The following is a 236,948-nucleotide window of genomic DNA, read 5'->3' as shown; positions in this document are numbered from 1 at the left end:
GGTCTAACTTAGACCCAAACAGCCTGGAGCCCTGAAACGGGAGATTTGTTAGTGATTTTTTGGAGGCCGGGTCGGCGTTCCAAGCGTTCAGCCAAAGAATTCTACGTATAGCGATGATATTGCTAGAGACGCGGGCTGAACAAGTAGCGGTGTCAAGGGACGCCGTCAGCAGATATTTCCCAGCGTGGGCGATCTGATCCACTAGGTCAGCCAGATCGTCTGGGGAATCCCCATTAGGATGCCCTGCCTAAGCTGTTTGGCCCATGCGGAGACTCCTTTTGATACCCAAGTTGAGGCGAAGGAAGGACACAGGGAGGTGCCAGCAGCCTCGAAGGCTGACTTAGCCAAGGCCTCAACCTGTCTATCCGTAGTGTCCTTGAGGGAGGAACCGTCTGGAAGAGACAGCACCGTCTTAGCCGAGAGACGAGAGACAGGAGGATCCACAGAAGGGGACTCCGTCCATTTGCTGACAAGGTCGTGGTTAAAGGGGTATAGCATGTCTAACTGTTTCTTTCCAGTGAAGCGCTTTTCTGGATGCTCCCACTGTTTCTGAAAGACACCATCAAATTCTGAATGGTTAGAAAAGGTGCGTGCCGGGCGCTTGATTCTCTTGAAGGAAACTGAGTAGTCATGAGAAGGGCTCTTGTCCTCTTTAACATGCAGAGTTTGATTGACGGCCGATATAAGGCTGTCAACCATGTCCTGGATTCTAGAATATTGGTCCGCGTTGGATGCAGAGTCAGAATCTGATGCCGTGTCTGATCCCGGGGCGACCTCTGGGGAAGATGTGTGAGATGCAGGGAGCAATTTGGAGTCTGGAGAGCTGGAAGATGAACTTGTGTGAGTCCGTTTCTGAGAACGTGCCCTCGGTCTGCCCTTAGGAGGAGGGGGCAGGGGTGCCTGCGAATCGTCCGTGGGAACATTCGGAGCACTGGTGGCTGTGGATAGCATAGGCAAGCGTTCTAGGACCTGCACCAGAGATTGAGATACCTTGGTGAGGTTAGAAACAGACTGGGACATAGCAACAGCCCACTCCGGAGGAGGGAGAGTTACTTCGTCCTGGGCGGCAGGGGGATCTTGGGGTGCCAGCATGGTGGGAGGCTTGCAGGTCGAGCAGAAAGCCGTTGTCAGACCCGCGAGCCACTTAGTACTGCAAAGAGCACAGGCGTAGTATGTGACTGTGTGAGCGGGACGGACAGAAAGCTCCCTGGGTTTGGGCATATGTGCCTAACCAGGAATACTGCAGAAGAGGGAGCCTGTGGACAGGAAAGGGTGTGTGTAGGTGCCAGGGCAGGACCTACCCGGTCTGGAATGTCCACGGTCACGTATCCCCCGTCGGAAACTCCGGAGCTGCGGAGACAGGAGCAGGGCTGCGGTGATGAGGCAGTCAGGCAGAGTGATGCTGCTGGAGCCAGAACAGAGAGCAGCGTATAGGGTGGGGCAGGAGCAGAGCGTGCTGCCCTGAGTAACCTAGGGGAGCCGAGGCTCTGATAGGCGGAAGGAATGGGGGCGGCTTAAGAACCCAGCCGCTGATAGGTCCCTGGGAGAACTGTGGGCGTGGTGGAAGCGTCACATTGCTCCTCGGAAAGGATTGGCCGATTGCCGGAGGGGGCGTATACCCACCGGTAAGAGGAACGCCCCACCCAAGACGCCCCCCGACGGAGAAAGTGCGGGCAGATTTGCCGCGCAAAAAGGAAAAAGAAGGGGGAGGGGGGGTTGTGGGGGACGCCATGCTGCGGGAGATGCCATGAAGATGCGAGGAGAGGGGGCGTGGCCAGGGAAGCGCTACTGTAAGTGAGCGTAGGTGGAGATGTGATGCCCCCATTAATAATCCACGGGATTTACAGGACCCGCTGGCAGGCAGCTCTGTGCCATATCCAGTGTTCTGAGGGACCTGGGGGGCTGCGGTTGTAAAGCAGCAGGAGTGGGAGGGATTACCTTTGTTAGAGGTCCCGATACCTCTTCTTCCTCTCTCCTTCTGAGGATGGTCACAGGAGGTCCTCTGTGGATAGGGAGGATCCTGGCTCTTCCTCCTTCCCGCACTGACCGGTACTGGACAGTGCAGGAGATGGTGTCGACCCCAGAATCTAGGGGGAAGGTCACCCATAGGGACCACCATCTCCCTCCCAAGCCGCTCCGAGGAGGGGGCTGGGGTTGAGAATAGGCAAGGACTGGCCACCGGAATCACCCTGAGACACCGTGAGGTGACAGGGGATAGATCCTGCCCAGCGGGTCCGAGAGTGGGCGATGTGGGAAATGCCACACTGCTCTCTCGGTCACTTGAGAATGGGGATAACAGGGGACGCAGTGTTCCCTGTTAACCCTGAAGAGCTGTATCTGAAAAATAAAGAACAAGGATTAATAAAACACATCAGGGTTGGATCAGTTAGGATCCAGGTCTACCTCCTACAGACACTAAGCTTAAACTGGTGAGCTTGGTGCCTGTAGGCGGGTGTACACTGCGGAGGAGGAGCTATTTCTTTTTTTGCCTAGTGTCAACCTCCTAGCGACAACAGCATACACCCATGGTCCTGTGTCCCCCAATAAAGCGATAAAGAAAGGTCTTTAACTCCTGGACCAGCGACGCTACTTTAGTGTCTTAACTGTGTCACTGAGTGGTCATGTGACACCTTGAGCTAGTAAGTGGCTACTGATCGGCTGCAGCATTCTCTATTTCATCAGTCGGAAGTTTTCTCCAACGGAGGGAAGGCTGCAGCCACAAACTGGATGCAGTATATTATGTATTGGGACTGCACAACCGGGAGATCAGAAGAGAAGGTGCTGGTCCGGGAGATCAGAGGAGAAGGTGCTGGTCCGGGAGATCAGAGGAGAAGGTGCTGGTCCGGGAGATCAGAAGAGCAGGCACTGGTCCGGGAGATCAGAGGACCAGGCTCTGGTCCAGGAGATCAGAGGAGCAGGCGCTGGTCCGGGAGATCAGAGGAGCAGGCGCTGGTCTGGGAGATCAGAGGAGCAGGCGCTGGACCGGGAGATCAGAGGAGCAAGGCGCTGGACCGGGAGATCAGAGGAGCAAGGCGCTGGACCGGGAGATCAGAGGAGCAAGGCGCTGGACCGGGAGATCAGAGGAGCAAGGCGCTGGACCGGGAGATCAGAGGAGCAAGGCGCTGGACCGGGAGATCAGAGGAGCAAGGCGCTGGACTGGGAGATCAGAGGAGCAAGGCGCTGGACCGGGAGATCAGAGGAGCAAGGCGCTGGTCTGGGAAATCAGAGGAGAGGGCGCTGGTCCAGGAGATCAGAAGACCAGGCACTGGTCCGGGAGATCAGAGGACCAGGCGCTGGTCCAGGAGATCAGAGGAGCAGGCACTGGTCCGGGAGATCAGAGGAGCTTGCGCTGGTCCGGGAGATCAGAGGAGCAGGCGCTGGACCGGGAGATCAGAGGAGCAAGGCGCTGGTCCAGGAGATCAGAGGAGCAAGGCGCTGGTCCGGCAGATCAGAAGAGCAGGCGCTGGTCCGGGCGATCAGAAGAGCAGACGCTGGTCCGGGAAATCAGAGGTGCAGGGGCTGGTCTGGGAGATCAGAGGAGCAGGCGGTGGTCCGGGAGGTAAAAATGCACTTTTTTCATCTTGTGCAGCAGCCTGGAGCAATAGCCTGATCTCCCAGTTGTGCAGTCACAAAACATAATGCACTGCAGAAGTTGTCAAGAAGGGATTGTCCAGTAGAGGAGAACCCCTTTAACACCTTTACTCCCGAAGGTGGTTTGCACGTTAATAACCAGGTCAATTTTTACAATTCTGACCACTGTATGAGGTAATAACTCTGGAACACTTCAACGGATCCCACTGATTCTGAAACAGTTTTTTCGTGACATATTGTACTTCATGATAGTGGTAAAATTTCTTCAATATGACTTGCATTTATTTGTGAAAAAAACTGAAATTTGGCGAAAAATTTGAAAATTTTGCAATTTTCAAAATTTGAATTTTTATGCCCTTAAATCAGAGAGATTTGTCACACAAAATAGTTAATAAATAACATTTCCCACATGTCTACTTTACATCAGCACAATTTTGGAACCAAAATTTTTTTTTGTTAGGAAGTTCTAAGGGTTAAACGTTGATCAGCGATTTCTAATTTTTCCAACAAAAAATTACAAAACCATTTTTTAGGGACCACATCACATTTGAAGTGACTTTGAGGGGCCTTTATGACAGAAAATACCCAAAAGTGACACCATTCTAAAAACTGCTCCCCTCAGTGTGCTCAAAAACACATTCAAGAAGTTTATTAACCCTTCAGGTGCTTCACAGGAATTTTTGGAATGTGGAAGAAAAAAATGAACATTTAACTTTTTTCATAAAAATGTTACTTTAGACTCAAATTTTCTTATTTTCAGAAGGGTTAAGCTGAGTGCACACAATGTGGTTTTAATGCGTTTAAACGCATTAAAACCACTTGGTAAAAGGTCTGCCATGTATAGCAATGATAATCTGCATGTGCTGTGCATATGATGCAGAAATTTCCGCACCGGATTATCATTGCGGCACAAACCGCAGCATAACCAATTCTTGCACGATTCCGCTGCAAATTTGCACCCATTGATTTGCATTGAATCGCAGCAAACCCGCATGTATAATATCTATACATGCGGATTTGCTGCGTTTCAATGAAAATCTATAGGCGCAAAATTGCGCCGGAATTGCGCTGCGGGTGGTACCCGGGTCGGAAGAGGAGGCTGCTACTCCTCTCATCCGACCGTTGCTCTGGCTGATAACAGCGAGAGCAGTGTGGATGGGAGAAGCAGCAGTGTGCTCTTCCCAGCCCGCGTGCCCATGCTAGTAAAAAAAAGAATAAAAAAATAAAAAGAAAAAACCTCATACTCACCTGTCCGGCGGCCCCCGGTGTCCTCTTGGTCCCCGGCGGCGATCCGCTCTCATCGGCGGCCAGCGGTACACTGCAGGGCGCGGGCTCGCTCCCCACAGTGTACTGGCAGGACCTGCGGTGACGTCACTAATCACCTGACCATCAGCTGATCAGTGCCGGCAGCAATCAGCTGATGGTCACGTGCCGGCAGCAATCAGTTGATGGTCACGTGACCATCAGCTGATTGCTGATAGAATTCACAGCTGTCACAGCTGTAGGTCCTAAAAGACGCGCCGCATGTCAGTGTCCACGGGTGATTCCCAGCCTCTGATGCACGCATAGCAGACATGGGATTTCTAGAGATCCTATAATCCTATGCTATAACATCTGGACGCTGCGGGTTTGACGCTGTATATACAATCAAACTCACCCGCAGCATGTCAATTTCTGTAGCAGACACGCTAGTCTCCTCTACAGATTTTGACTGATTGACGTGTCATTATATGCGGTGGATTCACATGTACCAACAACAAGAATGCGGCATTAGAACACCGCGTTTTGGACGCAACATAAATACGTTGTTTCCAAAGCGCTGCTGAGTGCTGATCGGGGGACATGTGGGGCTAACGAACCAGCTGTGAGATGTTATTTAATGGCCAGGGAAATGTTTGCCTAATGGCACCTTCCCAGGCTAAAAAAAAAAAAACAGCTCACAGCCCTCGCATAAATTACATGAATAGAAATGATAATGAAGATTGGGTGAATGGGACTAGCTGACACCCAGCTCTTTTGTTTGGTGATGTCAAGGTGTCAATCAGACCTTTTCATGACCAAAGTAAAGAAACACACAGACACAGTGTAAACACTTTAATACAACAGACCCATTCTTTAATCATTTAAATGAACCAATATACTCACCTCAGTTCTTATGGTAATCCAAGGGCTTAAGCAATGTTCCACCAAATAACTTTATTTAGCTCCAAAAATCATTCATTGATGCTCAAAAACACTTCAAAAACCATTTAAAAAAACGCATGTAAAAACGGGTCAAAAATGCATGCAAATCCGCATGCGTTTTTTTTCTGCCAAGGAGAGGCAAAAACGTTCAGGAAATTTCTGCTTCAATTCCTGAACGTGTGCACATACCCTCACAGGAAAAAATGGACTCCAAAATTTGTTGTGGAATTTCTCCTGAGCACACCAATACCCCATATGTAGGGGAAAACCACTGTTTGGGCACACGGCAGGATTCAGAAGGGAAGAAGCGCCATTTGACTTTTTGAATGTAAAATTTGCTTGAATAATTAGCGGACGCCATGTTTGGAGAGCCCCTGATGTGCCCAAACAGTGGAAACCCACCAAAAGTGACACCATTTTGGAAACTATACCCCTCAGGGAACTTATCTAGATGTGTGGTGAGCACCTTAAACCCCCGGGTGCGTCACAGAAGTTTATAACATTGAGCCGTAAAAATAAAATTTTCACATTTTTCCCACAAAAATGTTTTTAGCCCCTAATTTTGCATTTTCATAAGGGTAACAGGAGAAATTGCACCATACTATTTATGTGCAATTTCTCCTGAGTAAGTCTATACCCCATATGTGGGGGAAAACCACTGTTTGGGTGCACGGCAGGGTTCGGAAGGGAAGGAGTACCGTTTGACTTTTTCAATCCAAAATTTACTTGAATAATTAGCGGACGCCATGTCGCGTTTGGAGAGGCCCTGATTTGCCAAACAGTGGAAACCCCTCACAAGTGAAACCAGTTTGGAAACTATGACCCTCGGGGAACTTATCTAGATGTTTGGTGAGCACCCAGAACCCCCAGGTGCTTTAAGTTTATAATGTAGAGCCGTGAAAATAAAAAAATCTAATTTTTTCCACAAAAATGATCTTTTAGCCCCAATTTTTTTATTTCCACAATTTCTCCTGAGTACGCCGATACCCCATATGTGGAGAAAATACACTGTTTGGGCTCATGGCAGGGTTCAGAAGGGAAGGAGTACTGTGTGACTTTTTGAACGCAAAATTGGCTGGAATTGAGAGCGGACGCCATGTCGCGTTTGGAGAGACCCTGATGCGCCTAAACAGTGGAAACCCCCCACAAGTGACCCCATTTTGGAATCTAGACCCCTCAAGGATTTTATCAAGGGGTATAGTGAACATTTTGAACTCAGAGGTACGACACAGAATTTGATAACATTAGGTCATCATATTGAATAAGTTGTCATTAGTCTTGAGCGCAAGTGTTCGCTACTTGAGTTTGCATCGGGTGCTCAGATATGCACCATGTATTGTGGGAGCCCGAGTGACATGCTCGAGTCCCCGCCCCGCATGTTTCACTTTTGTTAGACAACCAAAAAAAAACATGCGGGGATCGCTCGTGCATGGCAGGCAATCCGCGTGAGGTTTTTTGGCAGTAAAACAGCTGTGAAACATATGGGGCTGAGACTTGAGCATGTCAATCGAGCACCCGCGATACTCGGTGCATATCCGAGCACCTGATGCAAACTCAAGTAGCTAGCACTTGCGCTCAACACTAGTGGCCATATCGTCATAATTTTTTTTTCTTTACTTTTGAAAAAATCCCAACCCCAACACAACCCCAATCCTAACCCTATCACTACCCTAACCCTAGCACAATCCTAACCCTATGTCACGCAAGGTGTAGGAAAGACTAAGTGCAGCATGAGGGTAAGGGGGCCCAGACACTAGGAAAAGGGGGAGTGGAGACCTCCTAGGCTGATCTGATATCACCCTGCCTCCCCTAATGTCCCTATATTGGTTCCTCACCAATTGCCTCACAGGAACCTAAACCCTGTATTTCCCTAGAGCTTGGCCCTGGATAGGGAAGGGGGGATTAGCACTAGTCAGTCTCCACTAACAACTAAAGGCAACAAGGGAGACAACCACGGGGGAAAGTAACTTATCTTGAGCCGACTTCAGAGAGATTACACTAAACGTACTCCTAGACACCAGAGAGGAACTAAGCAGACTGCAACAGCTCCAAGCCTTCACAAGGGAACATGTGAATATCGCCAGCACCTCCCTGTAGCAAACAGAAAGTATTTAAACACCCAGGCCTGGGTGTCAATTAGCAGGAGGGGGTAACAGCTGGGTCCTAGAGTGAGACAGATCTAAGACGGTGTCTGTAATGACAAAAAGAGATCTTCTTCAACCAACTGCAGGGCAACTGTCACATCTTACACACCCGCGACACCCTAGCACAACCCTAACCCTAGCACAACCCTATTACAACCCTAACCTTAGCACATCCCTAACCCTAGCACAGCCCTAACCCTAGCACAACGCTAAGCCTAGCACAACCCGAACCCTAACACACCCTAATCCTAGCACAACCCTAACCTTAGCCCTAACACAACCCTAACCCTAGCACAACCCTAACTCTAGCACAACCCTAACCCTAACACAACCCTAACCCTAACACAACCCTAACCCTAGAGTTTATTTTTTACGCCGTTCCTTGTGCATTATAAGTGATTAGACTACTTTATTCTTCGGGTCGATGCGATTACAGCGATACCAGATTCATATTGGGTTTTTGTGTTTGGCAGCTGTCACACACTAAAAGACGCTTTTTTTTTTTGCAAAGACTAGTTTTTGCAATCATTTTTCCATATTTTGGACGACAGAGTTATGTAAGGGCTTGTTTTTTGCTGGACAATTTGAGGTTTTTATTGGTAACATCTTCGGGCAAATTACATTTTTTGATCGCTTTCTATCCCGATTTCTGGGAGGCAGTATAAACAAAAACCAACAATTCAGGAATTGTTTTTTTGTTTTTTTTTTATTCTGTTCCGCATGTGCTAAAATTGATAAGGCAGCTTTATTCTTCATTTACAGCGATACTACATTTATATATTTTTTTTATGTTTTGCCGCTTTTACACAATAAAAACTATTGTATAGAAAAAATATTTTTTTTGTATCGCTTTATTCTGAGAGCTATAACTTTTTTATTTTTCGGCTGATGGAGCTGTATGGTGGCTTGTTTTTTGCGGCAAGATGACGTTTTCGGCGGTACCATTTTTATTTACATTCGTCTTTTTGATCGCGTTTTATTTCATTTTTTATTTAGCGGTATGATGATATAGCATAGTTTTTTGCTTCGTTTTTTATTTTTATCGTGTACACTAAAGGAGTTAACTAGTGGGACAGATTTACAGGTCAGCTCGTTCTGGACGCGCCGATACCAAATATGTGTATTTTTATTGTTTTGGTTTTTTTTTCAGAATAATATTTATTTATGGGAACAGTATATATATATATATTTTTGGATTATTTTTTCATTTTTTTGATATTTTTACAATTTATTGTTTTCACTTTCTGACACTTTCTTTTACTTTTACACTTTGTCCCACTATGGGATTTCACTTTTTGCAGGCTGATCGCTTGTATAGCATAGAGATGCAGCAGCAGCACCCCTATGCTATCAGCCCCTGCAGACACAAGTTAGATAGATCGTGCACTGAGCGGTCTATCTAACTTGCTGATGCCTGGTGACCTGGATGTCATCATGATGACATTGGGTTACTATGGCAATGACCGGGACAGCGCGGGGTCCCGATCCAAGGTAAGAGGGTCGCTCTTACCGCTGCCTGCCCCGGAAATGCTGTGATCGACTTTGATCGCAGCATTTCGGGGGTTGATGTGCCGGGAGCGGTGCGGGACCGCTCCTGGCACATAGTACCAGGTGTTAACTGTGAGAATCAGCTGACACCCGGCAGCGATCGCCCAGCACAGCTTCTGTGCGAGCGCGATCACATTGTGCGTAATAGTATGTATCTGGTCCAATAGGCCCAGGGCACAGGGACATATTATTACTGACAATGTCAGTAAGGGGTTAAACTGTTGTCTGAGTAATGACCTGTTATCAAGTGAGAGAGACTGACAGACTGCAAGTGGACAAACATCTTCCACATTGCAAGTCAAAACCACTAGAAGGTATCATAATATTCCATACTAATTGAAGATTTAAAGGGGTTATCCAGGACTTTTAACATTTTTGTGCATGGGGCTAAGAACTATCCATGCCATCTCAGCTGGTGATTTCCCTGCTTCACTTCACCTCTAGTCGACAGAGCAGCTCTTCCACTCTGCTCTTTAGATGGGGCGTCACAGCAGATGTCATGCTGACTGACAGCCATCTCCCTGCAGTTAGGCAGCCATGAGTGAGCTGTCAATCAGCATGACATCAGCAGAGACGACAGAGCAGAGTGAAAAAAAAAACGCTGTCCTGTTGATGTGACGACAGAGTCACTAGCAGGAGAGGTCCATGAAGGCTCTGAGGAGAGAGATCGGCACTGGGCAGAATAGCAACTACCTGCCTGTTAGTTCTTAGCCCCATGTGCAAAGATAACAGAAGTCCCGGGTAACTCCTTTAAATTTGTGTGCACATAAAGTAACCCCATTGTGCCCATACTGATCAGCAGTACACTAAATTCTGTACATATGAGCACTGCCTCAGAGAACTGGGCAAAAAGCGTTGTCGTCAGTCCCTGGCGCCTGTGAATAGCAGGAACTTTACTGCTATTCACAGTTGCCGGATTCGGGGAACATGGACTATGGCGGAGCTTTGTGGACTACATCAGATTCCCTGAACTACGGAGGACCTGAGTGGGATTTTTTTTTCAAGAAATTGATAAACCAGGGACAGTGGGGGAGGGGGGGGGGGGGCTTTATTCAAATAAAAGTTTTGTGTGTGTGTTTTTTTTATTACTGAGTTAGTAATTGGGTGTCTGTTAGACACCTCTCCATTACCAACACCAGGGATTGATGGCAGCTGTGATTTTTGACAATTCACAGCTCTCATCAACCCCAACTACCATTACCCCAACTGCCACTGCACCAAGGCATCAGGAAGAGCCGGGCAAAGTGCCAGAATTGACACATCTAATGGATGCGCCAATTCTAGGGCCGCTGCGGGCTGGTATTTTTAGGCTGGGAAAGGCCCAATAACCAGGGATCTTCCCAGCCTGAGAATATAAGCCCGCAGCTGTCTGCTTTACCTTGTCTGGTTATCAAAAATAGGGGAGACCCCCCACAACTTTTTTTTCCATTTATTTATTTGCTTAATATTACAGTAAACTACAAACATAAAGCACTGCTTATATATCTCACGGATCTATCTACCTCTTATCTTTGTACATCTAACACCTAAACATGTCATTTCTATTCCAGTACCTGTCGCACGAATGATACACATGTACATGGACAGCACCGGTCCTGGTTTTTCCACTAGGAAATATCAGGACATGTGAAGGCGGCCTTAGACGTATTTCCTCAGAGAGGAGCTCCATCATAGTATAGTTCTTGTCGTGTGACCTGGCTGCGTGTCTGCCAGTACATTGCTGCCATAGTCCGACTACACCCTGGCTTACACCCTCACTGGGGTCTCACATACACAGCTGCCAATATTTTTGCTGACCTATAAATGGTTATTCAACCAAAAAAGGCACATGTTGTCCCCTAGGTGATATTCTGCTGATGGACCCCGCCGGTCCTCCAGCAGCGATTTTGGGCTATCCGGCCTTCAGCCATCACCTCGGCCGGGCAGCCCAAACTGTGCCGCCTGACTGCAATACTGCCGCAGCCACTCTCCTCTGCACGCGCCCTCCCATCAGGGCGCGCGGCCTGCTGGAAGGGCACGCAGCCTGCTTGGAGAGTGCGCGCAGAGGAGGGTGGCCGGCGGCCGCGGCGCAAGTAAAAGAGGGATGGCTGGTAGGCCCACAGGTAAGTAGGGATCAGCATTGGAATGGCAGAGGTGAGTATTTATACATTTTTTTAATATGGGGCCATTATACTGTGAGGAGCACTATGCGGGGCCATATATATAGTACTGAACACAATGGGGGACCATATATACAGTACAGAGCACCATGCGGGGCCATGTATACAGTATGGAGCACTATGCGGGGCTATATGTACAGCATGGAGCACTATGCGGGGCCATGTATACAGTATGGAGCACTATGAGGGGCCATGTATACAGTATGGAGCACTATGTGAGGCCATGTATACAGTATGGAGCACCATGTGGGGCCATATATACAGTACGGAGCACTATGCGGGGCCCTGTATACAGTACGGAGCACTATGCGGGACCATATATACAGTACAGAGCACCATGCTGGGCCATGTATACAGTATGGAGCACTATGCGGGGCCATATATACAGCACGGAGCACTATGCGGGGCCATGTATACAGTATGGAGCACTATGTGGGGCCATGTATACAGTATGGAGCACCATGTGCGGCCATATATACAGTACGGAGCACTATGAGGTGCCCTGTATACAGTACGGAGCACTATGCGGGGCCCATTATTCTGTATGGAGGACTATGCGGGCCATTATTCTATATGAAGGACTATGTGGGGCCCTGTATACTGTATGGAGGACTATGTGGAGCCCATTATACTGTATGGAGGACTATGTGGGCCCATTATACTGTATGGAGGACTATGTGGAGCCCATTACTCTGTATGGAGGACTATGTGGGGCCCATTATACTGTATGGAGGACTATGTGGGGCCATTATACTGTATGGAGGACTATGTGGGGCCCATTATTCTGTATGGAGGACTATGTGGGGCCCATTATACTGTATGGAGGACTATGTGGGGCCATTATACTGTATGGAGGGCTATGTGGGGCCATTATACTGTATGGAGGACTATGATAGGCCCATTATTCTGTATGGAGGACTATGTGGGACCCATTATACTGTATGGAGGACTATGTGGGCCCATTAAATTGTATGGAGGACTATGTGGGCCCATTATACTGTATGGAGGACTCTGTGGGGCCCATTATTCTGTATGGAGGACTATGTGGGGGCCATTATTCTGTATGGAGGACTATGTGGGGCCCATTATACTGTATGGAGGACTATGTGTGGCCATTATTCTGTATGGAGGACTATGTGGGCCCATTATTCTATATGGAGGGCTATGTGGGGCCATTATTCTGTATGAAGGACTATGTGGGAGCCATTATACTGTATGGAGGACTATGTGGGGCCATTATTCTGTATGGAGGACTATGTGGGACCCATTATACTGTATGGAGGACTATGTGGGCCCATTATACTGTATGGAGGACTATGTGGGCGCATTATACTGTATGGAGGACTATGTGGGCCCATTATACTGTATGGAGGACTATGTGGGGCCCATTGTTCTGTATGGAGGACTATGTGAGGGCCATTATTTTGTATGGAGGACTATGTGGGGCCCATTATACTGTATGGAGGACTATGTGGGGCCATTATTCTGTATGGAAGACTATGTGGGGCCCATTATTCTGTATGGAGGACTATGTGGGACCCATTATACTGTATGGAGGGCTATGTGGGGCCATTATACTGTATGGAGGACTATGTGAGGCCATTATTCTGTATGGAGCATTATGTGGGCCCATTATACTGTATGGAGGACTATGTGGGGTCCATTATACTGTATGGAGGACTATGTGGGGCCATTATACTGTATGGAGGACTATGTGGGCCCATTATTCTGTATGGAGGACTATGTGGGACCCATTATACTGTATGGAGGGCTATGTGGGGCCATTATACTGTATGGAGGACTATGTGAGGCCATTATTCTGTATGGAGGATTATGTGGACCCATTATACTGTATGGAGGACTATGTGGGGTCCATTAAACTGTATGGAGGACTATGTGGGGCCCATCATTCTGTATGGAGGACTATGTGGGGCCATTGTACTGTATGGAGGACTATGTGGGCCCATTATACTGTATGGAGGACTATGTGGGCCCATTATACTGTATGGAGGACTATGTGGGCCCATTATTCTGTATGGAGGACTATGTGGGGTTCATTATATTGTATGGAGGACTATGTGGGGCCCATTATTCTGTAAGGAGGACTATGTGGGACCCATTATACTGTGGAGGGCTATGTGGGGCCATTATACTGTATGGAGGACTATGTGAGGCCATTATTCTGTATGGAGGACTATGAGGGCCCATTATTCTGTATGGAGGACTATGTGGGGACATTATACTGTATGGAGGACTATGTGGGCCCATTATACTGTATGGAGGACTATGTGGGCCCATTATACTGTATGGAGGACTATGTGGGCCCATTATACTGTATGGAGGACTATGTGGGACCATTATTCTGTATGGAGGACTATGAGGGCCCATTATTCTGTATGGAGGACTATGTGGGGCCCATTATACTGTATGGAGGACTATGTGGGCCCATTATACTGTAAGGAGGACTATGTGGGGCCCATTGTTCTGTATGGAGGACTATGTGGGGGCCATTATTTTGTATGGAGGACAATGTGGGGCCATTATTTTGTATGGAGGACTATGTGGGGCCCATTATACTGTATGGAGGACTATGTGGGGCCATTATTCTGTATGGAAGACTATGTGGGGCCCATTATTCTGTATGGAGGACTATGTGGGACCCATTATACTGTATGAAGGGCTATGTGGGGCCATTATACTGTATGGAGGACTATGTGAGGCCATTATTCTGTATGGAGGACTATGTGGGACCAATTATACTGTATGGAGGGCTATGTGGGGCCATTATACTGTATGGAGGACTATGTGAGGCCATTATTCTGTATGGAGGATTATGTGGGCCCATTATACTGTATGGAGGACTATGTGGGGTCCATTAAACTGTATGGAGGACTATGTGGGGCCCATCATTCTGTATGGAGGACTATGTGGGCCCATTATACTGTATGGAGGACTATGTGGGGCCATTATTCTGTATGGAAGACTATGTGGGGCCCATTATTCTGTATGGAGGACTATGTGGGACCCATTATACTGTATGAAGGGCTATGTGGGGCCATTATACTGTATGGAGGACTATGTGAGGCCATTATTCTGTATGGAGGACTATGTGGGACCAATTATACTGTATGGAGGGCTATGTGGGGCCATTATACTGTATGGAGGACTATGTGAGGCCATTATTCTGTATGGAGGATTATGTGGGCCCATTATACTGTATGGAGGACTATGTGGGGTCCATTAAACTGTATGGAGGACTATGTGGGGCCCATCATTCTGTATGGAGGACTATGTGGGGCCATTATACTGTATGGAGGACTATGTGGGCCCATTATACTGTATAGAGGACTATGTGGGCCCATTATACTGTATGGAGGACTATGTGGGGTTCATTATACTGTATGGAGGACTATGTGGGGCCCATTATTCTGTAAGGAGGACTATGTGGGGCCCATTATTCTGTAAGGAGGACTATGTGGGACCCATTATACTGTGGAGGGCTATGTGGGGCCATTATACTGTATGGAGGACTATGTGAGGCCATTATTCTGTATGGAGGACTATGAGGGCCCATTATTCTGTATGGAGGACTATGTGGGGACATTATACTGTATGGAGGACTATGTGGGCCCATTATACTGTATGGAGGACTATGTGGGCCCATTATACTGTATGGAGGACTATGTGGGGCCATTATTCTGTATGGAGGACTATGAGGGCCCATTATTCTGTATGGAGGACTATGTGGGGGCCATTATTTTGTATGGAGGACAATGTGGGGCCATTATTCTGTATGGAAGACTATGTGGGGCCCATTATTCTGTATGGAGGACTATGTGGGACCCGTTATACTGTATGGAGGGCTATGTGGGGCCATTATACTGTATGGAGGATTATGTGAGGCCATTATTCTGTATGGAGGATTATGTGAGGCCATTATACTGTATGGCGGACTATGTGGGGTTCATTATACTGTATGGAGGACTATGTGGGGCCATTATACTGTATGGAGGACTATGTGGGCCCTTTATACTGTATGGAGAACTATGTGGGCCCATTATACTATATGGAGGACTATGTGGGCCCATTATTCTGTATGGAGGACTATGTGGGGTTCATTATACTGTGTGGAGGACTATGTGGGGCCATTATACTGTATGGAGGGCTATATGGGGCCCATTATACTGTATGGAGGACTATGTGGGGCCATTATACTGTATGGAGGACTATGTGCGGCTCATTATACTGTATGGAGGACTATGTGGGGCCATTATACTGTATGAAGGACTATGTGCGGCTCATTATACTGTATGGAGGACTACGTGCGGCTCATTATACTGTGTGGAGGACTATGTGGGGCCATTATACTGTATGGAGGGCTATATGTGGCCCATTATACTGTATGGAGGACTATGTGGGGCCATTATACTGTATGGAGGACTATGTGCGGCTCATTATACTGTATGGAGGACTATGTGGGGCCATTATACTGTATGGAGGACTATGTGCGGCTCATTATACTGTATGGAGGACTACGTGCGGCTCATTATACTGTGTGGAGGACTATGTGGGGCCATTATACTGTATGGAGGGCTGTGTGGGGATTACAGTTGGAGAATCATACTGTGATGGGGTCACCATTCTTTGTTGGGAGGATTGAGGGAGAGGGGTACAGTATGGTCATCATACTGTTGAGTGTGGAGGAATTCACTATGGGGGTATCATATTGGGTTTGGGGGTACTTTTGTTTTCATCATACATGATTATCTGTTTCATTCAAGGATTTTTATCCTGTGATAAATTACATATTTAAGTTAGGTCATTGGGGCATGTGCTTTTTACTGCTTTTACATAACATATCATATTCCACTATCATTTTTAAATGAATCATTATATATCATAAAGAAAACCGTCCTCAATTGTAGACACTGCTGGTGCTGCCCATGTATTTGACTAGTGCTCCCGGCGAGCGCTGATACTGTGGGGCGCATGCGCATTTCTACATGTGGGGTCTGGCCCCTGCGCAGTGAGGCTGTGCCGCTGCTCATGGGCCACTGCTGTATGCTTGCCCCCTAGACCAAAATTTGCCAGCCAATCCCTGGAGCCCCATTCGGCAGCTCCGTCCTGCATGGAGGGAAGGCGCGCATGCGCTTGTCTCCGCTCCAGTGTCTGCCGCATTGCTGGCAGTAGCCGGCTCTGTACTCTGCAGTCCTATAGGCATGTATGGATCACAGGTCGCACATGCGCACATTGCCTCCATCCAGCACTGGGCGCACATCCATTCTTGTAGTTCTATGGCAGCCGGAGGTCCCAGACTTCAGACCCCCAAAGGATAGGGGATAACTTATTTTTTGGACCAACCCTTTATGCCCCGCCCTTCCCGAGAACGCCACTGGTGCTGTTAACACGCCCCACCCCTTTTTAAGAAAGTAAGGGATGCTCGGTAACGATGCACGTGATACAAACAGCCTCGCTGTGAGCCCCGCTATCATAAGGCTCCTCCTCCTACAATTAGCTGCACTGTGACCGACGACACGTGACCGATCACATGATCGTGACATCATGAAAGGTCCTTTACCTCCCGGATGTAGTCGGCTCCAGCATGGTATGTATGTGCTCCGTCCTCTGCTGCTCTGTGCCGCTCCGCTGGTGATACGGCGCTTTATCATCAGTGGTCAGTGGCTGCATTGTGCTGTGTTCCTCCGCGCACTCTATAGCGCGGCTGTAGTGACTGCGGCGGTATAAGAGAGCAGTGTGCGATGCCTCTTGTGTCAGTCACCGCATCCAGTCTATGTGCCTGTGCACAACTCTGTGCTGCAGATTTCACACGTCTGGGATTTGCTGTGGTTTCCGCACCAATTCACTGTACTATACAGGTAAGGCCACGGCCTCACTATCAGTATTTGGTCAGTATTTTTTCTCAGGAGTGGGAGCCAAAACCAGGAGTGGGTGATAAATGCAGAATTGGTGACTTGTTTCTATTATACCTTTTCTCTGATTGTTCCTCACCTGGTTTTGGCTCCCACTGCTGAGAAAAAATACTGACCGAATACTGATAGTGGGGCCGTGGCCTTAGGGGGAGGCTCAGCTTTCTTGTGCGGGGTGGGGGGGCATCACTGAGCATGTTAGCACAGGGCTGGGAGGTGAATAGTGACAGTGTCTCTTCTCATGGACAGCCCTTCTAAAAGGATTCTCCCATCAAACACAGCACCGTCACATTGCTCATCTGCTGTTTTCGTTTCGTTATTCCTCCCTAATATGGAATGAAAAGTAAGTAAAAGTCCCATATATCCTGATATTGTGCCAACATCAGCTCTTCTTCAAAAGAACAAGGTCTTCTACGTTACAATCTACTAAAAAGTAATAGTTCTAGGTCTAGAAGGTTCCGTCTCAGAATCTGGCGACCCAGACACCCAGTACTTCAGTGACTCTGCTGGATCCTGTGCATGGATGGCAGTGATACCGGCTAGTAAGAGTCAGCGCACTAGAAACGTCTCCTTGCTGGCATTCTGAGAACATAAGAGGCGTTATAACTAGTGATGAGTGAGCATGCTCGTTACTTGAGATTTATGAGCATGCTCGGGTGTTTTCCGAGTATCTTCACAGTGCTCAGCCATTATGTTTTAGTCACTTTGTGTGCATGATTTGCGACTGACAGCTTTAATACATGTGAGGAATGCCTGTTTCTCAGGCATTCCTCACATGTATTAAAGCTGTCAAACAGTCCCAAAGCATGGACACGGAGTGACTAAAGCATAACGGCCGAGCACTGTGAAGATACTCGGAAAACACTACTACTTCCAACATTGTCCCTTGCTCGTGCTGATCACAGCGCCAGCTGGGTGAGGGAGGCGTTCAGCACCCAGCGCTTGGGAACAGCACTAACTGTACACAGATTCCCAGGCGCCGGTATGTGTGCTCCTGATGCAGCATGCGGTTTCCACACATGGACGCGAGTATCTCTGGTACCGGAAAAATCAGGACGTGTGAAATCGGCCTTACTAAGGAAAAATCTAATATATCTTTGTACCGTGTCATCCAGTATATAAAAACATATTTAGATTTGAGAGTCCCCAGTGGTTGATACCTTTTAATGGATAACTGATAAGGTGGTAACTAGTGTTCAGCGAGTATGTTCGGTTAACCCTTTTGCCGAGTATACTCGGTCGAGCACCGAGTATTTATAGAATGCTCGGGCTTTAAGTTTTCGTCGCTCCATCAACATGATTTGCGACTGTTTGACAGATTTAATACATGTGAGGAATGCTTGTTTTTACTCGGCGAAAGGGTTAACCGAACATACTCGCTCAACACTAGTGGTAACAAATTGCAAGCTTTCCAGACTACTCAGGTCTCTTCATCAGGCATAGACTCTAGGGGTCGGAGAACTTCATAGATCAGGGGAGGCAGCTCACTGAAACGACTTACTGGTCAGTTTGGAATAGGGAGGGATTTAGAGAGCTGAAATGTTCCACCCCCAGCACTTCTGCTTATTTGCCCGAGTTTCCAACTCATTTTTACAATTAAAGGGGTTGTCTACTAGGACAACCCTTTCCCAATCTGAATGTTTGTCCCTGTTTAAAATAAATACTTACACTCCCCTCCGGTGCCGGCGCCGTTCCAGTAGTGTCAGCACTCACTCTCCTGGGGCTCACGTGGGCCCTGCACCCAATCAGCGCTATCGTCACTGTCCCCGCTTTCAGACGAATAAGTAATCATGAGGAAGTCAGGACTGCGGCTGCTCTCTAGTTTTGAATGACTCCATCATTTTACCATACATTGTACAGGAAAAAAAATCCTGGTGTACTTAAATTGCAGGGGGAAAAGTTGCAATGCAGATATTTTTTTCTTTGAGGTGGGGGTTGTTTTATGGTGTTCATTGTGTATTAAATATGGATTGGCAGCATGATTATATAGGTCAGTACAATTTATAATTCTTTTTTTTACAACTTATTTCAGTTGTGGAAAAAAATTTTTGAAATTTTAGTAAAAAAAAAAAAAAGTTTTTGTTGCCATTTTCTAAGACACACACAATTGACCTGTGTGAAGATTTTTTTTTTTGCGGGGCAAGGTCGTGATTTTATTGATACCTTTTGAGACACCAAATGTTTTAATCACGTTTTATTGTATTTTCTGCAGAGATGCAGTGACTGAAAAACAGCAAATCTTGTGTTTTAACTTTTTTTTTTATTGCATTATACCATTTACCGTACCGGTTAAATAATTTAACATTTTGATTGGACTTTTACAGCTGCGGTGATACTATTTATTTTTAGATTTTTTATTTTTTTTTTTACATAACCACTTTTTCCCTATTAAAAAGATAATTGTTCTCTGCAGCACATTTTGTTAATGCAGAATAATGCGCTGCCGAGAGCGATAATTTTTAAGCAAGCTAATTTCACCGGACAAACGTGCCCGTTCAGTAGGTGATGGCGGCCTCTTTAGTCAGACCGATTTTTGGGAAACGAGCGTTATGAGGCCAGTGGATGCATCCTAAGTCCCAGGTGGCTATGCACGTATGTGTGAATCAGAAGTGAGTGAATATACTTGTTCTATCACCTACATTTTCAGTATTAAAACAAATTGAAGTGTGAGAGAAAGCTTCTAAATCCCAGCTCCTATATTTGGCAGATTTGTGCCTTTGTAGGGGGATTACGTGCTTTGTTTGAGCCGAGCCACATGATGTCCCCAGCGCAATACTACAAGCCATTTGGTAATGCTTCCTTACTCCAGCAGATGGTGCTAGAGAACAAGTGACATGGAGCTGAATGGCCCACACCCAGCATAAAGCATCCTCCATAGATCTGTGAGTCCAGTGTACGCCCCCAGCAGTTATACGTTTGTTAGGACCCCGCTCATGGGCACTATAATAAGTTATTGTATTCACCAGAATTATAGCTTGGATTCTCCTTTTTAATGAGGCTTTTGTATGGACAGTTTTGTAGCTAAAACCAGATCTGCGCTGACCTTGTACAAAAATGTCTCAGCCAAGATTTTGTTAGCGGAAATTTGGAGCATTTGGTGCTACGTTTGCTAATCATTTTGTCTTAGATAACTCTGAGGCCCACATTAGGGGACCCCACTGTAGCTGGACGGGTGGGAAGTGTTCTAGCTAAATCTATTGAAACTGCAATGAAATGTTGATGGAAATGTGTGATCACTGCTGCACTGGTTTCTTTTTCCACCATCAATGATATTCCACACATATCTATAGCTATATTTCTGCTCTCCTCTCCGGTAGGCTGGTAGGGGTACACTTAATTCAGTTGTACCTCTGTGTGATACTTACCGTAACTCAATCTGTCAATTTCATTATATTAACGGGTAACCTGTCAGTGAGCTAGTTTTGATAGCGAGTTAGTAACTCTCTTATCTGTTTTATTTTAACTCCTCTCTGTGCTGATTTATGACCACATCACATTTGATCTGAATGGAAATCTGCAGATCCTTACTGAATCGTGCAGATTTACCAGGTAATCATTTAACCCTTTCACCCTGAAGCCTGTTTTTGCCTTCGTGACCAGGCCAATTTTTTTTAATTCTGACCACTGTCTCTTTATGGGGTAATAACTCTGGAACGCTTCAACAGATCCCACTGATTCTGAGACTGTTTTTTCGTGAAATATTGTACTTCATGATAGTGGTAACATTTTTTATATCACTTGCGTTTATTTGTGAAAAGATCAGAAATTTTTGTGAAAATTGTGAAAAAATTTCACTTTTCAAACTTTTAATTTTTATGCCCTTAAATCAGAGTAATGTCACACAAAATAATTAATAAATAACATTTCCCACATGTCAACTTTACATCAGCACAATTTTGGAAACATAATTTTTTTTTTTTTGTTAGGAAGTTATAAGGGTTAAAAGTTGATTTCTAATTTTTACAACAAAATCAGTTTTTTAGGGACCACATCACATTTGAAGTGACTTTGAGGGGTCTATATGACAGAAAATACCCAAAAGTGACACCATACTAAAAACTGCACCCCTCAAGGTGCTCAAAACCACATTTAAGAAGTTTATTAACCCTTCAGGTGCTACACACGAATTAATGGAATGTGGAAGGAAAAAAGAAACATTTCATTTTTTTTTCACAAAAAGTTTTACTTTAGACTCTTTTTTTTTTTTTTTTTTTTTTTTTTTACTTTCCCAAAGGTAAAAGGAGAAAATGGACCCCAAAATTTGTTGTGCAATTTCTCCTGAGCACGCCAATATCCAGTATGTGGGGGAAATCCACTGTTTGGGCGCACGGCAGGGTTCGGAAGGGAAGGAGCGCCATTTGACTTTTTAAATATAAATTTTGCTGGCATAATTAGCGGACGCCAATTATGCCAGCAAAATTGCTCGTTTGGAGAGCCCCTGATGTGCCTAAACAGTGGAAACCCCCCACAGGTGACACCATTTTGGAAACTAAACCCCTCAAGGAACTTATCTAGAAGTGTCGTGAGCACCTTGAATCCACAGGTGCTTCACAGAAGTTTATAATGTTGAGACATGAAAATAAAGAAATCACATTTTTGCTCAAAAAAATGTTTTTTTAGCCCCATATTTTTCATTTTCACTAGACAGAAAAAAATCGCAATAAAATTTGTTGTGCAATTTCTCCTGAGCACGCAGATACTCAATATGTGGAGGAAAACTACTATTTAGGCTCACGGCAGAGCTCGGAAGGGAAGCAGTGCCATTTGACTATTTGAATGTAAAATTTGCTGGCATAATTAGCGGACGCCATGCCACGTTCGGAGAGCCGCTGATGTGCCTAAACAGTGTAAACACACACACACACACACACACACACACACACACACACACACACACACACACACACACACACACACACACACACACACACACACGTGATACCATTTTGGAAACTAGATCCCCCCCCAAGGGAACTTACCCAGGAAACCGCAGGTTCCTCAGAGAAGATTATAACGTTGAGCCGTGAAAATAAAAAAATCACATTTTTCCTGCAAGGATATATTTTAGCCCCAAAATTTGCATTTTCACAAGGATAACAGGAGAAAATGGAACCCAAAATTTGTTGTGCAATTTCTCCTAAGTATGCAGACACCCCATATGTGGTCGAAAGCAACTTATGAGGCATAGTGCGAAGGGAAGAAGCGCCATATTGGAGTTCATATTTTGCTGGACTGGTTTGAGGGTGGGATGTCACATTGGTAGAGCCCCTGAGGTGCCTGATGAGCCAAACCCCCAATAAGTGACCCCACGTTACAAACTACACCTCTCAATGAATTAATCTAGGGGATAATATTGACACGACAGGTGTGTCACAGCATTTTATTCCATTGTGCAGTGAAGAAAAAAATTACATTTTTACCACCAAAATTTGGTTTTAGCCCCAGATTTAACATTTTCACACTGGGAAATGAGTAAAAATGGCTGAATTTAGAAATACCCTTTATGTGGCTGTACAGTACTGCTTAGCCACACAGCGAGACTCTGGAGGGACGCAGCGCTTTTTGCCTTCTGGAGCACATGTTTTCCTAGAATAGTTTGCGGACTCCATATACAGAGCCTCTATGTGCTAGAAGAGCAGAATCCCCCCTCAAATGACCCCATTTTGGAAATGATACCCCTTTGTGAATTTGACTCCATAGGTGTTTTCCAGAAACAAGCAGCAGTGGATGTTGCTAAATGAAGATTGTTTTCTGCTGTTGTAGTGACCAAAACGTTGTAGTGACCAGTACATTGTAGTGACCAGTATGTTATGCCTAGCTCCTGCTTCTGCAGACATACACCCATAAATTAGGCAGGCTCTCATCGCCACCGGATTGCCAAACATGTGAATGCTAACTGCGGTTTAGGCACACTGTGGAGCTCAAAAAGGAGGGGGGGATTTGGATTTGGGAGCGTAGAATTGGCTGGATTTCTTCTGGAGGGCGAGGAGCCATTTAGTTTTTCCAGAGCCTTTGTGCTACCAGTAACGTGTAAGCCCCCTATATTTCCTTTAACAGATGACGGACCTGAATGTGGACTTTCATTTTTTTGTCAGTGGGATCACATTTATCCAGCAATCTACACTGAGCACTTATCGGGGTTTTCATCTAAATCTCTGAGTGACGTGAGTCAGATAAAACCCCCTCATTCACTATAATGAGGCAGCAGAGTTACTCTGAACTCCATCTTGCCTCTGTTCAGTGTCATCCTTCTTTTCAGAAGTGCACAAAACTGTGGCTGACGGCACTTTCATGCACGCCTAATAAAAAGATGGTCACCGCCGGATCATAGGCCAGACAGCGTCCACAGTGCCTCCATCTGCCTCATTATAGGGTTTCCGTCTGAATGTCGTATTTCAGAGATTTACACGGAAACCCCGGTATAAGCGCTTAGCATAGAGCGCAGGATAAATGTGACCCGAGCCTTACTGCGATCTTTGGGAGGCAGAATGAATAAATCAACAGCAGGTGAAGAATTAGTTTTATTTATTTCTTACGCCGTTCCTCTTGCGGTATAAGTGATTAGGCGACTTTATTCTTCGGGTCGGTGCGATTACAGCGATACTAGATTTATAGCAGGTTTTTATGAATGACAGCTGTCAAACACTAAAAGATGCTTTTTATTGTAAAAACAAGTTTTTGCATCGCCATATTTTGATAGCTATAATTTTTCCATATTTCGTCCGACAGAGGACTTGTTTTTTTTGCGGGCCGAGTTGATGTTTTTATTGGTACCATTGTTGGGCAAACTACATTTCTTGATAGTTTTCTATTCCGATTTTTGGGAGGCAGAATGAACAAAAAACAGCAATTCCGGAATTTTTTATTTATTTTTTTTATGCCGTTCCACATGTGGTAAAATTGATAAGGCAGTTTTATTCTTCGGGTCAGTACGATTACAGCGATATTACATTTATATAGTTTCTTTTTATGTTTTGGCGCTTTTACACAATAAAAACTATTTTATAGAAAAAATAATTATTTTTGCATTGCTTTATTCTGAGAGCTGTAACTTTTTTATTTTTCGGCTGATAGAGCTGTATGGCGGCTTGTTTTTTGCGGGACAAGATGATATTTTTAGCGGTACCATTTTTATTTACATTCGTCATTTTGATCTCGTTTTATTCCACTTTTTGTTCGGTGGTATGATGATAAAGCATAGTTTCTTGCCTTGTGTTTTTTTTTGTTTTTTTTTTTATGGTGTTCACTGAAGGGTTAACTCCGTTTTATAGGTTGGGTCGTTGCAGATGTGTACTATTTATTTATTTCTTTTTTACACAGATAAATGTATTTATTGGATTAATATATTCTTTTTCTTTATTTTTTTTTATATTTTTTATAATTTCTATTACTTTATTACACTGTCCCACTATGACATCAACTTTTCCTGCCCTGATCACTGATCTAATATGTCTGCGTTGCGTTTTCCAGAGCTTGATGTGATGTGTCAAATGCAGGCTGCAACCAATGAGCGGACTTCACTATTTCTTCAGAGCGGACGTAAATCTACTGCATTCCCCCCAATCTCCTCCCCCACAACCCCCCTTGGCAATGGATCAGAGGTTGCTTGGTCTTGCATTCTCTTCTCATGATTCTTATAAGCCTGATCTCCCTCGTTTCACCAACATTTTTACATCTCCTGTTTTTTTCTAATCTGTTTTTTAATGTTCTGCTTGTAGACTTTTTGATTATTCTATTTTCTATACATGATTATGGAGATGGCAGCATCGTACCAGGGCTGTTAATCGTATCGATAGACTTTTCATCAATCGCATGTGCCATAAAAATCTGTAGACTTAAGATTTTCTTTGGAAGTCAATAGAACGTTTCCATCTACTGTGAATGATAGTGTAACTAGTTATGTCTTGTTCAAAAGGAAAAGGCAGCCCTCCGCAGACAGCTGTATAGAGGTTCTGGCCTCTCATCAGTGCAGAGTAGGGTACTGATTGCCTGGAGTAGAAGCCTATGATGGAAATATAGGCAGTGAACCCAAAACAGCTGTCTGCAGATGGGTGTCTTTTCCTTTTAGAGAAGACTGATTCTGCTAAATATCCTAAAGCCCCCTCTCCACCTCCCCCACCACCACCACCGCCATACATAATAGATAGCAGTTTGGTGAACGATCCATAAAATGGATTGCTCAGCTCTGCCTAACTCCTCTGGCGGCAGCTTATCTCACCAAGAAAAAAAGAAAAAGGATCAGCAGTCCATAATTGGTCACACCACAACCTTATCTTCCCCAACATCATCTGTCAGGAGAGAATCGGGAGATTCCCATATACAGTAGACTGACGGTCAAACACACAGATATCGGTAGGTTCTACCTACTTTAGACTAATCTATTTGGGAGGCCTTAAAGCGAACCTTTCACCAAATTTTCCATGGACACACAATGGAATAGTGGCTGCAGAGTGGATAAAAAATGTTTTTATTTTGTCTCTTCATTGCAGAGATTAATATTTGGTACCTAATAAGTCCAAGTGGGGTTATGGGTCATTTTTCACAGGGAGCATGTACTTCTACCTGTAGTAATTGCTCAGTCATAAGCAGGCAGCAACACAGAAAAAGACTATGCCCTACCACAACTTAGGTTTCTCAATGTGTGAGATGTAATAATACAGCCTGATCTCCTGGTCCAATCTCCTACATGATTAGAAAGTGCTGGGACGAGATCAGAGATGACTAACGCCTTTCAGATAAGGTTCCTATGGGGGAAGGGCAGCACAGCTTAGTTTAGCTGTGTCACATTACAAACTTTCTACCATCTCTCCTCTACTTATAGCACTGTCAGCTCTACTGTACTACACCTTTCCCCACAATGGAGGTGGCTGCTCTTAGCTCGCACCTGTTCACACCCGTTTTCTGTTTGGAAATGACAGTGAGTCTTTGATATTCCTTCCCCCGCAATGTCTGTCTGGAGATGAGTCACACTCAGGTCATTTGTGCTAAAGGCAACTTGTAGATCAGAGAGTGCAAACACAAGCTGCTCCTGTGTGATCTGTAATGACATTCTGCTCTGATCTCACTGCAGAGCAATTACACTATGCTGTGAGCACAATAGATTCATTTCTGCACAGACACTGTGGGGGAAGATGCAGTATAACAGATCTGCCATGCTATGAGAGGAGGAGAGCAGATAGAAGGGTTTGTAATGTGACACAACTAAACTCAGCTGCACTTTCTAATCGTGCAGAAAATCTGAGATGTATCCATACATCTCACAAACCCAAGCTATGGTGGGGCATGTTCTTCTACATGCCCCCAGTGAAAGCTATTTGATAACACTGACTTGGACTTAACTTTTGTTAACTCATTAGGTCCCAAATACTTTGATTACTAATATCTCCGCAACAGCAAGGTGAAATAAAAAAAATAAATTTATTCAGCTCTGCGTCCACTATTACATTGTGTGTCCAGTTCAACGTGAAAGATCCTTTTTAAGGCCTATTCCACAGCTTGTTATTGGGTTGAAGCCTTTGACACTCTTCATAGATACTGGTCAGTATTTGTTATTATCGGTGAGAAAATGAAGAATTCTAAAAATTGACCAGTCTGTTACGTGAATATGTGCATTCATCCTGAAGTGGTAACGGGAAGTCCATTGTGTTTAAATACATAACTAAGATACTGAAGCAAGTTACAAGATCCAGTGGTTAAACTTAAGGCAGACAGCCAAAGGAACCATGCCAAGAAATAGATCTAGAGAAGGACTTGGGAAAGAAGCCAAGACCTGTGAGAGTGTAGTCGGAAGTATAACGCCAGGAGCCCTGAGTATATTCATCTTCATATTGTAAAGCATGGGTCGTTGTGCATTTTGCACCATGATATGTCATTGCTGCTACAGTGAATTACAGAATCAGTGTTTTATTCCTTTTTCTAGAGAAGCCAGTTGTTGGTAGTAGGCTGTGGCCATTTCTTATCTGAGATTTGCCTCTTTTGTGCGGTAATGTTTCTGGACACACATGATAAAGCGTACCCTGTGCTACACAAGACCTTGATCTTAATGCACAAAAGCCGTCATCTCTTCTGGGATGAGTTAAAATGTATAATGAATTCAGTGTCTGTGCTATTCAGAGCCGGACACAATTGCAGCATTGAGTTGTATTGTACTCGGGACAAGTTGTTTTGCATTTGCTCGTCAGCCCACTTTACATCACTGCAGGATTTTCACTATCAAACTTGGCTTAGCTTCATGTCCCTTTTCCTGATTATTCTAAATATTTAAAGGGCTCATTTGATATGGGGGAAAAAATGAATGCGTAAAAATCTGGGGCATACTTACCACCTCCCTGACCCCCTACATATCCAGCGCAGGCCACTCTGGAGGCTTTGAAAGCCATCTTCACTTTGCAAGTCGGAGGACTGCTGCAGCCTGTTATTGATTGTAGCGGTCGGGTGACGAGAAGACCACGTCATTGGAGAAACATCCTGTGATGCACTTTTTTTAATCATCTGACCGCTGCAGCCAAGCACAGGTTACAGCGGTACTGTGACTTCTCTGCTGAATTTGAGGGGATGCTAGATAATGAAAATGCCATCAGTTTTTAAGCACATCCATGGCGTTAAGTTTTTTTGTTTAGTTTTTCCTATATTGGGCCATCCCTTTAAGGCTAAGAATGCAATATGTTTATCTGACAAAGGATATTTAATATTTACCAGCTCCGATAAATATGTCCGCAATCGCTACAGGAGTTACACACTGTACTGAACCTTGGGTTCCTCCTGTATCAGTCATGATTAGATTGTAATCTGTACTTTATGTTTATGTGGAAAAGAAGGAAAATATGTGAAAACCATAAAAGAAAAAAAAATGGAGGTGCTAACTATTGTAATATATTTAGAGCTTTACAAGTTTTTTTTTCTGTTCCTAGGTACTTGACAACTGATTAAAGAATTCATCAAAAATGGTGAGTAGTTAATTTTAAGGGATAGTTCCATCATAAGGTATTCCATTATTAGAAGCAGAACAGTAAAACTAATGGCACATGGATGACTTCTGTATGAAGTGTGACTGGTATCAGAGAATTGTGGACCAGACTCAGACGTGTCTCCGTATATTTTTTGTGAACAATCGGCCAGCGAAAAAAACAAACTTAAAAAGGCCCAAAGCACTCGAATGGGAAATGTTCTATCAGCATAATAAATTGCTAGAACATATGCATGAAAATCGTACACGTGAGTTCTGTCTAAAAAGGTTTTCCAGGTTCCAGAATATTGATGACCCATTCAGTGTTATATTGGTGGAGGTCAGCCCACCACCTCTGCTGTGGTTTTCAGATATCGGTCCATTCATCCTTATACTAAGGGCTCGTGCACACGACCGTATTTTCGGTCCGAGTGCTATCTGTTAAAAAAAAAAAAAAAACGCACTAGAAGCAATGTTACTCAATGGGACAGTGAAGATGAATGATTTTTTGTTGACTGGCTGAATCTACATGCGAAAAAAAAATGGCAGCATGCACGATTTTCCTACGTAAACCAGATGAGACTCGCCCATTCAAGTCTATGGGTGCGTGGAAAAAAATCGGATGCCATGCAGAGCCAAAGTATAACATCCAATTTTTATGGATACATTGCAATTCTGTAATATCGGAAATTGTAAATGATTGATATCTGCCACTGTAAAACAATGGATTGCATATGGACTGTACATGGACGAAAGGTGAGAAAAAAAATCATCCTACTTTTCTAGATGCAACTCCAAACGATTTTATTATATGCTCCTGTGACCCGACCCTAATAGTTTAGCACGATTTGGCTACAGAGTGCCCCTGTACTATAAGAGATGTGGTTCCCAGGGAAAATGCTGTCTACTGTGAAGCCTCTTTCCGATAACCAACTAAAATTGTATTAAAAAGTGGTCTTCTACTAGAGGGGTCCTCGTTATCAGGATGTCCTGTATACGTAATATGTGATGAAACTGAATATCCGTCACAAGAACTCTGGTATGGTGGTCTTCTCCAAGGGAAGGTGGCCTTCTCCAAGAGAAGGTGGAACTTCTCAAATACCCTATTTCCCAAAGCCCTTATTTATAGCAATCACCGTATAGATTTTATTGTTGTTTCCATCACATATAATATTCTAGCTTCCTATAAGGCCCATGAGAGGGTCCTGAAAAACATGATGCTCTGTCTAGAGCTGCCAGTATTAAACACTGGGGGTGGAAGCTTCATAGTCCGGATCCATGTACAGCGGATGTGGAGTTTTCTCACAGTGTCCACGTCTCCTCCCGTGTGAACAGCAGCTACATCTGTAATCTTTATATCTTCCTGCCGTCGATATATTACTCAGTATTGGGAAGCGTTCTGCAGGGCTTCCCCTGAATGCACAGTTTGTGAACTCGTAGAAATGCTTTAATAATGCTCATTTTCTTCTCCTATGTGAGACTGGGCAGGACAGCTGCTGAGGCAGATGTGTTCTGGGCTGACAGAGCAGTCCCAAGTGTTATGTAGGATGTTTGCTTTGGCTTGTGGGTTCACATGGATGTATGGGAAGTTAATTATACTTTTCTGCTCGCAAAAATTGCTAATTTTGACAATACTGACACGTGATACAGATTATAGTGTTTGGCTTTTCTGTCTGAGTTAAAAGTAGTTCAGCTGTAGAGAATTTATGTGCTTGTGGTGTGTGTGTGTATACAGTACAGACCAAAAGTTTGGACACACCTTCTCATTTAAAGATTATTCTGTATTTTCATGACTATAAAAATTGTACATTCACACTGAAGGCATCAAAACTATGAATTAACACATGTGGAATTATATACTTAATTATATACTTAACAAAAAAGTGTGAAACAACTGAAAATATGTCTTATATTCTAGGTTCTTCAAAGTAGCCACCTTTTGCTTTGATGACTGCTTTGCACACTCTTGGCATTCTCTTGATGAGCTTCAAGAGGTAGTCACCGGAAATGGTTTTCACTTCACAGGTGTGCCCTGTCAGGTTTAATAAGTGGGATTTCTTGCCTTATAAATGGGGTTGGGACCATCAGTTGTGTTGTGCAGAAGTCAGGTGGATACACAGCTGATAGTCCTACTGAATAGACTGTTAGAATTTGTATTATGGCAAGAAAAAAGCAGCTAAGTAAAGAAAAACGAGTGGCCATCATTACTTTAAGAAATGAAGGTTAGTCAGTGCGAAAACTTTGAAAGTGTCCCCAAGTGCAGCTGCAAAAACCATCAAGCGCTTTTTTGTTAAGTATATAATACCACATGTGTTAATTCATAGTTTTGATGCCTTCAGTGTGAATGTAGAATTTTCATAGTCATGAAAATACAGAACAATCTTTAAATGAGAAGGTGTGTCCAAACTTTTGGTCTGTACTGTGTGTGTGTGTGTGGGATATATATATATATATATATATATATATATATATATATATATATATATATATATATATATATATATATATATATATATATATATATATATATATATATATATATATTATAGTTAAAAAAAAAAAGGGTGGGGAACCCTCATCTACCTGACCCAACCGTTCCTCTTTGCCCCATGCTGGTCTGCTTGCTGCTATTTTTCTTCCAGTGAGGGACGCTGCAGCCCAGATAGAACTTCACCGCTGCAGCCAGTCGGAGACCATGGCGAGTGTCCTTTTTTTGGCACCTACATAAATCCATTTGTTTAAGAGAGTTAAACTATAATCTTTGTGGAGTGTTTTCCACACGTTGCAGACTTTTTTTTTTTTTTACCTAAATTTTTGCGACTGCGTCAGACACACACCTCCCCATATATGTTCATGACTCCGATTTTGGATTGTAGACATATCTGCCACAAATCTGCCCCATTAAGCTTGTGGGTACACACAGATGTTTTTACATATCATTCTATATAATTTATTTTTTTTTCCTTTTTTTCAGTTGCATGAAATCTATACGTACATGTATATTTCAGGAAGCACTGCAGCGTTTTTCAAAAAAAAGCTAAATTAAAAAGCAGCCAGGAATTAGAAGAACAGTCAGTCGTTTCCTCCCCCGCTTGACCTGCGCTAGATTGAAACGTCGCTCCCTAAACTTCAAATTGGATATATGAATGTTCTCTCTGTTCTTGGCTTCTTTTTAAACTATTTCTTCTCTCCCAGAGTTTTAGAGAAAGTCATAGGTATCTGCCTGTCACTGATCCATGCTGTCCGTGGTTCAAGCAACATAATCACCTGACAGGCTCCCGTTAAACTCCTTTGGGGAAAGAATGCTACAACCCTGATGGATGGTTGCCAGTACCAATGTTTTTACTCCAAGACTATGGTACACTTTGTCATCTATGAAAATAAGTGATTACAGTTGGGGTGCATTTAGGCTGACCGACCCGCGGCACTAAACATCCATGGATTAGCTAGGTGTGAGTCGATTGGCGGTCTTTTAATGACCTGTTTAGACAGGTTGACCGCACTTCCTATGCATAAACTGTCATTATTCTCGGCAGCAGATGTGCTGTTTACACAGGACCATGTGCTGCAATTAGCAATGATTTGTAAGCAAGTTTAAAAATTATGTTACCCAATGAATGAGCATTTTGTTTTTTCGTTGGGTGATTGACAGTCTGCCTAGACAGGCCGATTATTGGGCAATGAGTGTTCCTAGGTCAAGATTTCCAGAGGTTGCTATGAATGGGTGACCCTGTAGGGATGCACTGTCAGTATGTATTCATCTAATTACACTCCCTTTATCTCTAGGCCAGCATACGCCTTCAGGAATCTGAGCCTTGGTACACTGGCCGGGTGTATTCCAGGTACTGGAAGCATTACAGTCAAGCAATGCAGTGGCTGTACAGGCATAAGAGGGCATACAGAGTGGCAGTGGCGTCTATATGTTATCCCCCCTGGTACCTCACTGAAACTTTTCATAATACTCGTTATACTGATTGGAAAGGAGGGGAGTCCTCTTACCAGCCCTTCTACGCCAGGCCACAGAAACCAGCTGTGCAGCCACGCCGTGATCGGCCCTGTCTGAAGGTATCTTGTTCTAAGGAAGAGGAGTCTGAAATGGAACAAGAAGAGGTCGTGTCCACAGATTCAGACGAGGAAGGAATAGAATGTGACATGAGCAACATGGAGATTACAGAGGAGCTGCGCCAATACTTTGCAGAGACTGAGAGGCATCGAGAAGAGCTAAGTAAGTATCTGTCATCTGTCCGTAGGTTGTTATTACTTCCCATAGATGTTGGTTCACTGCACACTATTACTGATCACATTATAGCGGTATAACAGTAGTGGTGTGCATACGTGCTGAAGTGTGGAGAGTAAAAAAATCACTGTATTTAGTTAAAATGAACATTCGTTAAAAAAAATCTGCAATCCAGTAAGTTTATAATCCAACACTTGCTGCCAGCAAAGACCTGCAATAATACATGGAATGTCTGAAGACTGGAACTTTTAGAAATTCATTTGGAAATTCACCCAGTTTATGGCAGAATATTTTGCCCACCTGAAAATTAGTTTTGTGACACTTTTTTTTATGTTCCTCCCTATCCGTAGAGGATAATGTATGATTTGCTGAATGTCCCACCACTGGAACCACAACTAATGCAGAGAATTGGGCTCTGTAGATCTGCAAATGAATGGAGCAGAGGTCATGTATGTCCGCCTCTGTTCTGTTCATTCTCTATTGGCCTGCCTGAGACAGACGAGGACCACGCTGGGGATATCCGGCAGCGCACATACATGACCTTCTCTCTATTCAGGATGGGCTGTATAGAACTCCATTCTCGGGATCAAAACAGGTTGGACCCCTTGTGACTAGAAAGGTATACCCTAGCCAACGGATGAGGGATAACTTACAATCTTAGTACAAACCCTTCAGCTACCCTCTGTAATATCCAGATCTTTCTTATTAAAGATAAGTCTCATCATAGACAACACCTTTCATATTTCGGCCAAATGTTGCCGGCGACTACTGGCACCCATCGAACAGCTAGTGCCCTGGCGATCCAGACATTTCACCTGTAGTTCTTGTTATAGGGCAGTGGCTATAGAAAAAAGTGAAGTGAATGACCCCTCATTGTGCAGCAGTTTCCCCAGTAAAGCAAATTGAAGGGTCTGGGGCCGATGGAATAAGGTTTTGCTAATGAGGCACATCCCTAGTTAGTTCGTTGTAGGTTTACCCATGTGGTGGGGTCATGTCCACAGCTGCTGATCCTTCATTGTGCCAGCTTGAGCTCAGACCACTACTGGATCAGGGTGCAAGTGAGAAAGACAGAAAATACCAGGGACTGTCAGCTGCTGCTGCCACAGACCACGAAGAAACATCTAATTGATGGATTTCATTAAAGTGATTTATTTGTATTAGACTAGGCAACTGACATCTAAATGATGTGTTCTTCAGGCTGTATGCCAGGGAGTGAAGAAGTATAAATATGGGAAAAAAAGATTAATTATATATGACCTTCTGAAGTCTGCCAGAGTGAGTCCTCATATGTAGAGATGTGTGCTTTTGTAAAAAGGACTTCAGCACTCCATTCTTTCTGTTAGCCATGTGCTTTAATGGGCCATTATGGGCAAGTCTTTCTGAAAAAAAAAAAAACCTTAACGTGAATTTGTGATTTAGATTTTGAAATTCACACTATATACATTAAATAGATCTTGTAGATTTCTTATACGTGAGAAAGATGGTGTATTTACTTAGTTTCCCTATTGAATATTAAAATGAGCATTGTATTATAAAATGCTCTTCTTAATCTCCAGATTATACAGAGATTCTGACATTGATTTTCATAGTAGCTACACCAGCCTCGTCAGGTCGAAGATATCTAATTAATGGTTAATGCAGTTTGTATTGTGACATCTGGTTCCCGTTTAAAGTGAATCCATCATGTAAACTGGTAACTGGTTTGCAGGCAGGATGTATAGAGCAGGAGGAGCTGATCAGATTCATACACATTTTTTTGTGGAAACAGTATCAATAAACCTTGCATTTTATTCATTGAAATCTCTGGTGTTTGCAAACATAAGCCTAGTGGACAGCTGTCATGATGGTGTTGGGACTATGGGTGCTAACCAGGTCCTTAGAACTAGGGGAGCCCTAGTCTATTCCTGCCCGACGGATTACTCCTGAAGGGGAGGCGCCGGGTTCACGTGCCTTGCTATGCTCCTATATTAACCCTTATCTGTCCCCTCCCACGCCCAGGATAATAGGAAGCTGAAGTGTATAGGAACACACTAACCAGACAAACAAGGAAAGATGGACAGGGATAAATGAAAATACCAACCATACAAAATTCAAATAGAAACCAAATAGAGGATGAGGATGTATACACAGACAAAACTCCAAGCATCAATCTCCTCGTAAATCTCCAAAACACCAACTCCAACCACGAACTACACATCCAACTCCAGAACCAGGTGATAACTAACTAACGCTAGCAATCCCTAAGTGCCAGTTTATATATAGCAGAGGGGAGAGGCCAACACTGAACAGCTGAGTTAATCCAGTTAGGAAAACTCCAAGAGCTTCAACTGAACAGATTAACCCTTGCACTGCTAGCAAGGAAAAAAACTGCACTGTTTAATTAGATGGTGAACTACTTCTAACCAGTGAAGGAGTTCATGAAACCAGACATCACAGTCTTCTGGCCCCTCTCTGTCATGGTATCCCTGTGACAGCAGCTCCTGAATCACTGCATGCAGAGACAGCTGGCAATCACTAGTAGGATTGCCCACTGGACTCGTATGTATACGAATACCTGGGATTTCATAGAATAAAATACAAGTTATTCTGAATCTTTTTTCACAAACCTATATATCATTCTGCTCAACTTCTTCTCTATACCATGCTGTCCATATATCGGGCTGCATGTACAACATGACATTTTGCCTTTTAAAGTCAAATACATCTGCTTTAGAGGTTTCACAGTTGAAAAACTGAAAGTCTGTGGTTCCTGCAAAACTCAAGTACTCGCTCCTCTGGTTAGTGATTGTGCGTTGTGACTTTTGAATCTCTTGACCATGAAGAACCTACTGTACATATAGGGGTTCCCATTCCTGTGCTTTTGTGTCCCTCATACAGTCTACATTAATGGTCACCTCCTAGACCTTCTGTATAGTGTTGGTGGTGTTTTCGTCCAATCTCATTTCTTACTTCATGTGCTTTCCTCCATAAGGATCTTCCTACTCTGTTTATTGTAATCTGACAGACATTGTATTTTTTTCCCGTTTCTTGCTCATTTTCTATTTTCATGTTATATGCCTTGCAGCAGCCACATATTGTCTGTGATGCCACGTTTTTATAAGCCTAAAGCACATTGCTCTAAGGGGGGGAAAGTCTTAAGCTTCTTCCAAGACATCATCATGTTCAGCTTCCTTTAATACATTGCTATCCCACTCTGTAAAGTTTCCATAACAACAGTACTGAACGCTGAGAAAGGCTCCATTCACAGGACTCAATAGGGCCTCTCCAAGTAGGAGAGAACTGGAAGCTCCGAAGAAACAAAAGGGGGACAAACACAGCAACATGGAGTCCTGGCTCCCAAAATAATGTGTGTATACTATTATATACAGTGAGTACAGAAAGTATTCAGACCCCTTTAAATTTTTCACTCTTTGTTTCATTGCAGCCATTTGGTAAATTCTAAAAAGTTCATTTTCTTTTTCTCATTAAAGTACACCCTGCACCCCATCTTGACTGAAAAAAAAAACAAATGTAGAAATTTTTGCAAGTTTATTAAAACAGAAAAACTGAAATATCACATGGTCATAAGTATTCAGACCCTTTGCTCAGTATTGAGTAGAAGCATCCTTTTGAGCTAGTACAGCCATGAGTCTTCTTGGGAATGATGCAACAAGTTTTTCACACCTGGATTTGGGAATCCTCTACCATTCTTCCTTGCAGATCCTCTCCAGTTCCGTCAGGTTGGATGGTGAACGTTGGCGGACAGCCATTTTCAGGTCTCTCCAGAGATGCTCAATTGGGTTTAGGTCAGGGCTCTGGCTGGGCCAGTCAAGAATGGTCACAGAGTTGTTCTGAAGCCACTCCTTTGTTATTTTAGCTGTGTGCTTAGGGTCATTGTCTTGTTGGAAGGTGAACCTGTGGCCAAGTCTGAGGTCCAGAGCACTCTGGAAGAAGTTTTCATCCAGGATATCTCTGTACTTGGCCGCATTCATGTTTCCTTCAATTGCAACCAGTTGTCCTGTCCCTGCAGCTGAAAAACACCCTCATAGCATGCTGCTGCCACCACCATGTTTCACTGTTGGGATTGTATTGGGCAGGTGATGAGCAGTGCCTGGTTTTCTCCACACATACAGCTTAGAATTATCACCAAAAAGTCCTATCTTTGTCTCATCAGACCAGATAATCTTATTTCTCATAGTCTGGGAGTCCTTCGTGTGTTTTTGAGCAAACTCTATACGGGCTTTCATATGTCTTGCACTGAGGAGAGGCTTCCGTCAGGCCACTCTGCCATAAAGGCTCGACTGGTGGAGGGCTACAGTGATGGTTGACTTTGTGGAACTTTCTCTCATCTCCCTACTGCATCTCTGGAGCTCAGTCACAGTGATCTTGCGGTTCTTCTTTACTTCTCTCACCAAGGCTCTTCTCCCACAATTGCTCAGTTTGGCTGGACGGCCAGGTCTAGGAAGACTTCTGGTGGTCCCAAACTTCTTCCATTTAAGGATTATGGAGACCACTGTGCTCTTAGGAACCTTGAGTACTGCAGACATTCTTCTGTAAGCTTGGTCAGATCTGTGCCTTGCCACAATTCTGTCTCTGAGCTCCTTGGGCAGTTCCTTTGAGCTCATGATTCTCATTTGGTCTGACATGCACTGTGAGCTGTGAGGTCTTATATAGACAGGTGTGTGTCTTTCCAAATAAAGTCCTATCAGTTTAATTAAACACAGCTGGACTCCAATGAAGGAGTAGAACCATCTCAAGGAGGATCACAAGGAAATGGACAGCATGTGACTTAAATATGAGTGTCTGAGCAAAGGGTCTGAATACTTATGATCATGTGATATTTCAGTTTTTCTTTTTTAATAAATTTGCAAAAATTTCTACTTTCTGTTTTTTTTTCAGTCAAGATGGGGTGCAGAGTGTACTTTAATGAGAAAAAAATGAACTTTTTAGAATTTACCAAATGGCAGCAATGAAACAGAGTGAAAAATTTAAAGGGGTCTGAATACTTTCCATACCCACTGTATGGTTATCTATAGATGTGTATTTTCCTTAGTGCTTTAGTTTAACTTCCATTTCAAAGCTGAACTAAACATTAAATACACCATTTGCTTCTTATGAATACATTGGTTCATACTTATCAATGAAATTTCAGTGAAAAGAAGAGTTTTCAAGCTGTCCACATCCACTCATTCTAAATGCTAATATAGTGTGATATGGTGCAGAGAATAAAGACTGGTACACTGAGGATGGTGCAGCGGTATCCGGAAAGGTGCCCCAGTGATTTTTTTTTTTTTTTTTTTTCAGCTAATCCTCCGAACCTAATGTCTTTTAGGCCACGTTCACACATTGAGTATTTGAGTTTTTTACATCCGTATTTATAAGCCAAAACCAAGAGTGAGACAATCAGGAAAAGTATAATAGAGACACGTCACCACTTCTGTATTTATCACCCACTTCTTCTGGTTTTGGCTTCCAAATACTGAGGTAAAATACTGGTCAAATACTAACGTGTGAACGTGGCCTTAGTGGTCATATGCATATTTGCCATGATTAAGTTACTCAGTTAATTTTGTCACACTCCTAAAGGAATGAGTTGTACCTATTCTAGTATCCACTATATCCACCATCCTTCTGATGCCATTTACATTTGCACCAAAACGGACTTCATATGCTCCCCAAACAATACAAATGATATTCTGTTGTTTTTACATGCTATGTATAATCATGTGACTTCCTTACAATTCCAGACCTATCAAATGTAGAGGGTATTTCAGTAACAGACTTGCCCACAGTGTACTATGACTAACTGTATGAAACATCTTGGGGAAATTGTGGAGGTAGACCTGCTCAAGGTGGTCATTTAGAAATGTTTAGATCCCATACAGCCAAATGCCCAAGGATCCCTTTGATCCCTCCACCGACTTTTGGAACCTAAATGACTCCATACTCCGTACCTTCAGACCAAGTGTATGGGGCCCCTGTAATTAGGAACAGCCAATCAGATATGTGATCCTTTTGTTCTCCCTGTAGATAAGTCTGACACTTTACATTCCCCTGAGGCATATCTGGTAGGGGCTTCCACCCCTCTCCTTGATTGGGCAAACATTCATATGTATGGAGGAGTCAGGAATAGACTTGGTGTCCTTGGTCCATCAGCCATATCAGTGGAGCCTTAAAAGCCATAAGAACCACCTCTTATCTGACGGCATCCGTGGCTCTTCTTTTGATTAACCGGCTTGGCGCAACGTCACATGTGCATCACGCCGAAATGGTGACGTTGCACCAGGCCGCAGATGCCATCAGGTAACAAGCGTCTCTTTGGGCTTCTGCCCAGCATTCACAGATTACTGTTCTGGCTGCTGGACCAGATTCTGCAAATCAATTTGCACCATCCCAGGTCAGGAGGGAAAGCCACCAGCTACACAAGGTGTGGACAGGTGCAAGGGGCTGTCATAATACCAATATTCCATGCCCACATAATACTAGACATTTTTTTTGGACCAGTTGTTTTGTTTTTAAATATCCATAATGGTTTAGGAAGTTTTAGAATGATTTCTCAAATGAAGAATTAAGGGTGTGCTATTATTTCCAAAACAAGAGGCCACAAGAGGTTCACAAGATATGGGAAGGTTGAATATGAAGCATTCTTAAAAGATTAATATAATCTATTGAAATATCTGGGATATATCTTGGCTTACTTTTCACAGACTGAAACATGTTTTTCTCTTAGCTGGTTGCATCAGTTACAGTTGCTATTTTTCTGCAGGGGTCTATAAGTTTCTCTTAACAATAATACTTGTGGTTGTGTCCGCATGATATTTTCATGTTTCTTTAGGCCCATGTATAAGACAAAGCTGTTCCCATGAACCCCTGCTGGAGTTATGTATACTTCTAATATTGACCAAGCTGTAGTACAATTTTCTCAGCTCCCTCTCTTCCCAAGAGGAAATGTGTTGTAAAATGTAATTTACACTAATCTTCCATTCTCTTTTAGGAAGTAATGTGCTGCAGAATTTATTATACACAAGTTTTACTTTAAATGTTTCATATGTCAGATCCTCTGTTATATGGACTCTTTTGCTGTGGCATCCCAATATGAATTGGATTGTGTGGAGACACAGTACTTTTTTTTTTTCCAATATGATACTGCGATGTACAGTGGGTATGGAAAGTATTCAGACCCCTTTAATTTTTTCACTCTTTGTTTCATTGCATCCATTTGGTAAATTCTAAAAAGTTCATTTTTTTCTCATTAAAGTACTCTGCACCCCATCTTGACTGAAAAAAAACAGAAATGTAGACATTTTTGAAAATTTATTAAAAAAGAAAAACTGAGATATCACATGGCATAAGTATTCAGACCCTTTGCTCAGACACTCATATTTAAGTTTAATTTCCATGTGATCCTCCTTGACATGGTTCTACTCCTTTATTGGAGTCCAGCTGTGTTTAATTAAAGTGATAGGACTTGATTTGGAAAGGCACACACCTGTCTATATAAGACCTCACAGCTCACAGTGCATGTCAGACAAAATGAGAATCATGAGCTCAAAGGAACTGCCCAAGGAGCTCAGAGACCCAATTGTGGCAAGGCACATATCTGGCCAAGCTTACAGAAGAATTTCTGCATTAGTCAAGGTTCCTAAGAGCACAGTGGCCTCCATAATCCTTAAATGGAAGAAGTTTGGACCACCAGAAGTTTTCCTAGACCTGGCCGTCCAGCCAAACTGAGCAATAGTGAGAGAAGAGCCTTTGTGAGAGAGGTAAAGAAGAACCCCAAGATCACTGTGGCAGAGCTCCAGAGATGCAGTAGGGAGATGGGAGAAAGTTCCACAAAGTCAACTATCACTGCAGCTCTCCACCAGTCGGGCTTTATGGCAGAGTGGCTCGATGGAAGCCTCTCCTCAGTGCAAGACATATGAAAGCCCAGATAGAGTTTGCTCAAAAACACATTAAGGACTCCCAGACTATGAGAAATGAGATTCTCTGGTCTGATGAGACGAAGATAAAATTATCACCAAAAAGTTCTAAGCAGTATGTGTGGAGAAAACCAGGCACTGCTCATCACCTGCCCAATACAATCCCAACAGTGAAACATGGTGGTGGCAGCAGCATGCTATGGGGGTGTTTTACAGCTGCAGGGACAGGATGACTGGTTGCAATTGAAGGAAACATGAATGCGGCCAAGTACAGAGATATCCTGAATGAAAACCTCTTCCAGAGTGCTCTGGACCTCAGACTTGGCCAAAGGTTCACTTTCCATCAAGACAATGACCCTAAGCACACAGCTAAAATAACAAAGGAGTGGCTTCAGAACAACTCTGTGACCATTCTTGACTGGCCCAGCCAGAGCCCTGACCTAAACCCAATTGAGCATCTCTGGAGACACCTGAAAATGGTTGTCCACCAACGTTCACCATCCAACCTGACGGAACTGGAGAGGATCTGCAAGGAAGAATGGTAGAGGATCCCCAAATCCAGATGTGAAAAGCTTGTTGCATCATTCCCAAGAAGACTCATAGCTCTACTAACTCAAAAGGATGCTTATACTCAATACTGAGCAAAGGGTCTGAATACTTATGACCATGTGATATTTCAGTTTTTCTTTTTTAATAAATTTGCAAAAATATCTACATTTCTGGGGGGGGAGTTTCAGTCAAGATGGGGTGCAGAGTGTACTTTAATGAGAAAAAAAAGTGAACCTTTTAGAATTTACCAAATGGCTGCAATGAAACAGAGTGAAAAATTTAAAGGGGTCTGAATACTTTCTGTACCCACTGTATGTAGGGAAATAGAAATTCTCAGTCCTTGTCACATTGGTAGATGGACCATATGGACCAAAGAATTGTGGCACCTCTTAAAGAGGTTCTCCCTTACTGTCACAGCAGTGGGGGACAACACCCAGCTCCCCCACAATCGGCTGTTAAGTGATCGGATGTAACCCATCTAGGGAGTGGAACACCACTGCTCCTGATAAGTGATCAGATGTAACCCATATAGGGATAAACTTTAGCAGCCAAAATACTTAAATAAGTCCTACTGCCCAGAAATCCATCCACAAGTATCGGAGAACTCTGGATGTGTCAAGAACATAATCCATTACTTCACTTCCATCAGCCTGAACTATTGCCACCTGACAGAATGTATTGATTCATACTGCTTATGCCAATTCGAACCCTCTTGTATGGTGCAACAGAAATCTAAATTCGTCTGACCAGACAGTTTTTCCATTGTTTACTGAACCAATTTTTGTGCTGTTTTGCCCTCTGTTTCCAGTTCTCTTAGACAGCAATGGCACTTAAACTGGTCATCTCCTGTTATAGCTCTTCCATGTTAATGAATTACGAGTAGTCTGGACATGCTAGTTAAGAACCCCATTGTTGTATTCAGCTCTAATTTGCTGACTCTTGAGATCCTCCTTTGACCAGTTTCCCCTTTTGCTTGATGCTTTTCTTGATTACACTATTCTCAGTATACTCTTGGCTCTGTTGCACGAGAAAACCCTTACAAGGTGGTCAGCTTTTTTAAATACCGGTTCCTGTTCTTATAGCACCGATGAGCTAGCCTCATTTGAAATTGCTCATAGCAATCGATATTCCTATGCTACTATGGAATAATCTGATCCACAGAATATTTGCTCACTTGATTTTATGCTAAATTCCGGGATTGTGCATCTAAATATATATTGGAAAGTCTGTGTATTGGGGTCTCCTGATGCTCCCAGGATATCCTCTGGGGTCAGGCATGTTATTGGGTCAGCAGTTTGTATTTAAACGCCCGACCCGTTTGTTCTCTCGGAGATGAGGACAGTCTAGCAGTGTCTTTCTCCACTCTCCTCCTCGTTCATGTGCATTGGGGAGAATCTGGACAGACAGCTGTTGGCTTATTAGGCCAACCTCTATTTCATGTACATTTCCAGCTTTAGAGCTGCAAGACTATCTTGTGGCGTTAAAGGGGTGTTCTGGTTTACATAAATGATCATGTACCCACTGTAAAAGGGATAATTTATATAGACCAGTATTCCCCTTTTAATGTGTTGGGTAGATTAGCACATTTTAGGTGCGGGTCACATCTGCATTAGATATGTCTTTTTGTACAGGAAAACATAATTTGTTGAAGAAATGAATGTCACGTGGCAAGTCCAATAGATCCCATGGACTATAATGGGGTCCTTTGGGTTTCTGTCTTAGTGTCCATCATTTTAATGTAAACCTAAAGCTCCGTTGCAGATGTGAACTGAGCCTTAGCATTGTATTCAGGGGTTTCTGTGGCTAGTTCTACACAGGGGATTTGTTGGTGATTTTTTTTCTCACCAGTTCCCTTAACATTCTGCATTAGTGACAGACACACACTTCCTTGATAATGAACAGTTTATGAAATAATGAAAACACAGACCTTGTGATAAAAACATGTTTAAAAAATGAGAACCAAATAATCCTTAGTGCAAGAAATTGGGTTGTCAGGACTTGGCTCACGGCTTGGCAGAGCCACTTCATTTTTTCCACTTGATGCTTTCCTTTTTCCAACCTGGCACTTGCGCTGCAAGAGATTTTGTACATTCCCACATCCCACCTCCCACTTCCCCCTCGTCACCCTTTTGTATGCTTTAACTGTGCATCTGCTGCCATTTACCAGGGAAATTCTGACTCATGCCAGGATTTGCTGCGTGCTACGGTTACGTGCAGGTCGTCTGAATTCACCTCTTATGCAGAGGAACACTTAGGACCAAACCGATGCTGACTTCTGTCCTCTCACAAGTGTTATTTGTACCAACACATTATACATCCCATTATATACTGGGCCACCTCTATGGCAACTACTGCCAGCAATGGAGCACTTCATAGCAGTCAATCAGATTTCAGTCTTTGTTTTTATGGACAAGTGAGATGTAAGAAATGCAAGTGATCTGATTGATTTTTGTTAGGCTCTTCACCATTTGTGATTAGAAAAGTCCTGCGTTTGCAGTGTGCTTCTACCACTTTGTCAGGAGGACTTTCCAACATAAATGTTAATTGGAAACATGATCTGTCGCAAACAGAATGCTATCGTAAAAAAGGAAAGCAAAAAGTATAACACTGAATATAACGTACATATTTTTTTTGTTCTGGACACTGCTGAATTTAACAACCTTTGTTTACTGATAAACATTCATAGTGATTATAAAGCACATAAAACACCTTATCAAAATGAAGAAGTCTGCACCCCTATCAGTCTGGTATCGGCTGGGGACAGTGAGGGGCCCTGCTAAGTTCCCTTTAAACCGTGCTTCTCAATCTTTGACCTGAGCCTCACTGATGAGGCATTAACAAGTTCTTGGCTAGTTCTTCGTGAGGCACAGCTGGGGTAAACGTATAGGCACATCTACTGATCATGGCCACACATGCCCTTCTCTGGTGCAGCAATATAATTGACATCATATGAGCATATTACAATGATGTTTAGATTTAGAGGAGAAATGAAAGATACATTTGTAATTCATACACGGACTATGGCAGAAGGAGAGACTCTGACATCTGTAGTCACCCCATGTTACTGGTAAGGTGACATGGGGTGACTCTTGTATGAGAAATACGCTTCAGCCCTTCAGGCTAGGTTCTCAGATCACGTATCTGTTGCCGATGTGCTAAGTACTAGACAATATAAAGAGCGTTTGACCGCATGTTGTGTGTTCACAGCAACCGCTTCTAAATGCAAATGTCACACCTGGAATCAGCTCCAGCCCTGCTTCATTGATAATGGATTAACGAGCCCATCAAAGAGCTTTTGAGATAATTGTGCAATTACTTTTGGTCCCTTTTAAAAGAGGCAGCTACATATTGAAGAGCTGGAATTCCTAAACCCTTACTCAAATTAGGATGTAAATACACCCAAATTAAAGCTGAGAGTCTGCACTTTAAGCCCATATTGATTATATAACTGTATCTTGAATATGTTTTGGTAAACAGCTAAAATGACAATTTGTGTCATTGTACAAATATTTCTGGACCTAACTGTAAATGGCTGCAGTCGTGCAGCTAGATGATGCTACCTGTGCTTCAGGGAGCATGAATCTAGTGCAGGTCCCATTTAACTTACTTGTGAGTTGTCAGTCTATTTAGAGCGTGGACCTAAGCTTTATTACCATCGTGTGTCTTCTCATTTCACTATCTGGGATCTGTAGGGTCCATTAAAATGTACTTTGAGCTAACAGGATTAATCCGTGTTGTAGACTACTGCCAAACTACAAGGTGCAATGAATAATACGGCTGGTAGCATCAAAGAAAATGAAGGCAATTTATCGAAATGGGTAATGCATTACAAAGAGAACTTGTTAGAAAATCCTCCATTGTACCCATGATGCATCTCTAGGACCATGGAAATATAATATTTTCATATCTAATAACCAGATAACCTTTTGTGGCGATAGGATATACAACATTTTTCCATGACCGTCTTGTACACTTATGCTTTTTTTTTTTTTTTCTTTTTTTTTGTAATAAAGTATAACTTTTACTATTTCAGAGCGACAGCAGCTACTTGAGGAGGAAATGCATGAGCAATATGTAGATGCCGGTCATGACCTGCACATCCCCACCAAAAGATCGTCTCATCCTCCGTCAGAAAGACCTGGAGAAAGACGTAGAATAGAGATGAAGAAACTTTATGGAGAAGATGCAGCACAAATCCAAGGAATGGAAACTGCAATGCAACTCAACTTTGATCGACATTGTGATAAAAAACAGCCCAAGTACTGGCCGATTATCCCACTAAAGCTATAAGTCTCTGGGCAGAGACCAGCAGTTTACATTACTGTATGTAGGAGTAATAATAGTAACCACAGCTGTATCAACTTGTAAAAGGAGCCGTACAGTTGGGTGTTCATCTACTTGAGCAATAGATTCCTACCCTGCATCCAAACTCACAGGATATGTTCACAACACAGTTTTTCAAGTGGATTTTAACACTTACTCAGAGCTGAAATCCATGTGAAAACCAATCACAAACCTCGTTACATTGTGTTTGATGGAAAATCTGGGATGGTGATCAAATCGAAACACCATTTTTTGCTCTGAATTTTTAGAATTCTTTCGACAAGTGATGTGTCGCCCATAGTGGATCACGTTAGGGTTCCTTTACTCCAGCCAATGTGTGGCACTAAACAACAGTAGATGAGCAATTTGTGCGCTGATCAGTGGTCGTTTTATTTGCCTGTTTACACAGGCTGCCGTACTTCCGGCGTGCACACTGAACGATCTGTAATCGATCGGTAAGTGCACATAGGCTGTAGTTGTTCGCGGCAGCTCGGATCCTCTTTACACATGCCCCTGTTTACACAGGGAACTCAGAGAACTGGTAGATCTGCAGCAGAAAAACCTGATTTTATTAAAATGACAGCAAGCAGCCCAGTAAGTGACACTTTAATCAGGATCTCTGCCCCTACATCATGCTGCTAAGAGACCACATAACAAAAACCTGCTGACAGATTCCCTTTAAAAATACAATCCCATTTTTCCGCAGATCTATCGGTTTACATATAAGCCATCTTTATGTATGTTGTTTTTGATTTTTTTTTTTTACTGTAATGGTTGCAGTAATGCAATTCATATCCGTTTTAGTTCTACTGTTTCCTGCTTGAAAATTATTAAAATGTTGTTGAATATCTTAGGCCTCATTCAGATATGTCAATTTGATCCATATTTTCGATGTTGATTATGGATCGAGAATCTTCAATAAATCACAGTATGCTGCATGAATCCCATTCACATATAGCAAGAAAAATGTATATGATTTTCTGTGTTCCCTGAAATCTCACCCATTGTGTTGTGGTGAAATTTGCATGTCATACACCAGGCTATTCATGGCCTCCATATAATCCTGATCTTTGTTACCTGCTGCTATTAGAGGCAGATGATGGCTGTGTAGCACAGCCATTATCTGCTGGGAAAAATGCAACATATGATGTAACAGGGGTTATATGCTTCAGATCAAAAACCAATCACCCCCAATAATCCATTTAAGTCCAGTTCATCAACACACTGGAAATGCTCGGTCAATCACAGGCTGAGGTTGTTAACTACTACAGCTAGTTATAGGCAGAGCAAGCATTTCCAGATGGTCATCCCCTTTATAGTATGCACCGTGCACACACAACATCTTTTCCAAGCGGATTCCGTTCTACTAAAAAAGTTTAGAAAAGCAGTGACTAAACACTGAAAAGGATGAACATGTGCATTTCAATGTAAATACGACTTGCTGTTCATATATTCAGGCTTTTGAGCATGTTTTTACTGCTTCAGGTCTCCAAAGATACCAACCTGTTAAATTAAGTGAGCTGATTATTCTTCAGGTGTCTTCTGCTCTGAAGAAGTCTTGTAATTTATAATAGAAGTTAGGGGGAAGGCTCACAAAGACGGCTGGGCATCTTTTCGAGAGTTTTGTCAAAGTTTTTGCTTAAAAACTTCCAGCTGTTTTTCATTGTTAAGTGGCATTAAAAAATAAATAAATAAAGATCAGAAAATGGCAGTAAAAAAGAGACCTCAAGAAACTGCTGGCAGTCAAAAATGTCAGAGGCACTCCGGAAAAGACACAAAAAACACAGGTGTTTTCTGAAGCCTGTTCTTGAAAAACGTGGCGAGTACGCCCACCCGAAAAAACTGTCGTGCACATACGCTTACAGTAAATGGAGCTGTGCTACAGTTGTCTGCTCAGCTATTGGCCGGGGTTGCTGATGTGCATGAAGAAAGATTAAAGGAGCTGCAGCGGTAAAGCTAGGTCACACTCCGTCTGGGCCCAACTGTGGCAGCAGTCAAAATTGCATCTGTACACCATAGGGACTTTTTTTTGTTTTTAAGAGAAAAAAAAATACCGCCTGAAATCGGTTACCTTGTAGCTGCCATCTGTTTATGGAAGTGCTTCCTGCTGTGCTTTCCTGTAAAGCAAAACTCCTATATTTATATGCATACCTGCTAAACACACTTTGGTCTCTGGTGAATAGTGGCCTATGGGAATGTTACAGTGTACGTTGGGAACAGCTCCAATAGTAGGTTAGTTGCACAGACACAGGGTGCACTTGGCCTACATCAGCTTCACTAAACTAAAGCCCCCCATACACGTTAGATAGTTATCGGCCAAATGATCATTCAGCTGCCCGCTCTTTCCTGAGTCCCCTAAATGGGAACACTTGGCTCACCCGAGTATTCCTGTGGACTTTTAGAGCTGCTGGTGAACCTTTCTCTTCCCTGAGAGCATCTGTCAAGAGGGCCAAATAGGCTGTCAAACGATCTCCCCATATCAGTGGGTTTAGTGATTTTAGTAGCTGAAAAGACTATTTATTTAATATGTAAAGGAGAGAATTTGGATGGACCCCTGATGTGGCCAATAACTCGATGCACCCTTAACCCCCCCCCCTCCCCCAATTTGCATTATGAGCACTCTCCCTGATCCTGATTGACAACCCTCGCTGTAGAGTAGAACTGACGACTCGCTCTCCTCCCTGACTCCTGTCTGCGGCAGCTCACTATACCTCCAGTAACGGTGTGGTGATCAGCAGCCACAGGCTGGAGCCAGGGATGAGCGTGGCCGGCATTGACACTGGACTCTGCTGCACTCTGAGTGTCAGTGTACCGCAGATTTGGGCTCCGGCAGCGCTTGCTGTGGGAAAGGGAGCACTGTAAATTGGGATCAGGGCAAGCGCACTATAAAATGTATGCTGCTGGCATGATATTTTTAGAGGGGCCAAGTCCCCTATATAACTGGTTAAGTATTTTAATATACGATTTGAGGATGACAGACTTGCTCTAACATCTGTGTTCTGTTTGCTTTTACCGCTCTGTGGCAGGATATACCCAAAGCGAACAGACAATCTTTGAGTCAAGTCTCTTTGGCAGCCAAAAAAAGAAGCAAAAAAAAATCCATTGCCAGAGATCCTATAAAGTAATTCAGTTTTATGCAAGAAAAGTCCATGCGTAGAGTATATAGCCTCGGCAGCTATGGAACAAGTATACTTCATTTTCTTTTTCTTTTCCTATATTTTAGCTAAAAGCAGAAATAGATCCTTTAGAAAGAAAAAATGTGAAGGAATGCATCGCCAATGTACTGTGTGAATATGGCCAAAGGAATAAGAAGCTGCAGTTCTTGTAAGAAAAGGGGGTTCAACCATTTCTTACCTTCATGATATAGTTACTGCTGTTTTGGATGGTTCATTTTGGAGTTAGCACAAAGATATCAAGTACAACTATGGCCCTTTGTGTACTGTCGTTTATCACTGGTAGGATTACTTTTATGGTGGTGTCATTGTTTTTTTTAGCAATATATGACTGACTGTAAGAGCTTTCATATTGGGAGGTAATGTACAATCTAATATATATAATCGTCTTATCCCGTCTGTCTGTCCTTCTGTCCAGGAAATCCCGCATCGCTGATTGGCCCGGCCGCGGCCAATCAGCGACGCGGGATTTCAGAAAAAGATGGCGGCCGTTAGCGGCTTATCTGCCGCACGGAGGTCAGTGGCGATGCAGACGGGAGATGACCGGCCATCTCCTGGCTGCTAGCAGCAGAAGTACCCCGACTGGCGGCGCCGCTGTCCTCCATGCGGCTACTGTCGGGAGATCAGCAGCTAGGGCCTCTGATCTCCCGACGGCAAGTGTGAAGGGAGGACCGGGGAGCGGCGCCGCCGGTCGGGATACTTCTGCTGAGAGCAGCCGCTCATCTCCCGGCTGCTCGCAGCTGGAGTACCCGCACAGGCAGCGCCTCTCCCCGGTCCTCACTAATACGATTCGCTGATTGTTCGCGGCCGGCGGCCACGACCAATCAGCGATATTGGCACCAAATTTAAACACCGCTCTGCTGATTGCGCCCGGTCGGCCGCATACATATTCTAGAATACCTGATGCGTTAGAATCGGGCCACCATCTAGTAGAACGTATAAGCATGTTCAGCAAACCTAACATAGCAGGTAGTCTGACTAATACTTACGCGGCTCCATTCCTCCCTTATGAAGTGTCACACAACCTTACTTTTAATGGGACACTAAGGCTGCGTTTACACTGCGTGACTTGTGGACATTGTATCTCCTACCAATCTTCTACATGTTTGCCAATCGCCAGTCATTTAGGCAGGACGACTGCACTTCCCGCATGCACACATGCACATCTACACACCTATTACCATCTCAATTGGTAATAGATGGTTCTGTGTGCTTAAGCTGCCATTGCTCTCAGGAGCGCATGTCCTTTTTACAAAGGATGATGTGCCACCCAGAACAATGATTTTAAAGGGAAACTGTCAGATAAAAAAAGAACACAATTAACCTGCAGATATGGGGTTAAACTGCAGGTTAGTAGCATTCTGACAATGTGTGTCTCCCACACTTAAGCCCCCGTCTCACATAGCGAGATCGCTAGCGAGATCGCTGCTGTGTCACGGTTTTGGTGACGCAACAGCGACCTCACCAGCGATGTCGCTATGTGTGACAATTTGCAGCGATCAGGCCCCTGCTGTGAGGTCGCTGATCGCTGCAAAGTGTCCTGGACCATTTTTTGGTCGTTGCCCCCCCGCTGGTCAGCACACATCGCTGTGTGTGACCAGAGGGAGCAGCGATCAGGCTGGTAACCATGATAAACATCGGGTTACTAGGGGCACACACGCACCTAGTAACCCGTTGTTTATCATGGTTACAAGCCTGCTAAAGTGAGCGGTAACCTCCCGCTCACCGTAGCAGAGTGGTAACCATGATAAACAACGGGTTACTAGGTGCGCGTGTGCCCCTAGTAACCCGATGTTTATCATGGTTACGAGCCTGCTAAAGTGAGTGGTAACCTCCCGCTCACCGTAGCAGAGTGGTAACCATGATAAACAACGGGTTACTAGGTGCGCGTGTGCCCCTAGTAACCCGATGTTTATCATGGTTACGAGCCTGCTCCTGCTTCAGCAGCAGGCTGGTAACCAGGAGCAGGACATCGTGGAAAGATTCTTTCCACGATGTCGCTGCTCCCCTGATCTTTGGTGAGCCTGCCTGTTTGACAGCTCACCAGTGACCACATAGCGACGCAGCAATGATCCCTGACAGGTCGTATGGCTGTCGGGATCGTTGCAGAGTCGCTAAGTGTGACGGGGCCTTTAGACCCCCACTGCAGGGAGGAAATTACTTTTATTCCTCCCAGCATCGTTCGGCGTTCAGTCATAGAGGTGTCGCCAGCACGGCTTGAGTCACCACTCTGTATAGAGAGCGGCGGCAGTAATCGCACCCCCAGCACTGACTGACAGTCGGCCTTAATTTCGAGCTGGTGTCAGTTTGTGCCGGGGCGGGCGTGGTTACGGCCACCACTCTCTATACACAAAGCGGTGACTCACGCCGTGCCAGCGCCGCCCCTATAATAGACACCCAAACACTGCCGGGAGGAGTAAAGTTAATTTTCTCCCGGCAGCGGGGCTCTAAGTACAGGCATCGGGCTGGTTCAAAACGCTATTAACCTGCAGATTAACCCCATACAGTATATGCAGGTTAATAGCGTATTTTCATATGACAGGTTCCCTTTAAGCAAGCAAGCAAGCTTAAAGATAATTTCACCTGACAAACAAGTGTTTTCCTTGTTTGTTGGGTGATTGGCAGCCTCTTTACACTGGTTGATTATCGGGAAACAATATTTTGACAGTGTAAATGAATCCTAAGCCTGGAAAAGAGTGGTGAAGATACAAGGATGATCTTGCCTCCATTTGTTCACACTGCATGGTTTTCCGAATGTAGAAACCATACAGAGAACACTAATCTTAGGCTGATCTGTTCCATTTTCATCTAGAAATTGTATACTGGGTGGAGAATATTTGAAGAGGTGTAGCTTCACAATCTTCTTAAAGGGATTGTCTGCTACTCAGACAACCACTATGTTTCCCCCTTATAAAATAATAACAGGCCACGGCCCCACTATCAGTATTTGGTTAGTATTTTTTTTTTATCAGGAGTGGGAGCCAAAACCAAAGGTTGTTGATAAATGCAGAATTGGTGATTTGTTTCTATTATACCCTTTCTCTGATTGTTCCTCATCTGGTTTTGGCTCCCACTCCTGGGAAAAAATACTGACCAAATACTGATAGTGGGGCCGTGGCCTTATACTCACCTCCAGTGCCGGTGCCGTTCCAGCTGCAGCTTTCACTGGCTCCGGATGTATGTTATTTGTCTGAAGGTGGAGAGAGTGAAGCCAGTGCTGATTGGCCTCAGGGATTGCGTGACATAACAATGTTACACTATCACTAGGAGAGCCACTGCCGCCATCACTGGCATGGCACCAGAAGTGAGTTTAAGTTATTATTTTATAAGAGGAAATCATATGGATTGAGAAGGGATTGTCCGAGTAGTGGAGAACCCCTTTAAAGGCGGCTCTTGTTGTAGGTCAGTTGTTGTACAACCAAGCAAAATACAAAACAAAATAGAAATAATGAGGGAGATAAAGGAAAGAATTACTGGATTTTTGTTTATTTTCTTTATCGTCAATAATTACCTTTGAACAATTCTTACCATCAATAAACTGCATTTTAAGATGTGGAATTCTGATTACTCCTAATTTGTATTGTGACGATTGTTCTATGTAGTTGGGTTTTAGCCTCTGCCTTGATCTATAAATGGATGGATTATTGTCAGGGACAAAAGCTCCACAGACTATAGATCGTACATCAGTGATTCACACCTGTTGCAATCAAGTACAAAAATAAAGCACCCATCTAATATCGATAGACAAACAAATATCTTGTACTGAAGAATAAAGTGGCTATAAGGCTCGACTCACACAACTGCAATGCATGGACGGTCCTTGGAGATCTAGACCCAAACTAGGAACCTTTGGAGTTGGAGTCAAGAGACCCGCAGCCAGTCCGTGGAGTGAGGTCTGTACTTGGATCGCAGAACACAGATGAGTGAATCCGGTCTCAGACTGGGGCTGCACCTAGACTTTTTTTTGTAGTTAGACCTTATTCTAGAGAATAAGTCAAACTTTAATAAGTAATTTGTAAGAGAATTTCAAGCTAATCTAATTTAACTCCATAGAAGAATAAACTAGCTTCTGCTCTTTAAAATTGCTCAGAAATCCCAGCATGTAGTGATAGAAGGGGTTGACCATTGTTGGGCCACCCCCTTCTGAGTGTCCCCAGTGTGCTGAATAAAATAAGAAAAAAAGCATACTCATCTCCCCGACCAGTGCTGTATCTTCCCGTGATCTCGTGACATAAGCTGCAGTACTCACGTGACATCAACAGCTTCTGATGGGCTGCAGCCGCCACAGTTCTGTCACGCCGAACAGTTCTGCTTTGTGCGCAGTGTCCATCAAAAATCTTGTGACATTATAGGCTGCAGCACACCCGTAACATAAGCAGTGTTCCAAAGATCTCCAGGGCACACAGTGCTGGAGGCGGGAGAGTAATGCCGGTGCCGTAGGTAACTACGCTTTACTTTTTCTTATTTTATTCGGCACACTAGGGGCATTCAACAGGAGTAGTGGACAACCACCTTTTAAAAAAATTGCTAGCTACTCTCGTGACTTTTGCAATTTTGAACAGATTTCCAAACTTCTTAATGTACTTCTATGGACACAGCTTTCTTTGTAGTTATTACAAAGTGTAAGGTGGGGGCTACATCAATACTCTTTATTGCACATGGCAAACAAACTGCTGCCATATCACTGTCCATTCATTTGCAGAGTAGCATAAAAATCTCTTCAAAATCGCTGGTTAAGATTTGGATTACTCTATTATAAGAAAGTCTAGGAGTAGCTTAAAATGTGTTATTACGATGTCTAATTCTACCCCCCATCAACTGTAAGAACTATTGTAGAGAAGTGTCAAAAAAGTAGCAATAGAGCAGGCACCACCTGTATATTGATGGAGTGCTAACCAAAGTACGTTTAAGACAAATGTAACTCAAAAAAGAGGAAAGACACGTACAAAAGAATGGCTGCACTGCCAAAATGTAAACAATGTAAATATTTATTATGTAGCAAACACAAAAACCTAGACAAGACAAATGAAAACATTAAAAATTGTGCATATTGAGCCACACCCTGAAACACTGTGTCTGCACACTGAGATTCTGGTTTGGCTTCCATTGTAAGTCATATGGCAACGTCCATTAAAGTGTCAATATTGACTTTTAGAATTGCTACTTCTATTAGGTGGTACTAGAGTTCAAGTCCTCCTCCTCTCTGAAGAGGCAATTTGCATATTAAATTTCTCAGAGAAGCATGCATGGTTTATAAGCCTCCTTATACTGGCATGCCAAGCATGTCACTCTCTACATCAAAGAAATGCACAGTGCTACTGTAAATCTGGTGGATGAGACACTATGGTCTAGGTCAATCATTCCCAAACTCCAGGCCTCACGGCCCCCAACAGATCCTGTTTTCAGGATTTCCTTAGTATTGCACAGGTGAGAGAGCCTGGGGCAATTTTTAATGCCTTGATAATATCCTGAAAACATGATCTGTTTGGGGCCTGTGAGGACTGGAGTTTGGGAAACACTGGTCTAGGGCAAGGGTGCACAATCCTTTTGGGTCTGAGGGTCAAATTGTAAGATCTGACCAACCCCATGGGTCGTAAGAATAGCAAACCATTACATTGTAAGACATTTACTGCATATTGAAAGTGTATGCCATAAACTTCTAATAGGTGCTAGTTCCATTCATAGGGATTTCATCTATCAGGAAGATAGGGGTACCCTTCTCATGGGTTCGCAATCCAGAAAGGAAGAGAACATGCATTCAGCTCTCCACATTTTAGTGTATGACAGATGATGAAACTACAATGTAGCACTCCTGCTTGGCCACTCCTTCACCTTATCTACTCCTTGCTGTGCTATATGAGACCACACAGCACACCATTCATAATTACCCATCTTTACAGTGCTATGCACCACGGGTCATCTCTGTGACATGGAAAATACATGTGACCAGACACTATGCAGATAACTGAAGGTCATACACAAGTGTAATGTGGCCCACATCTGGCCCCCTGGCTGCTGGTTAGCTACCCCTAGTGTAGGGATATCTTTCAGGGTGTGTGCTAGTCCCCTTATTTACAGAGAAGCTACATATACTTTTTAGACTATTATATTTGTGGCACCCCAGGGTTCTGGTTACCACAGTAATAGCAATATTACGTCTGTGAGCAGGTGGGAGGTCTCCTGGTCAGGAACCCTAAGCATGCCACACCTCCTGCCCAGTCCTGGGAGGGGAAGAACTTCCCCTATATAAACTGGGGCTGAGGTGGGGTTAGAGAGGAAGAGAAGAAGAGGAGTCCCAGACATTTGCCACCAGTAAAGACCCTGAACTACACCGCACCGTCTCTGAGTGGTTCCTGGTGCCTGCGTGCAATTCTGCTATCCCCATCATCCACGTCTGCTGCCCTGAGGCCATACCCCTCCCGTTGGGGGTTATACTACCCACGCTGCACAACTGTACCACCGGCCTCAGCGGTCTGCCCTGCATCGGCGGCTTCATAACCGCATTCAACGAACACTATAACATCTTCTGCTAAATCCCGCCACTTAGTTTGACACCCTGGGCACGGACCGGGTTACCGCCACGAGGACTACTAACCCCGACAGATCCGGCTCCGGGTATTCCCCACAACACAGGCCCAGGGGGCGCGTCAACTTTGGCGTAGTCGGCAGGATCTCGTGCCCGCGACCACCGGGTACTGCGTGCCTGAAAAAGACTGTTAAACTTACCTGTGGTGAAGATTCCCGCCATCCGACGCCATCTTTTGCCTTCTTCCCGCCATCCGTGGAGTTTTCCCGCCATCTGACGCCATCTTTTGCCTTCTTCCCGCCATCCGTGGAGTTTTCCCGCCATTGGACGCCATCTCGGGGACGCCGCGTGGGAAGAAGAGGGGCGTGGACTCCGAAAGCGCGCGAGAACTGAAGCCCCGCCTCACGTCCGGACGTTGCGTAAGGTCCTGGAAGGAGCCCAGCAGACGCCGACGTCACAGGAGCGCGACGGAAGGTCCTCAACCCTGACGATCCACTGCGGAGCCGCGGCCTACGGAAGAGGATCATCGCAAGGTAGGCCACGGTCCACTAGGGGGGGAGGAGGATGTCGGATACGGAGGAGAGCTTCACTGCCACAGCCACCGCCAGCACCACCGCTGCTGCGGTCATGCCTTTCACCATGCCCTACATCCCGGGGGCAGCCTGGCTACCCCAGTACTCAGGGGAGTCACATACCCTAAATGACTTCAGAGAAAGGCTGGATAGCCTCTTCCAGGTGTACCCCCTCACAGAAGAGCAAAAAGTGAGCATCCTGGTGGCTCAATTAACAGGGGCAGCCCAAAGGGAGGTAAAGTCCTGGCCACTTGGGAGGAGGAGGACTGTCGCAGAGATACTAGCCCAGGCTGAAGGACACCTTTGATACCCGTACCTCAGCCGAGATCAAGCTTAGATTCTACGGGTGCAAGCAGCGAGCACATGAGAATATAAGGGACTATGCACTAAACCTACAAGAGGCCCTGAGAGCCATTAAGCAGGCCGACCCTGACGGCGTGGGAAACGAAGACAAGCTGTTGACTGAACAATTTATAGAGGGTCTACATTGCAATGCCCACCGAACCCAGTTGCGAGCAATGGCCTTACAGGACCCTCATCTGGACTTTGCACAGTTCAAGGACAGAGCCATCTGGGTGCTCCGAGAACCGGCACCAGGTGGCGCTGTGACCCACAAACGCCCTGCTACCATTTACCACCAGGAGACGGCGCCCTTGTCGGCAGGGCCTGTGGGAGCTGATGCGCAGGCTTTAAACAATGACCCGGCTACAGACCTGCACCGTCAGGTCCAAGAGCTAACTAAAAGCGTTGCCGCGCTAACCCGAACTGTGCAGTCTTTACAGGTTTCTACTCCAGGGAAGATCCAGCTGGCATCCGGACCGGAGGATATCCCGTGGCGCCGACCAAGGAGGACCCCACCGGCCAGAGGAAGACCCAGCGACCGATACAACGAGGACGGACAACCCATCTGCCGCCGCTGCAATCAACCCGGACATATGGCAAGGTACTGTCCTTTAAACTGGCACAACCTGGGGTAGAGGGCCAACCCCTAGGAATAAGATCACCAGGCCCATCGAACTGGCGTGACAAATACGTGGGAGGACGTCCAGTCTTGCCTGTAGTACTGGATGGCATTCCTATGAGTGCCCTACTTGACACCGGGTCACAGGTCACCACCATCCCGTACGTGCTCTTCAAGCAGTACTGGAATGACTCGGATATAACCCGCTACCCAGACGACGACTTGAGTATCATCGCCAGCAATGGTCAGCCCGTGCCACAGATCGGATTTAAAGAGATGACCATTAAAATCGGTAAAGTCGAACTGGCAGCACAGGGACTGATCATTGTAGACATTGACAAGCGCGAGAGTCACCCAAAGATAACTCTAGGAACTAATGTGATTGAAAATTGTCTTGCAGAGGTGATTCTCATTTTACAGCAGGTTGCCAAGAACGCCAGCTCCGGCCAGCAGCGAGTGCTCCAAAAAGAGATCCGGGCACTGATGTGACGGCAACAGGTGGAACTCTCCGGTGGTGAGATTGGTAGCGTGAGAATGTGTGACCCTTTCCCTATTGCCATGTCCCCGAAAAGTGAAATGATGATTTGGTGCCGGGCAGCTATTGGTCTGAGAGGTAGAGATTACCAGGCAATGGTAGAACCAGTCTACTCAGATAGTAGGCCCACCATTTTGATGGCACGGGGGGTGGTTGATGTACGCCATGGGAGGGTGCCCGTTCGCATAATAAATATCGGGAAGAGGGAAGTGTACCTGCCCCGGTATGCTACGCTAGCCAAATTGTATACCATCAACCAAAATTCTGTACAGTCCGTGGAACCCTTGCCTCCATCTCATCCAGAGGAAGGTAACGGCTCTAAGCAACAAATGGAGGACTGGTGTCAGCAACTGCATTTGGGTACTGACTCCACACCTGCTCACCAAAAGCAGGGAGTCTACCGGGTGATCCAGGAATACGAGAGAGTGTTCAGTAAACACCCGCTGGACTTCGGGCGAGTAAAGGGAGTGGAACATCACATCCCCACGGGAGATCATCCTCCCATAAAGGAAAGGTATCGTCCCGTACCCCCTGCACACTACCAACACGCCAAGGGGATGCTTAGAGACATGAAGGAGGCTGGGGTAATCAGGGATAGCTGTAGCCCCTGGGCAGCTCCACTAGTCTTGGTTAAAAAAAAAGACAACACCATGAGAATGTGTGTAGATTACCGGAAAATCAACCGTATCACACACAAAGATGCGTACCCCTTACCAAGGATAGAGGAGTCTTTGGCTGCTTTAAAATCTGCTAACTTCTTCTCCACTTTGGATCTCACTAGCGGGTACTGGCAGGTTCCTGTCGCAGAGGCGGACCGGGAGAAGACCGCATTCACTACCCCGATGGGACTTAGCGAGTTTACCTGCATGCCGTTCGGACTCTGCAACGCACCAGGAACCTTCCAACGATTGATGGAATGCTGTCTGGGACACCGGAACTTTGAGACGGTCCTGCTGTACCTGGACGATGTTATAGTTTATTCCAAAACCTACGAGGACCACCTGAAACACCTGGCGGAAGTGTTCGAAGCCCTGGCAAACTACGGTCTGAAGGTGAAACCGTCGAAGTGTCACCTGCTAAAACCAAAAGTGCAGTACCTGGGACACGTGGTGAGTGCTGACGGAGTGGCTCCCGACCCTGATAAGATCACCGCGATTAAGGAATGGCCAAGACCCTCCAGCGTAAAGGAAGTGCGGCAGTTCCTCGGGTTGGTAGGCTACTACCGAAGATTCATTCCCGGTTTCACCAAAAAGGCAGCTCCTATGCAGGACCTCCTGATAGGCCAGTCCAGGAAGGCCAAGAACCAGAAGCCGCCCTTCAGATGGGAGAAGCTGGAAGAAGAGTCCTTCCGCCAGCTGAAGATGGCCCTCACGGGGGATGAAATCCTGACGTACCCTGATTACAGCCAGCCCTTTATCCTCTACACCGACGCAAGTAACATCGGGCTAGGAGCCGTACTGTCCCAGATCCAGCAGGGGAGAGAACGGGTAATTGCTTACGCCAGCCGAAAACTGCGACCCACCGAAAGAAACCCTGAGAATTACAGCTCATTTAAGCTAGAGTTCCTGGCAGTGGTGTGGGCAGTCACCGAACGCTTTAAGCACTACCTCGCCTCTTCGCGGTTCACCGTGTACACGGATAACAACCCGTTGACACACCTGGACACTGCAAGACTCGGTGCCCTGGAGCAGAGATGGATGGCCCGCCTGTCCAACTATGAGTTCACGATCAAATACCGGGCAGGACGCTCCAATACCAACGCGGATGCCTTGTCCAGAATGCCAAACCTACCGGACGTAGGGGAAGATCCAGAGGAACTGGAAGAAGTTGAACTCCCCGCGTTTCACCGTCATGGGACTACCCAGTATTCCCACCGTGTAAGGGGTAAGTAATCCGCTACGTTCAACCCCTTACCTCATTACAACTGGGCGTAAACACAAGACAGTGACCCCGCCGTCCGACTACTGAAGGAGATGCTGACTCGGCCAGATGCCCGCCTTGACCCAGACGCTCCGGAGGAGACCAAGCAACTGTGGGCTGAGAAGAGTCGACTGTTTCTTTACAAGGGGAAGTTGTGCCGCAGAATGGTTAACTCCCGGACGCATGAACTGATCTGGCAAGTAGTGGTGGCAAGAAGAGACGCGGCTATGGTACTGGAGGCATACCACGATGGAGCTGGGCACTTCGGATGGAAGAAGCTGGAGTTCCTGCTGCGCGGGCGGTTCCACTGGGTAGGCATGAGAGGGACCATCGAGAGGTGGTGCAGAGACTGTGGCCCATGCAACCTAAGAAGGAAGGACCCTGCCAGCCAGAAGACTCCCCTGCAGTCCATCGTCACCAGGCAGCCGTTGGAACTGGTAGCCTTGGACCATGTAAAACTGACCCCCAGCAGAAGTGGCTACGTCTAAGCGTTAACCATCGTGGATCACTACTCCCGGTTCTTGGTTGTAGTCCCCGTCAAGGACTTAACGGCTCAAACAGCAGCTAGAGCCTTCCAGCAGCACTTCTGTCGTCCACACGGATACCCAGAGCAGGTGCTGACGGACCAAGGACCTGCCTTTGAAGCGGAAGTCTTCCAGGAGTTCTGCACTCTGTATGGCTGCCGGAAGATAAGAACAACACCCTATCATCCGCAAACCAATGGACTTTGCGAGAAGATGAACCAGGTGGTGATAGACCTTCTGAAAACATTGCCCCTGGAAGAACGCAGTCTGTGGCCTGAGAAACTGCCTGATCTGGTGGACCTATACAACCACATCCCTGTAGGTTCTACCAACTGTACCCCGGCTTACCTAATGAGAGCAAGACCTGGTAAGCTGCCTGTTGATCTGGATATGGGAGTCCTGACACCCGAGGACACTTCACCAGAAGCAGACTGGGACACAGAGAGGCAGCAGCAGTACCGGAAAGTACAGGAGAGCGTTGAGCGAAGTCTCCGTCAAGCAAGAGAAAGACAGGAGAAGACTTACAACCAGTGTGCTCCCGCTGTTCCCCTGGTACCTGGAGAGCAGGTCTTGAAGAGGAAAAGACGGCTCCACAAGTTGGACGACCAGTGGGAGAAGGACCCGTACACCGTACTGCCATCAAGCCATGAAAACCCAAAAATCTGCACAATCAGTAAGGATGGAGGAGAAACCACAGCCATTGTCTCCCGAGATCACCTGAAGAAGTGTCCCGAGCAGCTACGAAACCCTGAAGAAGATCAAGAAAACCCTCGACCCGCAGAGGAAAGGGAAGAGATGGTCAGTACTGTACTCGGAGACTTCCCTCGGTCTTGGACACAGGTAAATGGCGCTGTTGTGGTACCCGTCCTCACCTTCCTCCAGCCAGCATCCCAAGTGCCTACGGAAAAACAGGTAGAGCTGGAAGAGCAGCCGGTCCAGGAGGCAGAAGATCCCACACAAGCAGACCAGGAGAATCGACCCTCTGCTTATAGTGAGCCTGCCGTGCCCCTAGTGAGCCAAAGAGTCCGTAGACAGCTGCCCAGCTTACCTTTGACAGCTCCTACACCCTGTAGCGCAGGACCGGTCAGTAAGCTCCGTAGGTCTACTAGGGCCCATAGAGGCCAGTTGCCCGTACGTTGGAGGATCTAAAGTGTTCAGACTGTCTTATTGGTATTTACCTGTTTACTGTTGCTTGTAAATAATTATGTTTTTCCAGTTATTTTATAGGTGTCTTTTGTGGATTAACCGGAACTCTGTTGTATATATGTTTGGAGCGTAACCCAGGAACGGACTATAGACTGTTAAAGACTCGGGGCAGGACAGACCCCTACCTGGTTACGGCTCCCCGTTCTTTGGTGAAATGGACACCCTTTTTGCTTCAAAAATTGCACCCGGTTGCGGACACTCCGTGACCACCCTAACGTGTTTTTCCTTATTGTATTGTTCCTGTTTATACCCTGTTATGTTTTCAAAAATATGTTTAGTCCCGGAGTACTAAATTTTACTAGGGGGGAATGTGGCACCCCAGGGTTCTGGTTACCACAGTAATAGCAATATTACGTCTGTGAGCAGGTGGGAGGTCTCCTGGTCAGGAACCCTAAGCATGCCACACCTCCTGCCCAGTCCTGGGAGGGGAAGAACTTCCCCTATATAAACTGGGGCTGAGGTGGGGTTAGAGAGGAAGAGAAGAAGAGGAGTCCCAGACAGAGACACAGTCTGGTCTGGAGTGGAGCAGATGCAGGGAGAGCAAGATCAGGAGCTCTGTGGGAGCAGTGATAAAAGGGGTCCAGGACTGGAAGCTGTAGAGCTCGTCCTGACTGAAGAGATCTCACCGGACACGGAGTCCGAGGCTGTGGGGACTGTTCCATACCCAGCAGCAGAAACCGTCCGGCAGGGGATTTCAGGTCCTCTGGCCAAGAAACCCGAAGGCACGGTCACACGCAAGGGACCAGCACCGCCGTCGTGGAGCGGAGGCTACCAGAAGGCCCCGAGTCACCGGCCATACGGGTGAGCACCACACGGTACACTCAGGGACGTGGGCTACTTTTACCCGCTTATAGCAAGGTAGCCAGGAAGAGTACAATTAGTTGGGGAGGCCTACAACTCCGCCTGGCCGGGGGAGATCCTATCTGCTCACGGACTGACCAGGCCCCGATCGCTAGCCAGTACTCCCGGGAGGGTCTACCTTTGCCACCAGTAAAGACCCTGAACTACACCGCACCGTCTCTGAGTGGTTCCTGGTGCCTGCGTGCAATTCTGCTATCCCCATCATCCACGTCTGCTGCCCTGAGGCCATACCCCTCCCGTTGGGGGTTATACTACCCACGCTGCACAACTGTACCACCGGCCTCAGCGGTCTGCCCTGCAGCAGCGGCTTCATAACCGCATTCAACGGGTGGCGTAGTCGAACACTATAACATCTTCTGCTAAATCCCGCCACTTAGTTTGACACCCTGGGCACGGACCGGGTCACCGCCACGAGGACTACTAACCCCGACAGATCCGGCTCCGGGTATTCCCCGCGTGCGCAACGCTACACAACACAGGCCCAGGGGGCGCGTCATATTTATTAAAATTATTTCCGCCATGATTGTGTCCCTGTTCACAACATGAGCACCATAAGAATATGGTCACCTCACCCGAATCAAACACATTCACATTTGCCAAACAGATATTCTTGTCCCACATAACTTAAGTTTGCTCTTTTAGCAGATTGAGCATAAATTTCAACTGACCCAGCGGATAAGAAAAAACTGATGAAATCCTAAAATGCGAATGAGCCCTAAGAGCGAACGCAGAAAGGATAAAGCCCTCACAGTGTGCAACCATTGAAGCGGGGTCTCACAAATATGTGGTGCAACCTGGATCAATACAACAGATGAATGTATATCTGAAGGCAATCATTTCCTTAATGCTACCCATCTGACACATAGATCACTCATGTATCCTCCAATTCTGTTCTTCTGTACAATTTATTGTCTACAGTTCAATAACCAGAAAGAATGTTGTTGTCAGATTTTCGTTTGACTGTCCCGGCATAAGCCAATATTTTTCTTTTTATTACACGGAAACCAAATGCTTGGATCCCTCAGGGAATGTGTTTTTTGTGGTAATTCTAAGATAGAATTAGAGGGAGGAAATATATGGTGGTAATTCTGAGTGTATTTGTTTTCAGTAGGTTTTATTATATTTATAGACCATTTATTTTTTTACATTTTTTTCTCGACCTTGTATAGATTCCGTTAGCACAATTACAAAAAATACCCACCATATAACCTATAAGGGATTTTACCCTGAACACATCTGCATTAATAATAAGCTTATATACAGAAATCTTAGGATCCTTCTATTTTAATGAGGCTACTGTGGTTTGCACAATCCCTTATCTGATATTGGTCTTCTTTGAGAAACGGAGGATTTTCTAGGAATACCACATTCAAAATCACTGTTTAATTTGCTTATACGAGTGTATGCCACAACTCATAAAGAAAAAAAATGTCTATGTTTTTCATATATACTAATGGACACTTTTAAAGGGAGACACATTTGTAATTTCCCTGAACAAGCACTGTCTGTTGTCTAAACTCCGTTTCCTGACATTGCTTGCTATACCCAGAAAAGTATCAGAGTGCATCAGTGACAGAATATATATATACATACAGTATATGTATGTATATATACACGCACCATATATACATACTATTTATACATACGGAACATAATGGAGAGGTCCACATGTTGTTACACTATGGAGATTGGGCTGCTTGTGGGGAACAGTATGGAAAGGGGGCAGTGTGTGAGGGTCAATATGGAGAGGGGACAGCATGTGGGAGGCAGTGTGTGGGGCACAGTGTGGAGAGGGGCACTGTGTGGGGTACAGTACAGAGAGTGGACAGCTTGTGTGGGACAGTATTGAGAGGGAGCAGCATGCGGGGGACAGTATGGAGAGGAGGTAGTGCTTGGGGGACAGTATGGAGAGGCGTCAGCATGTGGGGGACCTTATGGAGAGGGCCTGCGTGTGGTGGACAGTATGGAGAAGTGTCACTATGTGGTGAATCATTGTGCGGAGAATTATACAGAGAGGGAGCAGCATGTGGGGGTCAGTATGGAGAAAGGCAGCATCAGATGATACTGAAGATGGAGGTAGCGTGGAATTAATTACAGAGTGAGGGTAAACAGTGGAGAGGTCACGGCTTGAAGTGGGGACAGTGTGGCAGTTATAGTTCTTAAGGGCAGACAGTGTGGAGGCAATATTTTATAGGAGAGGACAGTGCGGGGGTCATATTTTGGTCAGGGAGCACAGTGAGAGGCAATTATTTATTCAGAGGCACAACGCATGGCAGATATTTTTATTCAGGGACATTATAATGACACTGTTATATTTTTAAGAGCACCGAGTCGGGTGTGCTGCTAAAGACCGAAGAAGATGGAAGTTTGAAGAGACAAGCTGTGGATGTGAAAAGTCACCATGGCATCTGGACTAGATGGAGACGGAAGGGATCAGGACTCTAATCAGAGAAGTTGTCACCCATAAGGTACCTGAATGTAAATGTTTATTTGTGATACTGCCTACATCTAATCAGTTCTGTGGTTCCTGTATGGTCAACAGTCTGATGATGGCTGGTAAAAATAACTCCCAGCAGCTCTTTACCATTTGTTAAGAGATACTGGGAGTTGTAGATTTATGCAATATAAATGAATATGGCAGGGTCTGACCTGACATTGCAATTGTTTGGTGTATTAAAAAGGTTTGTCGCCTTTCAGAAAATTCCCCAACTGCAGTTTGTTATAAAAACACAATCCGGTTTTATTCACCATCCCCGGGTCCAGGGCTGAGTCTCCAGTGCTGGTGTCTGGAATTGGCTGCAACGTTGATATCATGTTGGCAGTATGGTAGCCAATCAGTGAGCTTAGCGGCGATGATCGAGGCATTCTGTCTATATTGGCGGAGCCACTAAGCCACTAAGCTCATGATGTATTCATGTAATGATGGTGGTTCCTGTGCTGTATTTGTGTACGCATGTTGGTTCTGGTGATGTATTCCCTCGTTAAAAACAGAAATTTTTAATATTTTCTATGACCATATTCATAAACATTCGGTCAATCAAAATTATCAATATATAAAATTAATTAAATCAGTCAAGAGAAAAAAAATCAAAACACCAAAACTGCTTTTTTTCTCACCTCACCTCCCTAAAAAAATGCATTAAAAAGCGATCAAAACATTGTATGTACCTCAAATTGGTATGAATAAAAATGGCACATCTTAATGCAAAATATAAGCTCTTTCACAGCTCCATGGATGGAAGAATAAAAATGGTAAACCTTTCCTGTTTTAGGTCAATTAGGATTACCATAATTTTTAATATTTGCCAAATGCCAGAATAATGAAAGAGAGAGAATATTTTAAGGCATTTTTATTGCTTACTGCAAAGTCAAAAGTTTACATACATTTCATTAGTATTTGGTAGCATTGCCCTTAAACTGAATGACTTGGATCAAACGTTTGGGATATCCTTCCACAAGCTTCTGACAATAGTTGGTTGGAATTTGGGCCCATTCCTCCTGACAAAACTAGTGTAACTGATCCAGGTCTGTAGGTTGCCTTGCTCGCACCTGCCTTTTCAGCTTTGCCCATAAATTTTCAATAGGATTGAGATCAGCACTTTGTGATGGCCACTCCAAAACATTGACTTTGTTATCCTTAAGCCACTTTGTTACTATTTCGGCAGTGTGCTTCGGGTCATTGTCCATTTGGAAGACCCATTTCCGCCCAAACTTTAACTTCCTGGCTGATGTCTTGAGATGTTGCTTCAGTATTGCCACATAATCTTCTTTTCTCATGATTCCATCAATTTTGTGAACTGCACCAGTCCCTCTTGCAGCAAAACAACCCCACAACATGATGCTGCCACTCCCGTGTATCACAGTTGGGATGGTGTTTTTAGGCTTCTAATCTTCTCCCTTTTTCCTCCAAGCGTAACGATGGTCATTATGCCCAAAAAGTTACATTTTAGTTTCATCAGAGCACAGGACATGTTCTCAAAAAATTAAGGTATTTGTTCCTGTGTGCATTTGCAAACATTAATCTGGCTTTTTTATGTTTCTTTTCGGGTAATGGCCTCTTCCTGGCAGAGTTGCTTTTTAGCCCATGTTGATACAATACTTGTTTCACTGTGGATATTGACATAATCTTACCAGCTTCCGCCATCATCTTCACAAGGTATTTTGCTTTTGTCCTTGGGTTGATATTCACATTTCAGACCAAAGTATGTTCATTTTTGGGACACAGAACCCGTCTCCTTCGTGAGCGGTATGATGGCTGGACTTTCCCATCTTGTTTGTACTTGCGCATAATTGTTTGTACAGATGAACGAGGCACCTTCAGGTATCTTGAAATTGTACACAAGGATGAGCCAGACTTGTACAAGTCCACAATTCTCTTCCTGATATCTTGGCTGATTTCTTTAGACTTTCCCATGATGCTGCACAAAGATGCAGTGTGTTTCAGGTGTGCATTAAAATACATCCACATGTGTGTCTCTAATTAACTCAGATGTTGCCAAAAAAACTATCAGAAGCTTCCAAACACATGACATCATCATATGGGCAGTCCATAATTGTATAAAGGCATAGTAACCTTAGTGTATGTAAACTTTTGACTTTGCAGTAAGTAATAAACATTCCTTAAAACATTCTCTCTCTCATTATTCTGGCATTTGGCAAATATTAAAAATTATGGTAATCCTAATTGACCTAAAACGGGAAAGGTTTATTTTGATTTCATGTCAGAGATTGAGAAAAACATGCATATGTGTATTTTTATATAGTGTATGTAAACTTCTGGTTTCAACTGTATATGTAACACCTGACTATAATCCTAGAAAATCCCTGATTTTGTGCAAGTGTGCCTAGAAGAACTGATGCTGTTTTAAAGGCAAAGGGTCTTCACACAAAATACTGATTTTAGATTTCGATTTTGTTCATTCATGTTGCATTTTATTAATAAAACTACTAAAACTTCTATTTTTTAAACCATTCTTAATTTACAGCATTTCTTCCATACCTGCCTAAAACATTTGCACCGTATAGTACATACACATACAAAATAACCACAATATACAATACAGACCAAAAGTTTGTACACACCTTCTCATTTAAAGATTTTTCTGTATTTTTATGACTATGAAAATTGTACATTCACACTGAAGGCATCAAAACTATGAATTAACACAAGTGGAATTATATACTTAACAAAAAAGTGTGAAACAACTGAAAATATGTCTTATATTCTAGGTTCTTCAAAGTAGCCACCTCTTGCTTTGATGACTGCTTTGCACACTCTTGGCATTCTCTTGATGAGCTTCAAGAGGTAGTCATCGGAAATGCTTTTCACTTCACAGGTGTGCCCTGTAAGATTTAATAAGTGGGATTTCTTGCCTTATAAATGGGGTTGGGACCATCAGTTGTGTTGTGCAGAAGTCTGGTGGATACACAGCTGATAGTCCTACTGAATAGACTGTTAGAATTTGTATTATAGCAAGAAAAAAGCAGCTAAGTAAAGAAAAACAAGTGGCCATCATTACTTTAAGAAATGAAGGTCAGTCAGTCCGAAAAATTGGGAAAACTTTGAAAGTGTCCCCAAGTGCAGTTGCAAAAACCATTCAGCGCTACAAAGAAACTGGCTCACATGAGGACCGCCCCAGGAAAGGAAGACCAAGAGTCACCTCTGCTTCTGAGGATAAGTTTATCCGAGTCACCAGCCTCAGAAATCGCTGGTCAACAGCAGCTCAGATTAGAGACCAGGTTAATGCCACACAGAGTTCTAGCAGCAGACACATCTCTACAACAACTGTTAAGAGGAGACTTTGTGCAGCAGGCCTTCATGGTAAAATAGCTGCTAGGAAACCACTGCTAAGGACAGGCAACAAGCAGAAGAGACTTGTTTGGGCTAAAGAACACAAGGAATGGACATTGGACCAGTGGAAATCTGTGCTTTGGTCTGATGAGTCCAAATTTGAGATCTTTGGTTCCAACCACCGTATCTTTGTGCGACGCAGAAAAGGTGAACGGATGGACTCTACATGCCTGGTTTCCACCGTGAAGCATGGAGGAGGAGGTGTGATGGTGTGGGGGTGCTTTGCTGGTGACACTGTTGGGGATTTATTCAAAATGTAAGGCATACTGAACCAGCATGGCTACCACAGCATCTTGCAGCGGCATGCTATTCCATCCGGTTTGCGTTTAGTTGGACCATCATTTATTTTTCAACAGGACAATGACCCCAAACACACCTCCAGGCTGTCTAAGGGCTATTTGACCTAGAGGGGGAGTGGTGGGGTGCTACGCCAGATGACCTGGCCTCCACAGTCAACAGACCTGAACCCATCAAGAGAATGCCAAGAGTGTGCAAAGCAGTCATCAAAGCAAAAGGTGGCTACTTTGAAGAACCTAGAATATAAGACATATTTTCAGTTGTTTCACACTTTTTTGTTAAGTATATAATTCCACATGTGTTAATTCATAGTTTTGATGCCTTCAGTGTTAATGTACAATTTTCATAGTCAAGAAAATACAGAAAAATCTTTAAATGAGAAGGTGTGTCCAAACTTTTGGTCTGTACTGTATATACCATACCTTATGGTTGTGGTATTACTGGATAATGCCATATGCCCTTCTGTAATGAAATGGTAACATTGCTAACCATGACAGTACTATACAGACTTTTCTGGAATACTACATTCTTATCACTTTACTTAGCAGTTAATCCGAGATTATCACATCTAGGGTTCTGTAGTTCACCCTGAGGAGCCTAATGAGATTCAAGCTGTGGATGACAGGATTGACCCTTGCGTGACAGGAAAACACATAAGGACATTCAAGGCTATGGCAATATGTCATATTGCCTTATATTGGAAGGACATTAGCCTTATCACATTGTAATAGTAATCAAAGTCATCACATACTGATTTGCTTGTGAACATGTTACGTGATAAGGTAATAGGTTTTCCCCAATCTACTGATGGTTATATGTCACGGCAGGTGACATCATATTGTTACCTAATACAGTCTAAGGCCCCTCTCACAGGTCAGTGTTTCCAGTACGTGTGGGGACAGTTTTTACATGTACTGGAGACACTTACCCACGTACACCCGTTATAATCTAATGACTGTGTGTTAACACATGTGGACATGTCCATTTTTTTCCGGCAGCATGGATGTCAATACATCCTGCACACGTGCACACTTATGACATACAATGTGACATCTCTGTGACACTTACCGGAATAGAATGCAGAGCAGAAATGACAGATGTTTAGGTATTAGACGTGCAAAGATAGAGATAGATATATATTGTGTAGATAGATAGATAGATAGATAGATAGATACAGTTAGGTCCATATATATTTGGACAGAGACAACATTTTTCTAATTTTGGTTCTAGACAATACCACAATGAATTTTAAACAAAACAATTCAGATGCAGTTGAAGCTCAGACTTTCAGCTTTCATTTGAGGTATCCACATTAAAATTGGATGAAGGGTTTAGGAGTTTCAGCTCCTTAACATGTGCCACCCTGTTTTTAAAGGGACCAAAAGTAATTAGAAAGATTAAATAATTGTAAATGAAATGTTCATTTCTAGTACTTGGTTGAAAACCCTTTGTTGGTAATGACTGCCTGAAGTCTTGAACTCATGGACATCACCAGACGCTGTGTTTCCTCCTTTTTGATGCTCTGCCAGGCCTTCACTGCGGTGGTTTTCAGTTGCTGTTTGTTTGTGGGCCTTTCTGTCTGAAGTTTAGTCTTTAACAAGTGAAATGCATGCTCAATTGGGTTGAGATCAGGTGACTGACTTGGCCATTCAACTGTGTTATTACTCAATGAACTTTACTTACTAAAAACGGAGGTTCTTAGCGCATAAATTGGCCAATTCATGTGTGCCCATCAACCGTTGCAAGGTGACCTCCCATCTGATGGGTACTACTCTACCTACATGCTTCTCTTGGGCTACAAGCCTATACTCTGAACAAGACATGTCACTTCTGGGCTGAAACACCTACAATTTAAATGGGCTAGTAGAGTAGAATATACATCACCTGCTGGTTAAATGGGGGGAGTGCAAGGTCAAACAGGAGGCAGTTACCACCTCCTATAGTAATATATCTTTTTGCCAATTGCTGATGCTGCACCTTTATTTTGCTAGATAGATAGATAGATAGATAGATAGATAGATAGATAGATATGAGATATATAATTAGTGTCGTACATGTGTAGTTTACTGTGCTTATATTTAGCTAATAAATAAATAGATAAAAACGACGTTGGGCCCCCCCTATGTTTCATATCCAGCAAAGGTAAAGCGGACAGCTGGGGGCTACTATTATCAGGCTGGAAAGGTCTATGGATATTTGGCCCTTCCCAGCCTAAAAATACAAGCCCACAGTCGCCCCAGAATTGGCACATCCATTAGATTCGCCAATTCAGGCACTTTTCCCGTCTCTTCCTGATTGCCCTGGTGCGGTGGTAATTGGAGTAATGGTAGTTGTGGTTGATGTCAGCTGTGGTTTGTCAAAAATCACAGCTGCCATCAAGCCCTGGGGTTAGTAATGGAGAGGTGTTTTTCAGCTATTCATTTCTGGACTACATTGGATTTCCTGAACTACGGCGGACCTGTATGGGATTTTTTTTCCCAATAAAGTGGTGGGAGAGTCTTTATTCAAATAAAGTATTTGTGTGTATGTTATTTATTTGGATTACTGGGTTAGTAATGGGGGTGGCAGCTGTTATTTTTGACAAATCCCAGCTGACATCAACCCCAGCAACCATTACCACAATTGCCACCGCACCAGGGCACTTGGGAAGAGCGAGGCAAAGCGCCAGGTTTGGCACATCTAATGTGATGCGGCAATTCTGAGGTGGCTGCGGGCTTGTATTTTTAGGCTGGTAAGGGCCAAATATCCATAGACCTTTCCAGCCTGAGAATAGAAGCCCGCAGCTGTCTGCTTTACCTTTGCTGGTTATCAAAAATAGGGGGGGCCCTACGTCGTTTTTATTTATTTAGGCTGATAAGGGCCCAATATCCATGGACCTTCACAGTCTTATAATATCAACCCTCAGGGACCCCCTCATTTTTTTCATTCATTCATTTATTTATTTATTATCTAAATACAAGTACAATAAACTACACAAGCACTGATTATATATGTCACGGATATCTATCTATCTTTCTATCTATCTCTAGCTTTGCACATCTTTAACACCTAATCATCTGTCATTTCTATTCTGCATTCTATTCCAGTACGTGTCATACGGATGGTGCACATGGACGTGTCATACGGATGGTGCACATGCCACGCAGATGACACACACGGACAGACGAACATGGATAGCACCGGTACTGGTTTTTGCAGTACAGGAAATATCAGGACGTGTGAAGGGGGCTTTAGGATATACTTACACGTCTTTCGGCACACTCATTAATAATAATAATCTTTATTTCTGTAGTGCCAACATATTCCACAGCACTTTACATTTCAGAGGGGACTTGTACAGACAATAAAGGCATTACAGTTCAACACATAACTCAGCAGATACACGCCTACCATCTATGAATACTCATTTCCCTAGAATGGTACTGTCTGTGTAAACAGGCTACCGATAACCCGATGAAAGAACAAAATGTCAGGTGAATTGATCTTTAAACTTGCATAACAAATATTCTAAAAAAATTTGCGTTCTTGGCAGCACGTCTTCTGTTTTAACAGGAGATGTGCTGCCGAGAGCAATGACAGCATATGAGCACACAACGATCTGTTACCGATCATTCTGTGTGCATCAGATGCGCGATCGGCCTATTTAAGCAAGCTATTAAACAATCACAGATCAGCAAATATGTAGCAGATCAGTGGTCATTTTCAAGAGCAAATCTTGTAGTGTACCAATGATGGTACATTTTAAGGTCCATGGTATGTTCACAGCAGCAGAACTGTGCTTAGATCTCCTAGATCCCTATGATCAGGAAACCTAATGATCAAGCTGGCCTTATTAGTTAAGTAAACACATGAGATTTTTACAGAATATCCCAGTGTAAATTGAGCAGTTCTGCAGATTTCAAATTCACAATATGTTGATTTATGCAATCCAAAAAGTAAAATGCTTGGCTTTCCACATGATTTTGACAAAAGTATGGTCAGCGATATATAGATGAAGAATTTCTGCGGTGGCCACTCGGAATCAGATGAGCCCCATGGGAATGTACCCATGGACTTTACACATGCAGCATCCCTAATCAGCCAGTCTCATGGCTGAGAGGTTCAGCCCAAAGTTGGATTGGCAATCTGCTGACAATAGAAGGTGGAAAAGCAGCTAGCCATTTCTCAATCCATGCTATTATTAATAAACTTTCACAACACATTTTCAATATGCGTCACTGTGAAAATGATTGACAATCGTGTTATTTCCAGAACTTTTTCTTTTTAGCTGTGAGATTGCCCTAATAACTCACTGCAATGCTATACGGAGTATTATTTTTCACAGTTTTTTTCTTGGATCCATCAGTTTGCAATCTGTTTGGGAATCTTCAGGGCAACCATGAGGAAGCGGACATTTTCCACAGCTCCGGCGGCAGTATAATGAGCTGTAAATCTCTGTTCTCCTCCTAACCCAAGGGACACAAACCATATTGCGCTGTTTGGCTAATAGTGGCTCTCAAAGACTACAGCATTCAAGAATCCACTTTATTCTTTGTTAGCTCCTATTAGCCAAACGGCACAATTGTTTTATACTGTTTGGGCTAACAGTACAGTAAACCTGTTGTCAAACAGCTCCGCTCTATTGATAGCATGCAATATATTTTCTTTATGTTGATTGCTTTTTACAGGTACATTTATGATATAAAATTCACCTCCTGTCTCATCACAGGCTCCATCTGCTTATCTATTCTCCCTCCATACTTTACACTGCAGCATAGCTTATTTAGTTTGACTGCTTATGCATCAACACAAGCCATTCACAAGCTTTGAAAAAAATTATTGCAACTAAGATATGATAATATTACTAGGTAACTCCCATAAAATGTACTGATGCCCTGACTAAAATGTCTAAGTATCGCACTTTTCTCTGCATATTAGACCCTGTGAAAACTTTAGAAGAGCATGTGACAATTTTATTCTCTATTCAATTCATGTATATTTCACCAGATGCATTGACAATTAGTTCTGTAAAACCGCCACATAATTGCCAAAAAGAGTGCCCATACATATAGGAGAAAGGAGGTCAGCCATACCCACCAAACCTGGAGGGACCAGGCCCCTAACTTATATGTATGAATGTGCGCCATTTCTCCCCAACAGATGATTTTGAGTGAAGACCTCCGATCATGCGCAGTGTGCCTCTCTGAAGCCAGCACCCATACACCCGGCTTCAGAGGATCAATGATGCGAGGGGAAGAAGCCGCGCACCAGGTATGTATAGCGCTAGCGATTACACCGGCGCTTGTTAGTCATGTTATCACACTCACAGGGGTCTGATAATATGCTAAGTGGGCTGACTAGTCTGAGGACACTAACGCCCCCTCGACTAGTCAAAGCCCTCATTTACATATCATAAACGGACTTTAGAAAACTTTTTCTAAAGTTCTGTTTATGTGTGTAATGTAACACAGGGACTGTTAGGCAGGGCGTTTATATGTATATGCACACGCAACTGCAGGTGGTTCTGGGGGCATGGAGGTCCAGACAGGTTCCCTTTAAAAAAAAGTACAGTGGGCATGAGATTTTTATAAATCCCATACACTTTGCTGGAACTGTAATATGAAGCGGAAAAACAAACCAAATACTCATTATGGGAATGTAGCCTTAGGGTGTTTTCATATTGCGCTCTGTGTCCCCATCGGGGCATATGTCCGAAATCCCCCGCATAACGGGGTTCGGACTTATGCGCTGATGGGGGCCATAGACTGCAGTGGTGGGAGTTGTACGCCTACAGAAGGCAGACACTCAGATGTAGGCTGCTGCGTCTGAGTGTCCGCCTCCTGTGGGTGTACACTCCCGAAAAAAGTGCATGACAGAGCGAACGTTCACTCTGGAGTTACCATTGCAGTCTATGGCCCCCGTCAGTGCATATGTCCGGACCCTGTTATGTGGGGGATTTCGGACGAATACCCCAACGGGGGCACAGAACGCAATGTGAAAGCACCCTTAGGCTACATTCCCACGATGTGCTTTTGGTGCGTTTTTGATGTTGCAGAATGTCTGCACCTATTAATTAAATTAGTTTAATTGCATTTTTTCATTGCTTTTTTGTATGCGGTATTTCAACGTGCATTTTTATCTCGTTTTCTCGATGCGGTTTTTGACTCTGCTTGGTGTGGCATTCTTTAAAGGGAATTTGTCAGCAAGTTTTTCCTACCTCATCTGAGAGCAGCCTGATGTAGGCAAAGAGAAGCTGAATCCAATGATGTATCACTTACATTACTGGGTATAGACGTTCTCACACAATCAGAGCTTTTAGATTCAGAATGAAGCAGAGCTGAGAAAGCTAATTCCGCCCATACCAGGTTCTGTTTATACAGTGTCTATAGACAGTGAGCTGCCTATCACAGGAGGGGGCGTTGCTGGACTAGCCTGGAAATATTAATCTCTTAGTGATAAATCCTTCACAATTAGCAAACAACAGCACACACGTTAATAAGTGACACTTCCCTGAATTCTGTGATTCAGCCTCTATCTCCTGCTGTCTTCGGTTTATATTGCAAACACCTGCTGACAGATTCCCTTTAAATAAAGCTGGAATGTTTTTGAAACTTTCTAGTATTTTGATTTCACTGAACTTTATTGACATACGTAGGTGCGGATCACATGCGTTTTTGATGCTTTTTTTGCTGCAGATTTTCCGTATCTAATGTAAGTCTATGGGGAAAATCTGCACAGAAAACTTATCGTACTGCAAGAGTAATTGACATGTTCAGTACTTGGTTAGTATTTTACCTCAGTATTCATAAGCCAAAACCAGGAGAGGAACAATCAGAAACAAGGTATAATAGAAACACGTCACCACTTCTGTATTTATCACCCACTCCTGGAAATACTGATGTAAAATACTGAGGTGTGAACGTGGCCTTAGTCCGCCCTTCTGTTGCTGGAGGTGGCAGTGGCCACATTTCTCCTGCAGGCCTCATGTAATACAGTAGACAGCGCCCATTGCTCTATAAGGCAGCCATGTCACAGGTCGTCACAGCCCCCCGGGCACTCACTGTGGGGGAGATCACACAGGGATCAGGATAAAGTCTTCTGCATTTGTTTTTTCACTCTGGATGCAAATATTAGAAATTCATTTATGCTATATGTGTAGATGCCCAGAGCAAAACAAAATAATATATAGAAAACATTTCCTGGCATTGGAGGAGCCCAAACAAGTGAAAGAGGGAAATGTCTGCAGTATGCTGCCCATCTCCTCTATTGCAGCTGCTCTTCATGTGCACATGTCAAAACAAGCAAGCCCCTAACATGTGTCTTAGAAGCCGTGTGTGAATGCAGCCCAATTAAAAAAAAAAAAAACTGGGTCCACGGTGACGTCATAAAATCTCGCTGCAGCAGAGCCCGCCCCTCAGCACGGCTGCATGACGTCACTGGCCCGCCCCCTCCTGCGCTGCAGAGCTCGTCAGGCTGCACAGGCTACTACATCGCCAATGAACTAGGAGCCAGCTGCAACATCTCAGCACCATCCCGAGCGGGCACACAGGGCACAGAGCAGGCGCCGCACCGAGCACATCATGGGTGAGTGGTCCCCGCGCTTGTCAGTGAGATCTGCCCCCTGTGCCGGAAACCGCTATCTGCTCCGTTACTGAGGCTGAACCGAACTTTGCAAAGTTTCACTCCAGTGCAGCCTGTATGGGAATGTACCAGGTGTGAGGGCACCGGCGGTCCTGTATGGGAATGTATCAGGTGTGAGGGCACCGGCGGTCCTGTATGGGAATGTACCAGGTGTGAGGGCACCGGCGGTCCTGTATGGGAATGTACCAGGTGTGAGGGCACCGGCGGTCCTGTATGGGAATGTACCAGGTGTGAGGGCACCGGCGGTCCCGTATGGGAATGTATCAGGTGTGAGGGCACCGGCGGTCCCGTATGGGAATGTATCAGGTGTGAGGGCACCGGCGGTCCCGTATGGGAATGTATCAGGTGTGAGGGCACCGGCGGTCCCGTATGGGAATGTATCAGGTGTGAGGGCACCGGGGGTCCCGTATGGGAATATATCAGGTGTGAGGGCACCGGCGGTCCCGTATGGGAATGTATCAGGTGTGAGGGCACCGGCGGTCCCGTATGGGAATGTACCAGGTGTGAGGGCACCGGCGGTCCCGTATGGGAATGTATCAGGTGTGAGGGCACCGGCAGTCCCGTATGGGAATGTATCAGGTGTGAGGGCACCGGCAGTCCCGTATGGGAATGTATCAGGTGTGAGGGCACCGGCAGTCCCGTATGGGAATGTACCAGGTGTGAGGGCACCGGCGGTCCCGTATGGTAATGTGCCAGGTGAGGGGACAGAAACTTTATGAATAAGAGCAATGTGTGACCATTTCATCACCCTTCACGATTTCTGTGCTCATCCCCACAAGGGAGTGTTATGTGCTAATTTCCTATTAAGCATTGATTTAATATTGCTGGAATGAATGGGGATGACACAGCCGAGCTTATACTAGAGGAAGAGCGGGCGAACCATCCTGATCTTCTCATTAACTGAAGAACTCTCTGAGATTTAGGAATATGGCGCGGTTTATGTTATAGTGACTGTTCTAATCACTTATATCTTTGTTGTGCTTGTGGGGCTATGGCTGGTTTACATCAGGGGCATTTAATGCAGGCGCACATAATGTCTGGGTATATCTATAAAGTGGCATAAATATCCCACCATATGGGGGGCGAGGAGAGGGCCATATCCCATCCACAGGGGTGGTGTGGGGGCTGTGACCTGTCTATGGGGGGGGAGGATGTGGCTGTATCCCATCCACATGGGGGATGTTACCCGTCCACTGAGGATCCTGTATGACCGCTTGCATGTATACATACTGTGTTGCCCCATAACAGTGGTGTTATATTTTAACACTAAGCCCCTTGTGATAAAAGCGAGTAAGATGGGATGAGACAAACTTTAATGATGTTGCGCCAACATGGCTAGCTAATGCATGAAACCTATTTCTCATATTCCGTGAGATACATTTACTCCATGATATTTAGAAATGTAATTACCCAGTTTTATATCTGAGGAATCTAAAGGGCGAGATCAATTCTTTTTATTTTCTTCATTTCTATTAATCCTATTGACAAAGTCCTCAATAATCTCACCCAGGAATCGTCTCATACTATTGAGTGTGTGACAATATCCTATTCTTCTCCTTCTACGAAGACGTTTCTGTGATTCTGGGGGTTTCTGGATGCCCCCTGTACGTGCTCTCTGTGCAGTTAGCTGCTATATGGAATTGTTGTGCACAGCAGGTTTCTGACCGGTTCCTAATGCACTTATCGGGGCCTGGCATGTATGAACAGTGCCCTACCTATTTTGGGGGTTCGTAGATTACAGTCTCCTTGAAGTAAGGATGGTCATCCACGTTTTGGTTAGCATTGTCGCTTCCCTAGTCTCGTGATTTTATGGCAGGGAATAAACCATGTTGTGCTCTCCTTAGGGCTGGTAATCTGCTGTCTCGTTCTCTACTTAAAGTAGGCTTACTGTGAGGACACGGGATATTAGGAGTGGAATTATGCAGTGTGGCAGTAAGGGTTACTTACATGTGAATTGATATCCTACATGTCTGATGGAACATTTAATCACCGGTGAAAATGTAAAAAACAAATCCGCTTTTTCCGTAGAGTATTATTTTGGAGCCACAATATGTCACAGGGAGGTGAAGGGATCTGATGTGTTGAGTAAAAGCACTGAGTGCTTCTCCATCTGCTTAGCCGTCCTTAACAGTTTGGTTTTGTCATCTTAAAAAAACAGCTGGATTTTAAAGCTGGAATGGAAATAGACCAAGGATCTCAGATGGCTTTTTGATCAGGAGCCAACACCTCTTTTATAAATGCTAAATTCTGCTTGATAAAGCTACCTTATTCTTTCATATGCACCTAGGTGGGAGAGATCGTTGCGTTTGAGACTTTTATCTGTGGGTTTTCTATACAGCTACAGGAAATCTAACTGCACCATATTGGCTCAGAGATCTGATGCTCAAAGATTTTTCTCTGACCATTAATTCAGTTCTAGAAATGTGGGATCAGTCTTATTTTTGAGACCACATCTGCACTGAAAATGGGGAACCGAACCTACCTGCTCGTCTAAGCGTCCATCATAGCATCTGATTGTATTCAGGCATCCATACATGGCTACATCTTATCCATTAAGCATGTTTTGTCTGGACACTTTGTATAATGCCACATATTGTCTGTAATGTGTTAAACATTTCTTAAAGAGGACCTGTCACTGGGTCATAAGTGTCCACTTTCTGCTCATATTTTATTCCCTTGCTCCCTGGATGATTTTTTTTTATTAATATATAGTCCTTTTGATTTAATTTGCCCGATTTTCTAGTTTATATATGGTTGTCACCAAGCAGGCATTGCTCACAGCATTCTCTGGGGATGTGTCTTTAGGCTGCTCTGCATTATTAGGCCACGTTCACACTGTCAGTATTTTGGTCAGTAATTTACGTCAGTATTTCTAAGACAAAATCAGGAGTGGAACAATCAGAGGAAAAGTAGTACTGGGTAACCGTGTAGGGAAGTAGGAGGGGACACCATTTTTGTCACACTTTGGCCAATCAGAAAGTTTCCTCAATGTCCAGATGTGCTGTTGTAGGGAATAGATTTGTTCCTGTAATTCTAGTGCACACAAAGGGGTCCAAAAACTAAATTCTTGAAAAGTATTTCAGGGGTCAATATACTTTTGACGTTGAAAACCTTGACAATACAAGTTCTGCCATGTGAATAGATACACTAAAGCCAAGTTAACACATTGCATTTTTTTTTTTACAATTTCAATTGTGGAATACACGCTGAAATTTCACAACTAAGTAAGAGAATAAAGTTTCTACAGATCCCCATTCACACTCTGCAGAGGGATGGGCACATTCATCACATGCCCTCCATGATTTTCTATCACAAAGTTCACTCATTGCAATGCAGTGGAGGCTAAATCTGCATTTTTGCATTTCTACTTGGCCTCTCTTTTCTGTTAATACCTTACCTTATACGTCCAACATTTTCATGTCTGTATATAAAATAGTCTTCCTTGTTTAATTATGAATTAAAAAAGCTAAGCCCCAAAGTTTAATGTTAGGTGTCAAAAATAGGAGCAGCAAAGCTTAAAAATTGATGTTCTTATTATAACTTTGTGTAGGAGGGTATGCTGATCTAAGTGATAGATGATTGCTTCATCCTAAATGCCATTCGCTCTACCAGCTCATTGGCAGCGCATGGCGGGTAGATGTGCTCAGTGTATTGAGGTGGGTGCTTCCTTCATGCTAGATACAACTACTGTAGGGTTTACAGTCTATCTCTACACAGAGAGAACTGATTTAATGTATTGGATGATTTAAAGGAAATTACCAACATTTTTTCATAACTAATAAAACCTGTTAATTAATCAGATCTGTTAATTCTTTCACTTCAGTCCGACATTTTCATGGATCTCCGTACACTATAGGCCCTTACCACTATGAAAGGTTAAAGAAAAGGTTTGTATTTTAGTGGGCTCTTACCACTGCCAAATTTATGCCCCCTCCTATGATGTCATTTCCTGCTCTGCAGCTATTGGCTGAAGCTTCACTTCTCTGACTTCCTGCTTTGCCCGACCTTGTATGAACAATATTACCGGTAATACTGAAATATTGGTGCCGACATTTGTAAAAAATCTTGTGTCCTTTATTTGTTTGATTTTGTAACCACTTGTGCGGAGTATTGTGATTATCATTTTATAGTTCATGGTTACTGATAAAATATTTGCAGCAATATTATAATCATCAGACATGCATCACTTTTAATATTTATGGATTGTTTTTTTTTTTTCTGTAATAAGTAATGAACACATCTGTATCCAGTTGTAACCATATCATGTGAACAGGCCCTGACACCCCCGGCCAGCTGCTTCACCAGCCCCCTGTTATAGGAATGAATGAACTAGTATGTATTGGTGACTGCGTGATACAGCTGGGGTGGGCAAATCAATTAATGTTTCCTCATAGTGACAGCTAAGGGGGTGTTTTTCTCAATGTTCACATATTTTAACTCTTCCTACACTATTTTTATTGCCAGGGAGCCCCTTTAAGGCATCACTTTTCACTGGTTTATTGAAGCATTTGAGGTTTTCCTTTATCAACCATCAAGTGTATGTTGCAGATGAAGCAGATTTTTTTTGCACCAATATTTTTTAGCAATTGCACGTCTGTCTTGCGGAGAAAATCTGCAGCAGAGATGCAGATTTGATAACCGGCAGCATAAAGTGACGTTCTGAGGACATCACCCACTTCCCCCAGGTCAGTGCTGGCTGTGAACCCATGGCTTAATCAAACCAGTTTCACAATGACCGTATTTACGCTCTGATGGGTCAACAGTGGAAATAGCCAATGGGAATATAACCTATGGTTTGGTTCGGTGGTAGGTGAGTTTTTTGACTCTGAATATTTTCACTGAACAAAAACGCAGGATCTTACAGTTCCGGCAAAGTGAATGGGATTTATAGAAATCTCACGTCCACTGTGCTTTTTTTTTTTTTTTGTGTGCTTTTTTTGCAGCTCAAACTGACCTGTGGTGCGTCTTTGAAATCTGCAGCATATCCATTTCTCTTGCAGATTCTCCCCATGGAAAGACCAGCAGGTAAAAAATAAACTATGCATTTTTAGTGAGGAAATAGATTAAAAACACTTGGAATTCACTCATGACTGTATTAATATATTTTTGTCAAAGCCAAATACCAGGGCTTATCAAAACCAAAGCAGCTTTTTTAAATTGAAAACTTGACATAACAACAAAGGAGACAGAAAACGCAATAAATACGCATGTAGAAAACACACTAAAAATGTAATGAAAAAAACAAACAAAACAAAACCACAAAATAGGTGCAGAAATGCTGAAGAAAATCTGCAACATCAAAAACTCACCAAATGCTCATTGTCAGAACATAGCCTCAAATGTCTGCATAGACTGCCTCCAAGCTTATTGGCCATCAAGTTAAAGAGGCAGAGCTGCAATACCACATACAGCCCATAGACAAAGTGGCACTGTTTCTAGCAAAGTGGCAGGCATTTTTGGCCCAATTTATCAAAGCTTTAACGCCAGAATTGTGGTGTTAAAAGCTTTGAAAAGTGACAGCCGTTTGGCGCAACTCAGAATTCTGCAAAAACTTAGTGGCAGTTTGCGTGGTTAAGCCGGCTTCTCTAGATGGGGGTGCGGTGGGGTCGTTGCACCACAGCTCATCTAATTTATGACAAGTTGTGGGGTTCCCTACTCCAGAAATCTTACTCAAGTGTAGGATTTGTGTAGGGCCAGCGCAGTAAGACGCACGCCACTTATCAGACACTCCTGATTCATTAAGAGAGCGTCTGACTCCTACATGCTGGTCTTGATTAATCGGGACCTATGTCTAAGGCCGGGGTCCCACTAGTGTATGGCATCCGATGCGAGATGCTAATGACATTCGGATCCTGCTCTGCTGCGGGCGGGAGCTGAATGTCAGTGCTCTGTGCTCGCACAGAGAGGATCGCAGCACAGCTGCTGAGGGGATAGAGAAATCAATTTTTCCTTCTCCTCTGTTGCTGGCATCGGCGGGAATCGCACTGCACTCTGGTGTTACCCATAGGCTTATATGGGTGCGTGCGATCTGAATCCATCATGCTGCGATTTTTTTTTTCCAGCCCAATTGCAGTCCGATTGTAGCTGGAAAAAAAAAACACCACTGAGCACACCATCATAGGATTAAATTGGTCTGAATGTAATCCGATTATTATTTTTTATTTTTTTTTTATCGGATTGCATTCGGCCGATGTAATCGCAAGTGAAAGCGAGTCCTATTCCTGACATATTTAGAATAGGAAAATAACTTCCCCCAGTTCAGTCTGAAATTCCTGGTTGCATACACCTAATAATTTTGTGGTTCATTACTTGATCGCTCAAAATGAAAATGATGGATGCCTAGAAAGTAAACCAGTTGCTCTTCAATTATTCTCCATTTAATGCCTTTCTTGGCTTATTTCCATTGTTTCCAAACCTAACAGCTGTCTTTTATAGCCGCATATTAACATTAGATAAGAGTTAAGGTTTCAGGGCAAGGACTGCAGATTCTGATGTGAAGGCTGGAATAACAATCTTGACATCCACATCACAGGTCGAAGTCATTTTGAAAATCTGATATAGAGAAATGTAACCAGTGGAAACCCTGTATGCTGATATGTGGGTACATAAATGGTAAGGCTGACCTGCTCAGAATGTAATTTACCCACTCTTTCCATGGCACCACTTACAAAGTAACCGCATCACACACTTACAAATTCCAGTATAGTTGACTTATTTATTTTAAGGGTGTGTTAGCCTAAACGGCAGTCTTCTGTATATTTCGTGTTTTGAGGTTTCCAAGGAATTTTGTCCAAATTTGGCCACACTTAAGCAGCTTCTTTTTTGTAATGTTAGTAGTAAAAAGTATTACTTTTTGCTGAACGCCAGAAAAAAACCCCTCAAGTATCATCCAATAAATGCAACCGCAACCTGATGCTATGCTATTACATAACCACCTGAATATTTTCCTTGCTAGCTGGTGTTTGTCAGATAGAAGTGTTTCTGGTCTATGGTTTTACACGTCTACAGTCTCTAATACATTTATCTATGTGTCTGATAGAAATATATGGGTACGATTGCTTCACTGTCATTTCTTTTCTGGTAGAATAAATGGAGCACATAGTGTATGAGAAGTGATCTGCTCTACACATTGTGGCATTGTAGCCCGGCTAATGTGGCTGCGGCTGTTTAATCTGATTGTCTGGCTGAATCGTTTGTTTGAATGGCATCTTGGCTTTTGTTCACAACATGGTGTAATTCTCTCACAGTCGCCAATCATGTGATGCTATTGTCCGGGATGAAATGGTTCACATGGGAAACTGTCAGTTTGACAGGCTTTTTAACACTTCCACAACATAGCAGAATACACATTAGCTAAAGGTGCTGAATGGGGACCTTTCACCAGTTTGAGCATGTTAAACCAGCCACATCATGGAATAGTGGCTGCAGAGCCGAGTAAAACCTAGTTTTTAGTTTTAAATTTCTCATCTCATTTGAGGACATATTAACTTGTAATGTTTAGATTCTAATTTATGTTAAGCCCGAGGAGGCGATTCTTCTCCAGGGGCGTTTACTTTTACCACTGTATGATGTTGACCAATCATTAGATTAGGTGATCAGGCAAATTTTGGAGTATTTGCGCAGATCTTCCCAGGAAACTTGATTTGCAGAGTAGTTTAATGCCCCTTATTATGCTCTGGAGTCTCTCTAGACCGGGGGTCCCCAACCTGTAGCTCAGGAATCCCCACGTGGCTCGCAGATGTCTGCTAGCTTGTGCATTAGCTCCAGGTCTAGCAAACAGGTATGAAGAGCACATCTCAAAATGGTGAATTTTGTGAGCAGCCCTGCACAGAAGAGCAGATTTGGATGCGCATATACTGGTCTTAGGGGTTTAGAGATACATTAAGTATGGTACACTGGAGACGGGTTGACACTATATGTCAGAGGAGGTGCTTGAAGCTGGATGCGACCGTGTGTTGGAAGTGCTTGATGGGAGAATACTAAATGGGGATATTGTGGAAACCCCTGGATTTTGGTATTGTTTCAGAGTCATTTCTGTGGAAAAGCTTTGGTTATCATTATACCCGTAATGGGGGCTTTTGTTTTCACTACTGTGAGAAGGGTGGGAGCTGGATGTGGCTCTCAAGGTCAGAAAGGTTGGGGACCACTGCTCTAGACCCTAGAGCAAAATAAATATACCTTATTTTTCGGACCATAAGACGCACCGGACCATAAGACGCACCTAGGTTTTAGAGGAGGAAAATAAAAATAAAAAAATGTAAGCAAAAAATGTGGTCATGATGCACTTTTAAGGGGGAGGGGGTCTTCTGACACTGGTATAGGGGTAATGTCCCCCAATTCTGACAATATCCCCCATCCTGGTATATATGCCCCCCCCTTCCTTTTATACGTGGTCCCCATCCCCATCCTGGTATGCCTGGCATCCCTCCATCCTGGTATGCCTGGCACCCCTCATCCATATCCTGGTATGCCTGGCACCCCTCATCCATATCCTGGTATGCCTGGCACCCCTCATCCTTATCCTGGTATGCCTGGCACCCCTCATCCTTATCCTGGTAGGCATGGCACCCCTCATCCTTATCCTGGTAGGCATGGCACCCCTCATCCTTATCCTGGTAGGCATGGCACCCCTCATCCTTATCCTGGTAGGCATGGCACCCCTCATCCTTATCCTGGTAGGCATGGCACCCTTCATCCTTATCCTGGTAGGCATGGCACCCCTCATCCTTATCCTGGTAGGCATGGCACCCCTCACCCTCAATCCTGGTAGGCATGGCACCCCTCACCCTCAATCCTGGTAGGCATGGCACCCCTCACCCTCAATCCTGGTAGGCATGGCACCCCTCACCCTCAATCCTGGTAGGCATGGCACCCCTCACCCTCAATCCTGGTAGGCATGGCACCCCTCACCCTCAATCCTGGTAGGCATGGCACCCCTCACCCTCAATCCTGGTAGGCATGGCACCCCTTATCCCCATCATGCTGCACATAAAAAAAAAAAATAAATAAACACTCCTACTCACCTTTCTTCTCTCCTCCAGCGCTGCGTCCTGTCTGCCTGCACTGATCTCTCCATGTGAGCCGCGCATGTCGTCACTACCATGCGCGGCTCACAAGGAGAGATCAGCTGCCGGAAGTCACTGGTCCCTATGCCGGGACTGTGTGCACGGGGAGCAGTGACTTCACTCTCCTTCATAGCCGGCACACAGCGTAGCCGCGCCGCGGCTCCTGCTGCAGCCGGCTATCTCGTGTGCCCGCTTATTAAAGGGCATAAATATTCACCCCCTCCCCACACCCATGGGCGTGGAGAGAGGTTGAATATTCATGCCCTTTAACAGCGGGCACAGGCGATTCCGGCAGCAGCAGGAGCCGCAGCGCGACTACACTGTATACCACTATTAAGGAGCATGAATATTCAGTGCTCCCCACGCCTATGGGCGTGGGGAGCAGTGAATATTCATTTTCTTTAGCAGCGGGGACAGTGTAGGCTGCAGCGGGCGTCTGCTGCCTCCTGTGCCCCGCTCCTCCACCGCTACCGCCCCCCCCCACATATATATACACCCCCCCCCCCCAACATTCAGACTATAAGACACCCCCCCCCCCCTCATTTTCCTCCAAAATTTTGGAGGAAAAAAGTGCGCTTTATAGTCCGAAAAATATGGTAATATAGAAAAAAAATATTATACTCACCTTTCTGGCCTCACATTCGCCTGTCCAGTCCTCAGGTGAGTTCTGCACGAGTGCTCAAAAAGTCATGAGGTCACGACTTGCGCAGAACCATTCCAGGCGCATTAGTGCCGGTCTAGCGAGAAAGAGATTTCAGCGCTCGCAGTGGCGAACAAAAGATGCAACGAGGACTTGACAGAGGAGTATAAGAAGCCGAGGTGCCGGAGAGCTAAGTGGTAAGTTGAGTATGCTTGTGGGTTTTTTTTTAACCTCTTCATGGCCATTACCAGTTGAGAAAAATGGCGACCACTCAAATATATTTGTAAGTCTCTACCAATCATAAGCAGGAGGCACCATGCAGGGGAATAAATGAGATGTGATTAACACCTAGCCTTTCTCTCCTCACTGTTCTTTGCACCACCTATGTTGAGCATAGCTGAGCTATGTGTCATTACTATCACCTCTTGCAGATTTCATCTCTGGGCACTGTCAGCTCTGTTGTACTCCCCCATCCCCTACACTGACAGCCCTCTACTGACAGTAGATGAAAGCTACTATTAGGCTATGTGCCCATGATGCAGAAATGCTCCGGATTTTTTCCTGAGCGTTTCTGCATCTCCCTGGCGGAAAAAACGCATGCGGATTGTACATGCGTTTTTCCTGCCAGGGACATGCGGATGTGAAGCGTTCTTCACTTGCATTTCCGCATGCGGGTTGACAAGCGCTTTCCAAGTGATTTTAGCATCACTTGGAAAGTGCTTGACATCTTGGTCACACTATATAAATCCATGCAAACGGCATGGATTTATATAGTGTGACCTTAAAGAATGGTAAAAAATAAAAAAAAAATCTATACACCTTCTGATGGCCCCTGGAGTCTTTATTCGATGTGTCTTGGCTTGCCGGAAGATCGCGGCGGTACACTGAAGGATCTGCCGTCACATGACTAAATGACATCAGCGCAAGTCCTTCAGTCCACCGCAATCTGCCGGCAAGCGAAGACAAGCGCACCGCAGGCCATCAGAAGGTAAATATAATATATATTTTTTTATTTTATTCTTTTTTTTTTTTACAGGTTCTATGGTACCCGGGTCCGGAGGAGAGTCTCCTCTCCTCCAGACCCGGGTACCATCCGCACATTGAAACGCATGGATTCCACATGTACAGATGCAGTGATGCGTAATCTATGCTTTCCAATGCAAGTCAATGGCGGCGAAAACGCAGCACTTCCGCAAAATAATTGGTAGTGCTGCTTTTTTTTCCGCAATGATAATCCGCAGCAGAAATTACCGCAGCATATGCACAGCACATGCGGATTATCATTGGGGAGCATGGCAGGCCTTCTACCAAGCGTTTTTTTAAGCGTTTCTGCAGCGGAATTGCCGCTGCAAAAACGCTTAAAAAAAGCATCGTGGGCACACAGCCTTAGGGTTTGTAATGACACATAGCTCTGCTGTACTTTACACGGGTGGAGCAGAGATCTTATTGGAGAGCAGGACTGTGTGTCATCACATATCTCACACAGAAAAAGCCTATTCTATGGTTTTCTGGAAGCTTGTTTCTTTTTTCCCCTGCAAGACCCCTTCTGCTAATGGTTGCTCAGGGGAAAAAAGTATAGGCCTTCAGAGCAGAACGTCTGCTAATGCCCCCTTGGGCTTACCATAATTTAGAATTTAATCTTTACAAGAGAAATTCAAAAATAAAAATAGTTTTATTCGGCTTTGCAGCCACAATTTTTCATGATACAGCCACCATAAGACTTGTGAAAGGTCCTCTTTAAGCATCATGTGACATTTGGTTTATTTTCTTGGTCAGTCAATTGGTTGTCAAAGAAATATTATTCCCTCCTTTTAACTTATAGTTGAGAATCTCTTTTGGTAAAATCATGTTGTCTGATGACCCCCTTTAGTGTATTATTGCTGACTTACCTTTTTTAATTTTTTTTTTTTTTCGACAAGCATCACAATGGACATTTATAAGTTGTCTGGATTTCTCCATAGTTGGGTAGTTAAATTGGATCCTATTTTGCCATTATTAGATAAGGATTATCCGTAGTCATGTAGCTGGAATAAAATTCTGTATAATCATTAGCTCCTTTTACTATTTTCTCATTATGAAGGGCGCCCGATCCAACTCTGTTTAACTGTACTCAATGTTTGATCTGCTTGAGCAATGGCGACTTGGTGGATGAATGATCTATAGGAAGATTGATCTTGTGCAAGCCTTGATAAGTCCGCCAGGGTGTCCTCTGCTATTATCTTGAGAGTATCAAGACATTGGGTTGCTGGTCTTCCTCTTCACCTTGTTTCTTCTAGTTGTCTGTCCATGATGCCCTTCTCCAGTGATTACTCTCTTCGTAGGATGTGTCCAAAGTAGACAAGTCATAGCTTGGTGATCCTTCAAGTGACATGTCTGGCTTGATTTGTTCCAAAATAAATTTGTTTGATCTTCTTGTTATCCTTGGTATTGATAAGAACCTTCACCACATTTCAAAGACGTCCATTCTTCTTCTGTCTTATTTCTTTTTCGTCTGACTTTTGCATCCATATGTTACCACAGAAAAGACCAAACTGTACGAGCCGTGTCTTCATCGCCAGTGAAATGTTCCTTGATATGAAGACCTTGTCCAGTGACTTCACTGTTGATTTCCCCATAGCTATTCTGCTGTTGACTTCTGGTGTCATTGCTGCATCTCGAGTGAGTATTGATCCGAGTAGGTTGAAGTCCTTTACAACTTCAGTTCAACTCCGTCCCAGTCGTACCTGGCAGTAGTCAATATCTTTGTCTTCTTTGTGCTGAGTAGCCGTCCCATGTCCGAGCTTTCTGCATAAGGTAGCTTGTAAAAGAGAAATATCAGGATTGGAGTAGGAGAATCTTAGATACATCGTTATGCAGTTACTCACATGAAATAGTTTTTTTTTTTGTAAATTAACTTTCTAGGGCACCAAATAAATGCACATGTCAGACAGCAAAAATCCCTGCACAAGCCTATCACATGAGAAAGGTTACAGCCACATTATTGTTAATAGAATGCTCCAGACAAAAACTGATGAAAACTGTAATATATTTATTGTGGTGCCTAAGGTGTGTAATTTTTATATTTTTTCATTAGTTGTTTGATTCTCAACCTTCAAAGGCCAGCTCTAGGCCTAAACTCCGAATACACGCACATGAAATAGAGGATGGCTGACTGCTGCTTTACTGGACTCCAACTTAAGTAAACATGCCCAGCATAATGAATACTCATTTACTGTACATCAATGGGTAAAGGGGGAATATCCTACTAGTAGCATATTACAGCATTATAACTTTTATGGGATCACATTATCCGGCATGATTCTTAACACCGAACATTTGCCCTTGAGGAATGATATGCATGCCCCCATGCTCTTTGGATGAGCCGAGAATGCCCACTACTTGGTCAAGTTTTACATACTTTGTATGGTTCTCTTAACGTGGTCTATCAGTTCTATGTGACGTGTTTCGTTAATAATATTGAAGTGGCATCCTCCTGGTAAAAAAAAAAAAAAAAAAAAGCATGAACCTTTGCAAATATCTATTGTTCTTGGAGTATGGCATCTATCAGTCTACTATTGTCGCTACAGATTTGCAATTTCTATAAATTGACGATAACATTGCAATATATTGAAAATTCTGCTGCTCTTGAGCCAGTTTCAAACATCAGACATTCATGATCTTGTTATACAGTGGGTACAGAAAGTATTCAGACCCCTTTAAATTTTTCACTCTTTGTTTGTAAAGTAGTTAATACAGATGAGGATAGGGCACAGCTACAGGAGGATTTAGATAAATTGGGGAGTTGGACCAAAAAATGGCAAATGGGGTTCAATGCCGATAAATGTAAGGTCATGCACATGGGAAAGAAAAACAGCAGTCACCCATACATATTAAATGGGAAACCGTTGGGGAAATCTGACATGGAGAAGGACCTGGGCGTCTTGGTTAATAGCAAATTAAATTGGAGTGCCCAGTGTCAGGCAGCAGCTGCGAAGGCAAATAAAGTCATGGCATGCATCAGAAGAGGAATAGGGGCATATGATGAGAACATTGTTCTTCCTCTGTATAAAGCGCTGGTAAGGCCGCACTTAGAATATTGTGCACAGTTCTGGGCTCCGGTGCTCAGGAAAGACATACTGGAGCTAGAGAGGGTACAAAGGAGGGCGACTAAGGTAATAAAGGGAATGGAGGGACTAGAATACCCAGAGAGGTTGTCAAAATTAGGCCTATTTACGTTGGAAAAGAGAAGGCTTAGGGGAGACCTCATAAACATGTATAAATACATCAGGGGGCAGTACAGAGATCTCTCCCATGACCTGTTTATACCAAGGATGGTGACAAAGACAAGGGGGCACTCTATGCGTCTGAAGGAAAGGAGGTTCCTGCACCACCATAGAAGGGGATTCTTTACGGTCAGAGCCGTGAGACTCTGGAACTCTCTGGGAGAGGAAGTGGTGATGTCCAACTCACTTAACGCTGCGGAATAGCTGCAGTGCACAAGACTGAACTGGATGGACGCTTGTCTTTTTTCGGCCTTATAAACTATGTAACTATGTTTCATTGCAGCCATTTGGTAAATTCTAAAAAGTTAATTTTTTCTGTCACCCATGACGGCACAGCGAGAGAGGGAATCCGCCCTTCAAGGACAGGGAACCTGCAAGATAAGCCTGTGGTTTCCGGTCCTTGATGGGGGACCTTCTGACTCGCCGGCGGCAACAGCAGGAAGATTTCGTCTTACCCAGACCGGGGCCGGTCAGTTGTGGCAGGGCACAGTCTCTGCTGTGGCCAGTCCTGTGTGTCCTGGAAGCGCCGCGGAGGGCGCCAACATTGGTCTCCTCGCGTGCGGGCGGGGGTTTGCGGCACCTACACAGCATGGAGGCCGGCAACCCCACATCCCAGATGTGACGTCACGGTGCGCGACCGGAGGTGACGAAACCGGAAGTCGCGCACCGGGACCTCTGACCCCCGGATGTAATTTTCGGGGGAGGTACCGGAAGCTGCGGGGATGCTGACCGGTGATCTCCCTGGCACAAATGAGAGTGCTTAAGGGTAGATCACCGGCTAGGCAGGGGCGCAGTGCACCATAATGGCCTTACAGCAGCCCTCCCCACCGCATCAGCAGCAAGAGCAGCAGCACAAGGAGACGGAGCCGCTGCAGCGTGTACAGCCTCGGCACTAGAAGCCCACCTAGGAGCAGCGTCCACTGCAGAGCGGGAGCAGTGGGCGTTCTGGGACATGAAGCACCAAACATTCAAGATCCAGCTGGCATAGCTCAAGCAGGATTGATGATTCCACGGTTTGCAGAGGAGAAATGTCGGATACCGTCCTGCCTCCCGTTCTGGTACCCTGTTTTTATCTACTGGGTGGTGAGTGAGCTACGTGAAAGTCGATGTATTAATGTACACTTTTTTTCTGTTTTGTCTCTCCCTCTCCTTCCACCTTTCCTTTGGTCAGGATGTCCCTAAAAAATGTACGGGGAAATCCAAATACAGGATGTGTGCCCTGTGTGAACGGGGTCCGACTAAGGACTGGCCTAAAAAGTTATGCCAGCCATGTATTGAAGAAACAGTTTCGGAGGAAACTCCGGACTTTGCTTCAAATTTAAAAACCCTTATTAGGTCTGAGGTGGAAAGATCGCTAAAATCATTTTCTCAGTCAAAAGAAGCATCCCAGACCCATAGAGCAAAAACCTCACCCACCCTTTCAGACTCAGAATCCGATGAGGGAATGCTGGATGACTCTACTGACTCTTCCTCTTCGGATAGCGAGAAAGGCACAGGTCATTGTTTTCCCCTAGAGAGTGTTGATAGCTTAGTTAAAGCCGTCAGGTCCACAATGGGGTTAGTTGACCAGAAGGCAAAAAAATCGGTCCAAGATATTATGTTCGGTACCCTGGATCGGAAAAAACATAGTTTTTCCGATTAACGATAAAGTGCAGGGGCTTATCAAGAAGGAGTGGGATAGGCCGGAGAAAAAGGGTCCCCTTCCATCCTCCTTCAAAAGAAAATATCCCTTTGATGAGGAAGATACCGCATCCTGGAATAAACCCCCGAAGCTGGATGTTGCGGTGTCCAAGGCTTCTAAAAAATCTTCTCTCCCTTTTGAAGATACAGGGATGCTGTAGGACTCACTGGACTGGAATGTAGATACCTTCCTTAATGGTACCTGGGAATAATCAGCAGGGGCATTGAAACCAGCCATAGCTGCAACCTGAACTGCAAGATCCCTCATGGTTTGGTTAGACAGGTTAGAAGACCAGGTTAAAAACAACAAGTCACAGGGCTCCATTCTGGCCTCTCTACCAGTATTGAAAGGAGCTGCGGCCTTCTTATCTGACTCCTCTTCAGATTCCGCCAGATTAGCGGTTAGATCTGCAGCCCTGTCTAATGCCGGCCGTAGAGCAGTCTGGCTGAAATGTTGCCCAGGGGATATACAGAGAAAAGTGAAATTATGTTCTCTTGTGAAGGAAATTTTCTTTTCGGTACCTCTCTTGACACAATTCTTGAAAAAGCAGGGGACAACAAGAAGGGATTTCCTAAATCTTCCTTCTCGGCTTTCAAACAGTCCTTTCGGAGGAAGAAACTTAACCGCAGAAGAACATCCACCGAACAACCTAGATGGGAGGATCGTTCCAGAAGAGGAAAAGGGTTTTTATTCGGCTGGTGCTCCCAAGATAGTCATAAACCCCCAAAATTACTCTTCATCCCAGGTGGAAGGGAGGCTCTCTCTCTTCCTTCCAGCCTGGGAAAGGATCTCTTCCAACAGGTGGATCCTCAGATTGATAAAATCAGGATTAAAGCTGGAATTTATGAGTAACCCGCCAGAGAGACTTATCCTGACTGCTTTAAGATCCTCTCTACCGGAACAGCGGGCACTGGAGGAAGAGATTTCAGGCCTCCTTCAAAAGAATGTCTTACGGGAGGTATCACCACAAGAGGAAAGAAGAGGGTTCTATTCCCCCTTATTTCTTGTAAAGAAACTGGACAACTCATACAGAGTGATTATCAACTTGAAAGGCCTGAACAAATTCCTGAACATTCCATCATTCAAGTTGGAAACAATAAGATCACCGATAAGCCTTCTATTTCCCGGTTGCTACATGGCAGTGTTGGACCTAAGAGATGCGTATTATCATGTGCCAATCCATCACGACTTTCAGAGATACCTCAGAGTGGCCGTAACTGTACAGGGAGTCGTCAGGCACTTTCAGTACAGAGCTCTTCCCTTCGGCCTAGCAGTGGCTCATATTCACAAAACTAATAGCGGAGGTTACTGCTCATCTCAGGGAGGAAGACAGATTGATCATCCCGTACTTGGACGACTTCCTAATAGTGGGAAAAACTCACGATCATTGCCTAGCCCAAGTGGATCAGGTGTGCACCATCTTAAAAAACTTAGGATGGTGTTTAAACCTGGAAAAATCAAAACTGATCCCGCAAACAACTCAGATCTTTTTAGGCCTTTCTCTGGATTCAGTTGGACAGGAATGCCGCCTGCCCGAACAGTAAAAATAAAAAAATAAAAAACTTGGTTTCGGCGGCCATAGCAAACCCAGTAATGACTCTCAGGGGGGCTATGTCTCTGCTGGGGTCCCTCACCTCCTGCATTCCAGCAGTATGCTGGGCCCAATTTCACTCAAGAGAATTACATTGGGACGTCCTAAAGAACGAGGTCCTCCTCAGGATGCATCTGGAGGGCTGATTAACACTCCCTCACAATGTAATTCAGTCACTGCACTGGTGGTTAAGGACGAACACGTTCCGGACAGGCGTCCCCTGGGTTCCCCTTATTACCAGAGTAATTACCACAGACGCCAGCCCCAGGGGGTGGGAGGCGCACCTAGACAACCACCCAATACAGGGGACTTGGTCAGAGGAGGAGAGTCTGGAGTCTTCAAACATGTGGGAACTACGAGCAGTAGAGAATGCACTAATCCGCTTCTTACCCCTTCTACAAGGACATCACGTAAAAATTCTGTCCAACAACCAGGCCAATGTAGCATATGTGAATCACCAGTGGGGAACTCGCTCAAAATCTCTTATGTGGGTAGCGGGGAGGATATTTTATCTAGTGGAAGGGAAAATTCTCTCGTTAAATGCCCTTCATATCAGAGGAGAGGACAACACGAAGGCAGACTTTCTAAGTCGCAGGCCACTATTGCAGGGAGAATGGACCCTAAATCATTCAGTGTTCCATCAGCTAGTGGCCATGTGGGGGTCTCCAGAGGTCGACCTATTTGCGACCTGTCAGAACAGCAAATCTAAAAAAGTTCTGTTCACTAGATCCCACAGAAAATCCTCTAGTAGTAGACACCTTCCAGTGCAGATGGGATTTCAGTCTAGCCTATGCCTTTCCCCCAACGTGCCTAATTCCAGCAGTGTTGAGGAAGATCCGAGAGGATCAGGCACGAGTGGTCCTCATAGCTCCCTTCTGGCCCCTAGAGACCATGGTTCTTTTGGCTGAGAAGCATATCAATCATGAACCCCTGGATTCTTCCAGAGATTCCCGACCTTCTTGCTCAAGGTCCTATATTCCATCCTTAGGTGAAAGGATTGCACTTAGCGGCCTGGAACTTGAGAGGTCATTGCTAGAAGGTCGGGGATTCTCATCAAATCTAGTTACTACTCCTCTAGGTAGTAGGAAACCGATCACTACTAAGATTTACGGTAGAACCTGGAAGAAATTCTTGTCATCTGAGGGATTCTCCCTGGGGAGGGGGTTCTCGTAAAGTCCATTATGGAATTTCTTCAAAAAGGGCTGGAAAAAGGCCTAGCGGTTAGCACCCTAAAGGTCCAAATCTCTGCCTTAGGGACCTTGTATAATTATAATCTGGCCGGTAACAAATGGATTTCCAGGTTCGTGAGGGCATGCAGTAGAACCAAACCAGCCCCTATAATAAGGGTCCCTTCTTGGGATTTGAACTTAATGCGTTTAGCACTAACAAATTCTCCCTTTGAGCCCCTTAGCTCAGGATCCATAAAGTTACTTACCCTAAAAACAATGCTTCTTGTGGCCTTAACATCAGCACGGAGGGTTAGTGAGTTACAGGCTCTATCTGCAGATCCACCTTTTGTTAATTCTAGACGATAGGGTAGTTTTGAGACCAGACCCTGCTTTCCTACCTAAAATTGTATCCAAGTTTCACATTTGTCAGGAGATGATAACCCTACCATCCTTCTGTCCTGAACCAAGAAATAGCAAGGAGGAAAAATTTCATACCTGGATGTCAGGAGTTACCTTATACATTATTTAGCATCCACAAGATCATGGAGAAAGGATAGGGCTCTATTTGTCTCCTTTCAGGGCTCCCGGAAAGGGGCGAAGGTCTCAAAAGGCACTCTATCAAGGTGGATCACGGTGGCCTATATAGGGTCAGGCAGAGATCCTCCTAACAATCTGAAGGCCCACTCTACAAGGGCCATGGCAGCTTCCTGGGCAGAAAGAGCGGACGTGCCCATTGAGCAAATATGTAAGGCGGCCACATGGTCATCTCCGTCCACTTTCTATAATCACTATAAGCTTGACCTTTCTGCCTCCTCTGATCTCACATTTGGGAGAAGGGTTCTGCAGGCTGTGGTCCCTCCCTTGCATACCTAGTTCTCTGTAATTCTCTTTGTGCCATCATGGGTGACAGAAAAACACGTATATTACTTACCGGTACCTTTACATGCCCTCCCTATCACTATGGTAATCACCTTCCGGTTGGTGGGTATTGAAGTATTCACATGGGTGAAATTTGTATATAGTTAATAACATTATGTACTCCAACCGGAGTGTCCTCTCATACTCTGTAATCCACTGAGGCGGAGAGCGGTGCGGCCCTTTTTATCTTGAAGGTTTCCTGTCCTTGAAGGGCGGATCCCCTCTCTCGTTGTGCCGTCATGGGTTCCGAAAAAACACATTACCGGTAAGTAATATATGTGTTTTTCTCTCATTAAAGTATACTTTGCACCCCATCTTGACTGAATAAACCCCAGAAATGTAGACATTTTTTGCATATTTATTAAAAAAGAAAAACTGAAATATCACATTGTCATAAGTATTCTGACCCTTTGCTCAGTATTGAGTAGAAGCATCCTTTTGAGCTAGTACAGCCATGAGTCTTCTTGGGAATGATGCAACAAGTTTTTCACACCTGTATTTGGGGATCCTCTGCCATTCTTTCTTGCAGATTCTCTCCAGTTCCGTCAGGTTGGTTGGTGAACGTTGGTGGATTGCCATTTTCAGATCTCTCCAGAGATGCTCAATTAGGATTAGGTCAGGGCTCTGGCATGGCCAGTCAAGAATGGTCACAGATTTGTTCTGAAGCCACTCCTTTGTTATTTTAGCTGTGTGCTTAGGGTCATTGTCTTGATGGAAAGTGAACATTTGGCCAAGTCTGAGGTCCAGAGCACTCTGGAAGAGGTTTTCATCCAGGATATCTCTGTACTTGGCCGCATTCATGTTTCCTTCAATTGCAACCAGTTGTCCTGTGCCTGCAGCTGAAAAATACCCACATAGCATGATGCTGCCACCACCATGCTTCACTGTTGGGATTGTATTGGGCAGGTGATGAGCAGTGCCTGGTTTTCTCCACACATACCACTTAGAATTATCACCAACAAGTTCTGTCTTCTTCTCATCAGACCAGAGAATCTTATTTCTCATAGTCTGGGAGTCCTTCGTGTGTTTTTGAGCAAACTCTATGTGGACTTTCATATGTCTTGCACTGAGGAGAGGCTTCCGTCGGGCCACTCTGCCATAAAGGCCCGACTGGTGGAGGGGGCTGCAGTGATAGTTGACTTTGTGGAACTTTCTCTCATCTCCCTACTGCATCTCTGGAGCTCTGCCACAGTGATCTTGGGGTTCTTCTTTACCTCTCTCACCTAGGCTCTTCTCCCACAATTGCTCAGTTTGGCTGGACGGCCAGGTCTAGGAAGACTTCTGGTGGTCCCAAACTTCTTCCATTTAAGGATTATGGAGGCCACTGTGCTCTTAGGAACCTTGAGTAATGCAGAAATTCTTTTGTAACCTTGGCCAGATCTGTGCCTTGCCACAATTGGGTCTCTGAGCTCCTTGGGCAGTTCCTTTGCGCTCATGATTCTCATTTAGTCTGACATGCACTGTGAGCTGTGAGGTCTTCTATAGACAGGTGTGTGCCTTTCCAAATCAAGTCGTATCAGTTTAATTAAACACAGCTGAACTCCAATGTAGAACCATCTCAAGGAGGATCACAAGGAAATGGATAGCATGTGACTTAAATATTTGAGCAAAAGGTCTGAATACTTATGACCATGTGATATTTCAGTTTTTCATTTTTAATAAATTTGCAAAAAGTTTAATGTCAAGATGGGGTGCAGAGTGTACTTTAATGAGAAAAAAAATGAACTTTTTAGAATTTACCAAATGGCTGCAATGAAACAAAAAGTGAAAAATTTTAAAGGGGTCTGAATACTTTCCGTACCCACTGTATATGAGGCTATTGAGTTTAAGTCAGGAGGTGAGCATCTAGTCCGAACACTGAGGTCCAAACTCGTACTATGAAAGTCGAAATGTGTGAAACCAGCCTTATACCGATATGTTAGTTTCACAAAGCTTCCTTCTGTATAGGCAAAATAACATTTATCTGTGAGTTCAGACTAAAGTCCTTCAGGATATACTATATACTTGCACACATCCTACTACTTAATGTTTCTTTTATTTATTTCTCATTGTTTATATAGTGCCAAGATATTCTGCAGCTCTGTTCACAGATTAGAATCATATCCGTGCATGTCTCCTATGGGACTCTCAATCTAATCATGTTTTTGGACTGTGGGAATCCCTCACAGGTCCAGATGTTGCTTTTGGACAAATTCACATCTACAAGCCAAGGGCTGCAAGATGTCATTGTTAACCAGTGAGCCATCACGTTCATTTCTTATGTGTATGCAGTTGATTGTGTTGTTTATGTAAAGGAGTTGTCCAGTGAAAATAAAGTTACTGATCAGTTTGGGTATAACCAGAGGTGTATCTGGGTTTTCCTTCACCCGAGCAAGAAGTCAGTTTGGTGCCCCCATCCTATACGGAGCTTAAGAGGTTTGAGAGGTGTGGACAAGCTGCCCTTTTTAATTCTCTCCATGTTCAGTGAAATAGTACAGTCCGTGCTTCCTTGAGAGAAGCAGGAGGAGAAGTTAGGCAGCACGTGACAGTAAGAGCTTGCTCGCACAACCGTATAAATAAAAAAAAAAAAAAAAAAAAAAAAATCAGATTGCACTCCTACCCATGTTATACAATGAGGCCGTGCAGATCTGCGTTGTTTTTTTTCTCAGCTGTATTCTGCTTGAGGAAAAACGCAGCATGGTTTTTCCTCAAGCATGGTGCGAGTTCACTCCGAAATCAAATGGGTGCGAGAAAAAAAATTCTGTAATATAGGAAACTGTAAACACTCCAGTAAAAGATTAATAACTGGTCAGTAAAAAAAAAAAAGGATTGTATATGGATGACAAGTGAGAAAAATCATCCCACTCAGCAATTTGCTTTAATAAAACTCATACATTTTTTTTTTTTTTTTGTGTTATTTTTTTTTTATGCTTTAAAGGGTTTTTCAGAAAAAAAAAAAGTTAACCCATATATACTGAGCAGAGGAGCGCATGATCGATCTCTATTGCATTCGTTATGGAAATAACCACAAACAGCGCTCGGATTTTTTTGACAGTCCCATAGACAATGAATGGAGCGGAGGCCGAGCGTGCGCACACCCTCTGCTCCATTCACGATAGGGTTGCTGAGCATCAATCTTGGGAACGCTGGGGATCTCCGCAATTGAACCCTCTGAGATCATAAAGTTATTCTATATCCTGCTTTTGTTTTCTTTCGGTGGGGGAGGGATAACCCTTTAATGTATTTATTGTGAACTTATTAAAAAAATGGTACTGCAAAAACGTCGTTTTATGCAGGGAGTGAAGGAAGATCACACATCACTGATTTTCCTCTTTTTCGTGCAACCAGACAGCTCCCCCACTGCCCCAGGGGGATCCATAGTATAGGCCACTCTGGAAAGACGAGTTGTCTCATGTAAACAATAAATATTTATGCCTTTTATATAATGCCCCAGCCACACAACTGCACTAAACCGTGGGGTCCAGTAAAGCCACGCCCCCTTACAGCAAGCCCCGCCCATCACATGATTTTTTTTACATATTGGTTACTGGGCTTTATTTGACCCCTGTGCAGCTGAAAGCAGCCTGGTTCCCTGAGCCGACCCTCTCCTTGCAGCATTTTCAGGGTTGACGCAAAAAGAAAGTCAATGAATAGCCCAAAACAAAAAAATGACTTAAAAACAAAAAAACTGCAAATAATGAATCAAGTTTGTTACATAGATTGTCCGGATGACCTATCCTGAAAATAGGTCATAAGTGTTCCCGGTGTTGGGGGTGATGACCGGAACGGCTCAGTTGCTTAGCTGCAAATACTCATTCGACTGTATAGTATCCACGATCGATACTGCACATCTGCCACCTATTCAAATTAATGAAGGGGGTGGATGTGCAGTACCCGGCCACTGCCACTATTCTGTCGATGGAGCTGTGCAACTGAGTAGTTATGCGACTGAACCGCCGCAGACACCAGAAGCAACTGATCAGCAGGGGTGCCGAGTTTCGCGCTCCTAGCGATCACATTGATGACCTATCCTAAGGGTTTTAAAGTCCCAGACAACCCCTTTAATTAATGAAGACATTCCTTGTCCATATGTCCTACTAAGGCAAATTGCATCCCCCATTGGGGTTCCTTGCATGACATCATCAGTAAACTTAATGAACAGTTCCAGAAATTTCTTAATTTTGATCACCAGGACAGATCACTCTACATTAATTACAGTGTACTGCTTAAGGCCCCGCATATACATTAAATAAATGTTGTCCAAATTTGCTAATTTTAGTGGAGCCGGCCAGCCAGGTATCTGCTGTTTAACTTGTCCTCCCGACCTTCAGATGATGTCATGGGGTGAGAAGGATCGGGCTGTTGGAATTTCCATGCAAGATTTCTCCCATCTCGCATCACGATTCGGGAGAGACATCTGTCAGTCAAAAGATCGTTCACTCGACAGCTGTCTCATGTTTATGGCCAGCGTTACTCATGATCTCATCAGCCTCACATATTCTATATGGCGTGTGTGAGACATCAGATTGGGTGCAGCTAAGACTTTATACCTACAAGTGCTTCTCACAAAATTTGAATATCAAAAAGTTAATTTATTTCAGTTCAAAATGTACTTCAATTCAAAAAGTGAAACTCCTATATTATATAGAGTCGTTACAAACAGAGTGATCTATTTCAAGTGTGTATTTCTGTTAATGTTGATGATTATGGCTTACAGCCAATGACAAAAGTCATTATCTCAGTAAATTAGAATAATTAACAAAAAACACCTGCAAAGGCTTCTGAGGCATTTAAAAAGGTCCCTTAGTCTGTTTCAGTAAGCTTCCAAATTTTAGAGCACTTCATGCTTCCCTCTGCCGACAAGCTTTTTGGAAATTTCATTCTCCAGCAGGACTTGGCACCTATCCACACTGCCAAAAGTACCAATACCTGGTTTAAAAACAACAGTATCACTGTGCTTGATTGGCCAGCAAACTCGCCTGACCTTAACCCCATAGAGAATCTATGGGGTATTATCAAGAGGAAGATGAGAGACACCAAACCCAACAATGCAGACGAGCTGAAGGCTGCTATCAAAGCAACCTGGGCTTCTATAACACCTCAGCAGTGCCACAGGCTGATCGCCTCCATGCCACGCCACATTGATGCAGTAACTGATACAAAAGGAGCCCCGACCAAGTATTGAGTGCATTTACTGAACATACAATCCAGTAGGCCGACATTTCGGACTTTATAACACCAGCTTGAAAAATGTTATTAAAGTATTCTAATTTACTGAGATAATGACTTTTGTGTTTTCATTGGATGTAAGCCATAATCATCAACATTAACAGAAATAAACACTTGACATAGATCACTCTGTTTGTAATGACTCTATATAATGAGTTTCACTTTTTGTATTGAAGAACTGAAATAAATGAACTTTTTGATGATATTCTAATCTTGTGAGAAGCAACCTGTATTTGCGTTGGTAAAATAAATCCTTCTAGAGTATGTCTTCATATTTTAGACATTTATCTGGACCATATTGAGTTTGGAATTTTCTTTTGTCATATGTACATATTTTTAATGAGTGATAATCATTATGTAAGGCTACATTTCTTTAAAAGCCAATGTATTAGAAAGCATTTGTAAAATGTCTTCATGATTTCTGTGACATGAACTGCGTTGGTTTTCTGCTGATACTTTTGACAATGTGGCAGTTTTTGTACATAGACCTCTTTGTGCTCATTGTTTATAATGTTCTATCAAAGTCTTGCAATCACTTCTGTTCTGAACAAGTATCTTTTTCTGTAAGAGAATAATAGCGACATTGAATGCAAATAACTAGTGAGGCTGTCCATCATTATCCTTGATTCTCTGGAGCTGTTGTGAACAACAGGACTGGTGCTAAACGAAAATATACCATAATTATATTTTACTTTAAAAACATCAACCTAATTAATAGAATACTTGCCAACCCTACTAGAAAAAGGGGAGACCTCCTGGAAAACTTGGCTGATCTCCCAGACCCCTTTTCTGGAAATCAACGATTCCGAAAAGTTTCTTGTGTCCTATCATCTTGGGATGCAAAGGTCAAGGAGGTGGAAAATATTCATGGAGTTGGAGGACACCGATGTGGAGGGGTGTGACTTCAAAAAGGGACGTTTGCTAGGGTTGAAAATTTCCAGCAGCATTTTGCAAAACTCTTTCCCTCCCAAATGCCATTTTTTAAAAGTTGTCAAAAATGATTAAATGCCATACATAATTTGTATTATTGAGTTACTATGCTACGCGCAATAGGTTAGCTCAAAAGTGTCACAGAAACTAAGTTATGTCTGACCTGACAATATATTGCATCACTTTGACTTTTCAGGTGTGAAAGAAAGTTTATTGAACTGATGACGTTTACAAAATGTATATATTATTCGGAATCTTAAATTTTTTATTTCACCCAGGAGAAAACTTCTGGAAATCATTGCAACATTCCATATTGAACATTCTGGAAGCTAATTAGCACGTGACTGCTGTTATGCAATTTGTGGTCACACGATCTGACTGGCGGAGCTGAATCCAAGGCCACGGCCCCACTATCAGTATTTGGTCAGTATTCGTTCAGTATTTTTCTCAGGAGTGGGAGCCAAAACCAGGTGAGGAACAATCAGAGAAAAGGTATGATAGAAACAAGGGCACCAATTCTGCATTTATCACCCACTCCTGGTTTTGCCTCCCACTCCTAAGAAAAAATACTGATCGAATACTGACCAAATACCGATAGTGGGGTCGTGGCCTAACCTTGTGTTTATTACACACCATAAATTTTGGACAAGCTGCTCTGCTTGCTGAAAGTTTGCCCCGTGGTGGACTATCTCTTAAACAGCATAAAGCAAATCTTTGAGACTGTGGCTTCAAGTGCTGTTGTATTTTTTAAGATTCAAGCAATGTTCCCACAGAATCCTAAATATGCAGTATCCATAAAATTATGTGGGACGTGATATAAACTCTTTTCAGCTTAGGTCCCTGATATCCGGCGTTTGAGTAGTGTTTTTTTTGGAAAAGACGTATATAGATTCTGTCACCAGAATTATGCTGCCCTAAGGAGAAGTATAAAGTAGTGACAGAGACCCTAATGCCAGTGGTGTGTTGATTACAATATTCATTGCCTCTTTTTATAAAAGCACTTTTTATCTTCTGCCACTTTAACTTGGCACAGAGTCCTGGTATTAATGAGCATCTGATTCCTACCACTGACAATTTTGTTCTCATACTTTGCATCTGGATGACACCCTTGTAAGTGGGAAGGCGCCCACAACTTATGAATTTTGAGGATCAATGAGTGTAGACAAATCATTGAGCGAACTACAGCACTGCAGTACTTTTAAAGGAGTTGTCCGATCTTAATCTACAAGTCTGGTGTCACTGTATGTGACTGCAGACTTTTGCATCCTCACTTCTCATGCACTGTGAGGATTCACCGGCGGCGGGAGCTGTTGGCGCGTGACCTCATGTCTGCGATTTGCACACCTGCGGTCACGTGCCGATTAGATGGGTGCTGCTTCGCTCAATACAAATGTGTTGAGCAGGGCCAGAAACAGTCGGAATGTGGCCAGAAGTATCCAAATAGCATATTTGCGGTCACGAGACCGCCCTCTCCCTGCGCTGGCACAAAAGAATCCTGGATACCAGAGAATGGAGGTCTGCAGCCCGTCATGAATGAAAAGAAGATGCGCTTCTTCATTCAATAAGGGCTCCACGGTCCCAGAATCATTGGTATTAGACATTTGGTGCATTCTTTTAATAAATTACTGTACACAAATCAGTAGAAAACCCCACAATTGATACCTTTTGATCATACATATATATGTATATATACTTGGCAACCTTTGATTACCCCCAACCAAAGAATTCAGGCTTCTGTTTACAGCAGCTCAGATTTTGTCTATTGAGGTAGGTGGTCTACCTTAAGACCGTGTCTCTGCACTGTACAACATGTAACCTGGAATAGGAGTATTTCAGATCACAAGTCATACTTGATTCCAGATATTAACAAAGATGGTTACATTTCATATGAACTTGCCTGAAGTGGCCAATATTCGGCTTTTATTTAATATCAGACTAGCATTTCTTTAGAGATGGTGGGAGGATGTTGTTCCTTTTTTTTCTTCATCCTAAGGAATGGTTATAGATTTGCTCACAGTTGTCAGTCTGAGTGTGTGGGTGTCAGCCATCAGCTGCTGGTAACTAGCAGAAAAATGTTCTTGTTTCTATGACAAATTAGGAAATGAGGCTCTAGAAATGAAATGCAGGGTAATTTTATTTGTTCTGGAGGTAGATGTTAGTTTGGATCGTAAACAGGGGGAGGCTAATTCTTAATCTTGCTGTTAACTCTTCCGCTTCATGGAATGCCTTGAAAAATGTAAATTCAGAGCTTGTACTAAATGAAAGCATGGTTAATATTTGGTTTCAGATGCTTCAGCAAAGCTGTTATTCTGAGGAAATCCTCATGGAGGAAAAAGGAAATTAGAATCAAATTTAGATCAATTAAATCCAGCTCTGTAATCACGCAAGGATATATTGTCATTTTCCCATCACACAGTTATAGCATGCTAACATTGGTTATACTGTGAGTGTTTGACCCCTGTTCTTGGAAGAGAGATGTATAGGTATATCTCTAATGTAATTGGGATGACGCCCCATTTTTGCAATCGTACCTATACATTGATATGGTTCTCTATTAATATCATTCCCAAATCATGGGGAAGATGTATTAATATTATCTGTAATTTAGACCGTATAAAATGAGACCAGACAGGTAAAAACTGCACACCTTTCTCTTTTGTCATTTCTTGTTGTCTAGTATGTTTAGTGAGGTGTTTGGAGCATGGCAGCTAATTTGGTGCATTTTTACATAGTAAAATGTTACCATTATCTCTATAAAAGCTACAACCAATATCACAGCGAAACGCATACAGTATATTTAAATGTATCTTTACTGGATTTTTCCCATCTCATTTAGGTAGCTTTAATAGTCGGGGTTTCTTTTTAAATGTGCAACATTATGATCACCACCTTTCTCCTGAAAATCATTTTTGTAAAGGAATATTTTTTTACAGAAGAGCAACACCTTCTGAATTCCTATGTTTTCTCTTTGTAAAATAATAACACGTCTACTGAACTCTGATGCTTGCTCTTTTCCCCACAGTGTCAGCGCTGGCTCTCCCGGGGATCGCTTGACATTATTATGTCATGCAATCTCTGTGGCCAATCAACACTGGCTTCACTCTCCCCTACTTAATTTATAGCTGGAGGAAGTGAGAGCTGCAACTACTTACTTCCTCCGGATGTCTTGATTCATCCAAGAGCTAGTGCCGACACTGCTGAAACTGCGCCATCACCGGAGTGGAGTGTGTTATTATTTTACTGGGAAGAACCATAGGGTTTCAGAAGGGGTTGTCCGAGTAGACAGACCACACTTCAGATGCGCATAGAACTATCAGTAGATCATTCAGTGCGCATAGATTTCCTTTGTTCTCGGCAGCACAGATTCTGTTTAAAATGTGCTGCAAAGAATGATGATTTAAACAAATCAGAAGATCATAATTTATCTGCTTTGCCAGGTATTCAGCAACCGGTTTACGTGGCCTGATTATCGGGAATGTGTTCCCACTGTGCATTGTAGTTGCACCTTTAGTCTCTCCGCAGCCTGAAATGGCTGCTACAGATGATGGGTATTGTTTAGCTCAGTGGTACTCCAACTGACCGGCTGGCCTCACTAGCTGAGATGCAGCAAAGGAGGATTTTTCACAGCCGTGATCATATACTGAGTAGTCCTTTCGATCATTTCTGCAATCTCTGTTTTATTAACATCATTGACTAATTCTGTACTTTTTTTAATATTCTAGTGTGTTTCGGAGGCTAAGAAAAGGAAAATGTTGAGATCTATTTCATTTGAGGATAGACTTTAACTACAGATGATGAAGCCCAGACATAATCTTGGTTTCAGGCATTATATTAAGCTGGAAAACACATTAGATTGTTGTCGGACAAAGTATTGTTCAGGTGTCTGTTAAGTCTTCCAACTCCCCACAGGAACACTTGGCTGAATGGTCCTGTGTTCTCTGAGAGAGGCTCTGCCATAACTGGTGAACACCAGATTGGGTGATTGCACTCCAACTACTCGATTGTTATGTCCTCAAACAGAATCAGCCAATGACAGTTGGATGCCCCTCATGAACATTAGATGGTCATCCCATCCCACTAAAAATCAGTGGGTTCTGACGTGTTTTATCTAATGTGTGTTACGCTCGCGCCTGGACTGACTGGTGTGAGCGTGATTAGTGATCCCACTGTACCATGAACCGAGGAGTGCCTAGAGGGGCGTAACTAAGTATCAACCCGATCCGACCAAGGTCACACGGCGGCTTGGTCGACTCCGTGGACCAAGGAGGAACCGAGCAGAGGAACCAGGTGCGACTCCAGGTCAGACCCCGGTCACAGTTGTTGACCCCCACCGGGGAATGCAGGAACAGGCAGGTTAGACTGGCATACAGGCAGGTGGGTATTGGCAAGTACGGCTGGTATGCAGACAGGTGGGCACTCGCAGGCACGGCTGGTATGCAGACAGGTGGGCACTGGCAAGCACGGCTGGTATGCAGACAGGGAGATACTGGCAAGCACGGCTGGAGTGCAGACAGGGAGTTACTAGCAGGTTGGAGCACAGGCTGGATAGGGTCCAGTACAGACTGGGAGACAGGTACAGAGCCGCAGATGCGGTAGACAAGCAGACTAAAGCGAAACCGCCGGAGCGGAGGACAAGGCAGAGCAGAGAGGAGCTGCTGGTGCGGTGAGCAAGCATAGCGGAGCGAAAACCGCAGGCGCGGTGGGCAAGGCAGAGCAGAGCGAAACCGCCGGAGCGGTGGACAAGGCAGAGCAGAGAGAAACCGCAGGTGCGGTGGACAAGGCAGAGCAGAGCGGAATCGCCAGAGCGGTGGGCAAGGCAGAGCAGAGGGAAGCCGCCGGAGCGGTGGGTAAGGCAGAGCAGAGGGAAGCCGCCGGAGCAGTGGGCAAGTCAGAGCGGAGAGAAACCCCCGGAGCGGTGGGCAAGACAGAGCGGAGCGAAACCGCAGGTGCGGTGGACAAGGCAGAGAGGACAGGGCTCTGTTCACATGGAACAGACAGGAAAATGCAGGAAGATGGCTAGAACACAGGAGGAAGATACGGAGGAAGGGAAAAGGGACAAGCAGAACCAGATACACACAAGGTACTTCACATGAAGTAGCGAGTGGACACAAAACTCACAAACAGAAGTACAGAGACAACGAGTTGGAGTTAGGTGCAGGTTCAGATACTGCAGGAAAAGGGAAGGTACGGACATAGAGACAAATAGGTAACAGGCTAGGACACAGTTCAGACAGGAACTGCTACTGCAATGAGATACAAGAACGAGCCTGGGTATGCAGCCCCCAGAGTGGTGGGAACAGACTAGAAGTCAGAGATAACAGGTCTAGGAATGCAGCCCCCTCAATGGCAGAGACAGACTAGAAACAGGACAGGACCTGGCAATACAGTAGCAAAGACTAACTGAGTGAAGGTGTTGCTCAGGCACCTCCTACTGGGTGGAGGGGGTTTAAATATCCAGTGACTCACAGCAATAGGCTGGAGACGCATTAGGGGTATGCCCACAGCAGCTATAAGAATCAGGAAGTAACTGGGCCGCCGCCCTAAGCAGTCAGTCAAGAGACATGCACACAGCATGAACTGGAGCACGGTTTACAGGCTGGACTGACAGGTAAGATTGCGGTCTTGCATAGTGGGAAGTAGTGCACTATGCAAGCACGCCGCCAGGGATGTTAGTGTGCATGGGGGACTCCAGTCAGTTTGGTGAGACCTCAGTAGAAAACTTTTGAGAATCCCTGATTTAGCTGCTGTAGGGATTCCCTCGCTCTGGTTGGCATTAGCGCTTAGGTAGAGTTCACATAGGCAATGCGGTTTTGGTCCAAACACGTGCAGTTTTTATTGCCTTCCACAGGTTACACAGCAAAAAAACAACAAAATCATAAACCTAAATCCCTAGCCTTGTCCAGGGGCTAAACCGTGTTAGACCCGGACTACTTAAGCCACTGCTGAGCTAGCCCCAGTTTGGGCAAACAAAACTGCTATCATCCATAGCAACCACTCTGGCTTGTTTCTCTCCTCAACTTCAGGACACATCCAGTCTGCTCAGTCTTCCCAACAGACTGACTTAGATGAACACCTAGCCTGTTTATATGCAGAACCAGCGAGGTGCGCTAATCAAAGCCTGCAGAGCTAGGATTTAACCCTAGCATACCTGGCATTGCTACATTGCACTAAGTTAACTTTTCCTACTAAGACCCAACCAGACAAACAAATGTAATGCCATCTGTGCCCAAAGACAATGACCTAAAGAAATAATAATAATTTTTATTTCTATAGCTCCAACATATTCTGCAGCACTTTACATTTTAGAGGGGACTTGTACAGACATAAAAGACCTTACAGAATAACAATAATCACATAAATCAACAGATACCAGGAGGAGAGAGGGCCCTGTTCCCAAGCTTACAATCTATGAGGAAATAGGGGAGACACGAAAGGTGGATGGTAACAATTGCTTCTATTGTACAGTCAATCAACAATGTAATAAATAGGGTAATCATCTAATGCTAAATGAACCAGTCACCAAACAGTATGTGAACAAGTACAGATGCAGTAGTCTAAGTGATGGGGTGTGTGAACAGAAGATATGAGTGGCCTGATTTGGAAGGAAGTTTTGTATGTGGGGGGGTGGGAGGGGGGGTTAGATAGGTGAAGTGATAGGCCAGTCTAAAGAAATGTGTTTTTAGGGCACGCTTAAAACTGTGGGTATTGGGGATTAATCGAAGAGTCCTGGGTAGTGCATCCCAAAGAATTGGCGCAGCACGTGAGAAGCTTTCGAGACTGGAGTGGGAGGTCTGGATTATTGAGGATGTTTATCTTAGGTCATTAGCAGAATGGAGAGCACGGGTAGGGTGGTAGATTGAGACGAGAGAGGAGATGTAGGGCGGTGCTGAAGCATGGAGCCCTTTGTGGGTGAGGGTGATGAGTTTATATTGAACTCTGTAGCGGATGGGTAACCAGTGCAATGACTGGCACAGGGAAGAGGCATCGGTGTATCGGTTGGTGAGGAATATGGTCCTAGCTGCTGCATTTAGGACAGATTAGAGAGGGGAAAGTTTAGTAAGAGGAAGACCGATTAGTATAGAGTTGCAGTAGTCCAGGCGAGAATGAATCAGAGCAACAGTAAGTTTTTGCAGCGTCAAAGGTAAGAAAAGGTCGAATTCTAGAAGTGTTTTTGAGGTGTAGATGACTTGAGCGGGCAAATAAAAATGTTAAATATATTTTTTTTTTATCTCCTCAGCATTATAGAACATATAAAAAGTAGAAAATGATGTCAGGTAAACTATAGTATAGGTATGTTAAAATGTCAGTTGATAAGAAATGAAGTTACTGGAATTTTACTTCATTTAATACCTATCAAAATATTAGAATTTCCTTTTTATGTTTTAAAGGGGCTGTCCACTGTTAAGACAACCCCTTCTCAATAACCATGTTCTCCCTTACAAAATATTTACAGCTCTTCTAATCTCCGGTGCGGGCGTCGTTCCAGTGATGTCGACACTAGCTCTCCCAGGGCCCGCGTGATATTTGTCATTCGTGCCCTGCAACCAATGAACGCTGACTTCACTCTCCCCTTATTCAGACAAATCGGATATCTGGAGGAAATGAGAGCTACAAGTCTCGCCTCCTCCAAACGTCCATTACATCAGAAGGAGGGGATTGTGAAGCGACCGCTGATTGGCTGCAGGGCTCGTATGACGTAATTCTGTCACATGAGCCCTGGGAGAGCCAGTGCCTACACCGCTAGAACGATATCCGCAGCGGAGATGAGTTTAAGTGTTGTTATTTTACTAGGGGGAAACCTAAGGATTCAGAAGTGGTTGTTTGAATAGTGGACAACTTCTTATAGGCCATTTCTATTAAAATATTATAAGAATTGATACTTATACACTGGTAGTAACAGAAAAACTACCTGCAAAAGTTTGATTCTTTCAATTAGGTAATCATTTTAACAGATAGCACCACTTATGAACAGCCGTAATTACATGCAGAGATTAGTTTATAAAACTACAGAATTGCTGCTATAGAATTTCCCATACAGATAACATCGACTTTGGTTATGTTGTGCATTCTAAAGCATTCACAGATGTGGAGTGACTCAACTGGTAAATGTATGCTTTTTCCTAATTTTCCTAACTGGAGAGGAAGTTTGGAGTAAATAGAAAAATAACATTTGTCATCTGACATTTATTTATTGTGACTATTGCCTGTAATATGGTTTCAGAAACACTGTCATGACATTCCTAATCTAATTTTAAAGGTTCTCCCCTTCCTTGTAGCTTGTAAGCCCTCGTGGGCAGGGTCCTCTTTCCCATTGTCAGTTAGCCATGTGTAGTTTTGCTTTATGTACCTTGGTATGTATTGTATTGTAAGCCTTTTTTGCATGTACAGTGCCATGTATTCACACGAGTTATAAAAGAATATATTGAAACTCTGTTCTAAAAGAAGACCGAGCCCACTTACCATACATTAGGTTCATCCAGTGAAGAATCTGAGGCTATTTTCGTGAATTTTTGTTTCAAATGTTTCACTGAAAATACACGCATGAAATGCTCTTCCTGATTTCTTCTTTCCTTTTTGTTAGTGTATTATATTTAACCCCTTTACGACCTTATTCAAACGACAGGGTTGGCTGGTACTTAACGACCTTGGACGTATGGATACGTCATGAGATCGCCCACGCTTCTGTGTGCGCGCGATCGCCACCGGGTATCAGCTTATTCTGTCAGCCTTAGTTTTGTGCACTTCTGGAAAAAAAAAGGACACAGTTGAACAGCGGCCAGATGGATTCCAGAGTAAGGCTAGTTTCACACGTCCGGATATTTCTGGTACCGGAGATATCCTTGTCCCGTGTGTGGCAACCGTGTGCCGCCCATGTGCCACATCAGGCTCACACGGACGGCGCCTGGGAATCGGCGCTACAGTTAGCGCTGTTCCCAAGCGCCGGGTGCTGAACGCTGCCTTCATCATGGTTCCCTGCCGGTGCTGTGAGCTGTAGTAGTGTCTGCTCCCGCAGTGTCCACCTGTGTAAAAATAAGTATAAAATAATAAAGTCCATATACTCGCCTCTCCTAGGTGTCCCCTGCTGTAATCCTCTGAATGGATCTGTCAGGGTTTCATCTGACTCGCGTCGCTCTGAGATTTAGATGGAAACCCTGATGTACGTGCTCAGCGTAGAGCGCCGGATAAATGTGATCCAAAATGTTATGTAAAATGTTCCCAATAAAAGCTACAGCTCAATCCACAATAAAAGCCTCCACTCAGGTCCGTCATCTGTTATCGGAAATATAAGGGGCTTCCACGTTATTTGTGACGCGCCCCCTGGGCCAGTGCTGTTAGGGATACCCGGAGCCGGATCAGATGGGGGTTGTAGTCTCCGAGTGGCTGTGACCCGGTCCGTGCCCAGGGTGTCAAGCTCAGTGTGTGGCAGTCCTTATGATGTTACTGGATGTTCTTTATGTCGACTACGCCACCCGTTGAATTGCGGTCGCTACGGCCGCCGCTGCAGCAGGGTCCGCTGAGGCTGATGGTGTTTGTGCAGCTTCGGTAGTATAACCCCCAACGGGAGGGGTATAGCCTCAGGGGGTCAGTTGCAGAGGATGGGGGTTGTGGTGGTGCAGCGGGGATGGAAATGAGACTCAGAGTCGGGCTGTGCAGTTCAGGGTTTGTTTACTTACTGCAGTTGTTCTGGTCACTCCGGCCTTGAGTGACCACCCGAGCCGTGCTGCGTCCACCAGGTCCTGGACTCGGCCAACCCCCAGGTGATTCTGGAGCGTGGTCCTGAGCTCCCTTTCTGTCCTGTCCTCTTCTCTGGCCTTCCCCACCAGGGATCCACCTATGTCCGGCTCCCTCGGGCCTCTTAGTGGTAAACCCTTGTCTCTGGGTTCCCTGACCCTATTCCTGGTCTGCCTTCCGGGTGGATTTGGTGGGTGATCGTGGCAGATCGATCCTGCCCACGACCTCCGGTTCCTGGCTAAGGTGTGCTGTAGCCTCTGCCAGCTTGGGATCCGGTACCCTGTTGCCAACTCTTCACCCTCTGGTCTAATTTGGGCTCTTGGAGTTCCTTCTTTCTCCCCCTCTGGGTCTTTCTTTCTCCTCTCTCTCTCTCTTGGCCTTAGAGCTGCTCTTCTCCTCTGCTCTCTTCCTCTGACTCTGCAAAAGACTGACTGACCCTGATCTAAGATGGTTCCCACCTTATATACTCCCTCTATGTGTGAGCTCAGGTGACCAGCACCCAATGAGCTCCTAGCACTACCCAGACTGCTCCCCCTATCTGCCCCTACACTACTGGGATGTTCCACCCCCCTCCCACTCCAGCCAGGAACAGACACTGTCGTACCTGCACATTTCTCTAGTGGGAGTACCATCGGTCTGTTCCCCGGAAATGGGATGTGTGTAGTGCATGCAGCTAACTGAGCTCAGTTCCACACTCCATCCTTACCCGGGAGTGGAATATCACACCTCTGGGTTGAGGTGCAATACCCCTGTAGCAGCCGAATCCTCAGGGTGCTACATTTGTAACACAAAGGCTCTGGAAAAGCTAAATGGCTCCTCGCCCTCCAAGAGAAATTCAGCAAATTCTGCATTCCCAAATCCAAACACGCCCCTCCCTTCTGAGCCCCACAGTGTGCTTAAACCACATTTAGCGTCCACATGTTTGGCATTTCTGTAGGGATGAGAGCCCATCTAATTTACAGGGGTGCATGTCTCCAGAAGCACGAGCTGGGCATAACGTACTGGTCACTACAACGTACTGATCACTACAATGGCAGTTTGCAATTCTCACTTAGCAACATCCACTGCTGCTTTTTTCTGGAAAACACCCATGGAGTCAAAATTGTCACTACATCTGTAGATAAATTCCCGAAGGGGTGTAATTTCCTAAATGGGGTCACTAGAGGGGGGATTCTGCTATTCTAGCACTTGGGGGCTCTGTATGTGGAGTCTGCATACTATTCTAGGAAAATCTGTATTGCAGTAGGCAAATAGCGCTTCGTTCCACCAGAGTCTCGCCTTATGGCTTAGCAGTACTGTACCACCACATATGGGGTATTTCTACATTCAGCAGAAATTGTGGGACAAAGTTTGGGTTCCATTTTTACTCATTTCCCAGTGTGAAAATGTAAAATCTGAGGCTAAAACTAAATTTTGGTGGTAAAAATGTAATTGTTTTTTCGTCACTGCCCAATGGTATGAAATTCTGTGACCCACCTGTTGTGTCAATATTATCACTGCACCCCTAGATGAATTCATTGAGAGGTATAGTTTATAAAATAGGGTCTCTTATGGGGGGGGTGGGGGGGGAGTTCTGCTGATCAGGCATCTCCGGGGCTCTGCCAATGTGACATGGCACCCTCAAATCAGTCCAGTCTGAACTCCAATATTGCGCTTCTTCCCTTCTGAGCTTTGCACTGTGCTTCAAAAGTAGTTTTCGACCACATATGGGGGATCTGCATACTCAGGGGAAATTTCACAACAAATTGTGGGGTCTATTTTCTCCTCTTACCCTTGTGAAAAAAAAAATTGGGGCTAAAAGAGCATTTTTACGGGAAAAAATGTTTTGTTTTTTTTTCCTCACGGCTCTACATTATCAACTTCTGTGAAGCACCTGGGGATTCAAGGTGCTCACCACACATCTATGCAAGTTCCCTGAGGGGTCTAGTTTCCAGAATGGTGTCACTTGTGGGGGGTTTCCACTGTTTAGGCACATCAAACGCGACATGGCGTCCGCTAATTATTTCAGCAAATTTTACATTCAAAAAGTCAAATGGCGCTCCTTCCCTTCCGAACCCTGTCTTGCGCCCAAACAGTGGTTTGCCTTCACATATGGGGTTATCTGCTTTCTCAGGAGAAATTGCACAACAAATTTTGTTACCCTAGTGAAAGTAAAACAAATTTGGTCTAAAGTAACATTTTTGTGAAAAAAGTAAATGTTTATTTTTTCATTCCACATTTAATTCCTGTGAAGCACCTGAAGGGTTAATAAACTTCTTGAATGTAGTTTTGAGCAGTTTTTAGAATGGTGCCACTTTTGGGTATCTGTCATATAGGCCCCCTAAAGTCACTTCAAAAGTAATGTGGTCCCTTTTAAAAAAAAAAAAAAAAAAAAAAAAAAAAAAAAATTTTTTTAGGAAAAATGAGAAATCGATGGTAAACTTTTAATTTCCTAACAAAAAAGATTATTTTTCAAAAATTATTTTGATGTAAAGTAGACATGTAGGAAATATTATTTATTACCGATTTTATTTTGTGTCACGTACCTCTCCTGATTTAAGGGAATGAAAATTAAAAGTTTGAAAATTTCAAAATTGCTAAATTTTCCAAACTTTTGCCAAATTACCATTTTTTTTCACAAATAAACGCAAGTCATATCGAACAAATTTTACCACTGTCATGAATTACAATGTCACGAAAAAACAATCTCCGAATCAGTGCAATTCTTTGAAGCGTTCCAGAGTTATTACCTCATAAAGCGACAGTGGTCAGAATAGTAAAAATTTGGCCTGGTCATTAAGGTGAAAACCACCCTCGAGGGTAAAGGGGTTAATATTATGTGAAAGATAGGCGAGTTATCACTCTTAATTGAAGTCAGGTTGCTGTTGAGCTGTTTTTCTACAGGGAAAGCTGTAGTTGAGTTGATCATACATTTTCCCAGGAGTGAAAGTAGTATAATGTATCTGTTCACATATGATTTTTACCTTCCGTTGGTGGCATAATTTTCTATGTATTCCTCCAACCAAGAATTCCAATTTTATGATGCTGTGTCTTACATGCCCCATTATAAATAAACTAGCTATTGAACCCGTTCTACGCCCGGGTGGCAAGCATTTTTATTGGTATATGGTCTCCCATACTGGCGTGTACTGCCCCCCTCCTGGTATTTGTGCTGCCCCCATCCTGTCCCCACCATTCTATCCTGGTATGCATGGCACCCCTCATTCCTATCCTGGTATGCATGGCACCCCTCATTCCTATCCTGGTATGCATGGCACCCCTCATTCCTATCCTGGTATGCATGGCACCCCTCATTCCTATCCTAGTATGCATGGCACCCTTCACCCCCAATCCTGGTATGCATGGCACCCCTCATCCCCCAATCCTGGTATGCATGGCACTCCTCATCCCCCAATCCTGGTATGCATGGCACCCCTCATCCCCCAATCCTGGTATGCATGGCACCCCTCATCCCCCAATCCTGGTATGCATGGCACCCCTCATCCCCCAATCCTGGTATGCATGGCACCCCTCATCCCCCAATCCTGGTATGCATGGCACCCCTCATCCCCCAATCCTGGTATGCATGGCACCCCTCATCCCCCAATCCTGGTATGCATGGCACCCCTCATCCCCCAATCCTGGTATGCATGGCACCCCTCATCCCCCAATCCTGGTATGCATGGCACCCCTCATCCCCCAATCCTGGTATGCATGGCACCCCTCATCCCCCAATCTTGGTATGCATGGCACCCCTCATTCCTATCCTAGTATGCATGGCACCCCTCACCCCCCAATCCTGGTATGTGGTGGCACCCCTCACCCCCCAATCCTGGTATGTGTGGGTACCCCCCAATCCGGGTATGTGTGGGTACCCCTCATCCCTTTCACGCTGCACACACATACAAAAAAAATAAACACTTATACTCGCCTTTCTTTCCAGTGCTCCAGCGCTGCTGCGTCCTGTTCTGCCGGAGGCCGGGGGAGGAGTGCGGCGCCGGAGAACGCGCGTGCCCATACCACGCTGTCTGGCGCCATTTTGCTGAAGACACACTGCAAATGTGTCTTCAGTAAAATGGCGCCGGATAGCGCTATGCGCATGAGCCGATTCCGACGCCTCACTCGCGGTATGCGTTCAGTGTCTACGCATACCGCGATCTCCGGCTCCATACCTGCTTCTGTCTGGAGCCAGACTTCGCAGGCGTATCGCGCTTGCGCAGTCTATAAAGGCTTCAGACAGAGACACGCATCTCACGTCATATTATAGATGCATGCTACATGTTTTATTTTTTCATTATATGCCTCTGTAAAGACAAGTCAGTTTTGGCACTTGGGTCAGTGGGATGATTTTCTAGTACAGAGTTGCTCTTTCATATCAAATCTCTAATTTGGCTAATCGGAGATATGAAAGGGTCCTGGTGAGGCAATACCTATTTTTATAGTTTCAAAACTTTTTAAAATATCTGTTACTTAATTACAGCAGTGAAATATCTCAGAATGATTTTCAGAATTGTACATAGGCTCTCAACGGTTACTTGTGACATGCGTTCTGCAAGTGGAAAGCATATTCTGATTGAATGAACAGGATTCCGCAGAATGGTCTAAGGATAACTAACTATTGCAATGGTGTGGTTGTAGAATATGTATAAATAAAAATGGCTTTCCCTTAGTCTTTTATATAATTGTCGACACTTCATGTATAAGATCTAAATTTACTAGCACAGAAAGTGTCCTCAAATTCCAGTCTATGGAGTTGCACAATGAGTGCACTAGTTAGGACAAGTATAGTGTTATGAGGGGAATATTTGTGCTGAATAGCCAGCTCCCTATTGAACAGTGGATAAAACACTATTTACTAATGGAGCTCTAATTGCTACCTAAGACCTAATACATACTCACGGTTGTGGTGTCACAATCTGGTGGCTGCTATAGGAAGCGTTTTACTTTAATACTTAAAAAGGCTGTCCGCAACATTTTCATTCATGACCAATCCTTAGGATAAGTCATCGGTATCTGATCGGCAGGGGTCTCGTGTGTCGGACCAAGGCCAATCAGCTGTTACCGGTGTCGGTGGCAACTGCTGGCTGGAAGTACTCATTTGCGGAGCTGGCCGCCTCCTGGTAGTGACCGAGGCTTGATACTAGTGTTGAGTGAATTTGTTCGGCATTTCAAATTCTTGTTCGGGGTTCCGACTTGTTCTCGCCAAAAAATCGGCTCCGCCCATGAACATCCCTGATTTGCCACGCTGATGTCATCTGCGTGACAGCATGGCAAATCAGGGATGTTCATGGGTGGAGGCGATTTTTTTTTTTTGCTGCAAATAAGTCGGACACCCGAACACGAATTTGAAATGCCGAACAAATTCTCTCAACACTACTTGGTACTGCACATCCGCCTCCTATTCCACAACTGAACAGCTGATCAACGGGGGTGCCGGGTGTTGGACCCCGGCCAATCAGACATTAATGACCTATCCTATGGATAGGTCATCAATGAAAAAGTAGTGGACAACCTCTTTTAAAATGTCTGTGATTTGGTTTTCTGCATTAAAAAACCCCTTTAAAGTAACTGTGAGTAAGTAACCTATAATACTGAGAAAAGGAAAAATTATTGTTCACCGTTCATAGAAAGTGAAACTTGTCTTTATCTTGATGGGTGCCATTCCAATACTGCTGACCAACAGAAAATGCATATAGTGAAAAAAAGAGGGGGGATGACTGGCACATCAACGTTGAGTAAAATATCTTCAAACTTTATTACCTGTTCATCAGAGCTATCCCCTGCCCATCTGCTTATTATTCCACCAAATTCCCGCCTATGTACACTCTTACCATATTTCCCCCCTCCCCGCACGTCACAGGGCCCTCTGACATGTGCTTTTTCTCCCCTCCCGGCGCATGCGCAAAGCGCGGCTAACAGGGAGCTTACTTTGTTTGTTGTTCCTGGACCCATTTGGCTGAGCACAGTGCAGCAGTGCTCTATTGCGCAGGCGCCGGGGAGTCACTGTGACTCACTAACGCCTGCTTAAAAGCGCACTGTGCTCAGGGCCCTGTGACGTGCGGGGAGGGGGGGAAATATGGTAAACGTGGACATAGGCTGGGATTTGGTGGAATAATAAGCAGATGGGTGGGAATATCTTGGCTCTCGAGGACGCCAAGCCTGTGAAAAACCAAGAAGATAACACTACATTTCTCTGCATTCAGACCTCTGCTATGAGCCGTACAGGTATGTATAGATTTACTTTTCTATACCCTGTATGCCCATAGTAGAGGTCTGATATCTCCAAAGTGGTGTCAGATTCCCTTTAATAGCAATCTAGTAGCTAAATATCAAGGCAGTAACCCATATTTCATACCTTTCATGGATATCCATTTTAACATTTTTATCTGACCTGCAGATATGAGCACATTATACACAGAAATGCATGCAAGAGGTGAGCATGGTCTCTTATGAGGGAATCTGTGTAAAGTTGGGTTTTGTGTGCTGCTTCGTATCTCTAGACATTGCAGGCTGCACTTTTAATTTTACTCAAATATTTGTCAGAGTAGGTAGAGATTACTATAGCCATTTTCTCCCTGCTGGTATTAACTGCAGGAGCAGATTGAGAGAGATGATTTAGTTAATATTTTACCATACATTAAATGTTACATTTTTCCCTGTAGAAGGAATTTGCTATGTAACATATCCCATTATTACTGTAGCATCAGCACTTATTCATGCAGGCTGCCTATATTTGGGTGTGAGAGCAGTGTGATCACCGCAGTGTTCTACTGGGAAGAGTGAACAAGTATATCAGCTAGTAGATCTGTAAAAAATGGTGACTGTGACCGGGCTGCAGCTCTACTTTACCTGTAACATTACGTGCAATAATACCAACTTCCTATTGGTGAACCAGGAAGAAGGATGGGTCTGTAGCACAAATGCTGGCAGGTACATAAGAAGAGATATAAAAAGGTTTGTATTTAGGATTTTTTTTAAACATCTTGATTAAAACTCTGGATGCAAATAACACAGGATCACATCATTGACAAGTGGAAGAGACTGTCCACTTCTCCTCCTTTTTCCCTCCTCTAGTGAGTACTACATAGGATGCTGAGCATGCTCAAAGCACTGCCATATGTCAATACTCAGCCTCTCTTCATCCTTTTACATAAAACATCTGCAGTGATGTAGCTGCTGAGGTTGTAATTGCACCCAGACCCTGATGCCTGAGGGGGTCCAAAAGCCTTTCTACCACACAACAGGCGATCAGCACAATAAAAGGCAAGTGATAGTGTCGTGGCCTGGTAAAGATTTGCATCAGAGCTCAGGAACTTATTTCTCTGAATAACAGACTACATTCAACGCCGCTGTTCCTGTGACTGTAGGAATTCATAGTAGAGTCTGGTTAATATCAAGTTTCTTTCTGCAATACGTAACAGTGTTCATATGAGGGTAAACATCTTACAGTAATACAATGCTTTTTTGTCATAATAGTTCACCAATTTGATGCTTAGCAGAAAGTGTAGAAGTCAATTAGTCTTTTTATTGTATTGTCTTATCAATCCTATTGAAATAATTGTAGAGGTTTAACAATGTCATTACTTGAAGGGGTTATCTGGGACTATATATTTATTTTTTACAATGTGCCCAAGAACTAACAGGCAGGTAGTTTCTAAATACCTGCCTCTTGTGCCCGAGTCCGATCAGACTCCTCCTGTCTGATTCAGCAGCTTCCATTGACGTCCCATCAACAGAGCAGCGGCTTCTCTTCCTATGGGCCTAAAAATTAGCTGCCTTTTGTACCTGGCGCCGGCTCAGAGCGTTCACTGACCGCTCCTGTCGCCAATTCAGCTGTCCCACTCAACAGAGCTGCTCTTCTTCCAGTCTGCTTAGTCTACAGGGCATGACTTCCGACATCATGCTGATTGACAGCTGGCTTCCCGCAGTTAGGCAGCGGAGAGCCGGCTGTCAAGTCAGCATGATGTCGGATGTCACACCATGTTGATGGGGCAGCTGAATCGCCAGCAGGAGCTGTCAGTGAACGCTCTGAGCCGGTGCTGGGTACAAAAGGCTGCTAATTTTTAGGCCCATAGGAAGAGAAGCCGCTGCTGGCGATTCAGCTGCTCCATGTCAGTCTGCTCTGTCGACAGGGTGTGACATCCGACATCATGCTGATTGACAGCCGGCTCTCCGCTGCCTAACTGCGGGAAGCCAGCTGTCAATCAGCATGATGTCGGAAGTCATGCCCTGTAGACTAAGCATACTGGAAGAAGAGCTGCTCTGCTGACGTGGAACAGCTGAATCGCTGGCAGGAGCGGCCACTGAACGCTCTGAGCCGGCGCTGAGTACAAAAGGCAGCAAATGTTTAGGCCCATAGGAAAAAAAAACACCTCCCGGACAACCTGTTTAACTATAGACTTCTGCGCTTCATTTTGTTGTTTGCTACTATTCATGTTCAGTGTTTTTGTGATTGTTTCTTATGACACCTTGTATATTCAAATGATATCTATAAGGGAACTTAAATGTCCGTTATTACTGTTAATGAACATATCCCCTAGCTAAGAGACAATAACTGTTCTCAGAATCTCTAATCCTTTTTTTTCTAGTGATTTATTTTTATTTTTCTGAGTAACTATCAAGAGTATCTTCCAAGCCAAATGGCAATTGTAAGTTTGTAATGAAAATCTCATGTCTATTTTGGCATATTAGCTTTGTAAAACCCCAATAACAGAATAACTTATTTCTGACTAGGTAGGATTAGTCAGTAATTTTCTTGAATCCATTAACTTTTTTTTTTGTTACGCATACTCTTATGCTTTTGGATGGTATCCCAGGACTTCCTAATTCTATACTTTTTTTTTTCAACTGAACATTAGTGAAGACTTTAGGACGCTTTCTCGTCTATTCTTATACCTCAAAATAAATGTGTTAAGGGGATATGTTGTTCTTTTTAGAAAGCTAAATGATTTGTGCATTTATTAAAGTATTAGGAATAATGGCATTATTACTCTGTTCACATCTGTGCAGTGGCTTCCATTTTTATCAGAAGCCACGTGCTGTTGCAAATCCGTCAAATAATACACAGACATCCATTCTTTCGACAGGCAAAATAACGCTACTTGCCTCCAACTGGACTTGGATGTAGATGTAAACAGAGCCTAATAAAACCTTATCTATCCAATGTTCCATTCTTATCTGATATGATCCACCAGTATTGTAGATATATGCATTTGATTTTGATTGAGTGCTTAAAAACCTTAGAAGTTATTTTAGTATTTTTCTATACGGTCATAGACTCCTCATAATATGCGGTATGAATGGTAGAACGATATAAGTGTGTTTTTTAATGTCACTGTCATGAGTGCACTGTTGTATGAACTGAGCCACAATGTAACATCCAGCAGCAGACCTTTTTCAGCATTATATAGATGTATGTGAAGGTTCTTTGTAATGTGTCCAATTCTGTTGCCAGAACCCTCTTCCTGTGTCATTGATATGAGCACATCTGTCTGCACTGAAAGTCACCAGAAAATTCCTATTGAAGCTGCAGCAAACACAGCAGCTGGAGAGCAGAGCGGCCTGGCTTGTAAGTGTCCTCTGTAATCTGATGGAATGTGGACTGTTCTTTCCACTCTTGCAATGAACTTCACTTGAGTAAAACAAATCCACTAACAGCATAAGTGATTGGCTCTGTGGGGAATATTTGTATTCTGTACATCCAACAAATTACAATGATTAAGGAGGTTGACTGACGAAAATGTTATCCTGTTCAGTAAGATAGGTGATAACTTTTTGATCTGTGGGGGTCCAACCTCTCTGACCCGCATCGGTCGGCAGAAGTTATTATCCCCAATAGAATAGAGCAGCATTGCACCTGCTCGATAGCTGCTGCTCCATTCATTCCCCGTGGCACTGCCATGTGCTCGACTTTTTTTGGCAGCCCCATAGAAAATGAATGTAACAGGAAAAAAGTGCCCATCTGGCAAAAAGAAATCTTCGTTCTAACAAGGGTTAGAACTTGTTTTAACCAAACCCTTGAAATATTGCCCTTTTTGTGACTTTTTCCTCTTCATGCATCTTCTTTATCAGAATTTTGTAGTAAAAATTATTAACCAATAATGGTTTTGAAATTTGCGGTCTAATGCTCTTTTCTGTTCAGGCTAACTGTCTTTTTGCCCTAAAACTTCTGGAGTAGCATTCTAGACCCTGAGAATTTCTAAACTACTGGTTGATAAACTGGAGGGATTTCATTTTTTAAATATTTGCTTTCTAATATTTCTAACACCCTACAACAACTTTGTAATATATCTTATCAGAGGAATCTGCTTCTTTCTCTGCCAGAATTGATCAGTCATTATCAAAATCCTCAATTCTTAGGTAAAATCTGTATTCAGTGAAGGCAGACTTTCCCATTACTGAGATAGGAGATGGCAGCTGTTACTGATACAATTTTATGTAGATAGAAGGGAGCGGAGCTCTGTCTCTAGCTCCTCCCTCCTCCCGTCTACATATAATTGTATCAGTAACAGCTGCCTTCTCCTATCTCCGTAATGGGAAAGTCTGCCTTCACTGAATACAGATTTTACCTCAGAACTGAGAATTTTGATAATGATTGATCAATTCTGGCAGAGGAAGAAGCAGATTTCTCTGATCAGATACATTACAAAGTTGCTTATTTTCATGTAATGATCATTGTCACTGTGCAGGAGAGGACACACACATCGCTCTCTCCTCTCTTCTGACACTGCTCTCTCCTCGCTGATGACCTCACTTGGATATAGCTTAATCTGTTCTGTGCATATAGGACACTTGTATATTTGGTTGTTTTTTTTTTGTTTGTTTTAGTGCAGTCTTTTAGAATAAGCATCACTTCTGTCCCTTTCATAAGCATAACCAAATTTTTTGTTGCTGTCTCCTCATGTCAAAGGCAAGTAAAAAAAAAAACAACCCACAATAATTTATAATTGAATGCCATGGAGCATGTAGTGTATTTCCCATGTGACCCATACTTTTTGTATAATGAAATTGCATTTCAGTGAAGATTCATTATTAATGTCCAGTCAGCTCCATAAATGCTCTGTGTGCTGTAGTTGTGCATAGGAAGTTTTTACCTTGCCAAGCCTCTTCTGAGGTCATACAGAAAAAACTTTGGTCATCTAGCCTTTTGTATGCATACTAGTATACATAGTCTTTTCATGCTCTTAGATCCGTGCTTCCACTCTTCTTTTCTTCTGGATGCTAGTGTATATGTAATTTTTTCTTCTAATGATGCCAAAGCACCCTCCTCCATACAAGAAGATGCAAAAATGTAAATGGCATGTAACATTGTAGGTAGGGACCATATTACAGATTTGCGTTGGGGCTTAGGAGCTTCATCATCTCTGCCTTTTGATTATAAGAAAATGTCTAATATATATGCAGGACTTTTTTTAAAACAAAAATTATAGAAGTTTTAAGAAATTTTTAACAAATAAATAGAAATGTACTTTAATTTATAGCACCTTTTTGTTTTGAAAAGAAGTCTGCTCTGTCAAGGTTTTTGTTCAGGGCTCGAAGCTGTAGCAGTATATGTATTATTGCAGAATAAAATGCACCACAAACATTAAATGTTATTCAGTTTTCAAGGTTTTTGGATAACCTCGGAATCGAGGATTAGGGAAGCAAAAGTGAATCATATGGTGCTGAGTAGCACATTATTGAAGGGAATTCTGTGGTGTACATGTATACAATAAGATATTATTGTATATGCTTGCACAAAAGGAAAGTGCTGGATGATCACATTTTCAAATCTAATGAGTCTATAAAGACGTTTTCCACCTTGATAAATTTGACCAGAAGACTGTGCGAACCCTGTGAGGTAAAGAACTATAACATTATATGGGGTAGCAGAAATTAAAACCCCTCTAATGGGGCTGCTACCTAAAAATAAAAACTACTCTTGGAGTGTTGCCAAACTCCTTTGTTCAAGCTCATAATATAATGTTAAGTCAAAAACTTGTAGTTGGCCTGGTTATGTTCATGTCGATATCATTTTTTAAAATAAAATTGTGTTGTCTAAAAATTATTGAGCAGATAATCTACTGCTCTTTGTTAACATTCCAAGTTTTGATTTTGACAAAAAGACTCATATAGTAGTTCCTCCTTGTACCCTGATAATAAAGTTTGTCATTAGTCAAGTTCTGAATTACCCTGGTGGTGGCTGGGCCCTCGAGTCTCCTAATCTGTTGTCCATTTTGTGGCCGATGTTTGAAATGTATATGGTAGAATGATGTTAACTAAAGGTTGCATGCACATATTTGAATCACATTTTGTAAGGAACTACATGTCTTGATTTTTGTAAAGACATTATGACGTGTTTTCTGTGCTCTTCTACAGCACTCTGGAGTCTGTTATATTTACAAATGGGGCTCATCTATACATATGGAGCAAGTTTCTGAGTGCAGAATATTACATTATATTGCACTGGATATTGGGACCCTACTCATGTACTAGGCATCAAACGTATGCCACTGATATACAGACTGAACATGGAAACTGACAAAAAATGCTAATTTTTAATTCATACGGTTTTCTTAGATGCTTAAAGGGAATCTAAGAGTAGTATCAATCCTTCTAAGCTATCTATATCAGCAATTAGATCACACAAAGTGGAATAAAATGATACCTGCACTCCAGTGTTTTATTCCAGAGTAAGCCACATTTTGATTATATGTAAATGAGCTGTTAAGATCGATGGGCTGGACACATGGCTCCCCGAGAAGCTGCGCCCAGAGCTTATTTTAAATGAGAAGCCATTACCAGTGTAAACCAAGTAATGACTGACACTTTGCTCTCATAATCCCACACAGCTCTGCAGTGAGATCAGAACTAACACAGTACGGCAGAATTGAAATTTGTTTCATTACAAACATTTGCAGCAGCACTTCGTGCTGTCAGCTCTGCTGCAGAGTTGTACATGATTTTACCTGACACAGTACAGCAGAGTTGAACCTTGTCTCAATACAAACACATTTTCTGTTGTCTTCTCATAGTGTTGTCAGCTCTGCTGTACTGCTTTTCCCTTACACTGGCTGCCTGTGAGATGTAGGCTGAAGCACTCTAAGAAGATTGGAGCTGCAAATGTGTTTGTAGTGAGACAAACTTTACTTCTGCTGTGCTGTGTTGGCTCTGGTCTACTGTGTTTGTTCTGATCTCACTGCAGACCTGCGTATTATTATGAAAGGAAAGTGTCAGTCATTAAACATCACACTGGTAATGCTTCTTTTAGAAAAAAATAAGCTCTAGAGGCAGATTCTCATGCAAATCCATGTCCGGTCCATAGATTTTAATAGCATATTTGCATATAAGAAAAACATGGATTTCTCTAGAATAACTATCATTTTGTTCAACTTTCTATGCCCTGCATGCCTATATAGACCGCTTAGGAGGGTTGATCCTACAGATCCAGATTTCCTTTAATTTTTCATTTTGACTGCCTTCAATGAATAAAAATAAATTGTTAAAGTAACTGTACCTAAAGGCCACCATACACCAAGCTGACAGCGGTTTACTTATTTCGCAAACATGCATGCTTGTATCAGTTGAGCAATCATGTTTATTTCAGTAGGATGCAGAGAATAATTACTCAAGCTTATCTCCTGGGGGAATAAGCGGTCTCAACTTGCCCCATACTTTTTATCCACTAACAGATATTGTGGGACACACTGCCCCCATATACGTTAGATCATATTCTGATCCCACCAACAACAGAAGGTTTAGCTGGGATTATGCTAATGTGTATGGACAGCTTTATGAAATATGCATCAGGCACAAGAGTTTAGCTAAGTGATGACCTTTCTCTAGTGTTGGCAATGTTTTTTCACTATTTCTCGAAGTTTAAAGGGGTCCCGAAGTTTAAAGGGGTACTCCAATCTCCAAGATCCTATCTCAATATGTAGTAGGTGTAGTAATAATAATATTAGCAAATACCTCCAGTTACAAATGTAGTATCGTTTTTCTGATTTGCTATGTCTCTTTCCTCATGCGCAGGCATTTCAGGATCTTAGGTATGCATGGTTACATCAACTAATAAAGTGACAGCTAGTTGCTAGTGGTCGTAACCATGGATACCTAAGGTCCTGCAATGCCTGCACATGAGGTAAGTGGCATAGCGAATCAAAAATACTATATTATATTTCTAATTGGAGCTATTTGACAATATTTTTATTATTATACCTACTACATATTAGGATAGAATCTTGGAGATGGGAATACCCCTTTAAATCTGTATATCTTGATCTTTGAAAAACTTGAATTAGGTCTCTAAAGTGAAAGAACTCAAATTTGTCATTATTAAATTTACTTTCCTATGTTTATAAAATGCAAAGTAAATTGCACATAGGTGCAGCTGTTAATTTTGCGCCAAAATCCACATGTATTCTACTTTCTATTGATTTTAATTCCGCCTCTCATCTCTTATTAATGCAGAATCTGCATTGGATAGTCAACTGTGGATTAACCCTACTGACTCAGTCTAATCCTCCTGTGCATTCATGGCACATCAAACTACAAATCCAGGGCAGAAATCCTTGGGCCAGCATCAGATTTCTGCCACAGATTCTCTTACAGATCCTTGGCGGATTTTTCAGTGTGAGAAATCTGCTGTGTAAATATTGCTTTAAACATCACAGTATTCTTATTTGAAGATCTCTTTTGGAAGGAGCACGTTTTATGATTTATTCTCTTTTTTTTATGGCTAAACATTGAGTACCATATTAAACACACCAATCCATATGACAATAAGGCAGTTGTTATGAATCAATAATGGTGTCATAATATAAGCATATAGTTTATTTAAATTGTGATTACATATTTTATACAGCTTTAATATTTACCACCAATTTAACTGTATGCCACAAGCAATTGAATAATGCAAGAATACATAACTTGAAATTACCATAGAATCTTTTGAAATAATAAGATCTGTACTTCTCTACAGTTCTCATTCCACTTATGTGCCTGCTGGTGGCACTATTGCAGTTTTTAGTTTTTTTTTTTTTTTTTTTTGTCTTGTCACATCTGCCAACAGTATTATCACTCCAGAGACTACAAAGTCCTCCTACGTATAGACAAGCCTTATGGGGCTGAAAACATTAATGGACTGTGCACTGCTACTTTGCTGTAATCATAGGACAGAATTTAGTTTCGGCAAATGTTCTTTTCTAAAATATTTGTGCCTGTATAATGCACTAATAATGTACTAAGTAAGGGGTTCATAGCTTTTAATTGTGTAGAGTCCATCAAGCTTTTGCATGAAACTGTTTTTTTGGGGTTTTTTTTATTCTGTGGTAGGATTTGTTCTATTTTTGGCCAAAAAATATTTGCGAAAAACATGGCCTCAAAATGTGACAGTCTTTATAATATACCCTTAATGATACTACTTTTTTTTTAGCAGTTAACCCCTCTAATAAGTTTGGAGCATAAAGCCGGTCATAAACATTAGGTGGCTGTTGGCCAGATGCCATCTCAGCCGGCCCACCCATACACACGAGCGCTGGTTTGGCCTATTGCTCCTGTGTTCTCTATGAGAAAGCCATTACCAGACATGTCTAGTGACTGCTTATCTCCGGAAGAACAAAGCAATCAGCAGTTCAGAATTGGACAAGCCCGATCAACATCTCCCTGAACGATCAGTTCACCCTCATAAACATTAGTGTCGGCCAAACCCATCAATATAGTTGAGTTTGACAAACATTGGTCTAATTTGTTTGGGAAACTGGTGGGTGAAATCCTGACCGATTCCCCTTTTAAACTATATGTGCATGTAGCCCTTACAAAAAAAAGGTCCAGCAATACCTATATATGGGCAGTCAGTTCCTGTTACTGAGAAATCAGCATCTGAATATATATATGCAAATGAGCCTGAAAAGCTTTTTGTAGATCTAAAGCCTCTGTCACTCCAGCTCTATTCCCTGCTCAGCATCCCTTCCGCCTGGTTATCTGACAGCCTGTATGCTGCGTGACTTCAGGCAAAGGAGCTGTTAGTCAAGCAGGAGCAGGCAGCGCTGGGCAGGGAATATAGCTCGAGTGACAGAGGAAATAGCTCTTCCTCCCTTACTCAAAAATCAGCAAATGAGGCTGAACGGACTCTTCATGTAAAGGTTTTGCTGGACTTGTCTTTGAAAGCGCTAAATAAGCATATTATTATGAAGTAGGGATGGTGAAACCATGCTGACAGATTCCCTTTTAAGATTCACTCTTCATTCTTTGAAAATATACTATTGTGTCTCTAATCCATACCTACGCTTATACATGGTGCTGTATATGGGTGTAGTATGTTTACAAGTTGGAAGCCATAATGTCTTTGGCCAGCTGTAGAGTGACTCAATGATATCCCAGTGCTAGGTGTCATAAGGTTGTAAACTGCCCTATATGTTCAGGCACACTCACTGATCACAATGGATAGTGTGCACCTCTGTGCTGTTACAATGATTAGCTTTGATTTGTGTTACTCGTTTTACAACCTTCACATATCAAACACTGAGCTACAAAATCTGCTAATGTCAAGTTCCAGCAAGATCTTTTCTGTAGAAGAATCTTTTCATTGGATTCACTTCCCCCAGGGGCTAAAGCTGAGATGTTGCTAATCTGTAATGTTAGCTAGCTTCTAAATCCATTATCCCTGCAGCGCTGTGTACCACACCTGAGAATTGTGCTAATAATAACCTGTAATCTGCTCCACTTCAGGGATTACAACTTCACAGCTATTTTCATGTACACATACCTGAAGAGCTTACTGGAGCACAGAGATGGCTTGTTTGTGGAGAACACTTCCTAAAAAGATAATTCTTTTTATATTGATTTAATGTGCGGCGCTGGAGGAGAAGTTACCAGTAATAATGTCCATTCACCTTTGAACCCATTGTAGCTGGTTGTGAGATGCCACCTAGGGTGAGCGAACACCATTTTATGCACCTAGTCATATGGCTCAGCCTACGATCTAGCAGTTATTAGGTGCTAAATGCCATATGTGTGGAGTTTACATATAACCCCACGGTAGGGAAAGCCTTCTATGTGCATACTCCTTGGTATTCTAATCAGTAATTGATCAGATTGAATATTGAAAACTGCGATATTTGCTGCTCTAATGTATGAATATATAAATATTTAATCAGAGACTAAAAATGTAAAGGCTCAATTTAAAAGACCAAGAGTTTGTCTGTTCCAAACTAACCTGTTGGAAAAGTTAGTTTGTTGTCTATAATGAGCTTTCTTCCATATTAAAATCTTACTCTTAACCGCTAAAGAGATTTTCTGAGACAATATAAAATTGGCCATATGGTAGGGAATGTGATAGACAAATATTCCATACTTCTTCAATGGGGAAATGGGGTTCACTGCACCACCAATGGATGAAACCGGGAGATTTATTTAAAGAATGACGCACTAAAAAGCGACAAACGCAGCTTCAAAAACACAATAAAAATGCAATCAAAAACCACAAGTAACCTAATTTAAATAGGTGCAGAAATTCTGCAGCATCGAAAACTCACCAAAAGCTCATTAAGGGAACGTAGCCTTAAAATGACAGGACTTACTATGTCGTCTCGCTGAAGCCACCATGATCAGGCTCTTGCCTGATGAAGGGTCAGTGCCACCTAATATTGCGCCCACAAAGTTATATTTGCATTTGGAAAAAAATTACAAAAAAATGTTTTGAGGGAAGCCTCCTAATTATGGAGTGCTGTTCCATCACTTTCTGAATGTTCTAGAGCACCAACGGTGTCCTTCTTATAGGGGCTATATCCTCTGGAAGGATATGTGCTAAGTGCATACTGTCAGTTTGGGTTGACGGACTCCCTTTAATGTTAATAACCTATTTGTCACAGTTTAGTAAAAAGCAGGTCAAATAATTGTTCATATTCATTAGAGTTTGGAGGACTTGCTAATGAAGGCTTATAATGGAAAAACGTGAGTATTTCTTTAACAAATAATTTTTTTTCACTTTTGTATTCATTTAATTTTTACTTCGCTGCCTGGTTATTGTGTACTCAAGCTGTTTACTTTGCAAGTTATATATTCATTTTCATATGTAATAGAACACAATACATTATATATCATATGTGTTCTGTAATATTGTCTGCTCTAAAATAATTAGGAGGGTGTTCCTTTAAGAAACAGTGGACTAATTATTTTGCTTTTATACAATGTGATGAGATTTGTTGTAGGAATTTTGTCCACATCCTCTGCTTCTGATCAATGTGACATTGTTAGTTTTTGCATGCTGTCCTGTATGTTGTTATGTAGTGACCAAAATTTGGAACAAAATATGCATATTTAAACAGTCAAATTTAGTTCTAGGAAATCACATGGTCATTTTAGAAACCACAAGTCCTTGAATCAGTTTATTGTTGCTTTGTTTTTTTGGATTTGACTCTACATTGTCAACTCTTACTTAATATTGTACTATTTCAGCTTTGCACATTCGGAAATACCAATCTTTGCGTCTTTCTGCTGTTTTGCCTTTTTGTTAATGAAGTCCAAAATACATTTTCAATAGGCAGCAACAAACATCTAATTCTGTTAGAGTATGTTCTTACATTACTGAGCTCATACAATAAATTAAAATGGACAGACAAACTTTTCCTTCAAGATTTCTTTTCCGGATGTGACCTCTCCAGGGAAAAATTAGGAAATACCACTCTCGTTTTCCATAGTCAATGTAGTATCTTATATGTCTTGCAGCTGTACAAATGCTGAGAAATGTAAAGGAGAGTTTTATAGTGCTGTAAATAGGATGAGTTGTTTTAAAACTGTGATAGAGAATCTTCACATAACGTTTTGTTTCAGGAAGGCGAAACCAACGAGGTTTTCAAGCAGCCACTGTCAGGAAACGCCAGCTTTCTTTTATTTGTTTTTGCTCCCCTGAATAGTCTTTTTGCACAATTTTTGGGCATCTTCTGAAATAGTTCATAAATGTTTATTGTTGGTGTTTTCTTAAGAGTAACCGTCATTTTAATTTCATAAATCAATAGTACCCATGAAAATGGGAAACTATGTAATATTTCTTATTAGAGAATTCTGCTTCTTTCTCCTCCTGAACTGATCATTTATTCTCAAAATTCCCGATTTACGGGTAAAATCTGTATTCAGTGAAGACAGAATCTTATCAGTAGCATCAGTATGCGGACATTAAGCAATTCAATGTGCAGATGGTACCCGGGTCTGGAGAAGAGGAGACTCTCCTCCAGACCCGGGTACCATCCTATCTGTTAAAAAAAATAGTTTAAAATAAAAAATAAACATACTTGCCTTCCGATGTCCCCCGGTCTCCTTAGTGATGCGTCCTGGCTCCCCTGCGGCTCGCAATGGTCTAAAAGGACCTTCCATGACGTAAATTAGTCATGTGACCGGTCACGCGACCACTGACATCGGTCGCGTGACCTGTCACATGACAGGTCACGAGCCGTACAAGAGACAGGACGCACCGGAGAAAAGACCGGGGGCCATCAGAAGGTGAGTATAATGTTTTTTTTTTTTTCTTTTATACCATTTTTATTCTTTTTTAAAACAATTAACTTGGTGACACTTTATAAATCCATGCCGGCTGCATGGATTTATATACACTGTGTGCAGAATTATTAGGCAAGTTGTACTTTAGAGGATTATTTTTATTATTGATCAACAACTATGTTCTCAATCAACCCAAAAGACTCATAAATATCCAAGCTTAATATTTTTGGAAGTTGGAGTGGGCTTTTTTTCGATTTGGCTATCTTAGGAGGATATCTGTTTGTGCAGGTAACTATTACTGTGCAGAATTATTAGGCAACTTAATAAAAACCAAATATAATCCCATCTCACTTGTTTATTTTCACCAGGTAAACCAATATCAGTGCACAAAATTTAGAAATAAACATTTGACATGCAAAAACAAAAAAAATTAGTGATGAATATAGCCACCTTTCTTTACGATGACACTCGACAGCCTTCCATTCATAGATTCTGTCAGTTGCTTGATCTGTTTTCAATCAACATTGCGTGCAGCAGCCACCACAGCCTCCCAGACACTGTTCCGAGAGGTGTACTGTTTTCCCTCCCTGTAGATCTCACATTTTATGATGGACCACAGGTTCTCTATGGGGTTCAGGTCAAGTGAACAAGGGGGCCATGTCATTTTTTTCTTCTTTTAGACCTTTACTGGCCAGCTACGCTGTGGAGTAGTTGGATACATGTGATGGAGCATTGTCCTGCATGAAAATCATGTTTTTCTTGAACGATACAGACTTCTTCCACTGCTTGAAGAAGAAGTCTTCCAGAAACTGGCAGTAGGTCTGGGAGTTGAGCTTCACTCCATCCTCAACCCGAAAAGGTCCCACAAGTTCATCTTTGATGATACCAGCCTATACCAGTACCCCACCTCCACCTTGCTGGCGTCTGAGTCGGAGTGGAGCTCTCTGCCCTTTATAGATCCAGCCTCTGGCCCATCAAGAGTCTCTCATTTCATCAGTCCATAAAACCTTTGAAAAATCAGTCTTAAGATATTTCTTGTCCCATTCTTGACGTTTTATCTTATGTTTCTTATTCAAAGGTAGTCGTTTTTCAGCCTTCCTTATCTTGGCCATGTCCCTGAGTATCGCACACATTGTGCTTTTTGATACTCCAGTAACGTTGCAGCACTGAAATATGGCAAAACTGGTGGCGAATGGCATCTTGGCAGCTTCACGCTTGATTTTCCTCAATTCATGGGCAGTTATTTTGCGCCTTTTTTGGCCAACACGCTTCTTGCGACCCTGTTGGCTATTTGCCATGAAACGCTTGATTGTTTGGTGATCACGCTTCAAAAGTTTGGAAATTTCAAGACTGCTGCATCCCTCTGCAAGACATCTCACAATTTTGGACTTTTCAAAGCCCGTCAAAACTCTCTTCTGACCCATTTTGCCAAAGGAAAGGAAGTTGCCTAATAATTAAGCACATCTCATATAGGGTGTTGATGTCATTAGTCAACACCCCTCCTCGTTACAGAGATGCACATCACCAGATTTACTTAATTGGTAGTTGGTTCTCAAGCCTATGCAACTTGGAGTAGACAACATGTATAAAAAGTATCGAAGTGATCAAAATATGCATTTGCCTAATAATTCTGCATGCGGTGTAGTGTGACCAAGTTGTCAAGCACTTTTCCAAGTGATGCTAAAATTGCTTGGAAAAGCGCTTGATAACCCGCATGCAGAAATGCATGCAAAAACGCTTGACAAACGCTTCTACCTGGCAGGAAAAACGCATGTAAAATCCACATGAGTTTTTCCTGCCTGGGAGATGCAGAAAACAAAAACATCTGCAGCATTTCTGCATCGTGGGCACTTAGCCGAAACGTGGCCAGTCTGTGAATTGCAGTTCGAGATCGGACTGAAATCCACGGACGTCTGCATGAGCCCTAACTCAAACTAACTTATTAGAAATTAGTGTGTAAAAAAGCATAACTTTAAAGGGGTGGTCGGAAGGCAAAGCCATTTTCCTCCTAACTCCCTATCTATTGGATGCAATTTTCTCGTATGCTTGCTTTATAAATTCCCTACCATTCCCTAACTACAGTATCTCTTTCTCTATTTATTTTTTTTACCTCCTGCGTGACGATTCGTTTGAGAACCCCTAGTGCATCCTGGGATACTCAAATGAAGTGTCATCAGAGCAGGGGGCAGAGGCTGCTGTCAGTTTCACAGCCTCTGTTCCCTACCTGAAATGAAGTGTCATCAGTGACGCTCGTTTCAGGGACTGTGCTGTCTCTGCACTGTCACCTGCGCACTGTACCCTGTCTCCTGTGCACAGTGTCTGCTCTGTTACTCTGTTGTCAGCTTGCAGAAGACCAGCGCTGCCCCCTGCAGAGGACGTCACCGGTCTCTGCCCGGTATTCTGTCACCTCTGCGGCCAGCGTATTACTATTCATCTAAGCCGACAACAGAGCGGACGCTGTGCACTGGAGACCGCGCCCGGGACAGAGCAGGGGCCAGCCCCTGAAACGAGTGTCACTGATGACTCTTTGTTTCAGGTAGGGGACAGAGGCGGTGACAGTGTCCACAGCCTCTGCCCCCTGCTCTGATGACTCTTCATTTCAGTATCCCAGGATGCACTGGGGGCTCTCAAACGAATCGTCATCAGACAGGAAGTAAAAAAAAAAAAAAAGTGTAGTTGGGGAATGGTAGGAAATTTTTAATACAAGTATGTTAGAAAATAGTTTAGAGTATGGCATCAAATAGATGGGAATTTAGGAGGAAAATGATTTTGCCTTTGGACCACCCCTTTAACAGTTCCACGCAGCTACTCCACTCCTCTGGTCCACGAATCTCTCATCTTTAGGCCAGATTCGCACATCCACGAACCACGACATATGAACCAGCCACAGGCCTCTTTATCTGATCTTGACAGCCTCCTACATGCTTGTAAATCCAACCTTAAGCTACCTTCACACATCTAATTACATTAATCCATCCATGTAAAACTGATCATTTTCCTCTCGTGTCATCCGTATGGCTTCCGTCTTCTATCCGTGTGACATTGAGGTTTTTTTTTTCTTGTTTTTTTTTTTCTTCCTTATCTGCTTTTAAAAAGTGAAAGAGTTAGACTGTGTTTTTTTTTTCCTTCCATTGACTCTTAAAGGGAATTGGCCCCCTTTTTTTTGTTGTTTTTTTTCTCCTCATCTGAGAGCAACGTCATGTAGGCAAAGAAACACTGAATCCAACAATGTATCACTTAGTTTTCTGGGTGCAGAGGTTGTGATACAATCAGAATTTTTAGATGTAGCAGAGGTCAGAAAGCTAACTACACCTACACTCCTAATTAGAAGCTTTCTGTGTACATTGTATATTGGCAGTAGGCTGCTAATCACTGGTGGTGGCAGAGTTGGACCAGGATGCATGTGAGCTGTAGTCCTGTAGTGTTCTCCTGCTGATAAAACACTCATTGTATGGAAACAACAGTACACCGCCTAATAAGTGACACGTTGCTGAAATCAGTGTCTCAGCCCCTATCTCATGCTGCCCTCAGATTACATAACAAAAACCTGCTGACTGATTCCCTTCAAAAATGGATCAGTAAAAAACAGAAGAACACTGAAGTAAAAAGAATGCCATCTGTTTTTCAGCCTTTTTAACAGATCCCCATAGACTTTAACGGCCAAATCTGATCTGGATATGGATGAGAACAGGACATGATCTGAGTCTCACAGATTGGATACGAGGATCCATTTTCAAAACTGATGTGTGTATGGATCAATGAAATGCTATGGGTCTTTGTGTTGTCCATTTACAAAATATAGAGACGCATACAACAGAAGTGTGGATGCAGCATTAGAATTCTCTCCCTATCATACTGCTAGACTACAGCTTCTTTATTCCCCTCATCTATACCAATTGTACAACTCTAGGCATTCCCATATATGCAATATCACACAAGATTGAGGCATAAACAGCAATTTAACCTGAAGCTAAAGTTGTATTCTCTGCTAGTCTCATTTACTGATCAAAGGCATTTACATTCTACTCTTGGTTGTCTGTCTTCGATTTTTGTCCAATAAATGACACTATTATATACCGCATGGAACTAGCTCGAAGCTCCGAGGCCTTGGTTGGAAAATTACATCTAGGCCAGCCACGCTAGGGTACAAAGGTGTTCTCCCAGCTACATTACCATAATATAGTCTTGTTCACATCACCTATTGTGGTCTCCTTTTAACATTATTCTCTATGCAAAGAGAATAAGGCTTCTGTGTTAGACAGAAAAAATGATGGATGCCAAACAGTGGTAGCCATAACCCATAGGCTAGAACAATATCCGTTTAACGGATACAGCTAGAAAGCTAATAAATGTAACCATGTAGCTAGGATAGCTAATAGGTGATGGATGCCACTGCTAATGACCGGATGCAAATGCTGACTTCACCATGTTTACAAATTATATCATAATATGGACTCTGGATAGACTGAGGGTCTGATCACCTGAACGATCATTCTAGGTCCTTATGCACAGCTTTACTTGTGTGAAATTGTCCTAAAGGTGGGGATATCATCATCTTGATGGTATAAAGTGTTCTATGGGTGCCAAGTCTTTTTCTCTGATTATTAAAGGGAGCCTGACGAGAGAGTCATGATGCCTGAACCACGCGTAGCACGAATCGGACACTAGCTGCGTTATTGCAGCCTGGTATGTTTTACTCCTAAACACCTTTAGCTGTCCATCTCAGATGACTAGCCTGAGGAAGGTCCTCAACTGTTTGTCCCCTCCCCCCTCCACTAGACTGACAAGTCACTCACTATGTGTATGTGTATAGGACAGATCTGGCAGTCTAGGAGAGCGGGGCTGGGAGAAGCCACCAGAGACCTACCTAGGTCTTGTCATCTGAGACGCATAGTCCCTAGAAGAATTTTCAAACTATGTTTTATCTGAAACGCCATTGCAATAACACAGCGAGTGGGTGATTTTAAGTGGTCTATAGTTCGGGCAACATAAATATCTTGTAAAGTTATTCTAAACGTTACCCATTTGATTAGACAGGCTTCTTCATAGCATTTTGATGGAATAGCCAAGGCATTATATTTTCAAAATTGTAAAACTAGGACTACTTCCACATCTGCGTCTGATCCTCCAATGAAGATTCCATCGTCTTTGACGACTGAAAAACTGGTACTGCGTGTGATGCTATTATTACTAGCAACATGATGGACACCTCTCCAGAAATCAAAGTCAAGGAAATTAGGTTAGTCTGACCCTTGCTGTATCCATTGTTTGATGGATTTTGGAGATTGTTGTTGCTTTAATTTTTAAAGCAGATTTCAGATGTGATCAGAGCTTTACAACATTGACATATAATGTCTAAATGTAGCAAAGACCATGAGCAATTCCCTTTTTTCGAAATATATTTTTATGTTAAGGAATATGTAAGTACAAGGTCATCGGAGGATAGCTGCTATTAACTGCCACACTGTTAACAACTTCAGTTTAAGCAATAAAATCATTTACCCTTACTGTGACCCCCTCCAAATTGCACTTTACACCAAATATCCAAAGCTTAAGCAAGATATGATGAGTTGTCCTGTGGCAGTATCTTTTTAGTGTATATACTTAAAGGGAAACCGCTCCAGAAACACTGTGTACCTGTAGATATAGAGTAAGTTTGCAGGTTCACAATTTGCATTTAAATCCTGCCTGGTTGCCTTATTAGAGCAGCAGCTACAGGGAGAATTTGAAGTTATTTTCTCCCTGCAGCTGCTTGCTTCCAGTCATTGGTGCGGTGTAGGAAACCGATACAGTGAGCATGCTGTTACCACTTCCCAGCACTTTGATTGACAGCCAGCTCTGCAGTGTGAGTATAGTGCAGGCTAGGCATCGCCCCAATGACTGGAAGAGAGCAGCTGCTGGGAGAATGTAACTTAATTTTCTCCCTTTAGCCACTGCTCCTTTAAGGCAGCCAGGCAGGGTTTATTGTTATTTATCTGCAGGTTAGAGTTTCTGGAGGAGACAGGTTGCCATTAAGTGTTTTCTGACAAATGCATATGAATATTGTGTTTAACCATAATGCACTGGTATATCTTTAGTCTTTCCACAGGCTAAGATTAAAATCATATTCTGTCAATGTCTGCTTCGTGGAAAAGTTAGATTAACAGAAATCAAATCCTTGCCTCATAAATTTGATATTCGTGTTTTGATGCATGCCATCCTCGAGGAATGAAGTCTGAACAACCATGATCAAATAGCCTTAGGCAATACAGAGAGTAGAGGCATATATGCAGATGCCAAAGATAATTGTTTGACACACTGAATATGGAACAACTGTACTTCCATTTAGAACTTGGCTTGAAAAGGTGTCTACTGTTTAAAGGAAGAAAACCTATGCAAAAAAGCCATTTTATCTGCAGAAATGGGGTCAAAATGCAGGTGGCCACCTAACAAAGTGCTTCTACAGGATGAAAATGATCTTGTATCCGTCCAGGAGCTGCTCACCTTCAGTCATAGGGGCATGCACAGACAGCTATAGGTATGGATCACTATATTGTGAGCAGCAGCTATAATCCCTCCTTGTCAAATTGAGTGACAGTCTGCTCTGCACACACACTCTGCATACACAGGCTACAGAGCAGACTGTCAATCAATGTGACGGGGAGGGGTTACAACTGCCGCTCGCAGTATAGTAAGTAGTGACTGATACAGCTCTGTGCTCACCCATATGACTAAAATTGCCTACAGGGAGAAAATAAGTTCATTTTCTCCCTGTAGTCGCACTTCCAGTAAGGCAGCCAGGCAGGATTTTAACACAATTCACCTGCAGATTACCCTATATCTGCAGGTAAATAGTGTGTATGCCTGTGACAGGTTCCCTTTAAGCATACAGGAGAGGGTGGACACACCTCATCCCTTTTTGAAGTAGTTATTTAAATCTGGTAATAAAAATGTGGTCATTTTCAGTTTATCTGTATTCTACATGCCTACCTTGTGAATGCTTTTGCTTTATTTTTTATTTAAAAAAAAACAAACAAAAAAAAACCTGTCGCTATGAGCTTCAGAATCAGACATCCACATTTTAGGCTATGGAGGTTTTGGAGCTGAACGGCTCCAAAATCTTAGTCAAAAACTCTTCCTATTCATTTATTTTTTAAATCCATTTTGCTATTCATATTAGGGGATATTTTTTGTGTGTTTTTTAATTTTTTTTTTTTTTCCCTGAATAGATCTTGAAAATCAACTGTCAGGAAAAAAATTACATCTCCCTTCTTTGAAGTAGATCCTGATGGAATCTGCTCCAAAATACACAGTCAGATTAAAAGGCTGCAAAAAAACACTTCAGGGAAAAAATACTTTTCCAAAATGCTTTAAAAACTCTCCAGGAAATACCGGTACTCCGGGGGGGGGGGGGGGGAGAGAGTTTTTAAAAACTCCTATAAAAAAGGGTATGTGCACGCAACACAAAATCGCAGCAAAAAGAAATATAATACACAGCATTTTAAAAATGATATTGCTGTGTAGATGTTCAGTCTTCTCGCTGCTTTTAACCGATTCAGGGTTTGAAAACTGTGAATCCGTAAATCGCTATATTTGAAAGTATATGGATGAGATGTCAATACCGCCAGCATTGTCCTGAAGCGGCTTTGCTTGGGAAAACCCTGTCAGTTTCTGTTTGAAAAACTCATTGCATTTGAACCAATTACTGTGTATGAACACGGCCTCCATTGTCCAGCTGTTCCCATGGAACATTTTGGCCCCAAAAATCAATGCCATAATTCTGGCGTAAATTGCCTTGCCAAAAAAAGAGTGGTGCAAAAATGTTCGATTTGGCATTTTCACGCCAGGTTCTCCTAGCTCTGCCAAAGTGAGCGCGGTGTGGCCACAGCTCGTCTACTTTGTTTCCGTGACTGGAGAAAGGCGCACAGAGGCGTACACCACTCGTCCATAAGCTCCTGATTCATGAAGAGGCGTGCACCTCTTTGAGTTGGAAACGTGTGACTCTACCACGACCCCTCATCAAGACTGGAAAGATGACATGTATTGATGAATCAGGGAGACTTTGTAAGAACATCATCACACTTTTGCATTATACAGCAGTAATCATTTAACATTATATATATATATATAATATATAATATATATATACAGAACAGACCATAAGTTTGGACACACCTTCTCATTTAAAGATTTTTCTGTTTTTTCATGACTATGAAAATTGTACATTCACACTGAAGGCATCAAAACTGAAATAACACATGTGGAATTATATACTTAACAAAAAAGTGTGAAACAACTGAAAATATGTCTTATATTCTAGGTTCTTCAAAGTAGCCACCTTTTGCTTTGATGACTGCTTTGCACATTCTTGGCATTCTCTTGATGAGCTTCAAGAGGTAGTCACCAGAAATGGTTTTCACTTCACAGGTGTGCCCTGTCAGGTTTAATAGGTGGGATTTCTTGCCTTATAAATGGGGTCGGGACCATCAGTTGTGTTGTGCAGAAGTCAGGTGGATACACAGCTGATGGTCCTACTGAATAGACTGTTAGAATTTGTATTATGGCAAGAAAAAAGCAGCTAAGTAAAGAAAAACGAGTGGCCATCATTACTTTAAGAAATGAAGGTCAGTCAGTCCGAAAAATTGGGAAAACTTTGAAAGTGTCCCCAAGTGCAGTTGCAAAAACCATCAAGCGCTACAAAGAAACTGGCTCACATGAGGACCGCCCCAGGAAAGGAAGACCAAGAGTCACCTCTGCTTCTGAGGATAAGTTTATCCAAGTCACCAGCCTCAGAAAACGCAGGTTAACAGCAGCTCAGATTAGAGACCAGGTCAATGCCACACAGAGTTCTAGCAGCAGACACATCTCTACAACAACTGTTAAGATGAGACTTTGTGCAGCAGGCCTTCATGGTAAAATAGCTGCTAGGAATCCAATGCTAAGGACAGACAACAAGCAGAAGAGACTTGTTTGGGCTAAAGAACACAAGGAATGGACATTAGACCAGTGGAAATCTGTGCTTTGGTCTGATGAGTCCGAATTTGAGATCTTTGGTTCCAACCACCGTGTCTTTGTGCGACGCAGAAAAGGTGAACGGGTGGACTCTACATGCCTGGTTCCCACCGTGAAGCATGGAGGAGGAAGCATGATGGTGTGGGGGTGCTTTGCTGGTGACACTGTTGGGGATTTATTCAAAATTGAAGGCATACTGAACCAGCATGGCTACCACAGCATCTTGCAGCAGCATGCTATTCCATCCGGTTTGCGTTTAGTTGGACCATCATTTATTTTTCAACAGGACAATGACCCCAAACACACCTCCAGGCTGTGTTAGGGCTATTTGACCAAGAAGGAGAGTGATGGGGTGCTGCGCCAGATGACCTGGCCTCCACAGTCACCAGACCTGAACCCAATCGAGATGGTTTGGGGTGAGCTGGACCACAGAGTGAAGGCAAAAGGGCCAACAAGTGCTAAGCATCTCTGGGAACTCCTTCAAGATTGTTGGAAGACCATTTCCGGTGACTACCTCGTGAAGCTCATCAAGAGAATGCCAAGAGTGTGCAAAGCAGTCATCAAAGCTAAAGGTGGCTACTTTGAAGAACCTAGAATTTAAGACATATTTTCAGTTGTTTCACACATGTGTTAATTCATAGTTTTGATGCCTTCAGTGTGAATGTACAATTTTCATAGTCATGAAAATACAGAAAAATCTTTAAATGAGAAGGTGTGTCCAAACTTTTGGTCTGTACTGTGTAATATATATATATATATATATATATATATATATATATATATAACACTGTATATATATATATATATAACACTGTATATATAAATATGTGTGTAATATATATACACTGGCGGACACAGGGAGAAAATGGCCCCTGTGCAAGAAAAATATATGGGCCCTTTACTGCCCAAAAGCTCCTAAAATTGCACCTGCTTTGGCGGTAGAAATGGGCCCCCTTACCTCTTGGGCCTCTGTGCTGCCGCACAGGTTGCACCAATGATATGTTCGCCCCTGTATATATAGTCCACTATGATAGTGATTATGTGTTTCTATTTGTTTGAATGATAACTCACACTTGTATTTTGCTATGCTACTGAAAAAAAAAAATCTTGCATAAAGTGGGGTTTCTGTTCACTATAAGGTTTTAATGGAGAGGCAAAGCTGGATCTTGTTAAAAAAAAATGTGGTCCAATAAAATCTATGGAGACAGTCAGGAAATCAGGGAACCACAAAAAAGCAAATGGGGAGAAAACCTAAAATCTGCACAGCTGTGGTCTAGACACTAGAAAAGCCCGTGTCTTAGGAGATGCATTATGACCGACAGTTGTCCCATTTGCCCTGTGCTGTGCATTAGCTAATATTGACCAGCTGCGCAGATGTCCATATCACTTGTGTGATCATGTAATATTAAGTATCAGTCTTCTCTTTGTGCAGTATTCTGAAATGGGTGGAGGTCAATCTTTAAACCTACAGCGAATATACATTGAGTTTAGATAGATTGATTCTTGGTAATTTTCTATAAAAATTAATTGAATACATGTTGTAGATTGTTCTTCTACATTAAATTGGCATGTATAAATTACTGAAGGTTTACTAAAAAAAAATACAGCTGCATAGCAATATTGAGAATGGGCCCCATTCCCCACTGAGACTTATCTCAAATATAGTGCTTCTCTGTTAAAGTTAATGTAAACTATTTGGGGTCTAAAATGTTATTCTGCAGAGAAAAACATCAGAAAATAGTCTTTGAAGGTTGCTCTGCTTTTCTGATTTGACAGCTGACTTTGTGGCTGCATTAAGTGGAACTTGGCTTTCTTCAGCTGATATTGAACTTGGTGGGTGTTGTATGAATCTTTATGTGATGAGCTCCCCCTAGTGGCGGCTGGAGGTATCCTTTATATTGCTTTCATAACAAGCCGGAGCCCTTCCCTCTATATCTTTGATAATTACGCCAGATTCACATATTTGTGTGAGCAGCTGTAATTTTCATTGGTACAGTCTTGATATGACTTCATCACATTTTCATTGCAGTTTTTGGGGAAGTGAAATAAATAGAAGAAACAACAATTATTTTGTTTTTTTTCACAAAAGTTTTTTTTTAATTGACTTGTGAACTTACTCTGTAGGTAGATAAGATAATGAATATATCAAATCAAATTTTTATGTAATCTTTTAAAAATGTTTTACCATTCCAACACCAATACGTTCAAAAATATTTTTTTGTGTGGTTGCATATTTCGAGACCCCAACCCTTTTTTTTACTTTTCCATTTACATAGTTGTGTGAGGGCTTATCTTCTGCAGGACATGCTGTAATTTTACACTGATCCCATTCTAGGGAACAAACTACTTTTTATCACTTTATTTCATTTTTTTTGAGAGGCTGGATGAACAAAAAACCTCAATTCTGGCATTGTTTTAAAATTTGTTTCTTAAATGGACTCTGCCAGCACAGAATGATTGTTCAAACCAAATACAGGCACTCTGTACTTTACAGCGGGGGCAAATATTTAAATACACCTTCCCACTTGCTTGTTTTTCCTCTTATCTCCACCCTTCTCCCTCTTTGACAGCACTGGCTTGATACTATTGGAATTTTGGACCACTCTTCCTTTGCAAACGGCTCCAGGTCTCTCATATTTGAAAGGTGCCTTCTATAAACAGCAATTTTAAGATCTCTCCACAAGTGCTCAATGGGATTTAGTTCTGTACTCATTGTTGGCCATTTCAGAACTCTCCTTCACTTTTGTTTCCATTTATTTCTGGGTTCTTCTTGAAGTATGTTTGGGGCACTGTCCTTCTGGAAGGCTCAAGACTTAGGACACAAACCCAGCATTCGAACACTGGGCACTACATTGCGAGCCAAAAATCTTTGGTAATCTTAAGATTTCATGGTGCATTGCACACAGTCCAGGCACCCAGTGCCAGAGGCAGCAAAACACCAAAATATCATTGAACCTCCAGCATATTTGACTGTAGGTGCTGTGTTGTGTTTGTAGGCCTCGTTCCCTTTTCGGTAAGCAATAAATGATGTGCTTTACCAAAAAGCACTATCTTGTTCTCATCTGTCTACAAGATGCTTTCCTAGAAGGATTTTGGCAAACTGCAGTCTAGTTTTTTTATGTCTGTATCCGCAGTGGGGTCCTCCTGGGTCTCCTGCCATAGCGTTTTATTTCATTCAAATGTCGGTGGATAGTTCGTGCTTACACTGATGCATCCTGAGCCTGCAGGACAGTTTGAATTTTTTTGGAGCTTGATTGGGGCTGCTTATCCACCATCCAAACTATCCTGCGTTAGAACCTTTCAGCAGTTTTTCTCTGCTGTTCACATCCAGGGAGATTAACTACAGTGTTATGGATTGTAAACTTCTTGATTTATATTGCGCACAATGGACAAAGGAACATGAAGATCTCTGGATACGGACTTGTAACCTTGAGATTGTTGATATTATTCAATTTTGGTTCTCAAGTCCTCTAACATTTCTCTCCTCTGTTTTCCATGCTTAGTGTGACACGATGCGAGGATTGAGTCAACCTCTCCCCGTTTCAGGTGTGATTTTCATATTGCCCACACCTGTTACTTGCCACAGGTGAGTTTGAATGAGCATCACACGCATGAAACAAAGTTGTTTACCCACTACTTTGGAAAGGTGCCAACAATTTTGTGCAGCCCAGTTTTAGCGTTGTGTGAAATTATGTCTAATTTGCATTTTTTTTTTCTTTTTTTTTTGTGTTCCTATACACACAAAGGAAATAAACATGTATAATTGCAATAACTTTTGGGAGAAATATTTAATTTTCTAAAACCATTTTAAGGGTACCAACCCTTTTGTCCATGACTGTAACTTTTTCGTTTTTATTTATAGAGCTCTGAGGACTTGCTTTTTCCACAATAAGCTGTAGTTTTTATTAGTTTTAGACTTTAGTGCAAAAAATGGCAATAAATTTGTGTTTTTTTTCGCATCATAAATTGTCACGCTGCTTTAAAAAATATATATATATATCCCCAACACAGGTCAGTTTCTATGTTTTTAAAAAATCTATATATTGGATTGGATTGGAGAGCTTGATCCCTAAATTATTCTAAAAGGCAGCAATGGTATTCCAACAGTGCAGAGAGGAAGAAAAACACCAAATCAGGAAGGTTAAAGGAATGCATGGGGACAATAAGGGCAACAAATGGAAAAGAGAGCAGATAACAGCGAAGTGACATCCTACCTATTAACAGTAAGCAAATAACAACCTGATCCATTGCACAACACATGAAGGAATTCCGTTTAGTTATACTGTATACAGTTTATCAGGAATGGGAGTCGGTGAGAGGAGTCACCGGAGAGTGCTGAGTACCAGCCATTACTATAGATGTGAAACTTCTGCATTGAGTACAGTGACGTGACTTGGACTAAAACTGAGGAAACTACCTCCATCTTTATTGATATTTTGGTAGATCTAAATCTACAACTCAAGTCTATGTCTGCGCAAAAAAAAAAATCTGCTCCCATACAAATAAACCGTATAGCATCTGATTTTTGAGGATACATTATAATTCTTTAACATAGGAAATTGTGCTTGTTCTTGTAGATTAAAATAAGAGCTGATGTATAATAGTGGATTACATACAGACTACAATACCGATAAAAAAATCATACTTTTTTTTTTTTACTGGATGGAAATTAGATGATTTATTTTTTATACGCTCGTGTGAACTTAGCCTTATCACCTCAATTTTGTAGAATTTAATGGTTCAGTATACGCAATTATCCTAATTATTTTTAAAAAGGGGTGTGATACTGTGAATGCCAGCGTTCTCTTTGTACATTGGGTGTTTTCCAAGCCTTTTTTTTTTTGTCCCTGAGGTTATTTTTTTTACAGTGATTTTGAATACATTCTGAAATCCAGTTGGGAAAATGTGTGTTATGCATATTTTATGAAGCGTGAATACAATATGGTTCTTAATTTACAGTTTACAAAATTTGTTATAAAGAAAAAGACTTAAATGGAGGTTTAGGAATGTCGTGTTAATGTCACATGCTTGATACTTGAGGCAGTTTTGTCCATGGTGAGAAACATTTGTATAAAAGTGTTATATAACTAGATCTCTCACATCTATGGCTGTAGAAGAATACTTTTCTTCTGGAATTGGAATGTCTTTGATCTTACCATGTTAGCCTATTAGAAATGATTTAGAAAACAACCCATCCACGTGTTAACTGCTGTGTGCAGCATGTGTCTCGGTCAAATGGAAATGTAGTAAAAGTATTTGTGTCATGGTTTCAATGACATCTCTAGAGACTTTGATGAAATTAATAATTCAGTTAATTCAGGCTAAAAGCTACACAATTAATTTTACATATTTAAAAACCTAGTAACCTCCATAAAATACATCAATATATAATACGCTAATATTTTTGAATTTTATGGTAAATGATGGCCAATTAATATTTTATACATACAGTACGTACAAAACTTTTAAATGTTAGTTTTAGTTGCATAGTTTTTTCTTATGTAAAGTGATTTTGAGTAAAGTTAAACTAACTTCTATCCTAAAATTGTCACTTCAAGGCATTGGCTCATGATGAATTGTATGGCTGAATTCTTCTTATGTTCAAAGAGAGCCATCACCGGAACAACCGGGCCTTTTTAATTAGGAAGTGTTTGATGGCCTTTCAGAATCCAACGTTTTACACCATGCCCCCACAAGCCATTTAGCATATGTTAGTCATCTGAAAACAGCCTGATATGATAATTGCCAAACTAAGCAATGATGTTTTTCTTAGATTCTTTTTCTGTTCTTCTTTGTGTTGCTATCTCTTGGCCGATGTAAAAAACAAAGAATGCTTGTAGTACATATCTATATCCACTACTAAATGGCTACATACATGTTTCCAAAATAATGCTTCTGACCAAAATGAAAAAAAGATCAGATTACGAGTTATTTGGACCAATGTTCGTCTACTAATCAAACTAATTGGTGGACCTATTTTGTATATTTTTAAAGAGCATATTCTTGCCTAAAGTCCCTTTCTACAGTAAAGCTAACAGTCACATTTCACCATTTAAAACATCCAATCTCTTGGGTCACTAAAGCAAGTTCACTTAATTATTTGGTGGTGTTTTTAACCTTTAAAGTTGTTCCATGATGTTTAACACTGAACTTTTGCACACCAGGCTTGATGAATTTGTACCCCAGCAACCAGAGCACATTTCTGCCCTAAGTTATGCCAATTTTGTGGCAAGAATGATGACAAATTTGCTTGCTAAAAGTTGCAGAACTTCGCAGAAAAGTTTTGCAACATTTCAAAGAGTTTTATCCCAGAATTCTGGCGAAATATGTTTGCGATATCACTCACTATTGTGTTCGATGTATATTTTGTAGGCAGTAGATTCCTTAGCCCTCCCCCCAGTGGTTGCAGTAAGCCTAATGAATTTAGTCCTGTACTTTTTAGGCTATGTGCCCACGATGCAGAAATGCTCTGGATTTTTTACTGATAGTTTCTGCATCTCCCTGGCAGAAAAAAACGCATGCGAATTGTGTGACGCCCTCCCTGAGCAGATGGGGGAGATACTCGGAGCCGGGCCTTGCGGATGTTGCGGGGATGCAGTCGTGGCCTAGACCCGTTCCTTGCCCAGGGCTGTCACATAAAAAGAATGGGCTTTTTGGGATGAGTGGTTGTTCGACTACGCCACCTGTGGTTTCTGGTGAAGGCCACCAGCGCTGCGACAGTCCTCTGAGGCTGATGTTCTGGCAGCTTGGTTGGTACTTCTCCCCACAGGCGGAGTAGGCCTCAGGGCAGTGATTGATGAACTGTGTGGAGGAATTGTGGGTGCAGTGCCGCGCAGGACTAAACAAGCGGAGGCGGTGAATGAAGTCATCCGGGTCTTTACTCACTTTAGACGAACTTTCAGCGGCAAAGCTTCTCTCTGCTTCACACGGCATACTGCGGCCACCGGATAGGGGGTTCAGCACTTCCCAGGTAGATCAGGAGCACCTGTCAAGACCCCGCTGGTGTGTTCCTCTCCTTCTTATCTCCTCCCGCTTGAGTTCCTCCCTGGGATCCACTAAGCCGCCGGGCTTTTCCAACAGTGACATGAAGTACACAGTTAGATATCGGGGGCCGGTCACCCCTCTTGCAGCAGGAATCCCTCTGGCTAAGCCAGAGTGAAGGATTCTGGTGGCGACTCCGCTCTGTCCGTATCCCCCTGGGATCCTTTTGCCTGTGAAGCCTATCTCCTCTGCTCCCCTCCAAGGCCTTCTTAGAACAGGACCCTGTCCGGCTAGAGACACTGGTTAACTCTGACCCGCTCCTCGTCTCAAGGCCAGAGTACGAGGATCGCAAATATTCAGCCAGGTGCAGACTCTTGCTGGACCCTGACAGAAGACCCACAATCAAAGACCTTGAACTTAAGATGGCCATATATTATATATGATTCTATAAGTGCTTCCTGTAAGTGTTTCCTCCACCCTCACCCACTACTTGGTTCCCCCTATTTTTGGTTCCCCCCATCTCCTCCATCCCGGACCGGGGCAGCACCCTGGTGCATTTAGACCCCCTACAGGACAGGAGTGGTGTAGTGTTGAGTGATGAAGTGGGGTTCTGAGTGATGCTCCATCCTTACTTGGAAGAGGAGATACCACACCTCTATCTGAGGTGCAGTACCCCTGTGGCGACTGAACCCTCAGGGGCGCCACAATTGTACATGCGTTTTCCTGCCAGGGACATGCGGATGTGAAGCGTTCTTCACTTGCATTTCCGCATGCGGGTTGACAAGCTCTTTCCAAGCGATTTTAGTATCACTTGGAAAGTGCTTGACAACTTGATCACACTATATAAATCCATGCAACCGGCATGGATTTATATAGTGTGACCCGAGAGAATGTCAAAAAATAAAAAATAAACCTATACTTACCTTCAGATGGCCCCTGCAGTCTTGCTGCGCTCCTGTGCTGGCTGCCGGCAGGTCGCGGTACGCTGTACTGAAGGACCTGCCGTCACATGACTGTGACATCACCGCAGGTCCTTCAGTCCTGCGCGATCTGCAGGCAAGCACAGGGAAAGAGTCCGGGGGCCGTCGGAAGGTGAATATAATCTTTATTTTTTATTTTATTCTTTATTTTTTACAGCTTTTAATGGTACCTGGGTCCGGAGGAGAGTCTCCTGTCCTCCACACCTGGGTACCATCCGCACATTATAACGCGCCAATTACGCAAGTACAGATGCAGTCTTGCGGAATTGGCGCTTTCCAATGCAAGTCAATGGCGGCGAAAACGCAGCACTTCCGCAAAATAATTGGTAGTGCTGCTTTTTTTTCCGCAATGATAATCTGCAGCGGAAATTTCCGCAGCATGTGCACAGCATATGCGGATTATCATTAGGGAACATGGCAGACCTTCTGCCAAGCGTTTTTTAAGCGTTTCTGCAGCGTTTTTGCCGCTGCGGAAACGCTTAAAAAACGCATCGTGGGCACACAGCCTTAAGGCTAGGTTCATAGCTGTGTTTGAGGCTCTGCCAGGAGCCCCTGGCACAAATTCTGTACAAAAAAAGGAAAAATGGCAAAGCATACAGCACAACTATATCTGGTAAAATGATGGACTCCTTGATGGCATTCCAATGCATCCTCATATAGTCAGTGGGGTCCACCTGGCACCATTGATGATCCAATAGCCCCCGCCCTATTATTTGTGTTTTTTTTTTGTTCTCAAGACTGAAAGAATTCCAGAAATAAATAAAAGTACAAATGTGAACCAAGCCTAAGGCGTCCTTCACAAGTCCGTATTAAAAACGTACATGAAAATAACGTTACTGGTACAATCAGTGCTTTCCACCAAAGTTTTTCTGGTATGGTTAAAGAAAGAATTAAATTACAAAGATTCTCCTATACTTTGCAGTGCTAAGCACATACAGCACACGGATCTTTTTCACGGACCCATAGACTTGTATTGGCCCTTGTCATCCGTGCTGCCGGAAGAAAATGGATATGTCTTCTTGTGTTTTGCATAGACACATGGTCCTTGTAAAAACCCTAGGCATAGCACGATAGATTAGATTATATTGGTACATGTGGTATCCGTGAAAAAAATGGATGCTACACGTGCTGGAAACACATCTGTGTTTTGCGGTCTGAATATGGACCGCAGTGCATGAACCAGCCATTTGTCTCCTGACCCGAATACAACAGCTTCGTAGGCACATATTGCTTATGGCATACTGGTCAGGAGACCCATGACTAGTCCATGCATACTCTGATCATGAAACCTGGTTGTGAGAATTCGGCCGTAGCTTCGGCAGAGGATTTAGAGCTCAGTATCAGAAAAGCAGTGTAACACCCATTTTAAATATGAAATGAATTTATTTTTATTTGACAAAAAAATGCTAATACAGAGTAGCTTGTAAGTATACAGACAGACAGCAGTAAATAGGACAAACCCACAGCTTTGACAAAATCAATATAATTTATTCATAAATTAAAAAATTTGCGCTTTGGCTAAAAGAGAGCAATAATATGGATAGGTACTCTGAGCCATTGAGGCCTCGCTGTGTAAAATAAATTTATAGTTAACCTATATGACCGAAGTCTGTGATAGGTGTAAGAAGGAATAAAACGCCTAACAAACCACACTACACTTGACAGACGCACCTGAGTCAATTACCATTAGAGATGGATCCGTACTGAAGGTGGTGCCAGGGGCTTGAAGGTAGCAGATATAATGATGCAGTAGATGTCAATAGAAACTTGCTTCGACTGCAGGATATGACATATCACACAAGTCTCAGTTCAATTATGAGATGTGCACAAGATGGAAATGAGCTGAAGTGCCTGGGTGTATACAAGCTGTTCCCCTGATATCAAATGGTTACTTGAGTAGGTACACTGATGCGTACAATTGATATCCTTGTTAGGAGAGTGAGTATCCTGATGGTATGATCCTAAAATGATCTCTGTGGAAAGGTAATTACTTCTGGAAGAGTCTTTTGGAGCGGTGTCCAGGCTGGTGGCACACGCTCCGTCCACTTTCTGGTCCTCAGCAGGTACTAGCTGAGTACCAGCAGGACCTATGTGGTATCACACAACCACGTGACAGTGATCATATCGAAGAGGACCACCGGAACACCGCTCCAAAAGACTCTTCCAGAAGTAATTACCTTTACATGGAGATCATTTTCGGATCAAGAAAGCACCGAGGATCGGGTAGGATGGGTGTCTCGATGCACCCTGCCTGAATTTGATTGTGATTTAGAGTTGTTGATTAATATAAATCATCTTATACCATCAGGATACTACACCTATCACAGACTTATGTATAAGTCAACTATACATTTATTTTATACAGTGAGGCCTCACTGGCTCAGAGTACCTATTCATATTATCGCCCCCTTTTAGCCAAAGTGCAAATTTTTTATTTCTGAATAATTACCGTATATTCCGGCGTATAAGACGACCTGGTGTATAAGACGACCCCCCTACTTTCCTGTTAAAATATAGAGTTTAGGATATATTCACCGTATAAGACTACCCCTTTTCCAACGCATACCAAACACCGGTAAAAATTAAAAAAAAACAGATTTGAATTTAACATGGTCCTTTTTTAATTTAAATTCTTATGACATGCAGGTATATAGCAGGAAAACTGTCACTCATAAACATATTAAAATAGGGGGGACCCCACGTCATTTTTTGGGGGGGTCCCCCATTCTAATAGCTAGTAAAGGCTAGGTATTCAGCTGGGGGCTGATATTAGTAGCCTGGGAAGCTCCGTGGGTATTACCCCCTTCCCAGACTTCAAACATCTGCCCCAGCCGTCTGCTTAACCTCCGCTAGAGACTATAATGATGGTGGATCCCACGCCAATTTTCTTTTTAAAAAATCCTTTATTTTAACACTAAATGACAATTGAGGGGTTAATAAAGATGCAGTCCCTAAATTATTATTAATTTTGTAATTAATTTTTCCCAAAAATGTTGACGTGGGCTTCGCCATATTTTTGTGTCCAGCCAGGTACAGCAGGCAGGAACGGGCTGCCCCCAACCACCAGCTGCCTATTTGTACCTGGCCGGACACAACAATATAGGGAAGCCCTTTTTTTTTTTAATTATTTCATGAAATAATTAAAAAAAAAAAGACATGGGGCTTCGCCCTATTTTTGTGTCCAGCCAGGTACAACTAGGCAGCTGGGGGCTGGAATCTGCAGCGCAGGGAGGCCCAAGCTTTCTGCCCCCCAACCCCCCCCCCCCCCTGCAAATTGCAGTCCGCAGCCACCCCGGAAAATGGCGCGTTCATAGAAGCGCCATCTTCTGGCGCTGTACCCAACTCATCCAGGGCCCTGGTGCGGTGGCTCACTGGGTAATAAAGGGGTTAGGGCCAGCTTGGCATTATCAGCTGGCCCTAAGCCCGAAATTCATGGGGTCACGCCAATATTAGACATGACCGCCATGAATTTCTAGTAAAGTAATTAAAAAAAACACAAACACCCAGAATAAAGTCCTTTAATTGAAATAAAGACACAATTTTTTAATGTTCTAAATTAAACCATACTTACCATCACGCCCATTCGAGCTGAAGCCAACGATCTCCTGCAATAAAAGTAAAATAATAAAGCAACCTCATCCTTACCTCTCCATGGTTCCCAGGACCGGTCCAGCTCTGCTACATTCACATGACAGGCTGCACCGCAGCAGAACGCTGCCGTTCAGCTTGCCATGCGGCAGACACTGAGAAGCGCAGGCATGCTTGTGCTCCTCAGTGTCTGACTGTGACGGCATCCAGATGAGCCGAGATCATGTCCAATGAACTCTGCTCACCTCATGCACGTCACTGACAGCGTGGGAAAATTCTCCTGCTCCCCGCATGCGCAGTAGAAGTTTCCCACGCTGTCAGTGACGGACGTCCAGGAGGTGAGCTGAGTTCATTGTCGGCTCATCTGGATGCCGTCACAGCGAGACACTGAGGAGCGCAAGCATGCCTGCGCTTCTCAGTGTCTGCGGGATGACAGGCTGGATGGCAGCGTTCTGCTGCGGTCCAGCCTGTCATCTCGATGTAGCAGAGCTGAAGCTGTCCTGGGAACCATGGAAAGGTAAGGATGAGGTTGCTTTATTATTTTACTTTTATTGCAGGAGATCGTTGGCTTCAGCTGGAATGGGCGTGGTGGTAAGTATGGTTTAATTTAGAACAATAAAGAATTGTGTGTTTATTTCAATTAAAGGACTTTATTCTGGGTGTTTGTGTTTTTTTTAACTTTTACTATGGGGTTAGTAATGGGGGTGTCTTATAGACGCCTCTCCATTACTAACCTGGGCTTGATGTCAGCTGGCATTATAAGCTGACATCAACCCCAACCCTATTACCCCACTGCCACCGCTACAGGGCAGTGGGAAGAGCGAGGCTAAGTGCCAGAATTGGCGCATCCTATGGATGCGCCATTTCTGGGGCGGCTGACGGCTGGTGTTTCTAGCCTGGGAGGGGGCCAATATTCATGGCACCCTTCCTGGGCTATTAATATCAGCCTCCAGCTGTCTGCCTAGCCTTTGCTAGCTATTAAAATAGGGGGGACCCCACGTCATTTTTTTGGGATCCCCCATTTTAATAGCTAGTAAAGGCTAGGTATTCAGCTGGGGGCTGATATTAGTAGTCTGGGAAGCTCCGTGGGTATTACCCCCTTCCCAGGCTTCAAACATCTGCCCCAGCCGTCTGCTTAACCTCCGCTAGAGACTAAAATTAAGGGGAACCCCACGCCAATTTTTTTTTAAATAAATCCGTTATTTTAACACTAGATGACAAGTACAGTAACCAGCACTGTCACTGTACTTCATATATATGTGACTGACATGTTTCTATCTATCTAATCTATGTGTGATGCTCTATTCTTTCTGTTATAAATTGTCGGGTACAGATGCTGAAATGCCGGCCGGCTTTTTTAAAGAGACGGTGCATGAAAACACTAATATTTGTTTTAATAAATCCTTTACACTAAATGACAAGTACAGTAAGCAATACTGTCACTGTACTTCATATATATGTGACTGACATGTTTCTATCTATCTAATCTATGTGTGATGCTCTATTCTTTCTATTCTAAATTGTCGGGTGCCGGCTTATGCCGCTGCTGAATTGCCGGCTTTTCATATATTGTCACAGAAGCGATGCGAACTTCCCTGCTCCGGACACAGCGCAGCGCTTCTGTGACAAGTGAAAGCTGTCGGCACAGAAGCCCTGCGCTGTGTCCGCTGCGTATTCCCAGCTCCGATGTGTCAGTTTCAGCACAGAAGCGCTGACTGTCTGGACCTACCGCCGCCGTATTTTAACTCCCTCCACCTTATATTAACTCCGACATGGCAGGGATACGGCCACGGCAGCTTATTAACACCCCCAGAGTATCCCCGCATGTCAATTTCTGAAAGTTCAAAAGCATTACCGGCGTATAAGACGACCCCAGACTAGACAGAAGATTTTTCAGTCTTCAAAAGTCATCTTATACGCCGGAATATACGGTAATTTTTATTGCCTACTTAGATGGTGTTGGATATTCATATTTAGCCTGGATTCTTATATATATTATAGTATTTATCAGATAATTTCATAGGTTTCGCCAGATTGTAATCCCTTCTTGGAGATTATCAATGAAAGTATTATATACATGTTTTTCGAGACTGTGGAAAAATACTTGTTAATTTGGGGGTTGTGGTCAGAAGCAGCTGTACACCGATCTCCTAGTGTACAGCTTAAATTTGATTACCCATTCTCGTTATCACAAAATCAGTTTATTTTGATATAATGGTTATTAGAACTTTATCCAGAGGTGATAGTCCTGTCAGTTACCAGCTTTCAATAAAAGTGACTGACTGCCTTCCAGGCGCTTCTTGGTAAAGCAACACTCCTAGCAGTTATGGTTTGTGCTCACAGAATTTTTTCCAAGGTTGTAAAACATGACGTGTTTTCTAGCGGAAATCGCTTCAGGACATGCTCCTTCTTTGAGAAGATTTTAGAAGAGTTTTTTTTTTTCTTTTCCTGAAGCAGTTTTGAAGAGCTTTTAACCTGCAGTGTTTTTATGCTGCCTTTTGCTTTAACAGAGCATAGTTTGGGGCATTTTCCATCAGAAGCTACTTCAAAGAAGTGACATCCGCTTTCTTTTTTCCCACCAGTGATTTTTTTCAAAATCTGAAGCATAAAAAAGCTCAAAAGCTTAAACATATGAACAGCAAAATAGTTTTGCAATAGAAATAAATACAATAGAAATAAATAGAAAGTGTCTTTCAAGTCGTCACGTACACACTTCTTAGCACATGACATAGGGTGCACCTGCAAGGGTTAATTTATCCTCTTACTCAATTCAGCTCTCAACCTCTGTTTTAGGCTGTAAAGTGAGCTTAAATCACACCCTGGCACATTCAGCTCACCCCGATTTCTTATAGCTGCTGTCACCACTCATCAAACACACGGGGTGACGAGTCCCCAAAGTATGTTACTGTCACACACTCGGTGAAAGGCTATGGATTCTTTAGAGCGTACAAGGATCAACTTATTAAAGATTTTAAGTTTTAATATAAAAATATGTGGTGCTTACAAGAAAAGATATAAAAAGATAAAAATAAAACAAATGTGCAAAACAGTTATAAAATAAAAATGGAGAAATAACAGAAATACCTAAACATTTCCGTCTACAGTTATCTTTTGTTTCCTTGAGGGAAGAACAGCTTCTTTTGTGCCACCTAGCTTTTTTTTATAGTCTTGACCATAGGCTCATATTTCCAGGATTGGTCCATTTAAAAGTTGCTGTTTGTGACTGGACAATGGGCTAATTTATGGTCTTGCATTTCAAATATCCTGGGTCTCCGCACTCCTCTCCATACAATGAATAGGAAATATCCTGCCTAGTTACAGACCATTTGCTAACTCTTTGAAGCTAAGGTTCCAGGAGCTGAGGTGCCATGTTTGACACCTCTCAGTATTCTCCCTGGAGACCCCATCTGTGGTTCTGAGTTCCTGCAATAAGAGTAGGCAGATGCTATGCCCTTTGTGTCCACTCCGCTCTATACAGTCAATAGGATGCAGCCTTAACTAGTTATTTTACAAATATTATAGTTTCCCTTACAATTCTATATTTCCTTCACACAAGTATTTTTGAGCGATTTTCCCCCCCCCCCCCAGGTGTTTTTCTGCAGGTTTTATCAAATAAGCTTTTTTAAAAAATGTTTTTACTTTTATAGTGCCATCGTATTCTATAGCACATGTATATGTTGTATTACATTTTTATCGAGTCAGTTTTACACATTTTTTTTATGGAATGCATCTATAGAAGGGTTTACATGTGCTATTACCTTAATATTACTGTCAGTGGATGTTTGACAAACTGAAAATACAGCTTGACTGACGTGTACAATCTCTGCAGAAAGAACAGCGGGTCTCATGGTAATTGTGCCTAATAGTGCTTTGCTTTAGACTGTGAACCCCACCAGACCTGTAAATAATGCAGAACCTCCCACCGTTTCCTTCTCCCTCTTGGGAGTAAAATGCACACATCACTCGGTCATGGTCTACTTATTATGGGACAATTGTTTGACATGCAGCTGACGGCACTGCATTCATTTCTTTTAGGATTAATATCAAAGTAAAGAAATTTGCCTTTCATATTGGGGTGTTTCCTTAGTGGTATTACCAAATAGTATAATAAAAATTATACTTTCTAAAAATTGCAGTTGTGTACGTCCCTGCATTCTGAATTATTAGTTACACTTTGACCTATATTCTCCTTAACATTTAAAGTGCAACGCCAACATGGAATATTTGTGGAACGATGGAAATCACAGGATCGATAGACCTATTAAAAATATGCAAATAATGAGAAATTTCAAACAAAATTTTCAAAACATATTCACTTATATAGTATTGAGTATGAGCGTCATGCGCAGAAATGCACACACTTGCATGCCTTGTCATGTTATCAATGAGGTTATTATTGGTTGTCTGAGGAATGTTCTGCCACCCTAAATACACTTGGGCATACAAATTGTCAAGATCCACTGCTGGCAGCTCTTTGTAATTGCCAACAATGATCCTAGATGTGCTCGATGGGAAACAAGTCCTGAGATGCTGCAGGCCATGGTAGCACGTTCAGGCCACCAGGCTTCTCACAGTAGCACAAGAAACATTCAGCCTGGTGCTGTCATATTGAAAAATAGTTCTTTGTTTTATACAGCTTGCAAGCACTGGTCTGATGCTAGCTGGATCCTGACCACTTCAGTGTCCTTGTAGTAATCTTATTCTGTATAGGCAACGACTTTGCTAGCAGCATGGGAGGGCATATAGTTCTAATCAGTGGCACAATGATGCTACCGGTCAACTGTTAATCAGCAGGAATGCACTGCCAAGCAGTAAGCTGGGAGGTTGGGGAGTGGTGTGCTCCTGAAGATAGAAGATGTAAAAACCTCAAGGTAAAAGTCCTTTTTAAGCAGATTATCTAATAATAATTTACTTAGTTGACTATACTGGACAGTGTCTGTAGTTTTGTTATGAGTGACCTTTTCTTTTTTTTTCAGGATTTCAGCCAGTTTGGCTCACGAATAACCAGCTTTAGAGTGGGTTAGAAATCCTTTAACATTATATTCATATTAGCGTTAAGAGATTTGGTATTGAAATTTGGAAGCTTCCATGCCGTTTCATGTCAGTTTTCCTCAGGAGCCCAGCAAATAGTATTCTGCCAGTACCTGGCATCATTTAAAACTCTTTAATACATATAAATATTCATAAATGCTCTAAACACGGCTGACGTCATACAGGCCTTTTTAAAGAATGAACAGAGAAGACATTATACAGCTTTAGTACACAGTACATGCATGAGTACTATGTGTACGTCCTACGCTGCAGCACATGGGCCCGGTAGGTAAGGAGCCCACCACCACCTTAAAAGAAAAAATAATACTGCTACCAACTTTTATTATATTGTGATTAGAAACTTGGCTAATGATTCCACAGCTCAAAACGATTAATAGATTGATTCACTAAAGCGAGCAATCTTCTGGAGAGTCATGATGGAGGTTCTCTATGTCTAGCACCCAGTCTTTTTAAAAATAACAGACAATGAGGGACCCATTTACTATTCTTGAACATGGGTCCTCTGCTGGGTGCCTGGAAGAGCAGCTGTGTAGGGGAAACTGGTGGAGGGGTCCAAATAAATCCGCATCATGGTCCCATTATTTTAACGACTGTGCGGGTCCCAAAGGTCAGACCTCTACGATCAACACACCGCAGCGATTGTTAGGAATACTTCTTAAAGGGAATCTGTCAGCAGGTTTTTGCTACCTCATCTGAGAGCAGCCTGATGTAGGCAAAGAGACCCTGAATCCAATGATGTATCACTTAGATTACTGGGTGCAGCCTTTCTCATACAGAGATGTTAGATTTAGCAATGAAGCAGAGCTGAGGAAGCTAACCCCGCCCACACCAGCCTCTCTGTGTACAATGTCCATAGACAGTGAGGTGCCTATCACAGGAGGGGCATTCCTGGACCAGGAGGCACATGCTTCTGTGTCCGACCAATGATAAGCTACTGGTGCTGAAACAATCATTGTAAGCAAACTGCACGGAGCTCGATAAGAGAAGCATCGATGAAATCTGTATTTTAGTCCCTACAGCATGCGGTCTTCAGATTACATAGCAAAGACCTGCTGACAGATTCCCTTTAAACGTTACCTTTTTATAGACTTTGTTTAAACATTGTTATATATTATATTTATTTTTACATTAATCACAAAATAGAAGCTAGCGGTGCTTGGACAGTAGCATCTATCGGCACCGCGTGTGCGGGCGCCGTTTTGCTTAAGGAAAAAGAAATTTGCCTGCAGCAATATGGCACCGCCTGCCGCACTTGCGCAGTAGCATCTCTTGGCCGGTGGGGGCCATTTTGCTACATGTAAATTTCTTGATTTCTAGCACGATTACACAGGCAGTATTTAAAATAGTAGACAGGTCAGTGAAGGCACAGTGACCTGACAGAAGGCAGAGACAGGAATACATAATCGGCACCAGATAAAGCCCCTCCCCAAAGGTCACCTTGAAGCATGAGCATCTCATTATCTCAGAAATGAAAATAAAGATTAAAAAAGAACCACTGGACGGATTTCATCAACAAAGGTATCATATTAATCAGTGTATTGGCACCCACCTGACAGTGTATGTGGTTTACGAAGCACAATCCTGCTCACAGGTGTGCTTTAATAGTCCCCTTAGGAGACTGAAAACTGCAATCGTCCGATCGCCTGTGCTATACATAAAAAAATCACGATCTCCTATGAATGCTGGCCAAGGACTGGCGTTCACAGGAAGAGCTTGATGACCGGCACGGGGGTCTTCAGCAGATCACCTGACAGGGGGATCGATGGGCGGATTCAATGACGCGCTTCCGGCTAGCTCGTGTTAAATTAATCAGCCATCAGGTGTGGGGGAAGATGCCGGCTCAGCGTGAGATCGCATCAGAAGCAGGGACACGTCCGATAAGGTAAATGTATGTCATAGTTCGTGAAGAGGTTAAAGAGTAAGTCGTTTTACATTTTTATTTTCATAAATCAGTATTATTCATGAAAATGAGCAACAAAGTAATATATCTCATCCAAGAAATCTGCTTCTTTTTCTACCAAGACTGATCATTCATTCTCAAAATTCCCAGTACATGGATAAAATCTGTATTCGGTGAAGACAGATTATTACATTACTGAGATAGGAGATGAAAGGGGAGTGGGAAAGAGCTCTGCCTCTAACTTCTCCTTCCTCCCCTCTGGATGGAATTTTATTGAGCACAGACTGCCATCTCTTATTTCTGTAATGTAAAAATCTGTCTTCACTGAACACAGATTTTACCCATGAACTGAGAGTTATGAGAATTCGTGATCAGTTTTTTTTTGTTTTTTTTTTTTCATTTCTGTTTTGTGGATGGAGTTTGGCAATTCCAGATATTTTCACCAGATTCATCAATTGTGACTTTAAAAAAAAAAAAAAAAAGTTTCAAAATTTGGCACAATTTCATCCCAGTCCCCCTCTGGAGTAGTTTTGAATTTTCAAAATGTTGATGCAATTTTTCAGGACTTTAGGTGCAAAAAGGCGCTAAAGCAGTTCAAGACAATAATTATGCTCTTTTTTTTTTGTCTTCACATCAGTTTCACGAATCCTGCGCATTTTGATGAATTTGGCACCAAAAAACGGCAGCTAATGCCACAAGACAAGAAAACAAAGTGACCAAAAAAACACAATAACTGAATCTGTAGCACCCCGAGGGCTCGGCTGCTACAGGGGTATTGCACCTCGAACCAGAGGTGCGGTATTCCACTCCCGGGTAAGGATGGAGTGTGGAACATAGCTCAGTTAGCTGCATGCACTACACTCACCCCATTTCCGGGGGACAGACCAACGGTACTCCCACCAGATAGATGTGCAGGTACGACAGCTTCTGTCCCTGGCTGGAGTGGGGAGGGGGGAGGAATATCCCAGTGGTGTAGGAGCAGACAGGGGAGGGACTCTGGGCATAGGTAGGAGCCCATTGGGTGCTAGTCACCTGGGCTCGGGTGTCAGAAGGGAGTATATAAGGTGGGCACCATCTTAGGACAGGGTGAGTTCGGTTCAGCGCAGTCTGGAAGAGGAGAGGAGAGGAGCTCAGCCAGAGAGGGCTGACAGGGAGCTGTGGCTCAGTCCGGGCCCAGCTCCAGAGCCAGGCCTGAAGTGGAGGCCTGAGGCAGAGAGAGAGAAAGAAGAAGAAGGAGGAACAGGAACACCAGGAAAGGCCCAGAGACGCAAGAAGAGAGGGAACCCTGAGATCCCACGAGTTAACGGGTGAAGGGTTGGCAGAACAGGGTACCGGATCCCAAACTGGTGGAGGCCTATTATCCTCAGCCAGGAACCGGAGGTCGTGGTCAAGCCTTGGCGCGACCCCTCACCATATCCACCAGGAAGGCATACCACGTATAGGGTCAGGGGAGCCGGGAAAGGTTTCGCCACCAGAAGGCCCAAGGGAGCCGGACAAAGGTGGGTCCCTGGTGGGGACGGCCAGTGGAAAGGAAGAGAGGGGAGCCCTGGACCACGCTCCGGAATTGCCTGGGAGTTAGCAGAGTCCCTCACCTGGTGGGCGCAGCACGGCTCGGGTGGTCCTTACTGTGCACAAGTGACCTGATAAAGAACTGTGAGTAAAGCTGTGAAAACTGCAACCGCACGTCTCAGTGATTCCTTGCCACACTACCACTACCACCATCATTCCTCCCTGCCTCACCAGCTGCCCTGAGGCTATACCCCTCCCGTTGGGGGTTATACCATCCACGCTGCACCACCGTACCACCGGCCTCAGCGGTCTGCCCTGCAGCGGCGGCTTCATAGCCGCAATCAACGGGTGGCGTAGTCGAACTCTATAACATCTTAATGCCGAGCACTGCCACTTAGTTTGACCACCCTGGGCGCGGACCGGGTCACCGCCACAAGAAGACTACTACCCCCATCGGATCCGGCTCCGGGTATTCCCCCGCATGCGCAACGCTGCCCAACATGGCCCAGGGGGCGCGTCAAATCCGTGCTGTAAATTGAGATAGGACCTGTGTGAATCTGAATTTTTCTTTTCCCAGCACATCACAAGGATGCAGGCACATGATCTATTCCAGACCTGTACATCATGGGTACGAACTGTGCTTGTACTGACTGCAATTTGGCAGAATGTATTGGGCCATGACGCAGTAGCTTCAGTTCTGAATCTGTGTTCTGTGATATATTACATGAATAATTACACAAGGATTAGGGTGCACTAGTACTTTCCGTCTCTATTTTATATCCTTTGAACAGTTATACAATAAATCGCGCTACATGAATTTTGCACTACTGCAAGGATTTTCAATTTCCCCTTAAGGCTATGTTCACACGTTTTGTTTCTGTTGCGTTTTTTTCTGCAGGGGAAATCTGCTCTCTTGGCAGTAAAGAAGCTGGTTACAAAATGCAGGTTTTGCAGCATTTTTGCTGTGGTTTTGCTGTGTTCTTTAGAATCACAAACTTTGGCTTTGTTTCCACCACAGAAGCATGAACACCGGTCACCAATGCAAGACATATGTGAAACCATAAAAATATTTTTGGAAAAAGGGCAGTTTGATCAAAGTATTTAGTGGAAAAAAATTGTATGTCTGAAAAAAATAGTAATTATTTTGAACAAAAAAGTTCATGAAAAAATACACAATTATAAATGTAACGGTGGGTGGGTAGGGGGGGGGTAAATTGGTCCAGAATAGTTTGTCTAAGACATTGACAGGGAATTAAGTTTGTAGAACACCTTTTACTTTCACTTTGGTCAGCCACAGGCATTATTCAATTTGACACCTTGATAGGCCAATGTTTACTTTTTACACATCGCTAATTTAATTAAACTGCACTAATCCTAAATGCCATTCTCATCTGCCATGTACACTAATAAATTATGGTTTAAACTTGGGAAAATAACAAAAATAAATGTGTTTCACATACTGCTGTGCCTGCTTTTTTTTCCCTAAAAACAGCAAAACCTCATACCTGCATTTTTGCTGTATTTTTGCACTTACCCATTGGTTTTCTATGGATGAAAAAACACTGCAAAAACGCTGAAAGAAGTGACATGCAGCAGTTTTCCAAATCTGTCAGAAAAGAAACAATATGTGTGCATGAGATTTCTGAAATCTCATAGACTTTGCTGGTACTATAAAGCGAAGCTTAAAATTTGCATTAAAAAGCCGCAAAAACGCAACATGTGAACATAGACTAAAGGGGATTTGTCAGCAGGAGTTTGCTATTTAATCTGATCACAGGGATGTGCCACTTACTAGGCTGTGTGTCATAGTTTCAATGTTATCAGCATTTTATCAGCAGGAGATTAGTGCTGCAGAACTACAGTTCATGTCAGGCTGTAACCCCACGCCCACCACTGAGCAGCAGTTTGCTCACATTGCACAGTGTTTACAGGTAGGTGCCAGCCAGGGGCTGTGGATGGGGTTATACATTGTTTAAGGGCTCTTTCACACATCCGGATATTTCCGGTACTGGAAAAACCAGTACCGGAGTTGTCAGTGTGTATGATACATGTGGCAACAGTGTGCCGCATCACTATCACACATACCGGTGCCTGGTAATCAGCGGCACAGTTAGCGCTGTTCCCAATCGCCGGGTGCTGAATGCTGCCCTCATCATTGTCCACTGCCGGAGCTGTGATCAGTGCTAGCAAGGGACAATTTTGAGAGTAGTATTCTGCTCCTGCTGTGTCCAAAACCTGTAAAAATAAGAATTAAAAAAACTAAAAACCTTATACTCACCTATCCTAAGTGTCCCCCGCTGCAATCCATCTGACTGCTCACGCCGAGGAGTCGGGGAGAATGACTTACTCCAGCAAGCGGGCCCCTGCTCTGTGCTAGCTCACTGAGCGGTGTCTGGTCACTCACTGAGCTCAGCGCAGCTCCTGGGCTCGCTCTCTGCAGTGAGTCATTCTCTCCATCTCCTAGGTTTGAGCGGTCAGATGGATTACAGCGGGGACACTTAGGACAGGTGAGTATAAGGATTTTTTTATATTATTATTCTTATTGTTACAGGTTTTGGACACAGCGGGAGCAGAATACTACTCTCAACATTTTCCCTTGGTAGTGCTGATCACCGCACCGGTAAGGGACAATGATGAGGGCAGCGTTCAGCACCCGACGCTTGGGAACAGTGCTAATTGTACGCTGATTCTCAGGTGCCAGTACGTGTAACACTGATGACCTGGGCCTGTTTTAAACAAAGAGGGGCCCTAGGCAAAAGTTTAAAGTGGGGCCCCAAATGATCACATATTGCACCATCACACAGAAACATTTCAGTTGTATTTACATGTTGAATTCAGTCCGAAAAATGACCGTGATCGACAGTATTGAAGTCGTTCGGCGCCTGTTTTCCGGCTTCTTTACACCGGAAGAATGATGGGCACAGAACAATCACTAATGGATCATTCTGTCCCCATACAGTATCATGTTGTCAGCAGCATATCTGCAGTTTTCACCAGGCGATTTGCTGCTCAGAACAATGATTTTTGTTCCAGCATAAACAATCTAATCACTCGATGAATAGGCAGCATTTTTCTGGTTTAGTATAATGCACCTAATGCACTCCCCATAGTCCTCCATATAGTAAAATGCACTCCCCATATTCCTCCATATAGTCTAATGCATTCCCCATATTCTTCCATATAGTAAAATGCACTCCTCATAGTCCTCCATATAGAAAAATGCACTCCTCATAGTCCTCCATAGAGTAAAATGCACTCCTCATAGTCCTCCATAGAGTAAAATGCACTCCTCATAGTCCTCCATAGAGTAAAATGCACTCCCCATAGTCCTCCATAGAGTAAAATGCACTCCCCATAGTCCTCCATAGAGTAAAATGCACTCCCCATAGTCCTCCATAGAGTAAAATGCACTCCCCATAGTCCTCCATAGAGTAAAATGCACTCCCCATAGTCCTCCATAGAGTAAAATGCACTCCCCATAGTCCTCCATAGAGTAAAATGCACTCCCCATTGTCCTCCATAGAGTAAAATGCACTCCCCATAGTCTTCCATAGAGTAAAATGCACTCCCCATAGTCTTCCATAGAGTAAAATGCACTCCCCATAGTCCTCCATAGAGTAAAATGCACTCCCCATAGTCCTCCATAGAGTAAAATGCACTCCCCATAGTCCTCCATAGAGTAAAATGCACTCCCCATAGTCCTCCATAGAGTAAAATGCACTCCCCATAGTCCTCCATAGAGTATAATGCACTCCCCATAGTCCTCCATAGAGTATAATGCACTCCCCATAGTCCTTAATAGAGTATAATGCACTCCCCATAGTATATTGCGTCCCTATAGTCCTCTGCAGTACCAATACTGTATAATGCTGCCATTTAGGGTATAATGCAGGTATAATTCTGCAATTTAAATGGCTGCATTATACCCTAAATGGCTGCATTATACCTGCATTATACCCTAAATGGCTGCATTACACCTGCATTATACCCTAAATGGCTGCATTACACCTGCATTATACCCTAAATGGCTGCATTACACCTGCATTATACCCTAAATGGCTGCATTACACCTGCATTATACCCTAAATGGCTGCATTACACCTGCATTATACCCTAAATTGCTGTATCACACCTGCATTATACCTGCATTTAGGGTATAATGCAGGAATAATGCTGCCATTTAGGGTATAATACAGGTATAATGCAGCCATATAGGGCATTATACCTGTAGAATGTTAGTCCGCAAGAGCAGGGTCCTCTTCCCTCTGTACCAGTCTATCATTGTTAGTTTGTTTACTGTAAGTGATATCTGCATTTTGTATGTAACCCCTTCTCATGTACAGCTCCATGGAATCAATGGCGCTATATAAATAAATAATAATAATATTGCAGCCATTTAGGGTATAATGCTGCCATTTAGGGTATAATGCAGGTATAATGAAGCTCCCAATATATAGTATAATGTAGCCTCCAGTATTATGGCCTCAGTGAGTTAAAAAATATAACACCTCTCCTCCTCGTTCCCCCGCAGCTTTGGTACCAGCAGCGCATTGCAGTAGCTCCACAGCCCTGCACAGCGTGGAGCAATGACGTCATGACGCCGCAGCAGAGGGGGAATGATGGGAGAGAGAGCGTCATGTGATGCTCTCTCCTCCATCATTACGATCAATTATATAGGCATCTATGATGCTGATACAGTTAAATATGTGATGCAAGGAGGCAGCGCTTATGTCGGGGGGGCTCCCCTGACTCACGGGCCCCATAGCGGCCGCGCGCCCCTGGGAGAGTGGGGGCCCTAGGCAGATGCCTAGTCTGCCTGCCCCTAACACCGGCCCTGCTGATGAAACACTGATGTCATCTGTGTGTCATCAGTGTGCACGTGTGCGGGACGTTTTGTGGCACATGCTGCGGGTAAAAAACGGGCATGTCAGCATGTTTTGCCCACGGACACACGGTCCTTGAAAACACACTGACATGTTGCATATACCCATTCAAATTGGGTCTACGTGCGTCTGTCTCCTGTTTGTGTGGAAACAGACACCACACGTACTTGAAACACGGACGTCTAAAATGCGCCTAACTCTTAGCTCTGCTACATATCCATCAGACAAAACAGGTATTCTACGAAAACTACACCAAGCAGCCCAGTAAGTGATACATCCCTGGAATCAGGCATTCTTGCCCTATATTTTGTTGCTCTCAGATTATATAGCAAAAACCTGCTGACAGATTCCCTTTAAAGACCTCAGCATAACTTTATGATGTTTTAATGTTATTTATTAAAGATTTGGTTTATTTTTATGATTATTTTGAGGCTCTGATTTTTTTGGGTGGTGTAGTATATTTTATCAGTGTTTAACTTTTAGTCACTGCAAACATTCACCAGATTTCTCATAGTCATACATGCCGTTTGATAAATCTGGCTCATCTTTAGATAGTCTCGTTTAAGTTTACACTATCTATTAGTTGGCATAGTTTGTGCCAAAAGTCTGCACCCAAATGTCGGTGCATTTCTTGGCACATAGTGTTGTATGTTATACCATGCGTCTTTTTCGGTTATCTCATTCCCCCTTTCAGAATAGACCGAGAAAGTGGTTAAAACACATACAAAAATTGGTGCGAGTTATAAAAGACAGTTGTTTTTTTTCCGCATTTAGCTTAATAAATCTCCCTCATCGTGTGCATTATTAATGGAACTATTGGCGTAATCTTAAATCCTATGTGATTTGTTATATCCCCATTTAATATAACAAATGTCCTGCTGCCAGCTTGTGCAGAAATTGCAGAAATATATCTGAAATAGGAGTGAAAGAGGATTGTGCAACCATCATAAAACAGCCTTTCATATTTCAATAAACTGCATTTTCCAGTAATCAACTTATGCCATATGAGTGGGTTTCTCCATAGATAGTTATTATCTTTTGCCTTTCACAGCTGATATTTTCTTAAGTATTAGAAATATGTTTCCTGTGTGTCTTTCCAAGAAGTAGAGATAAAATTGGGTAATTGCTTCCAGAAGACAAAGTCTATGTTCCATGATGTGCTCTGTTAATTTGATCCAGCGCTAAGAGAAGTTTTTACAGACATTTTTGATGCATAAAGTTGAACTCGTACATGCAGATTTCATCCCTGATTGGAAAAGCCGTACAATATTATACCTAAAATTATTTCTTGTTCTGTATCTGATCTGTACAGCTGCATATATCCATAATAATAGTAATTTTTATTTATATAGCGCCAACATTCCGCAGCACTTTACAATTAAACTGCATTCATTGTGCAAGAAAGAAAAGTAAATCTGTAAATTGCACGACCTAAAACACGTTGTAGCGAATTGGTTCCTAGTAGAGTTCCAGGCATCTACGTCCAGTGTACATAACAAGTGTGATTATAAACAAATTATTAACATCAATTAGAGATGTCACTCCTATGCTAGTGCTGGATGTTCAATATGAAAACAGTAGCTGGTATATTCTATACACTACTAACTTAAAGGGGTTGTCCACTACTAGGACAACCCCTTCTCGATCTGAATGTTTGTTATTAATAAAATAAAAACGCTTATACTCCCCTCCTGTGCCGGCGCCATTCCAGCGGTATCGGAACTCGCGTTCCTGGGGCAATCAGCACTGGTGACAATGTCCCTGCCTTCGGACATATTGAACATCAACAGGAAGCCAAGACTTCGGCTGCTCCCTGACTTCCTCTTGATGTTCGATTTGTCGAAGGCGGGGCCATTGAAGCCGGTGCTGATTGGGTGACATTGTGCTGATACCGCTGGAACAGCATCGACATGGGAGGTAAGTGTGTTCTGATTCTATCGGCGCCAAACATTCAGATCGAGAAGGGGTTGTCCTAGTAGTGGACAACCCCTTTAAAGTAATTATCCAGCACTGTAATATTAATGACTTTTCCTAAGGATGGGCCATTAGTTTTGATTCCATTCACATGGTTTCACGTCCATATTCCCCTGTGCGCTGGAGGACAAGACGCACCCTTTAGCCCTTATGCCAGCCTTGAGCTCCTGACGTTACTGGAATGTCCGCACTGAATTCTAGTACTGCTTCCCACTGCCTTGAAGGATAGATATATGCTGGCCCTAGCAGCCAACTGCACTTGAACTTGACCTTGTTACTGCAATTCCCTAACTAAGTCACTACCAGGAAGTGCCTGCTTTTCACTAGCACTTATCACCTCCTTCTGTGGGCTAGCTCCCAAACAGTAACTGTGTCTTATCCTACACCTTTAGCTAGCTACAGTTACTATCCTATAACAGTATATACTAAGCGTATTGTTCTTATCTTATGTCCTATCCTTATACTGTACACTATTACATGTCCTATACCACTGTCACGTAATGTGCATATTATAACTTGCATTACTATAGTAACAGTGCTGAGTTCACATTTCACATGACACTATATATATAAAACGCATGACATTATCTATATTACGCGATTGTTGTCCTCAGGGGCAGGAACAGGGCAATATAGTCCACACCCTTACAAATACACTAGCCTTGGTGTCTCCTATGTGATGTATTTATTAGCCTGAGTGTCTCCTACATGATGTATATACAGCAATCTTAGTGTCTCCTATGTGATGTTTTGAGTTTTATAAAAGTTATGTAAACTGTGAGGAATCTCCCATTTTGAGGAGACCTGCACTGAAATTTGTATCGGTGTTCGGTATGACCGGACTTACTGCTGCAAATCTTTACCAAACTTATCTCAATGAGTTCTCTGCCCTTCAGACTGATGTAAACCTGGAAAAGCAGTTGCGAATAGCAGCATCATGAATGCCACCTAACAGTACACGCCTCACCAAAGAGAAGCAGTTTCAGCCATAACATTACAGGGGAGTTAATGAAATGTTTGACCAAGTATAGCAGGATTATTTTTAACTTGATCATTTTGGATGAGGTTATAAATATCCAAATAGCACTGGCCTTGATTCATCATTGCTGTTTCTCCAGTTTTCTGGAGTAATTTGCTCATTTTAAGTCTCTTATTTTTCCTAGACAACTTTGCTTATCCACATGTTTTGGGCAGATTCATAAAATGTGACTTTTACCAAATATCAATTTTTTTTAGCACATCTCACTACTCCTCTCTGCAGTAAGGTTTTTGGTCAGTTTGGTGCATTTTTTGCGACTTTTTAAAGGATTTGTGACTTAGGGTGCTAAAAAGTCGCAAAAACTGGTTAAAGGGGATATAAAAAGCATATTTAATTAAATAAGTTGTCCACTACTTTTTATGAACCCCCCAATTTATTCCCCCGGGGCCCAGAAGTGTGTTTGTAAATACCTTGTGGTGCTTTTTCTGCCTCTGAGCGGCGCTATCGCTGGCCGCTCAGAGGCATCGCGTGACCCGTCACTGATGTCACGTCAAGTGAGGCATGAAATCAGTGATGCGCTCCCACGGTGGATGCTGGGCTGTGGGCGGGTTTACCCCACTGCACGCTTTCCAAGTGAATGAGGAGAGGGAGAGCATGCGGTGGATGCCGGGTGTGACGCGCAGGGTAACCTCACCCACAACCCAGCAGCCACCGGTGTTACGCAGAAGAGGGACCCCCTGCTGCAGCCCGGACTTGTCGTGACGTCAGCGGATGTCCGAGCCGGCTGCAGCCGGGGGTCACGTGATGCCTGTGAGCGGCCAGTGATGGCGCCACTCACAGGCCGAAAAGGCACCACAAGGTATTTAGAGAAACACTTATGGGCCCTTTGGGAATACATTGGAGGATCACATAAAGTAGTGGACAACCCCTTTAAGCATCAAATTTATGGACTTCGTGCTCCATTTTGAAAGAATTTGGCACAAAAAATGTCAGCAAATAACATAAGCTAAAGAAAGAAAAGTGACTTAAATGGGTTGTCCGGCCTTGGGGTACAAGTATGCAGTTATTCTATGTGACTGCAGACTTGTGAATCGTCACATCGCACACGCTGTACGGATTCTACGATGCTGCCACCGGGAATGGTGGGAACATGACTGCAATTATGTGATTTGCATACATGCGGTCACGTGCTGACTAGATGGGTGTGGCCTCACTCAGTGCAAGTGTATTGAGCGAAGCCGGATGCCTTTAGTCACCAGCGGAGAATCCTGTAATGATTGACAAGTCTGCAGTCACATAGCCTGGCTGAGGACTTGTAGCCTAAGCTGGACAAAACCTTTAAATAAATCGCAAATGATGAATCAGGCCCATGTGTACATGCCTTAAGGCTGTGTTCCCATAGGTCGTATCTACTGCAAAATTTCTGCGGCATAAAATCCGCGGCATCAAAAGCTCTTGGCTGTGCTGCAGATTGCATTGCAAAAGGTTAAACTCCACGGTGAAGACCACAGTATGAATTGACATTCTGCGGATTTCGAATCCACAACGACAGTCAATTGCAGATGAGATTTCAGAAAATTTCACCCATAATGCTGCGATCGCAATATGCGGTGGATTTTCCATCTGCATCTTGGTAATTACCATAGAAGTTGGAAGTATCCATGCAGTGTTAGAGGCATTTTAATAAACACTGGCAGATTATGGATGTGACATACAATATGATTTATTTGCTCTAAATAAAACTCTGCTTACAAAATATTTAGCTGGAAATGCACTTTAAATAGTCACTGTAGTTACTGTCTTAAGAATATTACTTAAATAATCTCATGTATGTACATTCCCTTTAGGTTATAAATATCCTTGTAGTTTTCAGTGGAATTAGATAATGATGCTGATAGAGATTTAGAAGAATCTTGTTGCCATGAAAACAGATTTTTTTTTTCCTGGCAGCTGAACATGTTTCATTAGCATATTTCCTATGTAGCCATGCAATTGTTCCATCTAAAAATACCTTCCTAATCTCTCGTCATATTGCGTTTGACACTTATGATTATTACTGATACTGAGATTTCTTCCATTAGGACAGAATCTATTTCTATTGCAAAATGGTAAAATTGTTTGTCTGAATTTCCTATTCTCCATGCACACATTCTTCCAAGCCTCTGAAACTGTTCATGGCCAAGTTAATTGCTTGATGAATAGCTGAACCTCAGTGTCCAGGACATGCTGTGTGGATTAACCTCCCGAGAACAAGGGAATTGCCTCAAAGAATCCATTGTAATCCGCTCATTTTGTTCTCTTCCCTTTCCACCTGTTGTGTCCCATGTTTTGACCAGTCGAGAGACCATTTTGGTGAATGATAACTTGTATTAAAGATAAGACGCTATGGGGAGGGGGGTGGAACACTGTTCATATGGTTCTCATGATAAAAAAAAAATGTGAAGTCCATTTCCATGTTTACTATAAAACAAGGAATGAGAACAGTGTGTTTTTTTTTAGCACATATTTTTGAGATTTCGCTGCACATTCCAGGAGACCGTATAGTAGTGGAATGTACTGGAGATGCTTCAACATTAGAACAATGTTACCAAAAGGACATGGTTCATTGTTTCAGCCCAATGTAGTTTTTGAGGTACAGAAATTACAGGGGTTGGGACTATTTCTTCTTGGGCTACATTCCCATGATGAGTTTTTTGGTAAGTTTTTGATGTTGCAGGTTTTCTGCACCATTTTTGCACCGATTAAGTAAAATAGGTTGCTTGCATTTTTTTTAAATCTGCAACATCAAAAACTCACCAAAAGCTCATATGGTAACATAGTCTTATGCAGACAATCAGCTGGCATAGCTGGTCTTATAGGCCATGCAATGCAGGAAAGACTACTTTCTTGAAGCGATCGAATTTGCATTCCTTTTCCCATGGAGCATTCCCTAGCATACATGGCTTCCTCCACTACTTAGAACCACATCTGAGACCTTTCACCCAGCCAACTAGTGCTCTTATCTGTGCTGACAAGGGGTAAAACCAACTGTCTGCCTATATGGGTCTCTTTTAAAGGAGACTCTTGTTTGTCCGACAGTCTAACCAGCCTTGTAAAAGGACTTTATTCTGTAGGTTGTTGACCTATAGGACAGGTACTGTGGATCCAGAGAGAAGGCGTTTACATACAGAAAAAATAAGACCGGTTGTTGCAGTTATGTCGGTATTGAGGGCAGTAGTAGAAGGTGCAAATGAGTATCTTTTGAGTTTTATAGAATTCTCCCTATCTGCCATTTTAGTTACAGCTAGAGATGAGCGAATATGTTCAAAAAACGATAGCCAATTTCAAATTCGGCTTGAATTTGGCACATTCGGATTAGTGATCGGACACATAAGCATTTTTTCTTAAAATCGGTAAAAGTGCGGGAAATTATTGTGTTGCCACTAAAGTATTTTTATCACTTTGGCTCGGATAATGGTAGTGTATGATGAGTGGGGGGACGTGTTTGATGAGGGGAGGGCTAAGAGGAGCGGCGTGCTTGTAATCTCCCAAACCCCCCCCCCTTAACTTTTTGTGCAAATTGCGGCTAGTCAACCAGGGTACAGGAACCATCCACAATGTCCAGAAACAAGGGCTTGTGCCATTGACTGCTGAAATCACATGTCCCTCTCTATATAAAGAGCAGACATGTTCTTTTAGCGCCATTTTGTGACTATAAGAGATCAGAGAGGATGCTCCAGGATTCATTAGAGATTTTAGCTAGTTAGCTATGCAGTTGCTTAGATAGTTTAGATAGGTAGTGTCCTGTGTGGCTGTGAAATCGACCTTCCAGGAGATTTTTTTTGTTGTTGTGCCATTAGTGAAGTCCAGACAAAGAAAGCAGGGCACATTTCATAGAACTCTGTTGTGCACTGCTTCTATTGTATCCCATGCACGAGTACGCCTTTAAAAATCAATTTTTTTTCTGCTACTAATGTGATATAACACGCCATATCTCACGTTGTCATTTTGAGGCGCTGAAATTCAGCTGTATGCAGAGCTCATGCAGAGTAAAAAAAAAAAAATCTATTTTTTTATGTTACTAGCGTGATACAGTAGGGGAGATCTCAATTTTAAATTGTTTGGAGCATATATTCTACGTTGGGAAAAACCACTCTCAAGATTGTCTTCAAGCATGCTTTGATACTGCAGCATGGGGGCGTCCCTTTCCAGGGGGGAAAGCAACTGGCAAAATTTACTTTTGTACCGTGGATCGAACCGACTGGCTATGCAGTAGTCAGTACTATTTAGAATCCTAACAATACGGCAACAATCATGCTGCAGATAGTGCTGCAAGAAGTCGCTCATGGGTCAGTCTTTCATGTGGTCCAAGTCCATAGTGTGTTGGTGGTGGGATAACACTCAAGCTTGTTCCCTCCATCCTCTCCTGGCAACCATGGACAGCAGAGAGGGAATGCTTATCATCTTCATCTCCTAACTGTTGCGCGTCCATCACCTCTTTCTCCTCCATTTGTTCCTCCCATGGCAACCGCCTGTGAGACGACAGACTGGAACTTAGAGATATTGTTAACCCTTCCGCATCCTCCTCTCCTTCCTCCTCTTCCTGTGGGACCACCATCACCTCCTCCCACAGACTATTCAAAGTATACTCCAGCATGTAGATGATCGGAATAGTGATGCTAATGACAGCATAGTCAGTACTAGCCATTGAGAAAATGTGCAGAAGAGTGCAGAGGTCCTTCATCTGTGTCCACTCCGCAAGTGTGATTTGCACCACGTCTGTACTGCGTTTGCCCAGGGTATACGACATGCGATACTGAATGAGGGCTCTTCACTGCTGCCACAGTCACTGCATCATGTGCAGAGTTGAATTACACCATGTCGGCACATCACATATCAACCGGTTAACTGGTAGACCGAAAAATCTCTGTAGCGACGCAAGTAGACCCGTGGGTTGCAAATGGCGGAAGTGAGCACACAGACCGTGGTTTCTACAGCAGCGCATCTAGGCTGGAATAGTGGTGAAGAAATTGCTATACCATCAGGTTGAGGATGCGAGCCATGCAAGGCACGTGTGTGAGGTTGTCCAACCGAAGGGCCGCCACCAGGTTTGCACCATTATCGCACACAGCCTTCTCTGGCTCCAGGTTCTGTGGAAGCAGCCATTGTTCAAACTCTGTATGAATAGCTGTCCATAACTCTTGATCTGCATGACTGCGATATCCATGACATATTAATTTAAACACTGGCTAATTGTTGTGATCCCTGGCTGCGCAGTACGGAGGTGGGGGGGATTCTCTCTGCAGTGTTGGAACTTGTCTCATTAAGGCAGGGTTGAGGGTGCAGGTGGAGGCCTTAGAGGCGGTGAAGGAGGCTGAAGCACTGGAGGAAGTGTTAGATACAGAGGTTTGTCCCTCAAGCCTTGGGGATTCCAAGACTTGGTGTCTAGTGACAGCTTGGTGTCTAGTGCTTTAGTTCTCGATCCCCTGGTGTGTAGTAGTTTAGTTCTCCAACCCCTATTGTCTAGTAGTTTAGTTCTCTATTTTCTGGTGGGTAGTGGTTGACAAGGCCCGCTAGTCTGCATTTTAGCACAGTGAGATTCCCAGATTAACGCATGTTGCCAGTTCATGAATGTAGTAGTCAAATTATTGCATGTTTTCTTACTCTACTCTGTTGTTTTTAACAAAGTTGGCAGATAACGTGAGTTGTGTCATTCTTTGTGGTCTCAAAAAAGATCCAGGCTAGGCAACTGCAGGCCCAGGAACGCTGCTGCCACTGCCAGAGTTGGGGCTGAGGATGCAGTGCTTGTCATGGTTGCATAACTCTGTGTCTGTGCGGGAAGCTGCAACGTAACCTCCTTGTCTTCCTCCTCCACCACCTCCTCTGCTAAGCTACTCAGCTGCATGCCTCTGGGTTCACACCAAGTAGGATCTACAACCTCATCATCATCCTCTCTGTTCTCCCACTCCTCGCCCTGAGAGGCACCCTCCTCCTCTTCCTGCCCTGACAGCACAGTACAGTCCACGTGCTCCTCAATTATCTGAGTCTCATCAGGATCACCTCCACCCCCAGGGGTTAACGTCTGGTGACAAGGGTTTGAATTCTGCTCGGACCCCACTTCGTCTGGCCTCCGATCAAATGGAAAAAAATTTTGGGCATCGCTGCACATGCTTTTCCCCTCTTGAGTCTGTGAAGCTTTGGATCAGACCTCTGATGCCCCGAAATAGAATGTGGGAACAGCTTTGCAGACTCTCCCATCTGTGGTTCCCCACAATAAGTTGGGCTGTTGGAGAGTTGTGACATGGGTGAAAACAAGGGTATTTGGGGTGCCACCTCTGAGGACTGTACTGTGTGTGATAAGGTGGAGGAAGAGGAGCAGAGGCCACTTGATGTAGCGCTTGCCATCTACTGGAGCACATGTTTTTTCTGGCCCTCATCTACCCGCTGTGCGGCTGCCAAAGAAAGGGAGTGGAGTAGCCCGTCCAGTAACAGAAGTTGTCAAAATCCTGCGCAATTTCTCACTGCAGAAAAACAAACCTACTTCTCTTTTCTCATATAAGACCGGTCTCACAACCCTAAATGGCTATTCAGTACTTTCAAGTCTCTCCTCTCTCCTCCCTTTCCTCTCATTTCAGCTGAAGACTTTGTCACATTCTTCAAGCAGAAGATTGAAAACGTAGGGCAAAGCTTTTGCTTAAAGTCCCCACAGCCTCTCCTCATAACTACTCAACTCTCCTCCAAAACCAGCTTCTCCGCCAGCACGGAAGATCATCTTTACTCTCCAGATTACATCTCACTACCTGTGAACTTGACCCAATACCGTCCCACCTCATTCCAAACCTTACCACAGTCTTCATCCCAAGTCTAACTGACCTCTTCAACCTGTCACTAACAACTGGTGTCTTCCCCTCATGATTAAAAGATATTTTGATCACACCCATCCTTAAAAAGCCCTCCCTTGACCTGTGGCGCCCCTGAGGGTTCAGTCACCACAGGGGTACTGCACCTCAGTTCGAGGTGTGGTATCTCCTCTTCCAGGTAAGGATGGAGCACTACTCAGGACCCCACTTCACCAGTCACTACACCACTCCTGTCCTGCAGGGGGCCTAAATGCACCATGGTGCTGCCCTGACCCGGGATAGAGGAGATGGGGGGAACCAAAGATAGGGGGAACCATGTAGTGGGTGAGGGTGGAGGACACACTTTTAGGAAACACTTATTCTTTCATATTTAATCTACGGCCATCTTGGGTTCAAGGTCTTTGATTGTGATCTTCATCTTTGACTGTGGTCTTTGTCTCTGATTGTGGTCTTCTGCCAGAGTCCAGCAAAAGGCCGCAGCCGACTGAAGATACACGGTCCTCGTTCTCTGGCCTTGAGACGAGGAGCGGGTTAGAGTTAACCACTGTCTCTACCCGGTCAAGGTCCTGACCTAAGAAGGCCTAGGAGGGGAGCAGAGGAGATAGGCTCCACAGGCAAAAAGATCCCAGGGGGGGATACGAACGGAGCGGAGGCGCCACCTGTATTCTTTACTCTGGCTTAGTCAGAGGGATTCCTGCAGCAAAAGGGGTGACCGGCCCCCGATATCTGACTTTACTTCACGTCTCAGTCAGAAAAGCCCAGAGGCTTAGTGGATCCCAGAGGGATATGGACGGAGCGGCCTACGCCACTTGTATCTCTTACACTGTGTTTATCCAGTGGGACCCGGCCTTACACCACGTTCGTACCACACACAGTCAGGAGAAGAACACACACCAGCGGGGTCTCGACAGGTGCTCCTGATCTACCTGGAAAGTGCTGAACCCCCTTCCCGGTGGCCGCAGTACACCGCGAGTAGCAGAGAGAAGCTTTGCGGCTGAAAGATCATCCCAAGTGAGTAAAGACCCAGATGACTTCATACACCATCTCGGCTCATTATTTCCTGCGCGGCACTGCACCCACCATTCCTCCTCACACTGCCCTGAGGCCTGCTCCGCCTGCGGGGAGCCGTTCCATCTTAGCTGCCCGTAACACCGGCCTCAGTGGACTGAGGCAGCGCTGGTGCCCATCACCGGAAACCACAGGTGGCATAGTCGAAATACCATTCTTACTTGAAAGCCCATTATTTTTTATGTGACAGCCCTGGGCACGGAACGGATCCAGGCCACGACTGCTTCCCCCGCTACCCCTACACCGACCCGGCTCAGAGTAACCCCATTTCCCAGGGAGGGCTAGTGCGTCACACAGACCTATCCTCTGTGTCTAGCTATCGCCCCATCTCACTTCACCCCTATGCCTCCAAACTACTGGAACAACACGTCCATTTGAAACTGTCCTCCCACCTCTGCTCCTGCTCCCTCTTTGACCACTTACAATCTGGCTTCTGACTGCACCATTCCACTGAAACTACCGTGACTAAAGTCACCAACGACCTACTAACCGCCAAATCCAAGTGACGCCAGTTTTTCCTCCTCCTCCTCCTGGCACCTGCCTTCAATACAGTGGACCATTTCCTCTTACTACAGATTTTCTGATCTTTTGGCATTACAGACTTGGCCCTTTGTTGGATCTCCTCGAACCTAACAGACAAAACATTCAGTGTCTCAGACTCACACACCACCTCCTCATCTCGCCCCCTATGTGTTGGTGTCCCCCAAGGTTCAGTTCTAGGACCCCTGCTCTTCTCCATCTGCACGTTCGGCCAGGGACAGCTCATAGTGTCTCATGGCTTTCAGTATCACCTCTATGCTTATGACACACAGATCTACCTCTCTGGACCTGATATCACCTCGTTACTAACCAGAATCCCAAAATGTGTGTCTATTTAATCTTCTCTGCTAGATTTCTAAAACTTAACATGGATAAAACCGAATTCATCATGTTTCCACCATCTCATTCATCCTCCCAACTGACCTATCCATCAAAGTGAATGGCTGCCCACTCTCCCTAGTCCCGCAAGCTTGTCTGATCTGTCCTTCAAATGTCAGATCCAAGATTTTTCCACTTGCTACCGACTTCAACTCCAAAATATCTCCGGGATTCGCACATTCCTTAACCATGAATCTAGAAAAACACCAGTGCATGCCATCATCATCTCCCACCTCGACTACTGCAACCTCTTGCTCTGTGGCCTCCCTTCTACCACTCTCGCACCCCTCCAATCTATCCTAAACTGTGCTGGCTGACTAATCCCTGGTATTCCCTGGCTTCTCCCATCTGTCAATCCCTGCGCTGGCTTGCCTTTGCCTAGAGACTTCAGTTGAAAAACCTAACTTTGGCCTACAAAGCCATCCAAAACCTGTCTCCTCCATACATCTGTGATCTAGTCTCCCTGTACTTACCTGCGCGCAACCTCCCATCCTTACAAGATCTCCTTCTCTACTTCCCTTTTATCTCTTCTTACCACAATCGCATACAAGATTTGTCCCGTTCATCTCCCCTACTGTGGCACTCTCTACCCCAACACATCAAACTCTCGCCTACCGTGGAAACCTTCAGAAGGAAGCTGAAGACCCACTGAAGACCCACCAGGGGAGGAGTCCTGAGGAGATAATTTGCATATTCCCACTGCATTTTGGGGTAAGTGAAGAGTCTCCGCGAGCTCAAAGAACACTGGATTTTGGCTGTTGGAGCTGAAAAGAGGACATCGGTAAACCAGGGGAGGAGTCCTGAGGAGATAATTTGCATATTCCCACTGCATTTTGGGGTAAGTGAAGAGTCTCCGCGAGCTCAAAGAACACTGGATTTTGGCTGTTGGAGCTGAAAAGAGGACATCGGTAAACCAGGGGAGGAGTCCTGAGGAGATAATTTGCATATTCCCACTGCATTTTGGGGTAAGTGAAGAGTCTCCGCGAGCTCAAAGAACACTGGATTTTGGCTGTTGGAGCTGAAAAGAGGACATCGGTAAACCAGGGGAGGAGTCCTGAGGAGATAATTTGCATATTCCCACTGCATTTTGGGGTAAGTGAAGAGTCTCCGCGAGCTCAAAGAACACTGGATTTTGGCTGTTGGAGCTGAAAAGAGGACATCGGTAAACCAGGGGAGGAGTCCTGAGGAGATAATTTGCATATTCCCACTGCATTTTGGGGTAAGTGAAGAGTCTCCGCGAGCTCAAAGAACACTGGATTTTGGCTGTTGGAGCTGAAAAGAGGACATCGGTAAACCAGGGGAGGAGTCCTGAGGAGATAATTTGCATATTCCCACTGCATTTTGGGGTAAGTGAAGAGTCTCCGCGAGCTCAAAGAACACTGGATTTTGGCTGTTGGAGCTGAAAAGAGGACATCGGTAAACCAGGGGAGGAGTCCTGAGGAGATAATTTGCATATTCCCACTGCATTTTGGGGTAAGTGAAGAGTCTCCGCGAGCTCAAAGAACACTGGATTTTGGCTGTTGGAGCTGAAAAGAGGACATCGGTAAACCAGGGGAGGAGTCCTGAGGAGATAATTTGCATATTCCCACTGCATTTTGGGGTAAGTGAAGAGTCTCCGCGAGCTCAAAGAACACTGGATTTTGGCTGTTGGAGCTGAAAAGAGGACATCGGTAAACCAGGGGAGGAGTCCTGAGGAGATAATTTGCATATTCCCACTGCATTTTGGGGTAAGTGAAGAGTCTCCGCGAGCTCAAAGAACACTGGATTTTGGCTGTTGGAGCTGAAAAGAGGACATCGGTAAACCAGGGGAGGAGTCCTGAGGAGATAATTTGCATATTCCCACTGCATTTTGGGGTAAGTGAAGAGTCTCCGCGAGCTCAAAGAACACTGGATTTTGGCTGTTGGAGCTGAAAAGAGGACATCGGTAAACCAGGGGAGGAGTCCTGAGGAGATAATTTGCATATTCCCACTGCATTTTGGGGTAAGTGAAGAGTCTCCGCGAGCTCAAAGAACACTGGATTTTGGCTGTTGGAGCTGAAAAGAGGACATCGGTAAACCGCGCGCCTGCCGGCGCGCGCATTTTGAAGCTTTTTTTTTAAGCTTTTTTCACTGTTTTCAGAACATTAACAATAAGAACATGGAAGAGTCCAGGAGCCATTTGGTGAGCTGCATATCCTGCTACATGTTCACAGACTTGCCAGTGGAAAAGCCAGACTTCACGTGCCAGAAATGCAAGCTTGTGTCCCTGTTGGAGGAAAAGTTGCGAAATCTAGAAGAGAGGTTAACTACCTTGAAAATCATTAAGGAAGGTGAAGAGTTCTTAGACAGAGCAGAATTATCTCTTCATGATTCAGAAAGAGAAGAAATTCGAACTGCACCTGAGGAAACAGAGGAATGGAAGCATGTGACCCCGAGAAGCCGGAGGATCGAGAGGCAGTCAGCACCCATACTGCTCAGGAACCAGTACCAGGCTCTCACGCAGGAGAACCATGAAGAAATACAGCAAGATAAGACTTTGCCCACAATGAATAACCTTGTAAGCCCTCAGAATCCTCCTGGATGGAGAAAGAAGAATGTTGTGAAGAAAAAACGGAGAGTGGTGGTCATGGGGGATTCCCTGTTAAGAGGAACAGAGGCCGCTATCTGCAGACCAGACATAACCTCAAGAGAAATGTGCTGTCTTCCAGGAGCAAAAATTAAAGATGTGTCTGACAGGATATCAAGACTCTTCAGACCTACAGATCACTACCCATTCCTGCTAATACATGTGGGGACAAATGACACCGCAAGAAAGGACCTGGAAACCATCTGCAGTGACTTTGAAGACTTAGGCAAGAAAGTGAAAGAATTGGGAGCGCAGGTGGTCTTCTCATCCATCCTCCCAGTGGATGGCCATGGAACAATGAGGTGGAATAAGATTCTACAGGTGAACAACTGGCTACGTCGATGGTGCCGTCAACAAGGATTTGGATTTCTGGATCACGGAATGAATTACCTATACGATGGACTACTTGCTAGAGATGGGGTGCACCTTACGAAGACTGGAAAACATGTATTTGGAAGTCGCCTTGCTACACTCATCAGAAGAGCTTTAAACTAGAACAATGTGGGAAGGGAAGCAAAAGGCCAGAAAAAGCCATACAGCTGACAAATACTATTGAGATCTCTGCTACTGGAAGTGGAAAAGAAGAACAAAGACAAAAAAATCTAAATAATAAAAATATGGGAGGAAGAGAAACCAATCACAAACTAAAATGTTTTTATACAAATGCACAAAGCATGGGCAACAAACAAGGAGAATTGGAACTACTAATGCAGGAAAAGGAATATGATGTCATTGGAATCACTGAAACTTGGTGGGACGATACACATGATTGGAATAAAAGGCTAAAAGGATACAACTTATTTGCAAGAAACAGACTTGATAAACGAGGAGGAGGTGTTGTATTGTATGTTAGAAAAGCGTATATCTGCACAGAGATTGAAGCTTCAGAGACTGGGAGTTCTGTGGAAACTGTTTGGGTAAGAATACAAGGAGAGAACAACGGAAAGGACACCATTGTAGGCATTTACTACAGGCCACCTGGGCAAGCTGAAGATATGGATGAACTCTTTATGTATCAAATGACCAAGTTCTCCAAAAAATATGACGTAGTGGTCATGGGAGATTTCAACTATCCAGACATTTGTTGGGAATCTCTCTCAAGTAAAACTAACAGGTCAAGCAAATTCTTATCCTCTCTTGCTGACAACTTTATCTTCCAAAAGGTAGGGGAGAAAACAAGGGGATCTGCTACTTTGGATCGAATTCTTATAAACAGGGAGGAAATGGTTGAGGAGGTAAAGGTGGCTGGGACCCTAGGAGGCAGCGATCATGCTATTATAGAATTTTGGATAACTAGAAGACGAAGACATGTGAAGACTCAAACTTCAAGGTTAGATTTTAGAAAGGCAGATTTTAAGAGACTCAGAAAGAGAATAGGAGGGATCCAATGGCTGGATGTCCTTAAGGACAAAAATGTCCAGGAAGGATGGGTAATTTTTAAAAATGAGATTCTCAAAGCACAATCGTTAACAATCCCGAAAAGTAGGAAGAATGGGAAGCATTTAAGGAAACCAGGATGGATGAACACAGAACTTAAACACATGCTAAAAAGAAAGAAAGAAATGTTTATTAAATGGAAAGAGGGAGGCATATCTAAAGAAGATTATAATGCAGTCTGCAGATCCTGTAGGGCACGTATCAGGTTAGCTAAAGCTGACAATGAATTAAGGCTTGCAAGAGATGTCAAAAGCAATAAAAAAGGATTTTGGGGGTATGTCAAAAGTAAAAGAAAAGTCAAAGATGCTATAGGATTTTTACAGGATGAAAATGGAGAAATGGTAAGAGAGGATGTTGAGAAGGCCGAACTTTTTAATTCCTATTTTGCATCTGTTTTCTCTCAGAAAGAAAATGTAACATCAACTGATCTTCACTGTCCTTTTAAAGGAATAGAGGAATCCAAGTTATCAGTAAACAGAAAGATTGTGAGGGAATATTTAGCTAACATAAATGAGTTCAAGTCTCCAGGTCCAGATGAATTACACCCCAGAGTACTGAAGGAGATTGTAGAAGAAATTTTAGAACCACTCTCCATAATCTTTGAAAATTCTTGGAGAACAGGAGAAGTCCCAGAAGACTGGAGAAGAGCAAATGTTGTTCCTATCTTCAAAAAGGGGAAGAAGGTGGACCCAGGGAACTATAGGCCGGTGAGTCTGACTTCTATACCAGGAAAGATCTTTGAACAAATTATTAAACAACATGTATGTAAGTACATGGATAAGAATGAAGTGATTAACCAGAGTCAGCATGGGTTTGTAACTAACAAGTCATGTCAGACTAACTTAATTTCCTTCTATGACAGAATCACTGACTGGGTGGATCAGGGAAATGCTGTAGATATAGTATATCTTGACTTCAGCAAAGCATTTGACAAAGTATCTCACATCATCCTTATTGAAAAAATGACCAAGTATGCAATGGACCAGGCAACTGTTAGGTGGATTCATAACTGGCTTAGTGATCGGACTCAAAGGGTGGTTGTAAATGGCTTCACATCCAGCTGGATGAATGTCTCAAGTGGGGTACCACAGGGCTCCGTCCTGGGACCTGTATTGTTCAACATCTTTATCAATGATTTAGATGAAGGAATTGAGGGTAAACTGATTAAATTTGCTGATGACACAAAGCTAGGAGGGATAGCTAATACTAGAGAAGAGAGAGAGAGGATTCAAAAAGACCTAAATAAACTGGAGCAGTGGGCAGCAACCAACAGAATGGTTTTTAACAGGGAAAAATGCAAAGTACTACATCTGGGCAATAAAAATGAAAAAAGCATATACAGAATGGGAGGAATAGAGCTAAGCAACAGTACATGTGAAAAAGACTTAGGTATACTAATAGATCATAGACTGAACATGAGTCAACAGTGTGATGCAGCAGCAAAAAAGGCAAATACAATTCTGGGATGTATTAACAGAAGCATACAGTCTAGATCACGTGAAGTTATTATCGGTCTTTACTCCTCTTTGGTCAGACCTCATCTGGAATACTGTGTACAGTTTTGGGCACCACATTTTAAAAAAGACATAGACAAACTGGAGCAAGTTCAGAGAAGAGCGACCAGAATGGTGACTGGTCTGCAAACCATGTCCTATGAGGAACGGTTGCAGGATTTGGGAATGTTTAGCTTGCAAAAAAGAAGACTGAGAGGAGACTTAATAGCTGTCTACAAATATGTCAAGGGCTGTCACATTGTAGAAGGATCATCTTTATTCTCATTTGCACAAGGAAAGACTAGAAGCAATGGGATGAAACTAAATGGGAGGAGACACAGATTAGATATTAGAAAAAACTTTTTGACAGGGTGATTAATGAGTGGAACAGGCTGCCACGAGAGGTGGTGAGTTCCCCTTCAATGGACGTCTTCAAACAGAGGCTGGACAGACATCTGTCTGAGATGATCTAGTGAATCCTGCTTTGAGCAGGGGGTTGGACCAGATGACCCAGGAGGTCCCTTCCAACTCTACCATTCTATGATTCTATGATTCTTCCGACAAGCGTACAACCTGCAGCAACCCTCACTCCACCATACCGCTGCACGATCAGCTGTATCCTCACCTACAGTATCCTTACCCATACTTTGTAGAATGTTGGTGCGCCCTCGCGGGCAGGATCCTCTCTCCTCTTGTATCAGTCAGTGACCCTTTTCACATGTAAAGCGCCATGGAATAAATGGCGCTAGAATAATAATTATACTACTTGTACTCTGGGTCAATTCATGCCACTTTCCTGGTGTCTGTCCCTAATTTGATCTGTTTTGGCAGCTTTTGGGCCAGTTTGAAGGCGTTTGGTTTTGCCTCCCTTTGAATCCAGTGGGGTTCTGATATGTTCGATAAATTAATCGGTGAATATTGCAAATTCGATGATCGTAAACCGAACTGAATATTGAAATGTTCGCTCATCTCTAGTTACCACTAGCTCCTGCCATAACTGAAATATATTGTTCCAAAGAGGATAATAGACAATAAAGGGTTCCTCCAACTATCCTCTAACAGATGCGGCTGGAGAAGAGTGCTTGTGTTATCTTCTTCTTTCAGGCTTGTTTCTTTCTTTGCAGCCATTTAGGACTTGTGCCAAGTTAATAAGCATCTCTTATAGGTTAGGAGATTATTTGATTGCTGGAGGTCACACCACTAGGATCTCCAGTGAACCTGAGAACCAGACTGTGCATTCATAATGTAGTGGAGGCTGAGTACGCGCACCTCTGGTCCATTCTTTTCTATGGGACTGCGGAGATGGCTAAGTAGTGTTTGGAATGGGCTCTGCAGATCAGTGGAGATCCCAACTGTTTGACCCACAGCAATTGTTATCCCCTATTCTATTGTTAAGAGAGAACTTATTAACTTTGTTCAAAACCTTTTAAACTGTACTTCTGTATAGTTGTGTGACAAGCTCTGTGGGAATCATTACAAGATGGGCTTATAGAGCTTGTCAAAGTATGCAGCGATATGAGAATTTATCAAGGAATATGCCAAATTTTACATTCAGAAGTTTTTGAGTTTAGCAACTATATTGTGGAAGCTGTAGGTGTCTTAAGCTGGACAAACAAATGGGATGACAATTGGTAGGTTTGTTGGACTTTCTACTATCTCTTGCAGCTTGGAGAAGTAGATGTACACTCTGAGCATGCAAGATGATAAAATGCCGCCCCATATCTCTGACTGCTTCTATTTGTGAAGACTCCTCCAGATGCTGAAAGAATTGACATGCTGCAGATTTAAATCAATCTGCAAGTCACAGATAAGCAACGTGTGCATGACACTTCAGGATTCTCATTCACTTTGCTAGCGTCGGGAAGTCCTTCAGGTTTTGTGATAAGGCTGTGTGCCCACTATGCATTTTTTAAGCGTTTCCACAGTAGCAATTCCGCTGCAGAAACGCTTAAACGCTTGGTAGAAGGCCTGCCATGTTCCCCAATGATGATCCGCATGTGCTGTGCACATGCTGTGGAAATTTCCGCTGAGGATTATCATTGCGGAAAAATCCGCAGCACTACCAATTATTTTGCGGAATCGCGGCGTTTTTGCCGCCATTGACTTGCATTGAATCGCATGATATCCACATCACTACATGTGCACTTGCGGATATCATGCGGTTCAATGTGCGGATGGTACCCGGGTTTGGAGAAGAGGAGACTCTCCTCCAGACCTGGATACCATAGTATCTGTAAAAAGAAGAATAAAATAAAAAAATATACATTATATTTACCTTCTGATGGCCCCCGGTGTCCTTATCTGATCCGTCCTAGCATCCCGGCAGCTCGCAATGGACTAAAAGGACCTGCCATGACGTAATTTAGTCATGTGACGGGTCATGCCACCGCTGACGTCGGCGGTTGCGTGACCCGTCACATAACTAAATGACGTCATGGAAGGTCCTTTTAGACTACCGCGGGACACCGGACGGATCGGGTAAGGACACCGGGGGCCATCAGAAGGTAAGTAAAATATTTATTTTTAACCATTCTCTCGGGTCACACTATATAAATCCATGCCAGTTGCATGGATTTATAGTGTGACCAAGTTGTCAAGCACTTTCCAAGTGATGCTAAAATCGCTTGGAGAGCGCTTGACAACCCGCATGCGGAAATGCATGTGAAGAACGCTTCACATCCGCATGTCCCTGGCAGGAAAAACGCATGTACAACTCGCATGTACAACCCGCATGCGTTTTTTCTGCCAGGGAAATGCAAAAACACTCAGGAAAAATCCGGAGCATTTCTGCATGGTGGGCACATAGCCTAAATCTGCACTGAAAAAAAATAAGCAAAAACGTAACGTGTGCACACAGCCTAGGGCCTACCAATGCTGTTTTCGCTCTGTGCATTTTATAACTAGAGCATATCCATTTCTAGTCCTTATGTTTTTGTAAATCTTTGTCTCTTGGAAGATAAGCTTGCTTGTAGACTGTCTGGGTGAAAAGTGGTTGTTTCTGAATGCAGATCTTCTCACACTAGCGTACATTTTCCATTAAATCCCGCTGACTCCTTGATTTCACACATCCTGTTTGCTTTAAGATTGTATGTGGATAATTCAGAAAGACTTTGCAAAGAGCTACAAAGGTTACATATTTCTATATAATTTTTTTTCTGTGCTATGAACATACGATGATATCCAGTTGAAATAGTTCTGTAATGTGTACTATAAAAGTTTACCATTTACAGCTTGTTATTCTACAATTCTCAAAATTATTCAGCACTTTGCAAAATGGAGGTGTTGGCGGTTTGCAGACAGTTGCTGCAGAAGTGAAGAACTTTGTTTTCCTACAGTGTGGCACACAATGCCTAATACCCACTGTCCCTCACATTTGGTGAGACCTTGTACTTGATTAAATAAACAGTGGCGCAGTTTAGTCTCTTGCTGGCACCTCAACTGTACATCATTCCACAAATGCACTAAGGATTCGAGTCACACCACAAATACTGAAGGCTATTGCCTAAACCTTATGTGCATCTATGGGTCTCAAGGCGGCTACGCCATACCCCAGCCTATCACTCCTAGGCATTGATCCACCCCCTTGTATGAAAAAGTCCTGGTGCTCATGAGTATTCAAAGCTGTGCGTATATTGTCAATACTACTTTTTTTTTTTTAATTAGAGAGCACTCCCTAAAAACACAGTTTGAGTCCTATGTCGATAAACAAGGTTACATCTCTTAAAGGGACTCTGTCAGCACAGAATGACTGTTCAAACCAAAGAACAGGCGCTCGGTGCTTCATGGCGGAGCCCATCATTTATATACACCTTCCCACCTGCTTGTTTTCCCTCAATCTCCACCCTCCTTATTTGACTGACAGCCCTCACTTCATAGAGCCGGAGAAGGGCGGAGATAGATGGAAAGCAAGCAGGTGATGATCGGCATGAAGCACCGTGCACCTGTGCTTGGTTTGAGCAGTCATTCTGTGCTGACAGAGTTCCTTTAAGGCCTCATTTACACATCAGAAAATCTAAGCGATTTTGATCATTGTTCTATCGTAGCCAATTTTCTGCAGTCTTTTGGTCCGTGTCCATTTTCATTATCAGTGTGGCATCCATTTTACATATATAAAGGAAAAAAAAAAGCTCTCCTATCCATTAGGCTACATTCACACTGTCGGCTGAATTCATCAAACCCGCAAGTCCACAAATTGAAGGTGTGACTGGTTCTGAGAACCCTCCCATATAGCCTGATATGTACATGCACTTATCTGGTCCATAAGTTGAACCAGACTAGCGCATGCTACGTTTTTTTTTCCCACAGGCACCTGAGGTCTATGACAAATTTTGCCCATGTGAACTAGCACATAGACTAGCATTGGGCCTTTGTGTTATCCGCTCTCCACATGGACAGCACACTGGACAAAAATGGTTATTCTAAGCCGGTGTTTTCCAAACTCCAGTCTTGACAGAACATGTACATAAAACATAAATGTGTGAATAGGGCCTAACTCTTTTCTTTCTTTTGCGCGCTCTCATTACCATTATGCTCCACTTTTCTGGCATCAGGTACTTTGTCTCCTCCTAAGCCCTCCGGCTTGTTCTTCAGGGCTGGCTGCGGCTAGACCTCTTCTCCATCACAGCAGATCTCTGCCTATATGGATTACATTCACAGGTGCTACGACACAACGCCTTTGGCATCACGATGTTCATTGACAAGTCTCCACTGGGCAACAAGACAGCATGCCCTTCAATATTGATAATTATCTGACGCCTATATAAGAATCTATTGATGACTTCTGCACTTCTAGAAGTGTATTCCATGCCACCCTTTCTATATATTTTGCTTCTCGTCTCTTTCCCTCAGCTATTTGGTGCTGAGTTCTTAGCAGCTCCAGATCTTTTTCAAGCACTCTGCAGTACACCCACAGAAACTCTGTGGCTCATTGTGCCATCTGTTTAATCGCTTCAGGATGTTAATGGGCTCCTTGCTTGATGAGCTAAAATATGCATTTGTTTTACTTGTTTTGTCTCGCCCTGGCTACCTATCTAACATACAGGTGTTTTCAGGTTTTGTGGCTCAAGGCAGATTTATAGTATATATTTCTCCTGTCATTTTCTAATCCAGGTAGCAGGCCATTGTTTTTCAATCACTGCAATGTAGTCTACTGCAATCTGCTTAATCACACTTGCCATATGTGCAGAATAGAAGAAATTGAATCCCCAAATGATATTTTTTTGTGCTGTGCAATTTTAATATCAAGCTACTGAGCTGTATTGTATTGTGTGTGTGTGTGGTGGGGGTTTCTTGTTCTGATTTTGGTGATATCCCTTTTATATGCTACTTAATGAGGCTTCTTGGCCTGAACCCTGCAGTGGAGGACAGTGTCACTCACCTACAGTGTATGTCAACTAACTAAAGACAGATGAGGACCAGAACCAGGCAACCCATATGAAATGTGTTAATGCATATCTTACCCATTTTTTTTTCATTATTGTTTTGGCTAGATTCATTAAAATGCATGCCTTGGAATGTGCGTCTGCTGTGCAGATTTTTTGCGCTCTGAATCCCTCCCTCCTATCCATTGGAATAGGAGCTGATCTGCAGTACTTGGGAGCGGCCACTAAACCGTGTGATGGAACGGGGGTGTTCCACTCTGTACGCTGGTTATAAAGTAACAGCTGATCTGAACGATCATGGTCTTCATTATTCATATTGAAGTGGATAACCTCCTAACTTTTTTGACAGCTGAAAGCCTTAGAAAAAAAGGTCATTGCTTTCAGTTTTACTATAACAAATAATGTTTGTGTTACAGAACTTGACCAATAACCAATAACTTTTGTGCTGAAGGTTTCCTCTTTCAATTGCAAAGTTCCAATATAAAAAAAACTCCTCCAACTTAAAATCCAGGTAAAAAAATAGAACTTTATTTCAGTGCAATTAAAAAATTAATGACATCTTCAATTTCATCCAGCAATATATTCCAGTAAAGTTTGGAAATTTTATATTATATTGCTGGATGAAATGGAATTTGTCATTCATTTTTAATCTGGATTTTCTACTGGAGGAGCTTTTTCTATTGGATCTGTACAGCACGGAGAAATATTCTGCCATGCTGAATGCACTTGGGCACATAAATCATCAAGATCCACTGCTGACAGCTCACTTCACTTTAATTCAGGACTCTCTGAAAACTAGCGGTGTGGCTGCTTCAAGATGCACAATAAGGAGGCACATGAAGAAAAATGGGCTGCATGGTCAAATGCCACAAAGTATCTCGCCTACAATACGCCAAATAGCACAGAGACAAGCCTCAAAACTTCTGGAACAAGGTAATTTGGAGTGATGAGACCAAAATTGAACTTTTTAGCCACAACCATAAACATTACATTTGGTGAGAGGTCAACAAGGCCGATGATGAAAGGAACACCATTCCTACAGTAAAGCACAGAGGTGGATCGCGGATGTTTTGGGGATGTGTGAGCTACAAAGGCACAGGAAACTTGGTAAAAGTTGAAGGAAAGATGAAAGCAGCACCTTACCAGCAAATACTGGAGGCAAATTTGCACTCATCAGCCTGGAAGCTGCGCATGGGACGTACTTGGACGCTGGGTGAGAAGGAGACAACTGTTGGTGCAATAGTAAGAAATTGGAAGAAATACAAAATGACTGTCAATCGACATCAATCTGGGGCACCATGCAAAATCTCACCTCGTGGAGTATCCTTGATCATGAGGAAGGTGAGAGATCAACCTAAAACTACACGGGGGGGGGGGGGGACTTGTTAATGATCTCAAGGCACCTGGGACCACAATCACCAAGAAAACCATTGGTAGCACATTACACCTTAAAGGTTTAAAATCCTGCAGTGCCAGCAAGGTCCTCTTGCTCAAGAGGGCACATGTGCAGGCCCGTCTGAAGTTTGCCAATGAACACCTGGATGATTCTGTGAGTTGTTGGGAGACGGTGCTGTGGTCAGATGAGACAAAAATTGAGCTCTTTGGCATTAACTCAACTCGCTGTGTTTAGAGGAAGAGAAATGCTGCCTAGTACCCAAAGAACACCATCCCCACTGTCAAGCATGGAGGTGGAAGCATTATGTTTTGGAGGTATTTCTCTCCTAAGGGCAAAGGACTACTTCACCGCATCAATGGGAGAATGGATGGAGCCATGCACCGTAAAATCCTGAGTGACAACCTCCTTCCCTCCACCAGGACATTAAAAATGGGTCATGTACCCAAAATATACTACCAAGGCAACAAAGGAATGGCTCAAAAAGAAGCACATTAAGGTCATGGAGTGGCCTAGCCAGTCTCCAGACCTTAATTCCATTGAAAACCTATAGAGGGAGTTGAAGCTCCGAGTTGCCAGGCGACATGATTTAGAGATGATCTGCAAAGAGGAGTGGACCAAAATTCCTTCTGACATGTGTGCAACCCTCATCATCAACTACAAAAAACGTCTGACTGCGGTGTTTGCCAACAAGGGTTTTGCCACCAAGTATTAAGTGGTGTTTGCCAGAGGAATCAAATACTTACCGTATTTTTCGGACTATAAGACGCACTTTTTTTCCTCCAAAATTTTGGAGGAAAGTGGGGAGTGCGTCTTATAGATGCACATAAATACTGTGGCTGTGGGTGGTGGGGGAAGTGACAGCGGCGGAGTAGTGGTGCACAGGAGGCAGCAGCCACTAGCTGCTGCCTGCATTGTGCTCGCTACTAAAGAAAATGAATATTCACCATGGGCGTGGGGATCAGTGGCACACTGTGTCCCCAGCGCGGCTCCTGGTATGCATGTATGCATGGCACCCTTCATCCCTGTATGTTTGGCCCCCTCATCCCTCATCCCGGTATGTATGGCACTCCCATGGGTGTGGTGAATATTCATGGCCTTTAATAGCGGGCACGCTGACCGCTGAGCGCAACAGGAGCCGCACTGCAGCTACAGCATGAGCCCTGTTAGGGAGAATGAATGGTCACAGTCCTGGCGTGGGGAGCAGTGACTATTCCGACACAGAGTGGAACACAGTGCTGGAGGAGAGAGAAGGTGAGTATGATTGTTTATTTTTTTTTTTCTGTGCAGTGTGACGGGGATCAGGGGGTGCCAAACATACCTGGATGAGGGGGGCCATGCATACAGGGATGAGGCATGGGGGAAGCCATACATACAGGGACGAAGGGGACCATACATACAGGAATGAAGAGTGCTATACAAACCAGGATGGGAGATTGGGGTGCCATGCATATTAGGATGGGGATGAGGGCCACATATACCAGGATGGGGGATATTAACAGAATTGGGGGACATTACCCCTAAAACAGTGTCCGCTGCAGACCCCCTCCCCCTTAACAGGGCCTCATGACCACATTTTTTGCTTACATTTTTATTTTTTATTTTCCTCCTCTAAAACCTAGGTGCGTCTTATGGTCCGGTGCATCTTATAGTCCGAAAAATACGGTATTTCTCTTTGCAAAATTCAAATAAATTTATCTAATTTATACAATGTGATTTTTCTTGATTTTATTTTGGATATTCTATCTCTCAATGTTAAAATTAACCTACCCTTAAAATTATAGACTGTTCATGTCTTTGTCAGTGGGCAAACTTACAAAAACAGCAAGGGATCAAATAATTATTTCCTTCACTGTATGGAAGTACTTGCAAAAGTATTCACCCCCTTTGGCATTTTTCGTGTTTTGCTAACTCACAACCTGGAATTTCACAGGTTTTTTTTGGAGGGTTTGCATTATTTCATGTAAAGAATATGCCTGCAACTCTGAACATTTTATTTTCACAACAAATAGGACAAAATAACTGAAAACTTCAGTGTGCATAACTATTCACCCCCCTAAAGTCAGGGCTTTGTAGAGCCTCCTTTTGTGGCAATTACAGCTGTAAGTCACTTTGCATACGTGTCTATGAGCTCTCCACATCTTGCCACTAGGATTTTTGCCAATTCCTCAAGGCAAAACTGCTCCATCTCTTTCAAGTTAGATGTTTTCCTCCAGTGAGCAGCAATCTTCAAGTCTGACCACAGATTCTCAATCGGCTTAAGGTCTGGGCTTTGACTAGGCCACTCCAAAACATTTACACCTTTCCCCTTTAAACCATTCGAGTGTTGCTTTAGCAGTATGCTTTGGGTCTTTGTCTTGTTGGAAGGTGAACCTCTGTCCGAGGCTCAAATCACTGACAGACTAAAACAGGTTTTGCTCGAGAATATCTCTATATTCCACACCATCTTCCCCTCGACTAGGACCATTTTGCCTGTCGCCGAAAAACATCCCCACAGCATCATGCTGGCACCACCATGTTTTACTATGGGGATGGTGTTTTTGGGGTGATGAGCTGTGTTGGTTTGGCGCCAGATATAGCGTTCACCTTGGTGGCCAGAAAGTTTAATTTTGGGCTCATCTGACTACAGCACCTTCCTCGATAAATTTGGCGAGTCTCCCACATGTCTTTTGACAACTCAAAACGAGCCTTACAATTTTTGTGTGTAAGTAAAGGCTTTTTTCTGCCCACCCTCCCATAAAGGCCACTTCTATGAAGTGTGTGGCTTATTGTGGTCGTATGAACAGATACAGGTGAATCTCACTAAATTAGAATATCATCAGAAAGTTAATTTATTTCAGTTCTTCCATACAAAAAGTGAAACTCCTATATTATATAGAGTCATTACAAACAGAGTGATCTATTTCAAGTGTTTATTTCTGTTAATGTTGATGATTATGGCTTACTACATGTAGTTATGCGGATATTAAGCGATTCAATGCAAGTGAATGGCTATAAAAACGCCGCGCTTATGCAAAATAATTGGTAGTGCTGTGGATTTTTCCACAATGATAATCCGCAGCGGAAATTTCCGCAGCATGTGCACAGCACATGCGGATTATCATTGGGGAACATTGCAGACCTTCTACCAAGTGTTTTTTAAGCGTTTCTGTGGCGGAATTGCCGCTGCGGAAACGCTTAAAAAAACGCATAGTGGGCACACAGCCTTACACACAGGTTATAATGTAACAAAATAGGTAAAAAGCCAAGGGCAAGGTGGGTGATATGTTTGTTTTTTTTCTTCTTGTAATAGTTTCTGACCTGTTGTTTTGTCTGAGGCTTCTAATGTTCCTCTTATTTAATACATGCCTGCAATGAGCGCTGTTGATAAGATTGCAAGCATTGACAATGTAGAACATAATATATGATAAGTAGAAACCTTACTTCTCTATGGTCAGTGATGTGTAAAGGGCATATAGGGTGAATCAACAAGCAAAGTGAGAAAATGGTCCCTGGAGGATGTGTTCATATAATAGACCTGTGAGATAACGACTTATAAATAAGGAATTGTCCAACTTCACAGGGCTGTGGAACACGGGAACTCTTCTTTTACTGCTTCGCATACATCCCTATGGTGGGTGTCACGTGGGTATCCCTAAATGATGAGAGGTGATTAGCATTTCACAAGGGGGGCTTTGGAGGAGAAGGGGACAGAGTGGTTGAGCACTAGAGAGGGGAGGAGTGGCATTTATTTTTTTCTTCACACTGGCTTCAGCATTCAGTAAGTCTGGGTACAATCAAGAACAGAATGGCCATTTTCTCGCAAGGGATCCTGCATGACGTATGACTGTTTTCTGGCAGAAGTCTTGGAGAACCAGTAGGGAGAGCAGAATTGGAGCTGACAACTCTGCATCTTGGAGGAGGCTGTGATCTAGTGGAGTGCAGAACAGAAGCACTCAATCACTGCAGCTGTAAATAGGAGGCAGGGAAACCAATCCACAGCACAGGAAGACAAGAGAAAGTGTTTGTTGGTGGGGGAATTAAAAGGCATTTTTGGTGTATGGGATGAAGCCAGCCATGGAAACTGCAGCAGAGGAAACGACAGAACAAAGCCAAGAAAGAAAAGGTACCCAGAGAGTTCTTGTGTTAGGTCTTTCACTGGCAGTCCGGTAGGCTTACCTCATCCTATGTGTCTGTGCTTCTCCTTAATCTTTTTTCCATAAGGCTTCTGCAAATAATGTGGATTGTTTGATTGCAGATAGCTCCATAGCTTTATAGAAAAAAAATGTCACTGCCTCATAAATGAAATTGCAATGTAGTGCTATACATGTGTAAATGTAAGGGTATGTATATACATAGATATTTAGTGTGTATGTTCCATTTGTAGTTTGACAAACAGCTATGTAATGTTTTATTTTTTTATTACATGCCTACTATGGTATATATTTTTACATGTTTAGGATGCAAAATATTTAACAAAAAAAAATCTCTTCCTGTCCAATAAATGTCTCCATCCTTCCTTTTTGAGTACATTATAGCAGCAGTTAAAGGCTACATTCAGTTATCTCCCAGTCACCATTATTCCAGAGTCAGTTGGAGCATACATACAAGTAACATCCTTTCCCCACAGTGAAGTGGTTTCTTAGCAACTCGGGGGACGTGGTGCCTTCATGATCCGTACTAGAATAAATTACGTCATATCAGTGATATAGAATTTAGTCTTTTCAGGGACCACAGCTAATATTTCACCATGCTATTATAAATCATGCCCCACGGTAAAACTTACACTAATTAAATAGATGTAGTATATTATCATACATAAGTATCACTCGTCTCCTTTTTTTTTCCCCATTGTAATGTAAAACAGTAATTGAAACAAAATCCTTCAACATAAAAAATTGAACAGTACTTGAGAGAAATAAATATATAACTGTGTTATATATATATATATATGTATATATATATATATGTATATATATATATATATATATATATATATATATGTATATATATATATATATGTATATATATATATATATAGTGTGTGTGTAATACACTATATATAGAGAGAGAGAGAGAGAGAGATATATATAGATATATCTATATATCTGATATATTAAAAATATGTCTATATCTCATGATATGTACACACACTTGATATTACTATAATACCAAAGCACCTACTGAATAATTGGAAATACATCATAACATACCCATCTTTGATCATGTAAGCGCCATGTTATCAGTAATCTGTAGTTGCCCATAGCTATACTAAAATATCATGTTTAGTTTAGGGTCTCTTCTCTATAGTGTAATATTATGTCTGGCCAAGTAATATTGGGTTTTCCAGTTATTTCTGTTGCTGTCACTACACAAGCAGTTATTTTCTTCATCTCTTGTTTAGTAAAAGCAATACCTAATTGAAGAGCAAGCCATTGATGAAATGCTAAGTGAAACATGGCATCTGCTATAGTGGCAGCCCATAGGCTTAGATTTTACAGGGTTACAGACATACCCATTGCTCATGGTCAGGGCAGATACAGATGTGTGGAAGACAGCAGTTATGATGCCTGTTGAGACTATAACAACATAATAACTTTTTATAAGGATGTATGACAGTCATGAGTTTTGTTTATGGTATTAAACTGTAACCTTTTCTGTGGAGAGTCTTCTTTTCTGTAGAATCATGTGATTTGTAAATCTGTTGCTGTGACCATGTTGGGATGTGTATGCCTGTTTTTGGAGAAAATAGAAGCTGAAAATGATTGTGCTATACTAAATATCACGGTTTCCTTCTAGTTGAAATAATCTGATAAAAATAAAAATTAGTTTTATTTGACTAATTCTGGTAACTTCTCTAAACACAGTAATATCCTTATTAATCTTTTTTTTGCTGAGTGACACCAAATTGGTTGAAGGGGATCATAAGTAATATATTACTCTTTCCCAAAGCGTATGTGTAATATTAGCCAGCATGGCCATCATAATAAATAGATTTGGCATGGAGCGCAAGCTATTGTATTTTTTTGGGAGGCTGTAGTGTCCTCAGGGAGAACAGTGTAATTCTGCAAACAGAATGGTAGAAAATGTTGTCTACAGTGAACTACTCCATAGATTAGAAGTATTATTCTTATTATTGTATAGTGATGGATGGCTGCATTATTTTAAAATAATAGTGCTAAATCCAGCCATATATGTGTGTGCACAGTAGTTGGTTATATAGTGCTATACCTCTTTAATGTGGATATTTGCCTTTTAATGGTATCAGATGGAATGTGACAGTTTTCTGAAATGTAATGTTTCCTGGTACAATTCTCTTGAGATATAATATAATTTTTTATTACATTAGTTTCTAACTGCCAATCTGGCTTTTATGTCTAGAATGTTCATGAAATTGGTGATATATTATGTTCCACCCACTGGATTGTGACTGTACAGTACTCCTCATAGCATGTTTTATAATATTGTCCACCTGCCATGTTATGTGGAACCATTTCTTTTTACCACAATCGTGGTGCAGATCTTGCCATGTGGCTGAAAGCCACGTCTAAAACGTGGTTTATATTGCAATTGTGGCAAGATCTCCCCTAAAGCTCCCTATTTCAATGCTGCTCCCCAGCACCCCCACTGTGTACAGGCTGACCATGCTGCATCTGAGCATAGTGGGCACATCCATCACTATTGCCTCTGTTGCTAGGCAACCACCTAAACTCATGTGGCACTGCCTAGAAGTTCAGTGCAATTCTTTTTTTTTTTCTCACTAGTTTCCTTTTATTTGTTTCTTGAAAATGTTATCACTATATTAAATATAAGTCTGTATAGAATATATGTAGCTGATCTTTAGTTCGAGCTATTTTTTTTTTCTCAAAAGAAGTTGGGAATCTGGCTGCTGAGTGCTACGGTTCAGTATTACTGCTCACTTAAAGCTCTGTTTTCGGATTGCCAGGCACCAGTAAAGGTAGATGCCAAAAATAACAAGAATTTCTCTTTCTATTCCAATATTCCAGCAGAATCTTTTGATCTGCTTAAGCTTGTGGCTGACTTTACCATCCACATAGCATCAAAGCTTTGATGATGTCCCGGCCTTTATTAGGACATTGGCAAAATGACTTCTTTCTCTCATGGAGTGATTTCCATGAATGATATCTGTGTTTGACTGTTCGCCTTTTATTTCTTGGACATAATAGTGACCATACACAAATTTGAATAAAATATCTCAGACCTGCACATCAAAAGATCAATTCCACTGAATTTCTTAAAAAACAAAAAACTTTATAGAAAAAAAGTTGGAATACAATCTTATGACCAAATGTGAACATTGTATTCTTATTAAACGGATTTTACAATTCAAATGGCGTACTTTATTAGATGGATATCTCAAACCTGATAAGGCTGGTGTATTTACTGTGAAATTCCTTATCAGAATGGCTATGTATCTCTGGTGTTAAGATGCGTTCCGCTACAGGTGGACTAATTTTATCTTCAAAAAGGAAAACTTAAAAAAAAAAGATTCTACAGCCATTATGACGTGGATTTCATAAGTACATACACCAGCCTCATCAGGTCTAAGAGATTCATTTAATAATGTGTATGATTTGTCTTCTGACATCTAATGACAGATCCTCTCTTAAGTTATCTAGTATTAATCACAAAAAATAAACCCCTGTATTTATCGCTTTATTCTATACCAGTAGGAATAATAGTATTTTTATTAAAGTGTAAGCATCATTTTTTTTTTTCATAATTAAATAATATGCGTGAAAATAAGAAACTTTGTGATTAAGCCTTTTTTAGACATATGTGCTTCTTTTTCCTCTTGAACTGATCAATCATTCTCAAAATTCTCAATTCATAGGTAAAATCTGTATTCAGTGAAGACAGATTATTACATTACTGAGAGAGGAGTTCAGGAGAACTTGCAGCAGAATGTCTGTTGTGTGCCTCTAGCTTCTCCCACCATAGTTTTAAAAGCTCCAAGTGTCGTCACTCAACACCTACCTTATTAATGTAAGTAATCTGTCTTCACTGAATGCAAATTTTATCCTTGAAAGATCTATCCAGGAGGAGACAGAAGAAAATTACTTTGACAAAATCTATTTCATAGATGCTTATTTTCATGTGTACTGTGGATTTATGATATAAAAATTAAAATCAAGGTTACTCTGTAATTATAATTACAGGGAAATCACAAACAGTCTACCACCCTCCAAACAATGGAATATTCCTTCAGATGATGTCAGGAAAGATTCTTTATCTAAATCAATCACTAAACTAATGACCAGTCTGTTTTATATGATGATCATTAAACTTGAGGAAAAAAGTTAACAGTGGACTGTGTGCGCTGTTCATCTATTGGGTGACAGATTTACAGTGGAGCCAACTGTTTCAATTGCTTGGATAGAAGAACTGTATGACTAGATCTTGCATACCTACCAACTTTAAGAAGCGACATCAGTGTGTTATATAACTTTTATAAGCATGCCCCCAACCTACACAGACGTGCAAAATAAATAAACTATACTGCAGAATAGCTACACAAAGATGGGGACCTCAGGCCAGATCCCCCACTCTATAACTCACTCGTGCACTTTACAAAATTCCTAGCCCAGAATCATCTTGTATGTAATTTAGACCCCAGACCATAACCCCTCCATACACCAGAACAAACCGTTTCTTATATGGACCCCAGACCATAACCCTTCTATACAACAGAACAAACCGTTTCTTATATGGACCCCAGACCAGAACCCCTCCCCGTATCTACAAATCCCTGGCCAGACTCTAATTTACCACCTTACAGACCTCAGATCAAACATTTCGTTATTTTTCATCTCCTGTTCTTCTCTCTACTACTGGGCACCATCAAAGACAATGTTCTGATGCTGCTTGGTTGGCATCAGACTTTTCTGTGTTGGCACCCTAGAGCAGAGGGAAGAGCAGGGACAGAGAGATAAGAATAGGGATTGATGGTAAGATTTGCCAGCCTTTCCGGGTATCTGGAAGTTTTCCGCATTTTCAGGAGTCTTCTGGACGTTCTTGAAGAGTTGGCTAGCATGAAATCTTGTTTGTTGATTTGAGTTCTTCTGGGCAATTAGAAATTCTATCAGATTAAATGACTCTCCGAAAATGAAGGCTAAACTTCCTAACATTGATAACTATTACTGTGAATCTTAATAAACTAGTTGTGTTAAATGTTTTTGAGCCTCTATAATATTGATCGTCCAACATTTCCATACAAACTGGTGAAAATTCTGAATATTTACACTAAACTTGCTGGAAGTTGGGATATTTGGATGTGACGAACTTGACCTAAACCCTGTGGTCTTGGAAAATAGCAAGTACTATTCTCATACCCTTCACTAGATAGAAGCATAGTGCTGCTCACAATGAAAGGCCTAATGGTCTGTGATTATAAATGGAGCCACACATGCTTTGTAAATCTACCAGATATCCTGTAGCTAATGTTACTGCAATCATTGCAAAGCCACTTTATTTGTTTCTTCCATCTTCCACATTTTCTAACTCTTATGAAGTCTTAGTAATTGATTTACTTGTCATACTCTTTTTAATATGTTGTGTCATGTAGATTCTCATATCTAGCAAATGGAATGATGATGTCTGTGACTAACTTCCATTCAGTAGTTTTGCTAGATTAAATGTGGAATTGACTTCAAATAAAATGCAGGAGAACACTGACTTTTTACCACCTAAAATTGGCAGTGAACAGCAGCAGACAAGAAATGGAAATTGGCAGGTACCACTGGATGTACGGGAGTTCAAGGCCACAGCAAGTGCCAACAATGAGCGGCAGTATGAGTCCCTTGGGTACTGGAGGTAAATAAAGAGATGGGATAGATTCAGAGTTCACATGTAGTGCAGCAGTCACTAGACTCTGCTGTTCACTATTGTCTACCTAGAATACGTTCCAAGCTACATTTGTCTCTTACAGATGACTGATTCTTCTACTTATTATTATATTCATTGAAATGGAAGTTGTTCATTCAGCACTTAAATAGATATTATGCAGTTTGCGATCTTAACCGTTATAGTTCATGTCATTACAGCATTATGGGAACGTTTCCTTATCAGTTATAAATGATTGCCCCTGATTTTCCATAATCAGCCCTGCTTTTTGTAAAACTAGGATTTGTTCATTAATATAATTTAGCAGTAACACATCATTATAATTTACATTATTTCTATGTAAACCTAGGATCTAGATATATGCAGGCAGCATGTGGCTCACGCAGGTCATCCTAGGTTGGGCAATGAGGATCACAGGTCAGCTTGGGTTGTAGTATATTTGGAAAGTATCATTACCTGATGTGGCCTCTTCAGTTGGATAGTATCTGATTTGAATATGAAAATCGTGCATGATATCTACAAATTGAACTGCTAAGATGGCAATGTCAAGGAATTAAGACCGAAGCTCGAGTGATGTATGTAATTTAGATTTGAGGAGCCATGACCAAGGATTGGAAAAGATGATTATCATAAGCAAATTGTCAGTACCAACTGGTAATGCAGGTACAGGCTAATAATCTGCTCCTGAAGTCACACAATTGTGTATCTGTAACAAGACCAAATGATTATTCTGATTCCTCACGACCAGGTCTGTAAGGTGTTCTCACAGTCATCCTTTCCTATTTACCCTGCTGTGACCTTCATCACTGCTTGACATACTGAGGGCGTAGCTCTGTTTTTGGTTCAATATAGTATGCATACCCCCTCCGCTCCTCTTCTGGAGTGCACTAGTTACCCAACTTTGCATATGAAAAGTTCTTCTTGTCTCACTTCCTGAGAATCTGAAGAGACAATGGGGCTTGAGAACTTTCACAGCCGTAGGGTGGTGTGTGCAAAAGAGGTCTCCCACCCTACCCCCAAGAGTAGCTCCGAAAAACAGCTAATGTGTCTAACTTTGTTTTCCTTGCTTTTATGGAAACTAGTGAACTCCAACTCAAAATTCCATTTTCGTAATCAATATAAGACACATAAAGCAGATAACTGTAAAAATATAAATATGCAATAATCGGTTCTGCTAATACTTAGACACTCAGACATGATCAACCATTTCTATTTTAGATTCACAGCCAATCTCTGGGATGGGGTGGGGGTTCTTAATTTAAGACTTCTAGTATTTCTCTAATGCACTTATCTAATTTTAATGCTAAAAATATCATTAACAAAGTACTATTGGTTTGCAAAAAAAAATGTACTAAAATGTAGGAATTGTTTGGGAATCAGTGTCTTTTAATTGCAAATTGGTGGCATTTAACATGGGACATTGTTTTGGAGAATTCTAGCATAAAAGCCCCTTTTCTTTTGTAACATATTTTGGGTTTGAGTTTAGTAACCTTCAATTATCTCCTCTCCTCTGGACAAAAGTAATCTGTTGATTTACCATACAGAGTTCACTATTTGACTGTACACAGTTTCCAGAGTTCCTTTTCATCCCCCTTTTAACTGCCATTATTACCGTACTGAATACTTCATGTTTGCATTGCCTTATGGCAGCCTTTTAATTTTTGACAAGGTTTTTCTAATTTTCCAAATGTTTGTAAATTAAAAAATGTAAAAGAAAATGATCGAGAGCGCCATGGTTTGACCACTGACATAGTTTACACAGTGCTGGCCTTTTGCCCAGTGAAGCAATTAAATTCTACTCGTCTGTCAAAACTTGTAGGATGTCCCGGGAAATGGGATAACTACCGTATATAGAATCTATGATATTGGTCCTAAGCAGAGTGATATAGGGAGGTGGCTCAGTGGTTAGCACTGCAGCTTTGCAGCACTGGGGTCCTGTGTTCAAATCCCACCAAGGACAACATCTGCAAGGAGTTTTTGTTCTCCCTGTGTTTGCGTGGGTTTCCTCCCACACTCCAAAGACATACTGATAGGGAATTTAGATTATGAGCACCAATGGGGACAATGCTGATATTGTCTGTGAAGTGCTGTGGAATTAATGGCGCTATATAAGTGAGTAAAAAAAAATACATATGCCTGCCTCTGATATGCTTTAGGCTAGGTGCACTCGGTGTCTGACTGGGGTGGCTAAGGCCCAACAGTAATATTGATTCTTGGGGTCCACTGTTCAGCTACATGCAAAATAACTTGACCTTAGTACAGTCATGGCCAAAAGTATTGAGAATGAGACAAATAGTAATTTTTCCAAAGTTTACTGCTTCATTTTTTGTAATGGCAATTTGCATATACTCTTGAATGTCAAAGAGTGATCAGCTTAACAGCAATTACTGTACTTGCAAAGTCAATATTTGCCCAGAAAATGAACTTTAACCCCCAAAACACATTTCAACATCATTGCAGTCCTGCCTTAAAAGGAGCAGCTAACATCGTTTTAGTGATTGATCCATTAACACAGGTGTGGGTGTTGATGAGGACAGGGCTGGCGATCAATCAGTCATGATTAAGTAAGAATGACATCACTGGACACTTTAAAAGGAGGCTGGTTCTTGGTATCATTGTTTCTCTTCAGTTAACCATGGTTATCTCTAAAGAAACACGTGCAGCCATCATTGCACTGCACAAAAATGGCCTAACAGGGAAGAATATCGCAGCTACAAAGATTGCACCTCAGTCAACAATCTATCGCATCATCAAGAACTTCAAGGAGAGAGCTTCCATTGTTGTCAAAAAGGCTCCAGGGCGCCCAAGAAAGACCAGCAAGCGCCAGGACCGTATCTTAAAACTGTTTCAGCTGCGGGATCGGACTACCAGCAGTGCCGAGCTTGCTCAGGAATGGCAGCAGGCTGGTGTGAGTGCTTCTGCACGCACTGTGAGGCGGAGACTCTTTGAGCCAGGGCTGGTTTCAAGGAGGGCAGCAAAGAAGCCACTTCTCTCCAGAAAAAACATCAGGGACCGACTGATATTCTGCAAAAGGTACAGGGATTGGACTGCTGAGGACTGGGGCAAAGTCATTTTCTCTGATGAATCCCCTTTTCGATTGTTTGGAACATCTGGAAAACAGCTTATTCGGAGAAGAAGAGGTGAACGCTACCACCAGTCTTGTCTCATGCCAACTGTAAAGCATCCTGAAACCATTCATGTGTGGGGTTGCTTCTCAGCCAAGGGAATCGGCTCACTCACAGTCTTGCCTAAAAACACAGCCATGAATAAAGAATGGTACCAGAATGTCCTCCAAGAGCAACTTCTCCCAACCGTCCAAGAGCAGTTTGGCGCCCAAAAATGCCTTTTGCAGCATGATGGAGCACCTAGCCATAAAGCAAAGGTGATAAATAAATGGCTCATGGAACAAAACATAGAGATTTTGGGTCCATGGCCTGGAAACTCCCCAGATCTTAATCCCATTGAGAACTTGTGGTCAATCATCAAGAGACGGGTGGACAAACAAAAACCAACAAATTCTGGCAAAATGCAAGCATTGATTATGCAAGAATGGACTGCTATCAGTCAGGATTTGGTCCAAAAGTTGATTGAGAGCATGCCAGGGAGAATTACAGAGGTCTTGAAGAAGAAGGGGCAACACTGCAAATATTGACTTGCTGCATTAACTCATTCTAACTGTCAATATAACCTATTGGTACTCATAATATGATTGCAATTATATTTCTGTATGTGATATAAACATCAGACAAACACTAATAAAAACCAGAGGCCAGCAGATCATGTGAAAATATAATTTTCGTGTCATTCTCAAAACTTTTGGCCATGACTGTACACAAATTTACTTATGCTTCTATGTAATATTAGCTGATTTAATGAATGATTAGATGATACACTTGATTCACAAATTCAAAAAGGTACTAGCACTACTCATTAGCACTCCTTCACAGGGGCGGCCTACCCGAGGATTCTCCTGTTTTCCTGTGGGCCAGTCCGAGTCTGGGTGCACCTTGTCTACAGTAAATTTTGGGTGCTTTTCTCAGCGTGTACTGTAACATCGCCATGGGCAACCATTCACCAAACATAGGCCGAAAGTGTGTTATTTTGGCCTCAGTCTTGTCGGTATATACATGTATAAGAAAGCACAGCGGACGGCACTTTCCTATACAAAGATGTATATCATGTAGAACACGTTTTCTTTACAAAGGATCCCTATGGTGGACGGATGTCTCCGCTTCCTCCTTAACAGTGCGTATTGTCAGCGAAGTACCTCCTGAGTGTATACACCTGACAGTGGATGTAGATGTAGTGTGAACAGAACACTTAATAAGCTTGTCATTTTTAAAGGCGAGTGTTTCCTCATCCTTTAGGGCTACAGGGTAGAACATGTCCTCTCCTCCTACAGTGTTGTGCATGTGTAGCACCCTGAGGATTCGGCTGCTACAGGGGTATTACACCTCAAGCCAGAGGTGTGGTATTCCACTCCCGGGTAAGGATGGAGTGTGGAACTGAGCTCAGTAGGCTGCATGCACTACATACATCCCATTTCCGGGGGACAGAACTACGGTACTCCCACCAAGTAAATGTGCAGGTACGACAGCGTCTGTCCCTGGCTGGAGTGGGAGGGGGGTGGAACATCCCAGTAGTGTAGGGGCAGATAGGGGGAGTACTCTGGGTAAAGCTAGGAGCTCATTGGGTGCTAGTCACCTGGGCTCACACATAGAGGGAGTATATATGGTGGGCACCATCTTAGGACAGGGTCTTTTTAGCAGAGGAGCTCAGCCAGGAGGGCTGACAGGGAGCTGTGGCTCCGGCTGGGCCCAGCTCCAGGGCCAAGCCTGCAGTGAAGAGAGAGAGGAGGAAGAAAGGCCCAGAGAGGCAGAGTCAGAAGGAACCCTAAGAACCCAGAATCAGACCAAAAAGGGTGAAGGGTTGGCGGACACGGGTACCGGAACCCGAACTGGTGGAGGCCACTTATCCTCAGCCAGGAACCGGAGGTCGTGGTCAAGATTTGCCACGACCCTCACCAAATCCACCAGAAAGGCACACCAAGCATAGGGTCAGGGAACCCAGAGGAGGTTTGACCACTAAGAGACCCGATGGAGCCGGCCAAAGGTGGATCCCTGGTGGGAATGGCCAGAGACAGAGAGGGAGAAGGGAGCTCAGGACCACGCTCCAGAACTGCCTGGGGGTTAGCCGAGTCCAGGACCTGGTGGACGCAGCACGGCTCGGGTGGTCACTCAAGGCCAGAGTGACTGAGAGAACAACCGTGAGTAAAAACCCTGAAACTGCACCTCAAGTCTCTGACTCTCCTTTCTACAACATAACTACACCCATCATCCACACCTGCTGCCCTGAGGCCATACCCCTCCCGTTGGGGGTTATACCATCACTGCTGCACATATACCACCGGCCTCAGCGGACTGCTCTGCAGCGGCGGCTTCAAAGCAGCACTCAACGGGTGGCGTAGTCGATCAAATTAACATCTACTGCCATAGACTGCCACTTAGTTTGACACCCTGGGCACGGACCGGGTCACCGCCACAAGGACTACTACCCCTACCCAGATCCGGCTCCGGGTATCCCCTGAACATGGCCCAGGGGGCGCGTCACATGTAAACACTGATAGGCCGCATAGCTAAAGATGCTGATAGTTATTATATATATATTAAATTGCACTGATTCCCTTCATTATGTTGGCCCTTGTTTTAGCCGGCCCTCCTTCTGTGAATGTGTTACATTTGCAGCCAGGATCACAGGCAGCACTGAGCAAGTTGCTGGGCCGTTATTAACTTGTTTCTATGGCGACGGCTGCTCACAAGCCTGAGGACAAAAATGTTTTTATTCTGCTGTGGTGAACAAAAGGGTTCTGGTGATGCTGTGGACAAAATGGTCTTTGAAAGCAAGAGACATTGATGTGTTTGTGCTGTGTAGTTTATATCCAGGGTTATTTTCGACCCCTGGACCTCACAATTTTTTCAAATCCCCCCCTCCCCCCTCATTTTACATTTCGTATGCTGATGGCAGTCGATTTTCTCCTTTTAGTCACAAATGTTTTTTTTCAAAAACTTTTCCTGAAGACCATGTACTTTGGTGAATTATATCACATAAAGCAAGCTATAAATTCACAACTGTGCACGCTATAGAGAAACGCCATTATCTGCCCCTTGCAATAAAAGTGAGGACAAATTGGCCTTTTTTTTCCAAGACCCTGGCCCCAAAATGAACTCTGTAGGCTGGGTTCCCATGCTTGGTATTTGGCGCGTTTTTGATGCTGCAGATTTTTGCACGAATTATCTAAATTGGGTTTCTTTTTTCTCCATTTTAGCTTTTCTAGCGCGTCCCCCCCCCCCCCCCCCTTTTTTTTTTTTTTTTAAAGCTGCGGTTCTTACCTCTTTTTGATGTCCTGTTTTAAATAACACTCCTACGTCTTGGACACTTCCTGTTCCTTAGCTTTGATAAAACTTTAGTGATAAAGTCATGGGCCGATTACTTGAGTTTCTATTGCGTTTCTGCTGCAAAGGCGTAATAATGCGTTCGCGTTTTATTATTTGCAAATTTTTCTCATCTCATTTAAATCTTTGGTGAAAAATAAATAATAACTGCGAGAGAAATTGACGTTGCAGGTTTTGGAATGGCACACGTCAATTTCCGCAGTGTAAAAAGAAAAAAAAAAGTGCTTCAAATTAATATAAATGCCATAAACTTTGCTAGAATTGGAATGAGCTGTGGATTTTTTTGTGCACAAAAAATATGCAGTGGGAAAAAAATGCACCAAATACTCATCGTGAGAACTTGGCTTTAGCGCTTTTTGCAAGCAGCGGCACACCTTGTGCTCTGCTAGGTTTAGTGTGAAACATAAATAAAAAGTTTATACAGCATACATACATTTTACAAAAATGGTTCATGATCAGATCTTATCCCCTGCCAGCATTATAAGATTATTCCTGTCTAAATAGGGCTTATTTATCTTCAGATGAACTTGTTCCGACTTCAAATTGCGATCCAAATCTTGTTGACCACATTGGTACCCTTTTTAATTCTTGCATTTGAGCTTTATTGGCATTGTCACATGATTTTTTTTTTTAATTCATCTGTTTTTGATGGGTGTAACTGGGTCATTATTATTTTTCCCCAGAGTGGAACAAACAATGGTATTAAGCAGCACAAACCACTGTACGGGAAAGAGGAGTAGTGCATCTAAGAGGGGTTGGAAAGGGGTTAGCAGATGGTGCTAGTCACCAGGGACAGCTGTTGTGTCCTGGCTTTTATTATTCCATCCTGTCGCACCAGATCTTTTTAGCAAGGAAATGCAAGATTACATATCCCAAAGGGAGACTCTCTCTGAAAGATGTCTTTTTGATTTTCTGCCATATTACTACGAGACACATTTTGAGCATTTAGCCTTGTGTATACATTCACCATTCTGAACGATCCTTTTGGCTGATGAGAGGCCTAGTATAATGTGTTCAGGGGCTTCGGTGACATGGAGTATAGCTTTCGTATGATGAATGTTTGATTTCATTCATGTCTAGTATCAAACCCGGAAGATTTAGTATTGGAATGTTATATATTCCAGGAACTTGGAGTATACTTCATAACAGCATTACAGCATTATGATGAATAATGTCCGTGCAGTGAAACACCTGGTTTTAGTTCAGGCTTCTTCATCTTTTATATCTGTCCATAATTTGTGTCGATTACAATATTCTGAAAGGGGCAAAGCTGCAGGAGCTAGGTCGATGAACTGTCAAATCCAACATGACTTTTCTTTTGTGTAAGTTTAGATGAGTATAATTGTGAAGAATTATAATTGATACAATTTTATGGCTTTTAATTTTTTTTTTTTAGGAAAGTACCAATAATTAAGAGATGGGTTTTTGCCAGTAGTTTTGAAGTACCGTAATTGTATCCAAAGTGACTGCTAAGTAAAAGCAGATGGTAATCTAGGGAATCAAATAAAATCGATCAGTAATTGGATTAGGCGGAGAAAGGGTAGGTGAATGATCATGATATGTCTGTGTGCTAGACCTGCACAAATGTGTTAATGCACAAACCATTAACTGCTCCATGTCAACTGTCTTCATAAATGAGATATTACTATTCTGAAAGAACTCACACTGTTTATTGTGCGGGAATTGCTTATGTAAAATCATAAAATGGTATTACATACATGTACCCGGGAGGTTTATTAGCTCACAAAGTTTCATTTGGTATTTGTAACTTTTATGTACTGTGGTTTCCCACATTAAATTGTGAGGGTCCCCTCTCTAATTGCCTTACTGTTGATATTAATTTGTTTTGGTTATTTTGTACTTATTCGGTCTCCTGATCAACTCTGCAGAATATATTGCCACTATATAAATAAAAGTTGTTATTATGTGGCGCCCATACTTTTTCCATTTAATTAGGTCAGAGGTTTCCATCCATGAACTACTAACATTGTGTGCCCAGAGAGAGAACGACGTCTATTGTCCTGTGTTATTCTCTTTGGAAACACTGCATTTTTTTATGAAGTGGTAATGAATGGTACAGTGACCCACTTACACCATATGAAATATTAGTCAGATGGAATTTCCCTTTACAAATAAAGAAAAACCTATTCTGCATGTTCATGAAGTCTGCAAAATGAATAATTCAGCAAAACCATGCAATTTAAGACCTCTGTCCTGAAAACAGATTTGTACCATTTGCTAGACACCAGATGGCTGTATTAGAGGCGAGGGCATCCGCAAATGGCAATATGTGTAATCTGGGGCTTTTGAAGACTGTAGTGCAGTATAAGCCATGCTTGCTGTGATGCATGCATTGTGAACTTGTGGCTTCTGAATGTTCAGGCTTTGTTATATGGCTGGGACTCTAATCCAGATTTTGTGCCAGTAAACACTTTCTCTACCAATGGTCATACAGTGCTGAGTGTGGACATATGTTGCAGTAAGTTATGGGTCCATTGTTGTCATTTTGACCTTTTGAATGTGGTCTTGCAACACCAATTTGTTATGCCCCTTTATGTAACTTTAATGGTTGTCTTCTCTATAAATAGTTGGTAAACTAGAGGGTTAGGGCTGGATTTTCCATATGGCTTAATAAATAGGAGACGACTATGAGTAAAAGAAACCTGATCTTTGGGATCAGGAGTAGTTTAACGTCCATTCAGCAATTATTGGTGCATTTTACATTCATGACCCCAAAAATTAGCAGCTGAAACCAATTTTTTTTTTACCCCTTCAGTGTTTTTAGATCTTTAAGATGTTTCTAAGGTTGCTGACATACAGTTATAAGCATTTAATGTTTTTACACTTTTATTGAGAAATACATAAAGTTTATGCAAAAAGACTATGCATATTTAATGTGTTGTCTCTTATTTTTCAAGCCTTCTGTAATTCGCCTGGCTTTTGGGCCAAATCATGACTGATGACCACTCATTTTTGCCTAATTAGTGCTTGGAATTCATCATAATTTGTGTTTTTGTTTGTTCACCCACTTTGAGTATTGACTTCAGGTTCTTAATGGGAATGAGATATGGGTAGTTTCCTGGCCAAGGACCCCTAATCTCATTGTTTTGTTCAATGAGCTACTTAGTTATCACTTTTGCCTTGTGCCATGATGCTCTATCATGCTGGAAAAGCATTGTTCATCATCAGATTGCTCTAGGATCGATGAGAGAAGTTGCTCTTGGATGTTTAGATACCATTCTTTATTCATGACGGTCTTCTTAAGGCCCCGTCACACTTAGCGATGCTGCAACGATCCCGACAACGATACGACCTGTCAGGGATCGTTGCTGCGTCGCTATGTGGTCGTTGGTGAGCTGTCAAACAGGCAGGCTCACCAACGATCAGGGGAGCAGCGACATCGTGGAAAGAATCTTTCCACGATGTCCTGCTCCTGGTTACGAGCCTGCTGAAGCAGGAGCAGGCTGGTAACTATGGTAAACATCGGGTTACTAGGGGCACACGCGCTCCTAGTAACCCGTTGTTTATCATGGTTACCACTCTGCTACAGTGAGCGGGAGGTTACCGATCACTTTAGCAGGCTGGTAACCATGATAAACAACGGGTTACTAGGTGCGTGTGTGCCCCTAGTAACCCGATGTTTATCATGGTTACCAACCTGATCGCTTGTCCCGCTGGTCACACACAGCGATGTGTGCTGACCAGCGGGAGAGCAACGACCAAAAAATGGTCCAGGACACTTTGCAGCGATCAGCAACCTCACAGCAGGGGCCTGATCGTTGCAAAGTGTCACACATAGCGACATCGCTGGTGAGGTCGCTGTTGCGTCACCAAAACCGTGACACAGCAGCGATCTCGCTATGTGAGACGGGGGCTTTAGGCAAACTTGTGGGTGTACTGACTCCCTTGGATGAAAAGCAACTCCACGTATGAATGGTGTCAGGATGCTTTACACAGGACAAATGGTTGCACTCACCTTTTTATTCTCTCGACAGTCATTCTTCTAGATGTCTCAAATAGTCTGAAGGGTTCTTCTCAGAGAAAAGAACTTTACCCCAGCCTCTTGCCCATTGCAGTCCAATCACTATTCTTCATCAGACAATATTTCTTTGAAGGAAGTCCACTGTTTGAGGCATGTGGAAGAATGATTATCCGGAGAAGAAAAGTTGAGTGCTACCATGAATCATGTCAACAGCAAAATTTGTGTCAGTCTCAAAACTTTGGCAAAGGCTGTACTGGCTAAGACACTGTCAGAATACTTCCTAGTTCTGCAGTTGGTCATGTGCAAACCATTTATTTTTCATGGGCACTGATCCTGTCTCTGGTTGATGAGAATCTCATGGGTATGAGAAATGTGGGCTCCTGAGCTAAAAGTCCATGGCTGCAAAGAAGAGTTAATAAATGTATCATGCTTGCTGTTTTCACAGTAAAAAAAATTGCCTCTATCTAACCTGAGACTGAACAAAAAAGTAGGATACTGTTTGTATTTATAGTACTATTCTTACAGGGTTGCTCCTTAGGATGTAGAAATTCTGTCTGCAGCTATTTTTTTCTGGTTGCCAAACAATAATCATTTTAAAGAGGTTCTCTGGTAATAGATAAAAAACAAACATTATTAAAAAAATTCCTAAATACATTTAATTAGCAAATCACACTTGTTTTATATAGGGTGGTAATCACTGTAGTACATTTAAAATGTTTGCAGTCTTGTTGAACTGACAAAACCCAAGAAAAAAAACAAACAACAAAATGAGCATATACCCTGTAGTAAGTAAATGGTAATAGTACATGTAAATAACATAGAGTACATATTTAACACTATTTTGATCTAAAAAGCCATCCTACCACGACAAGGTGTACCTAATCGGGACTGTCCTATCCTGTCTCTAGTATTAAAACCCTACATTTTGTCATCCGACCCCAATATGAATAAGGGATAGAGACCAGACTGTTGACACCTGCGCATGGGAAGCTATATAGATGAAATGCCCAGCTCAAAAAGGGGCCTCTGTCCTGCTGTGCCCTTATCTATATTGAGGTCGGCTGATGCAAGGTAAGGTTTAACTAGAGACAGGATAGGACAGTCCCGATTGGGTACACCTTTTTTTGATAAAAAAGTGTTAACTAAGTACCCTATGTTATTTACATGTACTATTACTATTTACTTACTATAGGATATATGCTCATTTTGTTATTTTTTGTTTTTTTACTTTTTTATTTTCTTGAGCTTTGTGTTTGAAATGGCCAGAATATGAACGTGGGCGTACACATTGCACGTATAACAACGTATGCCCCGGCTCATTTCTTTAGTCTTGTTGAACTGGTAGAATCCTGCCTGTAAAGTTTATAGGACACTGAGTGCAGTAGGAAGCTAAGTCCCCTCCGTCTATGAGTAGGAAAATGTGCTTCCAGTGGATTTGTGATCTAATACTGGAGATAATAGGGGTGCTAACGTAAGAAGAGGCTGCTCACACTGCTAGCCTATATTTTTGAATACTGAGAGCGCTGAAGAATTTTATTTTATAGGCTTAAATTCTAGTGTACATACACCTTGAAGGCCGTTCAGGCATTTTTACCTCGTATGTTAGGCTGAGTTCACATGTCCAGTATTCATCCATTTGATACTGATCCAGCAGCAATCGTCATCCGTTATCTTAGCAGGACAAAACAATCCTTTTTTTCTGCCTTACTGGATCCATTTCAAATGGGTGAATATTGTACTGTTGAACTTAGCCCCTTGAATAAAGAGTTGAAACACTGCAGGATCCATTTTGACTTGTGCCCCTGTAATGTTTATTCAGAGATATCAATGGTAAAAAAGTAGTCACAATTGGCAGACTTTTTTGTAGCCTACACGTTCCATGGTGTGTGTGTGTGAATATATCTAGATCTCATGTACATGACATTATTATACATAGACAAATACATTTACCACTACATGTATGACTTTTTATGTACATACATAAACCATATTCATGGATAGAGAAGTTCGCCTAGTACCATATGGAAGATCTTCCCTTTTAACAAGCTGCGCTGACCCCCATCTGTCTCTAGATTGTCCAATAGCTTAGCTGCTCGCTTTGTCCCTTTGTCATCTCTCTAACTTTCCAGTCATACCAGTTAATCACCTAATGTGTGCTGGTTATCTATGGATTATATCAGACCTAAATGCAGCTCAGTTATTTTTAGTATTTTATTCCAGGATTCAACATACGGTTTAGTTTATTTTTTTTTTATTAAAATGTTAATTTCACTGGATTTCTTCAGGATGTCCACATCCTCCTAGATAGTCACTAATAAGTCCGGTCACTGAAGTGACGCGTTTTGGTTCATTAAACTCCCACCACATGAACCACGTTATTACAGGTGGTATATTAGAAGCTTCAGAGTGGAAAGTTAGATTTGCAGCCAGTGTTTGACACATCGTCGTTTGTCTTACTGATCATGACTAGATGACTGCAAGAGAATAAAAAGAATCTGTCAGGGTAAAGTACAACTTGCATTGTGCAAAGTCTTAAAAAGAACATAATCCCCTCTACTCCCTTTGCCCAGCACTGTATATATCAATTCTGAATTGGCTGCCAACTCTGCGTCACTTTTTAGTGTTTTTCTCCACTCTTTTTTTTCACTGCAGTTTAGTGATCCCTAGGCAGAATATCTTTGAAGCGAGTTCATCTTAATGGGCAACATTTCGAATTTACATGGTTTCTAGCCACTTGCCTCGGAGATCTACTTTGTCCATATTTATTTTACATTTTCTGGAGAAAAGCTACTTTTCTATGGCGTGGTATGGGACATGCAGGTGGGCACACTCTTTTTGCTCTATTCACTTCCTAGAAATAGACTCTATAGGGTGATTGATCAAGTGGAGATTATTCAATCATCTGTGACCATAAGGGTACCTGTTCTCAGCTGCCCTGTAAGACTAGATTTTACAGAATCCAGCAGAACTAGCACCTGTAAGGAGACCAGGCATGACATATGGTGGGAATTTACCATGAGAGGTTTGTTTTGAAGACCGTTTTGCTTCTGACTGCGTTGTTCACTTTTTTGCGACAAATTTATCAGTATCGCACAGTGATAAATTGCTCACATTTTTCGATGCAAGACTTGTGTAGAACTTCTCATTCACCTTACGTCACCCCTCTGCTACAGTGCTTTTGTGACTTTTTAGTGCAGCATTTAAACTCTTATAAAATGAAAAATATCGCAAATTGGCCAAAAATCCTGGGCGCAGTGCATATGATGAATTTCCTCCACTGTGTTCTGTGAAAGTGTCGTGGCAAAAAAAGCATAATTTTTTCAACTTTTTGCTTAAGGAGGTTTTCCAGAACTTTAGTTTTTAAGCCCATAGTAAAAAGAAAAAAAACAGGCAGGTAGTTGCTAACACAGACAACTACCTCCCTGTAGTACTTGGCGCTGGCACAGAGCGGTCACCAATTCAGCTGCTCCACATCAACAGAGCAGCTCTTCTTCTTCTGGGCTGCTTTGTCCTCGGGGCGTGACTGTCGACATCATGCTGATTGATACCTGGCTTCCCACTATAAGGACCCGTTCACACATCCGTGTTTGCAGTATGTGTGGCATCCGTTTTTTTCACAACGATCACATGTACTCATCTGTGGTGCTGCGCTCATGTCCGTGTGTTTTGCATGGACTGTGTGTCTGTGCAAACTACAGTGAGTTTTTTACCCACTGCACGGATGACCAGGGCCAATGCAAGTTTATAGGTCTATGTAAAATACATACAGCACACAGATGGCGTCCATGTGTCATCCGTGTACTGTCTGTGCGCTGTTTGTGTTTAACATTGCAAAGTATAGGAGAAGCTGTGGATTTGATATTTCTTAAAGGGAATCTGTCACCCCCTGGGCAATATCAGACCTCTACTATGGGCATACAGGGTATAGAAAAGTAAATCTATACTTGCCTATATGGCCCATAGCAGAGGTCTGATTGCAGAGAAAAGCACTTTGATCAATTCTTTTTTTTCCATAGGCTTGGCGTCCGGGGGACGCCAAGCAATCCCCGCCTATGTGCTTATTATTCCCCTAAATCCCCGCCTCTCTGCTTAATTATCATATCCCCCCCTCCTCTGCACTTCACAGGCCATGTGACAGGCCCTGTGACGTGCACTGTGCTCCCCGACATCCGGGCATGCGCAAAGCGCTGCTCACATAGAGCGTGCTTTGCTTCATCCCGGCCTGTCTACCTGTGCTCTGCACCGCAGGTTTCTATTGCACAGGCGCCGGAAAGTGACAGTGACCCCCTCCCCCCGGCGCCTGCGCAATAGAAACCTGCGGCGCAGTGCACGGAGAGACCGGGCCGGGATGAAGCAAAGCTCGTTCTATGTGAGCGGCGCTTTGCGCATACCAGGAAGTCAGGGAGCACAGTGCACGTCACAGGGCCTGTCACATGGCCTGTGACGTGCAGGGGGGGGGGTATGATAATTAAGCCAAGAGGAGGGGATTTAGGGGAATAATAAGCCGATAAGCGGGGATTGCTTGGCGTCCCCTGGACGCCAAGCCTGTGGAGAAAAGAATTGATTAAAGTGCTTTTCTCTGCAATCAGACCTCTACTATGGGCCATACAGGTATGTATAGATTTACTTTTCTATACCCTGTATGGCCATAGAGGTCTGATATTGCCCAGGGGGTGACAGATTCCCTTTAAAGTCAAACGGGGCAGGAGGGAAACAAAGCACGCTCCATGGGAGCGGCGCTTTGCGCATGCGCGGGAGGGGAGGCAGGGCAGGGCACATCACAGCGCCCTGTGACGTGCAGGGGAGGGGGGGGAATATGGTAATTTAGCACAGAGGCGGCGATCTAGGGGAATAGTAAGCAGTTAGGCGGGGATTTATTCTACAAGCCTCTGGAAAACAGAGTTTATAAAACCAGATTTCTCTGCAATCAGACCTCTGCTATGGGCCATAGATGTATGTATAGATTTACTTTTCTATACCCTGTATGGCCATAGTAGAGGTCTGATATCGCCCAGGGGGGTGACCCATTCCCTTTAAGCCATAAAACGGATGACACACTGATAGTACACTGATCCAAAACCCTGATGACACCGATTCTGTTTTTTCCGGTAGTGGTATTATACGGATGTGTGAAGGGGGCTTTAGGCGCGGGGAGCTGGCTGTCAATCAACATGACATTGGCAGCCACGCCTCATCAACAGAGCAGAGCGGATGAGAAGCTGATGCTTTGTCGACGTGAAGTCAGCAGAAATTGGCGAATTGCTGGCAGGAGCGGTCTGTGCCAGCATAGATCAGCACCGGGCACAACACATAGGTAGTTGGCAACTACCAGGCAGGTTCTTAAGCACATTGTTAAAAAAGAAATAGTCTCGGATAACCCCTTTATCTTCTTTAGTTATATTGGTCACTATTTTCTACAGTCAGAAGACCACGACTTCCTTTATGATTGTAATACAGCTGGAGAATGCTGGAGGAAATGTTTCTTTTTCCCTGCAGTAATCTCCACCATGAAAGTAGGACTCTGTCTCAAGCAACATATGCATTGTATTAGACTGCACTGTTAAGTGACTGTTTAGACAACAGTAAAGTCTCCATAGAGCACGTGAGAATGACCTCTGTGACAACTGGAAGGACATCTCTTCTGCCATTGGCTATAATCTGCTTCCCATGGTAAAATATTTGCTTTAGCTAACTGATATTTACATGACCCATCTTACCCGTGCAGGGGCAGACGCTTTTCAGCTGTTGATGTTAGAGTATCAGATCATGTGGTGGATGTATAGAAGCCTTGATTGTAGGAACACGGTGCTTGTGTATAGGGAATCCAACCATAGGATGGTGACTGCAGCTGCTGATTGTATCCCGTTACTATTGGAGCTTTTCCTAAATAATTTTCTACAGCAAAGCATTAGACTGGTGATTTATTTTGTTATGCATCAGTTTCTGATGTTTATAAACCTCGCTAATCCTTCGGTTTACTTGTTAGCAGTTTATTAGTTCTAAAGAGCAACATCTCCTATTTCCTCTGCTTTAGGTCTGTTAATAAGGAGTAGAACATTCCAAAAATGTACAGAATGTTATATTGTGGCAATGCTTAATTATTCCATTATCTATGGATTATGGAATAAAGTATCATAGGAGTCCTCTAACGGTGTGTAACAGAATGGGCGACTTTTTTTTTTTTTTTCATGAACATTAATGAAAAACCAGGTCAGTAACGCTTGTGTACGCTGTCAATCTTTAGAGCTTAATGGACATTATAGACAGGTCTCTATTGATCAAATTTTTACAGACTGTCCTTGAAAATAAACAGTGGTAAATACATAGAGGTGCTGCATGTTTAGGTCAGTGAATTTAGTGCCTGTTTTAATCAGGAGTTACAGACACTCCTAATTTGTGAGTTTGATATGACATTGATCATTCAATCACCTTCTTTTAGCTCAAAAATCTTAAAGGGAAGTTATCTTTAGAAAATGACATATTGATTAATTCACATTTTTACGTTTTCTTTTTTTTTTTCTGCTTACTTTTTAACAATTTGTTTTTTTCATTTCACGATCCTTATGAAAAATATAGCAATCTTGCAATTTTGACAGTGACACTGGGGTTTCTTAAAACTTGTAGTCATTGATCTTTCAGGAAGAGTTTTCAGTAAGCTCATTATTATCAAAGACATGTAACAACCTCTATGCACAACTGATAACACAGGGTCCACTAATCACACTAGGTGATGACAAACCTGACCCTGCTCCCCCCCCCCCCTTCACAATGACCTCTGCACAGACTCCTTAGATGCTTCAATACAAAAGACGGGGTCGGAATCTGAACATTGTGTCTATGTACATGTGTTATTTCTTGAAACAGGAAGCTGGAGTCTAAAAAAGCCCCAGTTGTCAGTATGAAAATTGCAACATGTATATATTTTATTTTTACACAGTTTGATATCTAAAAAGAAAAAAAAAACATTCACCCCCCCCCCCCCCAAAAAAAAAAACAAACCCAAACTTTAATACAAAAACCTGATTTTAAACAATGGGTAATTTTCTGATGATCACTTCCTTCAAAAAGTATGTTGAAGTTATTAAAAGGTCCTTCCTTCGCCACAAAACAGCATTACTATCGTCCATTGTTGGTGTCTGGTACTGCAGCTTAGTTTAGACTTATAAATGCTTAGATATTCTTATATACACTCTTATTTTGACACTACCAAGTAGGAACCCTAGCATTTTTATAAAATTCCATTTGCTTATTTTACGATCTCCCTTGCCATCCATTGACTTTATGATGCAGTTGCATACTTTTATCTTCCTTATTCAATATTGTCTAATTTTATAGGCTATTTTTTTATGCCTCATTAGTATGAAGCTTTTCATTTAAAGAGGTTGTCCACTATATCATTGATGGTGAACCTATCCTTGGGATGGGTCATTAATGTCTGGTTGAGGTCCAACACCCGGCACCCCTGCCGATCAGCTGTTTTCGATGGTGGTGGTGGCGTCGGCTGCTGGACGGAAATGCTCAGTTGCGTAGCTGGCCGTGTTCTGATAGTGGCCGTGGCTGGGTACTGCACATCCTCCTCCTATTCAAATAAATAGAAGACGGAGCAGCTCCCCAAGTGAGAATTTCTGGACGGTGGTGGCCGGCACTGAGAACAGCTGATGGGTGTCGGATCCCAACTGATCAGACATTGATGACCTATCCTTAGTATAAGTAATCAATGATTAAAGTAGTGGATAACCTAGTTAACTGATTTATATAACTAAAATCAGATTGAATTAGAACATTATGCATATTTTACCCCCCGCCTCCCACGCTCTATGTGCCAACATACTCTTAAAAATATCACTATGAACAGCATTCCATGTCCCCATATAATGTGAATGGTAATTGGTAAAGAAGATTTAAAGGGAAATGACTGTATTGTAATATATTACATTAGATGTTAAAGTACTTTCCACTTTAAAGTAATTTGGATTTGCTTCCAGAGCTGTTATTGGGATATATCTGGATGCACTGTTCTAACAGATCCATCTGAGACTGTCAGATTTAGTGTACATATCCCAGAAGAATACCGAGTGCTGGAAGTTCATCTCATGAGCCCGCCAGGCAGAATATTAATGTCAGGCTGCACACTGTGTTCTGCCACCTTGTTTTGCTTTGTCTGCCACCACCTCTTGTATAATGAATTATTTTGTGCTGATCAAGCCATGTGCACATCTTGCATGCTTGTTTACTAGATTTATCTGGTGGGAAATGAAAGTGTCTTCAACTGCTTTCCATAAACACAAAAAGACAATTTAAACATGTGGATGACCTGATTGAAAGAGTAGCTGTCCCATGTACATAGTGCCATCTTGTTGGAATTTTTTTTATTTTTTAATCTTGCTCCCTACATTGCATCCTTTGTTATTATGACCTAGTTTCTTGTTAGTTGGGGAGGACTACTTGCAGCTGTAGCGCAGCTTGTAACAATGGCAGTTGTGTGAAGTAGTCACCCGCTTTACTGACTTTCGCCTCTCTATGTGCAGGTTGCTTTGAATGCTGCATTAAGTGCTTGGGAGGAGTTCCATATGCTTCACTGGTGGCGACCATTCTATGCTTTTCTGGAGTGGCCCTCTTCTGTGGCTGTGGTCATGTGGCCCTCACTGGAACAGTGACCATCCTTGAACAGCACTTCTCCTCGAATGCCAGTGACCACGCTCTTCTTACTGAAGTGTGAGTATCTACATAAAAAGACCTAATGTAGAGGTCAAGTCCTTATACCACAAACACAAAATTTGTCAAATATTTGCTGTGCCAAATTATTAAACTTGTTGCAACTGTCACATTTATCTGCAGAAATCCATACACAATGAATAAATAGCCCCATACAGATGAATAGAATGGAATCTCAATCACAGAAATGTCTGCAACAAATTTACCACATTTGAGCTAATATTTATAGAGCAATTTTTGCCAACTTTATTATCAGCCTTTTGTACAAAAAGTGTCAGTGGTGGGAAAAGTCATAATTCAGTTCAAATACTTAAAGGGGTTATCCAAGACGTAATGTTATTTTTTATCTATGGGGCTAAGTACTTATCGGCAGATGGTTGCTAACTACCTGCTTGTTCTGCTGTGTGACGATGTCTCCTGGCTCAGAGCGGTCATGAACCTCTCTTGGCGGCGATTCTCCTGCTTCCTGTGACGTCATGTTCCTTATCTGCTCTACTCTCTTGATGGGGGCGTTGGTGCTGACATGTTGATTGACAGCCGGCTCTCCAAAGCGTCACTGCTCATGCAGACGGCCATAGTTCAATCCGAGAGAATCGATTATGCGCATGACACTGATCAGAGTTTGATCAGAGTTTGATCAGAGTGTCAGCATAGTGTGATCAGATTCTGTCGGATGAGAGAATCAGCACACTGTGAGGAGAAGATGGAGAATAAAATTTCTCCATCTTCTCCATTGTGTCAGCACACAGAAATCAGAATGCATGCTGATGTCATACGAGTGCAGTCCAATGATTTCCACATACTCATTGACTTGCATGGTTGAGTATGATCCAAATATCGGATCAAACTCTAACATGCAGTGAATTTGTTTTCCCCTCAAACAGACTCTGTAGGAGGTAAAAAACAGACATGTGCACTGCCCCATAGACTAACATTGGTCTGAGTGCGATCCGATGTTTTCTCGGATGACACTCTGACCTATAAAATGGCCGTCTGTACCTGCCCTTTAGGGTGAGCCAGCTGTCAATCAACACGACATCAGCAGTGATGCTCATTGACAGAGCGGAAGAGAAGGATCTGCTCTGTCGACATGACATTACAAGAAGCAAGAAAATCACTGTCAGGAGTGGTTTGTGCTCTGAGCCAGGAGAAAATCGTAGCACAGCAGAACAGGCAGGTTGTTAGCACCTGCCTACCGATAATTGCTTAGCCCCATAGAAAAAAAAATACAATTTTGGATTAACCCCTTTAAAGAGTAACTAAACTTTCTTCTTGATTTTTCTTATGCCGGTACTTTGAATTGCCTTCAGATCAGTGGGGTCCAGGTCCAAAGACCCCCCCCATGATTGCAGAATATATTTCCAAAAGGTGTGCAGCTCAGAAGACATGAGCTCCTATCTGACAGTGCAATAGAAACCCAGGATGTGCGCCATCGATGGGGGTGTCCGGACCCAGACCCCCAATGATCTGCGGGCAATTCAAGTTCCTGCTAATTTCGAAAAATCAAGAAAAAAGTTGTGTTACTCTTTAAGCATAATAAAATATGGTTTTTAGATGTCACTTTTAAGATCTGTTATATATATTATGTTCAATACATGTCCAACTTTTTTCATTTATTTTCTTTCTGACACATGAATTGCAAAATTCCATGACATAAAGGTGTCTTCAGTTTGTAAGATAAAGGAAATTATCGCCTATGTCAGAATTGAACCCCTTTTGCTTTTACAATAAATGTTACAGGCCCCTACCACAGATCTGTTTAAGCTTTACATCTGTACAACATTTACACCTGTAATATCTCAATCCTGGCGTTGTGAACATTACAGAAGGCATTGTTCATAGAAAGTGTCACAGTTGACAGGTTTATTGATCTCTCTTTGATCTACACCAGACCTTGCAGTGTGTAAGTTTATCAAATATGCTTACTATCTATGGACGCGCATAGTTGGTGTCGAAGACATTAGTCTAGTTTTTTGTTTCTACTGTCGCTGGACAACCTGAGCAATAGAATGTGTTTTGGCACTTCCTTCTACTTGGGCTCTGCAAAGTTCTTCTTATAAGGGGGCCAAATGCATGCCGTAAGTCAAAAATTGACCAAAATGTTGAAATTGGGTGAAATCTACAATAATTAATTTAGCCAATTAATGACAGATAATTGTATGGGACAAAAATTGGTGTTATTTAAGTTTAATGGTCTGATAGTGGCAAGTCTGTAAAAGATCAATGACAACAACATTCCTAGAACTTATCTATAAAGATTGTTCATGCTTCATGCGCTGTTATTGACTAGGGCCAGTTTCAATGTCTACAACGGCCAAGATGGACTAAAATGTGCATGGATGTGCTGACCATCTGATCATTCACAAGACAATGGTTTGTTGCCTAAAATTGACCCTCACAAGACATCATATGGGGAATTTCATCAATGCAGTCGAATTCCCTATCTCACCATAATGTGTTTATGTCCATGCATTCTAAGATTGCAGCATGCTTACCACCATATTATTCCACACCAAAATGATATGTGGCCCCAACCTTAATAAATTGATTGCAAAATGTAAATGTATTACCTATTGTAATGCGTGATGAAATGTGGATGTGTTACTGTTTTCCAGAATCCAGTTAATGCAGTATGTGATCTATGGAATTGCTTCCTTCTTTTTCCTGTATGGAATCATTCTGCTGGCAGAGGGTTTCTACACCACCAGCGCCGTTAAGGAAATGCACAGTGAATTTAAAACCACGGCTTGTGGACGATGCATCAGTGGAATGGTGAGACTATATATGTGTAAGAATATTGCTTCAAGGGAAAAGTGATTTTATTACACTGGAAAATGATGCAAATCGGACACAGCTCTTTATTTTTTTAATATATTCTTCATAGTTATTGATGATGGGCAGAATAGGGCCCCTGTGCAAAACATTATATGGGCACTTAACAGTCAAATAGATAATCATAATGAACAGCTCCACATGCTTTGGAGGTTGCTGTTGGTCTCTTTACCTCTTGGGCCCTGTGTGGCCGCACAAGTTCTACCTATGCTATGGCCTCCCCTGATGATGTCGGGAGGTCGTGGAGGTAAACGCCATTAACCCCTTCTCCACATACGGCGTACAGTTATGTCATATGTCGTGTCCCTGACTTTGATGCGGGCTCGCGTGCCTTGTCCACATCTTTCCCGGCAGCTGATGGCTGTTTTTATCCACCATCATGTGCTTCTAACAGACGTTGGTGGAGCGGAGCTCTGCCCATGGCTGTTAACTTGTTAAATGCCGCTGTCAATTTCTAATGGGGGCGCTTCATTCCATGCACCCATCTGCGCGCCTGTGATGTGATTACGGGGCGCGGATGTGTTGCTATGACAGCCGGGGGTCTGCTGAAGACATCCACACAGGGCGCAAAAAATAAGCTCTCTCAAAAATTGAAACATTACGGATCTTGGAAATGACGACACAATCAAAATTATTTTTTTTTTACTGATTTAAATTTTTTTTTATAAAGAAATCTATATATGTTTGGTATCTGCATAATCATCCTGACCTGGAGAATCATATTGCCAGGTCAGTTTTTGCATATAGTGATTTCGGTAAATAAAAAAAAAAATAATAATTGTGGAATTGCACATTTTTTGCAATTTAAACGCACTTTGAATTTTTTTTCCACTTTCCAGTGCATCACATGATAAAATCAATGGTGTTATTCAAAAGTACAATTTGTACCACAAAAAAAAGCCCTCAAATGGCTATGTAGATGAAAAAATAAAAACGTTGTGCCTCTTGGAAGAAGGAGGAAAAAATGAAAACGAAAAACAGAAAATTGCCCAGTCATTAAGGAGTTAAGGTGGTCCAAAAGAATTCTAACCCAAAGATCTAATGACTGCATGTGCCAGTTGAAGCACACATTGATGGTTGTGGGTTACGCTGAATATTCTTGGTTGATATATGTTAATATATTATCTTTTTATTTTATTCTCTGGGGAAGAATGAATAAAGAAACAGAGCACTTTTCATTGTTTTCATACCATTATAGGCATTGCTCATATGTGTGGATTTAACCTCCCTCACGATTTCCATAACTTTGACAGAGACCTTGATGAAACATCCATGGACCTCATTATTAGTTATCGGGGTCCGTCAATCACTATATTGGATATGTGTCACGACATCTTTCATAGCTAGCAGTGACACTAATATGAACAGTGCCAATGAGACACCCAAAAAGACACAAGTGACAGTAAATCAGCCCACAGACATGCCTGGAATATTTGGATGTTTAAATCCGGATATTGGTTTATCTTCTTCGCTTCTTTTCTCATCAGTTTGTGTTTCTTACCTACATCTTGGGAGTGGCCTGGCTTGGAGTGTTCGGCTTTTCTGCAGTTCCTGTCTTCATGTTTTACAACATCTGGTCATCTTGTGAAGTTCTCAAAGGGCTGCCTGTAAATTATACTACAACCGCGGAACAGATATGTGTGGACATCCGGCAGTATGGTATGTCCGTTTTCATTTTAAGTTCTTTAGGGTCTGGAGAAAAATAATTTTGGCAGTCCTGTAGTTAAAATGAACAAGCGGAGTCTGTTCTTCCTTACCTTTATTATTAAAGGCAATCTGTCACCATGTTTTTGTCCTTACATCATGCTGGTCGCAGATTAGGTGACTGAGACTCTGATTCCAGCAATATGTCACTTACTGGGCTATTTGCTGTAGGTTTGATAATCTCCTGCTGATAAAACAATGATTTTATCACTAGACTAGTAAACATGCTGCCACACATTTCTCCATACTCACGAACACTGTATAACCCGCCCAGTGCTGATTGGCAGCTTTCTGTGTACACTGTGCATAGGCAAAAAGCTGACAATCATTAGTGTTGGCTGGATTATACAGAGCTCAGCATTCAGAGTACTAGTAGATCTGTAGCAGATAAAACATGCAAATATCCTCTTCAGTGAGGAAGAGGACTAGAACTCAAGTGCCACCTATTTGGGGTAGCAATCCTGAAATTAAATACTGACTCTTCAACGAGCCTTGCCACATAACTAGAATAAAAAGCCACACCAGACACTCCATTTGCAGACAAGTGTTTCGAGCTGTTTGCCCCTCATCAGGGCAAAGCAGGAGGTCTGATTTGGCTAAGTGGCAGGACTTTGTCAGAGGGTCGAAGCGGGAACATTTTCATTGTGGAGAGTGCCAAGATTGCGTAAGGAGACTTATAGGCCATGCAATGCTCCTATGGAAAGTTAAATATGCAAATATCATCTTCAGAGAGGAAGCAGACCTAAACTCTAGTGCCGCCTATAAATAGCGATTTTATCAAAACTGCAGCAAGCAGCTCAGCAATTGATACATAGTTAGAATCCGAGTTTTTGCCCTTACATTAATTTGTAAAGTGCTGCGGAATATGTTGGCGCTATAAAAATAAACTATTATTATTATTATTATTATTATTATTACATCATGCTGGTAGCAAACACTTCATGACAAATAACCTTTATTAGTGTCATCTCAGTTGGGAAAGGGTGTGTTACTGCTTGTACCTTAGTGTATTTAGTGTACAGCAATGCTGTAAGCTTTTGAAACAAAAAAAAATCATGCCGCTGAATGTATTCTATGCATAGGAGGTCTTCAGATGACATTACTTGAATTGGGTAAATGTGGGAGAGGGGAACAAAGCAACAGTGCTCAATTATTAGTGATATCTTGAGAAAGTGACAATAAGGTAAGAAGAAAAAATAACATAACATGTTTTAGGAAAAACTGTTATAACTGATCTTTCAATTCACTAATGTTCATTCCATGTTTGCTTAGACACCAATGGTCAGTGGGTGAACAGTAGGGATGATACACTAGTTTCTGCAGTAGTTTCACATACTTGTATTTCTTTCTAGGTATCATTCCATGGAATGCCTTGCCTGGAAAAGCTTGTGGAACAGCATTGGGGAACATCTGCAGTACCACTGAGGTATTTATCCTAAAATCCAATACTGAAGATGCTAATGCCCATCTCCTGAGCCACCTACCTGTTTCTATGATTGGGGTTTACTAGTGACAAGGCAGGGAATTGTGTGCAATTTTGTACAATTTTTTTTTTCCAATTTTGCTATTAATGTATGACAGCAAAAAAAAACATACACACAGAATCTGTCATGTGGGGCTGGCTGGGGGGTTCTCCGGGAACTGGACAAAATAAAAATCCAAAGGAAAAGTCGTTATAAACAAATTCCTAAATACCATTACTAGCAAAATCATATTTGTTTTGTTTAAGGGTTAATCACCATAGAAATAAAATGACAACCATTTTGTTACACTGAGCGGAGCCTGTTAGTGAGACACGTGCTAGTGAGGATGGGCAGTAGGAAACTCCTCTGTTGTGACCTTATACAATATACTGTCAAGCTATCTCCAGGTCACCGCAGCCACTAGCATTTAGAAAGACAAGGTGGACAGCAGCGTGAGCAGCCTCCTCTTACCTAAGTCTCCCTGGTAGCCCCAGTATTAAATCAGAAAAACAATGGACAGCAGACTCTTCTTAGCTCAACACCCCTGGTTTCTTCACTAATAGAACAGATAGGCAGGGTGGAAATCATTGTGAAAAACTTTTTTTTTAAATTTCAGTACCGCTGGTATCTCCAGTATTAGATCAGAGAGAACGGGTAGAGAGCAGTGTGAGCAACCTCTTCTTAACTCAGCACACCTACTATCTCCAATATTAGATCATATAGATATGGTGGACAGCAGTGAATGCAGCCTTTTCTTACCGCAGCACTCCTGGTATCTCCAGAAGTAGATCAGTGAGACGGGGTGGACAGCAGTGTGAGCAGCTTCTTCTTATCTCAGTACACTGATATATCCAGTATTAGGTCAGATAGACAAGGTGGACAGCAATGTGAGAAGCCTCTTCTTACCTCTGGTATTTCCAGTATTAGATCAGTGAGACAGGATGGATAGCAGAGTGAGCAGCTTCTCCTTGCCTCCGTACCCTGATATATCCAGTATTAGGTCAGATAGACAAGGTGGACAGCAGTGTGAGCAGCCTCTTCTTACCTAAGCTTCCCTCATATCTCTAGTATTAAATTATTATAAACCCCTCCATCTTCATACAGATGAATGGAAGGGGTTTATAATGCCTCTTATTTTCATATGGTAATCTAAGGCCTGTACATTTTTCTCCAATTAAATCACTTATTAATATAAGAATATCTATCTACTATATGTTTTATATACTCATTCTGAACTGATTCTCTGTTTCTCTCTCTCATTTCCTTTCTAGTTCTACATGTCCTACCACCTTTTTATTGTGGCTTGTGCTGGAGCAGGTGCTACTGTTATTGCACTGGTGAGTATAAATGAATGTCTCAAGTTTTTGCATCTCTTTAAATTTAGTTATTTATGTTTTAGTCTTTTCTATCCATCAATTTCTGTTGCTGTTAGAAATGATTAAGGTGCTGTGTTCACAAGGGATGTGTTCAATGGAAACTAGGCACCACATAAAAATTACTGATTCCTATCCCAAAAAATGCACAGGCAGTCTGAGTAAACTTGCTCTTTAGTAGCTCAGCTACACTTTTTAAGCCATTTCTTAGTAGGAAGCACTGATTCCATATTCCTATGTGGATCCGTTTTCATGTATGGATGTATTCCATGTCCCTGAACAAGTGTAGGCATACACATTGTGTTCACCAGGGCTGTGGAGTCAGTAAGCCAAACCTCCGACTCAGACTCCTCAATTTCCATGACACCAACTCCCTCATACATGGCTCATGTTTAAGTGATAAATTTACTGTAGCACAGATTAATCTCGGCTAAAAGTCTAGACCCTTAGATCGGGAATAGGACAGACATTTATAGGACATTTCATAACCTTCCCAAATTCTTAAGAAAAAAATATTCCCCACAAACTGCATTGAACTACTGTACCCAATTTATTATATATTTCAGGAGTTGGAGTCGGTTAATTTTATACCGACTCCAACTCCACAGCCCTGGTGTTCACAGTCTAGAAGGGTCCCATGGTGTACCTAGGTTTACTCTTTTTTTAAAGGGGTTTTCCAATTCATTTTTTTTTTACAATTTCTAAAAACGTTCAAACCTTTTATCTTGATCTTTTAAAATGAATCTATTATATGAGAAATGAACGTATTTGAGGATCTTTAAAGATTCCTCCAGTGCAGACTACATAACCTATAAAGCTGTGCGCTGCCTTGTTGGCCAGCTCCTGATCTTATGAGAGCTTGAGCGTAGGCGGAATGAGGATGTGAAATCGAACATATCTGGAAAGCCGACCAGGGCGTGCTTCACTTGAAGTTTGGCACCGTGTGCTCTATGTCACTACTTACATCACCATTCAGCAGCAAAGGATCTTCGTTGCAATGTATGGAGTTTCTTTGGAAGCTTAAGGAAAAAGGCAAATTGCCCCGTTTTCAGAAAAGAAGTATATTAAACAGTTACTTGTTTTTAATGACCCAAAATTTATTCTGAATAAACTTTGGGTCTTGGAAAACCCCTTTAATCATTGAAAAACAACCTGGTTCATTGAAAGTATTGTCCATATAGAAATGTGGATAAGAATATATTCCATACATATTGTAGTCAACTCACAACATAGTATTAATGCATCAGATAAGCTAACATTCAACTGCATTACCATCATAAATCCAGTTATGCATTGATTCCAAAGGAATTAAATTATTAGACTATCACTAGTAATAAAATGTTACTATATTTGTGGACATGAATTCTAAAAAGGTACAAAACCCATTTCTGGCACTTATCCTTAAATCTCACCATTTTCTGCAAGTGTCCTTTCTTTTTTGTTATGGACGCAAGTATTCTAGTTTCTGTAAATCCTAGCGAAACATTTATAGCACCAATCTATGAATAATTATTGAATAAGAATGAACCCCCAAAATAATATATAGTGGGTCTTTTTATTTCTGGCTAACCCCAACAACTTTTATCATGGAGAATTCCCAATCTTCCTTGATCTTTTTAAAATTAAGACTACAGTGATTTCCAAGGCTGCGTGAGGCATTCCAGTGCCGTATCTTACACACCTTTTTATTTTGTTCTTTTCCACCAGCTGATCTACATGATGGCAACCACATATAACTATGCCGTTTTGAAGTTTAAGAGTCGGGAGGATTGCTGCACTAAATTCTAATGTGTTTTAGTCACAGCATTAGAAAGACTACATTGTTGTAGCTTAAACTACCACTGACACTCTCTGGACTAAACCCAGTCTAGCATTTACATTTTTTTGATTGTTTTTTTTTTCCATTTTGTATATAGCACGTGTCACGCAATAGCATCATAGAGTAATATTAAAACTATATTGTATGTAAAACACGACCATGAGATCTGGCTAAATTCTGTTACTTAAAGCAAAGCACATTCACTTGGCATCTGTTGAACGATGTCTGAAACGCGTGCCTTCCCTGATGTCCAACACCCAACATGCGGTACATTTCTAGACACGATGTTGGATGATCAGGGTATACGGAGCTTCATTACTGCCACAGCTACAGAATATGTAATTTTTGTACAAACTATTACTAACTAATAACAGTGCTAATTTGCCCTTAATTGCCCAGATTCAGTTGTTGTAGGCGCTTTTTTTTCTTTTCTTTGCAAAACGCACTTGTACAGTTGAAATAAATGTCGGTAACAGATTATTATTTATTAGCCAGATCTCAGACAAAAAGTCAGGCTGATAGGCCCTTGAGCACTACTAGATTGAAGACCAATGATCTGACATGCAATTAATGGAGGCATAGCTGGCCAAGCGAGGACGACACAAGGAAGTGATGTGTGGCAGGAAATAGTGCAGAGGAGGAAGTTCTGTGTGACATAATTATCACTGGATACATGACATGGAAGTGTGAAAGAAGAATAGAAGCACTAGCAATAAATTCATTTTATAACCTATTTTTGTAGTTGAATAAAGTGGCAATAAACACTAATTTGTGGCCTGCATGCTTCTGTGTATACATTTTTACCTCCACAGGTTCATTAATAGTTGAAGAATAATTCAGGCGACTTCCAACATTTCTATTACTTTATGTACTGAGGTTTCCCTCTTGCCTGTCTGATAAAATATCCCTTTTATATACCATTAAAATAAAATAATTTGTATCCTCGTCAATTGTTTTTGAGGGGTTTGTTGCTTTAACCAACTGGCAAAACACATTTCCTCTCAATTAATTTTACTCCTGGCTTCCTAACTTCCTTTCCTCATCCTTTTTGTTTTTTCCAGCCATAGTAAACCAAGTGCATGCCTAAATAGAGAGTTATTAATGTCCACTACAGGGTTACAAAAGCCTATTAACACTTATTTATGATTTATTATTAAACTACTACTACTACTACTATTAGTACTCTAATAACCTGCTTGCTTTGCCTCTTGACACGTTTACTAGCCATCGTGCTCACCCTTCTCTTGCAGATCCACTTCCTCATGATTCTGGCTTCTAATTGGGCCTACTTAAAGGATGCGAGCAAAATGCAGGCCTACCAAGACATTAAAGCTAAGGAAGAGCAAGAACTTCAAGACATCCAGTCGCGATCAAAAGAACAGCTCAATTCTTACACATAAATCCTTTAACAATGACACGGCATGAAATGCAGTAGCCTTTATGATTAATCAATTAATGCAGATGTGTACCATTGAAAGAAACCTGAACGAGCCACCGGCTGTTGTTATTATATGGATTTCAAAATGCAGCGAATAAGAATATTCTGACGTTCTCCCCCATATTCTGTGATCTCAGGTGGTTTAAAATGAAGCACTTTATAAGGTATCAGTGTTTATCTCCCCTCTATGGAATTTGGATTTCCCAAATGGAGGGAGCAGATGTAGAGAGGCAGCGGGTCATACTTGGAAATAAAATAGATTGATTTGAGAACACTTATGTTAAATTTCTATAAAGTGTTGCCATTTTGAACCGAATCAATGGCCCGAAAACATTTCTACATATAATATGGATTCTTTAAAAAATGCCCATGAAAGGAGCTTAAGTGTCATAAATATAATTCTAAGCATCAGGGACATTCATGATCAGTTCGGTTTCCCCTTCCCCCTCCTCCATTTTACAAATAAAGTGCACCAGTCGCCTACACACCATTGAGACAGCCAGATTGTGACCTAGACCTATACTATTGACAATGAGCCCACCAATTTAGTGGGAGTTTGTGGTCTTACTAGCATTAGGGCGAGACTACCTAAGGATTCAATCAAGTTGTAGGTCCTAGTTCTCTGCTATAAACGTTTTGCTCTCCCCTACCCCACCTCACCATCCAAAAAAAAGGATCCAACCTCATTTCTGCCCCCAAATAGACATTGAAAGTAAAGTCTGACCATGTAAACAAGAACTAATACCTTAGTGTAACGTTCCTAGTTTCGTGGTGAATTGGGATGGTATACTTGTTCAGCTAATGAAATGGCTGCATGCATTTTGTATTTAGGCGATCGGTCCAAGTTAACACATCTTAATTAATAGTGTTAGTCTTAGGTAACGATGATCAACAAAAATGACAGTGGTGCATTGAATATATATAGTATTACATTGTTGCTGTAGGTCATATCCTATTTCTGTAGTTGATTGTGATTTTTGTTTTGACAGTTGCACTTCCAAAATATTATAAAAAAAAAAAAAGAAAAAAAAAGAAAAGAAACAAAATAAAAAAATCCATACAAATGTGAAGTGTAGACGGTACAGATATAGATGATCATGTCCTGTCTACTTGACCTGAAGATATTTCTAATTGTTGACTTGTTAACAGACAGTGTTCAGGTATTTTGTTTGGTTACAATCCTGAAAGGACGTTTTGTTTTTGACAATTTTCGAAATTAAGGCGTATATTGTATTTAGGTAACGTTACTTTAATAGTCTAGCTTTTTGTTGAAGCCAATGCATGGAAAACTTGTAATTCTTTCTACTGCAATGCAGGTGATTGTTCTAGCCCAGTGTCCTAATGTATGGATAACAAAGGCAATGTCTTAATTTTTTTTTTTTATTCTGCGTAGTTGACTGAACTTTTCTTTTTGAGATCCCGTTTAGTGTAATTATTTTTATGTAAAAAAAAAAAGAAGCATTTACCTTTTGCTATGTATAAATTTTTGTAACCTAACAGTGAATCAATATTTTCTATCAGTGCCAAGGGCTTCCTGTAGTTATATCCGAGTGTTATAATAAATATTTGTAGATAAATCGCCTGGTTTTGTGAGTTCATGTTTATTTTTGTGCACATATCTGTACTAGACCTTTATAGATCTTACTTAGTTCTATCTATACAGGTTATTTCTGCCATTTTATTAAGTATTTTTATTACCGTATATGCATTTTATTAGTACACACATTAACATGTATTATGAATTTTTTTTGGACTGTACAATCATAAGACAAACGGTGCAAAACTGAGAAGATAATTAGAAGGTATCTAATGGTACATTTTATATAATTATTTGTCACATCTGATCATTGGGAGCAGAGTCACCAGAGGGAAAGATGTGGCATTTTATCGCTTACACAGGCACAGTGGCTCGTCTGTAAGAGCGGCGGCTACTCTTGGTACTGCATTGTGGTCCCATCATATATAGACAATAAAGGAGTAACTACACTTAAAAATTAAAACAACTGTTACTCATTATTTCATAAATCAATAGTACACATGAAAATAAGCAACTTTGTAATGTATCTGATCAGAGAAATCTGCTTCTTTCTCTGCCAGAATTGATCAAACGTTATCAAAATTCTCAGTTCTGAGATAAAATCTGTATTCAGTGAAGACGGACTTTGCCATTACCGAGATAGGAGATGGCAGCTGCTACTGATACAATTATATGTAGACGGGAGGAGCTAGAGCCAGAGCTCCTCCCTCTTCCTTCCCCTCCCAATCGTAAAAAAAAAAAAAATTGTAAAAATATATATTTTTAAAAATGACAAAATAATAAAGAAAAATATAATGTACCCATAAATAAGTATTTTTATGTAACAAAAAAAATAAAACAAAAGAAAAAAAAAAAGAGTACACATATTTAGTACGGTTGTGTCCGGAACAACCGGACCTATAAAACTGTCACACTAGTTAACCCCTTCAGTGAACACCGTAAAAAAAAAAAAAAAAAAGGCAAAAAACTACCATATTCTTCAGATTATAAGACACACTTTTTCCCCCCAAAATTTGGGAAGAAAATGGGGGTGCGTCTTACAATCCGAATATACACTGCTCAAAAAAAATAAAGGGAACACTTAAACAACAGAATATAACTCCCAAGTACGTCAAACTTCTGTGAAATCAAACTGTCCACTTAGGAAGCAACACTAATTGACCATCAATTTCACATGCTGTTGTGCAAATGTAATTGACAATAGATGGAAATTATTGGAAATTATCAAGACACCCTCAATAAAGGAGTGGTTGTGCAGGTGGGGACCACAGATCACATCTCAGCACCAATGCTTTCTGGCTGATGTTTTGGTCACTTTTGAATGTTTGTTGTGCTTTCACACTCGTGGTAGCATGAGACTGACTCTACAACCCACAGAAGTTGCTCAAGTAGTGCAGCTCATCCAGGATGGCACATCAATGCGAGCTGTGGCAAGAAGGTTTGCTGTGTCTGTTAGCGTAGTGTCCAGAGGCTGGAGGCGCTACCAGGAGACAGGCCAGTACACCAGGAGACGTGGAGGGGGCCATAGGAGGGCAACAACCCAGCAGCAGGACCGCTACCTCCGCCTTTGTGCAAGGAGGAACAGGAGGAGCACTGCCAGAGCCCTGCAAAATGACCTCCAGCAGGCCACAAATGTGCATGTGTCTGCACAAACGGTTAGAAACCGACTCCATGAGGATGGTATGAGGGCCCAACTTCCACAGATGGGGGTTGTGCTCACAGCCCAACACCGTGCAGGACGCTTGGCATTTGCCACAGAACACCAGGATTGGCAAAGTCGCCACTGGTGCCCTGTGCTCTTCACAAATGAAAACAGGTTCACACTGAGCACATGTGACAGAGTCTGGAGATGCCGTGGAGAGCGATCTGCCGCCTCCAACATCCTTCAGCATTACCGGTTTGGCAGTGGGTCAGTAATGGTGTGGGGTGGCTTTTCTTTGGAGGGCCGCACAGCTCTCCATGTGCTCGCCAGAGGTAGCCTGACTGCCATTAGGTACCGAGATGAGATCCTCAGACCCCTTGTGAGACCATATGCTGGTGCGGTTGGCCCTGGGTTCCTCCTAATGCAGGACAATGCCAGACCTCATGTGGCTGGAGTGTATCAGCAGTTCCTACAAGATGGAGGCATTGAAGCTATGGACTAGCCCGTCTGTTCCCCTGACCTGAATCTGATTGAGCACATCTGGGACATCATGTCTTGCTCCATCCATCAACGTCAGGTTGCATTACAGACTGTCCAGGAGTTGGCGGATGCTTTAGTCCAGGTCTGGGAGGAGATCCCACAGGAGACCATCCGCAACCTCATCAGGAGCATGCCCAGTCATTGTAGGGAGGTCATACAGGCACGTGGAGGCCACACACAATACTGAGACTCATTTTGACTTGTTTTAAGGACATTACATCAAAGTTGGATCAGCCTGTAGTGTGTTTTTCCACTTTAATTTTGGGGGTGGCTCCAAATCCTGGCCTCCATTGGTTAATAAATTTGATTTCCATTGATGATTTTTGTGTGATTTTGTTGTCAGCACATTCAACTTTGTACAGAACAAAGTATTCAATGAGAATATTTCATTCATTCAGATCTAGGATGTGTTATTTGAGTGTTCCCTTTATTTTTTTGAGCAGTGTAGTTTAGTGGCTGCGATGGAGCGGGGTCACAGGAGGCAGGGTGCTGCTGCAGGAGGCCAGTGGCAGGAGTGGGGCGGCTATTTTCCCGAAGGGAATCTACTGCAGGGAAATCAATGGGAAGAGGACGCCGCTCACTGCCGACATTTTATAAAAGCCCAGGGCCCACAGCCTACCCCACTCCTGCCATCACCGACCTCCTTAAGCAGCGACCTTGCCTCCTGTGACCCCACTCCACCACAGCTGCTCTTTCCCCCAGTAAGCTACCATAAAATTGGACTACAAGACACACCACCATTTTTATTTAAAAAAAATCTTTTTTCATATTTTCCTCCCCAAAATTTGGGGTGTGTCTTATGGTTTGGTGCATCTTACAGTCTGCAACATATGGTATGCTTTTTCTTCATACCACCGATCAAAAAGTGGAATAAAACGTGATCAAAAAGACGAATGTAAATAAAAATGGTAAACGTCCTCTTGTCCCGCAAAAAAACAAGCCGCCATACAGCTCCACTAGTGGAAAAATAAAAAGGCTATAGCTCGCAGAATAAAGTGATGCAAAAATAATTATTTTTTCTATGAAAAGTTTTTATTGTGTAAAAGTGCCAAAGCATGAAAAAAATTATACAAATGTGGTATCTCTTTAATTGTACTGACCCGAAGAATAAACCAGCCTTATCAATTTTACGACAAGCAGAATGGCATAAGAAAAAACTATTTCTGAATTGCTGGTTTTTGTTCATTCTGTCTCCCAAAAATCGGAATAGAAAGCAATCAAAAAAACGTTGTGACCGAAAATGGTACAAATAAAAACGTCAACTCATTTTGCAAAAAACAAGCCCTTACAAGACTCTGTTGGCAGAAATATTGAAAAATTATAGCTCTCAAAATATGGTGATGCATTTTTGCAAAAAAAAGCGTCTTTTAGTGTGTGATAACAGCCAAACAGAAAAAAAATAATAAATCTGGCATCGCTGTAATTGCATTGACCCAAAGAATAAAGTTGTCTAATCACTTATACCGCATGAGGAACGGTGTAAAAAAAATAAAACCAATTCTTCACGTGCTGTTGATTTGTTCATTCTGTCTCCCAAAGTTTGCAGTAAGGTTGTGTTCACATTTACCCTGCACTCTGCGCTTACACCGGGTTTTCCGTGTAAATCTCTGAAATACTCCCAACGGAAAATTCCCTATAATGAGGCAAATGGAGGCACTTTGGACATTGTCTCGCCTATGATCTGATGGTGTCTGTCTTTTTAGGCGTGCATAAAAGGGCGGTCAACCGCAGTTTTGTGCACTTCTTTTGGTGCATAAAAGGGCGGTCAACCGCAGCTTTGTGCACTTCTGAAAAGAAGGCCACCGCTGAACAGAGGCCAGATGGAGTCCAGAGTAAGGCCGGTTTCCCACGGCCGGATATTTCCGGTACCAGAAAAACCCGTCCTGTAGATATCCATGTCTGTGTGCACCTGTGTGGCACACATGTGCCGCATCAGGAGCACACGTATTGGCATTTGAGAATCAGCGGTACAGTTAGCGCTGTTCCCAAGTGCCGGGTGCTGAATGCTGCCCTCATCATTGTTCCATGCTGGCACTAAAGTTAAAATTTTTGTGAACAAAGTAAAATGTTCAATTTTTCCTTCCACATTGATGCACATAAAGGGTTAATAAACTTTCTGAATGTGGCTTTGAGGGGTGCAGTTTTTATAATGCTGTCACTCTAAGGTATTTTCTGTCATATAGGCCTCCCAAAGTCACTTCAAATGAGATATGGTCCCTAAAAAAAAAAGAAAGTGGTTTTGCAAATTTTGTTGGAAAAATTAGAAATTGCTGATCAACTTTGAACGCTTCTAACTGCCTAACAAAAAAATGGTGTTTCAAAAATGAAAAACTGATGCAGATGTAAAGTAGACATATGGTAAATGTTATTTAGTAACTATTTTCTGTGACCTCTCTCTCTGGTTTAAGGGCATAAGAATTAAAAGTTTGAAAATTATCAGAAATTTGGTGAAAAATTTCCCAAATGCAAGTCATATCAAAAAACAAAAAGAAAAAAGGCAGAATTAGTGGGATCCGTTGAAATGTTCCATAGTTATTATTACATAAAGTGACACTGGTCAGAATCGTAAAATTTGGCAAGGTCATGAAGGTGAAAACAGGCTCAGGGTTGAAGGGGTTATACATCAGATGGCGGTTGATCAAACGATGCTTTGGCTGATAGTTTGGTTAGCCGCTATCTCAGCTGATTCTCATACATAGGAGCTCTGGGACAATGGAACAATGCGATTAACATCTCTCCCGACTATCAGTAGGTGGGCGTCCCATTCCCATACACATTAGACTGTTGACCATAGCTGAACCAGTTGCTATTTTCGGGTTCTGCCGACATCAGTTTAATGTGTATAGGCCCCTTTGATAGAGTTCCCGCGATCAATAGTAAAAAATGGGTAACCATCTCTCCCGACTATCAGTAGGTGGGCGTCCCATTCCCATACACATTAGACTGTTGACCATAGCTGAACCAGTTGCTATTTTCGGGTTCTGCCGACATCAGTTTAATGTGTATATGCCCCTTTGCTAGAGTTCCCGCGATCAATAGTAAAAAATGGGTAACCATCTCTACCGACTATCAGTAGGTGGGCGTCCCATTCCCATACACATTAGACTGTTGACCATAGCTGAACCAGTTGCTATTTTCGGGTTTTGCCGACATCAGTTTAATGTGTATAGGCCCCTTTGCTAGAGTTCCTGCGATCAATAGTAAAAAATGGGTAGTCTTTGGTATTGCATACCCTTCATTCTTATACCTCCCAACTTTTAAAGAGGGAACACCATAGTCTTGCCCTGTTGAAGACAGCCAGGTACAGAACAGTTGTAGATAAGATTTATTTACCTAGTGTGTGTATAATAATTGGTTTTAGGTAATTGTTCAATGAAGACAATATAATATATTGTAAGTCCTCTTGTGGTTTTAAAACCTCACCCATCTGTCTGCCATTATACATATACTATAGATTTGGATGTGTAGCATTGGAGGCTGCATATTTGATTAAAGCTGTGCCAGTCCATACTGTGGATTTAGCGGGACATATGCAGCCCTTTTGGAACGATTCCTTACAAACAGGTCTGTCCTGTGGGGCCCAGGCTGATTGGGACATCTGTTTGGTGCCAATAAGGAAATAGGAACTTCTGCCATGCTGGACCTTTTCCATGTCACTGTTTTCCAGGAGTATACATTGATAGCCTATACTTGAGGTTGGCTTCCTCTGATCGCATACCGATACCCCCTTATCCGTAGGAATTCCTTATAGGTTATCTTTTAATATTTATCCACACAAATTTGAAAAGTGTGTCCTAAAATGCCTTTCTTTCCTGTTCTGCTGATCGGTTGGGAACTAAGTACGGTCCATCAGTGTACAGTATATTTATATGCCTTTAGTTATGAGAAAAAATACAATGAGACTAGAGCACTATGACTTTCTTTCTGAACTGCACTGGACTTTCTTTGGGGGGAGGAGGGTTAAGCAAGAAAAAAACCTTTGTTACAGGAGCACGTATGGCTGATAGATTTGAGAAAGAAGTATAACTTTAGATGAAATATGCAGAAAAAAAATATTTAGATACCTTACTTAAAAGAGGTTGTCTGGTTCTGCTTTAAACGGTTATAAAAAATATTTTTCAAATTTGGCCTTGTATGTCCATAATAATGAACAATCCAGGGGGTTGGTAATCAATGCCAGATTGGTGGCAGTCTGACACCTGGAACTCCCACCAATCAGTTATCTGGTCTGGTCAAATATGAACAATGTCCAGAACCAGAGCAGCACAGCGCCATAAATTGTTTAGTGGCCATCTCTGGGTACTGTACCTTTTCTCCCATTTACAGTCCTGGACAACCTCTTTACATTTCATTTTTAAAATACTGTTTTAACTCTTCCTTGTCACTATATTGAAAAAAACAAACTTCAAATCTTGCTCTTTTACGCAGGTTGCTAAGCCTAACATAAGGTTCTTACTTTTTTGTTACAAGCACTTTTCAGAAGTCTCCAGGCCCTGATTGGCCATCTGTCCAACCGGCCAGGTGCCAGGTGGGCCCACTGGTCCTTTAAATCTGCTGCATGCTTACTCACAATAATGCTGCACACGGGGCTGTTACTAAGTCTGACGTTAGCTAGTACCAGCGTCAACGTTTTTTTTGTGGGTGGAGTTTGCACTCTGCTGTCCACGAGGAGGAAATGCAATCTGCTCTTCTGGGCTTCCCGCACTCCCCCATCTCCAGGATTTTGGTGAGTTCCAAGGGTGTTGTTTTTTTTTTTTTATGTATGCAGCAGTGTCTCCTATATGAAGCTGCTGTATATACATCACATGAGACATTGTCTCCTATATTATGTATACTCAGTGTCTATGATGTATATACAGCGGTCACAGTGTGTCCTATTTGTTGTATGCAGCATAATAAAATGTATAGTATGGTGCTGGTTTTATATAGTATCTGATAGATTTGTGTATATATAGTATAAGGTGCAGAGATGTTTATGTACAGTCCTGCTCATCGTTATTGGCACCAATGAAGTTTAAGTACATAATATGGAATATCTCCTGAAAAAAATGAATCAAGTGAAACAGTTTTTTTTGTATAGAGCTCGTGTTAAATAGAAAAGAGGAAATGATAAACAATAATTTAAAACAAAAACCAATGGGAGGAAAAAATAGAAAAACCTAAATCTTGCTGTGTCACTGGTATTGGCACCCTTTGCATTAATTTAGTATGGAAACACATTTTGACTCGCCTCTGGTAAATCACAAAAGAGATTCACCTGTGATTGTCGGTGCCCATGTGACATGAATTAGCCAATGAATGACGACTTCAGTGTTTTAAAAAGCCACATGATAGGCCCTGTTCCCTTGTCACAATGGTGAAGACAAAGGAGCTGTCTGAAGACTTCAGAAATGCTATTATTGGCAAACAAAAGACTTCCGAAGGGTATAAAGCCATCT

General features: G+C 42.8%; 2 protein-coding genes across 7 annotated transcripts; both read left to right on the top strand.

The window, feature by feature from the left end:
* Positions 1–17,116: 17,116 nt before the first annotated feature.
* On the top strand, positions 17,117–46,353 carry GEMIN8 (gem nuclear organelle associated protein 8). The gene is made up of 4 exons (XM_073664637.1): positions 17,117–17,231; positions 28,464–28,499; positions 32,285–32,723; positions 45,216–46,353. Exons 2-4 carry the CDS (start codon positions 28,497–28,499, stop codon positions 45,470–45,472), a joined length of 699 nt encoding a protein of 232 aa, XP_073520738.1. The 5' UTR covers positions 17,117–17,231; positions 28,464–28,496; the 3' UTR covers positions 45,473–46,353.
* Positions 46,354–75,345: 28,992 nt separating this feature from the next.
* GPM6B (glycoprotein M6B) lies at positions 75,346–229,368 on the top strand. Of its 6 annotated transcripts, none has more exons than XM_073664632.1 (8): positions 75,370–75,494; positions 120,181–120,294; positions 216,976–217,162; positions 219,778–219,934; positions 221,482–221,653; positions 223,051–223,124; positions 224,433–224,498; positions 227,604–229,368. In XM_073664632.1, the coding sequence occupies exons 1-8, from the start codon at positions 75,491–75,493 to the stop codon at positions 227,751–227,753; spliced, it is 924 nt and encodes a 307-aa protein (XP_073520733.1). In that variant the 5' UTR covers positions 75,370–75,490; the 3' UTR covers positions 227,754–229,368. The 6 variants fall into 6 exon arrangements, with proteins under 6 accessions (XP_073520736.1, XP_073520733.1, XP_073520732.1 ...); XM_073664631.1 differs by lacking the exons at positions 75,370–75,494; positions 120,181–120,294 and adding exons at positions 191,831–192,275; positions 197,870–197,983; XM_073664633.1 differs by lacking the exons at positions 75,370–75,494; positions 120,181–120,294; positions 227,604–229,368 and adding exons at positions 191,832–192,275; positions 197,870–197,983; positions 226,242–227,303.
* Positions 229,369–236,948: the final 7,580 nt, after the last annotated feature.

Source organism: Phyllobates terribilis, unplaced genomic scaffold (assembly GCF_046119375.1).
Source record: "Phyllobates terribilis strain yellow unplaced genomic scaffold, ASM4611937v1 Scaffold_2__4_contigs__length_985480577, whole genome shotgun sequence".
Classification (NCBI taxonomy): domain Eukaryota; kingdom Metazoa; phylum Chordata; class Amphibia; order Anura; family Dendrobatidae; genus Phyllobates; species Phyllobates terribilis.
Note: the sequence above shows the minus strand (reverse complement) of the source record. Positions and strands in the feature narration are given on the sequence as shown.

What these genes read in the sequence shown, in the direction of transcription:
- GEMIN8 (XM_073664637.1), top strand. An exon ending in GAGGCATCGAGAAGAGCTAA is followed by an intron (nt 32,724 to 45,215) that starts GTAAGTATCTGT and finishes TTACTATTTCAG; the next exon opens with AGCGACAGCAGCTACTTGAG.
- GPM6B (XM_073664631.1), top strand. Translation starts at nt 192,215, where the DNA reads ATGAAGCCAGCCATGGAAACTGCAGCAGAGGAAACGACAGAACAAAGC. An exon ending in ACAAAGCCAAGAAAGAAAAG is followed by an intron (nt 192,276 to 197,869) that starts GTACCCAGAGAG and finishes TAAAATTGGCAG; the next exon opens with TGAACAGCAGCAGACAAGAA. An exon ending in GTGCTACTGTTATTGCACTG is followed by an intron (nt 224,499 to 227,603) that starts GTGAGTATAAAT and finishes CTTCTCTTGCAG; the next exon opens with ATCCACTTCCTCATGATTCT.